This window comes from Anser brachyrhynchus, assembly GCF_964034855.1.
Source record: "Anser brachyrhynchus genome assembly, chromosome: 5".
Lineage (NCBI taxonomy): Eukaryota > Metazoa > Chordata > Aves > Anseriformes > Anatidae > Anser > Anser brachyrhynchus.
Genome location: NC_137699.1, coordinates 59,274,736 through 59,518,214, shown reverse-complemented (window position 1 = coordinate 59,518,214; position 243,479 = coordinate 59,274,736). Strand labels below are relative to the sequence as shown.

Here is a 243,479-nt window from a genome sequence, read left to right as displayed (position 1 = left end):
GAACAAGAAAGTAGTTAACTCTCTGAAAGTCTCATGTGGAAGTTTTTAGGTAGAAGATCACGCAATGAATTTGACTTGCCTTTCGTTTTGTAATTGACCCATGAACCTCCGCATCACCTTCTAGATTTGGTGACAAATCAGTACGCTATGTACTGAACAGTAAATAATTCATGAGCAGCCTTCACCCTGACAGAAGTTGAGAAAGACTGTTGTAGAACTGTAAAAGAAAAAGTGATTTGTGAAATAGAAATGGGTCAAAATAAACAAATTACAAATTTCTTCTGAATGACTCACCCAGCTTTAATACTTACAGTGGAGTACAGTCTGAAGCAAAGAATCAGGACAATAACTGATTTTCCTCCCTCCATCAAGCTGAAGTACAAACTATCCAAAGTACTGCTAGGTCAGAAGTGGTATAACTTTCTCTCTCTCCTAAATTTGTCAAGCTTCTTTTCAGCCTCCCCACATCCAGTGGTTTTCAGGTTAGCAACACCTTTTGCTATTTCTTCATGTTCTCAATTTTCCATACCCAAGCAGAATTGGACTTGCACCCTGGGAGCCTTGGGTGAAAAACTGTGGTTAACCCAGAAAGCTCTGTTGAAAGAGGTAATGCATATCCTCGCTGAGTTAGTGCTCTAGGAACGGCATCCCTGTGGTCAGTCTGTTCCTGAAGATGTCACGGGCCAAAGGAGGTGGCAAACCTATAACCATAAAAATTGTGTTGCTCTACATGCCTCTAGATGTTGTCTCAGGCAGACTGAAGGTGACCCAGTCTGGGTAACAGATCCTGATGCAACCAGTCACACCTCACCTTGGCAGCTGGCAGGACCTTATTCATCTCTGCTCGGAGATCACGGAGCTGAGTTTGTGGTATTCCTACCTGCATTAGGAAGCCCAGCTATGAAGCCTGACTTATTAGTGCTGTTGTAGTGCTTTGCTGCAGTCTTTAGACTGCTTCCAGCCCAGAGCTGCATTGTAGCCCGATGGCTCAGTGGGTGAGCAAATCTTGCCTATGACAGACCGTTCTTTGCTGTCCCAGTATGCCTTCAATTTCCTCTTTACATTTATTCTGAGTCTTCAGTTTGATGTAAAACTCCTCATTCTGTTAAATTCGTACAGTGCTGTGTGGAGGGAGCCTGGCATGTCCTGCAGGAGTCGGTGTTTCAGTATAAGTGAGGAATCCTTGGGTACCTGAAATATTTGTTGGGTGTGGGTTTTCTTCTGTTTGTTATTCTGCTAGCCATCTTTTGATCTTTCAGGGTAGGAAGCCTTATTCTGTAGTAAGTCAGGGTTTGTTTATCATGCCAAAGAAACATTAAAGACAACAAGGAGTTCTTGGCTTGAGGAAGAAAGGACTAGCCGTGACCCTGGCCTACTATATATGCAATGACTGATCAGTTAGTCTGTAAGGAATCTACACAGGCTTATTGTGCTTGCATATAGAAGTGAGAAAAAACAGGGCTGAATTATTGAAGGCAGCAAAACCCAAAGTTGTTTATCAGGTGGATCAATTCAAGGGGGAGTTGCAGCTAGCAATTCCATGTTTTGTTTTGTTTTAAGTCTATCCTTTTGTGCAGATTGCTGCATTTCACTGTCTTCTTCTAACCTGCAATACTTAAAAATTAATTTAGATTTCTTGTAAATCATCGCTGATAACAGCCACTGAGGTACTCTTTGCTGGTCTCTGTACATGCTACTGAAAGTAATCAACTCCATGTAGAAGTAATATACATGGAATCCAATGTTCCTTTGGGGAATAATTCATCTTCACATGCTGTCTTGCCCATACCCTTCGGGTATATTTTCTTTAGCTGCTATTGCTTTGCAAATAAGGATATTGGCTTTCATATTGGTGCATAAATGCTGCTGTGTATTATGTGTCTGGGGTGGCAGTTATTCCAATAGATTGCTTTAGTGATGAAACATTCTTTCAGACCAAAACCTGGAAGAAGTCCTCCTGTCTTTTACCTGCACTCGAGAGCATGGAACAAGATTGGAGACTATGACCCGTTTGCATTTGATGTTGTTTTACTTAACCTTGTACATGAGGTGTGCAGGGATGTCTCTCTTAATTTAGAAATCCATTCGCTACTGTGAAGAGATCTTTGTGCCCAAGCTTGCTCTAACGTACTTCTGAAAGACATCCTTGATTGTCAGATGTTTTTCCATAAATACCTAGAGACCTTTTCAGACACGAGAATGGGCAGGGGCAAGCTGCACTGTGTGTATTCATAAATGCTCTTGCTAGCTCTTCATGGGAGTTGAGAGGTCCATGTGTCTAGAGGCTTCTTTGGCCCTCATTTGCCTGGTAGCACCTTGTAGTCTTCTCTGGAGTTCAGCCTTGCTAAGTCCTGCAAGGAAGAGAAGTGGAGTGATTGCTGCCACTTACGGTCAGGGAAGCTGAGGTCCCAGGCAGATCCAGACAATTTATGTGAGTTTGTGCAGCCCATCCAGAGCTGAACTGTGATTTGAACTAGACCTCTGGAGTCTCCAAAAGCGTCTGGTTCTCTTGACGCCAGTGAAGTCTTTCATAGTTCAAAAATCTTTTGTAACACAGAGAACAGCTACCGTGCTGAAATCTGTTCTCCTGGACTGGCCACATCTGTTTCCAGGTTTATATGGTCTTTGCTTGCCAGAATACGGAGCACTTTCCGCCTGCCACCTCTGTTCTCCTAACCTTTCTCCAGCTGAAGTTCAGGCTATGTAAGTTCAGACAAAGCACAATTTTTACCCATGCCAAACAGCATAGCATCAGTGCATAATCTTGAGCTGGCCTGTTTCATGTTCCCATGTCTGCTCTGTATGGCTCTCCTCCTTTCCTGTTTTGTTAGGTGCTCATTCTCCCACTGAGTCATGGCCTCATCAGGGCTGCTTGCTTGCTCTCTCTGCTTTTGAATGGGTGAGCCTTGAGCAGCGACAGGCGAATTCTTGGCTGCCATTGCTCAATGTGATAATTAGTGATGCTCTGCACATCAACAGGGGGGAAAATCTGGAGTGAGGTAATGACTCCAAGGTTCAACGCGTTTTCTGCACCATTTCTGAAGGGACAGAACCCGAGGGTGTTTCTTACACGAGGCTTGTTAATGAATAACAGCATATCCCAGAGCTGCTACTCTGCCCAACATTTAATCAAACATTCTGGAGTTGAACTGTGTAGAATAACATGGGTGACTTGATAGCTGTTTCACTCTGCAAAGCTGAAGCATGAGTTAATCTGTGAATATGACTAATAGTACTCATAAAAAGGCAGGGGAAGTAAATTTCAGTCTCTGCACTGAAGAACTGATAGTAGGGCTGACTAATGGCAATTAATTATGTCCTGGAGTCTTGCATCAGAACCCCTTACAATTATTTTCCATTTTTTACACTGTGACAAAGAATGTATTGTGCATTCAATGTGCTATGCACTTTGAATGAATTCAGCGGAGATTGGCTCAGATTTCAAGGTATATAAATATGGGTTCTGATTTTTTAGATTAAGTCCCAATGGATTTGAAAATCTTCCCCTGGTTTAAAGAGTTTTATCTTTCTAGTTCCTCAGTATCCTGCCTGTACATAAGACATTCAAACCACCCTGTAAGTATGCCCAAGTTCCACTGGCACTCTTGGACATTTCCTTGCTCTAGGCAAGTTCCACATTGCATGAACAAACTAAAAGCACCTGGAAAATGTAAAGTGTGAACTGTGAAAATGGACAAATGGACTCCATAACAGCTCATCTGGAAAATGCACCCACTCCCAAAAGCCATTTAAATGCTGTCTGTCAGATGCTGGAAAGGCACCACAATGCTAATTCAGCAGGGATGGGATAGCTGTAACCAAAATGTTAAGTCAAAGGCGTTACAAACTGGAAATTTGGGCTTCTTAGTAATATAGACAGCCTTCTAGGATCTCTCTTGCCTTGAAAACGTTTATAGGTTTTTAGGGAAATGGCTTTATTTCTCCACAATAGGGAAAATCCACTTAGGATTTTACCTAATATCTGGATGTGTAATGAAGCAGTGTTGAATACAGACACCAAGGAGTCAGGGCAGTAGAGGCAGGAGATTTCAGCATGAAAACTGTGCATCTTTTGTCACCTGAATAGCAAAAGCTATTCATTAAACAGAAATACCATAGCAGACTACTGCTATAACTTGCAGCCGCTCGCAAGCTTATTAAAGCAATGCACAGGTGTTCTGGCCTCTGTGCACACACTGCGTATTTGTTGTGATTTTATTGTGCATCTCCTGAATTATAATAAAGGTTGATTGAGTTGCACTAGCTTCTTCTGGAAGTCATCTGACTCAGTGCACTATAAAACTAATATAACTCTGTAAACCTATTTAACTTTCCCATTTGGGAATGCATTTCATTGGATATAGCAGCTTGACGTTCATTAAAATTAAAAACAGAAAATAGTATTAGGTAATGCAGTGCTTTCCCCTGGCAATGCAGGACTGGCTCCTCCTTTGTGTACCAGTGTGACCCTCTATGCTGTTATGCGAAGCAGTCACTTATTTTCACATGCTTTTGGGATGTTTTCTCCGATTGCTCCCTGTGATTCTTGTACACAGTCTTCACTCAGTATCTCTTTCCTCATTCCTTTGGGAGTATGGATTACCTACGTAAATAGTTTTATACCTATTGATCCTCTATCTAGCATATAACAATAGTCAATTCAGGGTGTTGGACACTATCATTTAACTCCATATCCTAAGCTAAAGAAAGGAGAGGTAGCTGTCAAGGTACAAATAGATATTTCTTACGTGGTGAAAATCACTGTGGCTGTTTAAGTCTAAAATAATGTCAGTGACATTCATTTTACAAAAACCATGTCTGTGAAAGCTGCAGAAGTCCGTTTCCAATGTTGTGCATACGGGCTGGCTGGATCAATAACTACAGTTGTTTTCAACCCAGCCCAAGTCTGATGTACCTCAAGTTCTGAACTGAAAAGGAACAACAACCCCCGACCAAGCTGGTGAGGGGTCTGGAGAACAAGTCTTACGAGGAGCGGCTGAGGGAGCTGGGCTTGTTCAGCCTGGAGAAGAGGAGGCTCAGGGGTGACCTTATCGCTCTCTACAGTTACCTTAAAGGAGGCTGTAAAGAGGTGGGGGTTGGTCTGTTCTCCTACGTGCCTGGTGACAGGACGAGGGGGAATGGGCGAAAGTTGCGACAGGGGAGTTTTAGGTTGGATGTTAGGAAGAACTTCTTTACCGAAAGGGTTATTAAGCATTGGAACGGGCTGCCCAGGGAGGTGGTGGAGTCACCATCCCTGGAGGTCTTTAAAAGACGTTTAGATGTAGAGCTTAGGGATATGGTTTAGTGGAGTACTTAGTGTTAGGTCGGAGGTTGGACTTGATGATCTTGAGGTCTCTTCCAACCTAGAAATCTGTGATACTGTGATACTGTGATAACTGGAAATCGGTAGTGGTATTAGAAAAGTTGAACGTGGAAGATAGTGTTTATGAAGCTGTAGCCCCAGGGCTAGAACTATCACAGATGCAGAGAGGCGGTACTTAAATACTGACATGTAGAGACTCTTTACAGAACATCAGGATTAACATGGACCAAATGCGCCCTGGGTGTTAAGCTGGCTGATGGTGGGGTTGCACCAGAGATGCATCTGATGCATAACATGAAAGAAAGAAAAAATGCAATTTTGTTTTTCCTTTCTTTCTGGAGATTTGTTGCTAAGCAATTGAGGAAACAGTAAGGCGAAAGATATGAGAGCATAATTCACTTTGTAAACAATGAAAATCTTTGCAATTTTGGAAGCTGCAGCAATAATACATAACATCAGAAAGGAGAAACTCTACAGAACATCAGTAGAACATTACGCAGGTTTTTTGTTTTTTTTTTTAAGAGCACCAGAAGACTGACGACTATGCGGATGTGGAATTGAGTTACCATCACTGATATCAGTCATTTCCCCACCATGGCATGCAGGACCTATAACCACAATAAAGTTAGAGAGGTGAACACATGCACTCTCACAGCACAGATTTATTTCATCTGTGTAACTTTATCACATCAAAACTGGTGATAAAGTCTTACAATTTGCAGGGGGGGATATTTCTCTTAATTCAGTTTCTATAAAGTTAGCTCTTTGCAGGATGGCTTTTTTTTTAAGAGTGCTGATAAACACACATGTTGTGGTGGCTTTTGCCTTTGAATTAGCATAGCAAGCACTGATTTTTCAAGGACAGCAGAAAATTAGTTACTGCTTGTCCCTACAGACAAATAGATTTGAGAGAAGAAAACAGTCACAGCTATTCTTTCCCAAACATAGCGATAGCAATTTCTTGTTTATGACTTTTCCAAATGGTGTTGACACCCCACTGGGGCAATTCCAACTAAGCACCTACCTCGGGGACCTGCAGCATTCTGTTCAGTACCAATCTTAGTCCGATTAGAGTGACATTGCTCTTTTGAAATCAATGAAATTAAGACATTTTACACTGCCTGAGGAATGGTCCTAATGCAGAAATACTTCCTTTGCCATCAGCTCTGCGAGTTTCAGTGGGGTTTTCGTCTAGCTTGGAGCTGGGCCTTAAGACTGTAGTAAACTTTTGTCTTTTACATCCACTACCAGCACATCAAGAAAGGGTGGCAGAATGTGTTCTATTATCTTTACAAATATGATCAAATCCTTTCCTTTGAAACCCCTAATTTTGGGAGTCCAGATGTGCTCACTGCTTCTGGGTACTTTCAGGCAGGTTGCTCAAGCAAGACCATTCACGTTTCATACGTGGAGATATGGGAAGAACACATCTAGATATATGAAAATGATTGCACAGAAACTTCTTTCTGCTCATGCTTGTGTTCAGCTGTGTCTCTCCATGATCTCTTCTCCTTCAGTAACTATAAGGGAGAAAACCCTAACCCATCTCTTGAAGTGTGGACTGCGGCACCCAGAAAGAGCTGTTTTATTTTAGATCAAAAACTTCTCTTGCTCACTTTTTCACAGCCAAGTCCTTTGGCCAATTTAGAAAACCTTTTCAGCAAACCGTATTAAGCCTTTTTAGCTGCCAAGAGAGTGGAAAGTTTTTGAGTTAACATTTTATCCTGCTTGCCAGCGTCTCTCATTTGCACTTAGCTGAGGAAAAAAAAAAACATCCCAAAGCCCCTCTCTAACCCTCCTGCGACACCTCTGGATTACTGCCAGCTGGTGCTGGCAAGTGCAGTGTTCCACAGCTTATCAGGGCTGTTGTCCACGTTATGAAAGCAAACACAACACAGACAGTGCTCAGCACGCAGTGCCTCACCTCAGCAAGCCCACGTTGCTGCAGCTTTTTTCCTTTGCTCCGTTTCTGCATCAGCTTTCTCCAGCCATCTGCCACACCTCGGTGGGGTGGGATGCTGGACCTTGCTGATCTGGGCTCTCCTGGCATCTTCAGGAGAGCTTTTGCCTTCGCAACAGCAGAAAGGAGAAGTGCAAACATGATCGTAAATCCTTAGGTGAGCAGCAGCTTTCAGTGTCTGCCCTGAGCAATGGGACCTTTGGTGCTAAGCCCTTAATTAAAGGTCTGAAACTAAATTCTAACAAGTTGCTAAGAAGCCTTGTGATCCTTTGAAATCAATGGCCTGAATCTTGTTGATTGCGGTGGATCTGGGCTTTGACCTAAGGTCTTTTTGCTTCATTTGCATCCTCAGAAATGCTAAGGACTCCGTGGTGTTCTGTCCTTTCGTTGAAAAGCTCTGCAAGTTCACAGGGACATGTCTAAAAACATAGTGGGCATTTGACCTTCTGCAGAAAATATTATTTATTTATTTATTTATTTATTTAAAGTTTTGCTTTGGGTTTTATATTTTCATTAAACTGCAGCAATTCAGATTTTATTTCCCGTGCAAGTCTGGTAATATAAAAAGCCTGCTTGATACGTAGGTGAACTCATCCATGACAAATTACATGGAAACTATGGAAACACTCTGCTTAATGGAGAGCAAGGTCAGGCTGTCTAATGCTAAAAAATTAATAATTCCTCTGCTTTTTTTGCATAGGGTTTCTTGGGAGATGAGGGAAAGAGATCCAGATTAGTAGGACGCTGGAAGACTAAATAATGGAATTGTTTGGAGTTAGTTGAATTAATCATTGAGAGTAAATTACATGACAAATATAATCTTTTCTTTTTTAATTGCTTCCCCTTATGCAAGAGGAAGTGTTCATTTCTGTACGTGTTGATCAAATGATTTACCCAAACTGAAATATACTGTTCTTTATTACACTACAAATATTAAGCTGGAGTTACTTCTTTCTGTTTTGGTGCTGGTGTGTACCAGCAACCCAAGTTGTTCTTTCCAAAACTGCATGCTTCAGACACCAGCCTTGAAAATGCATTTACCTTACTGGATTACTGCAGGAGAGGTCAGATGCTTTTCAACAGCCAGAAAGGTGTATAGGTATACTGACAGGATCTGGACCTATTAAATTAAAATTTACATAGTGGGTGCTTGGATTTTTTCTTACAATGAAATTTTGTATTTGCCTTCATGACAGCAATTAGCTTCTCTTTTCCAGGTAGACCTCACACGATCCAACATGTCTATATCCAGCGGGTGTCCTGGAATCATTGTTAGTTCTCAGTGGAACAAAGATAATTTTGGGTAGATCTTATCTTTGGGGATTTGATGAGACTTATAGTATGGGGAAAGAGGGGGAATAACCAGATTTCAGATTCTGATAAAAGTAAAAGGAAGTTCATTATTTTAAAACTGATAACCCAAATGTTTGTTATTTAATTTAGCATAATAACATACATTTGAACTCATATCACATGAAAATTATGTCTACCTTCTGTATCATTCTTGCTTGGTCTTTCTCTTGAGCAAAATGTGAAAAGTCAGATCTGTTTAAAAGCATGAATGCTGAATGCTGAATGGGGAAGTGTTTTACAGATTTCAGAAAGAGGATAAATGAGTTGCCAGACATATAAGCTTGTCACCTTAGTCTAATTTTATTTAATGCGAATACTTAAGGTATTTCATGCAACAGTGTAGGCTGTACTGAGTAGTTTGACCTCAATAGGATTTCAGCATCTACTTGAATGTTATGCTGATTTGAAGTTCACAAATAGAGTTAATTTTGAACGTTTTGATTAAATGGTATGCCTTCATAACTACAGCATACCATGGAGGTGAGTTATTTATAACGATATTTTCTTCTGAGAGGCAGAAAGGGAAGGAAGGACTAAGACTCCACAAACAGTAGTTGGGACTCTGGCTGGGCTGGAAGGGACCAGGTCTGTGCCCTGTCCAAGTCGGAGATCTCTCATGGGAGCAGCTGGGCTGAGAACCAGATGGACTCAGAGTGTTGAACCTCGATATTTTTTCATCCTTGCTTGAGAAGGATAAATAAGCAAACCTGTATTTCTGTGGCTACACTTGCATTCAGAAAATTTCCCCTATGGGTCTGTCTTTATTGTCGTCCTTTATCCATGAAGATGAGCGACACAGCTTCTAGCACAGGCCCAGGTACCACCTTAGTGGCTCTGTGAAGTGCCAGGACAGAAGATGTGTTCATAACTATTTCGTGGCTCATTGAAGTTGCTGTATGGGTAGAGACAGAGCTCAGCTTGAAACAAGAGTTTCTCTATTCCTAAACATGCAAGGGGCAGAGTCTGATGGAACAGGGTTTGGTCTGTGTATTATGTCTCTCTGAATCGTCAGCTTGGTTGCCATCTGGAGGGAGGCAATAAATAAATAAAACTTTTCATTTTTGAACGTTCCCTTTTTTCTCCATGTAGGAAAGATTGAGGCAGGCCCACCTGAGGCTTCTGTCACAACACTGCTAAGTTCCTGTCTGGGAATTGTCATTTTCTGATAATGCTGAATGTTCTGCAGCTCCATAATGGTTCGTTGTTGTTATTGTTGTTGTTTTTCTGACATTAATATCTCAGTTTGTATTAGCACACTAATATTCCATTGAATATTTTGGACAGTCATTGGAAACATCATTTTCTCCATCAGTCGCTTCTGTGAATCTGGCTTCTTCTTCACCCTGCTCTTGTTCCTGCATGGTCTGTAATTATGCATTCCTCAAGCTCGTGTTATATTTGGTATTCTCTGAGTGCTGACTGTCTGGAGACCATTGCTGTAAGGCCAGAAAACTTACAAAGATGTGATTCTTACTAGCCTTCCCCTTTTGGGTTATAGATGCAAGGGTGTTTGATGCTATTCTCTCTGACACTGCTTATACTGGAATGAATGATGCATACAGGGAAGGAACAACTTCAACCTGGGAATGAATCTTTGGTGGCAATTCAGATTCCTACAATTAGACCCTCTGGCAGGAATGCCTAGAAAGAGCATGAGTCATCTACTTCAGGCTTTTTGTAGCTGAAATTCACTTCCCTGCAGCTTTATTCAGTATTTCCACAGCCTTGTGAGGCAAGGCAAATGCTAACTTCCTTAGAGTGAGTTCACCCACCTTTTGTTCAATGAAAGGAAGCTCCTATTGAGTGGCATTAATAACTTCCCTTTGCTGGATTAGAAATGGGTCCACATTCACCCTATTCTCAAACTAAACCAAAGTCTTTCTGAAATACTGCACAAATTTGTTCTCCTTCTGCCACCTCCTTTACCTTCGTCTCAGCAACCTCCTTCTCCAGGCAGATGGTTACCACCCCCTCTCAGCTCCCCTTGACACCCTGCCAACACCATGCCCAATCACCCTTGTCATCCGTCTCTTGTCTCTAACCCAGTTCCCCAAGATATGACAGACTACGGTCTCCTCCTTTTCCCTAAAAAGAAACACTGAACTAGTATGCCAGTACCCAGCAAATCTGGTCAAACAAATATGGTCAGGGGTCAGAGAGGGGGTGGAAGGGTTCCCTATGGAAGATTTTTGACTTTTCAGCCAATAAAACTAGAAACTGTCAATTCTGGGGCTATTTTTTTCTTTCTGTCCAAGAAAAGCAACCACACCCTGCATACTTTCTTCCCGACTCCCCCAGTCTGGTGAGAAATGCTGCTGAGACACAATGTGGGAGCTCTAGTTCAATGCCTTGTGCATCACTCTCCCTCCAGGTTTACTGATCCCCCCTCTTTCCAAAGTCCCCCTCCCCAAGCTTCCCTAATCCTGCCTCCGTACTTCCCATAGGAAACACAGCCCAGAGAAATGGAGAGAGCATGTGGTATTTTAACTCCTTGCCAGTCACATGTCATTTTTTTGGCTGAAATCTTAGAACTTTTCAGAATACTAGTGCCTTGGTTTTCCATTTTCTCTAAAAAGTGGAAATTTTTCAGGGAAAGCGGATCTTCTCTTTTTAAGACATCCTCTCTCCCTAGATTTCTGCTTAAAAAGGTTTTGATCAGCTTCACTAACAAGCTGTCTGCTGTAGTGTGTAAGGTAGCCGTGAAAAGCAATTTTTCTTAAGACATCTCTCTAAGAGCTGCTCACTCCAAACTCAGCAGATGTTTTATCTTTGGTGAAACTGAAGTCATCTGATCATAGTACTCTGGTCAGGTTTTCTTTGCGTATTAAAGAACATTGTGTTCTCATCTCCCAGCATTAGGTTTGCACATAAACCTTTGTAAATTGGCCCCAGAAGAGTCTGAAGAAGTTATAATCAGGATCATAACATAACTTCAGTAAAGCATCTTCAGATAAGATTTCACGTGTGAAGTTAGACATATGACTTGCTAATGTGGGGATCAAAAAGAGACCATATCAGCTCTCAAGCTATTTGGCAACACCTTGTCCTTTCTCTGTCCTGATGCCTTGTTTAATGTATTTTGCATTTCTTACCACTATAGTAATGTTGTTCCTAGGCTGTGTTTGGGTAAATGATACTGGAGGTGACATATTTAAGAAAAACTTCTGATTTTGCTTACATTTTTAACATCTGATTTTATATATGGAACCTCTGTCAATAAGATAGGGCTAGTACTACTAAAGAAGAACTTTAAGAAACTCTTGGAGGTTTCTCTGCCCTTAGTTATCATATATAGATAAAAAAGACGCAGGCCTACATCTGATGCTTGGGTTGACGTGGTTGTGGGGTGACAGTTGGTGTGGAGTGTAATAGAAAACCTTCTGCTTCTGCACAAATGTGTCTCATTTCTGTGTTACAAAACAAAGCTAGTGGAAAGTTGCATCTTTTCACTACTTAATTCTAACTGCACTTCTCCACTTCTATTCTTGCTGTACTCCTTGGTGTTAAGGTGTCTGTGGGGATGGTTGTTCTCTGAGTCTTCATTTTACTTTATTTTTATATCATACACACAGGGCTATCAATGAGAAACACAAGCTTAGTTTTTGGTGATGAGTCTGTGGTAACTTTTGAAAACTTCACTAATTCCATTTAAAAGCTTAATAGAGGCCTTAGAAGTGGTCACTGGCAAACTGAGCGAGTTGCTTTCTTCTGAGACATTAAACTGTTATCAAAGAGCCTGTATGGCTGGAAATCCCTTTGTGTAACAACGCCAACATGCACTGTATGACTTTCAAAAGCAGTTTGGTGTCCTGGATGACAGCTGACACATTGAAAATTAGTGCGACTTTTGCTCTTAGGTCATTTAGGTAAAAACTTCTCTCCTGTATTTCATTTGATGCTAAAACTAAGACAAGCAAGTTCATGAATGTGAGAAATGAGTCAAGAAGACAGTCCTGTTGCTGCCATGAAGCTGAAACAATGATCGACTAGGCTGGGTTCCCACTTTCTCTAGAACCACTGAAGGTCTGGAGGAGAGCACTGCATGAAAGGTCTTAAAACATTCGCCTTTGTCTAATTCACCCAGAAAGACTTTCAAGATGTTTCTGTCTCCTGATGATTTTTACCACTGATTCTGGTTTTGCATTTGTTTCAGCCTGGATAATGGAAATTTCATTGATCTGTTTCTAGCAACAGAAGAGTTTTGGTTATCAGGTTGCAGCCTAGCAATACCAGTGGGAATTCAGAAGAAATTTTAATTTACAGGACTTGATAAATCTGAGCAAACAAAACTGCTTGTGTTTCATAATTCAGTTGCCTGAAGGGGCACAAATCTGTCCTCCTTAGCTTTAACAAAAAAAGTGTTAAGCATATTTCTTTCGTAACATCGGTGTAAAATCCAGAAAAAAAAAAAAAAAGAAGAAAAAGAAAATGGTATCTGTGGTCAGGGTCTTTATCTTTCCTGAACCTCTTTTCTGAAGAGTTAAGTGCACGATGCTGTTATAAAACAGGTGAATAAATAAGCACTATCTTTCAGAAGCAGCTTCTTCTGGGATGCAGTCTAACCAGCTTTGTTTAGAAAGTTTCAGGCTCTGTGATGTAATTTTAATGACAGTTAAATTTAGCATTCATATTGCAGAACAAAGAGAGTTGCCCCTGTGCAGCAAGGTTTCCCGTCTCCATGCAGGGGTGAAGCCAATAAGCATTCTGCTCGTGGCACCAAGGATCGTGCCAGGGAGACGGTCGTGACTGGAAGTGAAAACAAGTCCCTGCTCACCACCCTGTCATTAAATAAATATTTGGCCAATTAAAAAGCACTCATTATTTTAAGCAGTTAGGTTAGCATAAAAAAAAAAAAAAGGAGAATAGAAATCAATTTGTGCTTGCTGGGAAAGCAAACCCGATGACTACCTGAGTGCGATAAACAGCAAGGGCTGAAGAGGGAACACACATTCACACTCATCCTCAAAGAGTGCAAGCGTCCCTGAACCCATGTGGATAAAACATTCGTTATTGTTCCTCTGAGGAACCAGGGCGGGGGCAAGAATTCAATGGGAACCAAGATTTAGGTAGTCTGTGGAGCTGGGGCCTGGTAAGGGGGTGACAGGGTGGCCTGAGGGCAGGAACAGGCAGCTGGGGCCTGTGGAGATGTGCTCCAGAGAGGTGGCTGTGGAGTCGCAGGCCAGGCACAGTGGTGACTCTGACCCTTGGTGTCAGTGGCATTAGTGAGATTGTCACTGGAATGATCAGTTCTGGTGGCTGTCCTAAAAACTGAGGTGGGAAAACTTGGAAAAGAGCTGCAGAAAAGGGCCTAGGCCTGGGAAATGTGCTCTAGAGAGACCAAACTTGAAGGAGGCTTTGGTGTAGCAGCTCTATAAATGGGTCATCTCTGAAATTGAGGGGATGGTCTTCAAATTAGCAATGAAAAAATGTGATCAAATGGGTGGAATGGGAAATTCAGCCAAGGCTGTGCTAGAAAAAGAGTGATTTTAACAGTGAGGATAATTCCCTACTGAAACCTCTTATGAGGAGATATATGAGATCTTATGAGATTTTCTCTGTCCTAGACTTAATGGAACAGACTTCTAAAACAGGGGCAAGAGATCCGAAGAAACTGGGTTTGGTGTTGGCATTGGGGCGTAGGACTGCTGGTCCACAAGCTGTAAGACGATACAAGGCTGCGAACAATTCTGTGTGCTTCTTTAGAAGGGAGACTTCGGCCACGGTATTTTTTCTTTACATATCTGGGGTATTTCTCTTTGTCTTGGAATCAATAAAATGTTAATTTTCATGTTATGCTGTTTTTCATTTAAAATTGCAACATTTGAGAGGTTTTTTTTTCTCCTTAGAAACTTCTTCCCTTTCTCTGTTTTTATGGCCTGGAGGTTTTTTCTCTATTTTTTATTTATCATCTCATATTACCGTGGTTTGAAGATATATAGCGATGACGCAGGCTGCTGTTGAGTTTTGGTTCTTTGACTGTTTTCTATTTTTAGATTGTTCTTAGTTGAACTGAAAACAAGGAGCAGCAACTGTATTGGCCCCAATATACAACACGTGTTTTGTGTTGATTTTTCTTTTTTTTTTTTTTTTTGTCAGGAGATACAATGTGAATAAAATAACTTGCCCTATATTTGGGGACTATGCAGAACATGAGCCTTTTAAGGAACATACTCTACCTATATAAGTAACAGGTCTTGCTGTGACTGCCCATATCTCCCCTGGACAATTGAAACCAGACTAAATAACCTTGTCTTGGCGTCCTCGGCAAGATACGGTGCTGTGGCCAGCTGCAGCGTGAGCACCCTACCAGAGGATGTTAAACTATAGCTCTTCTGCTGTTTGGCCATGAAACACTCAGTGGGTCTGGAGCACAGATGTCCCACTTTGCAGGTGGATGCCCTACCCAGCCCAGGGGATCAGTCTCGTCTCTTCTGCCCAAAGTTTGAGTGGAAAGTGGAACATCTCCTCCAAGACAGACAGGAATAGTCTGGCACTTACGTCTTCAAAGCAATCAGAGGTGACAAGAACCAGGATTACTCCTTCAGTCTGAGTTGGCAGAGCAGTGCCTGTCACTCAGCCCCCCCCGAGCCCAATTGAGCATCCCTCGTGCAATTAGTTTCGGTCTCTCTTCTTTGCCATAGGAAAAAATGTTGAACATGAATTTTCTCCCAAGATATGTTGGCAACACTCAGTAGACCTCAAAATTTCCATGGGTCAGAATTAAAAAAAAAAAAAAAAGATAAAAATCCTTGTTATAACTTTTTGTCAGTGTTTGTACTTTAAAGGAATCAGGAATTCCAAGTTCTACCCTTTCATGTAGCCAACTTGTATCTAGCTCAAACTCCTTATAGAAAAAAAAATCCATTTAGGACAAATAAAAGGAAGTATTTTTGTTTGCAGTTTCCTGTAAGAATAGTCTGTGAAAGACTTATTAAAATTTATTTTTCTGGTATGTGATTTCCTTTTTTTTAGCTTGAGTTTCCTCTGAGGTTTTGTCTCTATAATTTTGCCTGGATTACATGAAGTATGAAAGTTTTAGCTGAGCTGCCTGAGCTGCTTTTGAAGAAGGAACACCACTATTAAGAAAGAAAGAGTCTGTGTGAGATTGTCATTTCTACCATTAAAAAATATTACTCAATTTTGCATTATAAAATCTTAACTGTGGTGTGCCGTTTGACTAGATTAGAAAAGATACCTTTTCCCAGTTAGTGTGAAAACATTACTCATGCCAAGCATTTAATGCTAAGGCACAATCCATTAACTATATAAAATTGCTTCAGGTAGGGTAAAACTCTTGTACAAGCTACATTTTTTTTTCTCATAATTTCATTTGATTCCTGTTCCTAGTTGTGTTCCCCGGTCTTGCCTTCATAATGTAGATATTTTGACCAGTGAATACCACTGAGCAGACCACGTCCATGCTGCAAGGTGCTGGCCCAAGCCCTCTCCCGGGGTTGAGCTGGTGGCCATCTGAGACTCCTCCAGTCAGCCACCATCAGATTTATCTGAAGAGAAAGCCTCAGCAGAGACACAGCTTTCTTCACACCACATGGATAAATCAGACACAGTCCAGGCAGTGAACTCGAGTGTCTGTCCCTAGCAGGTATCTTCATAACTGTTTTAAGTCAAACCTACTTAAATCTGGCAAGATCCAACTACGAGCTTAGCATTTTCATAGAGTGTGGCTCCTGATCTGTTTTATTCTACTTGACATCTTGGTTTTATCACTCTTTCTCCCTCACAGACCAAGTCCATGGGCATACATATACAAGGCAGAACCTTACTGTCTTATTTTCCATCTCAAATCAGGTCTTGTGAATATTTGCTTTGTGATTATTCTCAAGTATTTCTGTCTAGCATCTGATTTAAAAATATCTTAGTCAAAGTCAAGCTTTGTGTAAGATCATCTGTTCAAGGCAACACCTAAGCTGAACTGTAACTGTACACCCAGTACTCCTGCTTGGTTCTGAGGAGGAGTGTGTTTGATCCAGGAATGGAAGGATTTCTGCACTTTCCATATCCATTGCTTTACACTTTTAGCTTTGGATGTTTTCTTGACTTATCTTTGCAAAAACATGAGACCTCTTTAATTCTCCACCTGTTTGCAGTTTCCTTTATTAATTACTCCTTTTCGCTGCCCATCTTGAAATCAAAACACTAAATGGCGATATAATTTGTCCTAACTAAGGACACTTCAAGAAGCTCTTGAAAGCTGTTTGGTCGTGGTTTTGAAGCCCATGCTTTGGTGAGCCCCAAGAAGAAATTCTAAGTACCTAGAATTTCATGGAGAAACCCTTCTCTATACTACCTCCACATCAGAAGCCTTTATGACTTGTAGCCAGTATTTTCCCTCTTCACATCAGTCTGCACCAGCTTGAAATGTTCATTTGTTTTTTTGTTATTGTTTGTTTGTTTTCTCATATTCTTTCACATGCATCAGTAGTAGATGAACTTGATCCTGAAGTCAAGGACATGTTTTACTCTCTCCTGCCTGGGACCCCCTTCCATAATGAAATGTGTTTTGAAGCTCCAGGGGAGTCTTCTGTTACCTGGAACAGGCACCACATGAGGTAGGTATAGTAGTACCTTGGTAATCATTGAATAATTTGGGTTGGAAGGGACCTCTGGAGGTCTTCTATTCTGAAAATGGACTCAGTCTTACAGATGCTGAATAGAGGGGAAGGATGATTTCCCTTAACTTGTTGGCTATACTTAGCTGGTCTTTGCTGCAGGGAAAAACTGATGATAAACTATGGCCAAATGTGATAAGAGGCTTACAAATAGCCCAAGAGGGTGAGGCAAACTGATGCAAATGGTACTGAGATCTAAGAGTTTTCATAGCTCATACACCCGCGGCCCCCCGTGGATCCGAGTAGTCTGTGCATCCTGTGGTCTCCACAGAGACAACTGCATCCCCTCAGGCAGAGCTTGTGGGATTTACCACGATGTTACAGAGAAATTCCCAAGTGGATGTTAAAGGTGCCGATGAGAGTGGGAAGTACTTGTATCCTGATGATGTACCAGATTGCAAATGAGTGCACAGCACAGACGTACTTCCCAGCAAAGGCAAGACGTGCCTTCTTAGCATGTCCTGATATAAACATACCTCCCTTTTCTCTTTTCTTGGTGTGTCATGGGTGTCTCCCTTTCTTCCCTCCTAAGTAGCTTTTTTTGTTTGACCTTGCACTATGCAGGTACTCAGGGTCTGCTTGTATCATCCCTTATTTTGTCTTAGACCTGAGTTTAGTGCCCACCCTCTGTGTTGGTCACGTTAGCTTCTGAGACATGAAGATTTGGGGCAGACACCCCGAGGGAGTGTGAGTGTGCAAAGGGAAGAAGCATCAGCATTTCTTCCTTCTCCAGTGCTTTTGCTGTTGTGTAGAGCCACAAATGGCCAGGATGGGGTGTGATTGCATCCCTGCTGAGGAAGCTTATTTAATGCTTCCCTAGCCATAGGCTGGAGCTGTGGATCCAACAGAACACCCGAGAGCAGGGTAAAGGGTCAAAACCTGTTCATCCTCCCTGGAGGCGGCATCCCTTGAGTCCTCACATGTGCAGGGAGATGAAGTTTGGACTGCCCTGCACAGGAAGGCAGTGGACCAGAAAGCCATAATTTAAGTCCAGAAGAGGCTGTTTATAATCCTCTATTCTCTGCTTCTGCCTAACACGGGCCAGAGAATTCCTCCCAGTAATTCCTGCTTTGTGTGTTGCATCCCAGCCTGTGTTTTGAGCTAGAACAGATCTCTCAGATATAGGCATTTAGTCTTGTTTTAACAACACTGAGATGCAGAATTTGCTGCTTTCCTTGGTATTCTTTTTAGTCTAACCATGCCCTTGAGTGGGAGAATAGGCCTCAGTCTGCTCCCTAATAAACTGGGAGTTTAAATCCTTTTATGAATTTTCTTTTTTTTTTTAAATAGATTTTCTAACTACTAGGTGCTCAATCTTACAATTCTTCATCTGGATTTTTTTATTTTTTATTTTTTTTTTTATTTCAGAAGCAGACCTGGCAGGTACTGTAAGTCCATTTCATTTCACCTTTTCCTCTGGATAGCTAAGGAATACTATTACTTATTGCTGCACTATATTAATATTATTCTTGCAGCCATTAGCTTTTCCAGTAATGCAAATATGTGACTGGTGTTGATGCTGTTAATTAATCATATTTATTATTTTTATCTTCTTCGGTAACATGGAGTCCAGCTGCTTATGCAGATGCCAGTCAGTCAGGCAATAAACCCCCCCGGCCCCACGCGACAAATTGATGATGGATGGCTCTGTCTCGCTGTGCTTCTTGTGTATGCGTTTGCTGATAAATCCACTGCTTTTTCTGCATCGTTGACCAGCAGCTTGAGACTCCTGTTCTTTTTCATCAGTAGCTTGTAAAATGCCATTTCAACATTGCTTCCTCAACATGGCCTGTGAGCTGGGCGAGGCTTTGGCTGTCCGGGCAAAATAAATGACTGCTCTGAAATTTGGGAGCAGTTATGGAAGGGAGTCAAAATGCTGATAATGTCTTCCTGGGCCAGTCTGCCCAGCCACAGGATACTCTTCAGGGCTGTGTGAGGTATGAACACGCTCAGCCCAGGCCACTTCAGGGCCAAGAATTTCACTTCTTGGCTCCCCTGAGAGCAAGGTCTGTACAGTTCAGGGGATCTCCAAATGAGTTACTGTGACTAGCAGGTCCTGTTGGTTATCAGGGTAACCTTGTTAAGCTCTGAACCTTGGGGATAATGTGCTGAAATTCCCCCTGCCTTCAAGAGAAGCAGTATGGGGTTGAGGGGGTAGTAATTCATCAGTCCCAAGCAGCAGCAGCAATTACAAACAGCCAGGTGAAGGAGTTTCCTGAGAAGCTGTTGAGCTGAGGGGACAGGGTTAAGCCTGTTAGAAGGATTTTGTGAGCCTTGCCCAAATTTAGAGATCATTTACCGGTCCAGAAATACTGCAAATGTGCTGATGCTGTTTTGTGTGTGCGGAGTTCAGCTGCATGACGTGTGAATGCTGGGCTCTGGGTGCTCCTGTGATTTATCTGTGCACCCACAGAAGTCAATCTCTGATCTCTTCCAGTCTGAGGTCTGAGCTCTGTGGGTCTGTGGCACAGAGCAGCACTGAGCCGGGCACAAGAACTCAGCAGTGCTTGAGCTGCATAAGCAAACGGAAGGCAAGGGGTGGAAGGAAATTTTTGCACCCACGTATTGCCCAGAGCCAGAGAAACCAGGGTTACTGTTCTTTTGGAGAGATTATTAAGTCCTCTGTAGTGTTTCAATCCCATGGCTGGTGTTTCATCGTAATTTCTGCTGCATGTTGGCACAAAGCTGCTTGCTGTGAGCAGAGGGCTGGCTGCAGCACACCCACGATTGCACTGGGGAGCATGATGTCCACACCTACAAGAATCTTTCCACTTGAGTTAGCTGTATCCCTGTAAACTTCTGACCTCACATCTGGGAATTGCTCACGCCAAATTAAGATGTGGCTTGCAAGATTGCTGATGAGATCACAGCTGAAAAGCAGTGAATGTTTGCTTCTGGGGATAAGAGTGGGATCTGAGATGATACCAGGATCTCTGCAGTATCTGTTTCCTAGTGTAAACTGTGATGGTGGTAGCAATTGCACCTCTGTGCTACATTATTTTTTTCCACCTATTTTTAGGAACTCAAATGTTTAGTAATTTTTCCAGCACAGCCAAACCTTGTACCTGGTTACAGAGTGTGCCCTTGAATTATGGTACCTGAAGTATTTACAAGCAATGCCACAAGTGTTTCCCAGAGCCTCTGTCACTCCTGTAAGCCTGCATGTCTCTCCAGCTTTCTTACAGTAAAATAACCCTCCCCAGGAACACTTAAAAACACATTGCAATGATTTTGGAGGAAGCAGTTTGATCAAATAAGATCTATGCCTAACCTCCCCTTCATAGTGACTTGTTCCTGGAGCTGCAAGATGGTCCCACAGCTGTTTCTGCTGCAGGGCCATGCCTGGTGCCACACGTCCTGCACGTCTGCCTGGGGAGAGGGAAGACAAATGTTCTAGCTCAGAACTCACTTCTGCAGGGTCTCTAACTTGTTTTGCAGCAGTAACATGCTGTGCAAGTCTTAGAGCAACCCCTAAACTTCATTGTGAGTCTGGTTCAGAGCAAACCCTCCAAAATTTTTATACCTACTCATCTGTTAACCCAGAAGTGACATTCCACTCACAGCACCAAATTCACTCAGGTAAGTCCCATGCTCTCCGGTATGCAAAACTGGTCCAGCAAAGAGCATTTCCCATCAACAGGTAGTATACATATCCTGACAACACATATATCCTGCTATGGCATCTCATTGAGTTTAAGCCATTGTAATTACCTGCTTTTGTCTTCTTCACAGAGAAGCTTATCCTTCTTGGAGCCAGATACTTTATGATTGAAATAGAGTATACATTTTAATAAAACATATGACCTTCACTTACAAAGGTCAGATAATGGTACACCATATTACCCTCTCCTTCACATTGTGCTCCAATGCTTAGTTATTTTTACTATTCAAAATATCTTATTCTATATTTGGACTTTGTGGACTTAAGCATCCAAGCATTGGAAATTATCTTTGTTGGTTTAAAGGGTCTTTTGCACAGGGTGTGTTTCCACTCTTCCTGTCTCATGCTTTCATTTAAATCACATTTTAAGTTTCTCTTGGATGAAGGAAATAGCATAAATGGAAATCAGAATTTCTGTTCCATGAAAGATAATGGATTGTGACATTTATTTTAATTGGGTCAGAGAACATCCTCAATTAAACTATATTGCAAAATGCAGGTAACATGTTGGAGTCACCTCAGACTGGAAAGTTCTGATATGAGTCAAATACGTAAGTCTGTGTGTTTTTGAGAGAAACTTCATTTAAAGTGACAATTTTGTGTTGAAAACTTTCTTTATTATGGAAGGATAGTTTTGGATGTTGGATGATGCTCTTTAGTCTCGTCTTAGTCTCTTTTCTTTCAAGATATGTCTGTAAGACGTGCAGTTGACCAACATCCTTTCAGAAGCGTGGACATTGCCTCATTGAGTTCATTATGCCACAATCAGGGGAGACATAAACAGAGTGTATGAGACCTCTTTATAAATATGTATAAAGATATTCTAGGAGTTTTTATTTTTATATTTTTCTCCTCTTATTTCATTTTCTTGCTCCACCTTCCTTTTCAATATTTTCCCTTATTATTTTGGTCAGTTACACAAACAATTTGCTAAGAAAGACGTTTACTCTCTCCTCATGCTATTGCTGTGCATAGCTGGACTTGATTAGCTGTGCCATGCTCCTTTGCTTTGAATCTTTCTTCCAAATGCAACACTAATCTATTTTTAATAAATGTGGTTTAGTGATCTCATTGTTGTCAATTTTATTAGACGATAAATAACCTCACAACTACTTGCTGCCTTCAGCTTCCTAATATGATCCACTTGGGAACCAAATTACTACTACTTAAAGAACTCTTATTTGTTTTACAAAACATAGACATCTGTATTTTCTGTATACTAGTATACATCCACAGAGGTCAGACCATTCACTCAGCATGGAGCTGCTGAGAACTTTGTCCCAGATAAGTTCTCCCCTAAACTTTGTACACTTCCATTTCTACTTTTCTGGCTTTAACAATGACTCCCTCCTGACAACGTTCAGGAAAACATTTATTTTCTTGTTGACTCACTGTTAAACCTCCCTCTGGATGGAAATCTGCAGGGGACGATTCCAGTAGGAATTATCAGATGTGGATGCCAGGAAAGATGAGGTCTGCGCAGACCAGGGAGTATTGAAGTGTTCTTTGCCCACCAATCTCATGTGTAGACTTTGGGAAGCTGAGGTGCATGCCACATCATTGTGGTCTTCTTGTCGTGTCCCTCTGTTCTTGTGGTGGTTCTGCTGTCATGTGAGAGGCCTCACAGCCACATGTGCCCTATAAACAGGTGTTACTGTGGCATGTTTTGTAGAAAAACCTTGAAATTCCATTTGATAGTCATGCTTGCCTTATTATTGTATTTATGACCAAGGGGCAGAGCCTAAGGGCTAGGACTACTCTGCCCTACTGGGGCTGTGATCTTTGTTCCCTTCTGTTTTACATCCTAGACAGGATTCATGTTCTTGTGGATAAAAAACAAACAAATAAAAAAATACCTCAGTTCCTTGGGAAATCAAAATGTTTTGATTTGCAATTGCAGATGATAACTGTGAAGTGTCTGATCAGAGCGGAAAAGGACTCGGGATACTCAGGATAAAGCCATGACCATGAGACAGCATTCAGACCAAGAGCTTTTCCTGCTCCAGAGTGTATTTCTCTCTCTAGTTTTATTCCTCAGTTGAATTTATTCAATTTCTAAGTGACAAATGTCTACTTCTTGGTGGTTATTAGTTTCTTTTACATGCCTGCTCTTTTAGTGGCATATAAACTTTAGTTTATAGGAGAGTAAACTGTTCCCTATTCTTGGAGGTGAATGCCCTCCCTAAATGTCAGTCTGTAGAATTGCTGCCTTCCCCACCGCTCTTCATTTACAATGCAGAAGGGAAGAGCTCCAGCAGAAGTTATGTAGAAAAGAGATGGACTGTTGCAGTGACCCCAATACTGGATTGTAAGGGTATCTGCCTAGATTGTGGGACATCTGGGTTCAAAATCTTTACCAGTATTTAATACGTTTGTAACTAGCATAGTCCTGTTTCGGAATACTGCTCTTATTAACAGCCCCTTTCCTATTTGGCTTGGGTGAAACACTGCATCCCTTTTGAGTCATTAGTTCTGTTCTGATTTTTATAAACCTTGTCTGACCAAGGTTGCCATCAAAATGTGTATATGTCCCTGAAAGGGTTTGCTTTCATTGAATCAGCAGTTCTTGATGGTCACTTAAACTATTTTGTTCCCTCCCCACTCCCCCCCCCCCCAAAAAAATCACTTTTTTTTAAATAGATTTTTTTAAAAAATCTATTTCAAAAAAGAGGCAGGCATACTAATTATATGTTCAGCAAAAAATTAAAAATATGGTTAAATATGCAATAATAGCAGACAAGCTCAGAAACTTTGAAAGCTGCTCTGTTCACCCAAGTATCAGGATGTATAGACCGAGGTATTGTATACGTTCATAGGTTATTGGTTCCACAGAGCCTAAAATAGACAGAAATATGTCAAAAATTATATGTTAGCAAAATCATCTCCAAGCATATTTCAGAATTTTCCATCAGGGGATCTTTGAGCTAAGCTCGGAAAATGTATTCTGCTTTTTGTTATGTTTCTTAGTCACAGAGTGACGCTTTAGGTTCGTTTCAGCAGCCAGTGCCATCAGAATCAGGCGTGAGTTCTCCTGTGACAGCATTAGATCAATCATGTTTTAAAGAATGCAAGTAATTGCTCCTACTCCTTCTTCCTAGATACTCCAAAACTGACACTTTGGGTTCATGGCAACCTGAGTTGCTAACACGGGTTGAAAGGTGAGGGAAAAGTATCTCAAACTTGTGATTTTAATATTCTTTCCTAAAACAAGTTGGTTTCGAAGAAAAAAAGAAAAAAGAATATTTTGAAAAGTGTTACAGAACTTGGGGACTTGATTGAACTCAGAGCACTGTTGGTCCTTACTGAACATACACTAAGGTTATGATTTGAATAGGTAAGTCAGGATACTTGAAGTTCAGATGTCTGTAATAACCTCTGTGAGCCAGGTCTGTAAAGGGAATCTTTCCTACACTGATAGACCTAAATGGGCAGTAGAAAATGCCATGTAGGTGTGCCACCCTAGTAAATTCCTTATGAAGGGCTGGTACGTGTACTCTGTGAAAGAAATGGGTTACAAACCCAGTGAATGAGCTTTTTTACATGCTGTAGGTGTTCCTAAAGGCAATTGTGCTAAACTTTGCTAAACTTGCACTTCCTCTTCATAATCTCGTACGCAGGCACCGGAAATTCAAGCCAAGCTAAATCCAGACTAGAAACAGTCAGTGTGTTTTTCATAGCGATGGCAAGTAATCACCGGAGCAAATGTGAGGAGTTCTTGTCAGCTGTCTGTTGCTGGCATCTCTTAAACTGAGATTAGACATTTTTTTCTAAAACAGAACTGCAGTTTAAATGGGGTGAAGTCCCAGGAAGTCCTAGGTTCTGCATTACACAGAAAGTCACACTAGATATTAGCAGCATTTCCTCCTGACCCGGTAGCCTCAAGACATATTATTTGCCACATGGTAAAGCTGCACCACTGGAGAAGAAAGGCTGTGGGACAGTGGGAATTAAGACATTTTGTGTTATCAGTATGCATTCAGAGAGCATCCTTTCTAGCTTTGCTGCTGCTGTCCTGCTAAGAGGAATGTCCTACACATTTCTCCTTCTCCTCCAGTGTCCCTCAAGAGGCCCTGAGGAATGAGAAGGCCCTCTGAGGGCATCCGATGGTGGCACATCCTCAAGGCTTAGCTGAATGCTCTTGTAGACGAAGGGGGATAAGAAATGCTAGGACAGCTAATAAGTTCCTTTCCCTCACCTCACGCTCAGATGAAGCTTATTGCTGGCATTTTGCTCAGGTGGCAGGAGGGTAGACATTGAAAGCAGTAAGGATTAAATCTTCTCCCTTCTTTGCATTTCTTGCAGGTAGCAAGTCAGGATAGACCAGCACAAATCCCACCAGACATAGATAGAAACACAAAAGGTGAGGGAGTGGTACAAGCACTGAACTTTCTCCCTCCTGCTTGAAAATGCTCCAACTAGCCCATCCCAGGCTTCATCGACAGGTAAAGACTGATAATCGGTAGTCACTGTGTGTGATTAGGTCATGAGTGTAAGATCTGCTACGAGGCTGGAGGCAGGGAAGATGTACCAGGACAGTTCTGTCTCTTTTCTGTGCCTGAAACCCTGCAGTGCTCTACAGAGAAATGAGAAGCGAAAGGTTATATTGATAAACTTAATCATCTGAATCTGTTTTTCATGTGCCCTTGATACTGTAAAACCAAAGCACCGCACCCCTGCCAGGCATTAAAATGCCAGATTTGAGGGTCATTAAAAGCAGCAGCACGCTTAATCAGGAGCCCTTACAGAGCAGCACAAAGCTGCTCCTCCCTTTCTATACATGATTTATTTTTTAATAAGGCTGACCAAGATGGCAGCCCGTGCAATGCTCTGTGCTGTGCAAGCTGCTCGGCAGCAGGTTGTGATGATTTGCAAACTCTCTCTGCAGCGATAATGTCTATTTGAACAACTTGGAGGAAGCAGTGCCTTCTTATTGCTTTAAATGCTTTCCCCAATTATATGGGACTTTTGCATTCTTGGTTAAGAAGGGTGTTGCAGGACTCATTATGTAGATATGAATTTTTAAGTGGTGTATCTTTATTACCTTCTGGTTTCCTCCACAGACTCCCAAGTACCCAAGGTACAAAAGCTCATTCCCTGGGTCTTTGCGTTGCTGTCTGGCCATCACCAGAAGGTGCTAACTAGCCATTTTGGTAGGCCTGGACTATTAGCTTCATTCTCAAATATCAAGGAGATTGGGTGTGGGACCAGATAAATCTTCAGCTGAGTTCTTAGGAAAAAAAAATGCAATGCATTGGAAGCAGCAGAAAGTTGAGCCATTGTCCCAGCTCAGTGTAGCACCAGGAGACCCCTGGGGTGGGATTCAACTCCCAGGTAAAGTCTGGAGCCTTCTGGACAGGTGCTTTGGACCTCACAGTGTCGATGTATTCAGAGAGACTTGGTAGTTAGCCCCACATGCCAGCTATCCACATGTTTTATACAGGAAAAGATGGCTTAATGTGTTCCCACCTGGGGGAAAAAAAAAAAAAGCCAAGTAACCAACCTACCCTGTGTGACCTGGCAGTGGCTCTTCACCCTCTCAGACAAGACTCACCATCCCCATCCTCACCACCACAGCCTCCTTCCTTAGGGGCTGTCCCCTCTCCTGCTCTGCCATCTCCATGTGGAGCATTCGGCAGTCAGATGGGGCTGCAGCCAGCAGAGCCCCAGTGGAGGGGGACTGGTGGTTGGCAGCACACAGCCCTCATAAGGGTGTACACCCAAACTATTTCTTCCTGCAGCAGAAATTTTGCATTTAGACCAAGCAGCTCAGGGCATAGACCTGTCACAGGTCAGGCTGGGATATGGCTAGCGTGTACCAGAGGATTGCAGATCCTCTGGCTTCCCACTTCTTTTCCTTCGGGAGACAAGGCTATTATGCTAACCTTTATGGAAAGGTGAGGTTTTAAAGTAGGAGAGGACAACCACAGGGAAGGCAGGCAACAATGTGTGAACAACACATGAGTGAGGAAGGCACCCGCTGTCCTGAAGCATTTTCAAATGTTAAGAAAATGTAATTGGGGGCATAAGTTGAAAGAGTGCACAGGGAGCTTTTAAAGTGGAGGGCTGGTGCTTACATGAAGGATTGCCTTTTTGTCTCTCTGATCTTGGCAGCCTCCAGGAGTTGTCGTATTCAAATGGCTGAAGGATTAAGAAAAGAAGTTCCATGCGGTGGACAAAATAAGGATCACATTTACCCTTTCCTTTCAAGTCCTCATCTGTCATTCCAAGTCTTTGCTAAATAAACAAATCCTCACAATGTGAGCTACCATTTATTTGTCTGTATTTCATACACAAACCTGCCTCTTCTATGCTCTATTTTGTGAGCCAGGGAGACCGTTCTGAAACCCTGGGGAAATGCAATTGTGCGTCTAATTTCCTACGTGGCGAAGGCAAAGCTTTTCAAACAGATCTGATGACTGTGGGCAACCACTTTGTGAGAAACATAAAGGGAACCTGCAACTCGGAAAATGCTGAGCCCTTTGAAAGCTGTCTGCTTAGACAGAACTTGATGGAGGGGGGGAAAAAATAAAGGTTTGCTTGTTTTTTCCTTTTTTAAGCTTTGCAGATGGAGCTCAGCTCTTATGAGAGCGAGGGATGAGTAGCATGGATATGAGCCAGACGTAGGACTGGTAGGCTGTGTTGCGACTGCCCCAGATAGATGTGTTGATCCCTTGGCGTGAAGCATCCTCTGCTGTTCCCATCCTAAACAGCTCCTCATCACGGGCTAACGGTGGAGCTGTGGTGTTGATTATCCTAACACACAGGGAAGGTTATAAAGGAGCCTGGTTTTCATCAAAGATTGAACTGGGAGAGTTCATTTCCCACTAGTCAAGCCAAGGTTTTCAGACCAGTTGGGTGTGTTTTCCTGATGCTCTTGTACAAACTCACCCCACTTGTGTGGCCCTGAGACTGAAATATTTGAAGCTTGCCCTCTGTTTGCTAAGGGTGCATGAGCTGCTTCAAGGAGCAATGAAGACAGAAGCCTCAGATTCCTCTGCTTTTTGTGCTGAAGGATCGAAAGGCATCTCCCAAGTTACAAATACCCTCCACCACTGAAATGCTACCATTTTTAGGTTGCTACATGAATGTCCTGAGGGATGGAAAAGGCTAGGAGTGACATGTATTGTATAGCTTTGGGTACTGGGATAAGTAGCCAAAGGTCCATGTCCTTATGACAAGATGTTCTATGAACACCTGAATGACCATGTGGCATAAGCAGCATTTAGCTCTCATCTGAGGGACCAAAGTATTCCTTCTCTGTGTTTGGTAATACTGAAAGGCTCAAACAGACCCTGAGAGGGTTTGAACTGCTGCCTAGAAGACATTGATAAACTTCAAATGTGAAGTTTTATAACGACACGGTATTTTGCCGTATGTGACCCTATGTAGTTAGAAAACAGATTTCGTGTTTCTGTCACTGGGGTAGTTCTTTCCCTGCTTCGTCTCCTTTTTTTTTTTTAATTTATTATTATTGTATATATTTTTTGAAGAAACTAATCCTGTCCCAAAATCAAGCCCAAATCTCCAACAGACAGCACTGCCCACAGTATATGAAAAGCCTCCAAGGGAAATATTTTGAAAGTGTTGCAATTTGTTATCAAAAAAAAAAAAAAAAAGAATATTCACTGTGCTTCAGCCAAGACTGTTTGGCTTGGCTTGGCTTGGCTGTACTCCTCCTTTGTACGCTGATCCACAGCTCAGAAGGGAAGCTGAGACCAGACAACCCAAGCCAGCAGTTCCCCATGCTCCCAGACATCACCTGCCCCACCGCAGGCACAATCTGGGGACACTGGCCCAGGGAGGCTGATGGCATGGAGGGTCACGAATGGGGAGTCCTTGTCTGGTCCCATCACCAGCTTACTTAGAATACTTTTGGCACGCAGCTCTATCTTTCTGTCCATATTGCTCTACTAATGCAATGCAGGCAATAACCTGCAGTTTGTGAAGTGCTCTGAGCTTGGTTTATCTCATTATAAATGTGGTAAATGTGATTGTTTTCTCCCATGGAGAAGATGAAGCTCAAGGTTCATCTCAAGGCAGTGAGATTACAAGGGGTGGTGTAGCAGATACAAGCTGTGTCTTGCTTTGATAGCTTCTCCTTGAGGAACACATGAAGAGGGCAGCTACTACCTGTTGAGAGAGTGTTTTTAGACAGCTTAAAGGTGCTTTCTTCTCTCTCTCTTAGAAGCCATTAATTTCTTTTTTTTTTCTAAATTCTGTATTGTTTGGCATCACTTATATTACAAACGTGTTCGTGTGTGTATTTTAAAGCATAATAAAAAAAGGGCAGATTAGTAATGTTGAGTAAAATAATTCAAACGATTTCAAAAGGATTTTTGACTGTGGTGAAGGTAGAAAATTTTAATTTTGTTTGGAATGATCTTTGCATTTCATTAACTTATTCTGGACCTCCTCTTTATTGGCAATGCAAACATAAGCCAAAGAACATTGATACGACTACAGAAGAGTTTTTCTTTGAATTAGTGCTGTTGCATGGCCTGAAACAGCACTAGCTTTATGCTGAAGACACAAAGCACCAGTGGGGATACAAACAGACCAGCATTTGCTCTAATGGACACAGAGAATATGCATATTCCCTGGAAGAAAATCCCCCAGCAAGGTCTGGCTCTGTATAACATGTTCTGACTGTTCAAACAGCTTTTCATTATTTCCCAGATATTTTTTTTTTCCCTTTACAATATTTCTGCTTCTTAAAGAGCCTGCTGTCATGCTGCTGAGACCCTCCAAAACATGAGCACGTTGGCGCTAGCTGGCCTGTTTGATGCATATTCACAATTAATGAATACGCCATAATTTGTATTCACTCAGCTGTCCCCTAGTATGGTGGCACCCGAGTGGATACAGAGGTTTTAAATGTGAAGGGCTGATTAAGAAGAGAGGGGAAGGCAAATTTCACACTTCGGTTAGTGCTTCTGAGTCAGTCCCTCTGCTGTAGATTGCCTAATGCAGTCGGCTGCTCCCCACAGCTGCTGCGAACACGAGAAGCAATCCTGCTTGCCCTGAAGTCTCTGGTTAACAGCAAAGGTCATGGGAAAGCAATATTGTGGTATTTGACAAGTTAACGCTGCAATTAAAGAGAGGTTAGGAAATAAAATCCTGCTGATGGTTGGCTTATAAACGTTGGATCGCTGCATTCTGGGTGATATTCAGGACAGATGCCTATGAAAAGCAAATGAAATCCATCCCTCTTGCCCAGCCTGCAGAAGGAGTGCGTTTTCACACCAGGAAGGGCACAGACAGGATCCAGCACTGTTCAGCTGCTGGCCTCCAAGGTGGCACTTGGCCATTTGTTCTTTTCCTCCACCCCAAGGTTCACCCTTTTGGCCCCTTTCACGCTGTCCAACTTCACCTCTCCCATTTCCTGCCCAGTTTCAGCTCAGTTGTAACTCGGCAAGGAGACAGAAAGCACAGGAGGCTTTGCTGCCAGTGGCAGGATCTGCAGAGGGACAGGTTGCTCCGTGCTGCACGGGGGTGTGCGGGGTATGGAGACGGGATGGGGACAGAAGGATATTGCGTGCACTGCTGTTAGCGTGTTAGCAGCCACCTCTACTTTGGTCCCCCCCAGAAGTTACCATTTTGATTTCATGGCAAGCAGCCCGCTGCAGGGACTGAGTAGGATGCTGGGGCCTCTCTGGGGGCAGCAGAAGTCTTCACACAGCACTTTGGGGCTTTTACACCAATGGGGGGCAGAGGCCATGTAGGAGCAGCCCAGACCTCCCTGTTGTATATCTCTCTTGGGGCAGGGCTGTGTGTGACAGCAAGGGGATCTATCTGGGTCCCAGCCCGATCCAAGATGGTTTTCTTATGGTGCTCAGTGGCTGGAGTGGAACAACAGCTCCTGGTTCTGCCCCAGTGCAGAGCTGTGCAGCAGGGCCTCTGCATGTGCATGCCTCCTTCTCCCCCTTCTCTTACGAAAATGTCCTTGAAAAAAATTTCAAGCTGTGTGTGATGCTCATCCCTGGAACCCTCTGTGTTATTCCCCAGCTGAAAGACCAGACTTCTGAGATGTGACATTTATCAGGAAAAGGAAAAAAAAAAAAAAAAGGAAAGAAAGAAAAGAAAAAAGAAAGAGACATTTGGATGCCCACAGATTGTGCAAGCACTTGAGCACGTTGGAGAGAAGCAATTCCCCAGATAAAGCTCTCTGCAGAAATCCCCCAGGGTGCTTCATCTCTCTTGCTCCCACCGCCCAGGTGGGGGGTGGAGAGCTTGTGCAGGCCAGAAGGGACCACAGAAATACCTGGTCTGATCTCTGCAGAAAAATGCTTTCCAAAGTGCCTTCCCGTAGGGTACAGGAGCATAATGCTGACCCTCCGAGAAAAGCAGCATCTGCTTAGGGAAGAAATGCGCACCGAGTAGGTGGGTGAAGGGGGTGCCTCTACACACAAACTAAAATTCCTAGGGGTGTCTCTTACCTTTCCTGCTCAGACACAGATCACTTTTTTTCCCTCTTTTTTCTTTTTCTCTCTTTTTGTCTTTCATTTTGAATTAGTTGAAGGTATGAGACGAAGTTACTTAAGTTACCAAGCACAGGGACAAAACATCCGTGACCCATTCTGTCTCTGCAAATTTTGCATGAGACCCACTGAAGCCTGCAGTGGGTAAATGGATTCCCATAACTCTATTTCCCCTCCCTTTCTTCCCTTCTGCTGCTCTCTGAAATAGCTTTCCTTTTCTTTGGTTTATTAGATTTGCCTGAACCTGGCTTTGTAACATTTTGAAGTGGCCAGGACCTCTTCTGACCATTATTGCGGGCTGATGTGCTGTGTGCAGCTCACTGCTGCTGCCCACAAAATACTCCTGAGGGCTTGGAGTGTGGTTTTTGTAAGGCAAAAGGCCAGGAGAAAACTGGAGCAGTGCCCCATAGTGGTCTGTGACAATAGGTCCATTGTAGTCCTTCATATTAGATTTCAAATGCTATTATTGAAGATGGCTGGTCAGAAAATGGAATTTTCATTCTGCAGAAAACTCACAATTTTAGTTTTCAACCTGGCTCAAGAAGTCAAAATTAAATACTAGCTGAAGTCTGGGAAATTTTTTGTTCCTGAAAAATTGAAATGGCTTTCTTGAAATGCTTCGTAATAGTAATTTAGAACATTTTGCTCTTATTTCTACTGTCATAATAGTAGCTAAAATTATTCTATTGAAACAAAATGATTTGAATGTATCACAATGAAATGTAATTTCCCAGTGAAAGTACTGATGGAATTTGATATTTTCCTGGAAAACTTCCCAATTTTGTCAAGAAAACCACCACTTACTGTTGTAAAACCGAATAAGCAGCCTTTTCGGACTTGTTTTTATTCCATTGTCATTTGAGATATTTTGTGTAAAAACAGCAAAAAATCAAAGCCAAAGAACAGAAAGTCAGATTTGGATGTTTTTGCTACAGATAACTAATGTGGAGAAAAGGGATCATAGTTTTTTTGGTCTGGGTTGCCTCTGACTTTCCGTTCAGTTGCCCTAACAATTTAGTCCCATTGGGTTCTCTTGCTCCTTAGTGGTACTTGTCTAATCACGGAGACATCAGTCCAGCACCTGATGACAGGAAAATCCATTAAAGCCTTATGACGACCATCTTCTTTCTCTTTTTCCTTCTGAAACGGAAGATGCTGCGTTACTGCAGCACCAGGCTGTACCAGACCTGAGAAGTCCTCCTCCCTCGGTCCCTGCTGGACAGACGGCCACGTGTGCTGCACGCAGAGCAGTTGGCAGTGCCTCGCGTCTGTGTCTGCACAGGACGCCTCCGTTCCCTCTCTGCAACGTGCTTAGTGTCTGCTGGATGCTCTGTGATACAGGCTGTGACTTTATTTATTTATTTTTGGAACAGAGCTCGAAGGGCTGTGATGGCTAGACAGAGATGTGTGTGGGGTGCAGGAGATGATAGGTATTAGATGCTGTCTCACAAACTGCTTCTCCTTCCGGATAAACACCTTCCCATCTGTGTTTTTTGAAGGCCAGTCATCCTTTGCACCACTTGGGGACTATAAATGACAGTCTTTTGCATCATGTATGCAGAGGGGCACCGTTAATGCTTACAGGGTCTCTTGGGTGGGAAGATCCCACCCACACTGAGTAATTCACGGCACGGCGGCTCCCTGTAACACCAATACTCCTATTGCTTCTAACATATCAGCTTTTAGGCAGGGGCATAAAGCCCACATTATTAGCATCCAAGACACATTTCTATTAATAGCTGTTCACTGGTTCTAAATTAGATCAGCATATATTAGAGCTATGTAACTGAATTAAACTAGACTGAATATAGAGCTACTATCAGAATTTCTACATTTTTAACTAGATTTTTCATTGCCTTCTTGTCTTTATAACTACAACAAAATTTTCCTTAGGATGCTGCCTTGACAAAATACAGGGCTCTTACAGAGAGATAATAAATAACCTGGCATACATTTCCCCCCACCCCACTCCCTGCTGCATGATTGAATTTTTCAGCACCTAATAACAGTTCTTGCCAGCACAGCAATATCATTTCTAAATCTCAACACACAGGAAAAGAAAAAAAAAAAAAAAAGGTGAGTTTAGACAATATTGAAGTGAAGCAACTAAAAGTTGGAATTGAATTCTTGGCACCGAGTGTGAAGTCTGCCATTTATTCAACTTCTAAAACATCCCAGGCTCCATTTCAGAACAGGCTATTGTGGATATTTTAATTCAACGTCTGAGGACTTTGTGACTTCATTCCAGGCTTTTAAAAAGTCTATTAAATGTTCCAGTTGCTTTTGCAGAAATCACAATTGTCCTCTATGACTGACTGCTTTTTCGTTATTGGGTGTGTGGTTTTTTTTTTTCAATAATTCAGACTCAATAATTCAGGCTTGTTAAGTGCTGACTATTTTTTTTTCAGCATCTTGAAGACATAACACCAGCACTGAAATTTCAGCCAGGTTCTGTAGATAACCCTTTCTCACTATGAAAATTCATAGGATTTCCAAAAGACCCAGCTTGTTCCCACTCACAATGCAACTGTGCCAACTGATTCTAACACTTTTGACAGAGATATGGTGATTGGTGAAGGCAGGCGAGGGAGAATAATGTATCACCAGAGTATAGGATCAGTCAGCTTTAGCAACAACAACAAAATCCAGCAAAGCTGTCCTCAAACTGAAATAGAAAGTAATGTTTTCAAAAGTAGCCACACTCCTCCAGTGGGAGTCGCTTGCTCAGGATGTCATACGCCCGCAGGTCCACGTACCTGATAGGGTTATCACAATATAAACTATATAGCCAACAGGTGCTTCTTTAGCACCCACTGCTGTCTATAGCACCCACTGCTATCTATAGCACCCACTGCTATTTATAGTACCCACGACCCTCTATAGCACTATCTACAGGACAATGCTGCAGAAATGCCTGCATGGCCATTGGCTGTACTTGGGCCAAGGGATTTTATTTGTTTTTCTTACTCACACTGGTCACTGAATTCACCTAAATGTGCCAAATCAGAAATACGGGAGTGAGTTTTCTTCCTGTCTCTTTGAGAGGTGCCTGCACCGAGCTGGGGACAGGAGGTTAGTGAGGAGGTTTGATGTGTCATTTACATTAACGAGAGGAAATGAATAATGAAGTGACTTGATGTCTGTGCTGTTAAAGTTAAATGCTGTGACCAGAAATGGAGAGTGCTGGAAGTGAAAACACAGTTCAGGAAATGGTCAAATACATGAAAAGAAAACTTGTCATTTGTCTGCAGGTATTGATTTTGGAAAAGCCTGGGTAGGTGGAGGTATGGTAGCCATTCTAGTGATAGACTATTAGACACATAAAAGCAATTCATCTAGTACCCAGCCTTTTAGTCATCTTCAATTAAATGTGTTACCATTCCTGTTGCATATCCTTCATAATAAGGTTATCCGGGTTTCACAGTGCTGAATAGAGCACTGGCCTTGTGCAGCTAGCAAATGGAAGAGAGAGATGGGGCTTGTGTTGTTCAGCAGCCCAACAGCAGACCTGAAACTAGACAGCAGATCTTCTGTTTGTTTCCCTAACCACAAGGAACTGGTGCTTTTTTTTTACTGCTTGCTATCTTAGGAGATTTACAGCCTAAAACACTAAGAAATTATACCATAATAAATGTACAAGTTGGTTTATTATATGATAATGCACAATGAATATTTTAAGACAACGTTGTTGATCATAAATAACTTAATATTATGAAGATGCTCAGTTGCTCATGGACTCTCAGTTGTTTTAGTGCCAATCTGGATTAATTAACCATATGAGAGAATTTGCCTCAAATTTATTGTGATGTAATTAAGCTTGATAGTTGTCCATTAATGCTGAATTCTTGCCTGAGTCTGCAGTGTTTGAAATACAGACTTTTACTCTGAAGCGGACCGCTGTATGCTACTCTTGGTACAGCTCTAGCAATGTACTAAAAATCAGTGTAAGTCTAGCTGGTATGTATTATTTTCTGAACAAGAAGATACAAAACTTGGAGCTGTGGTCCTGGTTGTTAGTTGTGAATTTGTTCCTAGCCTGGTGAAAAGAAAATAGCTGGGGTTGGCTGCCCACTCAGTCTGTCTTTGTGGACAGCTAACAAATGCTGTTCTCCTTCAGCACATGTTCTTCAAACTCGGGGGGAATGTGCAATAGTGGAAAAGAGCATCTATAATTACAGTCCCAATTTCTTTTCTTCAGCAAGTTCATGGCCCAGTAGAACACCCTTGTCTAATGGGATCCTATCTGCTTGAGAGCATTTTGGTTTTCTTTCAGAAGGATCTGAATATTACTCAGCATTGTACGTAACAGTGATGTGGGTGTAGTGAGTGTTCATTCAGACACATTGAGGTGGTTTTTTTTTTTTATTTTTGAAATCCAAATGAACATGTGCCTGTTTAAAGTGGGATCAGTTCAAGAAAACTTTGGTACTGGTCTATGCAAGGACTCAAATGTTTGGATGTATGACATGATGTATTAGCCTCTCAGCTTTAAGCCCTTTAGATCCTGGGAATTCATAGCATAGCATTGGGATACATGGAGAAGAACTAGATGTTTGCTAGAGTACACCATACAGTACTGAGACCACCACTGATTTTCTGCTTGTGGCAAAATAAAAGGTTCTGCAGGTGTAATTTTGCTGGGGTGAGCTTGTTGCGCACCCCAACAATCAACTTGCTCAGAGGATAGAAGGCTGCTGGTAAGGATTGCTGAAGTTTCTTAATTTCTTCTCTTCTGGTCTTTGATTAACAGACTGTCAAGGCTGTTCTTCATTTACAGCGCTGCAGTAGTGGCAGATATAAGCAAGACAAATGTTGCTTTGATTGAACTTGACTGGGACAATGCAGTCAATCGTGACCCCAAGAACTTACTGGATGTGTCATTGTCAATGTGTTTTCTCAGAGCATGAGCACTTCAATCCATCACGGTGGTAGCCCAAATCTAATGGAGGCAGAAGACCAAGTGGTGCCTTGCTACAGGATATTTTCAAAGACTGGAGACCAAATATTTTTAGTTTTTGTTCACTCTGGCTTCTGACTAGTAGTCCTTGAAAACACATGTGGAGTATGTCACCTACTGTGCAGAAAACAAACTCCTTGCTGACTACAGGGCCAGCTGGTTGAACCGATTTCTAGAGTGTTTCTCAGCCCTTCAGCTGGAATCTTAAATCATTTATTAAAGGAACAATTAATGAACTGTGGTCAAAATGGCCTGTCTGCTCTCAGGACAGCCCTGGCACAGCCAGTGGTCCACAGAGGATGAGCAATAGCACACACTGTTGTGACTGTTTTGCAGTCATGTTGTTTGGTTTGTCATTTCCACAGAGCTCAGTACTGGTAGGTTGGAAAGGCTGGGGCTGAGCAAGGCAAAGGCAGACAGAGCTCTGCTAGACACAGCCCCTGAAGAGAACAGCCCAAGCACCAGAGGTGCCATTTTTACAGTGAGTAGCAGCTTGACCTAAACAGAACTTGTGATTCTTGTCTGACTGTCTCTTTGTCATTTAGTTATTTATTTGCTTCAGATTATGTTTCTGAGCTGAGAAGCCTTGGACTAGGCCTTGAGGTCAAGACCAACTCACTTGGCTCCTCTCTTGCAGTAATACAAGGCAGCATTGTGCTGCTTCCGCTGCCCCTGGTCCTACTTGTCCTCTCCACTGCACCGACCAGAAAGGTGTGAGCAGTCCCACCTCAGCATCCCACATGCCAAGGAGATGTGTCCAAGGGTGTTTCCCAGCCACAACCTTACACTCCTGTCCTCAGGTGAGGGTTTCCTTGAAAGAAGAGACCTACAAAGACCCCTCCCAGTCTCCTTCCTGTGGTCATTGCTTTAGCTTTGGGCTTGCTGACATCTGTCCGGGACACAGGTTTCAGCTGCACGTGAAAATCTTGCCTACTGAAATGTCCTGTATGGTCTATGTTAGCTAGTAAAAAGCCATTAACGCTTGTCCACCTACTTACAGTGAGAGGTGAATACTCAGACTCTTAATGCTGTTTCAGCATACCCCTCTCCCTTAACCTATCTACCATGAATTAGGTACTTCCAACTGCAAAATGGAAAAGAATATACACCTGATTCAATACCTTTATTTTGTGACTGAAGGGTGTAAGTCACATCCTTGATACTACTTAAGTAGTATGGCATATATTTAATGGAGACAACATATATCCTGCCACTAATATTCCAATATTATAACTAAGTACTTTGCGTTGATATTTATGTTTCCAGAGCATTAATATTTTATTTTCTACAGAGTTCAGACATTTGGAAAGATTCAAATAGTTGCTGGATTGTATAATTCAGCACCCAAGAACTATTCCCAATGCCTATTAACAAATCATTCCACCATGTTGGAGAGTATCTTCAAAATCAATTACTACAATATCTCAAGTCATCAAGGACATTTTCTTAAAAATCTTTCAGCTAAAATATAGTGATATAGTTAAGGAATTATTTAAAAGAAAATTTGTTAGTGTCTTAAGTGTGTGCATGTAAGAAAGTTTGTTCTATTATCTATGACATTATTTTATCGTTAGTTAACAGTTCTAGGAAGATTTCAGTTATGGATCATAGATGATTCTCCTAGGCACTGGAGAAAGCATAGCAGAAAAGATTTTTAGAAGATGATTGTTACCATGAGGAGCTACTCAATATATGTATATTGGAGTGTCACTACACCCACACACTGACCTCGTAGATGCAGTATTGTATCCATACATGAAACAAAAGCAAATGGAAATGTATCAGACTAGAAAGCCAACACTCTCACTGCACCCTTTTTAAGTGCAAAACAAATGAGACATTTTTCCATGCAACAGTTGTTCTTGTTTTCAGTGGCTGAAACTGAATTGCCTGTAAAGCACATTATGTAAACTGGCATTGCAACATTAGCCATTGCTCTAGAGAATCTGCAAGGTAGGAGGTGGTAATCAGGATGAGTGGGAAATAGTCCTCATAAAAGACCATTGCTCCTAAAAGTGGCTCTTTAACCACATGGTTAAAATGCTGCATGAAATTGCTCTTGTACTAGGGGAAGCCTGATGCTGCTAGCATGTCCTGAGGAAAACAGTATCTGGACATTTTTAGCTAAGGTTTTGCCCTCCTCCTCCCTCAGCCCTCTGAGAATTCATGGGCTCACGGCACTGTCAGAAGAGAATGATCGCAGGAAAAGCTTAGATATTACGGAGCGTTTTTGTAATGCACAGAGCCCAGTTTTTAAGCAGGCTCACTTGATGTACTAGAATTGAAAGGTTCATGTATAGCTTCAGTATAATCTTTGTAGACTGATAACGTCTCAGCTGTGAATATTTTTTTGCATTTAATGAAGGATGAGTGAAATAAAACCTTTGTCTTGGAAGGGGTCATCCAAGGCATTGAATGCAGACATTTGCAAGAGCAGGATATCTAGCAGTAGACAGCTGGCTGAGAAAATCCACAGAACAGCTACTGTTCACACCAACAAGCACTGTAAAACATGTCCCATTTATGGTCGATGTAAGACCTGAAGTAAGTGAACAAATGCCACAAGCGTATGACAAAAAGAGGGCAGAAGTCATTGAGGGAACCACCAATGTCATACATCCCTGTGATGCCAGAACAATAAGTAAACAGATTTCCCTGAAGACTGTGGGAAAGAGAGAAGGAGCGTGACAGAGGCAAGCCAGCAAAGCCTCAAAATTTCTTGCCAGTCCGACCTGGATGGAAAATTCCCTCCTAGCCCCAAACCTGGCAGTTGAGTGTAAGCACTGCACACTTCAGAGAGCAGAATGTCATTATGAGACTCAGAAAAGCAGTCTCCCTCATGTGTTGAAATTCAGTTGAAAAAGAAAAAAAAAAAAAGGAAAAAAAAAATCAACCAGACAGAAATACTCTGCATTGAAGGAAGAAAGCAATATGAAATCCTTGCTGTCCATAGTGTACAAGCAGGAGCAGCCCTGAAATATGAGATTTGTATCATGTGGCTACAGAGCTAAAAAAGAAGTCACCAGTCACTCTCTGTCCTTATGAACCTGCTCAGATGTGTTAACAAATCAGACAAAATGCTTTATGCTCAGGGATGTTCCAGGGTGATGAAAATGGAGCACTAAGTAGTGCCTTAAGGTGGTATAAGGCAGAGACATCCTGGCTACTGTTTCAAGAAAGAATCTGCAAAACATTGCTGGTTCTGCTTTGTGTTAAGACAATCAAGTTATTGTCTTAATTACTTTTAATTTTACCTAGACTGTAACTTCCTCAGTGCAACTGTAATTAAGTAGATGTTCTGCTACCTGATTAGGACTGTCTGTCTTTTTTAGGCTGTTCTGTATTTTCTCCCTTTAACAGGAAATATTATGGGCCAGGCTGCAAGTCCAAGAAATTTGCCTGCTGGAGCTACTTCTTCCAAAAATAATTAATAGAAGATTGGTTACAGTCAGCCATAGCTTCTGCAAAAAAATCCCCTCAAACGGAATGGGAGCCCTCACGTGTCTGCTTGGAGGTTTTAATCCCAGCATAAGGTTTTGGACCTGCACTCGTGACTTCAACCACCAAATACTGCAAAAGTCCAGTCAGACTCCCTGGGGTTGAGGTCTGCTTTCAGCTGCACTACAAGAAGCACTTCTTCTCCATGCCTTTTACAAAGAAGAGTGAGATTCAATGTGGAAAACAGTATTGCAGTATACGTCCCCTGGAAATACAATTTTCCTTTCATACTTGAATAATAAAACTGCAACAGGGCTTCTTTCCAAGACAGGTTGTCCCACTCCTCCAGCAACCACACTGCAGAGAACAGCTTCATTTTCTCACAGCTGTCATCTTTTAACCTCTTTGGTAATAAGGTCTGCACCAAGCACCCGCTCCTTTAGCAGCTCCTGTCAGTGGGCTTCAGGCAGAGCCAGGGGGTACATCTGCCTGGCTTCCAAATTTGCAGATAGATTGGCAGCAACTGTATCAGCTGGTCCTTGGATTTTGGGATAGATACCAATAACCCTGGCTTTCTTCACATCTTCCCATTTGTAACAGATTTGCTTGAAGCCATATTTGATATGGTCAGCTGTTTTTCTTTTGGGTAACTGAAATCCCTAATGCTTCCTTTGGGCAGCACAGGGCAAGAAGTGATCGACTAACCTATATTGTTTAGAGCCAAGGAACTTGGCAGATGCTTGTGTCTTCAGTACCTTCACTCTTTTTGTGGTCTGTGTTGGATAACTTCAGCCTCTCAACGGCCCTATAGGTGATTTATCAGCGGAGCTTCCTCAGCACCCAGCCCCTTGTTTCCCTGCAGGGGCTTTGTGGTGAAACCCATGAAGAATGGCATTGCTTCTGCCACCTTTGCCTGTAAGAACATAGCTAAAATGGGGAGAGATCGTGCCATTGGGGTGACTGCAGATGTAGTGTGGCCTTTGCTCTACCCATGTCAGAGATGACAGAAGGGGAGCTGAGGGCCACTCCTATGAGAGCAGCTATTGGACTCACAGAGGCTTCAAACAGATGTCAGAGGTGTTCAGGACCCTCTTGCCCAACGCCCATCCACTGTATGGGCTGTGCTGTTACTTCACCTAGCAAGGTACAGCAGTTACCTGTTAGGCTTGTACTCAGACATCCAACTCAATAAAGGCTGGATTGGACCCAAGAGGAGTCTTCAGTTTAGGATACAGCCCATGCAAAACCTACCTTCCATGGCAAGTGTTTGATAGCCCCAAGGAGCCAGATTTTAGTGTAACTTAGTTTTAGCCACAGCTGTGAACTATGGCAAAAGTACAGGAGAGTGAGTAATGCTCGAGGTGAAACAAGACTGAGTGGCTGAAGCAGCAGGGCACAGCACAAGTTGATGCACTGAATGGTGAACTTTACACACCTCGACTGAAAAATCTGAAAAATTTAATATATAAAACTTAGCCCTAGGATTTTTTTTTTTCTTCTGGTCTAGGATTAATCCCTGTTAAAATAGCCTTCTCGTTTGAAAATGAAAAATACACTTGCTGGTGTCACCTTATAAAAATTGCATTGGAAAAGGCATAGATCCAATTTAGAGGCCTCTGGCTGAATTCATCAGTACCTAGCCTGACTTTATGGCCAATACAGGCAGGGAGCCAAAGCAATATAAGATGTCTATTCTCTTTGTTTATCCTGGACTTGGAAGGGGCATACAAAAAGACATTGAATCCGGGACCCTCAGACTACATTCATATGAGCAGATTTGGCCTTTTGGTGGTGCTTCTATTTCACTTCCTTACCCTCTTTCTCCCCCTACCTCTGTGCCCTTTGCTGTGAAATCTCACCTCCTCCTGCTGTCTCACTGGTGTCATAACGTACACTCATTATTTAGGCTGAGTATCCAAAAGTGGCTGTTAGGTGGTTGCAGGATCACAAGCTTGCTTTCAAGGTGGATATCTGAAAGAGAAGACAGCATCTGAATGGTAGAGGAATTGGCCCCATCTCCCCCTCACTGAGAAATGGATTTTCTTTAATGAAAATCTGATTCCTTTGTGCTAAGAATTTTAAATGTTTTCCATTTACATAAGCAATAGGCTAAATCTTAAAAGTTAACGATTTTTCTAAAAGGGAGAAGAAGAATCAGCACCTAAAGTCTGGAAACCAAGCCAGACAGCTTGGTTATGGGGAGAGGGATGACTGGTAAGTGATTAGAAGGAAAGTGAGGCATCAGGATTTGGAAGTTCAATACCCAGCTCTGATTCGGTTGGTAATGCATGAAAAGTTGCTTAACCTCTTTAAGCTTAGGTTACCATAATGGTACACCATAGTACTTAGTTATCTTCTGGGCATTTGAAAGATTTATGAATATGAGGCTTGAAAAGTACATTGCCATCAGAGGATGAGGAATATCACTATCTACAGATGCCAAGAAGTACTTGTAGTCTCAGCACTTCTGTTAAAGGCTGAACAGAGGAAGTGTTCAAAAATAATAACAGCAGAAAAAGGAAGCTGTTAGACTTTGCTGAATCTCCAGCAACACGTGGTGCTCATCCTTGTAGAATTTGTTTTACTGCTGCTGGAGAACAACCATATATTATTATCTCTTGTTATATGCCATTTACAATGCAAGTGCACAGAAACGCAGCACATGGCGAGGTGCCATGCAAATCCCATCGGAGCCCCTGAAACAAGAGATGGGGGAGCAGCACTACTTGCCTCACAAGACAAGCTTGACCCTCAGCAACCTGAGCTAAAGAATTACATGTTCAAGTCTAAAAGTCTTTAAATGAAAAACCATCCCTTTAAAGCTTAGAATTTTAGGCTCTAATTTTAGGTTTGACTGACTTTAGTCAGTACAATACTCCGATTTTAGGTACTGCAGATATTGTAAGTCCTATACTCTTCTAACACCTTGTTGCTAGGAAAAGCTGCATTTGATTTCTTTTCAGACAGTTCAGATAGCAGTGAACAAAGTCAAGCGAGAACCAAATGCTTACAAAGCAGAACTTAACTGAGAAACATTTCCTGAGTCGAACTTGTGCTCTCTGTCCTTTTTTGACTCACAGAAGTGGGGAACAAGCCTAGCTCGGGCTGCAATGGGAGAGTGAAGTAGCAAAGAATAACGTGTGGCTTTGATTACTGCAGGCTGAGCAGTACAGATGTTCAGGCCTGACTGTCTGCACAGCAGCAGGCTGCTACTGCAATACGAACAGTTTCTCTTCCAAAGCGGGCAGGTGGAGAAACACACAGAGATGCAGGCAGGTAGGTGTGCAAGAACAGATCCACTGCTGTAACGGTCCTGCAGCTCCAGGCTACCGAACAAATCTGGGAAGGCAGGACTGCCTCCCAGTTCCCACGGAGGGATCTCCTCTGAGGATGCAGGCAGGCAGCCCAGCTGGTCGAGCAGACCACAGCCTGGCACACAGAATCCATGCTGCACGAGCTAACTGAGCATGGTGGAAATTCTGCTGACATTAATAACGTAATGCAGAGTTAAGGGAAGCTTTTGGCATACTTCTCCTCATAGGTAGACACCAGAGACATGGAAATAAAAACACACGTGGAAAAGTCAGAAATTGCTTGTTGCTTTAGACTTATTTTAATTTGTTTCTCGGTAAGGGATGTACCAGCCCTTCATTTTGCTGGTGTAACTAAAATTACCAGTTCCTCAGCTTTATTTTATTTTTTTATTATTTTTTTTTTGTGGTGGCTCTGGGGCTGAGGAACTTAAAATAATGAACGTGCCATCTGTTAGCAAGTTTAACTACTATTATTTAGGTTATAAACAGGAGTGTATGTGACAAAATGAAACAGTCTTCCTAAAAAGGAAGGGGTGGAAGGGATGGAAAAGTTGAGCAGTGCAACAAAAAGAAATAGGACACAGAAGTTGCAGATCCTCTAAGCAAGGGGAGATGCTAAAGCTTTTAAACAAAGATGAGTGTTTGCTTCCTGCATTTACCCTGGTGCAAGGCATGTGTCTCAGCAGGATGCTTGTGAAGGGATTTTTTCCATCACACAAACTTACGTGGAGCCCACGTGTCCATCATGTAAGTTGATACTCATTATGCACCAGAAGACACTTTTCTCCCTTCCCTCCCCTGGGACAAGTCAGCCCCAGGGCCCACTAATCCTCTCTTACCCCATACTGAGAAAACGAACAGCATGAGAAAGGAGGGAGAGGGAAAATCTTAAGTCTTGCTTCAGAAATCCAGGAACAGACATCATGTTATGAAGAATGTGTTTGTGAACAGGAGTGTCACCAAATCCCTATACATGCCACTTATCAGATCTCAGTTTTTCTCCCTATTTCAACCTGTCAGCTCCACCATTCCCAGAGGTGATCTCTCACCATGCTGTGTCAGGCAATGATCCAGCAGTCACCCAGCAGCTCTGGCTTTTGGTCCTCTGGAAGTGCTAGACAAATGTTCACGGTGTGCACACAGCAGAAATTCTACAAACAAGGAGAGGTTGGTGCTTCAGGCTCTCTTCTCATGGCACAAAGCCAACCTGTGCAGAGCGGCAAGTGGGGCTAAACCAGCAGCACGTGCGGAGGTGGTCTGCAGCACAAAAGCCAGCAAATCTGACATTCCTCATAGCCAATGTGCTACTTACAAGCTTCTCCAGTAGCGTCAACTGGCTAAATCAATTAGTGTCCAGCTAAATCAACATCCTCTAGTGCTTCTCTTTCCAGTTTGTGCAGTGAAAATCACAGTCTGTGTTTCTTCTTCGTGTTCTTGGAGAGCAAATTGCTTTATGCATTATAATTGCAGAGGACGTCTGGCTGAGTAGCAGAATATTGAGGGTGATTTGCTACAGAGCTGGGGCTGTCAGTTCAGGCTTTGCACCAAACTGGGTGGTCATTTGGGCTAGGAAGCCAAAAGTGGCTTGGTTATCATGCAACCTATTTCCCTCCCTCGTGTCCCATCAGCTTCAGGACACAGGAGACATAATTGCACTGTTATGATGGACTGGCTCAAGTTGATCTTGTTGTATCATTAGTGCTGAGGGCCATTCAGAAGGGGAAAAAATAAAAAGGTGTGAAGCAGAGGAAGCAGGGACTTGATGAGCTGATATCCAGATCAGTAACTGATAGTTTGGGACCACCTGCCCGTCTGCTTTTTTCTCCAAGGAGCTTGGTGAACATGTTTGCAATGGGAGAAGGTGATTTGACTTTGGTGCAATTCCATTTAATTGATGGTGTTTTACCTTCTGTAATTCTGGAGGGCGAAACATCTCATCTGGCTGCTGAAACATCTCATCTGGCTGCTGTGCCCTGCTCTTAAACGTCTCCCTGAGAGACCTCATTCCTCAGATCCAGGAATGTGTGTCTGGAATCAGAAACAAGACAAACCCAAGGGCTAGTTTGGGCCTCTGGGTAGCTGGAAACCAGGCCCAGGCTTGTCATCTCTGCTGCATATCTTCTTGATTTGTAGAAGGAAAGATCAGTCTTAGGTGCACACTTGTCTGTTTATTCCTTGACAAAGCCTTTCTCAAGTGCCCATACATTTTGTATTTGGTGTGTTTGTGCATTTCCAGCACACTCTCCCTGGCTTCTCTTGTCTGGAACAGGCTTTTCAAATTCCTCTGCTCCTGCAGTCATCTTTTAGAGTAAACACAGGTTTTGTGTTAATGTTGTTCACTAGGCAAATAGTGCACAACTTACATGCTCCCTTCCTGCCTCCGGTAGTGGACATCTCTTCATGTGCTCCTTTCCCATTCTACTGGGGGCCACAAGCACCCAGACTGCTTCCCGAGAAGGTACTACAGCTGGAAGTGGTTTAACCACATCAGGATGATGCTTCAAGGACCAGGACTTGCTGGCTGGGAAATGACGATGTGCCAATGCAGCTCCTAGTTGACGTCTCTCCATGTGGTGCTGCCCTGTGACCGTAGCAGTGTAAGGCCCCAGTGCCACTCTGCCTGGTGACTGCACTGGCTCTTCGCACAGTGGGGTCTGACCCTGGGTAGCAGACCACAGTGCTGCTGACTCTCTCCAGGTCTAGATGATGAGCACCTTTTCAAAGCAACTTTGACTTCGGACAGTGTCTGCCATCTACAGGTCTACCAAAGCCTCTGGGCTAGGCGTCATCAATCTGTCCATCCCTGCATCATGTCAGCTCCCACAGATCTCCTTCCCTTCCCATCCTATTATGTCTCCCAGAACATCCTCAGTCCTGCAAGGGTATTGAAGCACATTAGGAGTACTGGAGCTGAAAAAACACCATGGATTGGAAAAAGAGCATAAGGTATCTTATTTGTATCTCGTTATTGATTTACGCTGTCACTTCAACAGAGACTTTTTTTTTTTCCTCCACTGATCCACTTATTTTAGTGGTGCTGGGAAGCCATAAAAGAAAATTAATTCAGTTTAATGTATTTGATGCATTTGTTAGAAAACCCGTCACTGAGTTTTTGAATAATTAGAAATAATTCATTTTATCACCTCTTTCAGGTCTTGACTCTATCAATATGAGTCGATTATAGAAATCTAAAGGTAAAGTTTAAGCCAGTATTGGGCTATATTCTTGTTGGAGCCAAAGCTTGGTGATAAATTGTTCATAAACTGCATCACAGAAGACTGCTTATTATGTCTTTGAGTTACATCACTGTCTCCCTAATTGGCTTTGATATTGCTGTGCTTATTTTAGGACACTTCTGATGAGTGAAGAATATTCTTTCTTCCGCTTTGATACAAATGTTCTATCTGAAGATCTTTTTGCACTCTGTTCAAATTTTATTCTGATGCTGCATAGGACATTAAACCGATTTCATTGCGTTAATTTTTGCCTGTCGGATTGCTGCCCCATTTCTGTGGGCGTGAGGCGAATCATTAGTCAAGATTAAAATGAATAAATTTAACTTATGTGTTAAAACGTGCTGAAAATAAACATCAGGTTCGTACAGCTATTTTGCCCTCATCTGGTTCAGTGGACTCGGCTCCCCTGAACAGTGAGGTTTGGCCTGGCACCAGCCGAAGATGTGGTTCAGCTGTCGGCATCTGACACAAGGCCTTCGTGGACTGGATTAAACGCAGCCAGGAGAAGATTCGACTTGATCGGTTCCAGACCACACACATCCATCGGAGTGCCCGCACTGGGAAGTCGCAGGCTCTTTCCCTCTAAGGTGCTCCTTGGCTGCTCTGTAATTCCTCTGCTCCTGGCTACAGAATGTCCCAGGGAAATCAACCAAGTGTCCCCACAACCTCACCCCACGAGTGACCCCATCCCACGGTAGCCAGGTGGCTCTGGGACTCTTTCACAGGCAGCCGAGATGGACTGAAAGCCCTTCAAGCAAAGTCCTACACTTGGGGTTATTTCAGGTTAAGTCCTCTGGCTGTTAGGCTGTTATGTTATAAAGAAAGTGACAACTGTCCTACTGTGAGCGTGTCTTTCACTGAGCATAAAAGTCTGAACCCCTGCAAGCCCAGACATGATAGTTTAGCCAAGAAAGTATTGTCTTTTCCTGTGGAAGCCCAAGGAACTCGCTGGTCACCTCAGAAGACACCAATTTAAGGACTAAGCAGTGCTGGAGAGCAGACAAACTACATCAATACTGGGACCTGAGCCTGGCTGTCACCTGGAGGATCTGATTAAGGAGATAAAAGAAGTGTGCTCCCCATCCATCTCCACCTCTTCCAGGAGCAAATGCCTTCCACTGGGTCATGGGAGGCGACGACTGAAGTCTCAGTGTACTTCAGAGTATTTGGGGATTGAGTCATCGCATGGCAAAGAGGTAAAATATTCAAAAATGAACATAAAAAACATAAAATAATCCTGAAACTACTGCAGCCAACAAGACAGCTGCAGCCAACAACTCCTTAAAAGTTATGGGAAAGTAAGAAAATCCTTCTTGTGTCTGGCTGAAAGTGAGGATGTTCTGGAGACAGCTCAGCCTGCTGAGCTTTAGCAAACAACAGAGACCAAGGAGGGAGCAAGGAGGCAGGAAACCCATGGGTGCCTGAGTTCAATAAGAATCTCCTCTGTCCTGTTGCTTTTGTCACCATTTTCTACAGTCGATGGAGAGCATGGCTGCCTTAGCTCTTAGTCTGTAGTGCCCCCTGTCCTCACTCTTTCACCTGCTGATTCACTGCAGGGTTTTACATGTGCTTTATGTCTTTTAAGGCAATTTGAACTCATAAATATGGAGAGCAGTCGTATTCTCCTGAGCCTATTTGGCTCAAATGGTTTGGACAACTTGGTCTGGTGGGAAGTGTCCCTGACCATGGGAGGTGGGTTGGAGTTAGGTGATCTTTAAGGTCCCTTCCAACCCAAACCATTCTGTGATTCTGTCATTTTATAATTCTGTGATTCTTGGTTCTATGTGATGTTTTGTGAAAGGACAGGAACAGGCTCCTGCACTGTTTTCTGCTACCTTTAATGTCCCTGCACTGCAGATGCTGCAGCTCATGAAAAGCTGAAGAGATGTCCAGTAGCCCACCAAAGGGACAAATGTTGTCATACCTTGAGTTAAGCAAGGCCAATGAAACGTGAGCAGTTTTTAGAGCCCAAAAATGAGTGGGCAATTGGGAAAGTGAGAGCAAAGTGGGACAAAAGATAATTCTCCAGAGGGCCAGGAATAACATTTCTCTTCGCTCTCTAGAAGAGTAGCATGTCTGTTATGTTCATAGTGCTTTTCTTCATTAAACTGGTATTCTGGCTTCCAAACACCCTCTGTAAATTGAATCTGTGCTGATGTGTGCCCTAGGAAAGCACTCGGGATAATAAATAGGTGGTTTTCAGTGCATTCTTCCTTGTAAATACAGACATCCTGCATTTTCCTTCTGAAAATGATATAGAGTTCAATAGTTCAAATGAATCACAGTGACACTCTCAAATTATTTCTTTCAGCGATGTGAGATGAGCTTGACACAAGATATTAATTACTGAGATCTATCTTCATGTCAAACACATAATCAACAAAGAAATCTGACAAGGGAAAAATGGAAACCATTTCTGGACTGCTCCTCCTCAAGCTGCCTCCCATGGTGGTTTATGGATGTCATTTCCAGTCTGCGTTTCTCACAGCCTCCAAAACTTCCTGGTCAAAAATTCTTGATTATAAGGAGAGTTTAGTTAGGGACAGTCCCAACCCATCACTCTTTGTGGGGAATGGTGTCTCACTGAGGAATACACCTGGGGACACAAAAGTGTGTTGAGAGCCATGGCCATTTCAGGGAGGGTTGAGGATCTCAGCCTTCTCGCTGTATTTTAAGATGTACAGAACATTGCAGCACTGCCTGTGTCATCCACTCTTTCATAAATGTAACATATGACTACTTATTGCACAAGCTAGTCCATGAAGATGTTGTACAGATCATTTCTTGAGCTACAGAGATGGGAAGAAGAATGAGAGAAGCTGGTTTCATTATGCTCAGGCTCCTAGCTTAGAGGGAGCACTTCAGTAAGCTATTTATTTTAGTTTTCTTTTTTGTACTGCCGTGTCACTAGAGAGACAGCCAACAGACCCTTAGATTAGCTCCTGGTGAAATTTGTGTTACAGCTGTGAGCCGTTAGCTTGCGGCACTCTGGAGGTCTGCTCTGTGTCATCGCAGAGTGATTAATGCACCTCTTGGGCACCTCTCATTCTGAAATTCTGGTGGAGTTTTGCTTTGGAGAGGGGGAATCTCGCAGACCAAACTGTGGTTACATTTGGTCAATGCCAGGTAGGACTCTGTATGGCATTTCCTGCTCTCTGTCTCCACTAATTGGCTATGCATGCTGATAGGAAGTTTTAGCAAGGATTTTGATGTGAGAAGTTATAACGTAAACATTTGCAGCGGAGTTGTCACACATCCTGGACTCTAATGAAATACCTGTGTGCCTTCCTGATGCCTCTGGGTGGAAAACTGGAGCATATCGAGTAAATAAATTACTTTCCACAATTGCCTTCAAGTCTATCTCCTTTAAATGAGCATGGACAAGAAACACAGCTGTGAACCTATGCCACAACATTTTCTTTTTAATTTGTGATATAATCCAAAGCAGTAGTCTTCTGGAAGCTGGCTTCATCTCTGTTCAAAGGTATTCAGCAGAACATTAGCTCTTGCTAGTGTAACTTGTCGGGTTTTCAGCTTGCTGGGAGAGCTGCCTGTTGCTGTTTTGCATTCAGGGCTGCTCAGGCTCATTCCGCTTCCTCCAAGATTCATATTTAAGTGGGGTGATCTCTCAGGAGGAACGCTAAGTTGACTTGCTGAAAAAGCAGAGATTTCTTTTGTTAGAATGAATTGCAAGTCTCCTTCCATCTCAGCTGTTACACCAGGTGGACACCTGATTTACAGTGCTGCCTGATTTACAACTCACTGAGATCATATTTAGCCCAAAGACTTTCTTGACTTAAAGCAAGTGGAAACGTAGCTAAAAAAAGACAATGGAAGTGGAAGTGCAGTGTAAGGTTGCTAATGAGAGGAGTAATTAAGGGTAACTGTCAATTCAGGACACAACATGAACGAAGTAAAACATTGACATTTAGATTTGCTAGGAGGTACACTGTGCCTAGGTACAGCAAAGAGAGAAGGGATGTACTCACCTTTAGATGGGTGCTGTGCTCTCTGCTACAAGCTGAGATCCATGAAACCAGGTTGTCCTTTTGTAGTGTCATGAAAAACTTGGCAGTCAAGTACAAACACACCTCCTTTGATGTTGGTAACCTGATGAGAGAAAGGGAAATTCTGTAGTTCTGAAGCTGGGTAATTCTTGCCTTTCATTGTTGCTTAAGATTACAGTGAATTGGCACTAAAACCATGATGTTGGGATTCCCAAATTAAGCAAATACATACACTTCAAACACTTTTGTCAAATTTTACTTAACAAAGTCTTCTGCAAATATGTTTTTCTATGAGAACAGATGGTTTCATCTTTTCTGCTTCTGCAGAATGTTTTGTTTTGGTAAGACATAGGCATTATCTTGGTTGTTTTTTTAAGCTTTTGCTGTATGTCTGTTTTCACCCTTATCAAATCTCTGGGTGCATTAGAACCCAACTCTGTAACTGCAATAAGGAGAAAGTAGCTTTACCAATTATTTTCATAATTTCTTAAAGTAATTGTTTTTCATTCCAATTTGGAAAAAAATATCACAGTTTCCTGTCCCTAGAACTTCTAGTCAACTTTAATTTTAAAGTGAGAGGGCAAGGGACACAGTTTAAAGTGCTAGATGAGTAACCTGCATGCACTGCATGCACTGAAAGAAGATGGATTGCATGTAGTTCCCTGTCTTACCTTTCTCTTGTAGACCATCTTGTTTGATGGACAGCCAAGCAAATGCTGAAATGTGCTAAGGATAGGCTTCAATACCTTTTTGGTTTTTTTTTTCCTCCTTCCTGACCAGTGGGATTTAACTTGCAATGTTTAGCATGGAACTGTACAGTCTGGTACAAATTCAACAGCACAATAATTACAGAAATAAATCACCGATATCTGCTCAGTGCTTGTAGAAATTAAGATTATAAAGCACTAGAGAGCTCTAAGTACTAGCAGCTGGAGAAGACAGTGCTGGAAAGTAGTTTGTCTCTAAAGTTACCTCCCTAAGGAAAAAAGTTAATTATCTTAATAATATTCCTATTCTTTGGGAACCAAAACTTTGGAAATGGGTCTGAACTGAGGTATAGGTAGAGAAATCAAGATATGTCCGTGAATATCAATACTGCAGTCTTATATAGGGCATTACCTTCCAAAGAGAGGAAGAGATACTCTTCCTACATATCTCAGGCACCTTTGAATCTTGATCTTCAGAAATATTCCAGCTTTTGGTTTTTTTTGGAAAACAACTTGGCTCTACGGTAAGCTTATTATGGAAAGTCTCTGCATCTTGGGGGATGCAGAAACCTGCAAGTTTGACCAAGAAGTCTTCAATGCTCTCCGTCCTTAATGCTGGAAATGTCTCCAGCACAGTTCTTTGACCTGCTTGCCCGTCCTTTTCTTTGTCAAGGTGCAGTGACATCTCTCCACCCATGGGCTTTCTGGTCTAGTTGAACATTCTGCCCTCTGGGACAGCTTCGCTGCTCCCAGTACCTGTGAAGAGTCTCCCACAATAAGGTCCTGTGTCAGACAGTCTCCAGAGATTAGCAAAGACCAAACCAACCATGCTCTTCTTCTGCAAGGGCTGAGGCTAAGGCATGACATGGAGTTAAGTATGTCCTTGTCCTCTTCCCAACCCTCTTTATCTTGTCCTAGATATAAGCATGGCAATACTCAGTATTACAGCAATACACATTTGTGTACAGTCTCCCATATTGCAGCTCCATACTGTACATAAACAAAGCTTTGCAAAAAAAGACTTTCTAATGTGTATACAGACACTGAAACACTGGTTTTGTTTGTTTGTTTTTGTTTGTTTATTTTGTTTTTGGCTTGACATGCACTAAAGCAAGCGGGAGCCCAGCTATTGAGGAGAGGCAAGTTTGTTACAGACAGTTGTTGAGTTCAAGTGCATCACTTCATCAAGCTTGAAGGTTTTTGGAACAGATCCACATTTCCCCACCATTTCTTGGAAGAGTCCTCCCAAAAGGATGAACCATAGGTCCTGCCAGCCCCTGTATGTGGTCTGGCCTCGGTGCTGACCAAGAACTGAGGGTCAGGGTGATAGCTGATAAGGCACAATCATAAATGAGATACCTGGGGAGTTTTTCAGCAGTTCTTGAGTGTAAGGATTAAGTTTCTGCAGCCTTCAGTTGACTTTCACCACATGAGTAGTGCAAATGTCTTATTGGTATTGATTTAGATTACTTTGCTAAGGAAAAGCTTCTTACCTAGGTGGAAGCCTACATTCTGCTAGTAAAACATTTCATAAATGAGAGCAACTGTCTAATATTTATATTAGCAGGCTGGCTTTTTTTTTTTTTCTGTGCTAAATGCAGATGTTGAAAGGAAACAAGAAGCAGGGTCCTTTCCATTCTTCAGAATTTTGGGTAATAGGGATTCCAGACCATTTAAATTTGGAACCACTGAAATGCTAAAAAAAATACCACCCACAATCAAAAACAATACAAAATATTTTATAAATATACTTCAACACCACTCATTCATTTTGCTTTGATTAAAGCAAGAACAAATCACTTCTGACATTTTCAAAACAAAATGGGACAACCTCAATAAGTCATTTATATATTTTTTTTTCTATCTAATAATAGTTTGAAAAAGGTATCCAGAGAAACATTTCATGTTCAGTGAAACTTCAAGGAAGTTCTCTTCTGGCTAAAACAGTTCCATCTGCCCTGGGATTTAGAATATCCTGGGTTAACATTTATTTTACAGACAGATCTATTTCCTGGCAAGACCACCTGGCTGGTGATTACCAGAGACTAAAACCAACATACACAAGTCTCAGGATAAAGGTTTCTGTCACAGATAAATCAGTGTCCCAGCAGCACATAAGCAGAAAGTAGGAGAGGAGAGACTGTAAAGCTGTGATCATGTGAATTTATTAGAATTCAGGTCATGCTGATGTATGAAAAAAGCTGTCAGGGAACAGTAATTCACTTTATTTTGGACTAGATAGATTAGGAAATGTGGCATCTTGCCTTCGTTTTCAGAGCTGGTAACTCATATGCATGGGAAATGTGAAATTCACTATTGGTGAGGAATGAATCTGTAGTGGAGAGAAAATCTGAGGCTTAGCCAAAACTTTCAAAGTGACTAGTGGCACCAGATTACTTAATGGAGTCTTATTTTTGGAACAGTAGTCTAGAAACATCTGTATCTGTTTGATGTCTCTTCAAACCTGGACACCTAATAATTGAGAAACACAACCTAACTTAATAAATCTTAGTCTTAGTGATTAATTTTAGACTCTCTCTGGAAAAGAGAACTGGTACCAATACTTCTGTGGACAAAAAGAATTGTGTATTTGTAAGTAATTTAGCAGTTGTCAACACTGGTTTGCAAGAATTGTAGGCAAACCTGAAAAAATTAAATATGATCTTTTCATAGGACTTTTTTAGCATCTTGGTTTCCCATTTTCAGACACCCTATTCTAAGAACATTTGTTTATTGCCCAGAAGTGGGCTTGATCAAGTTTATTAGCATGGTGTCAAGTGACATCAAGTGGTCATTTGAAGAAATCATTCAGAGCAGTGGCCATAAAGAGTTCTGCAAACCCCAAAGGGCTGAGGTGCGCAGACCCGTAGTAAGAGCTCAGTATTGGTCCATGCTGCTGTATGAAAAACATTAATAAATGTGTCATTGTCATCTCTGAGCAATCACCTTTTACAATCCGTGAAAGACTAAAGTCTTCCCATGGTGCCAGTAAATCAGATATTTGAGAAACAAAGTCTTGAAAATTACTTTTTCAGTCAGCTCTATCTGCTGGCATCGGTCAATGCATTCCTTAAATATATTGAAACAGAGCTAGTTTCAAGAAATGTTGTATTTGAACCTTAACAAATCCATGGTCCTGACCATCAATGGTCATCTCACAAGCATCTGAAAACTTTTGTAAAGTGCAGGTGGGCCATGTTCTGGGAGAATGGATGAGTGGAGAACGACAGGTGTATGCTATCTCCCATTGCATTAGGAGACACACCTGGAGCAGATCAAAGCAGGTAGGTGATCCTTACCCTCTGCTCAGGACTGGTGAGACACATCTGGAGTTCTGGCTCCAGGTCAGTGCACACCAGCATGATGGAAACGTGGACGTACTGGTGCAAGTCCAATGAAGGATCACAAAAATATTAAAGGACTGGTGCATCTGTAATATCAGGAGAGGCTGGGACTCAGCCTGCAGAAGAGAAGGCTTGCTGGGATCTTATCAATGTTTATAAATACATTATGAGTAGGAGTAAAGATGGAGCCACATTTTTCTCTGGTTCTCAGTGAAGGGACAAGAAGCAATGGGCACAAACTGAAACATGGGAAGTACCACTAAAACATAAGATTTATTTATTTATTTATTACTGCAAATGTTGTCAAGCACTGGAACAGGCTGCCCGGAGATCTTGTGGAGTCTCCTTCTCTGGGGATATTCAAAGCCCAGTTGGAAATGGCCAAGTAACCGGCTCTAGTGGACTCTGCTTGAGCATGGGCAAGGACCAGATGGGTGGAACTAGATGATCTCCAGGGGTCCCTTCCAGCCTCATCCATTCTGTGAGCCTGCAGCTCTCTTTGATTGCACCAGTATTGAAATACTTGTTTTGAAAACACTTTCATCTGTTGTTTTGTTTTAGTTTGGTTTGTGTTGTTTGTTTGTTTTCCCTCAGTTTGTTCCAGTCTTCTAGGTTGTAATTTTCTAGTCTAAAGCCATTCTTTCACAAAACTTTCAATTGGCTGTAGTTCCCAGAGTTGCTGTGTGAAAAAAAAAATAAATTCCAAATCCATAATTATTGGCCTGGCTTTGGGGGCAGAAACACCAGTACTTGAAACCTTTTAGTCTAGACTAGTTCTAGATTCCTACCAGGTCTGATGTATTGCTAATAGATGCACAGATTATGTACCTGAGGACAACACAAATGCTGTAAATTCAGCTCAGTTATTCTTACGCAGGTTGCTGCAGTCTCGAAGTCTCAGAGTTCTGCTGATATTTAATTAGAGAAACTTTAAAATTTTCATCTTTACTCTTAGGAAGTACTTTAGATTTTAAAAAATTAACTAGATTAATGTCATCTCATCCACTTGTCTGGCTAGCCTTTTGATGCTCTGGTGGGATTATGCAGCTTCAATCTTTTTTCTGTTGCTAAGGCTGTATTGATAAATATTGTTCACAGAAGTGAATGGTGTGCTAAATGTGTTGTAAAGAAGCTGTAAATCAAGATCACTTGTAGTACCTCTTGGACTATAAGTTTGATCTGTTCAAAGTGATTTGTTTTTCCTCGGCATTTTAGTTAAGGTGTACTGAAATCTTTTTAGTTATAACTATTAGACAAGAAACATCTCTCTCCCTTTAGAGGTATTTACATACAGAGAGACAGACAAAAAAAAAAAACAAAAACTGTTTTCCTAAGTAGGAATATGGACACATTCAGACAGCATTTGTTACTTCATAATGTTCATTTTTATGTGCCTGAAAATTTAAAAGAAATGAAGGCAAAAATTTCCCACAAATTTGCAAAAAAAAAATATGACAGAGTTTGTTTAATGTTCTGTGGTGATGGCATGGCACTAAGCCCATCATAAAAAAGCATTTATACCTTTCTACTGGACCTTGCTTCCAGGCCCTGTGAGAGGGACTCACAAGTGTGAGAGGCTAGAGACAAGTCATAATGTTCTTATAATATCCCATGATAGAGTTTGTTTCCATCATACCAATGTACCTTCTCAATGGTACTATCCTATAGTGATGATCAAGAACATCAGGGGATGAAAGAGCTTAATTCCCTCCTTGCAGTGGAGTTAGCTATGACAATTCCCCAGTTCCTGACATGTTACAGATTAATAATAATAATAATAATAATAATAAATTGTTTTATTTAAAGGAAAAACAAAAAATGGCCAGAGAATTATAGAATGGATCGGGTTGGAAGGGACCTTAAAGATCATCTAGTTCCAACCCACCTGCCATAGGCAGGGACGCCACCCACCAGACCAGGTTGCTCAGGTCCTCATCTAACCTGGTCTTGAACACCTCCAGGGATGAGGCACCCACAGCTTCTCTGGACAGCCTGTGCCAGGGCCTCACCACCCTCTGAGTGAAGAAGCCATGCCTGGAAGTGTGTGTTAGGTGTGGCTCTGAACATAGCAGGTCTTTCTGGAAAGAGTCACTACCCCAACCTAATTTCAAGATACCTCTTCTAGGTACTTCAGTCTTTGGTAGGATTGAGAAGTCCAGTAGCGAGAAGAGTAGTTTTAGTACTGGGCAGAAGATGTGTCAGAAGGTACCTGGAAGAGGCTGACAGCATGGGGTTGCTGCTGAGCAGAACTTTTCTGACTTCTAATTTTGGACTTTGGCACAGCTTTGAATTTGTCTCCTGCTCTGCTCACCCTCTCCCATAGGAAAGAAGCAAATTTAGAGGTTATTTGAAAACTAACAAACTCACTTGAGAAATTTCCTTCTTTTACACCATGCAGATTCAGACTGTGGGAAGCTTTGGGTCTGTCCCAATGCTAAAGTATGTTTTCATACATCAGTACTTTTATTGCATCTCATCCCATTTCAACGTGGGTAACCAGCTACTGAATCAAAACTCCATAATGTTCCTGCAGTGTTTCCTGTACTGGTGTACACATATTTCCACGTAAAATTATATTTGTATCAGTCATTGAACACTCAAAATATCACTGTCATTTAACATTTTTACATGGTCTCCCTCCTGCGTATTTTCCCTTCCCATCCTTCTCAGACATGAACTCAATGAAACCTTTAGAGGTGTGAAAGTTTCCAGACCTTTTGATCTCTTTAAAACCTTTGTTTTTACAGCAGTGGTAGTGCTTTTCCCTACAGGTAAAACTATTGCCATTCTAGGAATGTATTTGCCAAGCAGTTAATGACTACATCCTAAAAGTCAAATGAGCTAGAGCTTGCTGAAAAGCAATGGAAACTTCTTCATCAGTGAGAATGTGTCAGTATTTTCATTAAATGCAAAATAATACTCATTACATCTAACAATGCAAGTAGAAGAGGTTTACATTTTATCCAAATAAATGAGCAAACAGACCAAGTTCTGAAAGCAACAGGATGAAATGGAATTAAGCTGCCTGAAAAGGTTTCTCCCCTAAAATAATCATTCCTGGCCACTGTATCTCAGGTGCTTCCGTTTTTCAATTTATTTCTTAATTACATTTTCCTATCTGAATTTTCTTTCTCACTTCAAGTGCCATAATTCATCTATCTCTCTTCCTTCCTTTCTAAAAGTTACCTTAGATTCAGTCAGAAATGAAAGTGGAGGAGCAAACTGGAACACTGATTGAAATGGAAAATAGCATAATTTTATTAAGGTACAAAATAACAAATGGAAAGGTTTCCAAAAGGTAAAGAAAAACAAAACCAAAAGCCATCCATGTCAAAAATTGCCATCAAAGTACGCATGGTTGAGACAATTTTGTCCTATACTTTAAAACATTTCTACAGAAGGGTCACCAAAAGGACTGGCATGTGAAGGGGGTTTGACATGCTTTCACAGCACAAGGGGATGCATGACAGAGCACTGCTGCATGGGACTGGTGAGCTGCCCAAGAAGGGGGATCCAGGCTCTGAGATCCAGCCTGCTGGCACCTGGTCAGGGCTGCAGGCAGAGGATCCACAGCCAGAAATTCTCTTCTGCAAGTGGAGTCCTGCAGCAGCCCTGTGCCATGCCACCACCCTGTGCAGAGGCTTTGCATCACAAGGCACTCTGTGTTTTTGGAGAAATCCCACCACACAGGAGCAGCTTATCCCTTGCCAGGATTCTAGGGTATATTTATGCTGGTAAATGGAAGATAGCCAACTTAAATCCTGGACCCCTATCATCCACACTGCTTAGCTGATAGCTCACTCTCCAGCTCTGTCATACACCTCTTCAACTCATTTCTAGACAAATCTGGGACAGGGAAGGTGAGCTCTAAACAACACAGATGTGAGCCAGCTCGTTTCCCTTGGTCTAGCTGTCTGAGGCTGTCGCCTTTGCCAGTGCAGATGTGGCCCAGGCAGCTCTCCGGAGGAGCAGCATGGCTGGTGTTTGATCCTCAGGTAGTGCCTGTAGTTCTGCAGGGTGAACAGGTACTGGTGAGGCATTGAGTTTGGGATCTCTGTCAATTCAACGGCTTCACAAGGTGATGTGTGGAATAACTTCTGGTGTCAAAAGGGCCTGGAATGATTGAAGTGAGTGGGAGAACTTCCCCAGGCTCCAGGGTCCCTGTGTCTGACCAGTGGTGGGCTGGCTGTGCACGTGTTTCTAGGAAAGTGTCCACAAGGTTTCTCTACATCAGCAACAGACTTCTGTAAGCTGGCTGTGTTCTGGCCAGTGGGAGGAAAGCAGAGTTTCCGAGCAGTCCGTCATAATGTGTTAGTGCCCCTGCTGTCTTGTTTGCATCCCATAGGCGCTGTGCTCTATTAAGATGTATTTTTGCTAACAAAATCTGAAAGCCTATTAGGAGTGAGTTTTGTGTCTTTATCAGCAAAAATGGAGATTTAATCTGATATGAAAACTACAAATCCATTAGGACTTGGACATTTCATTAGCATGGAGAGAAGCTTTTATGGCCTGCTCAAGCTCATAAACTTGTCTCCGACTGGAAGGGAATGGCATGTAGTTTGAAATCCCAGAGTTGGATAGTACTTGTACTGAGGTGGCACGTCAATCTCACTGGCCCCAGGGGATGCTTGCAGCAGTTAAAGTCTATGCTTAAAGGTTGCATGAGGAGAGGCTGCTGCTCATCATGTGGCTCTGCAGGCAGGAGCTTTGCCTCTGCAGTCACTGTGCTGGGAGCTGAGAGGTTTCTTGGGAAAGTGCTACTTGAATAGGGATAGTCATTAAGCTACTGGCCAGCCAGCCAAGTTATCCCTGTGCAAGGAAAGGAAAAGTCATTTATTGAGAGTCATAGGTGAGGACTTGTATAGGATTTCCACTCAACAGCATCAATTCCTGTCCTAGAGGGATGAAATAGTGAATGGCTCACTGGAAGATGTCCTGCATCCTTTCTTCCCATTGTCACTCTGTACTGTCTCACCATGCTCTGCTCATGGTCCCTTTGGCTCCATATTACCCTCATCAGTGCTCTGCCTCCCTGTCCTCCCCTTTCCCCTTCTCTCTCTGCCTCTGTATATACCTAACTGGACTTTCCTAATCCACTACTCTTCTTCCACGGTTCAGCTAGGCTGGTCCTCCCTTTCCTTTTTCCCAGGCTTAAGAAGAGTTTTTCTGTGCTAGCTCTTCTTCATAAGCTGTCAACAGAATAGATTTGAGCCTTGGATGATGGCATCTCTTCAAAGTGCTCCTGGAGGGGACAAGAACATTTCAGGATGACTCTACTGAAAAAGACAAAAAAAAAAAAAAAAAAAAAAAAAAGTTCAGTTTACTGTTTTCTTCACCTGAACCTGAAATTTCACCCAACATTAGAAAAGATTATACGTAGGCTATTACTGTCACAAACATGGTGTAGATCTGCTGCAGGAAAAATGTTGCATAGTATAGGTATAAAGTAGCAAGAAGTAGTCCCTTCTGCATCTTCTGCCACTATTACTCGGGTGATGGAACTTCATTTAGGCTGGCGGGGGAATTTTTATGAATATTGGTGCAACCCCACCCCATCAAAATCTAAATACTTATGCTCTAAGAGCCCCAAGGATGAAAGGTTATTCAGAGAACCATGCATTAAGCCCCTAGATTTGAAGTCCTGTCCCCTGTATTGCCAGTATCCCTGTACTGCCAATGAAGAGACATTTCCTCCCCTTGAGAGAAATCCACGGAGCTGATGTTACCCCTAAGACCTGCCAAACCCCCGCTTACTATCAGAATGCAAACGAGAGTTGTCTGTTGTCTCTCAGCCTTGTAACTGCCTGCCTCATAAATTGAACTTTTAACTTATCTGCTGAGCAATCTGATAGCTGAAATATGTCACTGAAGTAAAACTCAGTAACCTGATACAGCAAAAAATGGTCCTGGACCACAATATATGATTCATTAGAAGAAAGACAAAATTATCAGTGTGTTTATCTGACCACTTCAGCTGTTACACAATAGCTATTTGCAAATCCAGGGTTATGTCTCACAGCTGGCACAGCCTGGCTTAGATAAATATAAAACTTGCTGTAAGGGAATAGCTCGTAATTGGGTTATGCACAATGTTTTAATTAGATTTACGTAAATGCATACAATGCATTGCAGAAATCAATAGCTTGAAGAGCTTCTTTGCTTTTATTGTTTCATTCAGCAACATCAAGTCAGCTGAATTTAATAGCGTGCTTACACTTACCCCAGCCCTCCAAAATCTGCACTCCTGATATGACTGATGCTGTGCTTGAAATGCTCAGCGCTGTGCTGCACAATCAGCTCCATGGAGCGGGTCCATCGCACGGTGCCTTTTTATTTACCCGTCTGGGCACTTGCAGACGGTACCTCTCCAGTACAAAGGGAGGAGGTAGGAAACACTTTAATTCTAGGAGGAATTTAAGAATGAAACAAAAGCCGTGCCATGAGAAACAGTATAGGTTAACAGTAATTCATCTGACTTGGTTGCCTGACATGGGCTTGCCAGGTGTTGAAGCCACGAGCATCTCTGCAAATGGTAAAAGTGGTGGAGAATGAAGCCAGGCTTTTTGTTGTGACTAGAAGAGCCTATGAGCTGCACATACATTTCATACTCCATGCCAGCTACATGTAAGAAGGATCACACACCTCAGAGACTGTGCAGTCTTCTGAGACTGAAGCTGCAGCCTTCAACAAAGTCAGAGAAATCCACTAAATTGGGTGTTATAACTTGGTGGATTCCACAGCAACAGGAAATGGCAGAGGAGAGGTCACCCCTTCATTAAACTGTAATATGCTTGTTGTTTCTACTGAAACTAAGCAAAACAAAACAAAACTCAAAGGGTTGCCAATATTATTTTAAGACAGCAAAAGAAATATGTTTTCTGTACTCTTTTATCCTTGTTTTGGAGTTATAAACCTTGTTCCCAAATGGTTTTGAACAAAAAAAAAAAAAAAAAAAGAGAGAGAGAGAGAGAAAGAAAAGATGAAGCCTAGACAATCCCTGCCGCATATGAATTCTCAGAATGGAAAAATTTAGTTATGGTGTGGCAAAGCTATAAACAATTGAAAACAGATTCTTTTAAAGGAAGTGTTTTTTAATCAGGCCTTGGGTGCCTGCACACACATATCCTAAATGGCTCTAAGAGTATCTTGCTTTCAGTAAGTAAACAATGGAAGTTGGTGTTGATAAATGTATACCATTAACTGAATTCAAAAAACAAAACCATGTCTATCCTGAACAATTTTGGGTGCTAACACTGATTTGTACCATCGTAAAAGTTAAATTAGAAATTGATGAAAGGATAGAAACCATCATTATCGAGGGCTAAATCTTTCATTCTGTCAGGAGTATAGTTAGAGGGACAGCAGTGGCACATTTATCCTTACACAGCCTGACAAATGGACTATAAAAGGTCTATGAAAGAAGTACTTGTCAATAGAAATAAAACCTTTTGACCAGCTAATTTGTGAGTTTCCATGCTTTCTGTTTATTTCAGTTCATTTTTTGTTCTCTTACCTTCTTTTCGCTTGTCCTTCATCTGGTAGTGCTATCCACAGCAGCACTGTGGTTCCAGAAAAAAATGGTGTGGTCTGACAGATCTGGTGAGACCTGTCTTCGTGTGAAACTTGGGTAAGAGGACCAACAGCAGAGCCAGAAGTATCCAAGGAAATACTGTTTTCAAACAAAAAAAAAATCCCATGATAAAAACAGCTAATAGAGTTCTGTCCTTGAGCATCTTCGTCGGCCATATCCTGAAAATTATCTTGGTTGTTTCCATGGATTGAGAACTGGGTGACCAAAAGATGTTTTCCAGCAAGGAAGGTGTAAGGTGACATTTATACCAGTCCACAATCCTGTGCTTACCAAGAAAAGTTACAGTCACTAGGGCTGTGTGGATCACACTTCAAACCTTTATCAATTAAACAGATTTAAATCAAGGGTGACATAATTAAAATACATGCCGTCACTTTGGCTCTATAAAGAGGACTTGGATCATGACCTGGCCATAGATGCAGAATTTGCATATAACAAGAAACGTGCATAAATGCTAATAAAATATTTAAAATCAAATCAAAAACCACTAGGATTTAAAGTAATAATAATTCAGTCTCTGAACTGTAATCTCCAAAATAACCTGGTTCGATATTTGCCAGACAGGGAATGAGGAAGAAAAGCTGAATGTTCAATAAAAGCGTTGCCTGTATTCACAAGAGTGATACAGGCCAGAGTAAGGTAGTTTGAAACATCACAAAGGAACAAACAGGAAGATGGAGCAAAAGACAGTCAAAACCACAAGAAATGATAAATAAGGGTCACTGCTGTGTGGACTTGACAGATCCCTTGAACAAAAAAAAAAAGAAATTGGTTCTGCAGGGCAAGTAGGAGCCAATAACAAGTGAATGATAGGGACAGGAGACTGCAGAAGAGACCAGAATAAAAAGGTCCTTGCACAAAGGAATGGATGCTGGACAGCGTCGCCTACTTACAGCTTGGTTTACTTGAAGTAGTTGGGAAGCATAAGTAGTGTGTCTTCTCATCCTTAAAAATAAAGTCACGTGTTGGGTAACTGTTTGGCCTGGTGTATGACTCCTTTCGCGATTAGTTTTGTGGTGAGAAGAACAAGTATTTACACTGCTGGTGAGGTTTCATTAGCCCACCTCCTTTGAGCCATGGCTGGTGCATAGACACGAGGTGTTCTTTCAGCTGACCAGTGTCGGAGGGGAGGGTGAACTTTCCCTCCAGCTGGCCAAAGAGCTGTAGTGACCCCAAAGTGCAGCAGTACATCACGGGCAGAGCTATCCAAATCTTTCAGCCTCCTACTGTCCTTTTCATAGTTCGTTATTCAGCCCTGGCTCCTTCCAGCTGAAACTGTTCTGACTGTATCGTAGGGCTAGATTTTTCTGTTATATATCTCGTGGAAAATCAAACGGCAGAATTTTCAGAAGAAATGCTATTGGCTTCTAAATTAGACCCTTGAGACTCTAAATGAATCTGAGGACAATACTTTTCTTATGAAATGTTGCCGAGAAAGGAGCCCACATTTCAGTGCTTTTTTTTTTTTTCCTCTTTTTGTTTTTTTTTTTTTTCCTATTTTAAGAACTCACATAGAAAGTGTTATCAGGCTTTGTGCAGTCATCTGGGTCTGATGGGTTATTCTTGACGCTGGTCTTGTCAGCTAAGAATGCCCTCAGGAGATGTCTTCTTCCAGGTTTCCAGTGCCATGGAAACAGAAGCTGCAGGTAACGCTGTGGCTAGTGGCTCTTCCCAGGTGTGTTTGCTGTAGGAGTTGCATTCACGTAGTCTGTCAGATGAACCCAGACTTGGGAAAATTCATTCATGGGAAAGGCTGACCACGTATCCAGGGCTGGAAGCGCCCCTTTGCAAGAGGGAGTCTGCCACCCTTTATTCCAATATTAAACCTTTTATTTAATGCCAGTTATTTCAGTGAAACTATCTGCACAGTAAGGTACTCATAAATGTTCAGAAAAGTGATGGAATCCATCTCTACCTCATTATCGCGGCTGTAGTGAAATGGTAAAGGCGGAATAAATTGCCTGGTATAATTATGTATATGCCAGATGTTCTTAATCATTCCACTTCAAGCCTCCTTTGCTAACTGCAATTTTGCGCCTTTTCCAAATCTATAGGAATTGGTAAACATACATAATTAAGAAGAAATTAAATGGATTTTAGAAGTGAATTACTGTAGTTCCTGCAATATTATATAATATAATTGGCACCTCTAAGATCAATCTGGGCTCTAACATGGGCTTTATGTGGCACAATGGCTGTTTCGTTTGTGACTTGCACTAAAAATATAGTCATTTTGTTAGTGTGGTTAAACATCTCAGCAGAACCACACGAGGCAAGGAGAAATTCATTCTTACAGCAGATTTATTAAAATAGAAACAGAAAGCCATATCTCAGCTGGTGTAAATCACAATATTTGCACTGACTGTTGCATGCTGAACGTGCACCAGCTGAGCCTGTGGCCCATCCTCCATTTGGATTCATGCAAGTGAAGGTCCGTTGCTAACCCTATTCATAATAAATGATTTTTGGGTCTGTAGCTAGAAGTCCTCCTTCAAAGTTCCTGTAGCTGAAAACAGAAGATACCCTATTATTGGTTCTTGTATTTTTTTTGTTTGCTTTTTTTTTTTGTTTTTTTATCCTGTTGCTATTTTTTTGCTTTCCAAACTTCTGAGCGTATGAAGAAAACAGCACACCTGTAGCACAGCTTGTCCCTGAGAAAATAGATTTTAATTCAAGGGCTGCACATTTCTGATCAGAGTTTCCGTAGAATCCTCAATAACACCTGTGCTTTGTCAGCATGTGACAAAACCTGCATTTATCTGGGATAATACGGGTATTACTGACAGAGGAAGTAGGTAAGCGTGGGAGAGCTGTTGGTGGAATCACAGGCATAGCGGTGTTGGTTGGGAAGGACCACTGGAGGTCTGTAGACCAATCACCTATGGGTTTGTCTAGCTGTGTCCTGAAAACCTCCAAGGATGGAGATTATCAGGGAGATGGCATCTCCCTGAGCAGTTTGCTCTAGAGTTTCAGCACCCTCCTGATGAAAAAGCTTCACCTGAACTTCCCAAAAGGCAATGGAATTGTTTTTTTCCAGTGTAATATTGCCTGCCCCTACTAAGTTTGGCTCTGTATTTTTTGCAACTATCCTTCAGGTAGTTGTAGGGTGCCACCTGATCATGCCTTAGCCTCCTATCTGCTAGATTAAACATGCCCAGCCCTCTCACCATCTCATTGTAGGTCACGTACACTAATAACTCATATTTAACTCATATTAAATCTGGTTTTCACCATAACCCTTGCATCCCCTTCAGCAGGACTGCTGCTCATTTAGGCAGATCCAAACCTGCACCAGTGAGTGGGATTAATTCCAAATGCAGAACATTGCATGCCTGTTGACTTCCAAGAGGCTTCTGTTGTCCCATTCACGTTTCTCAAGTTCTCTCTGAATTGAAGAGAAGCATCAAAAGAGATAAGAATCCCTTTCTGTATATTTTGTGCTAAATACAAGGCACATCCTTGATTTACTCCCAGAAAATTTTTTGCTTGCGCTTAAAATCTTCATCCCAAACTATAAACTGTTTATCACAAACTGTGAAGAAAGCAACAGTATTTTTGTTGTTAAATACACACGATTTGTCAGAAGCTAGGGTAAACACCTAGTTTGCAGAGACCTTTAGATATAGATACAGTTGGTACTTACTGTGTCTGCTGCCTGCCTTCTGACTGTCACAGCCAAAAAATGGGTATTTGCTTCCTTTCAACAGGTTGAAAGGTGCTTCGACCATCCGTATGTTAGAAGTATGCACTCTGCAAAAGGAAGCTGCTTGTATCATAATGATGGGATACTCATCTGCTTCTTTTCAAACATGGTGGACCAGATCTGCTGCTACTAAATTGCCTTTCACGACATCGAAGATATGGAGTTATGCCAGTTGACAACATAGTCAGAGCAAGAGCATTTTAATGGGTTTGGCCTTATTTAAATATTGCTTTTTGTTACAGGATTCTTCATTGGGTGCAGCGTGAAGTACAATTATTTTTGTTGGGTTTTCAGCTTTCCTCTAGTGTTAGAGGAAGGTTCCACTTTCAAATGAATATTAGAAGAATCTTAAAGTCTTAGCTATCCCTAATCTTTATGGCTTCATTGGAGTTTTAAATGTAGCTTTTGGTTTATCCTATGAGCTGGGAGCTATCTGTTTGAGGGACTTAGTCCAAAGATACAGTATAAGCAGATAGTTTGGTTAAGCTGATTTTTGCAATTCAAGTGGGTCTAATGCATATCATGCCTGGGATTATCTTTATACTTCTGGTTAAATTGACAGAATTTGAGCATTCTCTGTGTATTGCAAAGAACAGCTTGGAAAATAAAAGGGAGCCAAGTTAGTGGCTCATATATAAAAGAATATTTGAACTTTGTGTAGATCATCTAAATTTTCATTCTTTTGTACATCACTCAGGGAGAAAGCAAATATTCTGGCAGCTTGGATCATGTGAAAGGGAAACAAGAGACCTCATTAATTCAGATATTTCAGATTCAACAACAGCAGAAAGGAGGGATTATGACTGCCCAATTTGATCCAACTGGAAAAATCTAAATCTAGACCAAGTTCAGGTACCTCACAAATGATGGAACAATATAAAGTGTATTTAATTTCCTGAAAGCTGTGATAAAATTAAGGTAGAAGTCCTGGGAAAAGAGTCTAATATATCACTCTGCCCTATCAAGCCTGACATGTTTACTAGGTGTGTCATAGCTAATTTGAAAAGATGATCTCTAAAAAAAACCTTCAGCATTTTCTTTTTTTTTTTCATTCTTTTAAGTGTTCTTGTCTTCTTCAGTAACAGTATTGCTAGAGCCAAATGGTATTCAGTTGTGCAAAATTGCACAATTGAACAATTGCACAATTTAGCAGAAGTGTTTGTACCCTTCATCAGTAAATGGGGACGGGACCACGCTTCCATTTCTTCAGTCATTGCAAAATTCTGCCATAAGCTGTCCTTTCCCTCCCATGCGTTTGCAAACCACTGCACTGCAGTGGGCTTTCCCATCATAGATTTGACATTTGCCCTTCACAGAGTAGAGCTGCTCATGGCAGAGGAGACCCTTCTTGTCAAATAAACAGTGTTATGGAGTTGGTTTTCAACATGGATGCTGAGAAACATTTCCTTCAGCTTGGTTTGCTCCACAGAGGACATAAAGGGGGGAGCAGCACAAGCCAGGGGTGTAACAAAGGCAGTGGAAACATTACTTCTTTACACTGTCATCTTGGTGGTTTTTCTAAGAACAGCTTTTGCTTCAGTGGGTGAAACTTGCCGTCTTCCTCTTCCTTTTGTTTTTATTCTGTCTTTTGTCCACCTCTTTAATAATTTAATTTTCATGCACATGGGAACTTGTGTGTGAGTGTGTGTGAGAGTGCATGTGTGTATATATATATATATATATTCTTATATAGGGGTGTGCGTATTCTGTGATTTGTACTGAAATTTTATGGTTCTCTCTCTACAAGGCTCTGTTCTAAACAGTAAGTGTCATGCACTCGCTCCTGCTTGAAAATAACACACAGCATTTTCTTAGCCCTTATTAAATCAGACCTAGGTAACACTGGGAAGGAATTTGAATTGTCCCCCACTCCAGTTTCTCTTTCCCGATTTCACAAAGGTTAAGCAAGTCTCCGAATGCTGCTCATTGTGTCCTGCCCACTATTTTGTTCTCTTCACCCAGGTAATGAAAAATCCTCTGTCCCCGTCCAAAGACCACTTGGTAACAGCTGGCTCTTCAGCTTAGGTAACCACAGTCAAGAGCAGAAGAATTTGTGGCTGAGAGTACAATTGATGAAAGGGGAGGATGGCAAAATACCTGCAGGCCACTGAACATTTCCCAGCAATTCAGCTATGGTCAGCTGTGAGTGCTAATTAGAGACACTGCATAGTTGACTTGCTATTAAAGGAATGGAAACGGGCATATTTCCTTTTGTTGTATTTATCACAGAATCACAGAATCATTAAGGTTGGAAAAGACTTCCAAGATCACCTGGTCCAACCACCCCCCTACCACCAATGTCACCACTAAACCATGTCCCTAAGCACCACGTCCAACCTTTCCTTGAACATGCATGTTTGTTTTGCATGTTTGATGCTGCACCCAGAGCGTGGCTCTGGCAGCAAGTGAGAGGATGCAGCATTGCCAGAGAGCAACGAGGCATCAGCAGTGAGCAGATAACTCAGCTGGACTTTGAGAACGCAACCTATGTCGCTATATAAACGTAGTCAGAGTCCCTCTCACACACACATACATACCATAACCAGATTAAATCCATGTTTAAAAAGCAATGGAGTCCAAGGTGCTCTCAGAACACCATGTCTGGTGTCACTGCTCAGCAGCCAGCACCGTTAGCACTGCCTGGTCAGAAATCATGGGCCAGGTTTGCCCTGCAGTTCTTGCAGGTATAAAGGAGGAACACGCAGCGGTTTGATATTGTAACATCATGTGCAAGTTGGCATGTTATTCTCAAGGGCTGGTGAGCCACACAATTACATTAAAAAGCTAAGTGATGGCTCTGATATGTTCCTATGGCTGTAGGGTCTAATGGTCTTACATCTGCCAGGTGTCAAGAAATTTTACATAATAATAGTCATAGTAATACAAAATTATTAGTTTCTGTAACCCTCAGCCTCAGCAGTTCTTTGGGCTAGATTAAGCCCCATCTCTCCTCTTTATTCCTGTGTGTCAAAAGCTGCTTCCAAGGTATAGAATTTAAATTTAAAATCTTCAATTATCTTGCCTGATTCTGCAATAGCAAGTCCAGAAGGGGAGAAAGATCTGTCACCCCAAACGCTGTCCGCTTTCCCCTTTCTCTGCTCTCAGGCATCAGAATAAATGAGAGCAACCATTTCTCATCTCATGTCATCAACAGAGACACCCCGGGTGGTTCGTCTCGCCCTAATGCCAACCCCTCAAATGGATCAGCAGATGAGGTGGTCCCATTCAGGCTCTCAGAACTGTGGGACCAGCAAACAGAGACAAGATGTAAGAATTATATTTTCAGATTAAAAAAACAACAACAAAAAACAGACAAACACAAGATGCTAGAACTGATAATTTCATGTTAGCGATATTGATTTAGCTTTTTTGGGGGTTGTGTTTGAGGTCACTCTCCATCTTGTCCCTTTGTTTGGGTGGTGCACGCTTCTCTTTTCCCATTGCCCTGGTTCTTTGGATTCAAATGGGCAAGACCAGTGTTATGAGCAGTGCTGGGCATTGGGTCAGAGCTGATGAGCCTCGGGTGGAGCAGGACATATCCTGAAACAGAAATGGGAGCCCAGGGGAGCCTTTTGAGGTGAAGCCCCAGCTCAGCAGGTTGTGGGGATGCTAGCACTGGCAGCATGATGGATGTAGGTACTGGCCCCTCTTTGTAACTCCAGCCCAGAGCTTGACATCGATTTTTTAAGTATTTGAGAGCACTGAAAGGTTCTCTGCACCTTGCTGTTAATGAGATTTCAATGTAAGATAAAAGGAACCGTGTCTAACCCAGATTAAACTTGCTCCTGAGTTATTTTTAGCTTGCCTAAACTCTTTCAACCCTTTTGGTAAAACTCATCAAAATTCATCTGTACTAAAAGGATGTAACTTCAAAGAAGTCATATGCATTAAATGTCAACATACTTTACTCATTATAAATTACAGTATCATTAAATTTAACATGAGTTAAAATGAGAAAGATTTAATTTCATCATCTTTAAAATGAATGTTTTTTAGCAAGGGAACAAACTTTGCTTTTAAAATGATCTTTAAAGTAAAAGTCAGTATAGAAGCTTTATTTTTACATTGCATCATATTTGTATATAATAACAAAGGCTAAAATGTAACCCTCTACACTTCTTAAGAAGATGTGGGAATAGTAGCTTAATTCTGCTCATTTTACAATCCTCTTTTTGGATGCACTTCTAATTTAAACTGTGGAAACTGAAAAGGTTCCTTTAAAACTGGTTGTCATGGTTATAAAAATCCCAAAAGAAATGATGTGCGTCTGCACCTGCTGAGGGAAACATTTATGGTATGATTTAGCAGGAAAAAAAAAAATAATAAAAAGCTACCACCCACCACAACCCATTTTCAGGCTTGCTTATTACATTACTTGGTAATAATTCATCACCCTCCCCAAAAAGCTACATAAAGCATTCTTACACATTTTTCACTGCATGGAGTTCATTAGCAAATACCATAGGGTGAGGGGTTAGTTCTGTCAAGTTCTAACAGGTTGGGATTTTTTTGCGTGTTTTCTTTTGTTGTCTTTGTTTTAAACAAGCTTATCTGGAAATACAGAGTGTGCTAGACTACTAGTGTATATTTACTGTCACAATCGATACGGATACCTTGGGTTCCTTCTTTTTTTTTTTTCCTTCCTCTTCCTGCTACAGTTAGAAAGGTGTCTGGCCAAAATGAAAAGCCAGCCTTGAAACTGTGGGTCAAACAGGCCAGAACAAAGGACTGAATTTCTTGATAGAGCTCAAAAGCATAAAGAAAAGGAAAAGGGGAAAAAAAAAAAAAAGAGAGAGAAAAGGGAAAGGGAAAGGGAAAGGAAAAGGGGGAAAGGCAAAGGCAAAGGCAAAAAGGAAAGGGAAAGAAGGGAAAGAGTAAGGGAAGGGGAAAGAGATGGGCAGAAAGGGAAAGGGAAAGAGAAAGGGGGAAAAGGGAAGGGGAAGGGGAAGGGGAAAGGGAAGGGGAAGGGGAAGGGAAAGGGAAAGGGAAAGGGAAAAGGAAAGGGAAAGGGAAAGGGAAAGGGAAAGGGAAAGGGAAAGGGAAAAGGTACACGAACATTACCCTACTAAGGGAAAATGGAGTCTTTGTAAAGCTGTAACACCTTCATACATGCCCCGGATGAAATTTCCCTAACTTTTGAAGCTGTAGGTTTGTTAGGAATGGGTCTACACTGGGCCAGTCCTTCTCTCTTACAGGGATGCAGAAGACAGCACATGTCTTGGAAACCATTGCTTGGCATTTTTAATTTTTCACTCAGAAAAGCTGACTATATACGCAGTTAAAAAATTACACTGTAAGCCTGGGGTAGCATTTTTTTTAATCTTTAGAAGGAAGGGGAAAAACAACAGGTGGGTGACCTATTGGCTGGAGGAAATCACTGCAGCTCCTGGCTCTGCTTCACAAAGTAAATAGAAGATAAGGAGGATAGTATGCTCTGTGTTATCAGATCGTGAACCAGAAATGGGATTCAGCCAGGAGGGCCAACCGTACCCTGGGGTGCATCAAGCACGGCATCGCTAGTCAGTCGAGGGAAGTGATTGTCCCGCTCTACTCTGCGCTGTGCGGCCTCACCTCGAGTACTGTGTGCAGTTCTGGGCACCACAGTACAAAACGGACATGAAACTGTTGGAGAGTGTCCAGAGGAGGGCGACGAAGACGGTGAAGGGCCTAGAGGGGAAGACGTACGAGGAGCGGCTGAGGTCACTGGGCCTGTTCAGCCTGGAGAAGAGGAGGCTGAGGGGAGACCTCATCGCAGTCTACAACTTCCTCGTGAGGGGCAGTGGAGGGGCAGGGGACCTATTCTCCATAATCACCAGTGATAGGACCCACGGGAACGGTGTTAAGCTGGGACAGGGGAAGTTTAGGCTGGACATCAGGAAGAGGTTCTTCACTGAGAGGGTGGGCGCACACTGGAACAGGCTCCCCGGTGAAGTAGTCACTGCACCAAGCCTGTCTGAATTTAAGAAGCGATTGGACTGTGCACTGAGTCACATGGTCTAAAATTTTGGGTAGACCTGTGTGGTGCCAGGAGTTGGACTCGATGATCCTTATGGGTCCCTTCCAACTTGGGATATTCTATGATTCTGTGATTCAAAGTGTCTGCTTATACCCATTGATCCCAGGATTCTCCTGTTCAAAAAACTGCTGCTGGAGAAGGAAGTTTGGTGTCCTAAGCATGAAGCAGAGCTCTTCTGAGAAAGTTTGGAAAATCACAGCAGGCTGAGCTACTTCTGAGAGGCTGTGGATTTTTCCAGACCCTTTGACCTTCCCCCACCAGTGAAACCTGTGATGACATTTTTCACTGTTCTGTTTCAGTGGAAAATTATTTCTAATGAATATTCTCTGCAATCCCAAGAGAATCCAGTAACATATAATATATGAAAGGAATAATATAAGAAACTGGATGAGAAGGACGGAATTATGCTTCTTCAATTCCCATCTCAGCAAATGGCTGGAATAAATGCGATAAAAGCGGCCAGGCAGCAGTGCTGTGTCCATCCAGCTCTCCACAGCTGGTCCCACAGGTACCTTCTGTCTTGCTGCAGGGTGCTGCCAAGTTGTGGCATGGTGGAGCTGGGTTTTTGGGTGTTACAACACGTAAATACATGAAAAGCAGACAAATGCTGTGAAATTCTCCTCCTGTGTGGAATAGCCCCTGTGCTGCAGTCATAGATGTTGCACACCGGTGTGCTATTCTTCGAGTAGTGTCTGTAGCCCTGATTAGCGATGTCAGCCTAATATCTGCTTTCAAGCAGATGGCAAGATTGATTAATCCATCAAGTCTTTCCATCTACTTCTCGTCTCCCTTCATTTCTTGCCTGCGTTTTATTTACCCATCAGGCAATAAGTTGGTTCAGTCTATCTCCTTTCCCATCCTTTCCTCGTTCCCCTGCTAATTTATAGCAGACCTGGTGGCCTCTCAGAGGGTCCCCATGCCATGGGGTAGTGCTCTCCCCTGCTGTCAGCTGGGCTGCACCATCGCCCCTCTCCGCAGCTGCCAGCGAAGCCCTGCTCTCTCCAGGGGCTGGCGACAGGCCGCTCCACTGCAATCAGATTAATTTGGAAGTACGTTACTTTCCTGGAGAAAATGTCACAGAATTACAGAGGCGAGAGATGGAAGAGGTTTATTAAAGCGGCCAGTCCATCTTCCTGCCAATCAATGGCAGCTCCCACACACTCCAGGCTTTGTTCCAGCGATGTTTTAGAAATGCCTGGTGATGTGCTGCCCGCCCCTGCCCTTGAGGTCTCTTCCCGTGACCTCTGGTGGGACACGCTCTGCTGGTTATCAGGAAGGGCACCTCGATGGCTTAGTGGCCAGCTTCCAGCTGATGCAGCCATGCTTTCTACCATGCCAACGGGGAAGGCAACATGCAGACCCTTTACTGCAATGTTTAGCCTGCCACTGACTTTACTTTCTAACCCTCTCAGTGAGAGCGTATTTTAAAATAACAATTTAAGTTGGTCTGGTCTAATGAGAAACAAACCTTTTGTATGCTCTGTTTAAGTTGCCAGTTCCCCCCAGATACCTGTGCTGTTTGGGCAGCTTTGAAAGTAGAAGGCAGGCACTTATCTGCCCTTTTGGGAACGTCATTTACAATAGACACAGGTTGTTACTAGTTCTGGCTTTCCCAGCCAGCCCAGTGGTGGTTCACCTCTAGCACCCAGCGACCAGTCTTATGCAAATTGCCTGGATTTGGGTTTATGTGAAAACAACAGCAGTTTGTAACACCCGAAATGCCTGAAATCACTGCCAACACTGTGTTTTGGCTAGTGCAGCGGGAAAGAGCTCCTAAGAGAGAACATACTCAGATACTATGAATCATCACTGAGTTTATTCAGAGCAGTTAAGAGTAGAGGCAATCTCTGTCTCCATAAGGCCTCCTTGACTTATCTGGGCCATCTGAACAGAAATAGAGTCTCTAGACTGGGACTTGTTGTGCCACCCTTCTGGGACCAGGCAGCTGGGAGTGGTACAGAGCCAACTGGGTACCACCAGCATCAGTCCGAATGTGATCTGGCCAGCATAGGCAGCTCAGCAGCTGAACTAAGGGGCCTGGCCAAAAACCAGGACGCGCTACTCCCAGCACAGCACCAGGCTAACATGGCCAGCTGCGGCCTGAGCTGAGCACGAGTCATTTTGGTGGTGGGTTTCTGTGAGATGCTCCATAAATTGCTGGTGCCTCCTAAGGTTGCTTTTCCTTCCTGCGAGCAAGAGATGAGCCTTCCCGAAGCAGCAGCCTGCTTGGTTTCAGGCACCTTCACCCTTATTTTAGAACCTCTGAAAATCTGAAGCAAACAGATTTCTAGAGAGAGTTCAGGTTTGGGATCTCTTTAAGTATCTGTCTCTTATGGCTTTTTAAAAGCCCTGCTGTCGGTGGTGGGATCTGTTCGGAGGGAGCCAAGCCTGCAGGAACCTGGATGGAGATAGTATATATATATATATATATTCTCTATATATAATGTGTATATATATATAGTGTGTGTGGTGTGTGTGTGTGTGTATATATATATATATATACATATATATATATATAGTAGATGTGTTGCTCTTGAGGGACCTGTGTGATGACTCTAACTACCCCAGTTCACCTGCAGGACCCTGCATGTCCATTTTTGATGGCATAGAAGTTATTATTGCAGGTATTTTGCTAGTGTCTCTATTTACTAATTCTTTATACAGCACAATTTATTGATGTTTAATTCCATAAATATGTATTTCTACTTCCTTGTTTGGCAGCCTTCAAAGAGAAGTGGTTATGAACAGAAGTCACTGATGAATGGATTGAAAAGCAAAGCTCCATCTCCCACATCTGGGCTGGGCAATCAGGACTTTTCTCTGTCTTTCTGCCTAACCAAGGGCAGAAGGACGCCTCCAGAAAGTCGGGGCTGCTGAGCAGCTGCTGGTGCTGGCAGTCAAAAGCACTCAGCAGTGCTGCCACAGAGGTGTTTGCAGAGGCATGTTGGTCTGTGTGAGCTCAGTGTGGCTTTTTCGACGTCTTTGCCCCATGTTGCCCAAAATGCTTCGAACGCTCTGCCCTCGGGCAGTCATTGAGCTGGCCTCCACGGTAGCTGACATCAGTGGCATACTTCTCTTTATCCATTTTCTAAGCCTCCACTTAACACACTCAGATAGCTTTTGAAGCCTGGCACAATTTGTGCTCTGAAGGGAGCAGATGTTTTATTTCCATGCAGCAAAGTTAGCCACGGAAGGATTTCCAGCATTAAAGAACTTGCTCACTCTGTCTTCATTACTTTGCCTAACCAGAGGTGTAAGACGATCATTTTAGCCTCGGTCCCTTCCACATAACATCACAGTGGACAAATTATAACAGAACATTTGTAAGAAGCAGCCTGTCAAAGTGTGTGCTGGTGTGTGCTGAAGGAGCCAGGCTGCGCTGAGCCTTGGTCCCTGTCCTGTGCTCCTGGCCCCTGTTGCTTGCACACATTTTTTATAGCTGGATCCTAAATTACTGGGAGCAACAGCCCTGGAGAATAAATCTTCAGCCCAGTATGCTGAATGGTGCGTGCACAAAGTAAATGAGATGTGCATATATATTAACTTGTTTCCCTGGCTCCCAGGGCTCATTTTGGCAGAGGTAATAAGCACAGGTAAATCAATCTGCAAAGTGACGTGGGTGCTTCGTCTCCCCCGGGTCTTGGCAGTGTTGGGGACTGAGCCCAGGTCTCATCCTGCATCCTTGCTGTTTGCAGGGCTTACACCGAGCCCTGTCTGGGGGTGCAAGGAGTTTGGGATGCTGGCGAGGAGCAGCCCCAGGGATAAGGACAGAAGCTGCCCGCCTGCCCGGGCACAGCTGCACAAGCAACCAGCGCCGTCAGACAAACAAACGAGCAAAGACATCAGCTCTCCCCTCATCTCCTGGCAGCTCCCCACTCCCGGGGCTGGGAAGCATGCCCTCGACATGGTCCCAAACACCCACGTGGAAATGCCGCTGCTCTGCCGCTGCCAGCTTCCCATCTGGTGAGAGCCAGCCCTAATTACAACAAAAGACGAGCAGTGGGAGCGGGTTCCATCGTTCTTCAGCGATGAAAATTACGGCCTCTCCCACAGAGCCTGCCATGGAGGTTTTAGGCTGTCCTCTCTCTCTCATGCTGAGCTTTGGTCTTGCTGCCACAGCTGAGAATGCTCAGACTAAGCTCAGAGTGTCAAGGAAAAGAGGAAAGGTCAGCGATGGGTATTTTTCGTCATAAAGAGGAAGCATTCCCTCCCCAGAGAGGTTGTTCATATGGACAACAAAACCTGTGGACAGCTAGGCTTGGATGCTTTACCCTCAGACTGAATCCCTTCCACTGTCTGTCACAGCCAGAATTTCCCCTCTCGCACCATGGTATTGTCACTGGACAAAGCCTGTAGGATCTGGGTCAAAGCCATTGCAGGGAACAGAAAAAACAAACAAACAAACAAACAAACAAAACAAAAACAAAAAAACACTTCACTGATTTCCACAGGTCTTGTTCTCTGAGCTGAAGAGTGCCGAAACAGCCGTGGTTTCAAGAACATGTCACCAATGCTGTGTTTAACTGTGTCAGAAGAATCCCTGGCACCTTGGCACAGGTGCCCCCCTGGGGAATGCCACTTGTGACAAAGCTAATGATGTAAGAAACACAGAGAGGAATGCCTCCAAAGTTACTGGAACATGCCATTTCCAAGAGAAACACTGCCTCTACCCCACCCGCCCAATCTCCATTTTTCTTTTGGCATGGAGTTAACATAGGGAATTTGGGGGAAGCAAAGTTACGCATTTACACTAATCCAAATGGGATGTTTTATGAGCAAAAGGCGACAAGCAAATACTTCTTATCCATCTAGATTAAGTATTCGCTCTTCCTCCCAGTTTGCTATGGGGTTGGGGGAGAATTAAATGCTACAAAATTTTATGGATGAGATCTGTGCCCAGCTCAGCTTGACTTATTTCCTGTTGCCTTGAGGTTAATGAGGAGGAAGGCCAAACATTGTACCTCTTGTTCCATATTCAAGCTCTCTCCTAACAACAGATCTATGTGTCAACCCCACCCCCAAGCCTCCTAAAAATAAGATTACATTTTGCTCATTAATCCCAACAAACCATGTTCTGCTTTGGCCAGGAAAACAGGAGCTATCTTTTGTGGTGCCAGAGCTCATGAGAAGCAGCAACGCAGGAAGACAAGGTCAATAAAATGCACTTTTTATTCTGTATCAATGAAAATATAGCCACATGTAAATAAAGACGTGTGGAAAAAAAAAAATCAAAGTTGATCCTCCCTGAAGAAGTACAGTTCATTGTGCTAAAACCCATAATCCTTTGGGTTAGAAACAGTTGTCTGCCAATGCTTTTAAAGTGACCCACGTTTTCCTTGACGTTGAAATTCGGCAAAACAGAAAAGTGCAACGAGAAACTTGCTGCGGATTCACCCAGTTCGGCCGACTGCCCGTGGCAGTGTCGGGAAGTGACGGGGCAGCCACGTCCCACACCTTCCTCCTCGGTCAGGGCAGCATCCGCTCCGTGTGGGCTGATGTGAGGTGTCCAGCAGGGAGGGAGATGGGCCTTCCTTCATGCTGCTCGTGATTGCTTCACGGATTTCAGATATGGTAGCAGGGGTGCATTCCTTTTGTAGCTATTCAGTTTCAGATGCTCTATTATTTTTTTTTTCCCTCTAGGTTTTTATAAGCTTTCTGCTGTCAAAATACAGTTCTTAATTGCTTTTGTAGAAATAATCCTGAAAGGCAGAGGCATTTAAAATCCCCCCAAATCCTCAGTATATTAACAACAGCAAAAAAGAGAGCTGGGCTGTTCAAAAGTCTCGTCGGTAACATGAGTGCTGTTTGCATTGGCTAGTGTACAAAGAGCAGCAAGTAGTAACAAAAAATAATTATTATTATCCGAGCAATAACCCTTTCCCCCAATTTCTCCCTTGCAAAAAAAGAGTTTTCCCAAAATATTTCTCCCCTCAGTCCAGTGTCTGTGAATCACATACATTCAAAAGCTGCAGTTACTCTGTAAAAGGAGGTTTTAAAGCCCATGATGCCCCTCTGACTAATCCTCACTCGGGAAGAAAGTCCTGCTAATTTGAACGGAGCCGTTCACACAAGCCAGGGATTAGCATTGCAGGACCGGCCAGTTGGGTGCCCAAGGGTGCTGAGCGAGTCAGTGAACGCTGGGCTGGCAATGCACAGCTCCCAAGGACAGGGAAAAAAAAACCAACACATCTTGGCCTTGTGGCTGCATTTCAGCACAGAAGGAGATGGGGAAGGCAGGTTACGGCTAGGATGGGTGCTCAGCATGGACCATGGGGTGCCTGGTGAGGCTGGGCTGGGCTGGTTTTGGGGTTCTGCCTTTTTCCCCATGTAGGTGAGTGGTGTAGCAGCTCCTGGCTCAGTTTAGTTCTCAGCTGTCATCCAAGGGGAGGGGGGGGAGCCTAGGGGAAAAGAAGCTAGGAAGAGAGTACAATGTTCTGAAGGTAGTGAGGTCCTCTGAGATGACAATGGTTAGTTAGAAAAGTCTCCACCTGCCACCAAAGGGGAGAACAGCCTGAGCGAGCCTTACGTGGATGCTGTCACCAGACACCACCGGGGAGCCGGGGGTGCACAGAGACAAAGGAATGTGCCCACCCCTCGTCCCCCTCTCCTCCCAGTACCTATTCCCCAGATCTTTCTTCCTTTAAGAGCCTGAGATGACTAGTTGCCTAAACATGAGTGGGAACTCATAAGCATTTCAAAGGGACGGAGGAGGCAGGGGAGGAATCCTAAAATCCGTGCCAAAACTCCTGCGGCATCTCCTGGAGCTGGGAATTCGCCTTTCGAAGCCTGGTTTGGGGAGGGGGCCACACTTCATGAGGTCCTACCCCTCCCCTGCATGATGCTCTGCTCCACTCCAGGTGTGGCTGGACACAAGGAAATGCACCAGGACCCAAAAGTTGAGCACTTCGGACCACTTTGAGCCAGCAGCACTGGATACGGAGGAGGCTGGGCAGGATTCAAAGCCTCCCAGCACCGGGTGCACAACCTCCTGCCTTTGTCATTGGCCCTCTCTGTGGCGGAAATAATAACTTTATTTTTATCTGGGCTTCTCCCCAGAGAGAGTTTGCACAGCTGATCTACATACCTGGCATGTGCGAGGATATTTTAGACAGTCATGAATTTTGAGCAGTTAATTTGGATGGAGATTACTGACAGTTCAGACACCGAGAATTTGGATTCAAATATGTATTAATTAAAAAGTGCCCTTTCCCTGATCGGTTCAGCTGATTTTATGGCAATTTACCTAGCTGTCCCAAGCATCAAACACATCCTCTCCACTTCTGCCTGCATTTGACATGCAGCATTTTGTAGGGCATGGAAACGTGGACCTATCTGCACTAAGCAATGGCCTGAAATGAAAATTCTGGTACCAGCAGTTCTCGGTTTTCAGAAAGCTCAGCCCACACCACAACTCCCCGCCTCAGTGCTTCAAACCTGGCTTAGAGAAATTAACAGAAAGATTTCCACTGACCTTAATAAAAATCCTTACACGGGATGCTTGAAGCCTCAAAATATTTACCTCCCAAACGAAGAGCACCATTTAGAACAGCTGCTGAGGCCACTTTACTGAGCCACTGGGCCACCGGCTGGTATTTAAGCAGGACATTAACAAATCAGCCCTGACTGCAGCTCCTATTAGCACATTATTTCTTCTGAACACAAATAGCAAAACAGATAATTATCTCATTAGATCTGCTGGGGCAGCATAACTTATTCAATCTTCCTGTTGCTACAAGTTGACAGATAGCCCTATAATCAAGGCAAGAAAAGAAAAAGAAAAGGGTCAAGGTAGGGAGGAGGGAAAAAACAAAGAAAGAAAGAGAAAAAAGGAGAGCACGAGCAATATTTTTACTACCGGGATGTTTTCCTCAAAACTGTTGTGAATCCTCATCTCCACTGCACCCCTGCGAGCTGCAGGTTTCCTGTTGGCTCCCACTTCCCTTATGGGGCCCCAGATTTCTTGAAGAACAAATAACCGACCACCAGTGACAAGCGAGGAAGGGAACAAACCTGCCTACGAGAAACACCACGGTACCATCTGCAGGAACAGCTCTGCATCACTGTCAGACTAGCGGCAGGGGAAGTAGGTTGAGGTTATTTGTGGAACTTGTCTACGCTAGTGAAACAGGGCTAGCTACTCCATTTGGGGAGTCGTTCTGTGTGCGAAATTTTCTGGGAAAGCTGATTAGCCGATTCTGCTCTGCACAGCAACAAAGCCTCAGCCCCCCTCCTCTGAGCACAGGGATATTATTGGGACAGTTGAAAGGTACATTTACAGAGTTGCTCTGCACTTTAACGCTAATGAGCTTTTTCATTGGTATCAATAAATTCTCCCGCTCGCATGTTTAGCGTTCCTTTGGCATGCGTTGCCAGATAAATCTTTTATTGTCTTTCTGGTAGCTTGCCCAATTCCCACAAGGCAGATTTTTAAAACCCAAATCCTGCCTTATTGCGAGCTGCTGCCTCTCCCACTCGATAAATTGAATTTACCACTTGATGGAATTATGCAGTCGGTGGCACTCGGCCCTTCTCTTAAGTCAGAAAACAAGGCTGGGAACCTATAGAGCATCAACTGGCAGTAGCAAGAGCTGGAAGGAGCCATCGCATCCTTGCACTCACAGTCTTTTCCTAAGAGCCACATCATGGAAGAACCACAAAGAACAAAAATACACTTTTGCTCTTGGTTTCAGGAGGACATTCACACATTTACGGCATTTCAAACACTGACATGCTGGTGATCCCAAAGCCATGAGATTTGAACATGCGGTGCTGTTTTTGGTGTTCAAAGGACAGGTGTAAGCTACCCATTTAGGTGAGGTTTCATCTCTGTAATTTTTAAGTACCACCAAACAGAGCTTGTTTTAATGCCAGGACTCCTAATTATACCAAAAAAAAAAAAAAGAGACAAGAAAAAAGCAAAAAGAAGCTGTGTCCAAACAACATTTGATGATACAAGTGAAGGCAGCAGTAATTAATCCTGCAGGGACACCAGAGGACTAATTAAAAGCAGAGCACAAATTTTGTTTTGCTTTAGGAAAAAAACACACCACAACACAAAAACAAACACACTTTCCATGAGAGCTTGGGTAATACACCCAATTTACAAACTGAACTGTGACCCTGGAGTAATGGTCCTGACAGCAGCCTCGAAATGCTGCTGGATTCCCAGATATCATCCCAAAAGCAGAGGGTATGGAACCACTGCTCCTCTCCTGCCCCACCAGCTGGAGGAGCTGGACGCCAGCAAAAAATATATTTTTTTTTTCTCTAGGAAAACCAAACGATGGTAGAGAGATGAGGTGCAACAACTCGGGAAATTCCTCTGAAACCAAGCCCAGGACAGGAAAGGGCCTGAGTGTCCTGGCGTAACACACATGGAAATGTTGAGCGGAGTCCTTGGGTCTGCTGGGGGAAATGAAGAGGACTCTTACTAGAGCTATGGGGCATCAGTTCAAAGTGCCACTGGTGCTGAACTTCACCTTAGGTGTAATCGGATGAGGAAAACAGAAAACGGTCACACGTGGCAGGTGCTGGATTGACTGTGCAGCTAATGTCTCATTGGAGTTCCCCTTATCATTAAAAGGACTCAATAAAAAACACAAATGCTCTAGTCCTTGCTATCCTTATGGGACACTACAATATTCAAGATAGTACAGAAGAGCCAAAAATATATACATCCAAAAAAAAAAAAATTTCTTTAATAAAATAACGCACTGAGATAGGTAGAAGGTTTGCCCTGGTGTTCCTGATTTATTTGGGGAATTGCTGCTAAGCCACCATTTGGAAAGGAGTTTTTGAGTAACCCTGTGAGCCATCATGGACATGCAGGAGGTTAGAGTCAAAAAAAAAAAGTTTTCCAGTTAAATCTAACAGGGCCAGGTGTAAGCCTTGGAATGTGGCTGTAATATTACCCTCGGAAAACAGGGGATGAGTCTGGGAGTGGGGCTGGAGCAGCCTGCAGGGATATGCATGGGCCCAAAGATTCACTCAGACCCTATGGACAAACCCAGCCTGTTTGGGCAAAGGTGTCCACACACCGACAGTGAGAGGAGCAGACTGAACCTGGGGGGGGGGTAAGAATAACCCCCAGATCCAGCTGCTTAGGAGAAACCCCCCCCGCCACTGCCCTTCACACGTTCGCGATAACCTTGGATGTGCATCCCTGCCAGTGCAATGCTGAAAACCAGCTCAAATGCTATTGATTTTTATGGCATTGTCAGACACTGTAATCACCTCTCTGTGGGCTGGGGAAGAGGCTGGAAGAGGGAGTGGGTGTTGCTGATGTGTCTGTATTAGCCCACCGCTTCCAGAAACTGCATGGTCACCGAGACATCTTTCTCAGCCTTTGGCACCAAGTGTGGATGTTAGCTGATGCCAGTGAAGGGCTTAATTCATTTATCTGCCATAGTTTTAGACTATGCCAAATTTCTCTGGTGTCTGCTTGATAATTATCAGCTCTCAGAAACATTCTTTATCCTGAAAACTGTTAACACATTCCTCAGTATGCTATTTAAATCGAAAACCGGAAAATAATGAGACATAGCTAAGAACCTTCAACCTTCACCTCCTATTTGTGCGATTAAAACCTCCAGAAGCACCAAACGATACAACACCACAGCTCAGAAGGGACCTGTTGGCAATCCTTTGGTCCAAGCCCCTGCTCAAAGCAAGGCCAACGTCAAGGACAGGTCCATTCACTGTGATGCTGCACAGTCCAGACAACGTATGTCCCCTTCCAGCAGGGCTCTGGCAAGCCTCCACTGAATCCTCTACTTTCCCCTATGGACATCTCTCTCTATATCCACATTTAAACAAATTGCATAGCACAAATGGCCACTATATAGAGACTAGTAAACACTGACTTCAGCAGAATATTGCTACCAGTTTTGGACCCTCATTCTTTATGTCCTTTCTTCTCCCCTCCCGCTGCCCAGCTCAGAGCCAGGGCTCTGCTGCAGTCTGGGCAATCACCTGATGCCTGGTCATTCTCTACCTTGGAAGCTCTCTGCTAAAACTTTGGAAGATCTCCACCACATTTTTTCCCTTCGTTGGACATTGCCAAGCCTTGGCGTCTTTCCACAGCATGACACAGCTCAGCTATGAGACTCTTGACATCCTTGGTGTCCCGCAGGGGCCAAACATCCCAAATAGGTGGCAGCCTTTCACTGTCCAGAAGGTGACGGGTGATTCCTGTCCGTGCCTTGCCATTGTGCAAGACATCACGATTGCCATATACCTGTGGAAGCTGGGGACCCTGGACTACCATGCCATGCTATTGGGGTAAGAAGTTAAAAAAATGGTCATCACAGGCCAAGAACCGAGCATCTGAGTGTCCTTAGGGAGCTGTCTTAAGCAGTTTAGGAGTTGCACACTGTTTTGGGCTGCATGCTGAAATTTCAATCTTCCCTGTGATGGTCACATCTGTAGAAAGTGCTCTTGTGCTGGAAAGACGGTAAGCAGTACTTTTTCAGGGCACCTTTTTATACAAGCAGGATCAGGCTTGAGTTGTGGGTTGGATTCACTTCACTTACCCTCCAGCAGTCTACAAATCAAGTGTCTAATCTAAAGTCGTTAGTCTACAGTAAATGATGAGAGACTGACACCTCCTGAGCACAATTTATCCCATCTGCCTGAAACACCTGTCTTAAATGGGCCAGCTCTGAGTCCCCATTCCAAACGAGCACGTATATACACGCAAGATGTGTGTACACATCCTTCGCAGGCAGGCAGAAATACATAGTCTGACATTGCTTGGTCTGAATTGAATCTGCTCTGACTTGATAACATACTGTCATGTCACTGGGGTGGCTGAACCCAACCTAATACAAAGTCCTTTTTATAGGGCTTGTAATTATGGCTAATTGACATATTCACGGAGGACAGCCAGCTACAAAGTTGGTGTACACCAATAGTCTCAGACTGTGGGCCAAGCATGCTTACATCTCCAAGCAGAAAATCATGAAATACACTTATCTTTATAGACGATAGATAGAAAAGTTTGTGAGAATATTGCCCCAGATGCCTGGTTCCACCTGCCTTGCAACAAAAGGTTGATTAACATAACATAATAAATTAATTTAATGTATTTGTTACAGCCTGGACAAGCCCTTTTTGAATGGTTATATCATTTGAGTGTTCAAAATCAATATCGGCAGATATCTTGTCCCACCGTGAAACACAAGGTCAATTTTCTGTACGACTAAATGCACCCTCAGTAAGGATGATTTTATTTTGTTTGTCATTTGTTAAGTATCACAAAGCTGATCTTTGTACAATATTCTTGATGTCAGTAAAAAAATGCCTTGCTTTTCTGCCAAAAGTAATGTGGATTTCTTGTCTCCATCCAGCAATTTGCTTTAAGAATTTACTTCATTTTGAAATACACTATAGCATATTAAAACCAATGAAAACATTTAGAGATATTGTTAGCTGCTTGAAAAAACGGAGGGGGAAATTAGAAAGACTGTTCTCAGATGTGGAAATCCAGCCTGATCAAACCTTTCTTCCCTGTGGAAGAAACGTTCCCCACAGGAACGTGCTGCTCTGGCAGCACAGACACAGGTGAAGGACTGGGGCCATCTGGGAAAACTGACAGCGTCAACTTTTCTGTTTCCGTCCTTAAATTTCCTGAAGGAAATCAGTGCAGATACAGAAGTGCCAAGAAAAATGTGAACTAATGTAAACTACCGCTGTTTGATGCCCACACCTCTGGTTGCAGCTCAGGATTGGAGAGTCACGGAGCGCAGGCTACCACGAAGAGATGTTTTTCTCCAAAGGAACCCCACTTCTCTAACAAGTATGTCAGCAGCAAGACTATAAAGCACTACAGATCCTATAGACCTGAAGATATGTGTTCACAGAGAAGCTTTTGCTACAAAAAAAAAAAAAAAAGGAAGAATTGAAGAATTGAAGAAAGCCTTTAGATACAGACTTAAAAATGATAACAAAATCTGTTGAAACTCTTTTCTGCAGCAAAATGGCATTTGAATGCATTTTTTTTTAAATGGGTATCACTTTGATGCCACCTCACTTACAAAAAAAAATTATTTATTTTAACAAACAATCATCTGTCCAGTTCTGACATCCAAAAAGATAGGTTTGGGTTTTCTAAATGCTCAAAATCCAAGTAAAAAAGTGTCAAGTCATCATGATATATCCCACGTCCTCCTCCTCCCTCACAAATTGCATATGAAACCTTTGGCTTTTTTTTTTTTTTCCTTCAGTTCAGGATGTCTTTTCCCCCAAAAGTCTCCAAGCTATTTTGTGATCACAGTATCTGTTTTCTGACCCGTGCAAATGATGATGTCTGCTTAGCGGTCTCAGTTACTTCCAGAGTGACTGCCCGTGGCTTGCAAATAGTGCAACATTAATTCTGCAGCTGCCAGTTCTCTAAAATTGTCCTGGAATCCAAAATACACTTTAAGGTCCAATATGTTCATCAGATTCAAGCTTCAGTTCACACCTGTGTAACAGGGTTTCTTTCCGCATGCTGGTAAATGAAGACTGAATTTGGAGCTAGCAATGAGCCCAAACTTCAGTGCCAGCAGCATCAAGTCCCTGCAGTTGTGCTACTTCTGCAGAACAGGGAAAAGAAAAGTTGGCAAAGCTTAAGTTTGTCACTTCCAAAGTCAGCTCTGCTCTAACCCTTGTCCCGTGGCAAAGACAGAAAGATGGAAAACAGGACTTACAAATACAAAATCGGAAGAACTGAGGGATATTTCCCTTCTATATCTTCACTACAATAGTTTTTTTTTTTTTTTTTTCAGCTATTATCCTGAAGTGCTGTTCTATCTCATATAGGTAATATTACACAAAAATGCTATTCAAGGTACTCTAGTTCGCTTGCTCCGGAAAGTGTTTACTTTTCTGTACGCATTTTATTTCTATTTGTATCTTGTCCAGAAAGATAAAATCCACTTGTGTGTGGGTAAAATGCTTTGAACACACAGCGCACAAGGTAAGTGCTACGGCCGCGTTACCAGGTGTTGCAGGAACGTCTGTCCTGGCACGCAGCTCCTAAAGGAAAGGGAAGCATGCAGCCGAGAGCTCCGTCCACGCGGCACATAGCTGCTCCAGTGCTGGCTCAGCTGGAAGAGGCGCATTTGTTCCCCTATCGCACTTACAGCTGTGGGTGGTTGCTTTCAGTCAAGCCTGAACCGCACCACGAGGGCTCCTGCTTCTTGGACAGAGAAGGATTGCCCCAGCCGGCAGCACGCTTGATCGCATCATGCACAGCCACGAGGACAGGGGAAAGCTGAAAGTGCCCCGGTAACAACTCCATGAAACAACGTGTAATGAAATTTTGGAGGCAAAGCGCTCCACAATTGTACAAGCCGAATTTTCAGAGCAGTAGCCATCAGAGTTGATCGTGCAAATTGGGCCTCCAGCTGCACCCCCAGCACACAGATGGGGGGGGGAGCCCATCTGCAGCGCGAGTTTATCGCGTTTGTTTGCAAGATGCCATCGCACTGATCCCACTGCTGCCTGGTGCCAGGCCCCAGCTGGTCCCACTGACCTTGCGAGGGACAACACCAGTGTCAAAGCAGCACCAGGACCAGAGAGCTTGGAAACGCTGTGTTTGTTTCATGAACTTGCTATTTTACATTATTTATAGCTTTTAGCCAGTACTCATTTTAACCAGTACAGTTGCACTTAAACCGCAATAAATGTTCTGGACTTGAATAATTTTCAAGGTCAGATGAATCCCGTTACATGTTCTCACGTTGTAAGGTGGCACAAAGTTACACCTGACTGGCAAGGTGAACCTAAACAGAGATCCCTTTGCATGCCATGCAGTTCTATCTAGAATTAACATCAGTCACGGAGAAAGAAAAAAAAGTCCTCGACAAAGGCAGAGGAATGCCATTAAGGCTAAAGCTGTCCAACAGTCACCCCACCACCCTGCTGGCTCTTTTGCAGCACCACCTCACGGCACAGTCCTGCACCGAGGAACTTCACCAAGCCCCAGCCCAGACAGCCTGCAGGGCTCAGCAATCGACTGGGCAGTGGGGTAAGGTGCTGTGTGTCTGTCTGAGCCAGCGACCCCAGCCAGGCAAGAACAGACAAATCTTCCAAACTTGGCACTTAAGTTCTACCCACAAGGTCCGTGCATACTCCAGCAGCCTGCAGCAACCCTGCGACTCCTTAACCCCATAACCCCTGACTCTTTCAGAGTCCCGGGGTAGGGTTTAGAGCAGGACCCCGAAGGTTTTGCTGTCCTGCAGTTTGTCCCTGCAGACCACAGCAGGGCTGCGCGCTTGCAGATTTGTATTCCTGTCAGAAGAGCAGCTGCAAAGCACAGCTGCCTAATTTGACAGCGGCAACTGCAGCTGCAGAAAGCTATAATGAGCAGGCAGCCTCACCGCCCGTCTTTGGGAAGAGTTGTCCCTTTCGGTGACTTTTTATTCTTATTTTTTCGTCTGTAATTTCCTGAAGAAAGGGACTGAAAGAGAGGCAGAAACGGGCCCGAAAGGAACAGCAAATTGGAAAGATCACTGTCTTCTCTCCACAAACAGACACAACAGAAGCAATGACTTCTTTGGCTTTCTTGTGATCTTTTGGGAATTTATGGGATTGGATTTCACAGTAGGAGATACAATCACCCTAAGATGCAGGTTACTAATTGCCACTACTACAAATGTTGCTGTTTTTGTTGTTGTTTGATTTTTATTTTTATTTTTTGGTTTCTGAGGAATTTATTTAGTTTAGCTTAGCTTCCTAATATGAAATGAAACGTCTGGCATTGGTGTCTGGTAAGGATACCCACTAATTAAAAACATGCCTTTTGTTTACCTGATTGATAGCGATGCCTTGTTGTACACATATGTTTTACTCAAGGCACTTTTGAAGACACGGGACCTTGATGCAAGAGGCCATTGATGTGTGGTGGGGAGATCCTTCTCTGAAGGAGCCAGTGAACTCTGCTGTGCCAGCCTCCAGCTGTACCAGCAGCGGCTCTAAAGCCACAACGGCCATTTCTGCCGTGAGAAACGTGTGCCTGGATTCTCCCTCGCTGCAAATGGAGAAGTAAATAACCCACCACACTCAAGTGCAGACCCAGGCTGTGTCCAAAATCTCAGCTTCCAAGAGCAGAAGAATCAGGGGCCCATGCAAAAGCCTGTCTTGCTGCAGCCCTGCAGAGCCATCGTGAGGGACAACACACCAGCCCAGCTGCTGGAGGTGGGATCGTGGTTCAGGAGGGGGAGATGCTGATGGGAGCCAGCCAAGAGGAGGGCCAGAGCACCTGACACAGACCTAAGGGCCTTAATGTGCCCAGCAACTGATGGTGTGGGCACTGAGAGCTGGCACTCGGATCACAACACCCCAGCCACTGAAACCTTCAACGCGTCCAAGGTGTGAACAGCAGGCAGTGCCCGAGGAAGGACTTCATCTCCAGAAAACACTCTCCCACCCAAACATCACCATCCAATGCCTCAGGCTAAAGGGAAATTCACCATCACCAGCTTCACATCCTGACTGGTAATTTTCTCTTTCTCAAAGGTAGTTTCAGACTGATAAACAGCCTCAGAAAAGAGTGGAGGGGGATTAACTGCAGCCTTTTAACTTCAGCCTTCCAAATCTGCTCACACGGCTCCGGAGGAGCTGAAGCACAATTGCTCTCTCCCTTGCTCAGATCTCGTGCAAAGTTTTTCTGCCAGGGGCAATGGGGGGGACAGCCAGAGAGCAACCTCAGCTCTACAAAAAACGGGACATCCTAATGAAGATACTGACAGAAGCGGACACGATTGCTAAGTGCTGCAAAGAGATTCTGCATAATGTCACGCTAACAGTTCAGTAAAAATGTCATCCGTAAAAAGGAGGCTTTCGAGAAAGACATTACCCCCAAATACACAGCGCGTGCAGCTGAGAGATGTTCTGTTTGTTTCATTTCGTTACATAAATCATCGCTACTATGTCTTACTTACGATGTTAAAAGAGCAGGAGGATACTCGAAAGAAAAGGCTGTGCATGCACAACACCCACACAAATCAATTCCAGTGATCTACCCCAGCACCTGACATGGTGCCCTTCCCTGGCGACTGAGCTGAGCCCTCCCTTCAAGAGGAGTGGGGGAATTTATCACCAAATATACAGTATATTGTAATGGAATGATACGAGGAAACAGTACTACTTGGAGTCTGAACGTGTCGACCACGTCATGTTAACCTACTGTCTAACGCGGCAGAAGACAGTGAGGAAGTAAAAGCTCAATTCACCCAGCCTGAGATCAAAACTGTCATGGCAATATTGGCAGGTTAGACCCTGATTCTTTAAATAGTACATTGCCTTTGTTAAACAAAAGTCATTCTTTTATTACATAATAGAGATTATAAATAAATGTAAAGTGTGCATGCAGTCAACTGCATATTATACAAGCAATATCTATGTTAATAATTGTTTTCTTTGGCAGGCCAGAATCCAGCTGGACATGCAAATATTTACATATCAAAATCCTTGGTGTGTTCAAGTCATATTGGATGCAAGTGAAAATATATATGTATATATATTTACCTTATACACACACATATATATGTATAAAGGTATATATACACCTCTGCATATATACTGTATACATATATACACATAGGTATATGCTAAAAGTGGATTTCATCTTTTTCTGATTCAGGTGATGCAGGCCTTGAAACGCTAAAAATATCCTGGCAGGGTATCTGGGGGGGCCGCTGGGGTGATAAATGAGACTTGGGGGAAGAGACCTGGGGTACGTTCTTTTCAGACAATATTTTTAAAATTTCTGCCACCTGCTTCTCAAGGGCAGCCATCCTGCTGCTTAGCAGCTGGATATCTTCTTTGAGTTCGTGCTTGACTTCCTGCAGCGTGGTTTGTAAGGCCTGCTCAGGAATAGGGTAGAAAGGATGCCTAGCATCAGCCTGAATGGGGCTGTGCTCCAGGGGGCTGCGAGTCTCACCAGCTTTATCCAAGCGAAGGTCACTTTTTGTTATTCCACTGTCACAAGAGTCTGTTTTCCTCAGTGGGTTTTTATTTACACCGTTCTCCGCGTCGTTGCACTTGGGGTCCTCCGAGAGCAGCCCCATCGACTCAGCCTTTGTGACGTTATTCCAGTCTTCCTTCTTCTCCTCGTGGGTCCCCATCGTGTTCTTCAGCCGAAGCCACCCTTTCCCGTTCCCGTTTTTCATCCGCATGGGGCTGTTCACTTTGAGACATTTTTGGTCTCCATTTCCATTGGGCTTGAGCTCCATCGCATCCCTGTTGTTCTGCTTCACAGCCTCGCTGGTTTTCACGTAAGCCAGGGATGTCTGGATGGGGGTGATCTGAGACACGGTGACCACACTGGTGCCCGTGATGGAGGCCCCGTTCTGCACGCTCCGGCTTTCCACCTGAAGCTGGTTCCTCTCCGGGTCGATGTGGGTTGAGCCTTGATTACGCATCTCCTTTTGCTGTTTGAATTTCTGGAAGAGTTTCCGCACGGGGTGGTCCACAGGGATGCTCAGCGTCACCTCGTTCTTCTGGCGCAGGCGCTCCTCTTCCTCCTTCTTGACATCGCTGATTTTCCGGAAGATGATCTAAGGGGGATAAGTCCAAAACAGTCAATCACAGGACATCAAATACAACAGTACGGCAAATGTTACTGGAGGATGGGGAAACAGAAAGGTCCTTAAGGGTAATCAGGCATTTCTCCCTCCTCTCTGTCTCAGTTTCTGACAGTGAATTCAAATGGAACTGAACACAGCATTGTAACCTCTGATACATGCCACTGCATAGACGGTGTACATACATACATACGTACACACGCTTTTTTAAAGGTATAGATTAAAAGTGTTTTTCACCTGTGTTTTTGATGCAGAAGACATAGCCCTGAAGAACTAAAATTACCCCGACAATGCCAGAAAGAAAGAAACTGAACAAAGAGAAGAAAGCAAGCGAGCAAGAACCCAAACACAGTGATACGCACCTACCCATTACACTCATAGCTGCTCCTTTGCTATCTTTAGTACAGATCAAAAAGAAACAGCAATTCAGCAAAGACTGCATGGCTGTAAGTTTAACTCGATGCACACACCCTTCCAGAGGCTGGAAAATCCAAATGCGTGCACTACATTTTAGCTCTGCTTATTGTTGTAGAGGTGGCTGGAGGGTGCAATTACGTTCCCCGTGTGCCGTGTCGTGTGGCTTCACACAGCAGCACAACAGTTTTTATGTCTAATATGTGGAGGAAGGCATTTGGTGCTGCACTTATTTCACCCTTCAGAATCTGTAGCAAAAGGAATTCGAGCCTCAAGCTGTGGAAGGATCCGCAGAATTAAAACCTTTCTGTTGATTTTATGCATGTAACTCCCAAATAATCTTTGGTCCTTTTTTAAAAAACGTTTTGTTCCATTTTCTTGAATGTGGGACTGAGGCAGGATAGGATAACTCTCTGTCTCTCTGGATGATGGTACTAAATTGAAAAGGAGCACATGATAAGATGCAAATACGAGCTGTGTAGGGACAGTGTTGGTAACAAAAGTAAAAGAAAGCCCCTGCAATACACAAACAAAATGCTGTGACAGTCAGATGTGGATTTTGAAGTATCCGTTTGAGTACCCATATTTCAGTATCGATTTTCTTTAAGAGAGGCTTCTCACACCTGTCCACATTTGCAAAGAAATAGTTGCTTTCAAGTCTCACATCTTCAGAAGCTGGCAGAGGAGTGTGGCTACATCTCCTTCCCCGCATGAATCTGGGATGAGCTGGACTTCAAAGCTTCATTAGAGAGCTTTCAAATGCCCTAAGTAATATTCTTGTGTGCTGCTGATAGATTCAGCTGCTTATAATAATTTGGAAAGTTAACGTGTTTATTAGAAGCCCAGTTTAAAAAAAAAAAAAGCAGGAAAACATGGAAGATACTTTCATCTGACTCTCTGACCTAGATGCAGCAACACGTACACTCATTTGGCAGCTCCTCTTCATTAGTGCCTACCCTCATAGAGCAACTCTCTCGGGCAAGCCACAGGGGACAGCAAAGAAATGCATGAGAAGTTGCCCTTGATTCGAAAAAGTAAGTAATTAGATTGAGTTGAAGCCACATTTTCTAAATGAAGGTTCGGAAGGTTGCATTGCTTTGTTTGTGCCTTCCTCTCCCTGGAGGGCATTGTGGCACCTCTGGCAGATGACAAGGCTGTGTCCCCAAGCCGTGTCCTGGGGAAGACGCTCGGTTCCCCTGCTGGTCTCCCATCCTACAGTGCTCCTCTGTGCCAGGCCAACGTGCTTGGGTCCTTGGAAACATCTGGGGGGGGGGAAAACATCCTCTACCCAATTTTTCCCTGCTCTGTGGCCACGGCCGTGTTTCATACTTTGAGCAACCTCCTCTTCCCAGCCAGCTCGTGCCCAGTTGGGGGTGGCTGGAGGCGGCCAGGGATGCTGCAGGGCTGGCAGCTGCCTGCAGCCTGGCCGTGCTCCCATGTCCCACACACCAGTGAACACACGGTCAGGAGAGCATCGAGGTAACTTCGATAACTTCCACCCTGCCAGCTGTTTGTAAAGCCCAGAGTGATAACAACAAAACCCACAGCAGTGGTTTTTAATTTCCTCTCCAAACGCTTGCATTTCACTGAAAACTATCCTCATCTCCCTTTCTTTTCCCCCAGCCGACTCTTGTTTTTTCATTTCTCCCTTTCCTCCTCTCTGTTCAAAACGTCTCTATCCAGAGGCTATCTCCCTGCACAGAATATAATTGCCCGTGACTGCTGCTGCTGCCTTCTGCAAAAGAAAAGCCAAGACTTTGCTAATTTGACACAGTCTGTACTTCACACTCCTGAAATGGGCCCTTCTGAAAGCCAGGAAATTGCTGTTTTTCTGTGCCAGAGCCTCACCCCAGAACCACTGAGCTGGATGTCACTTGGATTAGATGAGCCCAGAGGCACGGGGGTCCGCAGCCCAGCGCTGCAGCCCCTCAGCACCGGGGAAGCTAAATGCATCCGTGTCATGGGGGCGGGTGGCTGAGGTGACACCCTGCTGTCACCTCCTTCAGCCTCTTCTAGGACCAAGGGGGGGAGCCTGGCAGAGCTCTTTGGTAGATCTTTTCTTCTTTCTCTGCTTGCGATAGCAATTGCTACACCCTGGAACGATACCAGCAGCCCCTTTGAAGAAGCCAGCCTACTGAACTCTGCAGCAGCCCAGGGACTGGGTGATCCTGGGGTTAGCTGGGACTCGTGAGCTCAGGACTGACCTTGCTGGAGCTGTATTTCCAATGCAGACATATTTTCAAGGCAGCAGTGGCTGGTGGATTCACAGCCCTCAGCTTCCCGATGAAAACTGGATGTGTCCATAGGTGATTGCTATTTGCTTTTTCACTCTGAAATGTATTAACAGGCAGACCGTATCCCTCCATGTTTGGACTGGATATAAGGCAGACAGATTTTACATTGAGGACGGTGAGAGCCTGGAACAGGTCACCCAGAGAAGCTGTGGATGCCCCATCAGTGAAAGAGCTCAGTCAGGTAGGATAGGGTTTTGAGCAACCTGATCTAGGGAAAGATGTCCCTGCCCATGCTGGGGGTATTGGACTAGATGATCTTTAAGGGTCCGTCCCAACCCAAGCTATCCAGTGATTCTGTGATTCCACAGTCCCAGCAGACAGTGTGAGATTACAGCACGTTGGTGACTGGCGTCTTGGTCCTCATCCATTTGTTGAACCACTGTCACCAGGAGGAAACCATTTCACCCCTGCGTTGCCCCATGGAGACTGTCCCTATTCCAGGACATCCACCCCTAATGAAGGGAATGCCAAGCCTAGCACAGCAGAAATCCAGTCTTAGTCAGGACTACTCAATATCAATATCATTAGAATACGTACAAGTAAAAGAAAAGAAAGTTCTGCTTACACAGGCAAAGAACTGGGAAAAAAAAGCTAGGATCTGAATTCTAGCAGTGATAGTTATTCTGCACTACAGTTTTCCATATTAGGAATGTTTTCTTGTGGTTGGATTTAATCCACTTCCACAGTGGTTTAACTGAAGCCAAATCAGGATTAAATGTGTTTACACAGAGACTTAATTCTATTAATTGTCTATGAATTGTATTAATTGTCTAATAACTATTGGTGGCTATTTTTCTCTATAAATAAGACCAGAAAAACACCTCCTGCAATCTGACATTTCTCAGTGATTTGAGTGAGACTTATTTTCAAATCTTTAATTGGATGAGCTATTTCAGTTGTCCCTGACCCTTTTCAGAGAGGTTACACATAGGCCTGTCGAAACATATATCCTGGGAACAGACACAAACCCCACAGGAATTAATCAGGAGAAACTGAATTAACTGTGAGCAGAGCACATCTCGAGGAGTAAAGAGCCACACTCGGGTCTCCTGGCAAGGGCTAAATTCATTAATGTGACAGGGACTCAGTGTAAGACTTCATTTCCTTTATGGATGGGATTGTGAAAGAAGGCCCCAGTGCATCACAAATCCTGTCCCTTGAGACCAGGTTCCTGTTTTTCTTTCTTTTAATGTATTTATTTGAGGAGGGAATTTGAGGGGAATGGGGATGACAGTAGTTATTGAGCTGTCAAAGGTTAAGTAAAAGTTAACTAATGGTTGGCCCTGGGAACTGCAGTGGTTGAGTTACCTATGAGGCAGGCAGAGAGGAGACAACCGTGTCCTGAGATTCTCGATTTGATCTTAACCCCAATCTCCCTTCTCTGCACACCTCACTGAGACGTAACTCGCCGTGTTGGTGACCCCAGCCCATCATCACTTCCAAAGACGCACCTTACCAGATGTCAGAAAGTGGAAGCGACGGGCACGTTCCCGCTGGAGCCATTCCCGTGGGGTGCTGACTTGTGTACATGCAGGGGTGGGCAGCAGCAATGAGAGGCTGTGCAGCCAGCTTAGGGCTGAGATGTGCACAAGTCCTCTCATCCCCACCTACTGTGGAATTAATTGGTAAATCTGTGGCTTTTTCAGATGTTTTGAAAAGCACCTGTCTTCAGTTGCCTTTTTTGTACCACTAATGCAAAAATCCTCCCTCCACAACCTTGTTCAATTTGCAAAGACCTCTTAGTAAGTCAGCCCAAGGACAAATTAATTAAAGTACATGAATTAATTAATATTGAAGAATTACAGTAAGTTCATAAAAGTGGCAAATGTTTGAGCACAGATCATTGTGTCCCATTCCTAAAAGGTCCAACTGCTGCTGTTAGTGGTGTACATGCATTCCTCCTCATGGAAACCTGTACAAAAGGGCACACAATTGCGATGGTGATGAACACAGCAGGTGTGCACTGAGGGAAGGAGAGGGGAAGCCACACGAAAGCCATCAATGTAAAGATTTTCCCAGTGACTAATAAACTCTGGGTGCCCAGACTGAGGCATCCTACAAAGGTACCCGATTGGGAAGGGAGGGCAAAATCCTGCAGCAAGGGGACACCTTGTCCTGTGAGAAATGGCCTGACTCAGCTCCAGAAACTGGAACTGAAAGAAGACACCACATTTCAGCACCCCACAGCTACATATGGCCATGTAAAGCAAGACGGGGAGCCCCACCATTCAACTGCGTTGGGGCCGCAGTCATTAATGGGCAGGATGAGGTGGGTGCTGGTCACCACTGAAATCTCTCTTCCAGAGGTAACTATCCTGTCTGTATTTAATGTCTTGTAGAAGTCCTCACATCTGGTTACTCACGACCCTATGTATTTATGTAGAACACTCTGATTTTATTCTTATTTAACACAAGAGCATTCTGGAAGGCACTTTAATTCAATATTGTGGCTCTGGAGACAACTATTCACTATCCCCCTCCCCTGCAGCACTGCAAATCAGATCAGTGAAATGATCCAGGTTAATAAATTTGAAGAAATAAATAGGGCTGTTTGTTACCTGGACCATGCCAACAATCCATCTGACAGCACAGCTCCAGAGCTGAACTGGAAAATGCAGGAGAGGGAACGCGTGGCGTGAATGAGCGGAAACTTTCCAAGATGCCTTCAGCAACACAGACTGTGTTATGGAAATACGCCCATTTTCTGACCACACTGAAGAGCTCAAGGCTTGCTTGCAGCTGGCTGAGGCCCACAGAGCAGCTCCTTGACCAGTGTTCAGATCCCACTGGAGGGATTTGAACTGGTCCACATCCTACACAACCACCTAATTCCCATAAAAAGGGTCAGCGTCCTCACCAGGTGTGTAGGCTGTGACACTCTTTTCTATAGGTTCATTTCTGGAAATAGAAGAGCTGTCCTCCATTGCCACTCTGACCTGAGAATATTCAGAAGAATTCCCCGTTTCTCACTGTCTGTCCCCATCCTGTCCTCCAGGACATGGTAACTACAAGCCCAAAGCTTGGCAGCGAGCAGGGTGCCTCACCCTTCTTTCTGAGATAGTTTCTCAGCCCAAAAAATGAAGGTAAAATCATGGAAGGTGGTTACAAGACAATATTACTCCTTCCTTCGATATCGTATTTGTATTTTATATTACGTTCCCAACACAAAAACATTTATTTCTGTATATTAACAGCCAAACGAAGCTGTGCAACACAGTAAAGCATGTTTTCAAATGTATATCACTTGCCCTTTCTGTATGCAAGCACCACAATAAGCCCTGCGCCCTCCCACAGAGCAATCCCACTTGGCAGGATCATGCTGAGATCATACAGGAATGCGAGCACAGCCAGGTGATCCCCACTGACCAGCCACTCCCAAACACACCGCAAGAACAGCTGAGATCTGCTTGATTTTTCCTTAATGGAAGCAGCAATTTAGATCTCTTCTTCTTTACCCAGCAACAGGGTTTTGGTTTTTTTTTTTGAATTTAATTATCCTTGAGATTTCCTCCATATCACAAGCTTAGCTGAAGCAGGCAAGTGGAATTGAAAGTTCCTGATGATACAACCAATAACAGACACTGCAATCACATATACCTCATTTTCTTTGGGAACAAATGGTTGAAAAAAACAGCAACAAATACAATTGAAAATAATACAAATGAATGCTTAATTCATGCCTAGGCTGATCAACATAAAACAAACTTCTGCAAAGATGTTTGAAAGAGAAAAAAAAAACACTATTAATTTTCACATTTTGGAGTGCATTGTAGAACAGTAATTGCCGTTTTTTCTCATGCTAACGAGGGAGGTGAATTTGTGTCAGACCTAGGCTTTGGACATAGGACAACCTAATCCATGCTGTGCTCAGACAACTGTGCTATTTTCCCACTTCTAAGAACAAAGTACAAAACGCACCCAGCTTCCAGAGCACGGACCCTCCGACCAGGGTTCACCTAACAAAGCCGGTGTCTGCCACTGAGCTCATCCCTCCTCTGGCAGCCACGCACAGCCTAAGGAAAGAAAACTTGGAGGCTGTGAGTCATTTCACCTGCAGCTCGATGCTAAAACAGGTCAGACACACCGTACCCTGAAATGCCTGTTTGTCTCCTGTGTCTAAAAATGGAGCTTTGTCCAAGTCACTTGGATTCAGGCACCTTCCATGTGATGCTGGGTAAGAAGCATCTGAACCCCTGCCTCTAGCAGCGCAAATGTCAGGGTTCGGAGCAGGCTTTTCAAAAAGCCTTCCCTTAAAGCTTTTGTGTGTGTGTGTGCGCGCATTATACCCTTCATCTGATGCTATTTTTACTCCCTCCAGCATGCTGGGGTATTGCCAGTTCCCAGCTGGGATGCGTTCCCCACCCAGCCCCAGCCACCCGCCAGTCCTTCCAGATAAGCACTATTATTTTAAAAGCTGCAGAGGGAGGATGAGCGATGACTGCACGGAGGACCAGGCTGGCAGATCCAAAAGCAAAGTGTTTTTTAAACCTAGGCAGGTCACAGAGAACACGATACACTGTTGATACTTCCAGGGTAAAATGTTCTTAAATATTTTTTTTTTCAGAAATTAAAGTTTTTTAGAATGTTACTTTTTAAGATGTTATTTTTTTTCCTTTTATTTTACATGAACTTATATTTTAAAAGTTTAACTGTAGAAAGAAGGGAAAGAAATGAATACACACGAAATAACCTACCATGAGTCCTTCTGTTTGTAGTTCAACAGAAAACAGACCCCTGGGCTAGCAGAGCTGTGAAATGCAGCTCTGTCTGATAGAAGACCATGGGCCTTCTGTGTTTGTCCTTCATCTGAAAGTCTGGCCTGTGAGCCTCGTATTACGCCAGAGAAGCCTGAACAGGCAGTGTTAATTCAAATCTTCCTTTGGGCAGGATGTAAAAACTGCTGGAACGCACTGTGGATGGATCCTCTTTCTGGTCTGGTTCTCTGCCTTGAAAACCTATTTCATTGCAGGCTTCCTACCTTTCCAAAATGGAGAGGTCAATGGCAGCATTGCCCACAAGATGCATTTTTGGCTCTTAACACCAGGGTAGACTTTGGAGCAATGCCTCCTCCTAGGTCAAGGCAAAGCAAGGAGGTTTGAGCAGACAGCCCCGATGGGAAGACCAAGCCAGCAAGGCTAGCTAACACCAGCAAAGAGCCAGCAAGGAGCACTGGCTCCAACCCATCTTCAATTAACAGCTTTTGGGTATGGCTTGTACATAAGAACAGCCTCTGACCGTGGTGTCCTGTGCTGGCCGGAGTCTCTGCAACCAAGAAGCGTGGTCAGAAACTCTCTGCTGAGGCTGACAGCGATGAAAAACCTGGCAGAAATGGAGGGCAGCAGAAGCTGGAATAAGCGAGAGCAAGCAGAGATCAAAGCCAGAGCATCTCTTTCCAAATGTAAACTGCATTTAGGATGCCTCACCTAATTTACTCCTGTAAATCTCCCTGTCCTCTTAGCTCACTTTATTAATCTGCACTCCGACCGAGGATGCAGAATGGATGGCCTGAAATGATGGCTTTATTGTTCTGCTCTATACACTCCTCAGACAGATAGCTTTACTGTGATGTGAAATTCAGCCTCAAAAACAAATTGCTCTAACAACGGTTTTAATTGCTCTGCAGTAAATTCTCCTTAATCCTCCTGTCCCAGGAACTGCTTTTTGTTAAACCACTGCTCCATCTGCATGTGGGAAAGGAATCACTGTCCTTGGCTGTGCAGTGAAAATGACTGACTGTTGAGCAATTAGTTAATCTCTGGGATAGGAATGTTTCACTAAACAGTCTTTCATGCTGGATTTTGGAGGAAAAGAAGATTTCTGTAGGCTGGTCTGCTGGCTGCTTGAAAGAAACAGTAAATAATAACCCTTCTGCAAATTTCTATTGATCTTGACTTCACAGATATGGTAGCATGCAAAAGCAAAAGCTTGCTACCAAGCACATTTTAATTTTCCTATGGAGAAACTGTATTCATGTAGTTTCCTCCTAACTGATTATTGAATTGACTTGTAAGAGAGGTGAGTATTTCCAATACAAATGACAAAGTGATGTCATTTCAGGGCAAGAAGAATTATTTCTGTGAAGCTGAAAAAGCCCTTTCAAGGCAAATTTAATCACATTTTATGGGCAAGAAAAAGGTTGATCTTTTCATCATTACTTAATATAGATCTGTGTTCCCCAAGCCGCTCATCTGAAAAAAAAGCTGGGTACATAGCGAGGGAGAGGCTCTTCAGAAGAGCCCCAAAACAGCAAATTAGCAATTTCCCAGAGCCCAGAACTTCCATCCCCTCGCTACTGCTTGCTCCATGATTTAGAAATTGAATATTGTAGGTCAAATTTTAATCTGGTTCCATTTTGTGTTCGCAATCAATTTGCACGGTACCCAACTACTCTTGCAGAGAGACATCTGTGCATGCTGACAGTCAATTAGGCTGATCTGCATTTGTGAACAAGCATGCATATTAAAAAGAGAGTGGTTGAGAGTTCGCCCCATCTATTTCATATGGATCTGAAGTCATCCTGCTTTACTTCACAAGTCTGGATTGAAGAAGAAAGAGGAGAGAAACAGGAAGAGATCCAAGTCCCATTTGTCACCTCCCAAGAACATCATGGCCCGACACATACGGCACCAGCCTGGGATTCGGGAGAATAGATTATTCCACTGGTCCAGCCTTTGGCCAAGTGGGAGGTCTTGTGCAAATCACACTGTCACTTTGTGTATCCATCCCTCCCGGCGTAAGAGAGGATAATGATCCTGCCATCATTTCTGCAGTTAATTGGAAATCCCTATATCACGGCTAACTATTTACAACCGAGAGACTAGAATTCATAGCTGGTAACAGAGAGAGGCCAACGTTTTGGCTTCTTGCCAAAATTGAGGCAGTTCATTAACAAAAGAAGCCATAAAAAATAGACATTGGTGTTCTTCGGATTTCAGTTCAGGAAGAAGACCTTAAGTCTCTGCTGTGCTAGGGCAGCGCACAACAAATATGCAGTGGTACATGTGGGCCTTTCCAATGCCCTGATACATCTGTCAGACCTTGATTCATGGTAGCACTGACACCTGCTTAGCAAGGAGAGATCAGGCAAGTCGCACAGCTTGAGTGATGGGCACTGATTCTGCAAAATGATGTGATTACACATTTAACTAAGTGTATGCTGAGCTTTGAGGCTAAGGAGTCAGATTTCCAAAAGAAACATCAAAGCTCCTTACTCCATTTGCACAACCACATGCATTCACACCATCCACAAGAGCACTTTCTGAGAACAGGTAAGCCTCCTGGATCAGGAGCCTGTCAAGTCACCCAGAACCTGAGCACCTTCGGTCCATACGTTTGGCACTTACGGAGGCTCCCTTTTCTTTGTACGCTGGGGGAAAACAATGCATGGATTTTCTGCTGCTGCAGGCACAGCTGCTATATCTAATGCCAGCTGGGCTCTGTGTTCCTGCTAGGAAAAGGAGGCTGAAGAAGGGCACTGAGCACCTTTGGATGTGGGCAGCTTTGCTACGGGTTTTAAACAAGGCCCTGGAATTGAAACTAATCACTTTTTTTCCTGCTTTGCCCTCACTGTTTTCTGTTTTCATCGCTGTAACCAAACAGCAGATGTCTTAGCATGTTGCAGAACAGCCAGACTCAGATCTATTCCTCCAAAGACAGCAAAATGCCTCTTCCACATACAGAAAGTTATTTTAAACAATGAACCAGCAAGACCGCTTTATTTATGCATTAAGGTATGCTTCAACTAGGACCTACTGCAGGCATAGTTTAGGGTCAGTCTGTTGCAGACAAGAATATGGGTCTGTGCTGCCTCTGAAGAGACTTACCTGTGACTGTGATCCAAAAAGTCACAGTCCCTTCTATGGGGTTCTCATCACAACTCGGGGGCAACGAAACCCTGCTTTAGCCTCCTAATTCCTTTCTAGGACCTCAAATCCTAGACTGAACTCGATACAAAGACTAAATTCCAAAGAGCTGAAATATTTTGTTGAATCAGCACCTAGTTCATTTTCTGTATAAAATACAGCAGCCTTAGTGCCTAGCTCTTCCACTGGATCTGGAGGAGAACCACAACAAAGACCACCCTACACCAAAACCCTCCCACAACTTTTTGGACTCCACGTTGATGTAAATAACTGGTGACACATATCACCAAGTGGAGCACCATGACCACGTTGCTGCCACCAATCCTGACAGCACATCACCAGCAGGAGCCCCAGGGCTCAGGAGCTGAAGGGAGCTTCCCATTGCCCCCCAGCCTGGCTGTGGGGCGCTGTGCTCACCAGCAGGCAGTGCCTCTTCAAGAGGACAGCTTCCAACGCGATCAGGCAGACCTGGTCCTCACAAACTTACACTGGCCACTGGATCAATACCTGCTATCGGCAACGACCTAGTGAAATGTCAGCATGCAGCACTGTCAATTGATTCAGGCTTTGCTGTGCTGCAAATGGGTTATGGTCTGTACATTTTAGTACAGATGATTACAGAAAGAAACTCCTCGAAGAAAGCAGCTTTCCCTTTGCCCAGCACAGTATCTCCTAAGAGTGATATGCTTCTGAGCATAAACAGGGAAAGATAGTTCAAAGCCTCCGGACAACAGCAGGGTGGTTTGAGCTCGGGGTGGACTGCAGAAATGGTGCTCTCTGGGATGGGGAAAAGTGCCAAAAGACTTTTCAAGCTGCTCTTCAGCCTGATTTAGCTTGGAACAGAAAATCAATCATCAATAATAATATGCAGTACTAATCCACCCCTCTTCTTTCCCTATATGGGAGAGGATTCATGTTGCTCTGTCTTTTGCCAGACGCCAAAACCAGGGCACAGGGAGGTCATATCACTTGCCCAGGGTCATTGAGCTCCTTGGTGGACGTGAGGGGGATGGAGCAAAAGTTTGCAGCCCAGATACCCCACAGTAGGAAAATCCATGCTTCAAAAAGATTAAATAAACAAATATAAGGGTCCATATGGTCAATATTGAAACTAAATAAAATACTTAATATAACAATAGACTTTCTTTTCACTGCTGTCCAATTTGGGAATTACAGACCTAGATTTCAAATAGCTGAGAGTTGGAAGGGGTTAACTTTAATTGCAGTTAAATCCAGTCCAGGACAACTTTACTGCTGTTCAGCTTTGTGTTGGAAGCAGGAAAGGGGGGCAGGCAGCACTATCTCTGTTTCTTTACTGAACGTTTTCTGAAGGTCTTGCTTCTATTACAATGAAAAATGTCAAAATCTTCATGTTTGGCTTCTGGCCAGCCTTACTTGTGACAGACCCAGTATTCCTGCATATTCCTAGCACAAAGCCACAGAGAATATAAGCCCATAGAATTTGCAGAATTCGTATATTTTTCTCTGTGTTTTTGCCTTTTACTGGTTTTTGTCTGAAGACCAGTCTCAATAAATGTGTAAGAGAGTGTCTCCTTTCACACAGTAACGCATCAGCAAAAGAACAGCATTTGCTTCCTTCCACTGTAAGTGGAAATTTAAATTAATTGGAATCATTATTTTTTCCCCTAAATATTACTTTAACAGACTAGAAAGTACTTGAAATTTAATCTGAAGTCTTCAGACCTGAAAAAGGGTTTTGTGACTGAAAGCTTGTGGATTTTTTCAGCTATATCACTTGGTCTAAAAAAATATACTGTCCCTCCCTATCATCCTTGTTTCTGACAGTGAAGACATTCTAACTGGCTTTCAGAAACTTTGGTTTTATAGGGAATGTACTACTAGCTACCCTATCCATTCACTTCATCATTCTCAAGGTTTTGTTAATTTACTGAAAAGCTTTTACAGTGGGAGCTACAATTAAAACGATGTATTTCCAATGGCAAGCATTGTAGAACACCATCAGTTTTGTTTGGAAACGATGAGTCAGAAATGAAGAAATAATTTTAAAGGGCAGAACATACGAACAACAGACCCGAATGAAAAGGACAATGGGAAGCCTATGTACCTCAAAAAGCCAAGGCATCAGACCTTATTGCATCTACCCATATTACAAAACAGAGACATCAAATGTGCTGCTTTGTCACTGTCAGACATTCCTCACCTGAGCCAGATCCAATAGTGGATCCAATAGTTTTATGGGGAAAGCCACTGGTTCCAAATTCAAGCTAATTCACAGACATGGTAATACTCTTGAGTGGAGCAGATTTAGGCTGGTGGCTGGGCAATCGTTTGCTTGTTTCTGTTCTGCTTTTAGAACACAGTCAAGGACCTGATCTTTTAAACACTTGTAGGGTTGAAGGGAGTGTAACTATGCCACCTGACAGAGAAGGGTACAAAGATCCCTGGTGGAGCATAGTAGTATCTGTCCTGAGGAAGGGCAGGATAAATTAGCTTCAGTGCAGATCTGCTCTAATCTGCTTTCAGGTCCAAATCTCACAGTAGTTCTGCTTTCAGACAGCCAGACATTACTTTTTTTCCTTCTTGACCCATAAATACAGCCTATTGCTCTACCAGAGATGACTGAATCTGCCAGTCAACCAAGTCTAGCTGTTGGGTAGTGGAAGGTAAGTGGTACCAGTGCTTACTCCCTTTCCACAGATCTTTTGGATGAAGCCCAAGCTCAAATGACTGCTGGACATATCCCCATGCTGACCTCTCCCATGGGACACCCTGCAAATGAAGCCACAGGGACACTGCAAGGAAGAATGAGTTGGGCAATTCACCAGCCCATGCTTCTGCTTCTCCATGCAGAGATGCCAGAATGAAACAAAACGCTCTGCCAGTGGGACCTGGCAATTCTTTTAAGCTGAAATCAAGACTCAGCAAAGATGAACACCTCTGGCAGATCATTCACTAACTGGAAGACAGGGTCAGCCCACTGCATAACAGACACAAAATAACTTATTTAAGCCACTGGGAAATCTCAATTTAACAGAAAAAAAAAAAAGACCAAAAGGTTATTTAAACTTTTAATATCTACCTCGTTTAACTACAAAATGCTCTCTGAAATAACCTTAACAAGTATCCCTGGGATTCTTCAAGTGAAACATCTCACTCAGCAAGAGCTAAAATTTTCCCAGCTGAGAGCTCTCAGTTGGCAGCATGTGAGTAAGGAGTGCTGGTTGTTGAAACATGCTGTAATTGCCTTTAATATGCTCTCAGCCAGTGCTTCAGTGGGGAGGAATCTCTTGGGGGAGAAAAAAAGACCCAAGACATAAGCACACAAACATTGAAGAGTATCCAGCCAAGAAGAAATATTCTACGAGGAGGATGCACAGCCTACACCAAGGATAAAACCTCCCTTCAGCCAAAAGTGGTTGGTGTTGAGCGGCCACTGAAAGTGTTTTAGCTCAAGAGATTAAAGGGAACTGTTTTTCAGAGACATCTGTAATCATCAGCAGACCAGGGGCCTACAATTTACGGCATAAGCAAACAAAAACTTTTTAAAGAGCAAATACTCCATTTTGATGATTTGGTAATGTTTCTTGGTAGCTGAATCTGAATGAAGTTGCTGATGACAGTCATATCAGAGCTTCTTGCAGGCAAACCCAGTGGGTTGCCTACATGGCAAACACGCAGGGAGGACCAACTGCTCCGACGATCCCCAAAGGGACCATTTCTAACCTCAGAAGATGTGACTGAGGAACACAACAAGCAGTGACTCTTACGAGCATTGTATTTATTTCTGAACATTATGAGCAAAAGGAAGAGACAGCACAAAAGAGTTAACTAGTGGGGGTATGGGGATGGGATAAACAGATGGTGTGGTGAAGAGCCATTTCCTTCCCATTTACATGCTGACTGCATTAAATCAATCCCTGGGCTTTCATGTCAGTAAGCTAAGGCTCTGCTGGGGAGGATTTTAGTGATCTGGCTATATCCTACTTGTGGGTATCATTCTATTGTGTCCCAGCATTTAGCTTATTTCTCAGGGAAAAGTTCCTTCAAATTTCTTCGTGTGATTCTTGGTGATCTTCCCTAATACCAACATCACAGTCACTGCCTCTTTTCTAGATGTGGATCTCTGCAAAGCTCATCAACACTGTTTTACACTCCTATCCATGCATTTAGGTACTAACACAGGATGCTCCTTAGGGGCTGAGCCTGCTGTTTTTGCAGCCTTAGCTTATCTCATTGCTCCAGACCCAAACAAATTAGTTTATAATCCTCAGTATTGTATACTTTGGCAAATCTGGCTTTAAAAGTGATCAGAAATGACCTCCTCCTGTAAAATTGGAGTCAGTCCAGTTGATTTGTCCCCTATCCCTGACTGGGACTAGTAAAAAAAAAAAATACAACTGTACTTGGACAAATAACAGGTCTTTTCAATCAATAACATTGATGACTCTGTAGTTCCCCATTAGTGACTATGCTGCACCCTGTTTACACACTGTATCCTTTCTACCACTCCCTGTGCACACACAATTAACAAAACACCAGCTGCTACATGATAGATGCTGCTGCAATGATGCGGAGCGACACCAGACAGAAGTAGTACAGATCTCTGGCTCTGTTACCTTTTCATCTCAGATGCTGCATTCATTTCCCGGTGCTCCTTGTGACCTCTGGGACCTTGGCTAAAGCATCCTCTGTTTTCCTCTGAGTTGCTATTTCTCTGGCACCTGAAAATGCAGCTATCCCCTAATCTCCCACACTAGACACCAGTTCTTCAGTCATCTTCTTCCAGGAAGATCTTGCTCAGACACTACTAGGAGGCTGAACCTTCTCAGTGGGGTCTGACACCTGCCCTTAGGTGCTGGAGAATGCCTAAAGATGTGCAGCTGTGCCAGATATTCCACCCATGGGGCAGGGCTGATCCATGGGACACAAGCATCTGCCCACAAGCAGGTTAACAAGGTTAAACGAAGCCTTTGGGGATTTTGCAAGGTCAATCTCTGTCTCAACAGAGTCCTTACCTATTAGCAGCTATCTGACATGTTGGGCTGAATTTGAGCACAACCGGTCTGAGAGGAAGCTCTTCACAGGGACGCGTTACTGATGGACCACAGGGCAAGCAGTGCCTTGGTTCAAACTCTGTGACAAATGCTTTAAGTTACAGCTTTATGGTTCATGTTGATCAGTCAGGCATCTGTTTGGTATATTAATGCGTGGCTGGGTTGTGCTTGTAAATTATTATTCATATACTTTTGTAGAACATCTTGAAGTTATTGGCTAAGTCTTTTTATAAATGGAAACAGGGACAATTAATAACACATGAAAAGCATGCATGATTCAGTTCCTCCATTTACCTTTCTACTGCAGCCTTCTTTGGCAGGAGGGCTAATACAGCCTGGGAGAAGGATGGAGATCATTCATAATTGAGCTGCTCTGAACTACCAACAACTGTTCCGTTTAAAAATGGATTTGCCTTAGACACATGGTGGAGATTGACATTCATTACAATGGCAGGAGTCAAGGAAGGCAGAATCGATGAAAATGGTGGGCTAGACCTAGAAATGAAGAGCTGAGAAGCCAGGATGCTCTGATAAGGAACAAGGATAAGGAAACCTGGATGCCCATGCACCAAGGGACAGGTGATCGGTACAAATGGAAAAGCAAAGCTTATCTTGATAAAAATGCTACACTTCATCTGACCAAAAGAAATATCCCACTTAGAAAGTCTTCTGGGCTGTCAGACAAAGCCAAAGCCTACTCCTGTGGGAACAGGAGCATCCTCCATAAAAAAACAAAGCAGAGGCGAACAGACTGTTTCCAAGAGAGCTGTGTATTCAGAGAGGGTGGAGAGGTAAGCTGCCTGCCCCAGATATACAGTAGACCAATAGAAATATTTAGGTAGAAAGCTCTGTACAAAATCTTTCCACCAGCTGAAACGTCTTCTGCAGAATACCAATAAAACAATCTAACCATCAGCTGAAAGTCCAAGGGGAGGCCCAAAGTCCAAAAGATCACTGACAGTTTAATTAATGGAGTTAAAAGAAACAAAGACTTTAATCACTGAGTATGCTATGCTCTAACAGCGTCTTACATCCGAAAATTGTATTCCGTTTTGTTGCCTTTAAGAAGGGAAACAAATTAAGACCAGGGGCTGTGGAAACTGAAAAGTGAAAATAGGAGGAAAAAACATGGATTAGTAGTAATAAGTATTCTTTCCTAAATTCACTAAACTTTCTTTTGCCTTTCAGCAAATTGCTCGGAAGTGCAATAACAGGGGACTCAGCTTATTTCAGGTTCTTCCCAGAATACCCGTCCCTACTGACAACCATTCCCACCTCTGGCATATATGTAAATCAGCTCCTCAAAAAATCGCTCTTCCAGACTTCCTTTTCACAAGACCTTAAACCAAGGCAGCTTGCTAATCACAGCGACTGGCTGACAATTAGAAAAGGCAAAGTCAATCAACTATCATTAAGTTGAAAGTGACAGGCTGGGGGGTTATTTTTAACTAAAACAAGTGGGATTCATAATTCTCCACCAAGTTCCTCTTGCCCTCTGTGTACTATTTAACTCTTACCTACAGGCAAAGTTTCCTTGCCATCGAAGGTAGCCCCAAAATAGCATTCAAAGCAAGGTAAATCTAGGAACTGCAGTCCTGCAATGATTATCACATGCTGAACCAGCATGTTTGGGTATCATCACATTTGTGAAGTGTTTGCTGAAAAACAATAGATGGATGGATTTATAATTGCACAGAAAAGAAAGACCTTATGCAGGGAGTTTTATTTAGCATTTCACAGCATTTCAGGGGCTTCATGGGGAGCCTTTTTGTGCAAGCCAAGACAAAAACCTGTTTGGACAAGGGGAGGCAAAAATAAAATTAGTGCTATCTCCGGTGCAAAACAGCTGTGACATTATTACTGTTATTTCTAGACTGGATGAAACTGATCCCATTTTGGGCTAGGAGAGAAAACTCCCTCTTGGGTGAGTGCTAAAACTCTGCCTGCTCCCTGTGAAGCCTATGGGCATCCATTCATATGATCCCAATGAACTGGCAGAGGTTCTCTCTACCCAGCTATGGCTTTGGGTACTTTGCAGCTGGCATCCCCAGTCTTGTCGAAGAAAGATTTGAGGGAGTGAGAATTTAGGTGCAGAAACTCATTTTCATATTTGAAAGTCATGCTGAGTTACTGAAACATCTGGCAGTCAGCTCCAGCAAGCAATGATGGAAGCCACCAGAGAACTTGGGGTTCAACATCTCAGTTTTGTAACACTTCACCCTCTTTCTGCAGTTGTTGTGTTGGAGAAGATGTAGATCTATGTGGTAATTAAGCTCAGCAACTCACGCAAGAAATCCATTGGTCTGGGTGAGCTGTTTGGAGGGTGTGTGAGATAACACAACAAAGTCTCTCGCCACTTTCTGTCCAAGTCCCACTTGCTAGAGGTTACCTGCAGTGGCTACCTGCAGCAGCAACAGCTCCCAGGACACACTGAGGACATCATGGAATAAACTGGCTACTCTCAGCAGTACCACAAATACAATACTCCCAGTCAGCCCGTGGCTGGGCTCATGGCTTATTAGGCACCAGGGGAGCCATACAAAGCCACGGGGAGAGCAGCTTCATTAGGACGCCTGCCCAAGAGAGCCTGCTGCAGAGCTAAGCCTGGCAAAGTAAGAGCCCACGAGGGAAACTCGGGCACTTAGGGACGGTGATCAGCTCAGGTCTGCTGCGGGCTGAGCTCCCATGCCTACGTTCATCACATCAAAGCTCAGAGGGGCTGATGATAAAAACTTTCCTAACTGGCAACTGAAAATGACACGGCAGTGTTGCTTCTTGTTGCACCATGCACATTCCCTCCCTTTCTTTAGCGGTTGGAAGAGATTAGAAGCATCAAATTTAATCGATGAAGGGATGTGAACACAAAATATTTATTTTTTAATATTTACAGGATTAAAAATAGTAAACCTTTGATTTATTTTTATCATCATTCAAGTCCTGTGCAAGCAACACTACCCTGAATCAATATTAACAGACAGCCTGCAGAAAGCTTTCTGAGTGAACTAAGGAGAGTCTCTTAATTATGGCAGCTTTCTAAACAAGAAAATGGTATTAATCCACAAAGAGCACATTAGCAAATCACTCTCAGTCTAGATCTTCCCTCTAACATAGCCAGTTTACACTTTTGTTTTCCTATGGATGCTGCTCATCCCTGACATTTCCTGATGAACGATCTGTCTGCACACAAATAAATCACTCCATCTGCATTTCCCTGGCTGCACGAAGAAGAGATGCCAGCACATTTAGCTGGGGTAAATCAGCAGAGTGCCTTGTGTAACAGCTGCTGAGTCTCTGTGCGCAGAAAGCAACACATCAGCACATACAATTTTCTTCTGCAGCCGTACTGTACTGTTCAAAGATCCTTGAATGAAAAGTATACTAAATTGCCTTGCATTTCCCAACAACAACAACAAAAAAAAAACAGTTAAATAATGGTCTGACAAATGAGATCTAAGCTATTTTGATTTAGATTTAGACAGAGAAAGTAGCTGCATGCCCATGAAAAAATAATTCTACCTCTGTAATGCCAAAGGATTATTAGGATTGGGCTCAATCCCACTTCTAACAGAGTTGGTGGTGCTTTGCCTCTTGTTCTTTACAGAAGCACAACCAGGACCTCAGAGAAAGGTACTTAACTTAGAGATTATATTCAAAATAGAATAGGGGTCTACTGGTACCTTGTGGGATTAACGTGGCTCTGAAACACTATTAAAATGTTGGTTAATCTCTGCTTTTGCCTTCAGTCTGAAAATCCAGACTGTGCCATAAATCTGCACTACCCCAGACATCCCAGAGACCCCAGGTGATGCACAGTGCCCTATTTTCAGGTAAGTATTTAAGTGCTCGCTAAGAAGCCCGAGCCCTTGAGGTGGTAGGGAGAGGAGAGACTTCAGGTTTATCATCCACTCCCCCACCATCTATGAACACGGTCGCAGCCACAGGAGGATGCAGAGAAAACCCCTGTGCTCCCTCTGTGCCTGCAGGGAAGGGCTCAGCGGTGCAGTTGCTCCCACACCCCCAATTCCCCCCCGTCTGCATGACCCAGGCTGCGCCCAGAAGCAAGCCTTGTAAGGGAGATGATGAAGTGGCAAACGGGAAAGGGAAGGGAGTGAGGCACGCAGGAAAGTCACGTTCACAGTTACCATGAAAAGTGAGAGAGCAAACCCCCTGACAGCTTTTATACAGCAATCTCTCTGCTCAGGGACAGCCATCCCATGCCGGATGACAGAGAGGCACGGAGGGGTAAAGTTAATGCTGCTGCAGCTTTCTCTCCGAATTTTTACGCTGCTCTTCTACCTAGCAAAGTCACGCACGGCTCTCCAAGGACTTACTTCCCTGCTGTGACCGCCTCAAATTCACATCCCTGTGCCCCTGAAGAGGAGGCCAAGGAATGACTCGGGGGAGCAGGAGACAGGAGCAAGGAGCAGCAGAAAAACTCTGAAGCTGACGTCTGGCATCCCTCCACCCATGGGAGCATGTGGGTTTTTCTGGAGGAGGAGGGGCAGCGTGGGTGCACTGCTGAGGCCACGCTGGGTCCCGTGCACATCCAATACACACCTGGACACCTGCAGAGGTGTTGCCAAATCTACGTCAGTGACAGTCCTTCAGGAAATACAGCCGTGGAATAATAGCATATCTGGAGATAACTGAATACAATAAGGTCAAACAATAAAAAAAAAGAAAATTGTCTTACGTGAAAGCTTCTTAGAGCATAATGGAGGCTGCAAGGTCTGCTAAGATGCCAACAAAATGAAACCATATTGATTTTGGAGGGTGTAACTTACTTGGTCTGTGATCGTGCTAAACTGTAGCTACAGCTAAACTATAGCTATAGGACTTCATTTTCTGGAACAACACTCTCACATAAAAAGAAGAAAAAATACAAATAACAAAAGACCAAAGAGGGCCTGCAGATGCTTTGAGTCCCCCGGAAGGGCACAGAAAAGAAACATGCCATATGCTTTGCCATCAAGAAGTGGATCAAATTAATTTCCAATAAGCTTGAGCAAGCCACTGAGCCGCAAACAAAACTCTGAGTTAACAGTCATGCCAAAAGCCTGCTAGCTATATAAGCCGTAATAGAAATTGATCTGTTGGATCTGTCCTTCCAGAGGCTTGATCCTGAGCTCACAGGGACCCTTGCCACTGGCTTGAACCAGCAAAGGAATAAGCTCTACACACAGAAGAAAAGTACCAGGACTGAGAGATGGATGAGGCCTGCGGGTGGACACGTTCCCCAGCACAGGACAGGGGCCCAGGGCCCCACTGGAGCCCCCCCAGCTGATCTGATCTCCATTACTAGTCATGGCTGCTCCCCAAGCAGCACATTCTTCTCCCTGCTTCTCTTCAGCAATAATGACAGAAAAACTTGCTTTGCCCAGATAGGTTTTGTCACCACTGCTGTCTGCTGTCCCCACATGGGGGAAGATCCCATTGACAGTGCAAAAAGGGGTGGCAATGGATGATGGACCTACCAGTGCAGATGGACATGGGGCACAGGAGGTGCTCAGCATGCTCTGCTGCACAGTTACCCCTTAGTTCTGTTTGCCAGTGTTACCCAAGGACCATGCTCTGATCCCATCCTATGTGAGCAAGTCAGAACTGAGCAGGAACACCAGCTGGCAAAGTGCAAACAGCTCTGAGTGAAGCTGCCTTAATTGGAAATGGCTTTCAGAGCTCAAAACTGGCGAAAATCTGCAAGTTCACCAGCACAAATGCAACCTTCAGGAGCAGGGGCCAATGCACAGAGCAACATCTGCCTTTGATATTGCTTCTGCATCAGGACACTTGCTGATGTAGCATGACATCCAAGGAGTCTTAAAGGTGACAAAGTAAGGGGATCCCGAATGAGCCTTGGTACAACCTTCACTTTTAGGAGGCACGAACGCAGAATTCAAATTGAAATAAAGCTTTTTCAAAAATTACGTGACACAGAAATGATGTGTGATTCATTCAAGAAACAACATATGATTCATTAAAACCTCAAGCAAAAACAGAAAGCCAATTTAAAAAGAAATTATTCTGACCTGAAATGGAAAGACAAACAGGACATTTGTATTAAGAGAGTGTGATGGCCTCACCTGCTTTTTCGCGTCAGAGCTTCACACTGTGCTGGAGGAATTAGATAACATCAGTCAGTCACAGTGTTGTTCCTGGCTTTAAGAATATCACTGGGAAGAGAACTGAACCTCTCCAGAGGGTATTTCACTGCCTTAAAGGCACTTGTTTCTCTTTGCATTTCCTTGGCTCATTCCTAGCACACCTTCCAGGAGCAAATGCGCCAGAGACCCTCTATGGCCAATTGTCCTCTTCCTCGGCTGCTCCAGGTTCATTTAACACAGCTCATTTTGCTCACAGTAGTATGTGACCATATGAGGGGAAAATGCTTACTTTACTTAAGCACAGAATTTCAGCTTGGATTTCAGAAGGGCGAAATTTCAGTTTGATTTTTTCCTGCACTTCCACAGACTGCGGTGGTCTAGCAGTTAGCTGGAGATGGTGCATTAGTTGGTGTAAATGGAAGAAACGATGAGAAAAGGAAAAAAAAAAAAAACCTTTAAAAATATCTCAGCCGAAGACCTGTTTTCTGTGGAAACACAGCTGGTAGCTCAATGCAGGCTTTCCTTCCTGATTTTGACCATCAGTATAACGTACATGTATTTGTATGGGTTTGGGTCTCTTGGAAATCTGTCTTGGCTCCCCTTCCTTAGGCCAAGCTTGTAGAGGCCCTCACTCCAGCTGTGTGAAATCGTGAAAGGCACTTAATGAATTAGGCGTTATTAATATTCTCTTCCAACATCAGAAGGCAGTAATTAACTCTTTGAAGACTCATCCCAAACTCTGCTTTATAACTTCCAGTCTTCAGAGGCAGCTATGTAATCTCATTGTGATTTTATAGAATAACTTTCCAGATTAATTATTTTCCCTATTTGGGAAAAAAAAAGTTCAAAGTCCTGGTTCTGCCTTGGAGTGTACATTAGTGATGTTAGATGTGCCATAAAGATTTCAGAGCACGAAACAAGATACGCTGCAATACTTTGCAATTACAAATTAAAAGTCACTTCGTCACCCTGAGCAGGAGAGAGGACTGCAGGCTGAAAAGCTAGCAAGCACACTCACTTTATGGGCTCATAAATGCAGTGTGATGGCTGAGCTACCTAATGCACGGAAAAAGAAAAAAATCCAGAGTTGATAATAGCATGCTGAGAAGATGCCTTAAGTAGGTCATTCAACATGCCAAGCCTCTAAATGTTATTCAGGAGTGAGAAAACATTATTTTCCCACTTCAGTGTGACTTTCTCTTCCCTGTCATGTGGAACTAACCTTTCCTGCTCAGTACTATTATTAATTTATTAGCCTTTTGAACGTTTAAATTGTTTCACAGTCTATAGACTACACCTAAGCGGTTGTTGAGGGACAATGCAACACAAATACACGTGTGTGTATGCACCCACACGCACGCATGCATATTTGGAAGAGCAGACCTGATGAAAGAGCAATTCTCTCTGTCTATATATTTTTGACAGTGAGAACAAACAGCCATTTTCTTGAGCACAGAACTGCAAGGAGCGTATTTTTGTTATAATTAAATGTCAAACCTTACAAGTGATGACTACGTAGAAAAAGCGTTAAGTATATTTCTATTGAAATCAATTAAAGGAGACAAAACATTTTCTTTCCATTTAGATTACGTGACTTCAGCACAAATTGCTGCAGTACAGTGCAGCTCTGTCAGCCCGCTCTCACTGCTTTCTGTTTGCCTGATGAAACTGTCCTGGATGGCATGGCTTTTACTAAAAGATGAACTCACAGTCAAACACTTCTGAGCCCAACTAGTAATCACATATACTTTCCGCAGATATAAGGTTTGAAACAATCTCCTGAATAATTTTATGTAACAGGACTTGGGTTGCATCCCCGGTGTTGAAAGTAGTATGATCTATTTTGTATCTATGAATAGTACCCAAAATTTCTGCAAAGCAGGCTCTGGCTCAGCACAACGTACTGCAATACTGGGAGTATGACTTTTCCTGTAATAGGTCTTGACTAACACTACAGGAGATATCATAGATGGAGTTCATCTTATGTATCCTAGGTATTTAAAAGTTAGCAATCGAGGACTCCCTCAAAACCCAACATAAGGAGGATGATGCCACAATAGGGATCATCACTGAAGAGGAACCAGATGATTGCCCTCTAGAAGAACCGCTCCACATGGGCTATAAAGGTGATGTGATTACCTTGAATCACTGCCAGCACGGCACACAATCCATGTACCCAACACTGAGCTGTGCACTGGGGATCTGAACTCCCTGAGTGTTTTTCCACTTATGTGACTCTCTCTGCCAGGGCCCCGCAGGAAACCAAATTGTCCAAAACAAGGAGCATGGTAGAGAAGAAAATCCATGGAAAAACAGCCAGGTGATTATTCCCCATATGCATCCCAGGACTGTAGACTTGGACTCCAGCACATTGCCCTGTCAGGAAAAGCTCTGTGTTTTTTGCTGTGCACAACCTTGTCATGCTAATGTGGGCAGGGGATTCCCAGGAAGCTAGCTGAAGTGACAGGTTCATAGTTTTAAGAAAGAAAGAATACATTCTGGCAGCGTATGTGGCATTGTCTTGTCCCATGAAATCACAGTCAGGAAGGCCTGAGCAGAATTGTCATCTTGGGACTGGAGCTGGTGGCTTGTCACAGGTAGGTGAGATGGCAAGGGAAGGATGTTGATGTCACAGCTTGGACAACATCTTATCAACAGAGAAGCAAAAAGCTAGAAACCCCAAACGAGCTTTCAAGCCCCAAAGCCCTTCCTCAGGTCTGAAGCAGAGTTAACAAGCTTCAAGTCAGAGGTAAGCTGACAAGCTGGAACCAAACCTGATTATAATTCAGCTCTTTCAGACTCCTGCACAGGCAGAGTGGGACTGTAATCCCATTGCATCTACTTTTTGCCAAGGGTATTTAGTGCCATACTTGGTATATTAATGAACACAAGGAATGCACCAAAAAATGAATCTCCTTTGAAAGAAGCATTTGTAAGATGCTCCAGTGACCAGGGAGAAACTATACTCAGAAAAGTACAATTCTAGTTCTGTTTAATTCCTGTTGCTTCAGAGGCTGAAATTATCTTGTAAAATACCAAGGTAGCCTCAATATATTATTAGGTGAGATGCCCTTAGGTACAGCTGTAGAAAAATGTTTCAGCAGCTAGAGGATCTCAGTTAATGCTCAATAATCTATAAATCATTGTTATGAGATTTCTCTATGCAAATTAAATTTATATAACACTCATCAATCTTAAAAAAAACATCATAAAGATTAAATTTTGCAGCCGCAATGCGAATTAAAGAATCCCTTAACCTGTTTTCAAGATACGTCCTTATAGCTAATTAATTTTTAGATGGAGTGCTCTTTGAAAGGACTAATGGATAGTGAGCATTGCTGATTGATTATAAAATGAGCAGGAGGATTTAAAAAGTGAGCTGTGAATGTAAAATTGCTACCAAGCTTTATTAACCTTGCCATATTAAAATTTTCAACTACGCAAGTGAGAGAAGCAGGTATTAAAATAATACTTTTGCTGAGTACATTTTATTTATTTAACATCAATAAATTTCTCTTAGTTGGTCTGTACCATGCAGATCCATTAGGCTGTTCTCTTCTGACCTATATCTTGGCAGGTGAGAGACTGAACCTCACCTCTGAGGAATCTAGATTCTCTCATAGTGTAACATATAACTTCATACATTATGTAACAGAAAGAAGAAAAAAAAGAAAAAAAACCGGCAGAGAAAATGAAAAGAAAGAGTAATTCATGTCACCCTGCCTGGACTGCTTCTCAGGGCTGCAAATCTATGGCTAACTTTTATTGAGCAATCATTAACAAAGAGCTACAACATTTATTGAAAGGCCAGTTAATCTGCAATGACCTGAAAACATCAAGAGTAAATTGGGGGTTGTTCAGCACTGCAAACAGTCTGCAGGAGTGTGCAATCTCTTGGTGGAAGAAATGGGAAAACAAGAGCAGCTGCCTTACCCGTTTCCTCAAATTGCAGGTGAGTGTGAGATTCCTTGAGAATGAGTTTGCGAAAGCAGTGTAAAAGTCCAACACTTTAAGCAAGGCTTCTCGTTTAATAATATGTAAATCGCAGTATGTCAGAGCCCGCACATTGGCACACGCATGGGCCAGGCTGGTTTCCTTCCAGAAGATATCACCAAACACATCGCCTTTACCTGAAAAACAGCAGCACAAATTTGTTAAAAGGTAACACTTACATGGTGTTCTTCAGCACATGCATGATTTCTTCCTGAACCCTCTTATGCTTTTGATTAAGCTAACATCAGCTCCCAGCTGTGAAAACCAATACAAGTTTTAAAAATATCTGAGGTACTTGAGCATCCTTAGCAATAGCCTCAGGTTTTTAACTTATTTATAGACTGCCCTGAGAAGTGTCACAAAGCATAAAAGCCAGATTGTAAAGGTCTTGGTGTAGCTGAAGATGCTGGTAATGGATTTTCCAAAAGTTCCTGAACTTAGAAGTACTTAACTAATGGTCAGGTTACTACATATTTCTGAGGATCTTTCCTAAATTATATAGGAGCTCCACTCTCACTGAAAGCTGATGCCATTTAGTGTTGTTTTTTTTTTTTTTTTTATCACCATGGCTTTGCAGCGCTGTGTAAGAGCCAGCTTCCAGGGACCGAGGATCACATTTTAAAGACAGTTTAAACACTTCTACTTCAGCATGAAAGGCAACGTTCCTTCAGAAAATGCACCCAAAATTTCCAGACTTTTAACCTCTGAATACCTGGCTCTAAATCTTGAGCAGATCCAAAAGCCTGTTTCTAAATCCAAACACATCAACTTAAGTAGAGGGTTATGCTTATGTCTGTATTTAAATATTTGCTGACTACGAAAGGGTTTGACCCCTTAGACACCTGCGTATTTAAATAGCTACAACCAGAGGGGAGGTGAGGCCTTGGCTGAGGGCCACGATGTGTGGTTGGTGGCTGGCACCTCAAATTCTGAAGCATGGTACATGGAAAGACATTTGCTTCAGTTCCCAATGATATTCAAGCCCTTTATTTCAGTAGTTATTAAGAAGAAATGAAAATCAATCGGTCAGTGGTATTATCTTTATTGATTTCGGGTACCTCAAGCAGCCCCTTGGTGAAGGTTAGTGATTTTATAGTTTGGGGATAGAAAAGATAATATGTTTTTGTACTTCTTCCTTTAAAGACTAGCAACATTTCACTCTGCTCTATTTTGGGAACACAGACTGGAGTTACAATTTATCCATCTTATTACTCTTCAGAGTCAGAGACTATTTCCCTATTTTTGCCCCTGGTATCATATTCAGTTAAACAGGACCAACATTTCTCGTGTAGAGTAACATGTGATCTGCGAGTCTTTATCTTCATTTCCTTGTTTTCATTTTGTAACAGAAGTCTGTACGGCAGAATCATCCCTCAGAAAGGTTATAGCATTTTCATTGAATTGCTTTTGAATAATTCCACATATTTGGATGTAATTAAAATGAACTGCAATATATAATATTGCTGATAAAATTTATAAAACAAGTTGCCTTAAAACGCTCTCCTTATCGCAGAGCATTTCTTGCTAACATATAATTTATCTAATGTACTGTTTTGAACCCCTTTGCTGTTAATTGTCCTTTTTTTAACCAACTGTTCGAAACCTGGTTTACAGGCATACTCAGCACAGTTACATAATTTATAGAAAATAGACCATTTCTGAAGTGCACAAAAATTGCGTAATGGATTTGCTCTCTGAGGTGGACACAGGACGGAACTGAGTCCTGCTTTCAGCAGCTGCAGACGACTACAGTTAAAAAGACAGAATTCAATAACAGGGACTACTATGATTTTTCCACTGAAATGAGAGCAAAATACTTGTTTTCTTTCTAAATTTAAAGTAATATATAACTAATTTAAGCCAAGAAGCTGGAAGCAGTGGATGCTGACTCAGAAACTCCGTAGGATGTCGTGCTACAGAATATACCCAAATTACATACAGATAAAATCACCATTCATAAAACTGAGATCTCTTCATCTTCTGCAGTTCAGTGAGGCAGGAATGATACTGGGTTCCTCTGAAAGAGTCTGAGTCAAGATAAACTGTACCTCTTCCCTCTTTCATGGGTCATCACTCAGTGGTCTTGAATGGTGAAATGGTTACTTGAAGAGATGACTTAAAAGGTAAAGTTGGTATTTTGTCTGCTGCCAACGCTCATTGATTCGCAGGAGGTGACTATAAGAGGCCCATAAGCTCCCTTTATGTTGCAGTTTATTCTCTTCAGTGAGTATAAAATCTTGGAAGCACTCGAGGCTTTTTGAATTTGATGTTTCCCCACACACTTCCAAGTCTCATTTGCCTGCTATAAATGTACTAAGGAATGTCCTGAATGAAAACAAAACCAACCAGATTCTCCAAAACAATGTGCGTTTCCTCATAAATACAGAGATTAATGTACTATACTTTGTCCAGATGAGCTGTAGCTCACTGTGTGGAGAGCAGTAATTATTCATTCAAGTTTTATTTAACACAGTGCAACTAATTGGAAATAAAAAAAATCTTAGAATTACAATAAAAAATGTAGCTGGTAGGTCTTAAACCCCAGCTACTTGGAGGCACATCTGCAGTGCACACCGGCATGATGCGCGCACATCTCCAGGGACAGCCCAGGGCTGGGCTGGTGATGCAGAGGCACCTGGGGCTGACACAGCCCACGGCCTTCTCAAAGTCTCTCTCTTGAGATTTTTCAAGGCCCCAGCACGTTACCTCCCACATTTGCACTGCCCCAAGTCCTGAGCAGTCCCAATACTCCTCCTGAACTGAGGAAGTCCCCCTGTGCCGTTGCTCTTGCAGTGCCTGAAGCATAGCTAAAACAGGGAGTGCTGTAAAGCTAAACTGGGGGCCTCTTGTGTACACTTTGCACTTGCTGTGAAGAATTACACAGAAAAAAGGCAAGAGGAGAGTTGGCAAGAGGAGAGTCAGGATGTGGATGTTGCTGGCTTAAAGGTGGCAGGAGCATGGATGGAAGGATCCGGGGACCAAAAGAACCACAGAAACCAGGAAGATGTGTGCAGGGTGTTGGTCATGAGCATAATTTTTGCTGAAATAGCTCTACTGGTATCACCCTAAAGACAGACAAAAATTTCCAGGTGTATTATGCATACATGCCTGTACATGAAAACATACATATGGATCCATGCATGTATATATATATATATATATATATATTTGGAGAGAATTATACAGCATGTAACTATGTAATGGATAATTATATTCCTATATATTACTGAAATTTTATATTCTGGGTAACTCTCCCACACAGAAGGGGGGGGGCTGATGCTCTCCACAGCCTCGCACCATGGACTGAGTTGCCAGTTTGTGAAACAGCAGCTCATGGTTGGACCTTTCAGGCAGAAAAAAATCTTATGGGCCTTATGAAACTCCCCAGGGGCTCGAAATGGGAATGAAAAAGTCCTTGGATTCACAGAGGAAACACCCTTGTAAAACAGAACCCCTCCGAACTCGTTATCTACGAAAAGAAAAAGAAAATATATCTTTCTCCAGATAGGGAAAGAAACAGCTAAAAAATATCCTAGTACACATGATAACCTGAGAGGGCTTTTGGAGAAGGTTTGGGCAGGCAATGAGGGAATGAATTCCTGGTGGAAAACAGCACTGGGAAGAAAAACATATAAAAGGGGCCCAGGCTTTTTCTTAAGGTGATAGCTCTTATGGATGAGAGCAAATTTGGAAAATATATTCTGTGCAGTCTTAGCAAATAGGCCAGCTACCCTACCCCCCATTTTAAAACATCTCCCAAGACCCATCAGTCACACTAGCAAAAGCCAGACACAATGAATAATGTAGGCTTTCCATCAGGATTCGCTTAAATCTTCTGTTGCTTATGGAACACAGAGGCAATACAAAACAATTTTGTTGCAGAATCGGTAGAACTGTATTACACACAGAAAATGTTCACCTAATTTGCCCAGGTACAAATAGCCATGAAGGATGCACAGACGTGGAGGTCAGGAACCGAATATCAAGTCCCTGTAGCCATAATTACATTGCTACTGGTACAAGTATTCATACACATACATTTGTCTGTGTGTATACATCTGCAGTGAAAGCTCTGGCTGCCAGACAGACGTATCTCAGGCTGATGTAGATCTCTAACGAGCAAGGAGAGAACCTGCTCCCTTACTCACAGCAGCCCACAGCTCTGTAATGGTTTGGCAAATAGGCCAGCTCTGCAGCTCCTTGCCACAGGACATCAGGGTTGCAGAGGTTTACAAAATAACAGCATGGATTTGTGGAATAAAACCCACCTGTGGCTACTAAACACAAGAATTTCCCTTTGGGTGAGGGAGATCTTGAAGCACAAGTTAATGGAGGGTTGGATAATGTTGGTTGCTTCATCTTCCTACTTTCTCCTGCACGTCTGCTATTGCCCAGTTTTGGAGACAGGGTACTGGGCTGGCTGGATTTGTGGATTTAGCTGATCCAGCTGCCTATACCCAAAGAGGGGGTCTGGAGTAAAGCAAGCTCACCAGCTGCCTCCTGCCCTCCGGGACATCACTGCTGCCTGTAAGCACAACCTACCAGACCAAGAGAGGGCTCCTTGCCTCTGGAGGTTTTAGCCAAAACTTCAGCCTTCCCTAGGGCATCCCAAGGAGCCAGAACTCCCTTGAAAACCACTTAACACTAGTCAGACATCCAGCTTGACTGTACATTAACCTGTGAAGGGGTAGAATGAGCAGAGAAAACAGCATTTTTAGTGTCTGAAAGACTGTCAAAATAGCCAGCTAAGAAACAATAACAAGAGACTGTGCCAAAGATTCAAGTCCATGCTTGCAAAAGCACTTTGCATTATTAAATACAGTGCAACCTTCCCCATCTGCACCTAAATACTGGAAATAAATTTACCTTTCTTCCAGCACACAGGACTGCTGCAAGAAAAGAGAAAGATCTGTAGAGACATTCTCCTGTTAATGAAGACTTAGCGGTCCCCATCTCTCACACTTCAAACACAAGTCACCTAATACTTCATATTTTTCTAGAAGCCCCAGCTCCTCATGATTGGAAACCTCAGTTTTGATTTGATACAAAAATAAGTATCCATCCTTCCCGACTGAGGGAATAAATGTGAAAGCATGACCATTCCCACCATCTTCAATATTCGTAAGGCAAATCAGATTGCCTCAAACTGTTAGTGTGATTTAAAAGAAATATATCACATTATTTTAAAATATTTTTTCTTTTCTTGCACTGCCAACACTTTTGAGCTCCTGGGTTTGGCAGTGAAGCATGCAGGTCTAATTCAAAACCATTTCAATTCAGTGGAAGGAATCTTTCTGACATTGGAGGCTGCAGATCACATCTATAACACACCAGCTGGCACTAAATTAAGATTGATGCTTCTTATTATAGTTAACCACGGTGCAGATAGAGACAAAAATATTTTAAACTTACAAAATAACGTGAAAAAATGAACATTCCCTTTAATTCTGTCAGTAAGAGATGATAACACCTTTGAACACACATCAGTAGGACTAAACTTTACATGGTGCTATGCGTATTAACCCCAACGTGTAAGACAGGACTCATTCCAAGGAACGTGTTTAGGCATACTGCACAGTGCAAAGCTGCATCTCACTGGGTCTCAGATCAGTACTCTGAGTATTTTGCAAAATACTTTGAGATTCAGCACTTAAAAAACAGCCTACATCACCTTAATTACTGCAGTCCTGCTAACTGAAAAAAACCGCTTTCCTTTATGAATCATTTCCCTGTGAGTTAATTTGGAGCTTTAACTCACTGCAACAAAGGAGACTTTTCCTACAGATGCAACAGGACACAGGCTGTTCTACAAATTCCTGCCAGCTGCACGTTACTAAGCTGGGGAAACTCTCACAGCTAGTTTGCCTTGGTTTACTTCACATGAAAAACAAACAAACAAACAAAGTTCACTACACAATATCAAGCTGATTTTATGTGAAGACAAATTCTGCCACCTTCCTTCCACTTGAGAAGAGACCCAAGCTGCGATTACATTAATTAAAATCAAGGAATGAGGTACTAATACTATGAGATGGAATTGGACTGCCAGTTTTTCACATCATGCAGTGCATCGCACACGGTCAGTCTTGCCCTGCACAAAGCATACGTCCACCTGTGTGCCACCATGGGAATTCAAAGTGTTGATGAATGGATCCCAAATACCAAATTACAAACACCCATGGATGAGAGTGAAGGAACCCGGGATTCCTGCTCACCTAAACGGGAGCTGCTTCTTGCTCAGCTCATGAAGAACTTTTCCCTGTGTGATTTGGTAGGAAACTTAACCTTTTGATGTTCAAACACATGTAAAATTTAGGAGTAGAAAGATACTCTTCCTTGTTTTCATTTGAATTACCAAATTAGAGAAGACATGCCACTTGTGCTCCTGCTTTCCTTAGCTCCTCTGTCACAGTGCAATGCTCTCTTCACAGCCCAAATCTTTAGAAACAAAGTCATGAAGGAGACCATTAATAGGTGAAACTCTGGCTTGCCTAAGAACAATAAATCCAATAAACAACACCATTGCACTGGGACTATATGCAGAACATGCTGAGAATTAACGTGCAACACATAAAGACAAAGAACAACTTAATTGAATACATATGGGATCAAGACCCTAAGTGTGGCTGAAACATGAGCTGTTAAATCTATATTCAGCCTGGCTTGACTATCAAAATTGAATTCGTTCAGCAGCAGCCCCCCGCTAGGATTTCACTGCTCAACATATTTTTATCGCTACACAGTTTGAGCAATATTTTTGATCAATTCCTACAATCAACATTTGAACACCGCGAGTCATTAGTTTTCTGCTGGGAAAAGGACTTCTCTCAGCCTTGCTAATCAATCTGCCCGGTTTAAGTTACTGTACAACTTCCCTGGTCAGCTGTGCTAATTGCAAGAGCTGCAAAGCAGCTTCCAGAGACACTGGGTCAGCATCGCCCCTCACACCAAACTCCTCGCCAGGAGCAAAATTCAGGCTCACTGTGGCAGGGTGAGTCGCTAGGTGCCCTCTGCTAGCAGATGACTTCTTTCATTATCCTGGGGGATTTCAAGCCCCCAGTGTTTCCTAAGACATCTGCACTGATACTGCCTCTCCATGCAGTGCAGTGGCAGATTGTTTACTCCTGCTTGAGGTGGTGGAAAATTACTGATGTGCCTTCCGAGGGTCACCTCCCTGCCTAAGAAAGTTTTGATAATTAGAGAGAAGACAGTTTGCCCTTCTCCACTATCGTGGCAACTACATATGAGCTACATTAAAATGACCAGATCTTGTTTTTCCCTTCACACCAACTCTGAGAGCACTGCGTGGTCTGCTAGAGTTGGCACCTGTGAAAGGGGGGAGGTTGTCCCCAAGAAATGAAGACACCTAATGAGGGGAACATAATGGGGCAGCTGGGTACCTTCATTAATGAGTCCTATAAACTGCAGCTCTCTGGGCTCAATTGGACTCGTTCTCTTACTGTACCGATTTCTGTAATGCTGATTACTGCAGCAGATGTGCATTTAATAACACACAAATGAGAACAAAACCAAACCAGGGGAGAACAAAAACGTCATGGCGTGGCAAGTTGCCCTGTCAGTCACTGGGTTTCGCCTGTTTTCAAGCACAAGAAATGCCAAGGCCTTTGATCCAGCAAAACTGATACTATGCAAAAGGATGTTTTTCTCCCCAGTATAGCCCACGGAGAGCAGCTGGGTGGGATGTCCAAGCTCTTGAGGACACTGTTTCAGCAGGCAGGGAGGCTGGCCACACCAACCTGCTCTGGCTGCAAGGGAGAGAGATGTGGTAAGGGAAGACAGAGAAAGAAAGAGCAGAAACATCACAGAGCGATTCACACTGGGACCTGAGGGAGGATGAAGCCCTGCCCTTTGGACAGAAGCATGAATGCAAGCGATGGAAGATGCATGCTCTTAATGCATTTTGGTGTCCCCTCCTGCTGATTTTTTAGAACACACCAAAAATTCTCTCTATAGGCAAGCATGGAAAAAAAATCCTTCTCTCTCTCTCTCTCTGCAATGCAAATAACACTACACTTGGATGAAAACAACTATTAAAATATTAACTGCAAAATGCCAAGCTTAGGAAACGGATAACTCTGCAAGGAGCTAAGGCTGGCAGACAGTGTATCCTGCTATCCTCCTGCTCCCACAGCAGAAGTTAATGAGGACCAGTTCCAAATGACGCTTATCCCATTTCCACTACAGATTACTGCTGGGGGAAGGGGAGGATGGACAGACTGGCAGTACAACCCCGTAAGTCATCTTTTCCTAATAAAACAGTGTGAATGTAGTTGCTTGGAGTATTCGAAGTAGTCTATATGGGTTTTCATGTTTGGAAGAAGTTTTTAAACCTGATCTCCACCTTATGCAAAATCATTTTCCTTGTGCTTGAACTTCTCAGGGCAGAACAGGTTGATGAAAATGATGCTCTCCACCATCTGATATGCAGTTGGTATTTGAGGGGCAATAGCTCTCACTATAAATGTCTCTGCAACTACATCCGAGAGAGATTTCCTTCCATGAGTGAATTTTTAGGATACGACATCTCATAATTACTCAGTTCACTATTCTGTTAAATAACCTGTCAGAACATGAGAAAACTCTTCGGTGTGCCTATGACTAAAAGAAGCAGTTTATCTCACTCCAAGTCAGCTTTACACATTCTGCCAGTCCCTGTAATACACAGTGAACATCTCTCCTAGTCCCTGAATCGCCTGTCAACAGCCATGGCAGAATCAAAATAACTTCTGGTAATTCATTTTAACTAGATATGGTTAAAGGTCTCTCTAGCCAAACGGAGAATAACATAGGTACTGGGTTTACAGTATATACAAGTTAGAAACAAAAAGTTCTCACTGTTATTCTAAATACAATATTCATTAGTAAATACAATAAGGTTTGGCATGTAATCCACTTAGTGATGTCTTGCAGTTTAGTAAATTACATATTTATTGTTTCATTGTAGTACCCTGAAAACCATTTATTTGGTTAAATGCTGCTACTTACTCTTAAAGCTTTTCTTATTTTTAAATAGCTGTAAGCAAACATAAGAGATCCTTTCGTCACTGAGATTAATAATAAAAACAAAACAGCCCAGTGAACTGAAGTACAAGGAGCATTTTGCTATGGAAATTACAGATTTAGGAGCTTTCACCATAATGATTTCTCATGTGAATACAAAAACAGATTCATTCTTACATTAAATCTCCTTTGTTAAAAACCTTAACGTATTCCAGAGTACTAAAAGCTGCAGAAGGTAGCCTGAAAGAGTGTGGATGTGCATAACGTGAGTACACACACTCCAGCTGGGAGCACTAGAGTTATGCCCTCAGAAAGCCTCCCCCAGCAGTCCCATACACACCTGGACATGAGTCCAGTCCCTCCCCAGGGTGGTGTACGTGTACAGACTGTCTCCTTCCACATGCTTGTCCTAATTTCTCCTCTCCTCCCTCTCACTGCCAGCTGGGAAAGAGGCGAATCACTGAACCACAATCAGTAGTGACTCCCCGTATCTGCCCTGTTCCCGCATGCTGGCACAATTCCCAAGTGCAGTCCTGACCCTCATGTCTCAGCAGTCGTCCTCATGAGGCACAAGAGGGACCCAAGTAGCCCTCTGGATTTGCCCTTACAGGGAAGAAGTAGTACAGAGGTTCAGTGACATGCACGGCTGTCTAGGACAGGGCCAGAACCCACGTCTGCCTTCAGAGCCTCGCCTCCAGTTTAAGAGAAGGCAAATAGCTGATGTGAAACCAGAGAGGAATTCTACAATTGACAGGTTTATTATAGACAGGTATGATGGACTCTGAATGATTTTCAAGGAGAGCCACCCATTTTCATTTATCTTGTCTTGCCTTTGAGGATGATTCCTGCCTCAGCACTGGTGCTGACCACCCAGTCCCACCATCTGCTACACAATTCCCAATCCCACACAAGTTAGTGAGGGGTCTGCATGAGGCTCCTTCCCACCTACTGCTGGCAAACCAGACACAACAGCAGGGTGGTGGTGGGATTAACCTGGAGCTCCCCCAGTACTCAGATTTCTTATGACTCAGGCTGGAATAAATGGTGCATCCCTATCACTTCACATACTCAGATTGAACCATTTATTTTCTCTAGAGCAACTTCACTAAAAGCAACAGTTTTGCTTCCTTGAAGACACTGTTTGCAGGTATTCTGGGCTAGAATACAGACAACTGAAAAACTCAGAGCAAAGGTTAATGTGGAAATCCTCCTGAGAGACTGATATAAAACAGTGTGCATTTCTTCTAGCAGACTATTTAAAAGATGTCAAGCTCACATTCTCTTCTGCTCAGGGACACTGGAACTGTAACCAGTGAGCCATACTAGGCAGAAGGAGCATGCTCAATTGAATAAAAGATGAAGCATTTCCTCCTAGAGTGATATCTCTGGAAACGTGACATCCTCATCTTATGAAAACCACTAGCCTCCTGTAGTCCCAGCTGATGTTAGGCAAGACCAGTTAATATTCAAACCTCTGCAGAAGGCTAATATATCCCAAGCGCCACCATTTCAATAGAGATCACAGTACCTAAAATAGCCACCACCTCGTCGTCCTGGATGACTTCTAGGGATCCTGAGACCACAAAGCAAAGCGCATCAACGCTTTCCCCAGCATGATAGATGAGGTCCCCCGGGGCACAATGGATGGTCTGAAACTCCACAGCCAGGGCTCGCAGGCAGCCGTCGCTGGCCAGCCGGAAGGCAGGGTGCTCATTAAAAACTTTCCGGTTTAGGTGCACGCAAATATCTGCTCTCATGTCCTTTGGGCAAATTGAGAGAACCTGAAGGAAAGAAAGACGAAAAATAATCAGCTAAGAACATGACACCGCAGCAGTGCGTGCTTCATGAAATAAGTGAACGGGTGGTTTCGCCTGGGTGGATCTTAAGCTTCTGGTGGGAGTTTTATCTTGAAATGGGGTAGTATTATTTTTCTACCCATCTATCACTTTGAGAACAGGTGGAAGGGTGATGTGGAACAGAGGGACTATTCTGTTATTCTTTCACACTTGCTTTCCAGAATTGCAGGTGGCACTACCGTGTCCCTTTTGTGGGTATCCCTCCAGACTCGGTGCCCAGACCATCCGCCCACTGCTATGCTCGGTCCCTGCAGGAGCACAGGATGGACACTCAGAGCTGAAGAAGCTTGAAGACATGCAAAGGCAGATCGCTCACAATCAAAACCACCAGATTTTGATTTCCCATCTGGAAACCTAGTCTTCAGAAGCATTGATGTAGGTGACCACTTACCAACGCGTATCCGAACACACCTAGGGTTTAGTTTCAGCACTGTACAGACAAATAATAAGTAACCTGCCCTGGAGGGCTTACAGACTAGAAAATCCAAAGAGTTTGAGACTAGAGTAAAAAGAAAGTACTAGGAAACCGTACGAAACGCAAAGTAAAGGTGAGTGAAAACTGCCCTGTGAAGGTGAATATGTCTTTACCACAGATCAATTAAATAAGGCCTTTAATTAAGTTCTTACCTTAAATAGCTTTCCCTATTGAAACAGTAACACAAATACACCTGAAGAAAGAAAGTGAAAACCTGTGGATCTTATTAGACATGTAAAATGAGTGTTTAATATTTGCACACCAACCTAAACACACTAGTGTCCTTATAATCCTAGAACGCATGTCCCTCGCTGTGTGGTAGCTAATTTCACTGAGAAACATATAAAGCCTTGTAAAGTTTTGCTAAGATAAATAATGGAAAAAGGAATAAGATGAAGAGCGCTTGGAAGACTCATGTAAAGAAGAATGCAGATCAATCATACTGATTAATTTCTTACTGTATGGAATTAATCTGGCAGCTTGCTCTGCAGACAGTGTGGAAGAGAGGGACATTGGGTCAATGCACTGGCTACCACTGAATAATAGCACGTAGAGGGAGACTCTCGTAACCCTGAATAAGCTTTGAGGCGAATAGTCATATTAACTCAGAAGTAAAGCCATGACTTTCATTTCTGTTTAATGCAGAAGAGGTATAAAACATATTATGGTAATGTATTACTTAGAGATCCGAAAGCACAGAATGAGAAAATAATAAACAATTTCTAGTTTAATTAATAACCTTTAGTCTCTTTCTTACCTCAATAGATCAATAGACAACCCAAGTACCTGTTTGCACATAGATGCACAGATTCCCAGGCTAGAAGGGGTTACTGCAACTATCTGCACTAATCTCTTGCATTATGGGTCAACTCAGACTTTTCATATCAATCCCAGAATACCTGGTAAAATTATTAAAATTATAGCCTAGTAGGCCTTGATTTAATGCCTTCAAATTATATGGGTTAGTTGTTCCAATGGAGAGCTACCCTCTCTTTTCAAACTTGCTGTTTCTAAACTGATTTTTTTTTTTCATCTAACAGCCAGAGGACCATATCATATTGTTCTGATAAAAGGCTTGCAAACACCAGAAATCTTTTCCACATTCAGTTGTTTATAGAATCCGGCCAAGTTATCTTGAAATCTTATCTTGAATAAACAAGAGAGACGACGCTTCCTGTGTCTAACACTGTGAAGCACAGTATCTCTTTGGAAACTTCCCCATAGCATGAGGTTTTCTCACTTCAAACCACCATCCCAGATCTAACAGCTAATTAGTTCACATTTGCTTTGATAGAGACTAGGTTAACTTTGCTTAAAGCTATTTTTCTGTAATCAAATGGTGTAAAGAACAAGTTCAAATACCCTGCCTACATCTGTTTTATCATAAAAACTAGTAATAAACACATCTGACAAGACATATTCTCCATAAACCATTATTTGCATTAGTAATAATGTCTTGTCTGAGTCACTGGTGACCATATCCCTTATCATCTTTTCCATAATATTATTAGGGGCAAATGTCAGTTTTACAAGCTTACACTTACCTGAGTCATTCCATTTACCATGAGAAATATGGAGACACCTTAGTTTTTTCAGTTAAAAAAACTACTTCTGGATCAAAAACTTCTGGATCAAACAGAAAGTTCATCTTTGTTTTAAAATATAAAAATGCCACCTTTCTTCTTAGTAATAATTGAATGAAAAAATGTGCTTTCTTTGGCATAATGATGGATGATTTTTAACATTTTTATCTACTGTTGGGCCTAAATCATTTTTAGGAATGTTTTCACTAATGTAACTGCTTTTGACATAACAAGGCCACGAGCCGTGAATTCTCAAACACTGCTCTTAGGAAAAAATATGTGTATTTGATTTACAAATTCTGTCTTTTAAGCTTCCAAACTGCAGGAATAATAGTTGAAAATTTTCTTAAATGCATCCAAAATTGATTAACCGTTGCAGAGGATGTTACTGTAAAGTCCAGACATGTTCCAGGACCCTTTGTTTTTTTAAGTGTAAATTAACTGTGTCCCTGAAGAATAAAAGCCACTCGGATGCAAAGTAGCATACTGTTTCCTCACAAATACAGAGGTAAGTACAGGGAACTAGAAGTGAGCAATCAAAGCATTACTCTTTTTGTAGCTACAGCAAACGTATTCATCATCACATCTTGTAAAAGGAAGAGTCAGAAAAAAAATCCATTGCACAGAAAAAGCCAGTCTTTAGCATACTTCAGGAATTCACTGATGTCATGATGAAATGATTCTCCTAATGACATATTACTGTATGGAGATTTAACTTATCAACAAGTACAACAGTAAATGAGGAATGACCCAAGAGTTAGCCACAGATGAATAGTTTTTATTTCAGTTTTATTGTCTGCTACTCTGCTAGTACTGAGATCTGAGAATGAAAAGGATGACAACTAAAGAAATATTTAATATTGAAAGACTTGGCAAAGGGGCTTTGACTGATCAAGACAAATGTAGATATACACAGGGGGCGGGGGAGCAGGACAAAGAAAGACAATCTCAATATTAAGTTATGTGTTTTCTGTATGCTCCAAGGACAGGACTTCATGAGCTCCAACCTGACTTTGCAGCACTACTTTTTGTGTTTACAAATACCAACATCATGAATTCAGGAGAATACTCACAGACGCCATCGGCTTCTCTGACTATTAGCTATACTGTAAAAAGGGATCGTGGGTGACACAGATTAGGAGTAATTTTCTTGCTTCCATAAAAGACATAATGTGATATAGGATCACACAGAAGCATTTGGAAGCTAACGATAAACATTCCAAAGATCATAAGAGCAGAAAATGATAAAATGAGCACCTCAATTTCAGATAAACATGCTTCTGAAAATGATCCTTTATTGGTAACACAAGAATTAGACATTCCTCTTGTGAAATGCTTACTAAGATCTCAGCATTTTTAAGGCAGCATGCAGCTAAAAAGACACAAACTAGTAGCAACTTGGTTGTAGGTAAGTCTATATGGTGAAACAAATGCAACACGTGGGTGTAAAGAAAAATTCAGTTTAATGGAGAAGATAAACTGTAATGCCCAGTTGATTGTTTCACTGTTAGGGAAATGTCTCTGGCATTTATGTTAGCAGAGGGAAAGTTCAGCTGGGACTTTTGCTCAAGTCTGTGTATTCTTTCAGCAGCATATCAAGAAACCACCAAGACAAGTTTCTGAAGAGAAAATTTCCTTAGAGGTTTCAAGACCTTTCTCAGTGAAAGCTGTAGTTTATAAGTAAGGAAGGATATGAAGGTTGCTGACTGCAATGCTTTTACTAACTGATGGTTTTGGAGCACACGACTTGGAGCAGGCTGCCTGCAGGGACCAGATGCTTGTGCTGCTACAGAAATTGCTCCATAATAAATCTGTAGCCACAGACTTTGCAGTCAGCTTTCCCATATGCATCCAACCATCATAAAAGAACAGAACCTGCTATGTTTTGAAACAAAATCAGAGGAGAAAGCTGAAGCCTCCCCAGAGGAAAACCTTCTCTGTCTGCATAAGCTGCATGTATTTCTAACTGAAAAGAAGCTAGGCTTCATGCCACATGTGAACAGTGCACATGTATCCACAAAGATCTGAACCATTATAAAGCTGAGAGAAGAGAAAGCAAAGCACAGAATAACACTTATTACATCCCTTATCTGTGTAGAATTAAGCCTCCTCAAAGTCAGTATAAAACAACTGCTGGGCTTTGCCACCAGCACTCTCCTGCCTGGCACCCAGTTGATACAAACCCCAGCACAAGGGGACTCAGTGCAGAGATTCAGCACTGGCATCACCTCCAGAACACCCTACAGAGTATGTAAAATGCTGGTGGTGAGTGAAAAGCTTGTGGTCGATGCAAGAGATGGGGAAATGCAGTAACCAGCTCTGGAAGACTCACAGGAATTGGCACAAAATGTCTCACTATCTTTTCTACTTAAGATCTGGAAGGGGGTGGGGTGTTAAAATTCCAAAGGAAGTTCAATCTGATTTTTTTCCTCTCCCATCCATTTCCTCAGCATGCTCAGGCAGTTTAAGATAAGCCCCTTGAACAGTTCAAAGAACTCCACAGGGAGCAGAGATTATGAAGAACTCAAAGAAAAACAAATGAATCGAAACAAAAACTGTACAGATTAAGAATGTGTCCAAATAATAGCTTTTAGGAAGGGTTTAAGTATTTTTTTTTAAACCTTCCCCAGCTAGAAAACACTACGGGATGGCTTAAACAAATATTACAGAATCTGTTAAGACTTGTTAACAAAGAGGACAGGGACCAGTGAATCATGAATGGTATCTATTTGCAATTCTCTTTCAGCACACAAAATTCTCACTTTCTCGGGGTTGTAGCTAGGAGATATATTGACTGATGTTCAAATGAAGAGCTTAGGCAGTCTTAGCAGAAGAATAACAAGGACCATTTCTTAAATGAGTAACAGTAGCAAGTATCGGAGACATTTTGCAATGTCAACTTCAATAATAAACTCTTCTGACTTCTAACCTGCTATATATTCCACAGATCTCTCTTTATTTTGTGGAGAAAGGCCATTCTGGGTTCTCAGACATATTCAGCACTTATAATCAAGGTCAGACCTTTAAGAAAAAAAAGAAAGAAAGAAAGAAAGAAACAAACAAAAGCACTATTTTCTAGGCACCTGAACAAATTATTCAGATTTTTCGAAGGTTTTGGCTCATTTGAGCATTGAATTCTTTTGCAGACATGGCTAAAAGTGTTACATTTGGCACTGAACTGGAGCCAAAGAGACAAAGGTAAGAAAACAGCTGATGAGCAAATCACAGAACATTTTCCTGTAATAATCAGATAATTTTGGAAGTAGATCAAAGGTGATGTATGCAACTGAGCAGTTATTAACCCTGCATGCATTAGGGTAATCTTTAATACATCATTGAATATCTTGGCACTAAGAATTGAATCTAAGCAGCAATGGTGTGTTCCATTTTAAATGCACTGCCTAACATCCAAGGTCACTTGGATTTAGCTGCTCAGATCTGAAAATCAAGCCTAGTAAGGTCCACTTGTTTTTCTTATTGATGATACATGACCTGAACCAGTGATCAAAATGCTTAGATTTAGTACTACAGTAATAAAATTAACCACATTTTAACTGAGTAAGAAGTTAGAGACATTCAAAAAGTCCTAGAAACTGCTCTAGATCATGTTAAATTCAATATTGTCAACACAGATGGAGTCTGACTAAAGGTCTGAAAAACCATGGAAGGATGAGAAGCAGCACAATGTGTTTTAAGAATTCAACTGGTTCACCAAGACAGTACCTGTTGTATAATGCACTGAGAAATGTAGCAAGAAGCACACTAAAAAACATCCATTGATGACACAGTAGCAGATCCCAGGTTGTCTAAGTTTCAGAACAGTTAAGGATTTTATTGTGTTCGGTTTTGCTATAACACAATAGTTACATGACCTTCTGATGGGGCAAAGGATAGCAGACTAAAGGGCTTTATCATACAAATCTGCTTTTTGGGTAACAGAAAGCAAAATAAACATCAAAAAGAATATGGCTTACATCAAAGCATCTCTCAAGATCTTCAAGATTGTTTGGATTGACAACTTTTGGCACAAAGGTCACCCTTGGAAGAACGGAGTTGATCAATGGGTTTTATTTCATGCTTCTGCTGACTGTGGCTTAATTTTTTAACATGCAGCATTATGTAAAGATATCATTCAAGGGTAAAAGTATTAAGAAAACAGATCAGAAGAAGACAGAATCACAGAACGGTTGAGGTTGGAAGGGACGTCTGGAAGTCCCTTAGATGTGGTCATTCCCCTAAGATGTGGTCTCCGGAACTGACAGCCCCCTGTCAGTTCCATCCCCTTGGTGGCCGTGCTTAGGAAAACATCCGACCCATCCAGGCAGGTATTTCTTCCCCCAGGCAAAAAGTTCATGAGCTGCTCTACAGCCATGGTTTATAGACTTGGTGTTTCCTCAAGTATGAGAGGTTCATAGTTTAATCTCTGTCAACCCAAACTCAACACATCCAAGAGGAAGAGATCATTGTGGATAATCTTTCCTGGCTCTGCACAGTGCATGCTCTATGTAAACGATCCATACCATCCATTAAGGTGAAACAGAAAGCCCCACTGGTGCACAGGCCCTGCACTTGGACCTGTGTGAAGAACAGTGAGACCCTGACCATCTCTCCTGCAGCCCGCTCTCCAAAGAATTGTGGATTGCAACTGTACCTGGTCCTAGCTCAGCTCTGTGAGGTGAAGGGAGACTTCTTGTTCACCTCGTCCCGATCTGCAAGGAACGACCAACAACCCCGCCTCTACAACGAAACAAAAATACTTGTCCAAATGGTTTTTACCTTCCCTCTTCAGCAGGGGATTGTATGTAGCTGTCACACCTAATTTTGTAGAAGTTCTCTTTGGCCATGAAGCTTGGAAGCCTTCTACCCCGGTCATCCAGGAGAAAATCCAGCCAGCACTTACAGACACCTCTATGTGATGGGGCACTGTAGGAATGGCAGCCTCATTCCACTAGTTTTCTCAGGGTAATGCTAATTCTTACTACAGCTCTTGAAGATCCTATTAACAGCAAACACAACTAAACTGCACTGTACTTATGTAGATTAAATGTTTAATAAAGTTACAACCTGAGTCTATTTACCATAAACCTATCCCTCCTGAAGGAAAGCTTAGTGGGCCAGCAATGAATAGTTTTAACACTGTGTTGTTTTCCCACGATTTCTATTTCAGTCATTTCAATGTGGAATTGGCTCTCATTTGAATCGACATTGATGCTTAGGTTCATACTAAATAGAACCTTTTTTTTATTTCAACCTATGGCTTTTCTGAACAAATGGACTGTTAAAACATGACAGACATTTATTTAATTGCTTTCTGAGCAAATCCTAAGCCATACAACAGCATGGAGGTCAAGAAGGAAAAATCTTTGGGTTTTACTGACATTTCAGAACATTATCATTAGATGAGACCTTGAGACATCTGCATGTAAGTTAATGGTTGTTCTGCTTTCATGTATAATGACCTATTTCTCACAGAAGAGCTAATACCTATAAATTTTTCATTTGCTGCCTAGTAGATTTCAATAAAAACTTAAGAGGTTTGAATTCAGTGTGTGTTTCATAGATTATTACTGTAAAGAATGTTTTCCTGCTAAAAATTGGCCATATACAGAGAATGCACTGGTTCCTTTTATAACTCTCTCTCAAAAAACATATTCTGCTGTGTGATAAATACTGTTTAAGTATATAAAGGCATCTTAGTTTTCTCATGTTCTTAGTTCTGCTCATTATTAGATGAATAACCCTGAAACCTGTAGCATTAAACATAAAAATAAACTCCATCTTGTCTGAGCCACTGTTAACTGCAGGAGATAGAGTCCATGTGCATGTACTACATACATCATCCCAGCTGTCACAGGAGGGCTCTAATGTTTAAGTGATTTAAGATTATGGATCATAGGCCACTTGCTTCCTCTTAAGTAATAATAATAAATACACTAATGCTTTTAGTGTCATTGTTAATTCCTTATTTGTGAACACTCAGAGACACGCTGAAGTGCTGTGGTTTGAAGATGGGATTTGAAGATGAGCTATTCCCAAGAGGAACAGGGAAGCCTATGCTTAAGGCACCATTGCTCCAGTGTGGGAGAACAAGACCTCTTCCACGTAATGACAACCAATGGGGGCTTTAAAACAAAGTTCTGTTTGGGACAGCCTGTTCTCACGAGCAGCAAGGACTAGATCCTCATTAAACTTTCTCCATGTGTAACTTCTGCTTTGCCTTCAGAGCATATCTGATAAAGGATTCATCCTTCCTGATTTTAGCCAAGATCGTCTTTGGGACTACACACCGAATGTGTCGTTCAAAGATAGATATTTGAGTTCTGACGCAAGAAATCTACACATGTTAAATGGTAGGAATTCCAATTAAGTTATGAACTATATTTTAATTTCAAGCATATGAATTTAAAATCTTTAGTTATCAAAGAAACACATACACGTATCTATTTTTAGTCCTTCAAATTGCTAGGATGGTTCATCACCATAGGAACCTACTGTAACACTCGTACAAGAAATTTCATTCTTGCGTACGTTAATCTTCTTGTCCTTTGAATTTGGATTTCAAAACAAAGCCATTTCAACATGCTGAGTGACTGAATGAAATGTATTATAAATTTGTGGCAAATGATGTTGCAAAACACCTTCCATTGTGACAACGCAGATGTATTTGGAACAATTTAGGATGTAATAATGTATGTTAGGTTGAAAAACATCCATTGATGGTGGAAACTGTCTGAGCTGTCTGATGGAAGCTGAAAAGTTTAGAAATTCCTCGCTAATTACCATGTGTCATGAGCACACATGTTTTGCAGCAAAATACGAAGCTTATTGAAAGGTTCATAAAAATTAAGGAGAATGGGAAATCATTTGATGCAAAAATATCCAGACAACAGACAGGTCAGAGTCTCATTATTGGAGCTCTGAAATCCAGACTGGAAGGAGCCCCTAAGGTCGTGTCCAGACTGTCAGACAAAGCAGTGCAGAGAAGCTAGTCAAGACCTGGGGTAGCAATCCCATTTTCCAACATACACTGAAGCACTGTCTGGATTTAGCAGCTGAGCTGCAGGTACAGTGTAGTCCTGCTAGCCCCACTGTGTCTATGGGAATAAATCTGACTCTACGCCTGTGTACCCTGGGGGTCCCTATAGTGTGCTCCCATCCCCTTGCTGCTCTAGGGATTGTACAGATGGTTTCAACTTAAATGCAGAGGGTTTTACAACAGGCTTGAAGGGCTAATGAAGGAACTAATGCGAGAGGAAGGATCCACTCTACATGACTAGTCTCTGGAATTGTATCAATGTTCCCATCATTTCTCAGCTAGGATTTACAACATTTTCTAATTTGTTTTGGTGAAGCACATCACAACACTGTCCTGAGTGGAGATAAACATAGGAAAGCTGCCCTTTTACATAACAGCCTTCTTTCTACCCTTACCCTAAAACAAATCCTCACTTTGACTAATGTTCTGAAGTCAAAAGCAAACTGCTACACTTGTACAGACTTGGGGATGCTCAGTGCGGGCACTAAAGGCTGCTGGTGCTGTTGCTTTTGCAGACTTGCAGGCTGTAGGGGATACAAAATACCAACATATTCAAACCGGTGCTCAAGTTCTTACGTTTATCTTGTCTCTGTTCTTCTGTAACATTGGCTTTTCTGGGAAGTTCGATTAGATGCAACTATTGATGTCCAGATGCAGAAGTTCCTGAAATCCTTCCACTGTTATAAATAGGTTTTGGATCCACGCCTAAGCTTAGGCAAGTCTTTACCAAGGGAAAATTGTTAAAAACCTAAGTCACAGATTTTACAGTCATATTAATTATCTAGCTAAGCAGCCATTACTATCTTACAGACCAGAGAACACTGCTTACCACGAGCTGAAGATTATGGCTCTAACTGCATTTTTATAATCTATAAAACCGGACATGCGGAAACTATGGAAGGAAATTTCAGTAATTAAAGCATAGGTTTTCCTCATTAACTGCAAAGCATCATTAAAATCTAATGAAACTGTAGCAGAATAATACAGTATACTGGCTCAACTGCAAGGAGATAAATGCAAATGAGAGTTGAATTTTCACATGTTTTTGAGTTTACACAAAAAGGCTGAATGCATTTACAGTAGTTTACAATAGAAAAGCTCACTGTTAACATTGTATGAATCAGCATTTGGAAGTTAGGGTATTAGTGTATAAGAAATTAACATATTAAAGAATGTGGTACACTGAAGTACAAGAACCAAAGAAATCAAAATCTGTGTTGCTTAACACTTTTATATTTGCGATGGTAAACTGAATTTCATTGCAGAAAATGAGTATGATAACTGTCGTTGCATCAGTATGATGTAAGACTAAATTTGTCGGTGTAGCAACTTATCTTGGCATATCCGAACAAGCTGCATCATCATACCACATTATACAAGAGATTCGGCCAAAGCAAGAACTTCAAAGCTCTGTGAACACTATTCATTTTAGGACATTAATGTGCTACGACACTTCCTCGCCCTCCCTCGGAATATTGCCTTCTAAGTTCTCAGACGTTAAATCTTCATGGAAACTGAAGCCTGAATGCCTTATTTCAGCTGATGTGTATCAGCTCCATGGAAGTCAAAGGAGCATCCCCAATCTCCACTGAACAAAAAACTAGACTTAGATCTGTCATATCTTACCTACATTCAAGGTATTGCAGGTGGAAACCCTCCCATCTGACTTCAGCTCTCTAAAATATCCAGTCCAAGGCTAGACAGACTCCACTACACAAGTCTTGGAGACAGAGGCCCTGAGGACAATTCACTAGGTCTGTCCTGGAACAGAATGGATGAATCACTCTGAAGACAACTTTTTCCTTTACTTGACTTTCGATGACATCTAAATGACCAGTCCTTTCTGAAGGCTAAAGTCAAGTAGGACCCAGCACAGATGTCAGCAGTAATACGTTTTTAGTATCTCCCTACCAAAGGCCTTAAGTTCTAAGTGAGAGATTTCAGCTCAAGAAGATCAATCACTACTGCCATTAAATCCTATACTAATTAGGTTGATGACGATGTCCTGGGCATCAGCAACAGGTCCAAGCCAATCAAGCATTTCATTGCAACTCACAGATACCAATACTTTTCAGAATAATACTGATGTAGGTTTGACATTAAATTATGTCCTCAGACTAATTTGAAGACCAATTTCCTGTTGATTTCAATAGTTAAGTACATTAAAATTGTTTAGTATTTTGGTAAAGTCAAACTAGAAGACAGAAAACATTTACCATAATGAAAAATAAAGGCATATTTCCAAAGCAGCACAACTTTTTTTAAAACATCCATTTTTTGATCCAATGACAACCACAATAATGGAGTAGCATGCAGTTAAGACTTTGTTAGTAAGTTATATGCTGTTATACAGTTCTGTTTCTAAGGAAGTACACAATGGACACAAACTCTTGCTATCCAAATTGTTACCTCATGTACTCATACCTTCTCTGTGTCAATTCCTTTAGACATGGACCAGGTTGAGACAATATAATCCATGACTCTTTCACTAAGGCCTTTTGGGACTTGATATAATTTCAGGAAATCTCTCACATTGTTAAGCATCTCATGGTATCGGTTGGTGTTGGCATACATCTGCTGGAAAATGGTTGTGACATTTCCAAAAATAGTTGCATAAAGAAGAGCTGAAAAAAAACCCACAAAGATAATTAAAAATAAATATGCATGCTCCAGTAAAATGCTATTCATAATTAAAGAATAATTTCAAATAAATTGATGCATGGTTACAAATTAATACAAATGTATAGGAGTGAAGGTGTAAACTGAAGATTTCAGTTTATGGACACAGTCTCACATGTGTACACATAGAGTTATTTATTGAACCTACCCATAGAACTCATATAGCCAGTCAAAGCGTGTTAACTTACAGAATCAATCACAAAGAGAATGTCGACACAAGGAGTTATTCAAAAACAGCTAGCACATTTTTCAACTCTACACCCTGTACTAATCCAAACTGATTTTCAAGTGTAGCTGAAGCCTGCCAATAACCTTGATGGCATCATCCCATCAACGTGGCTCTCACGTGAGATCAGCTAGCACATGCCACATGTGGAGTGGCCTCAGTTCCAAAAAAAATGAAATGAAATGGAGGAGAAAGGAACCTGGGAAGCCTTGCAATGGGATACTTATAGAAACAGGCCCTCTGTCAATAGCCAAGGGGTACACAAGACAGACTCGGAGTTGCACTTCATAGTCCAATTTTACAGCCAGTCCCAAGCAGATGACTTGGGTATGTCATGTCAACTCCAGATGTCAGAAAATAATTATTTCAAAAGGAGAAAAATGAGATTAGCAAACAATGGGAAGTCCCATGTGTACCTCACTGCCACTAAGGCAGGAGGAGGACACAGTAAAGTAGGAACCAGTACTTCAAACCCACTCCTGGCATTGCCTCTGCTGGTCTGATTCTCTCTTTTCCAACTGTGCCACCGTAACTGTCAAGCTCAGCCAGCCGAACTGTGCAACACCAAAGAATGACATGCCATATTCAACAAAACCACACGTTTTGAGTAAGCCTTTCCAACTGATAAGGCGTTGTACTCTGTATCCCATTACAAGTGTGATGCACTGAAACACTGTTTGATGTAGAATGGTTAATTTCTGAAACCTAAATTCGACAAAGCATTCAAGTAAAAACTTAAATGTACACCTTTGCTTGTATAGTGGTGAATTGAATAGTGGTGAATTGAAAGACATTCTTAAAACCAAGCAGGTTTAAATTTTCTTTTTGAGTCACAATATAATTACCCTTGCAAGAAAGCCCAAAATGACATTCTTCCATTAGGTAATACAGGTTTTGCAAAAAAGAGAATTATTCTGATTTCTCAAAATGCCAATGCATGGCACTTTATTTCTGCTCTTGACGTTATCAAATACAAATAAGTATGACTGTCATTTTTAATAATCTTTGCTCAGAGGTACTGTATAGTAGAGTGCAGCTATGCATTTTCACATTGCTTTTTTAAAAAACAACCACAGCCTACAAATGGGAAGAAATAACCTGCTGTGAAAGGAAAAATGCCTTCTCTCTCTCAGCGCATAATGTCTTCCCTCTACACATTTCTGCCTCATTCCAGAAAACTCACTTTGTTTCATACTCATTTACTATTGTTTATCACCCCTACTTGAGAGGTGACATTTTTAAAGAAACATGGTGCTTTCCTAAAACTATGTAATAGAAAAATCGTACTTCCATTTCTCACTGTGCTTTTTACTATGTCAATATAAAAATTAGATGATAGAGTTAATCAGAAATATAACGTTCATTGTTTCATCAAAGTCAAAAGGTTTTTTTTCATCTCAACAGACAAGATTGTATCGAACAAAGTCACACAGCATGAAGTACAGATGAACATGAGGCTTCAGTTTTAGAGAGCACAGCAGATTAATACTCTATGTGATGACCAAAAATAAAGCTCTTTGCAAGGGTTTGGTCCTCCCTCCCCAACCCCTTTGCTTTACTGATTGTTGTCTCATATCTGCTAGCCACTAAAAGGTTTTCTGTACCTCTGTGCCCACTTGGATATATAGCAATACTCACATAGAGAATAAAAACTTAAGGATTATAAAAAATGTAGATGGAAGAATGCCACATGACTTTTTTTTTTTTTCCAAGCTTTCTCTGCTCCTTTGGACTTTATAGGAAGACATTCTTGATGAAGTGTCACTTCTGTTAAGTCTGACATCCCTCATCCTTCTGAAGAACGCTTGATGATTTATCTTGAACTCGGCTCAACAGACGTGTGAGTGCAGAGTATCTCCTTCCTTGCCCTCTGATGTCAGATGCAACCCGACACCAACTGTGACTACAAAGGTAAAGAGAGGTCAGGACTGGCCCCACAACCCTGCCTTTCTGCATGAGTAAAATGTGTACAATCCTGTAACTACACCTGGACTGCATATGCAATTGCTGTGCACACAACCCAACTGGACATGCAAACCTACACAGAAGACAGGGGCTGACCGAAAATGTGACATAGTGGCCTGTCACATAGGGGAAAAAAGAGGTTCAACTCTGACATTTGCCAGGTTGGAAACAGCTAAGAATGCCATGGCAAAAACAGCTTGTTCTGAAGCAGCCAGCATACATTTCCTCCTCTACAAACAAACAAAAAAACCCAACTCATTGGCAGAGACAATATGTAGAAAATACTCATCTGGAAGAGAAATTCTGTCTCTGTGCATCTTAATATAGGGCCCTAGAAAGTTGTACCTAAAGAGAGTATGTCTGTTCAAGAAATTAAGAATAGAATAAATCACTGGATCAAGATTACAAAATTGTTGGAAGCATTACCCCGCAGTACCTCACTAAGCCAGAACTCACAAGCCTACACGCCACAGTCTGCACAGACAAAACTGGCATTATCCTTCTGTTGGAAATCAAAGCTTTCCACCAACTCCTATTGGAAATGGTAAAGACACACAGCTGAGTTCATCTACATATCCCACTTCTCTTACAGATTACTGCAAGGCAGAGCAGTGGCAAACATGTAAGGGGAACCTATTTAGATCTTCAGAGCTTTGAAGCTGTGCCTCAAAGACTACTTGCTCATGGTGCTTCCCTATGCCAGCACTGACCACCGCTGCGGTGAGTTTGATGAGTTTTGGCGGAGAGCACATTTTTCATAATTCGGTACAAATAATCCACCTCCCTCTGGAAAGCAGCTCCCCATCCCCAGACGATACCTTAAAAAAAGGGGGCGGGGGGGCACGACACACATGACATTGAAATAGCTAATATTTATATTTTAGCAGGTCTCAGTGTGCAACAAAATGACTTTATGCTGATAAAGAAATCATTTTCACTGTGTTTTTAAACTTGCTGGGGCATTGCCCTCCACAGGGAAAAGCCTGCTTGTCAGCGTGTAACGGAACAAGGTTAATTCCCCTTAAAACCACAAGTTACCTGCCTTCGGTCTTCTGCACCCAACTTCTTTAGGCTGGGATGGTTGCATCAGTGGCAAACACAACAGGGACAGGCCAGAACAGGGAGATGAGCTGGGCCAGCTCCTCAGCTGGCAGAAATGCCTCCGCTCAGGGAAGCCTCAGGGCCTCTGGCACCCTATGGATTCCCCTGCGCAGAGACGCACACCTTGGGGCCTCTCTAACAGGCAGCTAACCCTGCCTTCCCCTCTCAGCCTGTGAGGGTTTAAGGTATCCTCAGCACCTGTAATTAATGAAGATTTCTCCAAGCACCCTTACTTAATGAGCAAACGCCGCAGTGCCAGGTGTGAACCTCACCCCCCCCTCACCTTTCAAAAACAAAGGCAGAGGAGCACTACCGAGGGCCTTTCTCTTTGCTGGATTTTAATTACTTTTGGAGGGGGGAACTTACAGTAAAGATCATTTACAAAAGGTTTTGAAGATTATGAAAATACTGTGCCTCTCTTGATGGCAAGAGGATTTAAACAACCTGTAAAGAAATCTCTAGAAGTATAACACATACTTCAATAGTTTTAATTTAGTCTCTCCTTTTACAAGAAGCTCAGGGGAAACAAGAAAATTATGCTACACAGGCTGAAGGGGAAATTACCCAATTTCTTGAGATGACTGGTTAGGTCAGACTACATTTATTCTTCTTCTATTTAATGAATCGCACATCTCCAGAATTTTTCGTTTCCTACAGTCATGCAATGCTCACCTAATTGTCCTGTGTGTGTAAATCTCATTCTTCACTAGATTTCATGGTGATCAATTTAAAATAATGATGTAGAAATATTTCTTCTCTGTCCCAAAACTGGTTCAACTGCCATTTTAATTTCTATTTTTACTCTTCAGTGTTTAAAATAAAAACTCCCCTAAATTAAATACAAGGATCTAAGTGGTATATATTTGTATATCTAAAATGTGTGTTGCTATACCGTATTTGTACATACATAAAATATTTTTGAACGATTTAGCATAAAATATTTTGAATGACTTAAATAAACCTTTAGGCCTGTTTAAAAACAAGGAATTTTCTTTAAAAAGACTCAGAGTTACCTAAATTATCCCAAAGCATTTCAGATCTCATATTATCCTGACTGCATGCTAAATAGGTCCAAATAGGGACATCTGCCTTTAGGAACTGAAGGCTTGATTGAGAGATCTAATTTTCCCTACAGTCTGCTACATGCTAGAGTATTATTTAATCTAAGCGTACGCAATATACCTTTAAACTAATTGTAAAGAAGATGAGCCCTTGATCCTGGAAAAATACAGATACTTATTTTTGCATGCTGAGGCTACCTGCGCCTTCTTCAACAAATTTTTGGAATTAGGCATGCATGTAATAATATTTGATTAATGTTCTTCAAGCTACATCTTTCAATAGAGAATTAGATATAAACCCAGCTATGTAGATAGAAGATAAAATTAGATATAAGCTCAAAATGCAAATGTGTGATTTATTTTAAGTCTGAGCAGTTTTCTGTTACGCTTTTCCACGTCACCTTCATGCATTGGATCATACTGCAAGATGGCTGCAGGCGCTATTCGATGCAACACCTGGCAGCACAGTGCAGTGTCTACCTCCCAGCTGAGTCTGCCTCTGCTACCATAAACACCTTCTTTCAATCCATCAGCATTATTCAACGAAGTTTGTTACACGGAGAAGAAAAATCCTTCTAAGCCCGCTCTCCCACCAGTCCCACCATCTTATGGCAGTTTTTGTCTGCCTGCCCCATCCTGTCCTGAAGACCCAGCCCTCTACCTCCACCCCGTGTTGATGCTCCTGCCAGCCAGTTCTGGCAGTGAAGGCACCGACACAGCCCCATGGTTCTTCCAGTCTGCAAAAGGCCAAAATTGATTTTGTATCCTTGGCCCTTACAAAAATTATGCTGTTAAAGTACACTCCCCCATGCCTGCCGTGCTGATGCCAGTTTTACAGCAGTGTTCAATCAGTGTCCTAAATGCAATTGCTTCTGCTTCACAGGAAAGAGACATCAACATCAGAGCACACTGTCTTTCAAATTTTATTCCCAAAATAACTTAGTCCTAAGTAAATAAATAAATAAATAAATCTTTCCTCCTATTACACCTGTAGCCATATCATTGCAATTTCTCATGCCACATAATCCAATACATTTATCCTCTCATAAGCCCCAACAAAGCATTGTCACCTCCAGTAACATCTTAATTACTGCACTAGCCTGAATCCATCAGCCCTATAGCCTATATATTCTACAGACAGTGCCTGCATCCAGATGTATGTTCCACATTGCCAATGCAGGGAGGTGGTGGCCCTCCAACATACCTCTAGCCCACGCTGCAGTTACAGAAGATGCACAGCTCCTCTGCAGGGCCAGGTGATGTTCACCCCTGTTTTTCCAACTCAACATCTTCCTGATACTGTAGTCGTGCAAACTCTAAACTAAGACGATAATGATAATAATGATAGATCTGTAAAATCCCTGTTCACACTGATGTGATATTTGTTTGATGGAAATTAAATAATTATGTAATTACAAGGATCATCAGTAGTAAACTATAGGAACTGATACTCGCTGTTCTTCCCTTTATAGGGGACACTGTTTGCACAGCAGAGTGGAACAGCTGTTTTGGATGCAGTTATGCATTCTGCATACTTTATGCATAAATCCGTATAAAAATAAGGAATTTCAACTGCACTTGTACAGTCGCGAATTTTTAAATGGTGAAACTGGGAGCATTTTTGTTTATAAGAGCACTTAGAAAAAGGAAAATATTTACTTTAGAGCTCCGATGCCTCTTCACCATGCAAATGTGATGAGTTATAATTTGGCACACAGTTACAATCTAAGACTGGCCAAATTGGTACAAAACACAGTACCATGCTTTTACTGAGTCTTAAATGAAGGCTACCATTATCCGTAGCTATCAGTATGTTCATCTTCCAGCCCTGAGGAAGCGATGGACATTAGCAGAAGTTGGCTAACGTTACTTGGCAGCAAAGACAAAAAACTCCTGAGGATAAGAGGCCAAGAGCTGCCTGGGTATGATGATGCCGATGCCTAACCAGCTTGAAGTCACAGCTCACAGACAACATCTTCCCTGCTCAGCATTCCCTACCACAGCCACCTCATGCTATTAGACCACTTTGCGCTGGACATCAGACATACAGCCTTGCACAGGTTCAGTGGTCTTCTCTTGACATTTATACACAATTTCTTGCATTTTCTTTCATCTGGAAAGTGTTGTATGTCTTGGGTCTGCTTCTCCCTCATTGTATTATTCAAGGATAGTAAGTGCCACATGGGCAGGCACAGCCTGAAAAACAGCTGTGGGTGGTTACGCTGCAACAGGCAACAGGGCAAACAGCATTACCCTTTGTTAACTGAGTAGAAAAACTCCACATCGCCTGAAAAATCCATGTCTTGTAGTGAAGGGGCCTTAATTGTGGAAGATTCTTCCTTGAGAGCTCTAGTGTAAGAGGCCGAGAGTTAAGCTTTTTCTACATATTTGATACGCAGTGGAAGTCGCGTCTAGTGGGTCATAGCCTTTGGTGGTGATAAACAAAGGTTGTGACAAGTTTCTATTTATGATAAGAGTATGACATAAATACAGAGAAGAATTACTAAAACGAACCAGACCATTTCTTACACTAATGCTTCACTATTCTTATTTCTCCAGAAATTCATCACCTACGCATGACACATCTAGCATTTGACACACTGGATAAAGTCCTGTGCCATGGTAAATGTTAATTGCAATGCAATTGCTTCCCTAAAGGCATTACAGTAGGTGCAGAAGGAAAGTAGAGAGGAAGATGATGACCAAAATTCATGAGAATTATGTTCACCATGAATGCTAGCAGCTCTATGCCTCCAGCACTTTGCCCCCTTCCTTATTTATCATTTTCTTTATATCGAATATTATTAACATTGTCTCATTTCCATGCAAATCTCTCCAGTATTTCCAAAAAAAAAACCTCAGTTGTGTCTGTCAAACAATCACCTACCCATCACAGCAATTTTTCTCATTCCTTTCTCCATCAAAGAAAGAAAGAAGCATCTTTCCCAGAGTGATTGGTCCTTAGTGTTAGTACTAGCCTGCACTGACACCTGTGGATCAAAACCATCCCATGTACCCTCCTCTGCCTGCCTCGCTGTGTCAGATTTGTCACCAGGAACAAGCATAAGATACACAGTCTCCCACACTACTGCATGGAAGCATGGGGACCAACAGCATCTCAGAAATGATCATTTCCAGAAAAAAAGTTCTCTGAGTAAAGTAGGCAGCTGTCAGTATTAGCATCTGAAACAAACTGACAGCTTGTTGCTAGATTGGGCCTTTTTTTTTTCTTGCATTTTTTTTCCTTTCTTTAACATTTTTAAGGAAATTTTTTAATGGGACACCAAGTTCTTGTCACATTAAGATGAACTCAGGATAGCAATGCTGCCGGAGGCACGATGCCAGAACATCACTTGTGCACTGAGGAACACCACCTAAATTGCCTGTCTTGTTAAAATATAATAGGAAATTTGTAAACACACCTTCAAAGTATTGGACTGTGCTGGAAGATGTTTCTAGCTCTTTCCTCCCAGGCTCTTTTTCCCCCCTCCCCACGTCAGTGTAAAAAAATTGTACTGTATAGACACGATGTATATTAGAGACTCACAAAGACAAATACATATCCACATGTACAAATATGTATCCACATATATGTATGCACAGGTACAACTGTATTCAAAAGTAAGGTGAACGCACAATATGAATGGGCTCAGACTTTCTGCAGCTGTTAATTTTCCTTTCAGTCTTCTAATTTGCTCATTCTTTTAACTTCTCCCAAATCTAACTTTGTTTATTCATTTAATTAGATGTTCAGTTTTATCTCAACACAATTAATAAGAATGGGTTTGGAACAATTAGACAAATGATCTCAGCTATAAAACACAGACCATGCACAGCCTTGAGAGGTAAGGAAAACACAGCTGTTAGCATAACAAGAGTATCGCTTACACAATATCTACCTGAAAACACTAATGAGACAGAGTTCAGGTAAAGCAGTGCTGCTTCTATGCAGCAGTTCCCTCTTTCTGTATTTTAATTCATCAGCCTGAACTCTGTGAGGATAGATTCTGTATGTAATTATAGGGTATTTTTAGAAGGAACAAAATAAAGCACTTAATACCGTTAATATTAAAGGCCTCTGATCTGGAGATGACGCTTACATCCCATTATTTTCAGAATAATTCTGCTCTGCAAAATGACCACGAAACTGGCTTAATTGAACCAAATTATGTTTCTCACTTGTGCAAGTCATCTGCAAAGACTCCTTCCCTCAAATTTTCCCTCCTGCACAGAAACGAGCAAAATTTTGTATCCAACATTTTCTATGGTGATGCTGAAAGTCTGTCTCAAATTAAATGTGCCTTCCCTCAAAAAGCAAGAGGGAAGAAAAAAAGAAATTCACAAAAAAGTTTAAATAATTCACCTTCAGGTTTTACAATGCTAAAATAACATATCAAAACATTTTTCCTCCTGTCTTTTTGATTTGAAACCTTTGGAATCTGAACAATGGAAGAAAATTCCATTTTGATGCAAAAAACGTATTAAGCGCATAAGACAAAATGGAGCATTCACTACCTTCGTCACCCCCTCCCAAAAACTTATATTATAGAATCATAGAATATCCCGAGTTGGAAGGGAGCCATAAGGATCCCTTCTCCTGGCACCGCACAGGTCTACCCAAAAATTCAGACCATATGACTAAGAGCACAGTCCAAACACTTCTTAAACTCCGACAGGCTTGGTGCTGTGACTACGTCCCTGGGGAGCAATGTAATATTTTCCACAAAATGCAAACCCTGAGCTCCTAGCCCACTGCTGTCTATCAGGGCCAAGGCCAAACCCTCTCTCCTGTAGGTTTCCACTTTATCAAAACATTTGTGCCTAAGACTGATGTGACACTTGCTCCTTGCTTCCACTAAGGCCACGCCTGCATAGGCCGCAGAGCAGGGCTAGGCCTCAGCACCACTCCAGATTTGCTGGAATCATTCTGGTTCCATCCAAAAAATTCACACTAACATTTGCAGGCTTTAAAGGTGAATTCTCTTTGCTATGCTTTGATTATCCACTTTGGGAGCCTGTCCTTTATTGCAGTATCGATTTAGCTGTGGCAGATGCTGAACTGTCCCTGGGCCCGACAGCTTCTTCAGGGCCTTTCTGCTGGTTGGAAAGCAGTCAATAGCCCAGTGAAGCCTAGCTGCAAAAATGAGCACATTTTCCCCTTTTACAGGCTACACTGCCCTTTGCCAGTACCGCAAACAGTTCCACTGAAGAATAACAGCATGGTAAAGTGGCAGGCAATACCCTAAACCTATTTTTCTATTTTTCATCGGTGGAACACAAAGCCAGACAGCAATGTATATGCAGAAGTGGACATCAGCACCCCAAAGGTCACAGACAGGCCTGTTCTCAGACAAAGCAAAAGCTGTCTAAACGCTACATCAAGCACATTTTCTCCACTATTTCCACCAGTCCACCAGCTCTCCAGAGCTCATTTCTCCACAATACCAAGCAAATTGACACTGCTGGAAATACTAGTAGCCATTGATACCGTCCTGGTACAAGGGTTTTATGAGTATTCAACAGAACAGCAAGAGATTGCATACACTAGCCAACCAAAAGAAACAAAACAAGTCTGGCTTTTCACTTCAACCACTGTGCACAAATTGCCAAACACTGCATGACTATGTGAGATGGGAAAAGCGTCTGTATTTCCTGGCAGCCTCTCCTGGAGCGCTCCTCTTCCCTGCTCAGCTCCTTCTGATCAGCACTTGTTCCTATCTGATTACCTCTCTGTTTTCTTGCTCGCTATTCCAGGAAGGAGATGCTGGAATTAAATTTGCTGCATTTCCATTCCAACATTAACACTAATTTCACTGAAGTCAATGAAATTACATTGACGTCTGGAGAGTATCAGAAAGGAATAATTGAGTGTATTTTATCACTTTCCTTTGACTTTTTTGCGGTTGTTTCATAGCATTTTAAAATGTCCCATTTCACTAAAACCCATTGCTCTTGGATCCTGCAATAAAGTTACCCTCTTCAGGACAATGGTGTGCTCACTGTAAAGCTCCAGAAGCTGTGTGGAAGATGCTTGAGATGCATATGGCCCAAGGAGCTGTGTACAGAGACAGAAGTAACGCATAGCATCATACCAACTGCCCACTGAGGCCAAAATCCTTCCCCTGACCGCAGCCCCTTACGGATACTTAGGTTAAAACTACAAGAAAGAAGGTGTGCATGGCATTTCCTTGATTTCCATGAACCCAGAGTCCAGGGACTTTCTAAACTGCCCATTGCATCCAAACTGGGTATTTAGTAGCCACTGACCAGACTTTTGCACTGAGAATACCTAATTCCTTTCCAAAAATCTATTTTTTTTTTCTCTCAACAAAACATTACATGCTGAGGTATTTTGTCATGCCATTCTGCAAGTACTGCTGCCCCAACCTTGACATCAGCCACCCCCAGCTCCCCTTGCAAGAAACAGGGAGCAATTGCTCCTCTGCACATTCTGTGCACCACTCCTGGTTTATGTAAGCCTTTTCCTGTTTTGTTTTTTTTCCATCATGAAGAGCCCTCATCTATTTGATCTCTCCTTCTGAGGAAGTCATTCCATGCTTCATTCTTGCCACCTTTTAGATACCCTTTTCAGTCTTACAAAATCTTGTTGCAGAACAGTGCAGTGTGGTGCGGCGTTTTCCACTTCCATTGCAGTTACTTGCCTAGAAATCCTATTTGCCTTTTTTTGACCGGTAGTGAATATTGCACCGATATTTTCGAGGAACTATCTGCAGTAACAGTCAGATTTCTTTCCCAAGTGGCAATTGCTAATTTAGAAACCATTATTATATAGGTATAGCTAGCTATTTTTTGCCTACATGTATTAATTTACATGCATTGACATTGAATTTCATCTGTCCTTTTCACAATTGCTTCTGTGGTGGAATTCATATATCAAAAGGGAAACCCTAATTTCAGGATTAAGCAGAAGAAAGACCTGCTGCACAAGAGAGAAAAGCTGCACTTAAGTAAGACTATGAGGGAAAGAATTAAAAAAAGAAATCAGTAAAATTTAAATTGTTTCTTAGATTTTGTTTTTAGGCTTATACTAGTATCATGGCTTAGATCCCACTAGTTAGGAAGATTTTATCATCTTTCTACTACAAGCAGTATTTACTATTTCCCAGAGCAGGGCAAATGCAAGTAAAGCTGTTCTTTTTTGAATTTTATCCAACAGTGACTAAGCCAATCCTAAAAGTCCATTGAAAATAAAGGAGAGATTTGACTGAATAAAAACATCAAGACGTGACCTAAGCATTTAACAGCTAGGGGATGTCTCTTGAACATTAACTCTTTAGCAGCAAGTAAGCCGTTCGTTTCTAAAATACATGTTCAACCCTCCAGTTTGGCAGGCCCAGTTTCACATCACTTTACCTCCTATTAAAGAAAGATGCTAAATAGCCATATATTCAAGTAGAAATGAGGTTGGTTACGAATGCAATGGATTAATTTAAGTAATCTTGATGCTTTCAATGGTTTTGTTCATATGGTGATGAAATATTTAATACTTCAGGGTCTCTTCTCATGCATTTTTTGCCAATACATTTAGCATTCTCAGTTACTTCTCAGCTATTACAAGGCACTAATAGCTGGGCAAGTATTCTATTAAACTCCTTTTTAGGGGCAATGACATTTTGAATTACACACAAAATACGGAATGTATGTGGAATGGGGGAGTTTGACAGTATTTTGAGGTATCTTTTATTTTTTGTCCATCTATGTTAATGAACAAATCCTGTTAGTGCTACTAACACCTGCAGGTATCATTCATGTTCAATTCTCCCTCCCACAAACTACTTCTGTGAGTAAGATGTTGCCATAAGTCTTGCAGGATGAAGTCTACAAACCCAATGGATTTAAAATTCAACAATCCATTTATTAGAGCAACTTCTCAGGCCTTCCAGCCTGCTTGTTCCCAAGTCTTTGTAGAATGGTACATCAATTTTATACTGAACTATTAATTGTAGTTGACTTTGCAAAGCTGTTTTCTTTATATTTTTATTCAGTTTTGCAAAACCAATCCCAACTGAGTTAATGTTATTCCCCAGTTTCTTTGATCAAATTGCAAATATTTCCTTTAATCTTTTAAGACATAGAAATGTATTATCTGAGGAGCAGAGCCTCCTCATTTCCTGTAGTGATGGCTTGGGAGAAACAATCTTTCACATATTTCTCATTTTATGCAAGTGATTATTCCTGTAAGTACATATTAGTAAGCATAACATTAAAACACATTAACCTAACCTAAATAAAAACACTTTGCACCAAATTTGCAAGCTAACATGCCTTGGTTCTTAATGATATTAATCTGAACACATTTTTCCCAGAGGTCACAATCCAAAATTCACTGAGGTCAATAGAAAATATGTGCTGATGTTTGTGAGCTTTAGGGTTGGCAATAAACACATACACATTTATCTTTTCCTTCAAGAAACTGTATGTGAAATTTCCCAAAGGCAGGACGAAAGGCCTTTGGGAAACTATTTGATTTTTTTTTTAGCGTCTACTCACAGTAAATACATTGCAACGTGGACACTGCATAAAGAAGGATAGATATTGTTACTAAAGAAAGAGGGAACTTAAAATACGAATTAGCTCTCCTCAAAATGTTGTTAATAATAATGTCACAGCCACCACATATTTGACATTTATACAAATATTTTACAAAGAAAGATACATTATTTAATTTTGTTCTGTCATTATCTGTCATTTATTACAGGTCTCCCTGTTCAGAACTGAATGTTCAGAATTGAACAGGGAGAATTCAGAATTAAATATCACATAGTATTGAGACATTTACTCTTTTAAAAATTATCCCATTTTATTATTCAGCTTTTTAAAATTGTGATATAGGGTAATGTTTAGCAAAATAACAGAAAATAACATCTTTGGGTTTTCTTAATCTGAATTTGTAGTAGTAGGTGTTTTAAAGCGAAAGAAGTACAAATCTAGTTCTTTTTTCTTTATTCTAATTCTTCCACCATAAAAGTGAAAAGTTTTTTTAAAAATCAAAGTAACATTTCTGCTCATTTTTAAAACCTTTTGAACAGAAATCAAAGGGAAGGATTTTTCTGCAGTATATTTCTAGTGTAAGAAAGGAGCTGAAAAGGAAAGAAAGAACGAGCAAGAGAGAACTCTTCTGCTATCTTGGAAACAAAGACACATGCAGCTGGAAAGTAAAACAAACAAAGAAACCCCAACAACTTATGAATATTAATTATTTTTTTGCAAAATCTATGTCAATAAAAACACATCTTTCAACAAAACTCAGGTTTTGCCTAAATACTTTCCATGTTATCTGAATAAGTTTCCACCATAAGCTTTTTTTCCATTATTTTGTTAATTCCTTCCATTTTCTTCTCTCCTCAAAGTCTCCTTTCAGCCTCTGCTGAAGTCTTCCAGAAGTGAAACAGCATATTATTTTGCTGAGAAGCTTAGCTGCCTCCTACCCAACATTCTTGTTTCTCTTCACTTTACTCACTGTTGTTCCTAATTATTTAATGTAATTGATAAGATGCCACCTCTGGGTAGAGCTGGTTGCCATGACACTGTAAGAAATCACTCCGTATTTCTCCATCCCTGGATCTTGCTAAAGAATTTATGTAGAATATCTTTCACCAACTTCCAAGCTTCACTCACATCTGTAAAAAAAATAATTAACAATCTAACCCTTGCAGCCAGGTTTTATCAGAGTAATGGGGATAAAAATGTTTCTTCCATAAATAAAGTTTTCTTTTTTTCCTGCTGAAACTGGCTGAGATCCCACAGCTGTAACTCTCTGCCATAGCACCGCATACCTTTGACATACAAAGTGCCATCAGTTTGGCTGCCAAATGGCAATCTGTCATCACTGGGGCCTTGTTCCACCAAAGTAACCATAATTAACAGCCTTGTCAGCTTCTGTCCTGTGACTCCTGCTAGAGTTTCTTGGCTTTGGTCTAAGACGTGGGACTTGAAGCATCACTCACAGAGCACCTGAGGGTACTAGCCCAGCTGCTACAAAACACACACAGACAACTTGCATGCACACACACACCACCTGCATGCTTCTCCTCAAATTCAGACAAAACTCACCTTTATCTACCATCATCTTCCACCTGCAACCACCATCACATGTCCAGTGGAGCAGAATGGACTGCTCCCACAGCACGAGAGCTGTAACTGCCCAAATGCTACCCCCACTCCTGCCAGAGCTTTGTCTACACCTGTGCTGCAACATTGGAGTAGCAGCACTGCAACGCGCAGGCACACTTCCTCCACAACCGTCCAGACAACAAAACTCAAGGAATCAACACAACGGCACTGACTAACCCAAAAGAATGCTTGCTTCTCCCTAGCAGCACGTTTTGAAGGCACTCATGAAGAAGGGAAGTTTTCAGGTGCACTTCTAGTACATTTGTGACCATGTGTAAACCTCAAAACACACAGAACAACATAAGGAATCTTCAGAACATAAGGACCAGCATGGAAGGCGGTACTTCTTTGAAAATTTAACGAATGGCTGCTGCAGGTAGAGGTACAAGCTGCTCGGAGTAGGACCACCCCAACAGCAGAGAGCTCCTGGTCTTAGAAATAAACGTAGGGTACATGCAATGCAACAATGCACTCCGTAGAGAGCAATAAACAGTGGGGTGGCATCGGACTTGAGCTGTTGACACTCTTTTTACTGACTTACATCAAGTCAGTGTCTGGAAAGCTGGTGCCTATCCCTGACGTTTCAGGCAATCTTCTAATTACAGCAACATGCTTTGAGACAGTGAATTACAGAACAGATGCTAATAGCTTGAGATGTTTTAAGAGTCTTGCGACTCACCAAGAGCTTTACAGTCACAGAAAAAGCAGTGCATCGAGGGAACTTTTGGAGGAACATGACTTCACTAGGGAAGAGCTTATACTATTTCAAACATGAGCTCTGGAGGCATCTTCTGTGCTGTTGAATACAAGTGACCAAGCAGCTGGTCTAGATCCATCCATCAAGTCTGGATGGAAATGCACTTGGGGAAGTGTAAAAATGGAAAGCACCCTTATTTGCACTGGCCAGAAATGCCTAGGAGCAACCAAAGGATATTAAAAACATACGGTCCTGGGCTGAGGTTCTCTTCTTCCTCTACTTTTTAAGCACCCAGCACACAAGGTCTCGCAGGGATTTTTTTTCATGTTTTCATGATGCAAGAATCAGTTCGGTTATGCTACCTAATAATTTCAAATGAAATTTTACAGCTTGTTTTCTGGAGTGTTGGAAAACACTGTTTCTATCACATTACCCTGGACAATTAGAAACAATTTAGAGGACCACACTTCATACCTAATGCAGTCTGAAAAGCGTGCCACAGACAACCCACACAGTGCATTTGTCTCTGTAAATGTTGTTAAAGAAACACGGTATTAGCCCTATCAGTTATTTTTATTTATACAGACTACCAGAGCTTCCTTGCTCTTTAAAGCTGTGTATTTAATATTGCAGAACTGGTAAAGACTGAGAATAGCCAAGCTTCTTATCCTAAAAAACATTCATTTATTTTCATTTTTACACTATTAACAAATTTGTTGTGTAAAACATGCTTTTCTTGTTGGTGATAATTCACCAGCAAGGTGAGGGTAACAATGGTGGAAGAAGCTAATGAAATCTTAACTAATGAGTTAGATACAACAACAACTTTGCTGCTGAAGTCCTTGATGGTATCTCCATTTCACACTTCATAAGGCATAAGGCTATTATTAAACTTCAATGTTTTTATTAATATTTTGAGCAGATTCATGCCAGATTCAAGGACTGATTTATGTACTTGATGTATTTGTTTTAATTTGCAAAAGACATTTCCAAGTTATTTAACCAAAATAACAACATGTAAAATTCTCAAAAGCTACACTTTTCCAATTATAATTAATCAGAACTTGCCCATCTCCCATCTCATTTACACAAAATGAATGTACAGTTCACTTCTCAGGTTCATCCTCCACAAGCAATCAGCAAACTCTGATGCTTTACAGAACATATACTGAGACGGACTGAGTAGAGGATGAGAAATGATCCTTTCAACCCTCCACAGAGCCCACAGACAATTTCCCTTAAACCCAGGATACTTAATGACAACACTGATACGTCAGTTTGCCCTATACCAAACTTATCAGGACATGATGGAAGGAAAAGAACACACAGTGCTAACAAAACTTTAAAGGATGTTTTGGCAAGATCAGTTAAATGCTTCCCCTTTGACAAATTAGAATCTGCTACTGAAATAATGTTCTCCTTTAAAAAATTTAAGTAGCTTTTACAATATACCAACTTACTTGCTAATACAACATGCCATTGGTATTTACATTCAAGGCATTCAGTCTGAAAAGGGCAACACTGAATACCCTCGTATTGAAATTCATGAGGATGTTCAGACAAGCTACTGTGGTGACACAATCTAGTACTAGGTTATTACAAAGGATTTGTAAGTAATTGCTCATATAGTGTTTTGATTTTTCTTAGTTATTGGAAGAAAATTCTTTTATTTTTGATCTCATTATCCTCACATAGGCTGAGATGACGTTTGGGAAAGGCTATTGTACACATCTACATGATGGATCCTTCCACACGACGTATTTTATTTTCCTTCAGAGAAAAATAAAAAACAGTATTTCTAGTAAAAAAAGGAAAAAAATATTTACTAAAATATATATATATATATCACTGTCCTTCAGAAGCAGGTTTATTTCTCACTATATTTCACCTATTGTAGTTCAAATAGAAACTGAATCATTCAAATTCCCTTTTGTTAAAATCATGACAAGGGCAGTACACCCTGCCCTTGGGTGGAGAAGCAGTGACTTTTCCTCTGCATGGAAATAAAATATGACTTAATATCATACTGTTGCCAGTAAACTAGTGGCTCTCTAGGCTGTTTCGCTAGGTCTTTGACCATAACTTTTTCAGAATAGACCAGCACTTTTTCAAGATAGACCAGACCCATGGGAACTTGGAAGATAGGGCCAGGACATGCTAGACCTTCCAGGCAGTTTTCTGAGCCAGGGAAGACAGGGATCATCACTAGTGAAGAAATAAGGTTCTCTTCTGGAAATAAAATGAAATATTTTCCATGAAAGCAACCTAACTGTATTTGTGCACAGCTGTGTACCTCAATTGTATTTTGCATTATTTAATAACAGTGAGGCTTTTGTGATGAATTCTGCTGTAAGCCTATAGCACAACCACAAGCTAAGTAACAGCAAAAATTGTCAGAATTTTAATTAGTCTGGCAATATGCACCTCACATAATTTGCAATAGAAAGGCCTTGAGGAAAAAAATAAAAAGTACTTCAGAAAATGTTATCTTCATACAATGAGAAAGGAGAAGGGAAAAAAAGAACATTACCCAGCACTTTATTTTCCTAACTAAAAAAAAATAAAAAAATTAACAGGTTCTAAATTTATGGGTAGTATATTTGAATGACAAAAAGATGAAGAGAATCTATATTAGATGCACTGTCTTCTATTTAGAGAAAAGTGACAATAGACGTTCTGGAGATGTACGTTATATAAAGCTGCTATCAGAAAAATCAAGCTCCAACAATTGCAAGAGCCAGCCTCTATAAGCTGACTGAACTTCTTTTCAACAGTCCATTGAAAAGGCAGAAAGAAAAGGTAGACAAAAGATGAGGAATAAGAACTGAGGTTTAATTGGCAATACATAATTTTTCCAGTTGTTGGTAAAACAATGCTGTTTTGGAATCCTTTTATCTTCATTACATAAACATTTCATGATCCACTTGTAATCAATACAGAAAAGCTGCCACCTATTTCGAGAAACAGAAAACTGTCTAAATTGGGCCATTCCGCATTATCTGGCATTACTGTAGGTGCTGAATTAACATTGTTCTGACAGCAAACCTGCAGACTGATTCCTTTGCCTCAAGCAACTTCAGAGACATATTCTGGAGATGGGTATTGATTTGCGCACCGGCAGAAGTAAATAGGGAATGACAGGGAAAACCGAAAGAATTTAAGCAATGGTTTGCTTTGTTACCCTAACACTATTTTTGACTGAGGAAGATTAAAAGTGGGGTGACGTAAGACTCAGGAGTGTGGACAGTAGCCTAACCCAAACACCACATCTCAGCCGCAGGCCCACCACAAAAAATGCCAACAGTTCCCTCACTGCAGATCACTGTAGAGGTAACCAAAATAAAGGATCTACTTTCTGTCCTTTGCCTTAGTACAAAAAGAAAATGGAACAAACAAATGCTCCCTAAATCATTTAGAAAGGAAAAGTGATTACAAATGCAGTAATGTCCTCTCAGTTCTCCATAAAACTGATGGTGCTTTTAAGTCAGTTGCACCAGGATGGGAAATGCAGGTGCAACCTCCTCCTCTTCTCCCAGATCCCCAATAACTACTCAAGACATGCCTATTTTCAGATTCTCTTCTCAAGAAAGAAACTCTAGCTACTCCTTTTCCCACTTAAATATCAATTAGCTTACACTGGAAGCCATTTGAGAAATAAAAGCCTATTACATACACTATAATGTATACCTTTTCTAAATATAAAGTATTCTCATCAGTATCTCCTCTCTTCATAAGGAATACAAAATGGCTAACAAAATGGCTACAGAAGTTTCAGATTTTTATAATTACACATTAATGTACTCAACAGTTTTTGCAAAAGTGGAAAAAAATCAAAAGTAGCAAGCATTCGCACAAATAATACAATTTTCATTATTTGAATTTTTCAAGAAGGAAGACATCTAAAATACCAATTTTGGAAGAAACATTCAATTTAAAAATGTACTTTTCCTCATAATTTGATTATGTAATTATGTTAAATGCTCTTAGTCATTAACATTTTTTGGGGAAAAAAGGAGAAGGTACTGCAGATGAAACTGGTCTGTAGACACTTTGTACACACAGCTTCACTTTGCTGTCAGAGTATTTCAGCATAAACATTCAGAACAGAGAATTTCACTTGGTTGAGTGCTTTGCAAAGTGAAAAATGGATCACTGTTAGGGTCTTTGGAAATCATGGAACAGATCCAAAGAAGCAGCACTAGCAAAAAACAAAGGTTAAGCAAATTCAGATGCCTTCATCCTTGTGTTGCAATGAGAATTAACCCTGGAATTCCACAATATGACCTGCTGCTTCTCTTTTTAATCTAAATATTCCTAAGTCACTTTCCATGCTGCTTTTTTCTGCTTGCCCAGAAGTGAACAGTTTCTTGTAACATGGCAGTAGTCTCCCACCCCAGATGTACAGGGACCCAGAAACACATCTGGGTAGTCGTTGGATGCCAACAGACCACCAGACTTGGCAAGGATGAAGGAGGGACTGGGAAGAAGCCTCTGCAAGCAACAGAGTTTGCTGAAGTAGAAGGATGTGGGGAATAGTTTAGGATGGCTAGGCTTGGTCATAGTTAAGGATTGGTCAGGCTTGGTGGTGAGCGATGCAGGCCTGAAATGCCTCAGGCTGTGCAGAGTTGCTCAGGCCCTAGGGAAATATTCAGACAACCATTTTCTCCTCAAATACTCAGGTGAGGGCAGCCACCCAGCCATGGTGAACCTCTGTTGGCTCCTTTCAGAGAGTAACTAACTACCGGCTCCCAACTGCATTGGTGGTGGTGGGTCTCAAATGTGCAAAGGACCTTGGTAGCCAGCCTGCCTTATAACCAACCACCTGTTACAGGATTTCCAACACTTGGATACTTGTTGTGTTCAACAAGTATCTCACTAGACTATGGCCAACTCATTTGGCTATTTCCATTACTCCTGTCCTGCACTCCCACCTAGGATGCAGGTAAAAAGCATCTAGAATGGATAAGGAGGTTTGTAGCTTCAGCTACTGCTTTGAAGATTTGTTACGAGTGGTGGGGCATTTTTGTAACCTCTGGTGTTCACCACCCAAAGCAAACCCTAGCAGAAGAACCTGTGGATCCACTTGAGCAGAGCATGTCTCCTCACACTTGTAACAGAAAAATGGTTATTTTCTGTCTTCAGACAACACTTTAAAGTGGATTTCCTTTCACTAATACACATTTATTAAATTTCTCTGCTAATTAAAGAAGCCAAAACAATAGCTAAGGAATTGGAAAGTGCTCTAATGGAATTACTACTTTGAGGTGGCTTGAATGTCATCATTTCCCTCTCCAACATAGCAAAATCTTGACAATCACGTTAAAGATAAAAAGCTAGAATAAATGCTGCTGGCTTTTTCAGAGGAAACATCATTATGGATATTAACACCTTCTGTGTTAACAGTAATACATAGATTAAATATAGCAGCTTGAGTAACTGAAATGCCTATAAAGCATCTGCCACAAGATAAAGCGTAAAGAAAACTCGGAGGTGAGAAACACCCTGGAGGAATTGAATTAAAACAAGATCTCAAGCATATGTATACTATGATTTCCATCAGACTACATATACAGTCCATTTCAATTTACCTTCATATTTAAGCAATTATCTAAGCTATTTTGACATGAGGCTATGCAGCATTTATGGCTTTGTCATCGTATCACGGCTCTCACTGTAACATCCCTATGCTCCAGAGACACAGGCTTTCCATTTCCTATTGTGCCATTCCAGGGGAGAGGTTAAGTGTTCTCTCCGCTCTTCACAGTGGAAAAACTTCTCCCCAGGCCAGGGAACATGTGGAAAGAGCCAGCCTCCCCACACATGCATGGAGAGCATCTGTATAAGTACTACATACAGCGTCAAATGCATACGTCATCTATTATTTTATGAAAGATACATATACGTCCTTTCCTGCCAGTAAAGACAGCTCAGCCCTCCTCCTACAAGCCTAGAGCCCATGGTCATGCAACACATCCTTAATCCAGGACAGCCACAGTGTCAGCACGGGGCATACAAACAGCACCAGTTTCCCATGAACCTCAAGCATCTTCTAAGCACCATTTTCCCCATTCCAGCTTTTGCATACAATGCACATAATACTCTTTTCCTGCTCAAGCCTTCTCCATGCGGCAGTTTCAAAACTGGCAAACAAATCAAGCATCCACAACGTGCAACTTTGCCAAAGAACTCTACAACACAGCTGAACCATTGGTATTTGCTTGTCACACAGCAATAGCGTGAGACTCCTTCAAGGAGCTCACTGTGCTTGCAGTAACATAAAGAACATGTGGGCAGTTTTGTCAGCAGATGACACCTCTGACTTTAAATAAACAAATAAATAAATAAATAAACAAACAAACTCTGACACTGCTGCTTCGGCATTTAACAGATGAAACACAACTAAGATTAAGATCAAAACACAGGAAGCACTAACATCCCTGGTTTTGGCTAGCTTTTCCAAGGCTTTTTGCATTACAGCTGTTTCAATGCATCATCTTAGAACTTTAATATTTAAATTGCTGAGACTGTTGAGAGGATCCAGAGTTGACAGCTAATTTTTTTTAAAAAAAAGAGAGGAAAAAAGGAGAGGCGGAGGCACAGCAGACAGAATCTGCCTTTTAATTAAATGGTGTTATTTAAATAATAATGGTAATGATAATTTCCACTGATAAGTTTTTACTTAGGATGGGTGAGGTAGCTACTTGGGAATTGAGTCATTGGAAGACAGCAGAAAGGAAGGAGAAGGTGTTCAGAAACAATTTCAGCAATGTATTTCTTCCTGTCTTTTGTCCTGTACTCCTTACGACCTTTTTGCCAGTCTTTTCACCGTGTAGCTATACTGCTTATGAACAACTGGGATAAACAAACAGAAGAGCTGTAAAACAGTCATCTGTGGTTCTGCAGACAAAATGAGAGTAAAAAATAAACCAGCATTTCAAAAATCCCTTCCTGCTGCCTACAGGAGTAGTTGCTCAGCAGAAGTTGAGCATCAAACCCCACATTTACTCACAATATCCTTTTTCCTCTACGTCTTATCCACAAGGTGGAACACGAGCTTGATAATTAAAGGGCATAGTAAACATGATTCTGCAAAGCCCTTAGCTCAAGACTACCCTGAAAACCATCTCTAAGCCACAGCTGCACAACTGCACATCACTGCAACACTGCTCATGTGGATGCTGGGAATCAGCACTGTTCCCAGCTGCCTGTGCTTGTCTCTGCCCTTGGTAAATCAAATCTTAATGTCAAGTGCACAAGGCAAAATAGACATGCCTACATGCCTTACTGTAGCAGCCAGCCAAAGGACTTGCCACAGACAAACGTGAGCAACTTTCAAGCAAACTTCCCAAATAACATGATTATTTCGGCCGAGTAGCTCGCAGAAAGGAACAAGAATAAAGAAAGGAAGTGAGCACACAGCGACAAAAAGTAAGCAGCAGATGGTTTTACATAACTGGCAAAATGGAAAAAGTAAGGAAAAAAATCCCTTCATGAAAGGGGCTAAAATGTTGTAGATTAGTCTCGGTTTAAAAATTAATGCACTGTAGGATGCTGAATAGTTCAAAAGAAGAAAAATGATGGGATGCAAGTCTTTCGTCTCCCCATCCTTGGCCTGTGCTAAGCGCCGGTCAGTAACTACATTCCTGGCTGGGTTCATATACAAGCAAAGTGCACTCAAACCCTCCTCTTGCTCTGTGAGCCTGCAGACACCTCAACATCCACCCATTTGCAAATCCTCCTATCTTACATCCTCCCCGAGGACCTAATTGCGATGATAAGGTAATCAAGTTCACGAGACCCATCTTAGAGTAGTTTAACGTTCATCTAAGAAGCTGATACCTCCATCAACGTAACTTGCACCTGTTTGCGTACCTTTCCTACCCTAAATATCCCACAGTTTTGGATCATATAAATAACTGACTATCCTTCAGAATATATATGGCTATGTGCTTAAGGAGCATCATATAAATTCTCTTCCTACCACTACAGCCTTTAACCAGAAACAAGCCAAGAATGGCCAATAACAGAGGTCCACTGCTGATTTTAAAGTACCAGCTTCAAAGATATGCTTACACCCCCCCCCCCCACACACACACACACACAAACACTCAATGCTCAGGAGTAGAATTAGCAAAAGGATTAGAACCAGGAGGTCAAGGAATAAAATTTGTGATGGGATTAGAACCAAGAGGTCAAGGAATAAAATTCTCAAGGAGATTAGCAGTATGAGGTCAAAGAACCAAACAATTACTGAAGGGATTAAGATCGCTCCCTAGCTATTGCTAGAGATGCTTCTTCCCCAAAGCATTTTCTCTTCTGCACTTCAAAATAAAACTGCTAGAAAGAAAGCAGGAAGTTAGAAAATCTGATCAGTGGCACTAGCAATCACAAAGCAGCATATTCTCCTTACCCCAGGTGGTTTCTTCACCTACCAAGATGCTGAGAATATGCTTAGAAATACCTGTGGTTTTTTTTGTTTGTTTGTTTGTTTTTACTGTTTAGAGAAACAAATTTTATTCTTTTTTACAGTGAGCATTATGACAAACCCAGTGGCTGGATCTCAGTGAAATCTGGGGAATGCCTGAAATGACTAAACTGTCCTCAAAGTGACCACATGTAGCCCCTGAACAAAATGAAAAGGTCAGTTGCTGTCTGGTTCCTGTCTTCTTGTCCTCCATAAAGATAGCTCTAACTGTTTAGAACAGATTTAATTAGAAAGAGAAAAAAAAGATTCCATATTGTACTGAAATCACATTTTACTGTACATTTAAATTTTCAAGAGGCGATCAAACTACTTTGCAGTTTATGATTTTCCTAATGACCTCGTTTCCCTGCTTAGTTCTGTTGAACAAACTTTTCAATGTTGGATGTGGCAACTGCCCTTCCTTTCACCACAAACATTTGTAAAAAAAAATCATTAAATTCTTCGAGGTCTGCGTGTGACCACTTAACGCACTATGAAGCACTCTCCTGACGTATTCGGGAGACTCGAGCACTAGACATTTGAAACATCGTTATTCTGAAGTAAAATAGCATGTTACTTCAATCAACTGCTCTTCCAACGGAGAAAGTCAAGTGGAGGAGGCAGGAGACGTCCCACATGGGCAGCAGCCACCCAGACGTTGCGGTAGTAGCACCGTATGCCGTGGTGAGGAGTTCCTCTCATACACATTACCTTCAGGCAGCAGCAAGTGTCAAGTGACAACACTTTCCAAAAGCTATTTTTTGCTTATCCCCAGGAGGATTCAGCTGATCATTTTTCCATATTGCATCTCAGCACATGGGGGGAAAAAGGGGGGAAAAAAAAAAGAGAGAGAGATCCAATGCCTCAGTGGGTGGGTAATGCAGTATGGAGGCCATCTGTCCAAGGCTGACTCTTGCCGTATCTCCAGTAACCAAGCACCGTTACAATCTGATTACACATCTCAGGTATTTCTTCCTTCAAAGACCTAGAATTTCCTGTGTTGCAAACCACAGCAATAATCCTTCATTTTTATGATTGAAAGGTATTTATCAGAAAATTATTGAAATTACAGAAAGGGTTAGGTGCTTAGAGGAAGTGAAACTGCAGTAACATAAGTCTCCTGAATCTATTTTTATTTGTGCTTTTTATTTTTTTGATTCTTTGTCAAGCACATTTGGTCTTGGCAGGCTGAAAAATGAGTTGGTGGTAGAGAAGTACTCATGTACTCAGTCTGTTATATGCTGGATAACCAAAAAAAAATCACGTTTTCTATTTGAAAATTTTATTGCTATTGAAAAATATGCAAACATTTGCAGGGAACTACCTATAACACTTGTACAAATAAGTGGTGTTTTATGTTTATTGCTGCAATGCAACACAACATGCAGGATAATATGGTGCAATGTGAATAATGGTATTCAAATATGAAATACTTAATCATATTTTTATAGGGGAACCAAGCATATAAAATACTAGAAAAGTGACCTACATCATTTGGTATTTCACAGTTCAATTCATCCTGGAAAAGAATGTTTTTAATTTTATTTGAAAACAAGCAGGCTTTGCTGGATTATGATTGCATTGATCGTGCCTTCTGAAGGTGCAGCCCAGAGCACAAACCACAGGTATTGCCTCCGCAAGCGGCAAAACACAATTACTCAGAAAGGTCCTTATTGCAGGTTTCATGCCTCCACTCTCCACCCTTTGGAGTGTATTTATATAACAATTTAAATCAAACACTTCCATACTTCTGTAATTTTAAACTAGTCTTCAGCTCTTTCCGCTCACTCCCCGTGATCTAACAGCCTGTATGGGAGACTGACTGGGACCATTACAGGCATTATAGGAACCCAGTTAATAAACTCTAACAAAGCCATGCTGCCACAAGCGTTCACAGCACTGTCATCAAGTGCCACACATATACAAGCTATTCCACAACCTGGAGAGCTAAATGCTGTTTAAAGGAGGTACACCCACCAGCCAGCACACGAACAAGCCACAGGCAGCCAAGCCGTGTAAGGTAACGCTCGCCAGAACTGATGAAACTCATGGGGTTTGGGAGCAGCATGATTTGAGGGGGCTCTGCTGAATTGAAAGGATAGTTATCAATTCCGCATTCACTCCCAAGCCATTTATCAGCTCCTCCATAAGCTGTTCTCCTCCCAAGTACACGGCAGTGCAGTGCCGATGGCCCCATTTGCCTGCAGGAATTAGGCTGGTGGTTATTGTGCAAGGCAGCACGCTCAGCGCTCAGTCATATTTACCATTTCTTAGGAGATTACCAAGTAACAAAGGAAAACATAGGCAAGGCAGGAATTTATCACCGTTCTGCAAATCTGCTAAGGGAGCTCAGCTGCAGCTCTTAATTTCTGTGCCCGCCTTGTGTGATCTGGCTAAAACGAAGCTATTGATTACGAAGGTGCTATCCACAGGCTGCACTGCGCAACTCAGTGCATCCTTTCAAGAGCGGATAAAATAAAGTAGGTTTGCAGCAACACCAAACTACTTCAATTTTCAGGTTTTTGAATGCTCAGAGTAATCTCTCTGAATCACGATTTTATAACAAATGAACCTAATCCAACTCAAAACTGTTGCACTGGTACATACAGAGTAAGCACGTCTCAGACGTGGCCGAGGGGACTCACTTTTGCTCATAGTTTAGACAATTTTAGGCAAAGTGCTTTCATAAGGGAAAGCACAACCGCAGCAATTAATACAGCCCACTCGTGGGGATGGGCTGCACATAAATACACAGAATGGAAAACGAAAGATTCGCCTACGATTGAAGGAATGATAAAAGCACAGCAATTATAAAAACAAAGCATCCAGACATGCACGCCAAGTTTATATATAAATTCACACCCACCCACATGCACTCAATATACATACAAAGAGAAACAGTCCTTTTTGCTTTCTCCTCCTTCCTTTTCCACAAAAATACACTGTTTCAGTTCCACAAACTTTTATGACAAAATATTTACTGGCAATGCGCAAACTCCCATGCTTTATGAAATCCTTTAATCTAAGCACGGCTGCGTAGTACTTACAAAGCTGTATCCGTGTCTCTAAAAAACTGTGGGATACAGATATCTACATTTAAGGTATTTTTACAATCAGACTGTTTAAGTTACATCTCATTTTAAAGTCCAGATACCTACAATGGGCCAGATATATTGTGCCCTTAAAGCACCCATTTTATCCAAATTAGTCTAGAAGAAAGCTAAAGGGGCCTAGGAAAATCAGTAATTTTTTATATTGTACATGTTCTCAGTTAGGTGAGATGAATTCTAGCCACAGGGACCATTTTTAAAGCATTCTGAACAACCCACTAAAATTAATATTTTCTTATAAGGAACAACGTGCTTTTTTAAGATGACAGAGAATCCAAGTTTACATCCCCCCACGATACTGCTTTTTACTAGGAAAGTATGCAACCTGATGGCTGTTAAAATAAGAAAAGTCCCACAGCACACTGAAAAACTACAGCCTGAAGTCAAAAAAGAAAATCACATAACTTTAATTAAAAAAGATTATTGCTAAATCGCTGAATTATGGATGTACTTTGAGCCTCTCAAGGGATAGACTCACTTCCTACCTCCACCTAACCCCGTCCTTATACGACATCCGTAAGTTAAGTAACTGAGTCCTGAATTAGCAGAAAAACCCCCAGTGGGACAAAACAGAAGCACTAATAGGGCATATTTTTAGGGCACAGACCAAAATGAAGGTCAAATTTTGTGCTGACAGTAGAAATGATTGTCTACAGCTATTACCATAATACATCGGAAACTTGTTGTTGTCGTTCAGTTTATTAGCCATTAAGAAAAAGAGGTTTCTCATTAAGGGCAACTTAGAAACAGCAGCATGGCTTCCACTACATGGTTTAATCAGTTCTCTGAATCCCTGGGAAAAATAATCAGCTTGAACAGACATCCATATTGGTTTTGGTAAATTTGGCTCTAAAATTAAGAAGAAAAAAGGCAGCAGGATGAAAGTCCAAAATCATTTTCTTCTGTTATTCTACATAGACCTACTGACAAGAGAATGCTCCAAGCAGAGAATTCTCTCCTCTCTTTTACAAACATCCCCCCTCCCCCAGTTTTTTCAGGCTAAGAAAGGAACTGACAGAATAAAAGCTCGGGTACAGCATTTCCATCTGACTATATTGCTTATTTCACTTCACAGAATTTCTCCAAGACCTAAAATAAATAAATAAAAAGTGCCCTGCCTTCTGTGCAGACGTTTCCACTGCAACCAAGCCCCTAGCACAGAACAACTGCTCCACACTTTCACCCCAAGTTTTAACATGAACCCAGGTTCCTAGTGACATCCCCAAAGCCATGCCCTTCTTCTTCCAATAGGTCTGGATGAGAAGAGCCACACGTGTCTGCCATTTCACCCCCTGACCATCTCTGCCTTCAGTTTTGCTCACGTAGCCTTTCCAAGGCAGCCTTGAGAGTCTTTACAGAGACGGAGCCTCTGGGATCCACCCAAAGCACGCAGATATGGGCTCTGCTGGTGCAGTCCCCAGGAGGAAGAGGCAAGCTGGGTCTTCCTCCTTGGAGGATTTAGTGCAGAGATTTAGCATTTCTGGTGTTGCCTTAATCCTTGGAGATTTGTCAAACGGGACACCTTGCATTTTTGGAATAACTTTGCTGCACTCTCTGCTAAGTGCTTGATTAATGGACAGCCGCGTAGGTACCGATTCTGAAAAGGTGGGAGTCTCTCCTTTCCTTGGAAGCATGCATCACATTTTCCAGTGAAAAATGGGAAAGATTAAATCAGAAGCAAACAGAATAAATGCTATGAAATGGGCCCAAAGTGCTTTTTGAATATATTTTTAAATGTCTGCAATATTCTGTACTTAAAGACTTTGACAACATAATTCTGCTTATCTATCCTGCAGAAAGAACACAGAGCACTAACCTCCCAAAGGAAAGAAAATACTTATGCCTATTGTGGTGATAAATGTTTCAGAAGACAGCAGAAAATCTCTTTTCTAGTAGCACGAAGAAACACAGGGATCAAACCTCACTGCCAGCCCTCAGCCCAGCCCTTTATATACCCCAGGTTGGAAAAGAGGCAGCAAAATTCCTGACTATAATTAATTTCAACCTTTTCTAATTTCAGCATGATCCATGCTTATAAATATTTTCATTAACTACTCCATACAACACTCAGCTACGTACTTAGCCTAATTCGATTATGAAGATGTTTTTAATTCGGGTTTAATTAGCAGCAATTATTTCACACGTTATTTCTACTATGTTATGGGATGGCATGGATAATTTTGTAATGAAACAAAAAAAACATTTTTCTTACAATTTCACATTCTACTGTGATGCAGAACACCAGCTTCACATTCTGCATATACAAATTGATGCTACCAAAAGCCACAAAAAACCCTGAGCCGATATATACTCGCTTTCATGTCTCAACAGAGTAACTACACCCTGACTCAAGCCAGCTTGGCTTTCACATTAAAAAAATATAAAATAAAAAAAAAAAAAGAGATGGGGGCTGAAGTTTTCCCTGATTTAATGAAAAGATGCCACGTATCCTCCAAGATATTGTGCTCCACGCTCTATCTTGTCACGAAGATAGCGAGCTGAAATTAGTATCAGCAAGACATTGCATGGTTGAGCCTATGGATCCTGCAGGTCTCCCTTCGCTGTCAAAACAGCAGGGGTAAAACTCTGGCTGCATGGAAATAAGCAAAAAAATGACGTCGGGAGTTTACCCTGGGACAACTTAGATGGCCTTATTCCAATTATAGCTGCAAGTAACTATCTAGCTGTATGCCAGGTCAACAGAGTTGTGCCACTTCAGCAATCTTTCAGCGAAAGACTAGGAAAAAAATACATTACCATCTTCATGGAAACTGTTTCAAGAAAAACAGTATATGAGGATAGAGTCCCTGAGGATAACAATGGGGTAATTGTCAAAACATCTTTATCCAACTTATCAGGTAACCAGACTGCATAAACAATTTAGGGAAGTGTGTTGTTTTATACTTGGTTTTAAAAAGAAGTAACAGGATCAAACCCTAAGAGATTGATTTGTCAAAAACTACCTTTGTCCTCATTTCATGACATTTTTCCAAGGGTATATTCTGCCTAGGATATTAACTTGGTATTTTTAGTTAGGTTTTTTGAATGTGAAGCAAAGGAATAAAACAAAGGAAAGAGAATATTACAAATATAAAACTGATCATAAAATTTTATTTGGGGCAGGAAATGGAAGTAAGGTAATACTGTGTCCCACAAATGTATATTCAGAGGGTTTTTGCCAAAATAAGGAAATTTAGTTTAAAGTAAGAAAGGAAGTTAAAATGTTTTTGCAGAGTGAGCAGTGCGTTCCCCAGCCAAAATGGAGTTTCACCTCCTACTTTAAACTTCCTTCCTTTCCTTAGTCCAATTTGTTTTGGCCTGATATTTTTCAGCCTCAAGGTGAATGTTTTTAGGAAACTTGAGGGAAAGTGAGTTCAGCTGTTTTTCAGTTGTTGTGGTTGTGAGAAATACATTCTTTTTCATTAAATTCTGGAAGTACATGTAAGAGTAACAGCAGTTACAGTCAGAAGTATCAAACTCAATGTAATTATTGATCACATTAGGATAAAGCACGCATACAGACTTCAAAAATAAGCTTTCAATATTAAATGCAATCAATACATTTTTTGATTTATTTATGGTTGAGTTGAATTAATTATGCTTTTGTCTTAGGTTACTCCAAAATTTTGTAGGCAGAAACAGGTTGCAAGAACAAACATGCAACGAGATCTGGTGCAGAAAGCTCAAACCAAGAACGAGGCATCAAAATTTTAATTAAAAATTTAGTAAGTAGTTTCAATTGGTTGATTTATTTTTTTTTTTGGGGGGGGGGTGCAAAAAGTAGATGTATACAATGTTAATCTACTATTAAAATTTAGCTTTTAAACTAGCACTCAGGGAACTAATCTACTACTCAGGGAATTCAAGGTAAGGACTTAATGGTTTACCTTTTTTTTTTTTTTAAGCAGTTTTTACCTCAGATCTCCTATTATAATTAGTATTTGGGGGTGAAAGGGAGCAGGGAGCAGATCCTAAGCTAGTTTAGTTCAAAAATGTCATATGTTGTTTGAATGGAAAAGGCGTTCAAGATAAAAAACATGCTGCAAAAACCTAGATCTCCCTGAAGATGAACAAGATAAAAACTCCCCGAAGATGTACCAGTATTTTGAATATGATGTCTGATGTCCTAAGCAACTCATATTTCCAGTGTCTATAATGGGGATTCCAAACCTTGTGCAGATTTGTAACAGACAACTGTTGTGGCTTTGTCAAGCTGGCAATGTAAGTCTCGACATTCTTCTTTAGAGTATTGACTCTGCCTTTCACCTGTTGGATTGTTGTGCTTAGGCCTACATACATTCGTCACATCCTTATCAGAGACGTGATAATTTCAGCACAGTTCTGGCACTAATTTCAGCATAACCATGACCTTTTTCCATGTGCCCTTGCTGTGTTAATCCTGGAACTATTTACCATTGAACACCCTGCTTACGGTAAAAAGAACTGCTTCCTGTCCTACTTGGTAGGCTGCATCCCCCAGAGTAAAAGAACATATATTTTAATTCAGAGTGAATTATGAGGTTCATCTGATTTCTTCCCACCTATGCTGTGGCTCAGATCCACATGAACTTTCGGCTACCCTGAAATATCCTGACTGCAGGCTATTACACTGGCCAGCACAGAGGACAGCATGTTGCATTTACCTGTGCCTTCACCTGAGCTTTTAATATGTAGATTGGTAAAAATTAAATGCTCCTGCACGCTCTGAATTTGACCTGAGGTCTGAACAGTCCACCAGTTACATAAACTGGAGTCCACTACTGGAATTCAGACTAATGCAGTGCAGTCAGACTTTTTTTTTGTGATCCCTGGAACATTTTCTTTTGTTTTTGTTGGCTCCCTCTAACTTGGAATGTGGTTTGGTAGCCATTGCCCAAAAACACGTGGAGTTCCTGCCCCAGACCATTTAACATTTAAACCAATAAATCAGGCGTACGTTTGGAGGTGAAAAAAGAACCACAAAAATTATCGAACGCCAAAGCTCATGATTCCACCAAATGTCAGACCTGGAAATGAAACTAAGGGTTTCATATTCCTAGATGAGAGCCCTAACTTTTTGATATCTCTACCCAATAGCTCTTGTTCCCCTGTTAAATACTACCAGTTAAAAGAGAGGACAACCGACTCCTTCTCCTTTTCATCTATAGATGAAAGCATATTAGTTAACAACCTCCACATGCTGCCATTACACTGGTACGCAAAGTTGCTTTGTTTCTACAATTATAACCTGAAAGACAAACTATGAGAAAGTCTGATTCATTCTGACATTCTCATTGTAGTAACATAAAACCCATTAAAAATGTCATGCCACTGCAGAGATATCTGTGTCATATTGACACAATAACGTGCCTTTATCCACAACATAAATTTGGTTAGAAATATTTGTGCAGCACACAAAGGAGAAAAGGAATAAATATCTTGTGCAGAGATAAAGAACACAGGACTCTGTTTGTTCCCTTTGAATTTATAATCACAAAGTGATATATTTCAGCGAACATCCTCTTTATTGCTTTCTCAGCTGGCTGAAAATGGATTATAAGGTGAGGATGCGTAACTTCTCTACGGTCCATTATTTCTTATTATCATCCAGATGGAGCTTGGTTATTAGAGCACCACTAAAAACTCTAATGAAGTGAAGTGTTTTAGATTACTAAGTCTTCAACAGCGTGTTTGTATATCAATAACAGACTGTAAAAACAACAACAACCTGACTAATTAAGCTAGATCAAATCTGTTCAACTCTGCTTCCCGTTCCCTCTATTCTGTATGTCCATGGGGTGTTTGCTACTCATGAGGTTTCCATCTTCCAAAGCCTCTAACCACTCCCTACAATACTCCAAACATTTAGAAGTCTTTAGTGGCTTCTGTTGCATATTTAAGGTGTTTAAACAAAAACACATCCATGTTTAAACCATATGAATACTTCTCTAGCTATTCTGTCTATAATGCAGGGGAAGTTTTAAATCTTTCTCCCCTAAGCTGGCTAGAGAGTGTTCTACTTGGGAAGACTCCAGTATTCATCATTAAGGCCTCAGTTTAGCAAAGCACTTTAGGATCTCATTCATTAACACTTTATGATATTCCTCTTTGTGTTTTTGTGTGTGTTTGTTTTCCCAACAGGTTACACAGAAACTTAATTTAAGTACATGCTTTCCTGGATTGGTCCAGGAATATTGGTTACAGAATATGTAATCCACCTGCAGCACTGGCCTCACTCTGAACCTTGGAAAAATAAATATATATTTCAAAAAACAGCCAAAGCCGGCTGTGGGATCTATGAAGTCACTAGCTTCCTAAAACTGTAATCCTGCTCCAAAGCCTGTTAACCTAGCGTAGATAATGTGCATCTGCTACAATCCCTGAAAAATATTAAGGAAGTCCTGCCAACGAAAATGTATTATTTTGAAATGAAGACTAATGCTTCAGATAAATCTCCCTAACTCAGCCATATAAAATCTCATTTAACAGAAATGCTACCCCTCAGCTTCCCAGAAGAGTCAGCAAAGCAGCCCTGACATCAGGGCAACCATGGGCATCTGACTGTTCCTACCCTAGGGATAGAAAGGGGATGCAGAGCTCAGTGGCACCAACGCCACCAGGTCCCACAGGACACCAGGAGGGTCACCTGTGTTTCACTTCTCAGCAGGACCAGCTTTCAGCCCCTGCTAGAAGTGAAGCCTCAGCAAACTGTCACTCATGCTCAAGCACATGCACAGTCCTGCACGTCACCAAACAGACCTCTTCTGCTAAAATGACATAATGCATGGGGAAAGGGACGTTGGCCAAGGTTGGCCGAAGTCCTCCAAGGGTTGTTACCATACCACGAGTGCTACATGCATCTCATATACTTGTTTTCCTCCTCAGTCCTCCTTCCCCTCATTCATCTTCAGACAACGAGGCTTAATTACAAGCTTTCTTGCATGACCAATCTTCACCCACATTTAATCATCCACATCCTCCAGCTCCTTCAATATTTCCTGACGTGGCACTGATGCCAACAGCTTGTTCTGCACTTCTTACCTTATTGACTTGCTTTGTTGCTTTTTTTTCCCCCCTTCCAAGTGTTAATGCAGAAAGATTTTGTTTGATTAACTAGAAAGTTACATTTCCTTTTGGTAAGGTGGGCTATCAATTTGGGCAGGAAATGTCTGCATTAATGAATCACAGTAGTGAGCTTCTTCGTGCCTTAATTTCCTATTCAGAAATAATGGAGTGGAAACATCCATCTGATTTTGTGCTTTAAAATGTTTCTGGTCAAGAAAACAAGAAAAAAGGGCAAAGTCAGTCTTTTCACTGTATAAAGAAATGACAGTGCTCCCAGCTCTTCCAAACAGGTGATCATTCTAACACGTCACGTAACAAATTTTCATACGTGGGACCTCGCAGAGATAGATGGTGACAGTTTACAATGTACCTACACAAATTTTAGGCTTGAGTCCTAGTGACCTTCAGACAGGACTTAGGCTCTTAATTCCCTCTCAACTAGATTTGGAAGTTCAACCCACAAATGTTAAATACCGGAAATGGTCCTTTCATTATGGCTTGTGGCCAAAAAAACACTTAAAAGGTAAGCTCGCATTAAGCAACAATGAGGTCAGTGGGACTATTTCTGTACTTAAAACACATCACGTGTTTAAGGTCCCAGTTCAGGAAAGCACTGGAGGACCTGACTGAATGTTTTTATAAAATAGGTAAGAATTTATTTAAAAAAATAAAGACAAGGGAGAGGAAAAATAACATTACCAATATAAAATTAATATTTTCTTTCTTCAGTGCAACGTTTTATTTTTTAACGAAAGCACCCTGATGAAAACACCCATACAAGAACATTTAGCTGAAACTATGCTTCCGTAACAAAAACTTTTAAAGCAAGAAAAAGTCAAACTCCTCTACTGAAATTAATTTTCCTGTTTCCTGCAGATAAACTTGATTCAGACAAGAGGTTCTTCTTCCAAAAATAATTGAATCAAGATTTGTCAGCTCAAAATGATACCTTCCAAAACCGTTAGAGAATATGAACACTAATGCACAGCCCTTGTACTCAGGAAAAAAAATCCACTAAAACATCATTTTAGTGTTGGACACCCTCATTCACGTGTCAGTGCCTTGCATAATTTGGATGACAGCATTTCCATGGACAACTGCACACCAGTGTGTGCACGCATTCTTTATAGTTCAAATATGCGATATAGCATGAATGTGAAGTGCAAACATGTGGCCACTACATCACTGACCACGAAGCTTCAATAAATGTTAAAAGATGGTCAACTACTTAGAGAAAATGAGCTTTGCTAGCTTTGCCTTGCAGTATCTCAGAGATGTTGGTTGAGAGGGACCTCAAGGGACTGCCCTGGTTCAATTGCCATACTGAGGCATGAGCAAGTATGCCTGAGGCAAGCCTGAGAGATACTTGTCAATAAAGTGGAGTCTACCAAATCCGGTGGTGGCTTTGCCAGGGTCTGAAATCTCCAACAACTGAAAATCTTTGCCCCATTCACAAACCTAGTCCTTCTTTCCTAACTGACCTGATTATCCCCCAGAAAACACAAGGGAACAACCATTTTTCCCTTTCAAGTGCATTCTTTCCATGGTAGAAGTCAATCTTTGTGTTCCCCTTCAGCTTCCATCAACTTAAACCAAGCAAATAGGTCCCTCAACTGTTCCCCTGAGATCCTGTCTTGTAACAGATTTTTATTGATCTCCTCTATATCTCCAGATGGCCTACAGCTTTCTTAAAACCCCATATCAAAAAGATGCCTCACCAGCCCTAATCCCAGGAGAATAAACGCTTTCTTCAGCTTGCCTATTATACTGCTCCTGATGCTTCCCTGAATAAGATTTACTGGTAGTAGCCCAGTGCTGCATTACATTCACTGTGCAGGTGCCTATCACTCTCCTTCGCCCTTATCCTCCAAGATCCTCTCCAGCCTCACTGCAGCAGAGCCAGTTATTCCCTGTACTGTGCTTACGCATTTGATTTGCCCTCCTCACACACGGTGTATTGCTCTTGCCTTGACTGACATTCACCTTACTGCTTTCAGGATGCCTCTCCCATTTATTGGGATCATTATGGATTCTGATGCTGTCATGTAAGTCACTTGCAACCCTTCCCATAACTCTCCCGATGTACCCCTCTCTGTTCTGCCACTCAACTCTGCTAATGAAAACGTTGAATTAAAAATCACACATGGGACAAAGACATTCCCGGCAATTCCTCCTGGGTTTGACAGTGAAGCCCTTGATTACTTTTGAGAAAGATTTTTCAATCAGTTGTCGTTGACTTTGCTATGATTGTGTTGAGATCGTCTTTCACTCGTTTACTATGAGACTGCCATGCAAAAAAGTGTCAGAAGCCTCTTAAAATGCTCAGATGCATCTTATCTACTAGATACTTCTTATTCAATAGGCAGTTATCTTGTCAGAAAGAGAAATCATATTAAGTTGCCATGAACTGAACTCTTCTTGACAAATCCATGCTGGCTGCTGGCCAGCAGAAAACTGTTTTTAGTCATTCGTGACCAAAATATTCCTATTGAAGCACAGCGGGATTTTTTGACTCAGCATGGGGTGGGAGGAGTACACACAGCAGGTACCCACAGCAGAGGGGCCATTCGGGATGCTATCCTGTCCTTCCTCCAAATCACAGTGAAAGGGGTAAACGTCTTTAAGGAGGAACCTGCAGTCATACTCCCACGTCAGGTATGCTTCATCCAGTGGGAAAAGTCTTCCTGATTCTAACAAGGTTCTTGCCAAAAAAAGCTGCAGGAAAGATGAATGAAGAAGAAAGATGCGCTGGCTCAGCCTCAGTGCTCTTAGTATTTTCGAGAGAAACACGACATCGTACTGCTTCAGACTACGGAAATGAAGCAATGAGAAACCAACAACTAGTATCTGTCATCTTTTATACAATTACCTGACATCGCTTAGTACCACCAAACATGTTACATTACCACAAGCAGCAGTGCAATAATGAAATCTCCCGGAAATCTGGGCTTTTTATTTTTATTGTTAAAAAAAAGGAAAAAAAAATAACAGCTCTTTCAGCCTCTCTGGACATGAAATTTCATCACCTTTTTTCAGTTCTGAAATTCAACACAAGAAAATTTGGGCAAGAAAATCTTTTGACTGAGATTAAAAATAATTGTATTTTAAGGCCTGATTCACTGGCATGATTCAATTTTTCCATAGTGGGACATTTCCTAAAAACGACTTATATCCTCAGTCCACCCCCCTTCCCAACAACTTTCTATACCCTCTGGTTGATAAACCAAAGATGTTCACTAGGACTCAAGCTAGGCCAATAGTAAGGAGATTTAACTGCAAACATCTGTTTTACTGACTGAAAAGCAGTGCCCACCAAGAAGCAGAGCTCCACTGAAATCGAGCAAGATCTGCTTGGATCAGCGGCCTGAGCCCTTGCAGAGAAGCATTTATACATACTGCAGAGTGCATTTATGCAGCTCTCCCTTTTGAACACCAACCACACCTCTGTAAGTACAAAATCAAGCCCTGCAGATTTGTAAGGATCTCAGTGAGGACACAGGTCTAGATCACTCATTTGTCTTTCTGAAACACAATCTCTTCAGCCTCCTCCGTCCAAGTGGTGTAATACCTTGGGGGTTATCTTTTATCTAGGATTTGTTTACCCCTCTGGCATGACGTGCTATAAAGCTGTGCTGTGTTATGATCTATTTGGATGTATTTGCTGATCTAGTTGGATTAATTAAAACTTTTTGCTTCCTGAGAAATACAGATGTTATAAGTAACCTGGGACAACTTGATAATCCCGAGACAATCTCAGGTGGTTACTTGCACTACGTGAAAGCAAAAGCACAGTGGAAAGGTTGATTTTCCACATTTACGTATTTAATTTATCTAATAGCAATTTTCAGTTATTTTAAATAACAGAGTTCAATAGCACTAAATAACAGTTCTTCAGTCTTACCTCTCCCACTCACTGCCCCTTCTCTCTTGATACCATAAATTCATTTAAATACATCAAGCCAATAATAATAAAAGTGAAGTTTATATAAACACGTGCTAGATATAACCTTGCAAAAATTCCCATAAAGCTTCCCAACAAGGCTGTTTTACAGTTTTAAAGCTGTTTATATAAGACACGGTCTTGCCATAAGCTGAATATCTCAAAATCTTACTGCTATGTCAGAGTTAAAGCAAAATAAGGCATCTGTGCCCCCCATGGTGCTTCTGTCAATTAAACTCATTGCTTCTACCATAGCCTACCTCTTTGCATCTACCAAACTCTTAGATTGAAGTTTCATGAAAAAGTATGTGATGCTACATCTTTTACTAGTTAGTTGGGTTTTTTTTCCTCCCTTTTATTCTTTTTTTTCCCCCTATAGGCTACTGATACGTTTATACTATAAGCCTTTTCTATGCAGCTGCTTACAGAAAAGGAAGATTGCCAAGTTTGGATGCTGCACTGAGACCATTACCCTGCCTGGAAATCCTCTGCCTGCTCCTGCCGTGAGAAACCACCGAGACTGCAAATAATTAAGAGATCAGACAAAAACCTTGATATTCTTGCTTTGTAGAGCTAATAGTGTTTGGACTGTGGTCCAGCAGTCCAAAAATGCCAAAAAGCTTTTTCACTGGCACTCAAAAGGGTAGATTTCCATTGAAAGTCAACTTAATTTTACTTCGTGTCACTTCCTTCTTTGTGCACTGATGTGCAACCATGGATAAACAATTTTACTTTCTTCTGATCCCAAAGTTAAAGAATTTATCACCTTTCTCATTGCCTCATCTGAAACAGCAGACAAGTGAATTTAACCCAATGTCCACATGGTATTGCTGACTTAGCTGTGCAGAAAGCTTTACCCCTGGTTTTGTAGGTGACCTGCAGCCCTTTGAAAACCTTCCCTCAAGCTCTGAAATATCAAGATACGCCCACTTCAAAGACAAGTGGTAGTGGGGAAGCACAGCTTTACTGTTGGCATTTCATCCAGTGGGATAAAGGTGATGAGGCCAAATGCCAACCTGCCCAGAAGATGACAGAAATAATCCAACTCAGTCCTTCTGAGGAAAATCTTTGGCACCCATTCTCAATGAAGAATTGGGAGGGGACTCCTTTGCTGCCAAGGAACTTGATATGTTTTATTTTACAGAGTTCCTAGTACCATAGTATTAGATGCAAACACACCACAGTATCATCTGCTTAAAACCATGTGGGATCAAGCACTCCTTTACTGCAAGGCCATCCCCACATCAACACCTCCTCCTCCATTAGCCCCAAGTCTCTTACAAGGCCAATTAGAAACTGATGGTTTCCTCTAGACAACCTCCGCCTCCTCTAAACAAAATACTCTTGTCTTTGAGCCATAGTCATTAATGCACACTTGAGTTTACAGCTTTCTGGGTAGGTGCATGCTTGTACAGAGGAAAAGGAGGGAAGCAGTCACCCACAGAAGAGTTCCTCATTTGGAAGCATCCTCGTGCCCTCCTCTGAGTGAACCTTGAAACGGACCCATTTTGCCAAACCATGTAGTAGGTGCAGGTTGTACAAGGTGAAAGACCATGAAGGTGTGAGAAGCTGCTTCACTGGTCCAAATTGTGTAGAACACTCAAAACTTTGCTGAGACAACCCCGGCAATAACCTGCAAGCAATCCCTCCCAGGGGTGCAGGCTGTGGCCCAGCCACCCCACCTCACTGCTGCGGCAGCATCCTGCACCATTCTCTGGTTTGGGGGTTACATCTGTAGGCAGTCAAAGCAATTAGAGCTCACTAGCAGGGCTGTGCTGTTGTTCAAACACACATTTCCCCTTCACTGGCTCACATTTTATGAAACTGTAAGGAGCAAGCTCAAATATCAATGCAGGTCCTCTACTTCCAAGAAGGATGAACCCTCCTGCGGCTCCTGGGTGGTTGGTGCAGGGCTGCGTCCCTCCCATGTCCCACATCCCTGAAGGAGAAGGAAACACCCTCGCCCAGCACTGACTCTTGTAGGCCACCCTTAGAGCACAGCTGGATTACACTCAAACGCTCAAGACAATGAATTCCTACCGCTGTAAATAAAGGCTTCTCACGTTACTATCTTCTGCTGTGCAAAATATGATTTCATCCACGCTACTGGTAATGATTTTTGCTAGAAGGTGCTGTCTTACACATACATTTTTCCTCAGAATCAAAAATTAAATCCTATGGACCCTTGGGATTGCTTTGCCTGGAGGTCTGCCAGATAAGCGCTTTCCTACAATTATACACTGTTGTGTCAGTGTGTGGGTTTAGCCACTGCTTAACAAATTTACTAGATAAACCTCCGTGATTCATACAAACAGCACTCAAATGGCTAACTGCCACATATTGGCAGGGAACTGACTAATGTTACTTGAACAATGAAAGAAACCATTTGAATAATGAATCGGGCTTTGGCAATCAATGGAGAGATGACTGACAGTCCGTGTCACCACTCCAAAACAAGAGCTGAGCAACAGCAAAGGGGATGCCATGAGCACTCGGCAGCCTTTCACTCGCCCATTGCTCACTATGGGAGGGTTTTGCAAGCCCAGGTGCACCTGATCTCAACAGGAATGAGCATGTCCTGCTCTCTCCATTTAGTAAAATTAAAAGAGCCAAGCAGGGTCTCAAGGGGAACTCACCCACGCTCTCCTTCATCAGCCCTCCCCTGAACAACAACAACTCGGGGTCAAAGCTACAGCAGTCGCGTCTGTTTTCTTTTCCAACCTGCAAATTGCTATCATGAGTACTTTTAAGATGAAAACAAGAAGTCAGCATTTCAAGCCATGAAATTAGCAACTAAGTTTTGGAACAAGCTGCCTGGAAATTGTTCCAATAGCTGGCAGGAAGGACCAATTTTCCAGAGAAGGTATCCTATACAACCACAATAACAAATCCTTCTGCTCATACACAAAACCCATTTGTATTAACAAACCTGTCTTCACCATAATTTAAAACCAGTCATTGAAAAAGAACAACTCCCCCCAAACCACCCCCACATAAATCTGAAAGTAAACAGAAGCCAAAGCAAGCTATGTATATAATAGATTTCAGTGTCTCCCTAAAGCAAGAACAAAGCACCATTCCTGAGCTCTTCTGGGGATGGACAAATGACTAAGAGATTTTTCTGGGACTTTCACATCCTGAGAAATAGTGAAGTATTCAATATTCATCAAATCAATGTTTTTGCCTTTGTTATCTTGTTCTGACCTTCCCATGCAGAGAGAATCATCACAGAATTTCAACCACTGCAGAGTGGAATACACTGCATTTCTGTTGCTGCTGAGAAGAAATATGCTGTGGGGTTCGGCACACTCAACTGGACAAACAACCTCATGTAAATGCCACATTTATGGGGCTAGACTGACTGTGCAATCTGCACTATGTCTTCCAGAGCTATTTCAATATATTGTTGCACATGGTCAGGGCCAAACTCATTGCTCTAGGCTACACACGAAGCGCAAAGTTTAACAGCGACCTTTGGAGTTGCAAGCTGGAAATCTGGCCACTCTTCTCCCACTGGAGCCACAGGAGGGAAGAAGGCATATAGCAGTACACAGACTCCTATGGTTTAAACATTCACATTTGTTTCTTCAGAAAAACTCACCTCTCCCAAGATTTCATCCTTCCACATTACCACCTTCTCCAAGATCACTGTTACCTTTTACAGACTTTTGCTCACCGAAGTGCTTTGTGATGTATTATGAGACAGTAATGATCTATGAACCAAAAGGTTTTTTTCTAGCTTCTTCCACAATATATTCCTTTTTGTGAAAGGCACAAAAACAGTTAGCTTCACATCTACATCTATGGCTGTGTTGCAGAAGCCTAAAGCCTGCCTGTGAACTGAAGCTAGAGCAAAACGCAACAGAAGAGACTGACTTTCTTCCTAGAGATGGTGAGCTGACAGAAGCTAATGGGAGCTTTACAATAAAGGTCCTTCCTGAATGATAAATGATTCCTTGGCCATTCAAAGGATCTGACTGACCTACCCGTTTCTTCTGTTCTGTGCAGCAGAGGGGATGAAATGACCTATATCAACACAAAAGGAGCTACAAATCAGATTCTCGATGCATATTCAGCAACTCTAAGCAACAAATGCGGAATAGGTATTTAAACAGTAACCCTCTCCATGGGATGCTTTATGTTTATTTTTAGCTTTTCAAAGTGCCAAAAAGCAACAGAAAAAATACTGCTGAATAGCACTGGATGCCGAGAAATGGAAGGTAGGGTGAAAAGAAAGCTGAAATAAGCCCCACAGGATGAGGTTAAGTTATTCAAAGCCCTCTTTCCTGCAAGACACAAGGTGATATATCACAGTCTAAATATCCCACCTGGTTCTGTCCTCAACGAACAACCAAGTGACAAAATACCTATCAAACAGAAAAGCATCCGCATTCATCTAGGTTTCCCCACCACTGCCCTGCATCGTGAAATGCTGTATCAGCAGCTACAGAGTCCTAATCTCTCTCTTTTTAACAAGCACACCAGTGTGCAGCCCTACCCACCAGAAGGATTTGCAAACCTGTCCAAACCCTACTCCCAAGTCCCGATAACTTTGCCAATGTGAATAGGAAACTTCTGGCGTGCAGAACAAGCCACTGCTAGTTGACAACGCAGCAAAGAATTTCTTTCATATCTGAAGTTTGCATGTGTAGGCAGCTGGGACTGTGATGAATTACTATCTCTGATTCCAGCGCTAAGTATTAGACATTTATTTGGCAGAGTCTGTTAGGAAAGACACTGCCAATATCAACTACTGGTATTAGTAAGCTTCTTCAGAAGAGCTACCAAAGGTGCTTCAGTCTCTTGCTGCTTACAAAAGCAGTTCAGGGACCAGTGTTTTTTCATTGACTGAACTGTTATTGAATTTTGCTGAATTTTTAAAATTAAAGAAAGAAGTTTCAAAAGAAAAACAAGCCTTTTTTTTTTTTTGAAAACAACTCGAATCATTTTCCATTCTTATTTACACCTTTTTGTGGGGCCAAATCCTCTTCCCAGTCCCACTGGCCACTTTGCCTGAGAAATAGCATTTTCCATCAGTTATTTCTTGTGTTTTCCTGCCCTGTTTTGGTGTTACACTGTCATATTTTCAGCAGCTGGCACTGCAAAGCATGTTTACACAATCCTGCAGGTCTGATTTCTCTGCAGAAATATTCCAAGTAAAATGGTATCCACCTGGAAGGTGGCTTATTTCCTAACTAGTATTCAAACAACCAAGCAACTCCTTTATATTTCAGGAGCAGTTAATTCATACATATCACTATGATGAAAATCTTCAAACCTTCATTTATATGGTTATGAAAGATTCAACCATTTGATCACAATTGGGTATATTTACACTTTCAAATAATCTAAAACAACAACAACAGGCAAAAAATGGTGCCTTCCGCTTGTACCATTCTTGCATGCCCCAAATAAGCATGGTGATGGCATAATTAACGTGCAATAAGTAAACTCAGTTTAGTCCTTAACTGTCCTTTTGCCCTGCTTCTTGAATTTCAGACTCTAATCTTGACTTTGCCCAGATGTTTATAAGCTTACTCATGATTTTCCAACCACTAGACTTACAAGTACTGCTTATAAACTGGACATGTTCATGGGCTAATAGGTTTGCAGGTAACAACGGACATCTATTAAAATCAGGCAGTGGCTTTAATATTGGTTGCTGTCAATGTCAACTTTGATACTGCCATGTAATGTGGGATCAAGTGCACTCTCAGCACGTTTGCTGGTGACACCAAGCTGTGGGAAGGGCTGCCATCCAGAGGGGCCTGGGCAGGCCTGAGAGCTGGGCCTGTGCAAACCTCATGAGGTTCAGCAAGGCCAAATGCAAGATCCTGCACCTTGGCCAGGGCAATCCCAAACCCAAACACAGGCTGGGCAGAGAATGGACTGAGAGCAGCCCTGAGGAGAAGGACTGGGAAGAGATGAGAAGCTCGACACAATCCAGCAGTGTGCCCCTACAGCCCAGAAAGCCCCCCATGTCCTGGGCTGCATCAAAAGCAGCGTGGGCAGCAGGGCGAGGGAGGGGATTGTCCCCCTCTGCTCTGCTCTTGTGAGACCCCACCTAAAGTACTGCATTCAGGTCAGGGGCCCTCAACACAAGAAGGATGTGGAAGTATAAGAACAAGTCCAGGGGAAGGCCACAAAGATGATCAAGGGGCTAGAGTACCTCTGCTGTGGAAACAGGCTGAGGGATTTGGGGGTGTTCAGCCTGGAGAAGAGAAGGCTCCGGGGAGACCTTACAGCAGCCTTCCCATAGCTAAAGAGGGCTACAGGATAGCTGAGGAGGAACTCTTTGTCAGGGGGTAGAGGGATAGGGCAAGGAGTAACATTTTTAAACTGAAAGAGATTTAGATTAGAAATTAGGAAGACATTATTTACTCTGAGGGCAGTGAGGCCCTGGCACAGGCTGCCCCGAGGACCTGTGGCTGCCCCATCCCTGGCAGTGCCCAAGGCCAGGCTGGATGGGGCTGGGGGCAGCCTGGGCTGGGGGCAGGGGTCCCTGCCCATGGCAGGGGCTGGAATTAGATGGGCTGTGAGGTCCCTTCCAAACCAAACTATCCTGTGATTCTGATTCTATTCCACATCTTTGGCATGTGCTTCAGAGACAAAAAAAATACAAGAACGTAACACAGAACAAATACAAAGCAGGTTACAAGCTTCGTTTCCCTTCGCTTACTGATGCCATGTTACTATTTTGTTATTACTACAACATTATTGTTATTATGTTATAGCTCTCACCTCACCTTAAATCATTTACCACTGCTGTTGGGACACTCCTCTGCAAGGCAACAGAAGTATCCCAAGAAGCCAGAGGAATAGAGATCATCACATTTTAAATGTTCTAAATGCACCATATTCTCCAAATCCCCAGACTTCTGTGAATACCACCAACCACCTTCAACAAAAAACCAATCAGCACCTACAGGTTTTCCATAGCCCAGCTGCAATAGCTCGTTAATGATCTAGCTTGGGGATTTGTTTTTTTATGGACTTTGTAATGTTTTGAAGCACATCAAGCCATCATGTAACGATGCTGTTCAGCACAAATTTCATTGCACCACACCACAAGCAGAGTCCTAAAACCACAACCTTGTTTTTAAATAAGTATTTAAAAATCGCAAAATAAATAGCTTTAATCTTCTGAAAATCTAGAAAGACTTTAGCAAGAAAACTTCCTTTTTATGGTTCAGTATTTCTCTGAGATGAATTCAGAGTGTTAGCAGAGATAATTAGAGAGATTATGCAGATCTTATTTTCAAAAGGTTTTGTTTGCTCTCTTGTTACATAATTGCTAAGTACTCCTATGAAGCTTAGAAAACAGAAAGCATCAGAAAAACACCAAGCATTATTTATTTAAAAGAAAAATAATTTTCCCAAACAATGTTAACATTTTCAGCATTCTTTTCTATATTTTGATATGTTCTGTTAACCTCTAGAGCTTCTCAATCACCTAACCTTGGCAGCACTGGAAATCAGAAATGTGCCTTACTGAAGGCACGCACGACATGGACTCCCGATGGCTCTTGAACAGCAGGACCTTTATTGCCATTTTTCACCACTACATATACTTTCCCCCTAGCCCCACACGTTGTCCACGTGCCCGAATCTGTCTTACAATTGGTTAGAGACCCTCAGACACACGCCTTGAGCCAGCCATCAATTGGCTACTGCCCAAAACTCATCTTTAACACTTTAGCCAATTTACTTTATCTCGTCCTTGCTCAAGGTTTTGGTTCTACCACTGTTTTCCTCATTATCTCTAACTTAGGGACGTGTGAAACAGCGTGAAGCCACCTGCGAATTCCTTTCCCACAAAACAGCACAAAGCTCCCTGCAAATTCTTCTCCCACACCTTACCACTATTATTTTTGGACTATTTCAGAAGAGCTGAGAAACAGAAAGAAGCAGGGGAAAGGTGCAATATAGCATCTTGTGAGTTCTTTCACTTCTAGACTTGCTGGTGACAAAGGTCACCACAGTCTGGAGACAAAAACACGTCTTGTTTTAAGTCAAACCAGTGCAATAAAGTACACAGTCACTGTGGAATCACTAAATGTTTTTTGAGAACTGGATGAATCCACTTCAAGCACTTCCAAGCCCGTTCAAGTCTATAAGCAAAACTCAGTCATACTGCATGATTTTGAGCGTTGTAACTTTTAACGAAATTCCAGTCAAGACCTTTTCAACGTGATAGAAACCATGTTTAAAGTATATAGAAGAAGCCCTGTGGTGAAGTAGCTCTTTCTCCAGTTCAGCTACAGTTCAAGATTAAAGTTACATCATCCCTCTATTGTCAATAGGCAACAGGCATATCAGGTGAGTACGAACAGGCACTCCCTGGTCACGCCTCAGACCTTATGGCCTGGATCATAGCCCAGTCTGAGAAGTACCAGAACTGTACATTCTGGAAGATACCGTAACGGCACAGTTCATATAAATACAAGTATTGCCATATCTGAATTGTAGCCAGGATGGAAATGTACCGATTCATAGTCGACTGTCTCACGGTACCATGAATAATGGTCCCGAGCGAAGAGCCCCTTAGGCTTTCTGAGATCGCAGCGGGCTGTGATCCAGTGACTCCCCCTGAGCTGGGACACCTCGAAGACAAACTTCTCACGGTACATGATCACCCACTAACTAATGCCAACACATAAAAGGTAATTCACTAAGGGGGAAATCCTTAGGCGCGCAACTCACTGCAGTAAGTTTCACGTGAACCTTGCCATTCTCAAATCTTTAATTAAGTCATTGTTTTAATCATAACTAATTTTTGTTAAATTGCTATATCATATCAATAAACCTTAAGAGCTCTTAGACATCACATAAATCCAATTTGTATCAATATATTAAATTGGCAGATCATTAAGTGCTGTTAAAATTCTCAAAATCTAATCTCATGATTTATTAACAAATCCTACTTCCTGGTAAGTTCGAGTTTGTCTAAATTAATTCACAACAGGCCCTAGACTCAATATACAATTACCATTGGACACACTTTTGTACCTACTACACTTAGTCTTTCAAACAAGTTAAAAGCTACAAGCACATAGTTTCAACTTCTGTTTTCAGTGATAATTCCAAGTTCATTTCATGATTATTTACAGGTACTTCAGTTTTTCTAGGGTGTCAAGAAAGGCTACCACATGTATTCTATTCAACCATCATACTGCTTATGCAATTATCTTTGGCTTAAGCGCAATAAAATCAAATTCTACTTACAGCCAACCATCATCATGGCCACCGAAAAAATCTTCTCTCCGTCAGTGGTTGGTGCAATGTTTCCAAATCCTATCGTTGTAAGGCTTGTCATGGTAAAGTAGAGAGAGGATATGTACAAGGAGTCTTTACTGGGTCCTCCTTCCCACTGCCCTGAGCCAGTGGTGTTGTATCGATATGGTGTCCCGATACTCAGTGCCAACTGGTAGAGCCAGCTATCTGTTTTGATTGTATTAGTGACTTCGTCTATAACTTCATAGTCCCCAATGCTGTACCATATGCAGGCTAGCCAATGGGCCACCAGTCCAAACACACACACCAACAGTACCAGTACAGCAGCACCATATTCCAAATAATGGTCCAACTTCCTGGCAACTCGACCAAGTCGGAGAAGACGCACCACTTTTAAGGAACTGAAGAGGCTACTGATCCCCTAGAAAAGAATAAAAATAATTAATTCATCAGAAATATCCTGGTGGTTAACAGAGAAAGCTGTGCAGCGATTTCTGCAGCTGCTATAAACCTTTCTGCACAATTTTTTAGCATCCCGGATGACAGATAAGAACAAACTGTTCTCCCCCTCCAGTACTTTTGGCCTCATCAGGGTAAATCAAGTTTGGCATTCAATAGGTGAATAAATTACTTAGATCAAGCTCAGTCTTTCAAAGCAACAAAAGAATCCTGTGAAATCCGAAGTGAGAAATGGCATGCATGCTTGTTACAAAAAGGAGAGCGTTGATACTTTGCCAATTTGAAGTAAATGGTAAATTCTGCTTTGACCTCAAAGAGGTCAAATGCAGTAGAGGAGCAGTCACAGAACACCATCCAAGTGGGTTTTTCTCCAAACTTCTCAAAAAACAACAGCCATATATTAAAATTAAAGCCAAGGAGAGGATTGCCACTCTAACCAAGATCAGAGTCCACCTACTTCAACAGCCTGCAGCATTATCCAATGCTCAGCTGAAATCTCAGATAATAATTTTAAGTGGTAAAGAGAGAAATGTGCGTACTGCTCTTCTCATCTATCAGAGAATAGCTGGGTAACGTCCTCTGGTCCAATAGTCTCCATCTCATAGTGTGCTTCACTACAGCTAATATCTTTATAAATAACAAAATTTCCAGTTATATCTCACTGACTGAGCATGGACCTAACATCTGTAGGCACGTCACCTCTCTGACTGAGCATAATGTAGACCAAAAAGCACTGGCAAGAAAGCTGCATGCCTTTGCAGATAGAATTAATTTCCTTGCCTATCAAGAGACATAGTAGATTTTTTCCTAAAGCAAGTATTTTAGCATTTTTTTCATGCAAGATAAATGAAGTACAAATAAGTGGAAGCACAAATATTTAGGGAATAAAAGTACAGGGACCATCAAAAAGTTAATGGAAACATCTGAGAGGGACCAAGAAATATGTATGTCCTCCTCAGCACACAAACCATTGGCAATGTATTTTAATAGAGTGTATAGATGCAGAAAGAGAAGAAAAATAAGTTCCTGATCTATTGCAATCCCATGATATACCTAACTTGTGCATTAAATTAATTAGTGACTCAAAATAGAAACTTTGGAAAGGAAGGTTTCTAATATAAAACATTCAGAAGCTTAAGACATTTAATTTAAAGTAGAAATTAAGACATAGAAAGCAATGAGGCAAACATTCCTAGTTACTGTGCCAAGATTAAATTGCCCTTTTCTATGCATCATTATCAAATCAGTCTAGTCAAAACACTGGCTAATTATATTATCAAACAGTAGAAGACTGGAGTTTCTGGAGTTTTCCATACCAGAAAAAACATTTCTCACTTTTGCACCTCTGTTTCTTTTCACAACTAACGCTTGAAGGGTAACATGCATCTGATATTTTTAGATGTAATCTGTTCAACAAAGTTCTTGTATGCTTTTCAAATCCTGTTGGAATTTGTTTCAGATCCCCAAATCCTTAATAAATTGAAGTTCTATATTTGCATTGAAGCTGTCATGATGACTAATACCATGGAGGGAAGTGGAATTTTCCCATTTTGATTTCTGTATTTTGCCTTTACACAAGACATGGGTCTTATTTATTGTTCTTATTTTCACCTAAACGTATACCTACTTAGTTGGTTTGGGATATGTGTCTGTGAGCTACTCTGCATGGCCCACTTGTCCAATAACTTGGGAAGTTCCTTTTAGGGTTCATTATGCAACAGATTGGGTCCAGTAGACTACCGTATGAGTCAGAAACAGTATCTACATTAAATAATAATAATAAAAAAACAACTATAGAGTAGTTTAATGATCTATTTCACTAAATTAATTTGCAGTGTGTTTCAGTGAACGTACCCCAATTCTGAAAGTTAACAAAAGTTTGCTAGGAAATCAGAGGGAGAAAAAAGGGCATAAGTTTTTTTTTGTAGGATCAGGTCCTCTTGTTTTGGTCAAGGAGATAAGCATTGTTTCCATTTTACTTAGAGAGACGCTGCTCATTATCAGGAGTATGGGTAGGGAAGGAGTTAGAGATCTGGAATCTACACTTGGGAGTTTTTATACCCAGTAGTTTACATTCAACCCAGTGGCAAGGCTTACTTACACTGCACTTTCTACTGTACAAACCCTAGCCAAGAATCAATTCCTGACCAGGAGAGTTTATAACCTGACACTCCGTTCTCCATCCTTATTACATCTTCTCTCCCTAAATTACATGAGCAGTTTAGCAGTTGTATAACTAATATAAAAATACAGCATTTATTTCAAAGTCTGGGAGAAAGTTCTGTTTGCTTTTTTTTTGTGGTTTTTTTTTGGTGTGTGTTTTTTTTCTAAGCACAGATAACAGTCATATCTTATGTATAAAACAAAGAGAACATTTCAGCTGACATTCAAGCATATTTTTTCCAAAAAGTAATTGAGTAAAACTTACTTAGAAGTCCTGCAAGTCTTAAAGCCTGTTCAGTCTGACCCACTGCTTTATGGCTAAATAATCAGAGATGTACTTACTGAGCATTCACATTTCATATCTAATCTTGCAAAATATAAAGACAATGTTGGGAGCTTTAAAAGCCTATTCCATAAAACACTATCAAGGAAAGAACAATTAAACACATACTAAATGAACACATGATGCATTGCACTATTAAATACCGGGTGCCTAAAGCTGGTAAGCTGGTATCTTTATACTTAAATTATATCTTGACAATAAAGCCTCAACTGTTAAATACACAAAGTTCTTCCCAAGATTTAGCAGCACTCTCTTTGGTTGAAATTATACTAAAGACTAACTGCTTTGAATTAAATCTGAGCTATTAAGAAACTCAGTTTCTTTAATTCATCTGATTACTGGCTGCCTTTAATTTCATTTTTCTTTTAACTGTATTTATGCTTTACAGTGAATATTTTTGAAACCCTTCTAATAAAGAGTGAACATCTATGGTAAATGAAGTAACCTCAGCACTCAAGGAACATAGAGGTGATTAGAAACCTGAAATGGAACACGTAATCTGGTTTGGTGCTAGCATCATTTAAGTAATGCATGGTTTTGCTACTGAAAATCCAACCTTCTGAGAGAGGCACGTGTTGCTTTATTGCCATATTTAGTCAATTGGGCCAATAACGTACAGTATTTGCTGCTCTGTGTGTTCTCTGAGAATATCTCATTATGTTATGAACTATCCAAACCTGGCCCTTGAGGTTTTGGCCAATGTATGGGATCACGTCTTAATCAAATGAAGACATTCATTCAGCTTACCCTTCAATCATCTCAGTCACAGAAATCTTATAAGTGGAAAACCAGAAAACTCCAGAACTCCCTTTTGTGTGTCAAGTTTGGAACCTGAAGTCCCAAACCAAATTCCTATCCAATACACACCATCAACTCAGAAGTGTGAGTCATACATCACTGCAGTCAATGGAGACTTTCCGCGTGATTTCTGAAGCCACTGGATCAGGAGAGGACACAAGCAATAGCTGTGAACCAGCCATCTTTAAACTACCACTTCTATTTAGCAGACAGCTGAAGCCACTGCAGAGAAAGCGAACAATGTCATGTTTACCCAGAAGGATGCTTTTGGGGAAAGGATGTTCAGCTTTGCAATTAGATTATCCATTCATGATTAAACAAAGCCCAAGTTTATTGACTTAAGCATCTTGCAAAATCTGTTTTCTCAATTTTCTTGATATACTAAGAAAGAAAATTCAGTTTGATAGTGGGGGGCACAAGTGGGGATAGCACTCAGTTTGAAATGCAGAGGGGCCCACTCCTTCCTGATAAAGTTACCCGAATCTTACCATTTCAGATCCTAAATGTCCACATTGTCAAACTCCAGTCTTCCAGGATAAAAGAAGTCTCTAAGCTGTGTGGCTGCTTCTGGCTAAACTTTTTTTTCTAACCAAAAAATGAGCAAACCCTTTTCTGGAATTGCAATACGGGCACTAGGAACAGACTTCTGGACCTTGAGCAAGAACAGGGAGCTAGAGTTCTCCTGCACTTAATGAATCCCTGATAAGCCAGGCAATAGGAAGGATAAAGCTTTCAAAGTTACATTATACAGAGGTCATGAGTCAGACATGCAAGAGGATAAAGGGAACATCGTCACCAAAGGAAAATGCAGGTCAACAAGTGCAGGAAATCATTCAAGTTAGCATTAGTACTAGAGATGTTCTCCTAAACTAGAAAACAGAGCAGTAGGGTCTGCTGTACACTAACGGAGAAGTTCTCAGCATAGCAGAGCTGCATCTTTGTAAAAGATATAAAAGATTTAATCAGCTGGTTACTTGTTAATCTAATAAATCTTTTCTGCAGTAGGAAATTATTGCATAAATGTTTTAAAATGTAAAATAAAAGCATAAATAGTCATTAGTTTCTATCATCTAAATATACTAAAATCTGCTCAAACTACAAAATTAAATCCCAGTACACTGAAATGGTAAATTCATGCATAGATTTTTTCCCCCTATTAGGGAACAATGTGTTTTTAACTCTAGGCACTTTTTTGATTAGATTTCACTCCATGATTTTTTATTTATATGTTGTTAGCTGTGGGTATATATAAAACAGCAACATAAAAAAATGAAACTTGCAAATTAAATGTGTTCCAAAACTGAAATCCTTCCAGCTCTGAAAACAGGGATTGGTACTACATCATTTAACAGAAAACACTGTCTTAGAAAAGGCCAGAGGAAAAAAGGAAGACTTTTCACTATGCTTTGATGTTCAACACTTTGCAGTTTTGAAGAATTTATGGAGTGGCCAAGAACCAGAGATGAGAGCCCTTCTATGAAATGTTTTAGGGCATCTCGCCACTGCAAAGGTGTGACCGCAGCACACGCAGACCTTAAGCTAAATTTAAGCTAATAAGCTTAGAGTTGCCGGATGCAAAGCAATTATAGCAACCTGCATTCAGCAAAACTAGCTATTAAAGCCTGATCGAATCTTCTGAGGAGTCTGCAGCCCAGGCTGAGCTCTTTATCTCCATGCAAGAGCAAAATGGTTTCATGGAAGTTGAGCTCGGGTACACCCACAAAAGCCACAGCCACACTGTGACCAAGCTTTAACCAGCCTCCTGGGGTGGAATCCACCTCCTGTAATGCTGCAACCTTGCGGCCGCCACCCAGTCTATGTTAATTGTCTAGCATTCCACCCCGGTGTATGAGGAGAGGCATGTCAGAAGAGTGATTCACCCAATCCATCTCAGGCAGCCGGCAGTGGGATGAATCACCTCCTGGAGCTGCCCCTCTCCCCTCCCACCGAATACAAAGAGGCTGAAGCCTATCACTTACACAGCTTACGGGAGGAGAAATTAAACCCATCCTTAGAAATCCGGATAGCCCAGATCTGGGCAGCATCCAAACCTGTATTATGTTATTACGGAGATGGATATTACAGAGCACTGCCTTACAATGTGAGACTTAACTTTCTCACTATGAGCTTGGAGAATAAATGCTATTAATAACAGTAGGACAAGATTTTCTGCAGATGCAGTAGCATGCTTATTTCTTCATTGTATGGCCAATTACTTCACAGAAAGTGATGCTACACTACATTTGGTTCTGATAGGATTTAGCAGAAGTCCCCATTGGCTTGAAAAAAGGAATTGAATCAGTTCATAGAAAATGAACAATCACAAAGTAAACTGGACTAGGGTTCTTGATTTCCAAAGTGCAATAGCTGATAAATTATAAATGATTTTATATTGAATTGCAGACAATAATAAGTGAAGGCAACTGGAGTGAGAGAGATATGGGAGTCAGACACCTGGCAGCAGGGGACACTTAGAGGGTCCTTATGTCAAAAAGTACCAAAGGTACAAAAATATCCAGAGGTTGCTTCTCAAAGCAGAGGAAAAACTTGTAGAGTTTGGCATCCATTCTAAACACGAAAATCATTGTCCCAAAGAAGAAAAGTGTAATTTAGAACTGACAATATATGAAAAATAAAAAAATGATGAACAGAAAATTACATCTTAGTGGATAAAATGAATGAAGTGAGAATTGCCAAATGTCAGGTCGAACCTTTTCTTGCAAAGAACATTAAAACAAATATCCAAAGATTCTTCACACTCATAAATGAAGAAAAAAAAGGAACAAAAAAGAGATCAGGCTACAATGAAGTAAAAATAATCCAGACCTGGGCTAAAAATTAAATTATTTCTTAGCTTTAGTTTTCAAAGATGATGTTAATGTTTTCCAGAAAACCTAATGCATCAAGAAGGAAACAAACAGATACATTACCTGAACAAATGTTAAGGGAAGGGGTAATTAGAAACATTGAGATAAATCAAAATGCAATCAATGCAGCAGTGCAGGTTTGCTAAGCTTAGGTTAGCTGGGGTCCTGCCAAGTTTGCCTGATAGCTTTCCCTGATAAAAAAACCTGATTTTCTAAAGAAAAGACATGCAGTATTTCAGTAAGGCAAGGGGTGAAAATGTTAGGAAACAGAGAAACAAGAGACTAAAAGAGGAATTGTAAGGTGACTGAGGAACTTGGGAAAAGGATGGCAAAACGGAGACAACTCAGAAGGAAATCTAGTAAGGACTACAAGCCAAAACTCTGATTATTTTTTTTTTTGTTTTCTTTCTTGATGCAAGCAGAAACATTATATGCTCATGAAATCTTCTGGAGGCACAAATTTGGAAGACACTGCCAGTGTAAAGAAGGAGGGGGAATAACTGGGTGGGAATAAAACAGAAATGATAAAGCTAAACAATACAGAGACTAACAGAATCCATTACAGGGAAAAATAATCTAAATTCCTGTTATTAAGAAGTTCTTCAGCTGAAGAATGACAGAAAATGAAATATTTAGGTACCCCAGTTAAACACACATTGATTCAGAACAATCAGTGGGTTGTGCACTCACAAAAAAAGGTTAATTCAGCTCCAGGATTTATCAGGTGAGCATTTCAACAGGCAAGAGAAAAAGCCAAACCCCATTACATGGCAGTGATGGATCCCCCAATTAATACATACAGCTCTGCTCTAAAGAGATGCATTCAAACATAACGCCACGCAGGAAAAACCTCATAAAACCTCTTTCATTAAAAAAAAAAAAGTTTCTAGACAAGATCAGTTTGCTTAGGCTAAGGAAAGGAAAATTGATGTGTGTGTGCGGGAGGGTGACTGTTCTTTCTACGCACATCAAGGAGATAAACATGAGGGAAAAAGAAGAAATATTTAAAGTAACCACGGAGGGTGGCACAGGGACAAATAAGAAGACTGCAAATTAAGACAGATCTGCAGACAACATGAGTTAAGGCTGATTTTGATCAGTTTATGGGAAGAACGATATTACGAACCTGCCCACCAAAGGCACAACTCGATTAAAAAGGTCTCTGTGACTTTTATCCCCCTCCCCCTCATTTTTTCCATTTGCTTTTGTTTTTATCTTTTGAGCAGCTGAATTGAGGTGAATACAGCCCCAAGGGCAGGCTGCATCTCAACTCAATCTAAACTACACCGTGGAGGGGTCCGCATCAGAACAAGTCACTCTAGCGTGCCATTACTGACAATGGTGAGAAATGGACATTTTAGGGCAGGGTGACTCCTCAGATCTACTTTGAAGACACGTTGTTAGGACATTAAGAATCATACTCTGAAAGTGCCGATATATCCTTGTGGAGCGTGCCTAGCTCTGGGTTTCACAGCAAAACATTCATTATCTTTCTCTCACCAAAAGTAACTGCATACAAGAAAAAAAAAAATCGCTCAAACCAACCACTTACTTGATTCTGTAAAGTCAGGGTATAGCTCGAGATTTGCCACTGAAGCAGTAAAGAATGCATTGTTTTTGTAAACCTTAGGCAATCTTCATCGAGCAGTTGTTACATGGCACACAACGAAAAAAGAAGACAAAGTGCCTACAGATTTGGGGAACAAGTGAAATGGTGAGCTCTTGCCTACACGAGCAGGTGAGCCCGCAGGCACATCTCCAGAAGTTATGGCTCTGTGTAGCACAGAGGAGTATCCAGAAGGACGTACAGGCTGTTTGAAATTTAACCAGCAAATCATTCCCAAAAGAAATTTTCAAGCTGAGCTACTTACATAAAGCTTAGCTCTAAAATCCCTGGTTAGCTCCTTAATGCTTCTTTACTGGAGTTAATGTTAAAATAAGTCTTCCAACATATCAAACTTTTTTTTTCTTTAAGGTAATCAATTAATGCAATAAAGTTGCATAGGTACAAATCAAAATGCTGGAATGAGAAAAATAAGAGTAATTTTTCTGATTTATCACCACTTTAAGAACTGAATTTAGGGTTGGATTCAATTATGTAAATCCACACAAGAGTAAGGGGCATTGCTTCTGAACAAGCTATCTAGTTCATGGCTCCAGGTAGAGGCAGAGTCCATTTAGTGCCTGATCTTGCACCACTGACAGCAGTGGGAGTAGTGACTGCAGTGAGCAGAAAATTGAGCCCTTACAGCACAACGAAAGCAAGTAGGTTTTCTCATGCAGTCTCTGAAAGCACCTCCAAATTTACACTCAAGACTTTATTTTTCTATGAGGATTGGGAGCTTTTGCTGTGTTGTGGCGTGCCTTTGTCCCCCCTGCCCCCCCAATTAGCTCAATAAACTAGAACTTTTTAAATGTACTTCCAGGTAATTGTTGTTAATTGTTTATGGCAGAACCATACAGTGCAATACATTTCAAACACAGAATAAATGAGACTACAAAAAGAAGGAAGACTTCAAAATATTTAAATATTTTAGATTTAATCTGATGGGTATGTGAAATTTTGTACTTTTTTGTTGTATTGCAGGGTGCCTAACTGGGGAACAATATCATTGTCAAAAAATACTATAATTTTCACTTAGGGAAGGTGGATGGAGGATGAAATGGGAGGGAGAGGAAGGTATGTCCCATTGCTCAGGACAGTATCTGAGGAGGATACTGAACTTAGCTGATAGTTTAATGCCAGCAACAAACTACACATTTTCTGTCCCAAATATAGAAAGGAAAAGAGAAGAAATATCTGGATAGAGTAACCTGAGCTGCAATGTATCTGCAAGTACTTCTGGATCTACACATAGCCTTGATGCTGAGGGATATGTGCAACACAGTCTTCAGGATTTAACAAAATGACGACTCACACCAAGTTAAAAGCGCTCTCTCTCTCTCTCGGAAAACATGGGTAATGCTGATATCAGCCATGCATTCGGTTTCTCCAAGGCTGTATCTGGGATCCATTTTATGCAGATCAACTGCCTGCATCCGTAAGTCTGTGAGTCTTCCTTCAACTCCTGCATTCAGCAATCTCAATAATGTGGATTTGTGCTATTCTCATCAGCATTATTTAATTCAGTATCTGACCAGATTACTTCATTTGCCTCGTCTCCTTCCTAAGCCTCTCCTCCTTTGCAAGAGAGGGCATCTGCAGGACGCGAAACTTCCCTTGAAAGTACTCCACATACAACTTGCCTCAATTAGATTCTTCATTACTTAGCATGGCTCTGACTAAAGATTTGAGTTAAATGGCTTGTACCCAACATCTGCTTCCCAGTGTCATATACAAAACAAAACAAACAAAAAACACACCACACTGAGACATATAATTAAAGTTTAGTATTCCACAATCCAGATCACGGACTCCCAGACCACATCCAGCTGGTAAGATAACTCTGCCTGCCCTCTCACCACCCTTGGCATTATCTTGGGTTCAGGGATTTCCTATTACAAGTTTCCCTGCACATCAAGATGACCCTTTTGAATTTTCAGGGAAGAAGCTGTAGAAATACACCAAAACTGCCATCATCTTACAGCAGTTACAAAGTTAAGAATTAAAGAATGGCAGAACACGAATAAAACCATAGCTCGAATAAAAGATAAAGACAAAAGGTGCAATTTTGCACCTAACTGCAGGAACATAAGTGACAGGGGTGAATATGGTTAGCCATCTATATATCATGCATGCCTAGGGTGGCTAAATTTATATTTGGACATCCTAACCAAGACATTGTATTATTATATTGCAGTAACAGTGTTCTTCATATTTAATTGTCTTCCCACTGCATAACAAAGGGGAAAATGCCAGGTCTCAAGCTTAGCACGTCTGTCATTATGTTGCTAGGAGTTTTCATCATAGTTTTACACTTGGCTGCATCAGGGATTTAGCTCTGGCAATTATTTTCTCCATGTCAGCCACCGAGATTTAGGAAAGGCAGCTAGCAATAGACTGTATTTCAGAGCCAGAGCTACATTCTTGCGACTTGCTGATTCATCTCCTCTTTGCTTATACCACTCAGACTGGGGTCCATAAACCCTTCTTCAAATAGCTTTGGGAAAAAGGAATGTTTCCAGAAAAGCACTGCAGGTGTGAATATGGCTAAACTGATTGTCCTAGCTTGCATTTGCTTTCATTTTACAGACATTGCTGTTTTAGCTAACATCAGTGATGCAAAAAAGTTTCTGCCACTGCTGAACAGATCAATAGTAGTAATTAAAAGTAGATTACACTTACAAGGATTCCATGCCTTAATATGTCCTGCACAGACCACTAAATTTTAAAGGTCACTGGGTCATGTAGTCTTACATTATTAGACGACAGGATTTCAGAGTTTTAGCTCATTTAAATTTGTCTGCTTTCACTTCCAACCAGTGGCTCATGAGAATTAATTTTTGCAGGAAGGATGATCTTGTATACAACTCATTTGAAAACCATCTGTTTAGCTATCTATATGTATTATCCCAATATCCCATCCCATTCTTTGCAACACTTGCCATGTCATTCTAGGGCCGTATCTTTGGCAGAGATGAGCTAAAATTATGGGTTTTCTTTCATTATGAACTCATAAATTCATGAAACTAGGAGAAATTTGCCAGGAAAAAAAATACAGTGCACCAATCTTTTCCAAATAGCAAAATGGGAAGTTTGAGGAAGCAGTTTCCACTCAGCCAAGAGCCTGTCCATCCACCTAGTCTTGGAGCTACTTATGCTGTGCACTAAATTTCAGAAGCTCAAATGCAGCCCCCAGCAGCAGCGTATTGGAGTGCCCTTATGTGGTAGCACCTGGGGTGCTTCTAGCTCCAGGGCACTCTCCTAATTGCACGGCTTCATGTGGGACCAAGAGCCAAACACTTGCACAATATCCTCGTTTCCCTGGGAAGTAAATCCACTCATCCGGTCCCAAAGGGAATTGCAGCATGGCTTGACCACATCTGAACAAGCAAAAGGGGCCAGCGTCATTGGGCACACCGTAGATCCAGCCATTACAAATGCAGCCCAGCCTGACTCTGATAAATATTGTGGCTTGTATGGAATGAGTGGTTGCCCACACTGCAACCAACCTTTTGGTAGCACAGGCTGAGAGAGGCTGGATAGTAATCTCTTAAATAGGACCACACAATAAGGCTAAGCTTCAAGGTAACTTCATCATCTAGCTTCAGAAGTAGGGAGTCATGAGTTTAGAAATACAAGCAACTGTACACACACCAATGGAAAGAATTGTTACATACAGTTAAGTACTCAGGAAAAAAAAATAGCATTCTTTCATATGACATAGAACTCCAAGCAAATGGACCAGACTTCCAACTTCTACAGCCTTCAAATCAGCGTTGTAACAACAAGGAACTCACATGACCAAAATCTTGCAATCTAAATGCCTCATCTCCCCTGTTAACCCAAACTCCACCCCTGACCCCCCCCTTTTTTTTTTAACGTAAAATAAGAGCCAGACAGATAAGAACTTTCAAACTAAACCTGAATTTTCACACAACTCTTTTTCTTTCAAAAACAAGAACAAAAAATATGGCCTAGTTTCAGAGACTCTGAGCACACGCACCTCATTCTGGTTCGTATCTTGAAAACTAGCTGGATTCCTCAGCATGTACCCCTGTATGTGAGAAGTTTTCTGTATGGCTTTGCTTTAGCCAGCATGTATTTCAGTGCAAGTAATGTTTCCCAGTTAGAAAAGATACCATGCATTTTTCAGATTTCTACTACTACTATCTCATCCTACCAATTTTCTTAAATAAGGCATGTATCCAACTAAGGCTTCCACTTTCCTCACTCTTAGCTTATTTTTCTCTAACCTATTCTACCTTGTTTTCCTACCCTCTCAATACCACTTAGCCACTTAATTCCTTATCCATCACATCAATTTATACCACTCTAAATTGTGCAAGGTCTCTCTCTCTCTCATTACCTTACCTTTTCCCTTCTTTGTCATGCATCTAAATCTCTCAAAGCAGAATATAACAGCCTGGCTCTGTAGCTCTATGCATGGGAACCTACACCTCTAATTCTGCATCAAATCAACATAATTCCCTCGATTCTCAATATGTGTGTCATAATCCTTTCCATCATATCCACCTACTAAGACTCTATGTCCACTCAACAGCAAAATAACTTCAATTCGCAGTCATGTTTACCTCAGGTGGAAATTTCACAAGACTCCAGCTTCGGCCTAATGTTCATGATGGGAATGACACTGCTCCTACTCTGGCCAAGACTTTATTTGGAAAACTCCAACCCTCAAGCAATGAAACTCACTTTTTTTTCCCCACATTCATTTGTTTAAACTTTCTATTTCTTTCCCTAATTCCAACTTTATAAAATAGCACTTGAGTGCATCAGGCATCTTACACAATGACCCAGCTTCTGCACAACAAACTTCAAGCACATATACATGAGCACACACTAGCAAACACATACTCTGAAGTAGCCGATGCTGAACTAGCAGCTTACGTTTTATTATGTCTGGGCCAAAGCCAAATCCACAGGCACTACAAACTGAGAGCGCTACAACAGAGCCACAAACCTCAGCATCCTTGCTGTATCTTTCCTTATGCATTACAGACCTGCTCACGGGGAAGAGAAGCAGCTGACCATAGTGGTGGCCCCCTACCCAGCTGGTTCCTTAACAACTCACACAAGTGCATTTGATGTCTTATGTGAAAAAACAGGAGGGTCTGGAGGTGGGACACACAAGTGGAGCAAATCTGGCAAGTCATCTTTCACTCAGCTGGCTTTTAGGGCAAATCACACTGATTTGGGGCCATCCTTCACCACCACACCAAAAGCTCAAAGACCACCAGAACCTGTCCACAAGATCTGATTTTCCATTAACTTTTTTTGAAGTGCCACAACCACCAACTTTAATGCTGAAGACAAATTCCCTTATCCAACTCACAGTGCCAAGATAAAGTGCAAAAATCTACCAGAATCAAGAGCTAAAAGAACTTCTCTCTCTGACTTGCTTCGAGGAGGAAACACTCACCTTCTAATGAGAAACACTCTCCTTTTAATCAATTTGGATATTTCTTCCAAATTAAGCTTATCAATTTACTTATTCCCTGAATAGCAAGCAAATTGCTGCTAGCAGGCCAAGAATTTAAGTCTCACAAAAGAAGTAACAGTTAAAATAAATGGTAAAAGCCACGCAAAGATAAAGAGCATAACAACTACAACCATCCAGAGCTCACCAACCAGCTTAAAGGACTTAAATGTCACAAATGAAGACATACCGCCCTAAAACCTGCTCTGGACAGAAAAAAAAAATGCGAAATGTAGAGCAAGGAAGAAAGACTGGCTGTTTACATACCTGTTTTCAAAATCACTTCTTTTCAGGTGCTAAGGAAAATCGGGGCTGAAGGGCGTTGAAATCAAAGATACAAGCAGTTAAGCTCCAGTGTCTGGTGTCTGCTTGAGACCCCAGGGCCATAACACACCCTTTCAGAAGAGATAAATGTTGCTGGTGGCTCTCTTATAAAAAGGAGCTGATATTTCATTTTTTTGAAGGTAAAATCATAGCAGCTCCAGGATCACCTTTTTATTGTTACTACATTTTCGTTAAAGTTTGCCACTTGAAATGTGCCTCAATTATAATCCACAATGCCAATGATTCTTTGCTGCCACAAATCTCACAGACGGTTTACCTCCCGTGGATGTTAGAGAAAGAGTTTAAACTTGTCGTTTAAATCTGTACTGCTTGGGCACAGAAATTTTTTGTTTTACATATTAAAACATGAAAATCTGGAGGTAACACTGCATTTTTATAAAAATCAGGTTCCTGTTCATGTGAAACTTAAAAAGGTATCTTAAAAAGCTGTATTATTACAACCTTGGTAATACCACCTCCTTACAATCCTGACTGTACAACCTGATTCCAGACGGGCAGCCCTCATACGATCTTGAATTTAAGCTGCAAGTATTATCACTTCTGTCATATTTGCTATAAATAAAATGGAACAATGTCAAAAGAAGGTACTCGGCACACAAACAGGGATGGAATTTTAAAAGCTCTACGACACCTGCACCAAAGTTTGTATTAAAAAATACTAATGTGGATTTTATAAAGCAAGGATACATAACTGCAGATTTTTTTTTAAGAATTTAAAAATAGGATTCTAAGTAAAAAATGTTTAAAATGTTTTCAAAAAAATGAACAAAGGCTTTTTCATCTGTTTATGGCCCTAAAGATAAAAGGCTCTAGAGAAAAATTAAAACAAGCTCTAATGCCATTATACTTGCATTTTAATAATGAATTTTCTCTGCATTGACTTGTGCCTATATTATTTGCCCTAGTTATTGCTTGTTTCCTCTATTATCTTAGGCTGCAAGCCCAATTTATTAAACATTTATATATTTAGCAGTTAAAAAGTGTTAATTCAGTGTCCCTTTAAGATGTGTTTGTCTCTCCTCAAACAGTTTCTAAAATTCCAGCACTAACTCAAGACTGTTTAAAAAATGGAGATAAGCCTCCCTCTCAACCAGACATTTAAAAACACAACACAAGAAAAAGAAAATTACAGGATGCTTCAAAAAGTAATCCTAGGACAGGATTTTAAAAATGCTCATTCAGAGGCATTCTCTAATTTTGTAAAAGTCAGTGGCAAATTTGCCACCCACTTCAGCCAGAGCAGAGACAGGGTTTTGATTATTTACGTAAAGCTGCTTCAGGCTGTCCTGCAATGGATTAGGAGTGCTTAAAGGCAATCCCTGGGTCTGAGCTGAAAAGGGAGGCTTGGGGGGGACACCCCAACTGGTTCAGCCCATTGGGAAACAGATGTGAGATGATGCTTCTGGAGGAAAAGGACGTGACTGTGAAAACCATGTTCATTAATGTTCATGGCTGAATGCAACACTGAAATCTTAAGACACCTCTTCTTCTCTAACATGGGAACATCACATAGTAAAGCCCAGCAGCATAATGCCATCCCCACATTTGCACAGGGCTTCCATTGCCTGTTGTTGCTGCCAGATGTCTGGAAGCATGCTCCTAAATTAATTCTTAATTAAAACAACACTTCTGAGGCGGACTGCAATAGCTTACCTCATCCACATTCTCAAAGGCATTGATGATGTCATACGGTAAACAGGACAGAAGATCAATCACAAACCACGTTTTCAGGTAGTTCATCCTTATGAGTTTGGGATCAGATATAACCTCTCCACCAGGGCCAACAAAGGTTGTGTGAAAGTTCAAAACAATGTCAACGAGAAAAATAACGTCCACGACACTGTCCAGCACGAGCCAGGCAATGTTGTTCTGTTTCGTCTTGAAGGAGACGTTATATGGAACCATAATTGCTGTGTAGAAGGTTAGAATTAAGATGACCCAGTCCCAAGTGGTTTTAAAAGCACAATAATGTAGTATAATGTGTGGTGGGGTCTTTGGAGCTTCTTGCTTGTACTGAGGAAGAATATCAGATCCCAGCTGGAGAACCTACAACAGACAGAAAAGCAAATGTTACTGGTTTCAATTAACACGATCCAGTTAGGAGTCTCACAGATCTCTGTAAGAAGCAAAAAGACGGGACTGTATTCATCGGATATTCCAAGTCAACCTACGGTTTCTAAATTACTTGGTTTATTAACCAGTGAGCTCACCAGTGTGCAAGTCACATAAGAAAGAGTGGAGATAGATGTAAGGAGAGCATACAAGGATAATTTTGCATAAAGGCAGATCTTTGCAGATGTACTCAGGGGAAACCATGCCTATAGCAAGAGCAGAAAGGCTCCATACCAACAGGTTGTGGGTATTGCTGCACCGTCTCATGCCCTGCAGTTACAAACATGAATATTCATTCACATTTGGAAGTTTTACAAGGTTAATTTCATGCTTGATCTCCATTTTAAACCGTTGTTTAGCCAAAGCAATACCTATCAAACCAGTCTTCAGCCTTCCTGGCTGACCTCCTTCTAAAGCGAAGTATTATGTGCACAACTTCTGCCTTAACTCCTTGGCAATACCATGCTTCCTTTCCATTTACTTCAAAACGCTGTTGCCCTTACAATCTCAGTATCACCAGTGGGTTCTCTTTTATTTTTCGTAATTACTTTTTTTGCATATGACTGTAATCTCCTGCACACGCACTTTTGTAAAATGTGGAACTGGAAATGTTGCAAAGGAACCAAGCCAAATTCATTCAAGACATTCTTCCCAGCTAATCTAATTACCTCTTATCTCAGTCCACCACAAGAAACAAAAGCACAAAGGAACACACAGCATGGTAATATATTGCACTGACAACTGAAAGATTCATGTGCGTTTTCAAACTAATAACACCTTTAAAATTTAGGGATTGAAGTGCGTAGAGAATAAAATACTAATTTCACCAACTTTAAAACTCTTTTCAGCCCTATGACTGCCCCATATTGGAGCTGAAACACCACATTTGCAGGACAGTTAGATGGTAAAGAGCAGCCCCTTACATGTAAAAACAAACAAAAGCAGAATGCTTGCTCAATGAAGAGGAGCGAATGGCTGAATAAATAGCACAACAACTAAGAATACAAACTGAAGGATCACAGATACAGATTCTCCCTTAATTCTTTACAGTCTTATTTTTAAGATGAGAAAGCTGTTACTGAGATCAGACAGTAAAAGTCTGGCTCTTCTGGAAATCTGTTATTCAGAAATCACCAAGGGACAACAACAGCAGCCTCTCTCACTCCGTGCTGGAGGATGTGGTTTCCCACTACGTGTGGCTCAGTGTTATTCTGTAACCTGATGTAACACAAACCTGCTTGTGCCTACCTGTGCCCATCCTCCCTAATGTCAGATTTAGCAATCACAACCTGTAAGGAAAATCAGTTAAGCTGATACAATGAAAAATTAACTCATCCTTACATTAGTTAGCCATTTGTTTTCTATAGCATCGGCTGAGTTGAGGGTCAGAAAACCACTCAACACAATACCTGGGAAGCAATGAAAGCGCAGCAGAAACCTCCAGGAGACCACGACTGTCCCCTTTGCCAGCAGCTCTGGCATAACACAAAGCCACGTATTGAGCTCTGGCTGACCACCAACGCCCACCGAGCAGCCTGGTCCCAGCGGCACTCACCAGAAACCATTACAGACACCAAACTCCTGGTGAGACCCAAAAAGGTGTCAGCCTCCAGGTGTTCCTTCTCCAGTGCCCGGGACAATACCCACGTACAGCACTCCTCTAAATACCCAACAGGCAAGGTTCAAATGGCCATTGTGGCACACTTAACTTGCTCATGGGTCAACGTGTCCTTCCCAGAATAATTAAAAAAAAAGCCCAAAACATTTGTTGTTTTTTTTTTTTCCACAGTGGTCTCCTTTGTGCAAGCCCATGAAACTTCTTCTAATGCCAAAATTATCCCCTGCACTTAACACACCATTTTGATTTTGAGACATAATCTGGTGAGTAACTCCACTCGTCTCTTCTTTTTGCTCTCATCTATGGACAAGACAGTTCTACGCCTCACTGGCATGATACACCAGGACAGGATCTTCCATTCTTGGTATCTCCAGGCCTATTTGTTCCCTGTCCTGTTCACTGGGGCAGGAGCTAGGAACAGCCTCACAATAGCTGGAGTAATAAGTTTCTTAGGGCTCAAGCCGAATGCGATGAACATATGCTTGATTGTTCCCTACGCCTCTGGTGGTGAAGTGCTGAGGAGATCCCATGGTACTGTAAAGGCATAATTATTATTCTTAACATAATATCATGCTGAGTTTGACATGGTGTGTGGGTGGCAAATGGCTGTGGAGACCACTGAACTATAATGATTATTTCTTTCATGCTGCATGAATTTTTAATTTTAAACCACTAAAGAATACACAATATCTTGTTAGTCAGCTGCATTCATCACAGACCCTCTGAATTACTCTTGTATACAACTAACAGGCATGGCTGACAGTGGGTAAGTCTGGTAAAGCCGAGCGGTATGTTCTGCCAGTGATGAGGTGGGATGAAAATGCTCCTCCTCAGACACAGGAGTATGGAAAATGGGTCCTGGATGGAAATGGTATACTGCCACCTGGGAAATGCAACCCATTCTGAATTCCTGACAACACTTTATCTCTAAAGCACTTTGCAGCTTTAAACAACTTGTAAGAGAGGAGATTGCCTGCTCCCCAAAGAACCTATCCCCAGCTACAACCTTATACTTCACCTGAGTTTGTCCCGCTGCCCAATCCACATCTTCCTTGCAGTGACTGAATTTCACTAGTTTTTCCTCTAGCTACAGAGGAGATGGCAAACAATTTCCTTCCTCCTTCTGTGCAGGTGCTTTAGATATGATTGAATATTGTTGCCCTATCTTCTCCAGTCCTCCCTTCTCTAGACTAAACCATTAACGGATATAACTGGATTTACAGAACGCTGAAATGCCATGAATCAGACAAGCAAGAAGTGAGAGTAATTCAGCAGTCAGCCAAGCTACTGGTATGGGATAATTCATGGAAAATGTCACACTGCCAACACATGAAAATTGTAAGCTTCCATTCTGATTTCATTTTAAGTGGAGCTTATATTATAGATTGCCACTAAAACAAGAAAGAAAACAAAACAACAACAAAAACATTTAAAACTGCTGCCAGTTCTTAGCATCAGACACAGGACAAGCTCTCTGGCACAAGCTAGCTAGGGCTGTCATTTTTAGGAGCCTGTGTATTCTGACCACATACTTTTGACCCGTATATTTTTCATTACCAATGGACATGAAGACGAAAGCAGTACCTCTGTTTCATCAGTTAACCTGAAGGCATTCACTTGTTGCACCATCTGCACTGTTAAGGAGATGTTTGCAACCTGCCAAAGAGTTTATTTCATCAGTTCTGAAGAAGAAAATGACGAGCAAAACACTTCAGGAATGACTTTTGCAAGGAAGTGGAGGTTAAGGTCTATGTGTAGTCATTGTGCCTGTACAACCCCAAGGACCCAGGCAGGGATACTTCCAAAGAAGAGCACCTGGCTTCTCAAACAACCCATCCGTGATCTCAGCAACCATCCACAGGGCTCAGAACATCGAGCCTGGTTCCAGGTCTCTGTGAGACAGCAGGTAGAGGAGCAAACCAGGCACCCCAAGTTAAGCAGCAATGAGAAAACTGAGACTTGCATGCAGAAATGGGGCCGTGTAAGAGTGACCTAGAGACTGTTTCCATAACTGAAAGACCATGACCTGTCCTGGAAACATGCTCTTGGCACACAGTGCTTATTAAGAATGAGCAGAAAAGAGGTTGGAAAAAATCAGAGAATGGGCAATGTTTCACCCTGAAAATAATATTTATTGATGTGAACGTTGGTCTTCCCCCCTCCCACTTCTTCGTGCCTTACGAAGGGCTGGTGCCTGTCCCACTTACCTCAGCCAGGCGGGAGTGCTTGTGCACCACCTCGGCTTTGTTCATCGGCGTCAGCTGCTGCAGGACGCTCCGGCTGTTCGTCAGGGCTCGCGTCAGCCGCGCAAACTTCGTCCAACCTGTAGGGAAGGAGGAAACTGTGTCAGAAGCACTTACGGCCCGTTCACCGCCAGTAAATCTCTTTCATGTTTACTGGTATCAAGTCTCCAGCTTGAGTCGTTTTTCCAAATTGCTGCACAGAACAAGTTCTGGCTCCAGGCTCAAAGGCATTGCAATAGAGGAAAAATACCACTGCTTTAAGGCAACCACCAGCAAATCGGAGTAAAATTAAAATGCTCTGGCTTGTCCTTTCTTCTGGCTTTTGGAGACGTTGTGTTAGAGGGATAATGTTGCGCTTTCAGCCTCCTGGGGAGTTGCTCTGATGCTAAAATACAAACCCTCCTGAAGTAAAATCCTGGCCACCTACAGAAAGGCTCTGGCTGATTCAGGACTGCTGGAGCAGCCCCAAAAGTCAGATCCTTAAGTTTTTACCGTTCCTTGCTCTAACTACAATTCAGGTAAATAAAAACTAATAAATAAATAAATAAATCAGCAAAACACATCAATAACCGTGTTTCAAACTAAAATAATTGGAAGACCTTACAGACAGATTAAGCACTGGATTTTAAATGGCATTAAGCAAGACATTTAGCTGTTAAACTAATGACCAACAGCTGCCCACATGGTAGCTTGAGACCCACACACTGGGCCAGCCCTGGGGAATGCTTTTTTGCAGCATTCAGAAAGGAGCAGTCGGGAGTTTGTTGGTGACAGCAGTGCAGAGCAGGGAACGTGACATTAAGCCACTGCTTTTGGAACAATGCCCATAGGTGACAGCTGGTGCAGATGCATCACGGGATGAGGTAGAGCAGAGGTAGCAAAGAAAAAGCGAGGGGTTTCACCGGGGTAGCACCACAAAGCAAGAGAATTAAAAATTCAGATGTTTGCAGGAAGGAAACACCTCCACGTGAGCACTGAAGTAGATTTGACTTCACGTCTTTAATCCTTGTTGTGACATAACTTTGTTTTATTGTGGCATTGCCCGCAATCCCGTCTACTCAATGTTCAGTTCAGCCAGGTATAGCCTGCTATTTTACTGTAGAGATGTGCATAAAATATCAAACAAGTCATGGACGGGAAATGCGTTCAGGTGAAGGTTATATTTTTACCTAACTTGAATGCTGAAAAGGTGAAAAAATAGAATGAATGTCACATCTGAGAAAGGAAACACAACATTTCTATGTTAGCTCGGTTTATTTTTAAATACATGTTGTCTGATAGGAGTCGGGAACTTGAAGAGCTAAAGGAAGCCCTGAGGCAGATAAAATAAAGAGCAGAGACCAGTCCAGGCAATAAAACTTCAAGAAAAAAAATCACTTACTGCTTGGCCTTGCAATACACCACTTACATATCACGTTCACCCAAATGTAAATCCATTGTTCATCATTTAGCAATCAGAAGGGATCTCAATATCCCAATACACTACCAGCACAGCACAAACCATGTGTGTCTGGTTATTTATGTATGACCTCAAAAATACACATTAAAATGCACTGCAAAAAGATAAAATATAGAAGCGTTTTTATTAACTTTTCAAATCTAAACCATAAGTGTGAAGTTCAGCTTTGTCTCATCCATCTCAAGCTTACAGGAATATTCAATTACGAATATGCACTTTCTGTATTAAATGATATCAAGAGACTACAGTGATCCAAGTATGAACTGTTAACTTCCAGACATTTTTTCTTAGTTATCTATAAAACTGCATCACGGTGAAGTTTCAAACACTTTCAGCATCCTGCTGCAACACCCAGAGAAAAAGAGAAGCTCTCCTTCAGGACGTGGTCATCCACCTCCAGACCCTGGGCAGATGCCTCAACACACAGCATCCTCTTCCCCTGGAAAGAGGCTTCACTGGGGTCCGTGGGGATAGATTAGGGCCAGTCTCTGAGCTTCTGTTTGTCACCTTGCACCACAGAGCTGATATGAGAAGGATGGAAAGACGCTCAGCAAAGCCAAAACCACCACAGCCAAGCTGTTGGATTCAGTCCCAAACACCCTTGTTTGTCACATCAAATTCACTATTCTGACCTTCCTGATGGCAGACAGCTAATGAGTCAAGGTTTACTTTATTTTCTGAGGTTAGGGCATTGATCAATGCAGTGATTAGATGAGGATTAGAAGAGTCTAGGGCTGGCAAAGATAGGAGATGATCCTGTTACTGTCGTGCTTCCCTTCCCCACAGCACTTCCAAGGTGTAGAGATTCCATTCATAAAAACATGGACGTTAAAAATGCTTCTCCTCTTATAAAATCAAAAGTAGTAAGAAAGCCCTTGTCATCATCTTAGGTAAGAAGAATACCTTTCTGACATTTACCACAAGTACAGAAAGCCTGGGGAAGTTGGGAAAGATGTACCACAACATGTTGAAGAAGCAATGTAAGACAGGCAGCAAACCACAGTGACACATCTGCTGTAAAAATAAAAAGCAATGATGAACTACGACTTTTTCAAATACTTCTTTTCCACTTTGGTGAGATCACACAAAAGAAGAGAGCCACGTAATTTAGCATTCAGGTTTACCACTCCGGTTGTTATTTGGCCTGACCTCTTCTCTTAAGGGCACAAACTATTTCATTGTGTCCTTGCTCCACCAAGAGCAAAGCTTTGCATTGAGCTAGAGCAGACCTTTCACAAAAACCCTTCCAGCCTCATTTAGAGGCTTCACATTTTTACATTTCCTTCTGTCCCATGAAGGCCATGATTCTGGAAATTGGAAGTGCATAATACACTAACATGACTTTTTTTTCCCGCTAAAAAAAAGCTCCAGTGCCTTTGTCCTTCAGCACAAAGTCCATCATTATTCTACCCTATCTAACCAATCTGTCTGCAATAGTGTGAAAAAATACCAAGTTCTTTTGTTTCCTATTTACAACCCAACAGAAAAATATAGCAACAGCAAAATGCTAGGGTATGAGTGGGAAGGTGAAAATGTATACAGGCTGCCTCGTGTCTGAAATAATCTGTAGAGGATACATTTCTGCATTCCTTGACCTTGTTATAGACTTGCTAAATTCAGAATTATATTTAAAACCAATTTGTATGTTTAAATAGACCAGACAAAATTTGCATAGCTACCTAATGCTGTCAATGTTTCTTCAAATGATTCCTTCCTTTCTTTTCCTCTATAAATGCTTAAAATGAATGATAATCCTACCACGTCTATTAGTGACCTCCCGTCCTCACAGATATTTTCAGTCTGGAAGGAGTGAAGGAATGGCACAAACAGCAGGTGTAAGATGGAAGAAAACCTACTTGCAACAAAAAGCAACACTTCTGATGCTCTCTTCAGCTCATCTGGACTGTGTCTTTCTTCCGTGGTTCCACTTGAAAAATAATACCCTGAATTTGCACTGTCACACTCAAATTTTCAGGAACAAAGGCATCATGGCACCAAATCCCACCAGCAGCTGCTTTCAAAGAAGCCAAACTGGGTATTTCAGAGGAAGATGTGAACTACCGAGATGGAAAATTCTGAATAATGTACACATAAAATGATTGTTTCTCCTGGTTCTCTTTGATTAATTGACAAAAACAGAACTTATATCCCTGTTTTTAAGAAACCTCATGATCTCCATTCATTCTTATGATTCAAAACAAAGGTCAGTTCTTAAATGGAAAGCTACCAAAATAGTTCACTGGCCCTACCCATTACTAAAATTGAAATTCTTGCATTCTCAAGAAAGCAAAGATGCAGGTTTAACACCTCTATACAGTTATTAAAACAGGACGTGAACAAGACAAGCATGCTGATAAACAAGAACTAAACTACTCTCTGCCTTTGCCCTGCTGTAGTGTTGTTCTTCCAAGCATGTAACTTTCTCTCCTCCTCCGTGGTTTTAGTCACAATTCAATGCTTTACATCAGCAAAATATTCTCCATGTCTTTTGCTCTAATTACGACCGCTGATTTGACAGTCCTCTGAGTTTGGAGTTAAATGCAGCAGGGATGGTTTGTTGTTGTCCCTCAGATAACGGCTGAGCCAAAGGTTTCTTGGAGGAGAAAAAAGAACTTTTATTTTAATTAGTATTTCTTTTTAATCTTAGCTACTACGACAAACTGACACTTAACGTTTTGCCAGGATGTTTGAAGGAGAGCAGGACCACACGCGGGGGTAGGCACTAGTCAAGCAAGGCAGAGAACCCAAACACCTCCTGGCCTTGGAGGGCGAAAAGCTTTCCAGACAGGTCCAGGATGCTTACTCAGCCTCTCATGCACATAGATGCATACACCACTTCAGAACTGATGTAGAGGCTAAGTGGGAAATGGTATTTCAAGTTTTCTTGTTAATGACCCCGTAAGCAGGGATGATACCTTGGAGAGAGGTAATGTAAGGTTACCACCTTTGAACTTGAGCCCATGGCCCTTCCACAGTTGGAAAGTCCAAACTATATTAACTGAAACCTCTTACCAATTATAGCATGTGCCTTTTCATCAGCTACTACTCCAACAAGAGTAGTATTACGCTCACACATCTTTCTTCCTGAGATCCTAAATTAATCATTATGTTTTATTTTGGACAGCCAGGATGGGAATAGCTCTGTGGCAGCTGCTCTTGTGGCAGCTCTACTACACAGCCATACTCACTGCTTAATCTGCATTCAGGGACCTTCTGTGAACTGCACCCTTGCACTGCCATAGGGACCTCTATTCCTGCCCTTTTGGTCACCCATCTTCTTCCCATTATCAGACCACACAGATGCATCCAGTATACAAATACTCTCCTCCATCTGCAACACCTGCTCCTCTCTTCTGCTGCCTTCTCTGAGTCAGAAGAAACGTCATCCAGGTCAAAGATGCTGTTGCAGCATTCAGCGAAGCAAAAAAAAAGGACCAGGATAAAAGCTGTCCAAAGAGAGCACAATAAGGGAGGCTTCCCTTTCTCCTTTCAAACAACGTGCTTCCTGAGAGAAGCACCAGCCTTCCTTTTAGACATTTCTTCAGAAGTGATACGATACAATCATCATTTCCTGATGGCTATCTGGAGACCAAACCTTTAAATCTCTGATTCCTCCCAAGGCCACAAAGCAGGCACAGAATTGCCTATATCCCACCCCAAACTGTGAGCCACCTGCCTGCCAGCACACCCCAAGGAATGGCTCTTGGTGCCCATCACACATGGACACTCCTATCAAGAGGCTGGACGAAACTCAGGCAGGTCCCTCCACCAGGGTGGGATCCCCCTGCAGGAGTGGGCTACGGAGCAAAGATGGCTTTGGGTCTCCTGCCCCCTTAGTGGTTAAACCACCAGAGAGTTTGTGGAATCTCCTTCTTTGGAGATATTCAAAACCCACCTGGATGCCATCCTGTGTAACATGCTCTAGGTGACCCTGCTCGAGCAGGGGGGTTGGACAGGGTGATCTCTGAAGCTCCTTTCCAACCTTAACCATTCTGTGATTCTGCTCAGATCTCAGCAATCAATAAGCTTATCCACTGCCTTCAAAGAAGACAACAAATATTTACAAATATAAGTATCTGCAAGTGAGAAAGCCCTTCCAATTCTCCTCCTAGTTTAATTAGGAGTCAAAAATTTGCAATATCTGACTGGATTTGCGTACAGGTCCAAATATTGGTTCAGCCACCCATCTCAGATGCACTGAAAAAATATATAATCTCTAGTTCATAAATTGCATTATGTTATTTTAAAGCTAAATTTGTACATCGGAGATTATGAAGACTTTAAAAATTTCAAGGGAATATGTTAACGTTGTCTATTGTGCACTTGCTCTGAAAAATCTAGACATGACTATTTCCCCCTAATAAAACATGAGTGTAGCTCTACTGGGTTGCAATTAACCTTTTTGTCAAGGTTTGTCTGATCTTAAAAGGAACAGAAATAATGAAGGCTTTTAAATCAGTGTTTCAGGAAACTACTCAATATTTTAGATTTCAGTGAAAACACCTGGGTTAACAATGATATTCTGTGTTTAAAAAAAAAAAAAAGTGTAATTACAGCAACACTTGTGTAGATTTCTGCCTGCAGGAATGTACGTAACACCTCCAGACCATGGAAAGGTCATTCTTCTCTTGCTGTGGAGCATGAAACAGTTAACAAAGAATGTTGAAATAATATATACTCTATGCCTTTCCCACAGAGCAAAGAGCTAGCACCGCTGTTAGGCACTTTGGATGTCAATTGATAACATCGATCTTCCTTGTACATCAATAATTAGCATCTACAAATCCCAACTATTTATAGACGTTCATACTGTAAGATCATAGCAATGGCTGTCTATCTGCTCTTTACTGCAGGTAAAATGTGGCTGGAAGAGCGCAATCTCTCTTCAGAAAACTTAATCATCCTGCTGTTGCTTTGCTAGAGACAGAGGGATAAATGGGATTCCTGAATAAATAGCATAATAGTCAAACAAACCTAAATCACTCCCATGATACAGTAAAACTATTCATGAACTGAAGAACCACACTACCCATGCAAATGTAATTCAAAATACTAGGATAAATTTCCCTACTTGAAATTCTGCGCCTTCCATTGTCTGCCAGTTCACTGCACTCTTGGGATAATTTTTACACCTGACCTCCGTTCTTGCTCAGTTTTGCACTCCCGGTTAGCATCCACCCACCACAACTACTGGGGAGCTCGAAATGGATGAATTGCCACCAGGTAATCTTGTGCATATCATTTCAGCTTTCTGAGCTTCAGTTTCCTCTCCACAAAATGGAGATAATGCTAATGACCTACTTTGCAAGCCATTTTGAGATCTACTGATGAGAATTGGTAAGATTTATAAACCACTAAGCTACATTTGGTACACAATGTATTTTTAAATTTAATTCTGACATAGCTATAAATTCACAGTGCACAACTACTTAAATTTCATGTTTCTGCAACTAAAACTAAACTTTTTACACATACACAAAGGGCCACCAGGGACTTATTTCCCATAACTACATAAAAACAAATGTAATTTTAGGAAAAAAGCCTGAATAATGTAAATGTCAGTCATCTGGCTTCTAGGAGTTCATCAGATAGCAAAATGATGCCATTAAATGGTCAAGGAAAAGGACTACACCAGACAAAGGGTCAGGGTCAAAAGGAAGGCAGTGGCTAGAAATGGAAAAGCAATATACAATAAAACATACAGGGATAGGAAGAAAGAGGGAACAACTAAGTATGTGCATGAGAAATTATGGCTTATGAAATGGACATTGAAAGCTCAGTACGTATGGAAAAAAATCCTTCAATGGCTGGAGTTATTACAACAATGATAAAGTCGTTAGAGAACTTCCAGAGTATGACCAAAAGGCTTTCTGCACCCAAAAGCAGAAAGGGCAGAGAGGATGATCCAGGTACTACAGGTTGCTTAGCTTGATCTCAGTGCCAGCCAAAATAACAAAATAGCCAAACCAACTTTAAACACGTTTAATAAAGAAGGGAAAGAACATAATGAATGGCTGTCAATATGGAATGATGTAAAATGCCCCGTAATGTATATTTCATTATCTGATAAGAGTATAAATTTGGTCCAGAAAGCTGGCCAAACTCCTTGGCAGAACGAGCTGCGGGACAAATGCAGCAGCCAGACGGCGCCGCAGCACACAGTGAATGTCTACCAGAGAGGCATGAGCCAGGCCAGCTCCACGTACCAGTGCTCCCCTGCTTCAGGCTAGGCTGGGCTGCAACGTGGACCATTGGCTTGATGATGGCCTCAGGAGTTGCTCCCTCCTGCAGCCAAGGAGCTTCCTCCCAACAGCTCCCAGATCCGCATGGCCACAGCGCCCATCGTACAACGTCGCCTCATCCCATTGCTGTATTTGAACCACCCAAGCATCACAGGTTTCCCAAATCCTCTTGTGTGGTAATCATTCCTGAATTGACACGGCATGACACTCTTGACTAAATGTTAAGGCTATGCAGTTCAATAAATTGCAGGTTAAACGGATGAAGAAGTTGGTACCTGTGAGATACCAAGCAAGGAGTTGAGAGTAGTGGAAAGTAGCAAAAACGAAAAATATTACTGAGAGCCTTTCGGTCTCCAGTGGGCAGAAAGATTAGAGGTATGTTTAAAAAGTAATGAGGGGAGTCACACAGGATGATGTGTTTGATAAATGGGCATGTGCCAATGAAATGTTTTCTATGAAAATCAGATATGTAAGTGAAAGCAATGCAAACCATATCTACATCGTGGGAAGGGGAAAATTTCCAAGCAAGAACAGTTCTGAAAAGGATCTAGAAGTCTTAGATGCGCAATTCAACGTGTGGTTTGCTCTGGCAAAAAGTCACCTACTCCTGAGATATACAATAGTCAGAGGTAGGCTTGGAGAGGCTAAGCAACAGACAGCATTGACAAATAAGGTGTAGCCAACTAGCTACAATACCAGTTGCAGAAACGTGTATTTGGGACCCAGCAGGCTGAAATCCCTACTGCTGCTAATGAGCTGGATTAAAGTGCAGCCCAAATGTTGGTATCTGCCATCACCAGACATCCAAATTCAGGCTAGACAGAGCTTTAACGAGCTCAGCTCCTTTACTTTATCAAAAGAAGGTTGAGTGATGGTTTGATTACATCCGTAAGTGCCTTAACAGGACTTTTTTTTTTTTTTAGTACAGTGGAAAAAAATGTGTAAGTAGATGCCAGTTCAAGAAGCTGAAGCCAGGTTAATTTAAATCTGATCCTTTCTTTAAAGCCATAAAGTGTAATGAAAAATTGAGAAGAATATGAAGGGATGTGGAAGATCCTCAGTCTCTGTTCAGACTTCTAAATCAGTACTGGCTGTTGGTCTGGACGGGTTGGTTTAGTTAAACACAAGTTCGTGGGTTCAACAGAGGAGTAACTCAGAGAAAAGTAATGGCCTGTGACATACAGACTAGAGTCAAACTCCCTAACTTTACTGTATTTATCGTTATTATTTTATATACGGCTTATGAGTGTTCAGTTTTCTACATAAAAAGTGTATCCATCTACAAACAGTTACTGCTTTAAAGATCAAATTCCAGTTTAATTCAATCTCTTGGAAGGTTAGATTTGATTTTAGTGGATATTTTTTTTATTGCACATTAAACTCTAGAAATTTACAGACACTTCATATGTTTTCTGGGTTGCTGATGGAGCACACACAAGGCTCAAAAGGCAATACCAGATTCAGAAAAGTACTTGATTTCTGGGAAGAAAACTAAGTAGTCCTGGATGTGGAAATATTCCATTCTTCATCACAGCAGGTCTCTGACAGTGGCATGCAAGAACAGGGGGCAGAAGTAAATCCTGAGAGCATCACAAGTAGGAGTGAATTTAAAATTGTTAAACTCCAAAAATCTCTGTGACTTCTCAACCTTTGTGCTGTCTGCTAAGATTGCCACTGACATGTCACCAAAGGCAATAATGGGGATGCCTGTCCCACCCAAACAGGAACACGGGCACCTCAGGAGGTCTTCCTGCTTACTCGCAGGCTATGTGCTTCTGAAATGGATAGTTTCAAACACCAAGAGACTGTATCATAGTACCACTCCCCTGAGCTGTCTACTCTTCCCACCAGAAGCCTAGCCGGTGTCCAGGCAAATAACCACTTCTCCCATTACCCTGCACAACAGAGTCCTTCCTCAAGGGGCAGGTGTCCCTGGATGCTGCACGGTGGACCCGGGGGAAAACAGAGAGATGGAGGCAATTTCCTGAGTGCCCAAAGGCATTGGAGGATGCAACTCTGCAGATCAGAGCAATGGGAAACAGCACCAGAACAAAACTGCAACCAGGTCTCTGTAGCACCAAAACCCTTGATATTATAGCCATGGAGAAGTGCAATGAAAACATGGGAAGGATATCCAAATTGTGACCTATTAAATTACTGGTATGGATTACTGTCAAGGCGATGTATTCAACAGGGTACACTGTGCTTCAGCTAAAGGTAGAAACCTCATTTTCATGCTCTAATCCCTCCACCCACTTCTTCTATTATCACCAGGATTGATACCCCCTCAAGGAAAAAAGTTCCCATGTGCAACTAGTTATATATGCTTAATAACTTGCACTTATTAAAGATAAAAAGGATCAGAATTATAGGCTTAGCAAGGATTAGCAAGCATAAGTGCGTATTTCTGCAACTACCACACTTTTTATAGCCCTGTCACACTCCAAGATAGAGTTGTATCATTATATAGAGTTATATAACCATAAAGAGTTATATCACTGGAAGCAGTACAGCATTGTCCCAGACAGTCTTGATTATCAAAGTCTGGTTGTACCAAGTGAAGAAAAACCTTTAGGATACTGCTGTGCTGTCTCCTGGTCCCATCTGTTAACAGCACACTGTCCTGAGTTGTAGAAACCTCATCAGCACATCATTGCATCCTAATCCAGTCTTCCACCAGTATTCACAGGAACTTCCCAACCACTTCCAGCTGCAGAAAAGTCTGATATTTCACTCCAAAGAGACTCAAGACAACTAGTGAGAATCCCAGGCAAATAAACTTTCAAGTTTACCTGGAGGCCACATTTTTTCTTCACTGGTAATAACAAAGGAAATAAAACCATCGTATAACTGGGTGGTGTTTCACTATTATCCCAAAAATGCCAGTCTTTTTTCCATCCTTAAGCTTTCAGTTTAGTATAATCTACAGCACTCTTGGCTTCAAATGGTGTTAAAATTTTAAGTGGCCCAGTTTGCCCTCCTAATAGTTAGGGCCCAGAAAAGTGGCTTCATTTCTTTTCTGGCAAATAAACATAAGATTATTACCACTGTGTGTCTTTGGAGGGACTGAATGCCTTCAGATGCTTTTGAGACAGAATAAAAGCACAGCGAGCTGATAAAAGCATCCAACTGTGACCCTACAATGGTACAAACATAAAAGAGAAGATTCTCTGGGTTTTATTCTCTGGAAGAAAATACCTTCATGTGCTTGTACCGGCCTTCCACCTCTGCTGTGTAAGGCATTCAGGTAGGACGCCTGGAGAGCTGGCCCTCCACCACCACAGGTACGACCTGGTACCGAATCCAGGTCAGACAAGTGTTTGTGTCACCAAAGAGGAACAGGAAAAGCAAAGAAAGACCGGAGAAAACACAGCACAGCTCCTTCAGTGGAAAATAAGGCTTTGTCCCAGTGACCACCAGGTGCAGCCAGCAGCTCCTGCAACACCTCCTGCCCCACCACTGGCTCTCAATTTCTGCTTCCACACCAGGCTGCTACAAACCATAAAGCAAATCAACAGAGGGATGTTCTCCCTTCTCTCTGCACCTGCACAACTGTCGGTGGCATCTCCATCCAGGCACACACCAAGCACGTGGCTGATGTCTCCTTTCATTATCATGGCTTTCACTGCTTCTGCCTGAGATGCTGGTTTTGCAGACTTGCATGGTTAGACAGTTTTAAAGTACTTTTCCAGTTAAGAGGATACAACAGTACTTCTCGGTCACTGTAGCTGCTTGTTATACCCAAGCTAACATATTGCTTGGGTATTTGAGTCTTGTTTGCACTTCTTGTACCTCTTCAGAGCTGTATGCACACTGTTGGCAAGGTGGGGAGAGAGTCAGGAGGAATCCAGGCACTTAACAGCTCTATATCAATGGGATTAACAGAATAACAAATAAAATTCTCTGTGTTTTACAGCAATGTATCATAGGTTTCCTGCACATCACTCAACAATAACAGATGCCAGCACGGGTAACAAGAAAACATGCCAGTCAGATCTTTAGTGTCACCCTGCCTATCCCCTCCCCAAACACAAGGCTTTTGATTGATCTTTGACAGTGTATTTTATCTGAGGAGGATAAATATTCCTCTTCTCCAGTCTTGCTTTGTAAGCTTCAGCAGCCTTCTGGACTAAAACAAAATCACAGCCTCCTGGGTGACCTGGGAAAATTTTTCACCGTTTTTGCTCCCTCCTGCAAGCAAAGCCCCCTCTGCCTGCTCCTCCTGCTTTCTGACAGCATTAACGCAGCCAACAGTGAGCACACAGGTAAGCAAACACATACACCATCTGTCACGGAGCCCCAGCCCTCTCTAGCTCCCCTCGCTCCCACGGGGCCAGTCCCCGTGATGCCAACTAGATTTTTGATACCGAGCCTCTCAGCAAGCATGTTTCTGAGCCCATGTTGGGCAAAAATCCCACTCCTCCCTTGCAACATGCTTTGCAGTACGAAAAATATATTCTTTTATTTTAATGCCCTCTTTTCACACACGTGACAAGCTCCCCAGTACTTCTGGGCAGATCTGAGTCCCCTGTGCAAAGCCGGCACAAGATGCCAACAGCATCACAGCCACCGCAAGTGGGCCCAGCAAACACAACCATCTCTTTACAGAAGCCAGGACACGCAGACATCCTGCAGCCTAGCTACACCCATCGTTATGATTTAAATACCAAACCCTTGTACCTCGTAGGAACGTGATATACTGCAGCTTCACAACAAAGCTGCATACTTTCAAACAGTGCAGAATACATCAGTATGGAGAGATTATTGCATAATGGCATCAATATTTTATTTCTGCTGAATTTTTTATCTCAAATTTACTGCTCCCATAAGTAATAGACAGTAACTCATCTACGCCATAGTTACTTATGTATTATGTATTGCATGGGCCTGGCAGAATTTCTGAAGAAAAAAAATCTTTTTTTTTCTTTTTTAAATAGCCCTTTCAATGATAAATCCCAGCAGTATTTTACTGAAATGCTTTTTACAAAAGTTTAAAAATTCTCCCCTAAATTCTAATATATACGTTTACCAATCTCATAATTCAAGAAGCAAGTGGCCTGACAGCTTCTAAGCACATTGTAATGTTATCTGCAAGGACAATGAATTATGCATGTCTCATAGCACTACGTCTGACAAAACAGTGCTCTGATCCCAGTGCAGTGGGATCCTGCAGATCCACCCAGTTGAGATGCAGAGAATAATGCAACAGTGCTGTTATTCCATCCTTGTAGTAAAATGCTGCTAATATTTGGTTATGTGGTTTTTTTTTTCTTACTATTTTATCAATATAAAAAAACAAACTCAGATTTACACAAAAGGAAAAGGAAAAACATCAGGTCAATGGTTTGTAATTATGGAGCTTGCTGGATGTATTGATCAATGTTAATCCATGCTCTAATCAAAGCATCCTGAGGAAATTCTTAAGACTCCAGTCATATGCCTTGAAGAGAGATGTGGCTGGTTTTTTGGTTTGTTTTTTTGCTTTAAGTATGACTTTGACAGAAGTAAGTACTCCTTAAACATGCAGTCAAACCTCTCTCGGCTGCTGACAACAATATTTTGTGGTGTTCACAGTTAATACTTGGCATTGTAACTAACAGTTCCCTTCACTGGAGGACAGCAGTACATGCATTACTCACTTTGCAGCTGTTGCTCTTTCCCATAGGAACAGGTATTGTTCCTGTAGTGGATGTCAGGAGGATCCTGCTCCTCCTCAGATGGGGAGAGGGCGAGCTCAGCTCCCCCAGCACATCCCTCCATCCCCAAAGTACAAATCTCCTAGGCTGTGAATCCAAAGGAACATTTGCAGGACACCAGCTGAATTGTAGAGGCAGAGAGGCTTATGGTGGCTGAGAAGGTTCTCCTACATCACGATCTTACAACTTCACAGATAATACTCTGGAGGCAAAAAAAATCTCGTATTTGATGTCAGCCCAAAGAGAGGTCTTTCATTTTATTTGAAGTCTGCCTTTATAAATCTACTTGTCATTTATCCAAGCACATAAGTGTTATCTATATCATCAGAAAGTAGTTTAAATCCTGTTTGCATTCAAATGACACCAAGTTTTATTCTACACAAGATGGCTTAGAGGGCACATTGTTCTCAGTGACAAATCAAGCCTTCTCCAAGCAGGAACAGAAAAACAGAGCAAGGAATAAATTACCACAAGGCAACTTCCTACAGAAGATGGATATGGATCCCATAGGATAGATGCCTTTCTTTATGGAAACATGCATTATTTTACCCAAAGCAATATACATGTGAACCTTACACCAAAGACATCCTACAACCAAAGGCGAGGATGCTACTGGATCCTTTCCCTACCAATTCTCCCTGTGTAGCACAGGTCATCAGGTGATGAGAGCATTGCACACCTCAGCAAACACCACCAGCAGCAGCTGCTAAATACTAGGCAGAACATCCACTGCCACGCAGACATCACTGCTGGCCAGTAAGAAGAGACCCAGCTGGGCTGTTCTTTCCCATCTCATCTCCAAGAAAGAGAAACGGAGTAAAGACCAACACCTCAGCACAAAGGAGCTGAAATTAGTTTTGATAAATAAAAGACACTAGTCCTGCAGAAGAAAGCTCTCCCAATACAACGCAGTATTATAATGACTGAAAACCATGCTATTTTTAGCAAACATCAGCTGTAGTGAAGAAGTAGTGATATTACAAAGGAAAACGAAGGTTTGTTGCTCTGACAAAGCATTGTAAGGGAATATTCCGCTCATAGTTCTTTATTTTTTAATCAATAATTTGGAAAAGTGGCATCAAAATTCCGACGAAACATTTCCTAATAGCAAGATCACAGCCATGACATCTCCCTGTCACTGGACTCAGCTTGAATATACGATTTATCATTTACAAGAAAATATTAGTATATTTCATATTTACCTTTTGTTGAATCATCTTCAATTGGTTGCTTGAACAAAGTGATATCCTTAAAAGTGCACAGGAACAAAACCACTTTTTCATGCTCATTTCTTATAGGAGCAATTTGCATGTAGAACCAAACCGGGGTTCCTGGAGCAGAGAAAAAGGTGACGCTGGAGTGTGGTGCAACACAACCCTTCCCCAGCCCATACACAGAATACTTCATACATCATATGATACACACATCTTTCAGGAGCACATCGAGGTATTTCCACATGTCCCAGACCTTTAATTTCACTTACTCAAGAGGAAACAACATTCTTATTTTTTACAGATTCATTAAAATGGGGAAATGCTACCAAATGGACAAGCTGATAACCGGAAAGAGAACACCCTGAGATAACTGTATTACTCTTCCCCTCTTGCTCTTGGTTTTACCATCATGTCTCACTAACCTGGTATCTGCAGGGTAGTCAGGTGAGAAAAAATAGACTGAGGATTTCTTTGAATCCTTCTTCACATAATATGGAGCTATCAAAACCAAAATTGCTAGACTGTACCGTCAAATGCTCCAAATTTGATGCTACTCTGTTATTTAAGAGGGCCTGAACTAATTCAGACATAAAATTTAAATGTCCTATCTGGACAAGTATGGAGATAGGATTTCCTGTTGTGTTTCAGGTCATACCCTCCATCTCCTCGTTGTCTTGCCGAGTGGAACAAATTTGCAATGCGTTTATCTATACTTAGGCTTTGAACTAAATAGAAAATAATTTTCAGATTATACCATTCATCAAATGAACAGCCAGAAAACTGCTTACAGTGTCGGAGTGGTTAGAATGGTTTTATGGTAAAGCCTCACTGCCCACAGAGGGCTCCTGCAAGTGCTCAGGAGCTAAAATCTGGGCTTTCTACCGAGACATTGAAACAAGCTGCTCACCCACTGCTATCCCAGGGCACAGCTGGCCCCTCCAAATCTCCTCTAACACACCGCATCTGGGAGCTGTGCCAGGGATGGATGCCCAGAGGGCAACGAAACCCATTTGGAGCAGGGCTGCTGTAGGGAAGGTCAAAATCCACAGGGGTTCATGGCAAAACTCAGCAGTGCTCTGCTGGAATTAAAGCAGTAACTCACTGAAAGTGAACTGGAGAGGTGGGGGAGATGGGGGACTGCTTTCAGTGGTAATTCCAGAGCCATTATGCTGATCACTTGATTATCTCAATTCCCAGTTGCTAACCCAAGATAAAAGGCTCTTTTCAGAACTTCTAAGAAAGAGTGCTGCAGCTCTCAAGAGTGATACTGTGCTTTCACTTGTACCTGGCAACTCATCAGCACCCTTTGAAAAGCTCCACAAGTAAGTAGACAAAATAACCTGTACAACAGCCCTGAGAAAAATCAGAGAGAGGCAAGGTGGACAGTGCTGTAGAAACAGCAATCTGGACAGGGGCTCAAAAGCAGGCAAAGAGGTTTCCTGAGTATTACCCACACATTTATGCATGTCTACGTGGGTGCTAAATAGCTGGGTGGGTAGAGCTGAGGACCGTATGTGAGGGAATGCAGTAAAGCAGCAGAAATTCATAGCAAACTTGCAGGTCTGAACCTGAAATCGGCTAACTGGGTTAGAGTGCCAAGGGAGCGTGTGAAGCCAGCAGCCACATGGATGCTGCTTGGTAACAACAGCTCTTAAACTTCACCCCTGGGCTGAAAGAAAGGAGGATGGGAAAGCAACCTGAAAATCTCAAGATCTAAATTTGCTGAAAGCATAAAGGAATGAGCGAGAAAGAAAAGGTTGCGATAAAATAACAAAAATACCCAGCACCTCTGGAGCTACAGCTTGGAGATGTTGGTGGAAATGTGCTCTGCAAGCTCCATGCAGGAGAGAAGCAGCATGCAGGGTGATAACCACTAGCCTTTCTACAGAATAACTCCACATTTTTCACAGGTATATTCATACCAACAGACACTATTCTTCATTTCCTTATCTGCTCCAATATTCAGCCTGGATGATAAGCATGCAGTTTCTATAAGAAGCTTCTTTCACAAGTACCAGCGTATGACAAATGGAAGCAAACCTAAGGCAAACCAGCTGCTGAACTGGAGCCAAAAGGTGAGGCTGTTAATGTTAGCAAGAGGCTGAAGTGCTGGGCTTCAGGTGATGGAGATGAAAGCTGGCAACATGTTATGGATGGGAACTGGCTCAAGACTGAAAAGAAAAATGAGTACTTTTCCATGAAGTCCTCCTATAATCCTGCGTATCTTACAGAAAGTACAGACTCGGAGATCTGGGCAAAGGTGAAGATTTTATTAAGGCAACTGCAGCTCAATAAATCTCTGAAACACCATCAAGCTCAAGCGGGCAATCCACAGCCCAAAGCAAAAAAAGCAACTGGCTAGTTACAGAACAGTGACAAAGATAAGGCTTTCCTCTTTTTAATATTTAAATATAATGGAAAGAAATTTAGTTTAGGACTGGCCCATGCCAAGCAGGAGCTACCAGCCCATTTAAAAAGGGAAGCCAGGGTAGGGAAAATCCCTGAGTCTCTGGGATCTTCTGCAATCACCTGGACATCAGGGGGTGCTGAGCACTACCACCCACAAAGATACACAACAAAGGTCTGTCCCAGGAAGCCTCCCCACTGCGAGGGTGTGCGCAGGTCACCTGTACAGGAACAGGGGAGAGAGGCAGGAAATCCAGAGAACATCCGCCTGCTGAGGGACCAAAAGGAGGGCTAAGGTTTGGAGGGCTATCACGGGCACCTGCAGGAACAGCTGGACTTCAGAGGCACTCTTACTTCTCTTTTTAATTATCGTTTACTGAAATGCTTTGAAGCAGGCAGAATTGGAGAAATCTGAAGACAATCCCTATTGTTTAAATGCACATACAGGTAAATTTAGGCAAGAAAGGGGAAGTGGAAATAAAGCATAAGCGTATGAGTACTCTTCCAGAAGCTGAGGTATCCTGAACGCTCTCTTCAAAGTCATGAAGGGTTTATGTGAGCTTGCAGTGAGAAGGGGCAGTCAAGTATAGTCAGCATCTCCCCCAGGGCTCACCAGTGCTTACTGCAGGCACACATCGCTGCTGCTGGGAGTAACCACTCACAAATCAGGGTGTGCGTTCTCACCTGCAGACATTTGGGGATGTTTCCTGAGGGGAAATTTCATTCAGAATTTCTTTTCACTTAACCCAGTCAAGATTCCCTTCAGGAATACAACTCCTCAAAATTATTTTTTTTTTTGGAAGGAGGGATTCAGACCTGAGACACCAGGAAACACCTACTAGCTTTGGCAATCTGAACAGTTGTCCTGAAACATAAGCTCTTTCCTTGATCAGTGGTGAGCAAAATACCCATTTCTTCTCCACAATTTGCTCCAAAATTTACCCCTATGTCAAAATGAACATCTTAGTCTATTAAGTACTTATATAGAGAATCATTAAGGTTGGAAAAGACCTCCAAAATCATCTGGTCCAACCACCCCCTACCACCAATGTCACCCACTAAACCGTGTCCCTAAACACCACGTCCAACCTTTCATTGAACACCCCAGGGATGGTGACTCCACCACCTCCCTGGGCAACCCGTTCCAATGCCTGACTGCCCCTTCAGGGAAAAAAATTCTCCTAATTTCCAACCTGAAATATATATATGTACCCATATACTTATAGTATAGAGTTATAATAATATATTACATTTAATACATATAGTATAATAAAACACATTATATATAATATGGTATAATACATAATATGTATATGCACTATATATAATGTTTATAGCATACTATAATATATAATAAATATGCATTATCACTCCCAACATCATAAACTAATATATACATACTGTTTTTCTTGTAGAGGAGAATTTCAAAGCAGTTTGACTCGTAGTTGTCGAAAGTCTGTCTGACTTTTTCAATGGTCTTCTTGTCTGTCAGTTCACCATACATAAAACTGAAAAAGAAAAAAACATTTTTCTCTTTTTGCTAGACAAGCAACAGCTTGTTACAGTCGCCTTAGACTGCATAACCATCGGGGATGCTATTCAGTCATTTACCAAAGTTTAACTATGATTTACACTTCATTTAAATATTCCGAATGTCACAAGGCTGTTATGAAACCTACAATAGTAATAACCATGGCTGCCTTTTTTCTGTAAAGTAGATGTATTTGCTGTCATCTAACGTTTCATTAAGTGCTTTTCTGAACATATCTTTAAGGGCATATTGTTAGAAAAAGAGCTGATATCCTATAAAGCCATTATTGCCACAGCTGCAGGCCATGAGAATATTGCTGTGAAAATGGAGAATATTAAGCAAAACCTCCAAAAACTCCCAAATTTCATTCAATCCTCCTGAAAAGGCTGCTGGAGGAAGAACAGAACTTGCTACAGGTAAGGGCTGTTGGCTGAATCAATGGATGCAAATCTAATCTTGCCAAGATGCATCTGACAAGATATTCTGAATCCTTCTTCTCAAAAAGCAACTAGAATTGAGGTAGGATTTAACCAGTGAGAACTAATAACTGGAATCCTCTGAAAAATCACACAGAAAGCAAGTGAATGAGTTGGCCCACTGTGCACTACCACCAAAGATAACCAATTTCACCCTCATTTTCCTTACTGTATGTCACATTTCTTTGATACCTCACTGAAAATATGGAAAACATTAAAACACTTTTGAAGACTCGTCCCTTTCCAGACAGAGATTACAAAAGGCTGATTTTAACTCCACTATTTCTTGCTGCTTGACCATCTCATCACCTTTGCACTCTTTTCCAGGTCAGACTTTCAGCTGGTGCAAGTGAACCCAACACCCCGAGCTTATTTTTGAAAGCCTTTGTAAGAAAACAGCCAGGCTTTTCTCGTCATTCTTCCCTGGATTAAAAATAGGTGAAGACTGCCCTGTGCAAATTCCCAGTTATAGAACCGAAGGAAAATGGAGCAAGGGATAAAAGCTTTCAGACACTTGGACGAATACACTTTTAATTGATCAGGCTTCTCCCCCAACCCGTTTTCTTTGTTCACGAACAGTGTGAGCTCCGGCTGAAACCTACAACAGACAACCCTGAGAACATGAAAGAGAAAAAGAAAAGCTATCGGTGCCTCCGTGGTTTAAATCCAGCTTCTCTTTTATCGATCCACAGACCTCCAAAGGTTCAATAAACATTTATTTTACGTCTACTGTTCTGAAAGAAACAATAAAACAGCACAGTGGTTAGTGACTTGGCAAGCATTAAAATACTCAATGAAGGCTGGGCGGTGAATCTTTCCTTTACACAAGTGACCGAGGGAGGCGATGGGGCTGCTCCCAAAATAAGGTGCTGGCCAGGCAGGCACAGGCCGTGGGACCAGTCACAGCACTTGCATGTCTCATCGGGCACTTTTCTACTCATTTTCAAATGGCCTGCCTTTCTTTCCCTATAGCCTTTTCTACATTTACACGTGAGCTGACAACAAACAAAAGTTTGAATGCTATTTTTTTAATCTAACCCTTTTTTTTAGTGCACTGATGAGGTAAAGCAGACTGCTCAAGTCTGCAAGACAAAATAAGAGCTGATGTTTTAGTTATTCAATTCAATTGAACTCTCTTTTTGTGGTCCTGAGACTTAAAAACAATGCTTCTCTTAGTCCTGAAGGAAAAAATAATTAAAATTTGTTGAAGTGCATGACTTTACATGGCTTATAATACAGAAAGTCATCATTAATTAGCATTAAAATGACAAACCGTACTCAACAGTGGTTGACTATAGCAGTTAGCTCTGCTGAATACAATCAATAAGCTTTACGCTTTAAAGTCAGCTTACTAGTGCAGTAAACCTGTAAAACTCAAATCTTGCATTATTTTCACATATAAACAGACATTTTAAAGGCTTGTGGAAGGATACAAATGTTTTTCAGGGGGTGATTTTTACTAGCAGGCACCAAAGGGACCTCCAAGCCGCTCACTGTATAAATTATATAAGATCTCTGCTTATCACAGGTTTAATTTAATTTAGTCTGTCCTATTTTGTACACATGGAGGGACTCCTACTTCTTCAGTCAATCACTCTGTCTTTTTCTGCCTCATGTTTTTGTTATTTATTGCTTGTCAAGTGCCTTCAGTGCAAACTGTACAAGACACAAATATCAAAACCAGCCTGCTACTGGGGATCTTACTACCTAGAAAATAGACTTATCAAAGAGAAACAAGACTTACTGAAACACGCAGAGAAAGGCACAATCTTAGATAATTTCCCCATCCCTGCAACAGACTATTCGTCATTTCAGACGCCTGTGCTCCTGCCTCCTTCTGAAAGCACTCCTTGGCACAGAAAAGCCACATCTAAAGCTTTGCATCACTCTCTCCTGTCCTTTGACAGGATCCAAAAAAGTGCCACCACAGCAGCTCCGGGTCTGCAACACGTGCCAGAGAAGTGTTTGTGGCTGTTTGTGAGGCTTTAACCAGGTTAGGGGGCAGATAAAGCACAGAAGGCATACAATCCCACATCCAGTTAACAGCTCTGTTTATCCAAAAGCGTTGGATGGAAAGGCATCAGTTACAACTGAGCAGCTACCCAGGAGGAACAGCAAATGCTGATCTACGTGCCAGTAGCTCCAAAGCTTTGCAAGCACAGCAGCGGGCACCCCTTCGAGGCAGCACAGGGCAGCTCCCTGGGTCCCACTGGCATGCAGCAAGACTCCTTTGCACAGCTTTGGCAGTGCAAAGGGGTCTTCTCGTACAGGAAAGTATCGTCACAGAGTTAACATCCTGGTACCAAATTTAACTTGTCTCAAGTCTAGCACTCTGTACCCACCACGCAAAACACCATTTCGTTGAGCATGGTGGGGATTTTGCCATGATCTTCACTGGGGCCAGGGCTCTTGGACGTTTTCATCCCGCTCGCAGTGGCAGTAAATCAAAACAAGGGAGAAGGGAGATGCTGAGCGCAGCGCTGCAAGTGTTTCAGTGGAAACACAACCTGTACGCAACTTCAGCCAGCAGATCTAAATCCCTCCCTCTGTACAGCTGGAAGGCAACTCGTAAACAGGGCCCCAAAGCAGGTTTCCTCTTTAAAAACAAAACCAGCACCCAGCTACTCCCAGCCCGGTGCAAGGAAGGGTAAGGAGAGCAAAGCCTGGAGCAAACGGCAAGTGCAAAATGGTACTAGGTCTACTACCCAGCCACCAAAGGGTGCCTGCTCTGCTGAGGGCTTGCCAAGAAGACTGAACTTACTGGTAAGAAACAATTTTAAACAATGCTGATATTATTTGCAACATTAAACAGGGTTTTAATGGTTTGGAGACGATTATTCTTTCAATGTATTCATCAAGACAAATTGTCGTGACTGTGGGCAACTGGGCATGAAACAAGTGCTTTTCCTAGGCACTGGTTAATCTAACGGTGCACCTCCAGGCAGGGGCTTTTGCACGGTTAATTGAATGTCAGAGGTGCAGCAATTGCAGATGCCCTCCCTGCTCCCTCCATACTGTCAGCTCATTTTCATTTTGCACAGCAACGCTGCACAAGCACACAAGTTCTTCCACCTAAAAATCTTGTGCGTTTTAGCACTCACTTGTGCCACTTACTCTGTGCATTGGCTGCAGCTACACGTGCAATTTTTGGTGTCGTGCACACCCACGTTTTCCATTCCACACACCAACATTTTCCCTCCCACACAGCTGCAAAGCTCTTCATTAGAGAGCAGCCCCAAAGACACTTCTCCAGAAGGGTACATCAGATCACGCTGAGCACCTCTCCAGCTCTGCTCTAACCTGCGAAGACCAGGGTGAGCCCTAAGAGGCAGGAAATATCACACTGCGAAGATAACTCCACCAGCTAAGGTCCACACACAAAACAAGTGCTGGCCATGCTTTCAATGGAGAGAGGTACCTCCAAAATCCAGAGCTGGATATGTAGAATGAAGATAAATAAATGAATTTAAATCTTTGTTACCAGCCTCATTTTCCACAATAACTTCTCCTTAGATTTGCACCCATATGATTCACTTGAGTGTGGTCAAAACAGGATGCTCACAAATACCAACCAGAGTCCATCACGTTCATAAAAGGCACTCTGACGTACTAAACCTTTTGGTCCCCTCAGTATTTAAGGCACAGGGGAATTATTAACAGTGAGGTATTGCTAAACCTTCATCTCCCCAACATTTCCCTATAATCCCATTCTGTATATGTAATGACTTAAACATGCACAGACTGTAAAAGCGCTGGCTCACAGGGTAACACATCCAACTCAACATACAGCACAACAGAGAGCAAAAGGGGAAGCATGCAAGCATATTTGGGAAGACTGAGATAACGCTGTTTCTTCCAGCCCCACCTAGTACTTTGACTTTGTTGCTACCATGTGAGTTAATATTTCCTGTCAGCTGCATGTGCCCATCTCTTTTCCACTGCCCATCAGAGGACACCTGGCTGCACAGAGCAACCTCAGACCCCCAGGGCTTTCCCCTTTCGGCAGACAAGGGCAGCGACCACACATCAGCGTTTCAGCCCTGTAGGTGTGCAGCCCTGGAGTTGGTCACTGCCTGATTGCGTGAAGGGAAAACTTACACAAACTTGTATCTTGGCCATTTCTTGCTGCCCCTATCCCTGGTTTACTTTGTTCACACACCCACACATGCATTAGGGATTTAGTCTCTCTCCACAGCATCTCCTTTTAAAGGATGCAGCAGAGCAGGCGCAGATGCACATCTAACCATAAATCACAGCTGCCTGCTCCTGAAAGACCACCAGCAAAAGGAAAAAGCCATAAAGCTGCAATGCACAGAGTAAATACATCATCAGCCTAATCGCCTTCTTGGGAATAAAGATGCAGTTTGCACATTACTGTGCTCTGTGTGTGTGTAAGAACAGGGACCAATATGGGCTCCAGGATAGCACGCTGCAGACCTCCTGGCATGGTAAACAGGAGAATTCATGAAAATCTATTAAATAAAAAAAGCTTTTGAAATGTATCACCTAAATATCCTGCTTTCTTTATTGAATTGTTAGAGCACATTCATACTGATAGTAACAGGGATAAATTTCAAATGGGAGAATAAAGAATAAGCCCTCAAAATATTTAAACACACACACCACACCACTCTTTGGGAACACCTCTAGTTCATCCTCATTCACTACTAAAACTTTTAAAAAGTTTTTCCAATGAACAGTCTTTATTCCTGAAACGCTCATTGCATTTATGGAACTACCAGAGGACAGCAGGAACTGCAAAACCAGGCAGACTTGACTTGCTTTCCAAAAATATTTGAGTGAAATATATTAAATTTGTAGATGTTCTAAATAAAAAACAAAAACAAACAAGAAATCTGGAATTTAGCTTTTTATTATTTAGGATTAAGTCTTGCAGGACTAAACGCTACCCCAGATTTAGCAAAGGACTTAACATTAAGTATTTGAATAGTCTGTTAATCCTGGTGGAACTAACCATTGATACTACTGGACGATAGTCAGCTATGTGCTGAACTGAATGCACATGGTTAAGTGCTTTGCTATGTCCTAGGTAAGTTGCTGGTTTCATTCATTTAAAGCCTGCTTTAATACTTAATTTCCGCAAAACAATGCTTTCCTTATATCAATCCTTTTTTTAAAACCTACTTTTTCTTGCCAGCAGATTATAATTTTGGAAGTGCATCAAGTGGCAATGAAGAGACAGTCGACCTACCTGCAAGTGCTACTTTTCTGCATGACGTCAGCACGATGATATCCAGAGAGTTTACAAAAACCGTCATTACTATAAACTACAGGCCAGTCCACAATCTGGGCATTTCCCAACAAAAAACTGGATTCTAAAAAGAAAAAGAGAAGAGAGAGAAAGAGCTGCTGTCAGAGGCGAAGTACATTTACATCCTTCATGTTACACAGCAGATGTAGAGTGTTACACACAATGGTAACTTCCATCGTGAAATTTCAGAGAGCACTGAAAGCAAAACGGCCATCAGAAAGGAAATCATGATGAAACAGGAGAGCTTTAGAAAAACAACATGCTGATATAAGCACCAACTAGTTCACAATTTAGAAAGGATTCATCTATTCGCAACATCTGGACAAGCTATCATGTTTGATTTTCATTTTCATTTTATGTGCATATAAACATATTTATCTTGAAACCAACCTTAAATTAACTTAAAAATTGAGCTTTAAATGCTGAGCCATATGTTTCTGTAAGACTGTTGATGACACTATTGTATCAGATAAGTAAAATTTTCCTGTTGGCAGGTCCCTGCATGTTCTGCAGGATGCAGCCATCCCTGGGATGAGGGACAGCCAGCGCCAAGAGCTGAGCAGAGGCGAGATATCCTACTGCACCCGGTGGTGCACCATGAGCCACGTTACGCCCAGGAGGGTAGGTATGAGGCGACCCATGCAGAATTTGGTACCAGAAGTGATGAATGCCAAAGGGACTTATACATTGAAATTACACAAAATGCATCAAACTTCAGTTGCGGTCTACATCAAAATGCAAAAAGGTGGCTTTGGTTCATCCCACTAACATTTTTCTGTACCAATTGCTGTAAACACACAAATATGGGCAGGGTGTATTTTTAGGAGGCTGAACTCAGGCTTAAATACTGCTTCAATCATACGTTCTTTCAGTCAGTGCCTACAGTTTATACGCACGGACTGGCACCAACATGTTACGAGTTAGTCCTAAAATAGTTTTATTCGCTAGTTTGGAAGGATTCTTCCATCCCTGATTTTAGCTAGGCTTTTCTGAGAAAGGAAGTACCAGTTTTGTCAAACATGTTGTGGGATTTTATCTTCATCAACACTGTGAATGTTCCTAATGTTGCTTCAAAAATAATATTCTCACTTAGTATATCGCTTAGTAGAGGTTCTCAAGCTGTAGTCTGTGATGATCTTCAAAGCTTTTTTATTTTGCTTCGCTTATTTTTACTTATAATTTTCAGTTTATTTTGATGGTAGCTGTGGAGCTAACTGGTAACGACGCTAAAAAGCCATCACAACTATATAAAATACTATTAAAATCACTGCTGTATAGAAATGATAGAAAAGGTTCCTTTCTGCAGTTTTCATGGGTAAAAAAAAAAAAAGGAAGAGAGAATTTTTGCAAATCTCATAATAGCTGAAGAATTATTAGGTTATGTCAATTACTTGAGACATACACTCAGGTGCACGCATTATTTTTACATAAATGTGACACTGGGTTTCTATGAGCTATATGTGCCCTTTGCAGGGTATTTATAACCGTGATTGCAGTGTATATTACTCAAACATTATCCTATTGAACAAGAAAAGTGTACTGAAAAAAGAAGTATTTTCTTTTTTCTTTATAAGCCTGAATTTGGAAAATAATAATCTGTAAATTAATAGATTTTCTGCAGAAAAGCAGATTGAAAAATATTTTAAAGCCACCCAATGTGAGATATAGTTTAGATTTTGTGAAGTCTTACACTTCTAAGCTCAAAGAATTTATCTGAATTCATCATAAACAGTCTTAAACCTACATGCCAACTTTAAAAATTTGTTTTTCTGCCCAAAGGGAGATTCAGTCACTACAGCCAGCAACAGACATGGATTACAGCATCTGCTGGAAACAACCACTATTAGCCCTCTTGGTCAAACCAAGGTTTGATTTGGAAAGGGACTTCTTTATAGGGTTATCTTTCACCACAGTTTTGCTCGCATACCCAGATACACTGGGCACAAGGTGGGTGATTACAGGCAGCAGATATCCAAACTCACTCATGGATGCTGTGCACATCTGGGTGCTCCCAGAGGACCACAGTTCATAAGCAGGTTTTGAAACCTCTCTGTCCGATATAATCATCTTGATTGTGTATCCCCACTGCAGAACTCTGTTTCAGGACACAGAGTACACTGCAGAAGATACACGTTGCAGCCACCAGCAGACATTCAGCATTTATTGGTCATCATCTATGGATTTTCTACTTCCTTACACCTAAGGGTCTCAAAATAATTGCTAAGGCATTCATTAAGCTGATCAAATCCAAGATGCTGGGAGAAGATACAACAAAGCCAAACTACTGATCTTTCAAGAAAAAAAAAATCATCATACAGCAAGAAAAAAAGATACTAGAATTAAGTTGATAAATACTAGTACTTATAAAGTTAGATCATATATATATATACATAGCATATGTACTAGTAACTTGACCAAATATTAGAATATGTTTTCCTGTGTCCCCACGAACACTCTGTTACTTGACTTCTTTTTTTACTTGTCTTCTAAGCAAATAAGGCTTACTCATCCATGCTCAGCATGTGAATATGAACGTGTGTGCCCTGTTCCACCTGAACAAAAATCTTGAATCAACGTTTGCATCTTGTTAGAGACCAATGAATCTAACTGCAGGCACAAAGCTATACGAATCCATGTTTCATTAATGCCTCTGTTCAGTGAGCAGCTTGATAAAATTTAAGGATGAGCAGGTCAGCGTCTGACCCTGGGGTTTTATTGTGTGCCCAAGTCTCAGCATCTGCAGGACTCTGTGCCTACCCTACATTTTATAGGTAGTCATGTTATTTTCCCCAGGACATGTATTATTTCTTCCCTATTTCTAAAATTTGTCCAGATCAAAAACTCCAGATGACTTAACTTCACAGTGGCCAGTCTATAACCAGAATCCTCTGCTGTGACTCCTTGTATAGTCTCTAATATGTCCCCATTTTGGAGTCTAATTTTGGTCAACAACAGTAGAGAAGAGCTTCCATTAGTTTTGGGTAGTTTGAGGAGAGACTGCCTTATAGCAGCACATCATTACCACTTACCACTTGTGAAAGTCCATTTCTGCAGTCAATTCCTCTAGAGTTGGGCCCTAACAGCCAGTCCTGGGCTAAAATCATCTTCATGCCCAACTTCCATACTTCTATAACCCACTTACATGGTTTCCTTGTTAAAAAAAATTCAATTATAGTTGTGCCTCAAATTAAGATTTCTGTTAATTCGACTATGGTGAATTCCACTCCATCGGATTTGCTCGCAGGGTGCACCTCCATCATCAAACCCCAGGATCCCTCCCGTTCCTCCGCTTGCCCCAGTGGCCCACGCTCTACAATAGTTGGTTGGCACCAAAGCTCTTGTTTGGAGTGACCCAAAAGACTTCTCCACAACCAGTTTTTTCTAGGGTATGGGCACGAGCCCTTCATCGCAGCATACCGAGGACTGCCTTCCGCAAGGTAGGCCCAGGCTCAGCCTCCCTCCACGGGAGAGGCAAGTTGTCAACCCACTCGGGCCTTCCACAGAGCAGACTGGTGTTCTGCACCTTCTTCAGAAGGAAAAGACAAAAAGGAGCCAACAAAAGGTCTGACAATTGCAGATGCAAGGACTGCAGCACTGGGATGTCCACAGATGGACATGCTGTTAGATTCAATACGTAAGAGCTATATTCTGAATGCTACATTTTTTTAAAGATTATATTGGAGGTATTCTCAAGGATAAGTCTGTACAGAGTTTAGCTAGTAAATGGACAACAGAGACTTGAACCAGTATGTCTACACCTGAAGAGATGAATTTCCTCACTTTTTAAGTATACCATGACTTCACTGAAAGACCAGTATCGCAAGAGGGACTGTCCAGTACAGCTGACATTATGGATGGCAGTGAATAAATGCAGCTCACTTTCCACATCCAGTAAGATATGAGCAACTGAAACTTGCGCAGTGTCAGTGTTACAGCCCAGAAAGGAAAATCTTCTCCTTCCATGTACGGCAGCACCCGATCTCACAAGTACTTCATGGTGGAGGCTGGGAACTTCTTCCCAATCCACCAGGTACTGGCCATTGCTGAAAGTAGTACAGTGAATCTGACAGACCAACAGTTTGATTCGATGTATGAAACAGTATGAACCTGTAAGCCAAATTATCGTGTGGTGATGTATCACACACTGAAGAGACCAACACGCAGCTAACTTCAAAACTTCCGTAGTAAGGATTAGCCTGAAGTGTCTCGTAATGCATTCATTCTTGGATTTCTTCAATGCCCTGAAAATGCATATCTACTTTCCATTTGCTTAGAGATAAAAGTCTTTTTTTTTTTTATTATTTTTAAGCTTGTCCTGATGTTACTGCCTCCATCCACCATTTTCTCTGCCCAATCCCGCTTTCTGATCTATCACACAGAGTCCCCAGCACAAATCCATAAGGTGCATGCATTCTTTTACTAGACCCATCTAAACACCAGTGTCTGCAAGAGAGCAGGGAAGCAGGGCTTAGACAGCAGACATGCCCTTCTCAGAGCTGCTAGATTCCTTTTAGGAAGTCAGCAGGCTTCTTATTAGCTAATATCACTCTCCTATTTACGAAGTTTAATACAGATGGCAAAGAATTTAGATATTAAAGTCATACTGTTAGCAGAATTTCAGATTTGGAAAACACAATTGAGGTAAACAATCGTTACAGGCACTATATTTGCCATTCCTGTGCTTCTACTTTGCAAAAAGACTCTTCTGTATAAAGGCAGCCTGTGCTTTAAGCAGCAAGCCTTTAATCTTTGTCTATCTTGCACTAGCTAATACTCAACACAGCACTGAGCCTTGTTTTGCTGTTTAAAAAAAAAATGACCACTGTGTGCAAGCAATTTTTTCTTAACCAGTGAAATGCCCAAAGCAGTGTAAAATTCATGTTATGTAATCACAGGAGAGCAAGAACAGCTAAATCATTCCAGGAGATATGTTTAGCCAAGTGAGAAAAGTTGTCTCCAATCATCTTTCCTCAAGAATGCTTGGGTACCACTTGTAAGCAAAATTGCTTAAATCACCATTTCAGAATTCCATCCCTTCCCAAGAAAATATGCAACTAATCATTTTAGAAAAGTCACCATTGAAAACATGCTTAAAAAAATGAAGCAGTAGCAGAACACAAATAATAATAAGAAGCAGCAGTGTTTCCATCTCGGAGTAAATTCCTAACTCAAGCAATCTCACACAGAGCTGTCCTTCAGAATTACTGCCCTTCCTACGCAGAGCAAGTGCAGCACAGACCAGACAGGCTCTGTGAAAAGCCTGGAATTTGCCTTTCTTTTTTTTTTTTCTTCTTCTAATGCTGTCTTTTAAAAGCCCCAAACCACCTGAACTGCTGTCAGGCTGCTCTCCTTATAGAGATCCTGTAGTTACACAGGATCAGCATACTGCTGCAATCTGGTTCAGACCACCTTGTAAAACTCGTGGGTCTCCTGGGTGGGTGTGTTGTGAAGGGGGTATTCTACAAAATATTCTTGGGTGTTGTTTCTTTTAGCTCTTCTAAGCCCTGATTCTATGCATTTCCAATGACATTTGTATACAGCAAATCCAGCTACATGCTCAAGACAAACCTATAGAATACGACAAAACCCTAAGTCCTCTGGCAGACCTGCATGGGCACTGCCCTCCGAAATCAGCCTCGGCAGGCACCAACATCCCTCCAGCTTTGGGGTCGGCTGCAGGCAGACTGCTGTGCTTGAAGCAGCAACCTCTGCCAGCACTTTGTGCTCCTCACTACAAAACCACATTGCTGTTTTCTAACACAGCTATTATTTCCCTGGTGTCTTTAAAGCATGCAAAACATCGGTGTCATCCAATTTATCCAGCACATTAAGTGTTGCTTGCCTGAAAAAACTCTCAAAGGACAAACTCTTTACGTCACCTTTCTGTACCACTGTTGTTTTTATTTAATACTTGTATTATGAAAATGCATGGAGGACTAAACCCAGGGCAAGATACCATACTAACAATGCAAAAATGTTCTAATTCCTGCCCCAATTCGCTTCTCCTCTAATAAAACAAAATCTAAGTAATCTAATGCTGGCTGAGATATTAAATCCACGTGTAAGTCACTTAGCTAGGAGCACAGCAGCTTCCAGCAATTTAGCAAGCGAGCCCAAGAAGAAAGATTAGAGTCTGCCTCGAATTTATCTTTAAAAAAAAAAAAAAAACTTTAAAATGTAACTTTAATCATTCTGAATGTGAAATCCCACAGACACCCTGGTCCTCCTCCTTTACTGCAGCACAACTTCACTGACTTCAGCAAGAGTTTCAGATCCCTACGGACAAGGGAGCGTCCCTATGAGCTGCCTGAGAAATGGCATTTCGTCCAGTTCTGATCACAGGTTCTCCCCCACACATTCCCTTATCGTACAGTTAAACCAATCCCCACCTATTCTGGTTATCTTCTAAATGATGATGCTGAAGATGTTCTCTATTAAAATTATACAGAGCACAACGTAGATGTAGCGAGACTGAATTTAAACTGGAGCTGTAGCTCTCATCACAGGCACACCGGCACCCTCGGGGAGCAACCAAAAAAACAGACTTCTAGCTATAGACAAACAAGAGCACTTCCTTCACACTCCCATATGAGAAAATCGTGCCAAGGGTAGATGTTCAGACACGGGGGCTCGCCTTGCAAACGCACAGCCTGCAGCTAGCCATGGCTGCGGCTTCACAGAGCTTGGCCAAATTTCCCCAAACCTGTTTTGGCAGAGAATCGTGCAGCACTGCTTGTGCAAGCATCCAGCAAGGGGATGAAGCAAAACATGTCAGCAGAACGGGTCCCAGCCCCACAGCAAGGTGCTGCTTCAGGCTTGTAAGGGGCTATGCACAAGGCAACATTCAGATGCCACCAGCACCACGCTCAGGTGCAGAATTGGGTCCTGGCTATCTGGGTTAGGCAGGGCTTCTCAATCAAAACTGCCAGTCACTGAACGTGCTCCATAAACAAGGGGTTTAAGACCGACTTTTTTCTGCAAAGAAGGTTATTAGGGAGCCGACTCCAAAATCTTCTTCTATTACTTAATTTTGCCAAACCAAAAACATACTATTTTCTTAGCTCACCAGGAGAATAACTTAAAATCCAGGCTAATCACCAAGCAGTATGCTATTAAACAGGCTAATTAAATGTACTTCCACAGCTCACTTAACTTCCTGACATTAGTCTTTGGCTGTATACTCCTTCCAACGGCAATAAAAAAAAAAAAAACACTAGATGTTTATTCTAAAAATCAATAATTTCATTTTGCTCTTCTCTATCAGATTTCAACATTAACCTGGGAACGCCACAACACTTACACTGACCTCTTGTGGCAAGTGCTCGGCAGCGCTCAGACATCCCAGGGAACATCTCTCCCACCCCATCCCGCTCCCAACGAGATGCACAGAAAGAAATATTAAGAAGATAACATGCAAATTGGACAAAGCTGTAAAGGAGATCAAGGAGCAGCTTGTAAAGATCCAGTTATTCCTTTAACTAATGATACGCCTTTATTTGGGAGGGGTCTACATTAACATGATGGTATGGAGCTGTTGTAATGAAAAACTTAAAAAATTAAAAATTTATATTAAACCACCTAAATCTCCCCCGACTTCAGCAGGCATCAGATTTACCTAATTTCCAGGATTTGGCCAAACTCACCGAAGGAGTAAACAAAACGAGGCCCTTGCAATTGAAAACTACTCACAAATGTCATCTAGTAATGCTTCTTAGTGTAACACTCCACTTTGCATTGATTTACATATCAGCAGGTCCCCTGCAGCCACAGAAATTGCAAAATCAACCTTGCACCCAAGAAAGCCCCAATAATTTAAGCTCCTTAATCATCCCTTCACTAACTTCCCCACAGCCAACATAACTGGAGGATGGAAACTTTTGCCCCACGATTTGTAGCATCTTTAAGTAGAGATTTAAGCAAGTGCTGAGGTCCAGATTTCTTTGCAGAGGATCCCTAATGACAGACAACCTGTAAATTTGAAATAACTTGCTTTAAAGAGCTTTTTTTTCTGCTCCAAATGTAATTTGGCTTGGAGCTGATGAAAATGCAGCTTGTTTTAATTTGAGGGAAAGAAGCCTACATTTGTCCTGTTCAGTGAGAACAACGTTTTTGTAACCCTGCCTACAAGAAATCGGGTATGCTACATGGGGTAGTAGGAAGGATGGGAGAGAGAGCAAACACCTATTTTGTCAGTAATAACAGTCTAATAAAAATGAAGAGGTGTCTTAGTGCTATAGGTGTGATGTTCACGTCCCCTCCTTCCTGGGGGACCTGCCTTGCCAATGCAGTCACCTGGGAACTGGGCTGATCCGTTCCCCATCAAACCCAACAGGGTGTAAAGCTCTGTCTGGAGGAGATGATTTGCAGGAACATGGTGCTAAGCCGTGCAAGACCTAGAATTAAATGCTAGCTTCATTAAAGCTTATGGTAAAATTCCTTACAGAGCCAAGATTTCAGCTCAAGTGTCAAATATATTTGCGAAAGACCTGAAAGACGCCTTTTTCCAAGGAAGCTTCTAAGAGTTATTGCAACAGAAACAATAACCAGTAATGATGGCTGCTATCATATTTGTCTTTCGCTAAATTATGCCCCGCTTCCATGCCATTAGCACTTTTTATTGCATATCGCCACAGAGTCCTAGAGTTAACCTTTTTCCAACCTCAACCAAATTACATCCAAAGCAAATTACGCTGGTAATGCAAGCTTCATGCTTTTGCTGCTACAAGATGTGAAAGTTGAAGGCAGATGGGCAAGACAGACACATATCTCTGCCCCACGCCTGCGTCTCAACTCGCCGTGTCCCTTCTGCAGGCGGGGCAGGACCACGAAGCCCAGCACTGCTCCAGGGATTTGCCCAAATTCCCATTCCACCTCCGTGATGCTGAGCCGAGGTCAGTGCCAGCAGAAGCTCTGACTACACTGAAGGAGCAACCCGTAATAATAATAGTAATAACAGGCACAGAGTGCTGAGAACATCTTAGGAGAGACCATTGCCCTAAGGAAGGGCCTTATTAAAAGCCCAAAATACTAATGGCAGTAGAAAGCAGTCACCTTAATGCGATTTAACCCACTGCTCCCACAAAACACTTTTTCTTTCAGTTTAGCGAAACACCTGGTGTTCTCAAGATCAGTGCACAGCCGAGGCTGGAGAGAGATCGCATCAACCTGTGGCTCCCAATGAGAAGGACTTTACTCCATGCATTTTCACCCTGCTTTAAAAAAGAATAAATTTTAATTGCGCAGAGTGCACTGATCACCCCGAAGATAGGCCTGTGTGCCCGGAGGGCTTGTCAATGTAGACCAAGAGCAGCAGTGGGGCTAAGGAGGGACCCTGTTCCTTCCTGAAGATTTTGTCTGCTGGGAGCAGAGCACAGTTATGGGGTGGCCCGACAACCTGCAAAGAAGCTCAGAGGTTACTGCCCACCCCAAAATTATTTGGAAGCCTCCTGCAAGGTGCTGCCATCCGTAAAGCAGCGTCAGCCGCTGCTCTACAGCACTTGGTAAGCTCCAAGGTCTGAAGTTGCCTTCAAAAGAGAGGCCCCCAGGCAGAGAGCACCCCGGGTCCCCCAGACATCCCACCCTGTGCCACGGTCACCCCGGCTCCTTCTGCACCACTCCTTGGCGCTTCGCTCACAGCTGACCCACAAGGAGCATTTCCCTCGCGATTTTAACCTCATCTGTAGCCAAAGCTGGGGCAAAAAGGAAATGTTCATGACATTCCTGAACAGCAAAACCCTAAATAATGCCGAAAATGAAACATAGGGCTGCTTTTAACACCAGGCCGGCCATCACGCTCTCTGCGCACACAGCTCCCGTTAGGTCCATTCTGACTTTCTACACTTTAAAGATACTGCAACTTTCTCTGTAAATGCTTTGTTGTTCGGATCCATCTCTGCCAGCTCTGAATAATTTGTCTGCACCCGCATTTCATTTTTGAAATCCACCGCTTCCATTTCAGACCTGAAGAAGAGCCTGTCTGCCAAAATACCTAATTTTTCCAGCTGTGCCTGTTAGCCTAATAGAAGATATTACCTCTATCTACAAGCCTTCTCCTGGTTGTTGAGAAAAGATTTATGGACAAGAAGTGTGATGGCATTGTGTAAGCGTGAGAAACCTCAAAAGAGAGTGTTCTTTAACTAGGACAGACGATGGAAAGGCTTTTTTTGAGGATGCTGAAGATGTATTTTAAAAAACTATCATCCTTCTTTCCTTTATCCTGTTCCTCAACTTGACGATGAAAAATCTCTCTGAAACTGGTGAATCCAAGTATAAAAACAAAACCCAGCACACAGTCAGCAGATCAAATCCTTGCCTTCTACCAAGCACTGGCAGGAGATACTTGAACCAGATTTGCTCTAGTGGATACCATTAAGTTCGGATTAAACAGTGCAGAATCCAATGAAAATTACTATTTCTATAAAGGACAAATAAGGCTATGACCTGGATGACAAAAATAAAAACTAAATCATGTTCCAGGGCACAACACTGACCGCTAACATGAGTTAAAAACAGATTCCCAATCCACCTTTTGCTTCATTGTCCAATGGGACAGATTTGACTCCATAACACCACACTTAAGCAGAGAAAAAGCAGAATGAGTGACCAGATCAGCACCATTTATGCGCCCAAATTAGGCAAGGTTAAAACCTGAGGGGGGCTAATGTGTTTTTAAAGTATAATGTTCAAAAGCCTGCTGAGGTTTTCTGGGTTTTGACATCTCAAAGCTCTACTGAGCTTTCAACAGGGAGGACATGTGGTTCAATCAGAACACGATACAAAAGCACGGTGCTCCCACACCGTGGTCCCAGCTCTGCCCCCGACTTGCCACAAGACCCTGGGAGAACAACCGCGATGCCCCGAGCCCCTGTTACACCAGTTTCAAGAACATGTTGGCAACACCTTTGTGTGCCCTCTTCCACAAGGAGCTGTAAAGTGTAATTAAGTTCCACTTTGAAACTATCAGAGGGAAAGTGCTATATAAAACCCTATTAATTAAGCTTGCATTCAATATTCTGGTAAATAAATACACTATTGCAGGAAATTTGCTTCTAGTGATTGTGCAGCTTGACAAGAGCTGATGGGGTCAATCAAAAGTTGATGCCTTAATGCAAGGTTTTAAATTCCAGGTCCTCAGCCCACTGCTGCTTCCGTGGAAGTCAGTGGCTCACGAATTCACTATTCACCATCAAAACCCACTCAAGCCAGCACACCAGACTACGTTAGTATGAACGAGAGGTAAATCCAGGCCAGTGCAGTGGAAAGGTGGAAGGAAACACTTTTCGGCAGCATTTCACATCACATTAGTGTCTCGATTAATAATGCACATGGAAACTTCTTTCCACGCTCTGTTCTGCCCACCTTTCCCATTCCCACTCTCATGCATGGCAGGGTCGGGCTGCCCAAGAAGAAACCTTTCAGGAGATGCAAAGTTGAGGTCTTTTACCAGACTTCATTCGCACAAGCACTCACGTTTCAGTAGTTCCGTGCCAGTGCAAAAACTAGCTAAAACCAGAAGGTAAGCAGCACAAGACTTGCCTAAAGCCGCGTCTACATTCACACACCTCTAGAGATGCCTGCAGCCACACCGTAACTTTGACGGAGCTGCGTGCAGCACTCTTGGCCAGTGCTTTGCAATGGGCTGGAAGGGGAAAGCGAGCCCCAGCAGCAGGGAATTATTTTCCGCCCGTGTGGTTCTGAACCAGTCCCGTAACTGCTCGCCCAGCACAGGAGCGGCACAGCAGTGACTGCAGGCACTTCTTACAGGTTTCTCCAGGCACAGGATTTTACCATCGCCCCAGCCACGGGCACTGCCTCGTCCTCTCTCCTGGCACCGTCGCCACACGCTTTAAAGTGAGACAGAATTGCAAAGACTTCGAAACGCCGAATGAGACAATGCAAACCCGAACACTGGGCAACCAACGAAGGAGAAAGAGGGAAAAAACCAGCCGGTGAGCGGAGAGAAATGAAAAGGGGGAACCCTGACTCCCAGAAGGGGCTCACACCAACACCTGCTAGAGACCCGCTGCCTGCAGCACCGACGGCGGGGTGAGAAGGCAACGAGGGGACAGGGCAGGGAAAGGCTGGGGCAGGGAGCTCCAGGGAAGGATGGAAGGAGGGAGGGATGGATGGACGGAGGGATGGATGGACAGATGGAAGGAGGGACGGCCGGAAGGAGGGACGGCCGGAGAAAAGCGGGGATGCTGCTTCTCACCGCTGGAGCGCCGGACGATGTTCTCCAGGAAGGTGTTCTGCGGTGCCACCAGCCCTCTCTTGCCCCCCGGCATCCTGCAGCGCCGGGCTCGGGGGCCGGGGGTGCGCGGCAGCGGCTGCAGCGGCGGCGGCGGCGGCAGCGGCGGCGGGGGGGGGGCCGGCGGCGGCTGCTGCGCCCGGTGCCCGTGAGTCGCGCAGGGGCGGCCGCGGCCGCTCATGGTAGTGGCGCCCCCGCGGCGGCTGCAGCGCGGACTGGGGCCGCGCCGCGCACGGCGCCGCCGAGCGCCGCCGCCCGCCCCCCGATCTCCCCCCCCCCCCGCCTTCGGTTGTGCCCCCCCCGCGCCTGCGCCGCCCGCCCGGGCCGCCCCGGGCCCGGTATGGATGGGAGGAGCCGCGCCGAGCCGAGCCGAGCCGCCCCGGGATTCCCCCCCCCCCGTGGGGCGTCCTCCCCCTTTGCTCTCCAAAACCCCCCCGTCCAAGTTTTACCCCTGAGCGAAACCCCCCAAAATTAAGCAAGCCTAGCGCGAAATCCCCGGTTTTTCTACTCTCACACATTTATTAAGACGGCGTTCCCGTGCGTTTTGGGGAAACGATCACAAAGTGCCACATCGCATGATTTGTGCGCAAATAATAACCATAAAGTGCACTGAGACGTGTTAAGCGCCAGCCTTGCGTGAAGGCATCAACCGTTTTGGGAGGATTTGTCCCTTTCCCAGGGAGAGCGGGTGTGAGGGGGAGGCAACAGGAGGTGGATTTGGGGCTGGAGCCCTCTTTTTTGTCATTTTATCCAGGGAGCCGTGCAGCTCCTGTGCCGGAGCCCCGAAGGAGCTCAGCGCAGACACCGCACGTTAACTGCTGCGTAAGCTCTTCCCCACTCTTGACCCCGCCGCATTTCTCCCTCCGGCCTTTGCATTACTCACACGGCGTCTTTTCAAGAGATGGACAGGAAAATCCTGGAAGGAAATTCTCCACCTCTTGCTTCTGCCTCTGCTCATTTAGCACGCAGCTACAGGCTAGCAAGGATCGCAGAAGGAAGCAAGAGATGGAAACAAGCTATTAGCTTGCCTAGGCAATCCCTGCACAGCGTGTCCCGGTGTGCTGCTCTCTCCCACCTGCTTCCAGCACCCCCCTTTCCCATACTTGGTCCAAAAAAGTTGCACTGAGGTCTCCTGCACCCCTCTACTAAGTTAAGCACACGTTGCAGAGCCAGGACTGCCGCTGCTGCCAGCTCACCCACAGACAGCTGCTGAAAAGCAGAGCTCTGGTTCTGCTTTCATTTAAATCAATGCAAATCAGGAGCAGCTCCATCACA

At 42.1% G+C, this 243,479-nt stretch overlaps 1 protein-coding gene across 5 annotated transcripts; it reads right to left on the bottom strand.

Annotated features, from left to right (window-relative positions):
• Positions 1 to 76,869: 76,869 nt before the first annotated feature.
• On the bottom strand, positions 76,870 to 242,323 carry KCNH5 (potassium voltage-gated channel subfamily H member 5). 5 transcript variants are annotated; one of them, XR_013952402.1, is made up of 12 exons: positions 242,169 to 242,323; positions 229,898 to 230,021; positions 224,080 to 224,186; positions 220,261 to 220,389; positions 205,626 to 205,741; positions 201,342 to 201,734; positions 185,605 to 186,034; positions 138,383 to 138,582; positions 126,537 to 126,789; positions 115,928 to 116,124; positions 79,190 to 90,260; positions 76,870 to 77,417 (listed from the first exon to the last, which is right to left on the bottom strand). XR_013952402.1 is itself a non-coding variant. In XM_080596361.1 (11 exons), exons 1-11 carry the CDS (start codon positions 242,239 to 242,241, stop codon positions 89,313 to 89,315), a joined length of 2,970 nt encoding a protein of 989 aa, XP_080452487.1. In that variant the 5' UTR covers positions 242,242 to 242,323; the 3' UTR covers positions 76,870 to 89,312. The 5 variants fall into 5 exon arrangements, 3 of the variants coding, with proteins under 3 accessions (XP_080452487.1, XP_080452489.1, XP_080452488.1); XR_013952403.1 differs by having other exon boundaries at positions 76,870 to 77,373; XM_080596361.1 differs by having other exon boundaries at positions 76,870 to 90,260.
• Between the last annotated feature and the right edge of the window lie 1,156 nt (positions 242,324 to 243,479).

Excerpts from the sequence above, each read along its gene's own strand:
- KCNH5 (XM_080596361.1), bottom strand. The coding sequence starts at position 242,241 with ATGCCGGGGGGCAAGAGAGGGCTGGTGGCACCGCAGAACACCTTCCTG. Across the intron at positions 201,735-205,625 it reads AGCACTCCCGCCTGGCTGAG|GTTCTCCAGCTGGGATCTGA; the intron begins GTAAGTGGGACA and ends TGTCTGTTGTAG. Across the intron at positions 138,583-185,604 it reads GGCCATGATGATGGTTGGCT|CTCTTCTTTATGCAACTATT; the intron begins GTAAGTAGAATT and ends GTTTTTTTTCAG.